Source organism: Rana temporaria, chromosome 3, assembly GCF_905171775.1.
Source record: "Rana temporaria chromosome 3, aRanTem1.1, whole genome shotgun sequence".
In the NCBI taxonomy this organism is placed as follows: domain Eukaryota; kingdom Metazoa; phylum Chordata; class Amphibia; order Anura; family Ranidae; genus Rana; species Rana temporaria.
Window position 1 is genome coordinate 345,998,392 of NC_053491.1, and position 288,358 is coordinate 346,286,749.

General features: G+C 45.4%; 2 protein-coding genes across 2 annotated transcripts in view; both read right to left on the reverse strand.

Annotated features, from left to right (window-relative positions):
- Nucleotides 1-7,263: 7,263 nt before the first annotated feature.
- LOC120932615 (proton-coupled amino acid transporter 1-like) lies at nt 7,264-124,109 on the reverse strand. Its single transcript, XM_040345129.1, has 11 exons — nt 123,818-124,109; nt 113,402-113,558; nt 108,717-108,807; nt 97,997-98,085; nt 90,412-90,507; nt 88,317-88,401; nt 77,190-77,408; nt 76,285-76,383; nt 44,370-44,536; nt 35,298-35,467; nt 7,264-7,710 (listed from the first exon to the last, which is right to left on the reverse strand). The coding sequence occupies exons 2-11, from the start codon at nt 113,551-113,553 to the stop codon at nt 7,436-7,438; spliced, it is 1,443 nt and encodes a 480-aa protein (XP_040201063.1). The 5' UTR covers nt 113,554-113,558; nt 123,818-124,109; the 3' UTR covers nt 7,264-7,435.
- A 78,537-nt stretch (nt 124,110-202,646) lies between these two features.
- Nucleotides 202,647-288,358, reverse strand: part of LOC120932616 (ganglioside GM2 activator-like) — an 86,162-nt gene continuing 450 nt past the window's right edge. The window contains exons 2-4 of the mRNA XM_040345130.1: nt 245,849-246,001; nt 236,732-236,911; nt 202,647-203,469 (exon numbers count right to left, since the gene is read on the reverse strand). Of these exons, the coding sequence (XP_040201064.1) occupies nt 203,299-203,469; nt 236,732-236,911; nt 245,849-246,001 (504 nt within the window). The 3' untranslated portion in view covers nt 202,647-203,298. The remainder of the gene's footprint in view (nt 203,470-236,731; nt 236,912-245,848; nt 246,002-288,358) is intronic.

Here is a 288,358-nt window from a genome sequence, read left to right on the forward strand (position 1 = left end):
CCCATCCATTTTTTATCTATACTATGGGGAGGCCCCCTTAACTTCTTTTATGACCGAATTTATGATCATTCCTTCGACAAGGAGTTGGAACATTGGACCTGGACTCAGGCCCAGATTTACTCCCTTTGCCGCCCCAAGGCCAGGTACTTCAATGCCGCCCCCCAAAACACACACACACCATCACATAGGGGGCTTCTGAGCCCCCATGTGATAGAATGCTCGAACAGAGCAAGGGGCGGGTGTATTACGGTTATCTCGTGCAATGGGCAGATCTGCAAGGGGCGGGTTTATTACTGTTATATGGTGTACATCCATAATACATGTTTATACATCTTCTGTAGCCATTCTGTGGTGAAGGGGTTAAGACATAAGCATAATAACAATATACTCTGACAAGTATTGAAAATGGCCATCAACATTTTTATCATCTCTGTCCCCTTGCACGATATGTCAGTAATACACCCACCCCTTGCAGAGCCATCTGCCCGTACACCATATAACAGTAATAAACCCGCCCTTTGCACAAGATAACAGTAATACACCCGCCCCTTGCTCCCGCTGTGCGAGCACCCACTGCCGCCCCAAGGCCTGGCCTCGGTGGCCTTGTCAGGAATCTGGCCCTGCTTGGAATTCCAGAGTTCCTGCCTCTATTCTTACGCTGGTTTGACTCACTGTTGCTGACATAAGAGTTCACAGTTTCCAGTAAGAGTACCCACCCTCTCCCCTGGGTGGCGGATGCAGCATCCCCGGTGATCCTGTAACAGATCACCATCCATAATTGTCTGCATTGAATAGACATTTCCCCAGAACTCCATTTCTAGATTTGTTCAGTTTTCCCTGCCAACTTTTATGTGTGGATGTTGGTGAACTTTCCATTTCTCAGCCCATTGTTTTTGTTCATCGTTCAATGCTTTGTGGCCATCAGCAATTGAGTTTGCACACAAATATGTTTTTATTAGCACTTTTCACTTTAATATTGATACAAACCTATTTAATCCATATCAGTTTATACAGGTTTATCACTCACTTAAACACTTTTGGTTTCATACATATTTATCTTCTATTTAGCACTGCATTTTTCACTTTCATCCTTTACAGAATTTTGTCACACTGTAGTGTCCGCAGCTATCCTTCCTTCATAATAGCGCAGTAATTCTCTATACATTAATGCTTTATTTATGTTGAAAGTGCCTAATATCTTCCATAGGTAGCCAAATAACATTTGAAAATGTGTTGGCATTGCTGTACTTCCTATTGTGTATGGCTGCTACACAATTAGTCAGGATGACAAAGAAAATCAGACATATTCCTGTCGAATAATAAATATGAAGTTAGCTATACCAAACAGTTTTGATAAAATGGGACTGTAAGCAAAACAATTAACCATATTTAAAATTTTGAAATAAAAAACAACTGGACATCCACTTGGTGGATTAATAGGCCGTGACCTTTTATTATTAGGTTTAAAAATCTCTTTTTGAAAGCTTAACAAATTATTTAAAATATACAATGCAAATAAATATATATAATATATATATATTTTTATTTATTTATACCAATTACTAGATTTAACTCAGCTATTGAAATCTCAAGCCAATAACAAACTTCACATATAATCCACCAGCCAGACTCATCCACAATGAGTCTGGCAACCCACCCCGGCAGTGGCCAATTCCTCACAAAACTAAGTCCAAATTGAATATATCAAGTGCGATATGAGACAAGAGAACTCTGTCAGGTCTGTACCAACCTGGCAGACCACCTTCCAAACGTTCATGCCTAAAGGATATTCCATAAATTTAGCCACAGACCTATTGACCCTAAAATCAGGGTTTAACCAGAACAAGCGAGGAACTACCACCGCAAAAACTAAAATACAATTCTGTAACACTGTATGCAGACAGAACAAATCCAATTTGATTTGCAAGATAATGTCCGATGTTCTTCTTGAACCTAAATCGTTTCCTGGCCAAGTGAAAAATAATAAATCTTCGGGGGTTGGCCAGGACTTATGCAATATAGGCAAAGTAGAAAGTAAACTACTCCATTTCATCCCTCTCCTACCATACCAGAAAACATTAAAACTTGAAAGCGGCAGTCCAAATGTAATACTATAGTTCCTGTATTCAGCTCTGTGATGAGCCCAGAATATGCATGAGTGGCCAATAATCCATACATTGATCAAGTCAGAAATTAAAAACAAGAATTAGGTCTCACATAATATTTATAAATACCCAGATTTCTACCCTCCAAAATTCATAATACCGGAAGCGGAAAAAACCTAGTTTAGTCGCTTCCGTAGCAGCCCCTATGCGAAATTAATGTGAAGAAATATTTAAGTATTTTTACTAAAACACTTTTATACAAACCAACTTATAATAAACATTTGTTCATTTAGAGAAAAATTTACTTTAAATACTAACTAAATCTGTCCCCGCCAGAGATTAGATATTCAACACAATAGCAACATGTTCTACAAGTGCACCGTTAAAGAATAAGGCAAAAAAGGAAGAACGAGGCAAACCTCAATTAAAATTTTAAACCAGTCTTGCAGTAGTGCCTACTCTGTAAACTGATGACACTTAGGTGGGAAAGTCAACTGTATATTTATATACATACCCTGGCAGAATTTATGATTTATTGGCCATTTTTTTGAGACTATGAATGATAACAAAAAAAACTTTTCTTTCACTCATGGTTAGTGTTTGGCTGAAGCCATTTATTATCAACTGTGTTTACTCTTTTTTAAAATCATGACAACAGACACTAATCAAATGACCCTGATCAAAAGTTTACATACCCTGGTGATTTTGGCCTGATAACATGCACACAAGTTGACACAAAAGGGTTTGAATTGCTATTAAGGGTAATCATCCTCACCTGTGATCTGTTTGCTTGTAATTAGTATGTGTGTATAAAAAGGTAAATTAATTTCAGGACTCCTGACAGACCCTTGCATCTTTCATCCAGTGCTGCACTGGCGTTTCTGGATTCTGAGTCATGGGGAAAGCAAAAGAATTGTCAAAAGGATCTGCGGGAAAAAGGTAGTTGAACTGTATAAAACAGAAAATGGATATAAAAAGATATTCAAGGAATTGAGAATGCCAATCTCAGCAGTGTTCAAACTCCAATAAATAAAACGGAAAATTAAGTCGACCTGTCATTGGCTACAGCAGAATAACGTGAAGGTTCTGGAGTGGCCATCTCAGTCTCCTGACCGCAATATCTCCCTTTGGGGAGATCTCAAAAACGTGCAGTTCATGCAAGACAGCCCAAGAATTGACAAGAACTGGAGGCTTTTTGCCAAGAGGAATGGGCAGCTTTACCATCTGAGAAGATAAAGAGCTTCATCCACAAATACCACAAAAGACTTCAAAGTGTCATTGATGTTAAAGGGGGCAATACACGGAATTAACCACTTGACCACCAGGCACGTAAATCCACTTAATAACCAGACCAATTTTCAGATTTCGGTGCTCTCACAATTTGAATGACAATTACTTAGTCATACAACATTGTACCCAAATTAAATTTTCGTCCTTTTTTTCACACAAATAGAGCTTTCTTTTGGTGGTATTTAATTACCGTTGGGTTTTTTATTTTTTGCGCTATAAGAGAAAAAAAAGACTAAATATTCTGGAAAAAAAAAGAATTTTTCTTTGTTTCTGTTATAGAAATTTAGAAAATTTAGTATTTTTTCTTCATTCTTTTGCATAATGTGAAAGATGAAGTTACGCCGAGTAAATAGATACCCAACATGTCACCCTTCAAAATTGCACACGGTCGTGGAATGGCGCCAAACTTCGCTACTTAAAAATCCCCATAGGCGACGTTGCAGGGTATTGTGGGGTATTGCACAGTATGGGCAGGGGATAGCTGACATGTAGGGATGGATGGATGGCTGGATCTGTGACTACATTTGTCACAGATCCAGCCTCGTGCTGCATCCGCTCTCTCCCCTCTCACACTGTACCGTTCGGTACAGAGAGGGGAGGGAGGAACCGGCGTCATCACATGACGCCGGTTTGTTTACAAGTGATCGCTCCGTCATTGGACGGAGCGATCACGTGGTAAACCGCCGTTAACAGCAGCGATTTACCGTGATGCGTGATGCGCCGGGATGGTAATCAAGCGGTTAAGAACTGGGGTATGTAAACATTTGATCAGGGTCATTTGGGTAGTTTCTGTTATCATTATGATTTAAAAAGAGTAAACAGTTGATTGATAATAGATGACTTCAACCAAACACTAACCATGAGTGAAAAAAAAAAATTGTGCGTTATCATTCATATACCCTGAAAAATGGCCAAGAAATCAAATTCTGGCAGGGTATGTTAACTTATGAGCACAACTGTACATGTCTGAATATGCCCTTAAACACAATAGAATTTTTTTTGTTTCCCTTTGTGCCCTTGCAGAGAATTTAAGTTGCAGATTCCTGCACAGAGAAACAGTAGTGTTATACTATGAACAGGGCACACAGAAAAACGTTTTATGTCCTTGCAGAGACCTTCGTAATCAATATGCGCATCTCTTCACATTGTGTGAAGACCAAAATATTCTATGCAAATCAAATTTGCTACTTATTTTTCCATCAATTTTTCTGTACGTATGGGGTGGACAAGGCCTCAATATTTTAAAGCACCATGTATATTGTCAGATGACAACACAGTTACAATCATGGGCCTATTATAGGAAGCAGCTGGCATTTGCAGTTTAGTAAGTCAGACATTCAAATAATGTAAACCCAGGGGAAAATATGGGAATTACAAATGTATAAATCTATCTGGGGACCCAATGCCACCAGGAGTCTAAAGAGAAAACAAGGTTTTTTTTTTTTTAAAGCACCCATTTCTGTGACATTCACTAGTGTATATTCCAAAATACCCCAAAAGCTTTAGAATGAACCATACCCAGTTTTTTTATTTATTTTTTAATAAGAGCCGGTTAACACAGGGGCGACCTTGTCGCAGTCTGCTCTATTCAATGGAACCGTTCTAATAGGAGCGAGGCAAGTTGCTCCGACTTAGAAAAAGGTTCCTGTATGACTTTGGGGGCTATATGCATTGACTTCAATACAGAAGTCATTTTGCAAGTTGCCTCTCAAGTCGTCTTGAGATCGCCTTGCCGAGTCGCCCCCAAACTCATGCTGTCTGTGTGTGAACCGGCTCTTAGGCTGGAGTGGGATGGCTTTTGACAAATAGGGTATTTACAACTCTCAACAACCTTAGCAGGAGATCTCCTTCTACCCAACAGACTTTTGATGTCATCAGTCCAAGTTGATTTCCTGTATATTCCTATTAAAAGTCATCATAAGAATGTAGCGAGAATCATATTTATTTGCACTGCTCCCTTTGGTATGAAGAGCTAATGCTGGCAAGTTATCTACTTCATGCAAAATAAATATATAAAAAAAAAAAATCTAACACCTACTAAGAATATTGGCACTTAACCTCCCAAAAAGATGATGTTGATAACACTAAAGTGTAACTGGATAGTGTGCATCAACTAAAAGTTTTTACAAAGGAGATTGATGAACACCGGGAAATAATTATGGGCTTGTGGAATTCCCCAATTTTAAAGGGTAACTCCACTTTCATGGGAAAAAATAAAAAATAAAGCATATACAATTGCTACACAAGTATATTATAATAATTAAAAAAAAGTACAACAGGACCTCTTAAATATAAGATCTGGGGTCAAAAAGACCTCCGATCTCATATTTACACAAAAATGCAAAGTCATTTAAAAAAAAAAAAAAAAAAAAAACGAACAATGGACGTCACTTAAAAAGCCACTCCTATTCAGATTCACTTTGCACATTGACTTAATACCATTATAAAACATTCTTGAGAGCAGAAACAGGTATAAACCTGCAACAAAGTTTGTTAAAATAAATGCAATGTACATAGACCATCCAGGGTGGCTTTTTTTTCCTCTCTCAAAAGGTGGGAGTTACTCGTTGTATATAAATATGCCAATTTAAAATAGTCAGATCAGATATGTTGGTTATAGGCAGCATGCAGTAACCAAATTATTATTATTTTTATATATATATATATATATATATATTATATATATATATATATATATATATATATATATATATATCTTGAAATCCAAGTTGTGGCATCAAGATTAACCTTCCTGGCGGTGTTCCCGAGACTGACTCGGGGTTAGATTTTCCTGCTACGATCGGTAACCCCGAGTCAGTCTCGGGCTTGCCTCGCTAGATCCACAGGCACTTTTTACTTACCTTGTCCCTGGATCCAGCGATGCCACCGCGCTGTGTGAGCGAGCGGGACCTCGCTCGATTCACATAGTGCCTCCGTGTGACGCCGATCTCCGTTCCCTGCGACGTTACGACGCACGGGGACGGAGAACGGCGCCAAATTCAAAAACGTAAACAAACACCTTACATACAGTATACTGTAATCTTATAGATTACAGTACTGTATGTAAAAAAAACACACCCCCCCTGTCCCTAGTGGTCTGTCCTGTGTCATGCATGTCATTTTATATAATAAAAACCTTTTTTTCTCCCTGCAAACTGTAGATTGTCCATAGCAACCAAAAGTGTCCCTTTATGTCAAAAATAGTTTTAGATCAGCTAAAAAACAGCGATAATAAATTATAATCACTTGCAGAATTGTGCGATAGCGATTTGTGGGGAAATTCGTCATAAAAAAAAAAAAATGACAGCAACAATTCTGCAACTGAGCAAATTTCAGTGATTTTAATTTGATTACATTATTGAATAATTTTTATTATAATTATATTATTATTTGTTATAATTATTTATTATATTATAATTTATAATTTTGTTTTTAAAAAAATGTCATACCCGGGATGCCTATTAGAATCTTGTTTGGTCAGATTTAAGTGAGTTATTTCTAAAAATTACAGACCTACAATATAAAACGCAAAATTTCCTTGCAAATAATGGTACCGCTTTCAGCATGTTTTTTCGGAAAGAATCATACCGCCAGGGAGGTTAAATAAATTTCCATTTTTTTGCACAGGGACCGTAAGTAGTATAGGTAGGTAGGCCTGGGAGCTTCACTGTAGAGCTCTCCCCATTCTAGTTCTCAAAAATTTCAGAAGTCAGTAGGTGGTTCTATTGACAAAAGTCCTGCTGAAACTGAAATATCAGGGTAGACTGCCTCTTTAAACATTATAAACATCTCAGTGAATTGGGGACAATAAAGCAAGATCATAGATTTACATTAATATGTGCAATAAAAGAAAAACTCAATTATTAAATAGTTGTAAGTACAGACATCAAAGTTTTATCAATCTTAAAGAAGCTAGAATACATACATTCATGAGACAGTGATGGTGCGAGAGTGTACATTTATAAAAGAGAACATTTTGATCTCTCAAGCTTCCACCTTTCCCCAGTACCTGCAGATATCTTGAGGGGAAACATCAGCCTTTATTGAATCACATACAGAGTGGTGTTAAGATGACCTGGATGAGATTCTGGTGCTAGCAGCTCCCATAAGGTCACGTAGGTTCCAAGCACAAATCCCAGGAAGCCCACCAGGCTGATTAAAATGTCCTTGGCTATGGCCCAGCGACTAAGACCTTCGGAGTAATATGTGACAATCTCTAGAAGAGGTGGGATTATCAGAGCCAGAGCGCTGCTACTTACAGATCCCACCAATGAGATGACAATGTCCAAGCGAGGAATGAGGATGGCCAGGACACCTGTCAAAAGAGAACATCAATTAATATCATCTGAATATACACAATCTTAATTAAAACTTGTGCACCTCATGTTTCAATGCTCCAGCATCTGCCAAAAGCTTAAAAAGTATAATGACGGAAGGGAAGACCCTCACCATACCAACATTCATATAAAATTATATTATATATATACACACATACATACACACACATACACACATATATACACACACATACATATACACACACACACACACACACACACACACACACACAGTACAGACCAAAAGTTTGGACACACCTTCTCATTCAAAGAGTTTTCTTTATTTTCAGGACTATGAAAATTGTAGATTCACACTGAAGGCATCAAAACTATGAATTAACACATGTGGAATTATACATAACAAAAAAGTGTGAAACAACTGAAAATATATTTCATATTCTTGGTTCTTCAAAGTAGCCACCTTTTTGCAGCAGACACATCTCTAGAACTATTAAGAGGAGACTGTGTGAATGAGGCCTTCATGGTGGAATATCTGCTAGGAAACCACTGCCAAAGAAAGGCAACAAGCAGAAGAGACTTGTTTGGGCAAAAGAACACAAGACATTCACACCAGTGGCCTGCTGGAGGTCATTTCCTGTTCCTCCTTGCACAAAGGAGCAGATACCGGTCCTGCTGATGGGTTAAGGACCTTCTACGGCTCTGCCCAGCTCTCCTAGAGTAACTGCCTATCTCCTGGAATCTCCTCCATGCTCTTGAGACTGTGCTGGAGACACAGCAAACCTTCTGGCAATGACACGTATTGATGTGCCATCCTGGAGAAGTTGGATTGCCTGTGCAACCTTTATAGGGTCCAAGTATCGCTACCAGTAGTGACACTGACCCTAGCTAAATGCAAAACTAGTGAAAAACAGTCAGAAATAAGCAGTAGGAAAAAAAAAAATGTCAGACATCTCCACCTGAAAAAACATTCCTGTTTTGGAGGTCGCCTCATTGTTGACCATCTAGTGCACCTGTTGTTAATTGAAATTAACAGCAAAGCAGCTGAAACTGATTAACAACCCCCTCTGTATACACCCCTCCCCCTCTGCTACCTAACGGACCAGATCAATAGCCCAGGAGTTCTGATTCAAAAGTGTTCCTTTAATTTTTTTGAGCAGTGTATATGGAGAGATTTTCTGCTTTTGTTTACAGAAGAAAAAAAATAACAGAAATAAATAAACCAGGTCTTGACATGAAATTCTCATAATCTAAAAGTCCCACAGGGAGCCACAAAGTAATCAAGTGAAGTGGGCTTAGCAGGTAATGCACATGGAAAGGAAAAATCCTGCTTCTACCTAATGGATAGTAGAGGTGGTAGTGGTCACTGCCTGGACTAGCTGGAGGACAATTCCCATGAGAATAACACTTCTGTATAATCAAGGTCTACTGCTTGCAATCAGTTAATGCAGAAATTGGCAGCTTTACAGTCGACACCTGAAAACTGTGGAGAAATTTAGGACTGATAGTAAATTACTATAATAAAGAAAATATATGAAAATACTATGTAGTTCTCCAACACAAATTTTAACAACCGTCATTTTTATGATAAATGTCAATTTGCTCACAAACATTTATGAAGGCAATGTGAGGTCCTTGGTGGGTCTAAAATAAGGTACAAAATTAAAATGGTATTTAAAAAAAATAATTAGCATGTTGGGGGGAGGAGAGAGAGGAACCAGGGATGGCAAAAACATAAGTTTAAACTTTAGCAGCAAAGATTTAAAGAAATTTGTCCTATTCGGGGGGCAGCCATCTATGTTAAATACTTACCATTGTATCCAGAAAGTATTGATGGTGCTTCACTTTTTCCACATTTTGTTATATTACAGCCTTATTGCAAAATGGATTACATTTTGTATTTTCCTCAGAATTCTACAAACAATACCCCATAATGACAACGTTAAAGAAGTTTGTTTGAAACCTTTGCAAAAATAATTATCACATGTACATGTACAAAGTATTCACAGCCTTTGCCATGGCCCTCAAAATTGAGCTCAGGTGCATCCTGTTTCCACAACTTGATTGGAGTCCACCTGTGGTAGATTCAGTTAATTGAACATGATTTGGAAAGGTACACACCTGTCTATATATGGTCCCACAGTTAACAGTGCATGTCAAAGCACAAACCAAGCCATGAAGGCCAAGGAATTCTCTGTAGGCCCCCAGAGAAGGGATTGTATCGAGGCACAGATCTGTGGAAGGGTACAGAAAAATTTCTGCAGCACTGAAGGTCCCGATGAGCACAGTGGCCAGGACTTTTCCTAGAGCTGGCTGCCTGGCAAAACTGAGCGATCAGGGCAGAAGAGCCTTAGTCAGGGAGGTGACCAAGAACCAGATGGTCACTCTGACAGAGCTCCAACATTTCTCTGTGGAGAGGGGAGAACCTTCCAGAGAAACAACTATATCTGCAGCACTCCACCAATCAAGCCGGTATGATAGAGTGGCTAGAAAAAAGGCACATGACAGCCCACATGGAGTTTGCCAAAAGGCACCTGAAGGACACTCAGACCATGAGAAACAAAAGTTCTCTGGTCTGATGAAACAAAGATTGAACTATTTGGCCTTAATGGCAAGCATCATGTCTGGAGAAAACCAGGCACTGCTTATCAGCTGGCCAATAGCATCCCAGTGAAGTATGGTGGTGGCAGCATCACGCTGTAGGGATGTTTTTTTAGAGGCAGGAACTGAGAGACTAATCAGCATTGAGGGAAAAAATGAATGCAGCAATGTACAGAGACATCCTTGATGAAAACCTGCTCCAGAGCGCTCTGGACCTCAGACTGGGGCGGGGGTTCATCTTCCAACAGGACAATTAATCTAAGCACACAGCCAAGATAACAAAAGAAGTGGCTACGGGACAACTCTGTTAATTTCCTTGAGTAGTTCAGCCAGAGCCCAGCCATGAACCCAATTGAACAGCTCTGGAGAGATCTGAAAATGGCTGTGTACCGACGCTCCCCATCCAACCTGATGGAGCTTAAGAGGTCCTGCAAAGAAAAGTGGGAGAAACTGCCCAAAATAGTTGTGCCAGGTTTGTAGCATCATTATTAAAAAATACTTGAGGCTGTAATCGGTTCCAAAGGTGCTTCAACAAAGTACTGTATTGAGCAAAGGCTGTGAATAATTATGTACATGGGATTTTTTTTTCCGTTTATCTTTAATGCATTTGCAAAGATTTCAAACAAACTTTTTTCACGTTGTCATTATGGGACATGGTTTGTAGACTTGAAGAAAATAATAAATTTAATTCATTTTGGAATAAGGCTGTAGCATGACAAAATGCAGAAAAAGTGCTGGGAACACTTTCCGGATGCACTGTACATTCGTGTCCTCTGTACACAGTTAGGGACCTAGTGAAAAGGTCCCTAACTAAGCTTCCCTTTTTCTTGCATGCACCATAGTCCCATTTATTCCTTTTGAGATATAATTCATATGTTCAGTGGACTATGACTAATCCATAGAATTTAAAAGAGCCATAGCAAGTGCGTACACTGCGAAGTGTAAATGATAATAAAGAGAAAATAATCAATTTGTAGCCCAAAGTTTTGCTTGGGCTTATGAAACATTTGCACAATTAGCTAGGGAATCTGCAGCTATCAATTCATTCGAAATTCCCAGGCAATGATCTTGTTTGCCAGTGTTGCAAGCCCCCCATAGAGTAACCATAATCCAGATAGGTACAGAATATCTGGCAGAAGATGGCAGTTAGGAAATATGAGTAGAAGGTGAATCACTTTTTTGATGCCTTTCATCCGTCATGTTACCAATACACATAGGCAATTTCAAACATGTATTTTTCATTCAGCCAAACTGAATGAAAAAAAAACAAAAAAAAACAGGATTCCTATGAATGGATGAATCCCCCCACCCCCTGGGTAAGCTGCAAATTGACCTCTGCATTCTTCAGTTACACTTAGGGCAGAACCCATCATTTTCACTTGGATTGTATTGTTCCTCAAGTAATTCTTTGGGGACTTCACTATTTTATTTAATTTTGCTGTAGGATTGATGTTATTCCTATATTGCACTATTGGAATCACTAATTTGTTTGGATACCATGTTTATGCTTGTATATTAGCATCATAGACACTTGTATTCACATTTTTATTTTGCACATATATTTCATTATTATTATTTATATTTCAAAGTGCTACACTATTTTGTATTAATAATGAAGCAGGAGGCTGTGGAGGAGTGCAGATTACACCTTGCTGGAGGGGTAGGCTATGAGAGGACATCACTTTTTTTGTAAATGGACAGCATCTCTAACTAGCAAAGCTTAGGCACAGGGGGGCAGATTCACAGAGCAAGTACGCCGGCGTATCTACTGATACGCCGGCGTACTTTCAAATTTCCCGCGTCGTATCTTTAGTTTGAATCCTCAAACCAAGATACGACGGCATTTGGGTAAGATCCGACAAGCGTACGGCTTCGGATCTTAGATGCAATACTTCGGTGCCCGCTGGGTGGAGTTTGCGTCGTTTTCAGCGTCGGGTATGCAAATTAGCTTTTTCCGGAAATCCACGAACGTACGCGCGGTCGTTGCATTCTCTTACGTCGTCTCTAGTCGGCTTTTTCCGGCGTATAATTAAAGCTGCTATTTTGCGGCGTATAGATAGACTTGCCATGTTAAAGTATGGCCGTCGTTCCCGCGTCAAAATGTAAAAAAAAATTTTTTTGCGTAAGTCGTCCGTGAATAGGGATTGACGTAAGTGATGTCGAAGTTCTAAAAATGATGTTGTTGCGACGTCATTTCCCGCAAAGCATGGCGGGAAATTTCAAAACGGAGCATGCGCAGTTCAATCGGCGCGGGGACGCGCTTCATTTAAATGAATCACGCCCCCTACCCGCCCAATTTGAAATACGCGCCAAGAGATACACTAACTTATGGCGCGAAATCTTCCTGGATTAGACTTAGAGCCAGGTAAGATACGGCGGCGTAGCGTATCTCTGATACGCTGCGCCTGGGCAATTCTATGTGAATCTGCCCCCGGATGTCTAAACATGCCCTTATGCTAGACTGCACCTTTAAGTCCATAGACCGCTTACCCCCGGAGGATTTGGCTGCTCAATGACCGGGCCATTTTTTGCTATATGGCACTGCGTCGCTTTAACTGACAATTGGGCAATCGTGCGATGTTGCACCCAAACAAAAATTGACGTCCCTTTTTCCCCCACAAATAGAGCTTTCTTTTGATGGTATTTGATGATCTCTGCATTTTGTGCTATACACACACACACAAAAAAAAAAAAGGGCCGAGAATTTTAAAAAAAAAAAAAAAAAAAAAAAAAACACATTTTTTTTTACTTTTTGCTATAATAAATATCCCCCCAAAATCTTTAAAAAAATGTTTTTGACATGATCACGGGACACCGGCGGATATAGTTGCCCACAATGTCGTGATTTAAAGGGGACGTACATGTACGCCCATTTGTGCAGCCGTGGCATTGTGCCGACGTATATCGTCATGCGCTGGATGGCAAGTGGTTAAGAGAGTGTACATCTTTTTTTTACATATTTTATTATAACTAAATAAAAACTGTAATCTATTTTAATTTTTTTACAATTAGGTACACATTTAATTACCACCCTTAGCAGTTCATTACCTTTTGATGAGTGTTTATACTAGCTGATAACCGATAAAGCGGTCACATTTTTTATGCTAAAGCGGCCACACAGACAGCGATTTGATTTAGTAAGCCAACCAACTCAAACTTGCATTGTACAACTACAATTTATCATTACAAAGAAGGAAGTAGAACTCAAAGTATGTAATGAGCAACTATGACTGCCCTTCTGTACATATACAACATTTACAAACAAACGATTTTTTTTTGTTTTTAAACATTAACACACATTATTTTCATCAAACTGATCTTACACGTATATTCAAGAAAAGCTTAAGAGAATAGGTTTCCTTTAATAACATTCATCTGGAAAAAAATGGTTATCACCATGCAGAGAAATGGAAGAAATAAACAATGAAAGGTGTTAATACAAATTGTGGAGGTTTGACCCTATGGAAAGCTACAGGGTATATGAGAAAGCAATTCCTGGAGCATGCATTTAATTCACACATCAATTCTGTCGGCTCAATTATGGGATTAAGAGAAATTCTGATTTTAGAAAGAGGTGAAGCGTGGTAGAATAGAGGGGGATCAAATTGTGTAAATGACAAGACATGAAAAGGAAATTTCTTTTACCCTGTGTCCTTCAGTGTTTTGTTTAGCAGTGCAATAACATGTCCTCTACAAAGATTATTCGTTGAATAGAGATTTGAAACCCTAAATCTAAAAACGTGTATTTTTTCATGTAAAAGAACTAAAAAAATTCCTTCATATACGGTACATGCAGATTCTCCAGAAACTTGAAAAATGTGTCCAGTTTTGCAGCTGACCGTACGCTCAATGCAGTGGTTCAAACTAATATTCTCAAGGACCCTCTTACCTGTATATTAGGGGGGTTGATCATCTTTTGTCTTAGCATCCTATATCCAATAGGAAGTTTTGCGAGCACCTTTTGGGACCTGAAAATTAACCTTTTTGCACTGGACCTCTCCAAACCCTCATACATTTGTGGACTGGAAGCAACAAATGAATAGCACCATTTGGCTGGAAAAACATATGTATGCCCATTTATCTGTGATAAAATCTATAAGATATTGGGCAAATGGCTCCACACCTCTGCCATGACTAGATTTAATAAACACCTATACAGAGTGAACATGCACTATAGCATTGATTACAAACTATTGCTGGATGGTGCTGGTGACTGGGTTGCAGGTTGTGTTGAGACGACATCATCGTTAATGTACTGTCACTGTGAACTATAGGATGTTTATGTCATATGTTAACACGGCCATTTCATGGCTGGTCTGATTTGTGCTATAGCTTTGATCATTTCAAATGTGAAATAGAGTTTTACTATATCTACCCACTGATGAGATGCAAACTAAAGATGTGGAAATTTTTTATATAAAAAAAAAAAATGTCCAATTAAATATTTACAAGTATTGTGATTTGTGTGTAATTGCAAATATAATAAGCAAATTTAATAAGAGAAATCTGGGCAATACTTTTCTTCTGGGTCACAGGAATACACTTACTTTTGTTCTCCTGTGATCAAGAATCTGCTGACAGTGGGCTAAGCCTGGTAAGTATGTGTATGTGTATTGATTTATTTATTTTAACCGTTTTTTTACTTCAGCATTCAGCATTAAACCATGAATTCTGAAATGTCACCTTAATGGGAAGAAAAACTGCAATGGCTCTTATACCTCATACACATGATCGGACTTCAAACAAACTTTTCCTTGGATTTTTGTCCGAAGGGAGTTGGCCGAGCACACCCATAGCATACACACGCTCAGACTTTTCTGCAAACTTTTTTAGATGAGGCTGCAACATTCACCTGACAGAACTTGCGAACCGAAGACAAGCCTTCCAAAACACCCAAGTCACTCACAGATCTAGCAAAATGTGCCCTGACAGGAAAGGGTAGAACCCAATCCTTGGTACTATAAGTTTGGATGATGGTCTGCTGGAGCCACATAGAACAGTAGCATGAGAAGCTGGTGCACTCTTTAGAGCAGTGGTCATCAAGCTTGTCCTCAGGGCCCACTAACAGGCCAGGTTTGCAAGATAACTAAAATACATCACAGGTGATATTATTTGCTGCTCGGTGATTGCAGTATTCTAGTCTGCATCTCCCAAAGGTAATACATAAAATCTGGCCTGGAAGTGTACCCTGAGGACAGGGTCGATGACCACTGCTTTAGAGGGTTGATCCAGTATAATAAAAAAGGGAATCAGCCATACTAAAGAAAGTGGTGGCCAAACAATAGACTCTCCAGCCTGAGCCACATCCAGGCAATAGAGGAAATTTCCTTTTGGTGAACTTAAGCCAGAGGGCTGGAAGAACAATGTCCTTGTCGAAGTGAAATACAAGAAGGATGTCCTGGACCTCAGTACCAGTTGTCCCTATGCAAAACCAGAAAGTGTTCCAAGATAAATATGCCATGTCAGATCCTGAGCTCTGAAAAGGAGTTGACAGCGGTTTTTGAAGTGCAAAGAAAAACAGATTCAGATCACATGGAGTTACAGGAGAATTAACGAGGGGTGCCTACATGGTAGATCTCCTATACAAAGGTCTTTACAAAAGAGTGAGAGGCCAAAAGGTCTCTGAAACAGAATCAAAAGGGCAGAAACTTGAGCCAATATAGTGCCAACAGCTAAACATTGGTCCAGACCCAGCTTCAGGAAGGAGAAGATTTGTCCCATGAAAAAACCAAGGTGGAAGCCCCAAGGTTTGGCAAGGTCTCAGGTATTTATGAAACTGAAACCGACAACTGGAAGAGGAGAGTCAGATAGCCACAGGTGACCACTTCAGGAAAACAGAAATGGATCAAATGTTTTTATTTTCAAGCAGGAGCAGCAGTAGGGGACGCTTCTTCGACACTGTATGCCAAGAAAGAGAGTGCATAGTACACGCGTTTCTTCACCCAGTCCTCAGTCCCACAGAATTAACCCATCCACAGTAAAAACAGGCAGGAAGTAGGGTATTTTAAAGTTGCCCAGTGATCTAAGTAAATAAAGTAGTTCCCAGTGTTCACTGACCAGTCTACTTACTGAGTCTACAGAGACAGGGCAAGCACTAAGGCAAAGCCAGCGACTCTGGATCTGGAAAGAGCTCCATGGCTAACTTACCAAAACAGATCCTGAAAAGTGCTCTAGGTGGACCCCAGTGCCCAAAGTCACTTTTAAGCTATTTCTGCTGAGGCCAGCCATGCCAGATAGCTGCAATCAAGAAGACAATGTTCAGCAGTGATGTAGAAAGGAATATTGATTGGATTAAAATATTGAAAAGGAGAAAGGATATTAGCAAAAAATGAGTGTTTAACACAGCGGGCCTGCTGAAAAGACAACCATTCACTTGGGACAAGAAAACCGAGGCATACTGCTAGTAGAAGAGGCTATACTGGGCTGGCCGTTGCCAGTGCCCATTCCTTCTGGACATGGCAGTATGACCTAGGTAAAGAAAAATCTTTAATGTAATTTTTATTTTATTTTTTAAAAACACAGCATTCATTAAAATAATACTTAGTGACCCTGCCTTGAAGTTCATTGTTCAGGCACTTCCTGTTACAGAGTGACATTTCTCTGTCCAAATTTCGCATCTATACTCCTGCATCGTCACTCTGCCACAGGCTCTCCCAGGGAAGACTAAGGGGCTGCACAGGCATAGTCCACTGTTGCCACCATTAGTAAACATACCCTGAAAAAAAACATGCAGCCATCGTTGAAGTGTCTATAGACAGGAAGTGAAGTACATAGAAAGAGAAGAAGAGGATGTTAGTATTTATAATTTTTTTTGGCAATTATTTACGATGCACTACGCTTCGGCAAACAAAATGCCATTCAGTTAGGATTTGCTTCGACTTTAAAGGGGTTGTAAAGCTTCCCGTTTTTTCACCTTAATGTATCCTTTGCATTAAGGTGAAAAAACATCCGATGCTTACAAGCCCCCCAACTTACCCGAGCCCTCAAAAGTCCTGTGTCGTGAACACGCTGGCTTCTCGGCCCGGTCTTCTCGGCTCTTCATTGGAGATCGATAGCAGCGCAGCCATTGGCCCCCGCTGCTGTCAATCAAATCAATGACACGGCGCACCGGGGGGTGGGGCAGAGTGATGCACTTGCCAGATATGGGCACCACTGTATCACACGGGAGCGCGCCTGCAAGCTAACCCCCTTGGAAGAGCGCTTCCCAGAAGGGGGTTAGCTCTTGCGGGGAGGAACCGAGACAGCCGCAGAGGGACACCAGAAGACGAGGATCATGGCTACTCTGTGCAAAACGAACTGCACAGTGGAGGATAAGTATGGTATGTTTGTTATTTAAAAAAAAAATACAACCCCTTTAAAGTGAATATGTCATCAATTTTAACCACTTAAGACCCGGACCATTATGCAGCTAAAGGACCTTTCCCCTTTTTGCGATTCAGCGCTGCGTCAATTTAACTGATGATTGCGCGGTCATGCGACGTGCCTCCCAAACAAAATTGGCATCCTTTTTTTCCCCACAAATAGAAAAGCTTTTTATATGTTTCCGACTATTATCTCAATATGGGCCTTGACACTTTATGAACATACAACATGCAAACAGCTGTACAATAAGAAACAATCCATTACAGAAGATGTATTTAGGTCAATTTAACCTGGGGTTGGTGATCTCAAAACCTTTTGCTGTCAGAAACAGTTTAAACCAGTTCTATAATTAGAGCCAAAAGGTCAGGCTAATAAAGTATGTATGCAGTTACAAAACATACATACCCAAGGAAAAAAAAACAAAAAAAACGGTCTTATACAAAGCAAAACGTGTACTTGTGTTTTTTTTACTGCATGATACAGCATGTAGTATCTGGATTGATTAAGTCAGGTTATTCCCTTTGTGAACTGACCAAATGTAATATTTCTATATAGATGAAATAATGCCTGGCAAAGCACATTTACACATCTGGTATACCTTTTGGGAGTGTAAAGGGAACCCTAGTGGCTAGAGTAACCAGCGTGTAGCAGTAACTAGTATTACAATAAACATTTACATTTCAACATACAGTGCTTAAAACAATATTATCAGGGGGAAAAGATGTCCCGTTTGTAGGTTTTCTATGGGGAACAACCGAGAAGAAGAAGAGGTGCCAGGAGCACGGTGCAGAAGACCTGAGAAGAGTAGGTTTGGGAATCCCTTGGGGTCCCCCAGGTCAGCAGAACTAGTGTCTACATTGGAAGACTTACTTTTTTTTTTTTTTTTTTTACTTTCACTTTCAATGAGAATAGTGTGAGGGGGTTAGTCCGGCAGCGGGTGTGTGTGACCCCCTGGACGGGTTCAGCACACAAAAACAATTAGGCACAACAGACGATGGTAGGAGGAAAACAAAAAGGTGCAGATTCTATTTGAACTATATACAAAACGAAAGAAACACAAAAATAAATCCTGGTCAATTGACCGCTTACTAAACACCTCGGTCTCCCTAACTAACGCCTGGGTACAGCCTAGTGCTGCCCCAGTCCCTAACTCCCTGCTGGTTAGAGTTTTGGTAATAGTAGCCACACGGGCTTTGTCTCACAGCACAAAGATCACTCCTCAGACTATTCACACAGGTCTGGTTCCAGGTTGGAGCATATCTCTTAGCATGCTGGGAGTTTTTGTAGAGAACCTAACAAGCCCATATGATACAGCTGGGCTCATCAAGTCCTCCCAGCACTCCCCCTAGGAGGTACAAACTGGCATAAAGCCTGAACCTAGGAGATGATTATATACACACACACACACACTACAGACCAAAAGTCTGGACACACCTTCTCAATCAAAGAGTTTTCTTTATTTTCATGACTATGAAAATTGTAGATTCGCACTGAAGGCATCAAAACTATGAATTAACACATGTGGAATTATACATAACAAAAAAGTGTGAAACAACTGAAAATATATTTCATATTCTAGGTTCTTCAATGTAGCCACCTTTTGCTTTGATTACTGCTTTGCACACTCTTGGCATTCTCTTGATGAGCTTCAAGAGGTAGTCACCTGGCACAGCACCCCATCACTCTCCTTCTTGTTCAAATAGCCCTTACACAGCCTGGAGGTGTGTTTGGGGTCATTGTCCTGTTAAAAAATAAATGATGGTCCAACTAAACGCAAAGCAAAGCACCCCCACACCATCACACCTCCTCCTCCATGCTTCACAGTGGGAACCAGGCATGTAGAGTCCATCCGTTCACCTTTTCTTCGTCGCACAAAGACACGGGGGTTGGAACCAAAGATCTCAAGTTTGAACTCATCAGACCAAAGCAGATTTCCACTGGTCTAATGTCTATTCCTTGTGTTCTTTAGACCAAACAAGTTTCTTCTGCTTGTTGCCTTTCTTTAGCAGTGGTTTCCTAGCAGATATTCTACCATGAAGGCCTGATTCACACAGTCTCCTCTTAACAGTTCTAGAGATGTGTCTGCTGCAAAAGGTGGCTACTTTGAAGAACCTAGAATATGAAATATATTTTCAGTTGTTTCACACTTTTTTGTTATGTATAATTCCACATGTGTTAATTCATAGTTTTGATGCCTTCAGTGTGAATCTACAATTTTCATAGTCATAAAAATAAAGAAAACTCATTGAATGAGAAGGTGTGTTCAAACTTTTGGTCTGTACTGTATATAAATATATATATAGCATCTTGGATGCAACCAGGGAATTTAACCTGCCTACTGTCACAATGGTAAAACAGGACAAATAAAGAGGGTAAACCTCCCTAATTGGGGTACAGACAGCAATAATAACCCAATAGTTGTTTAAGTCCAACTCCACTCTATCCAAAAAAAAAATGTTTTGCCTTTAGTTACACTTTAAGTTCCATGGGAATCAGTTCCTTGATCCTCCCCTACACTAATGCCGCGTACACACCATCACTTTATGTGATGAAAAAAAACGACACTTTCTGTGAAGTAAAAAATGACATTTTTGAAACTTCAATTTTCAAAGACGAAGTTGCCTACACACCATCGTTTTCTCACAATGATCTTGCAAAGTGAGGTTACGTTCCACCACGTTTTACCATTGAAGCTTGCTTCATAAGTAGCTTCTGGGCATGCGTGGATGAAAAAACGTCTTAGAAAACGACGTTTTTTGCTACACACGGTCAATTTCTGTGAAGTAAAAAGTGCACTTTTGAAAAACGACACATAAAATTAAAGCATGCTTCAATTTTTTTTGGTCGTTTTTTACAAGACATAAAACGACGTTTTCCCCCACACACAGTCAATTAAAGTGACGTTTTTAAAAACGTAATTTTTTTTCATCACATAAAGTGATGGTGTGTACGCGGCATAAGTGGTTCCTTCTACCAAACTTCATGTACAGCCGTGGTCAAAAGTTTGAGAATGACACAAATATTATTTACACAAAGTCTGCTGCTTCAGGGTTTTAGATCTGTGTCAAAGTCTTTTTATTGACAATTACATTAAGTTTATGCAAAGAGTCAATATTTGCAGTGTGGATCCTTCTTTTTCATGACCTCTGCAATTCGACCTGGCATGAACTACATCCTGACTGATGGCAACCCATTCTTGCATAATCAATGCATGGAATTTGTTAGAATATGTGGGGGGTTTTTGTTACCCATCTCAAGGATTGACCACAAGTTCTCAATGGGATTAAGATCTGGGGGGGTTTCCTGCCCATGGGCCCCAAATCTCGATGTTTTGTTCCCCAAGCCACTTGGTTATCATTTTTGCCTCATGGCAAGGTACTCCATCATGCCGAAAAAGGAATTATTGCTCATCCCCAAACTGTTCTTGGATGGGTGGGAGACACTGCACTCGGAGGATGTTTTTGTACCATTCTTTATTCATGGCTGTGTTCTTGGGCAAAATTGTGAGTGAGACCACTCCTTTGGCTGAGACGCAACCCCACACACACATGGTTTTAAGATGCCTTTGTTGTTGGCATGACAGGACTGATAATAGAACTAACATTTTCTTCTACGGACAAGGTTTTTTCCGGATTCGCCACAAACAATCGGAGAGAGGATTCATCAGAGAAAATTACTTTACCTCAGTCCTCAGCAGTCCAATCCCTGTACCTTTTGCAGAATTTCAGTCTGTCCCTGGCAGCAATGGCAGCAAAGAAGTGGCTTCTTTGCTGCCATTCTTGACACCAGGCCATCCTCCAAAACACACAAGCACTCACACCTGACTGCTGCCATTCCTGAGCAAGCTCTGCACTGGTGGTGCCCTGATTCCACAATTGAAGCACCCTGAAGCCTTCTTCACAAATGCAGTGCGAATATTTTACAGGATTAAGTTAATTTTCATGGCAAAGAGGGAATTTGCAGTTTATTGCAAATTATGTGATCATGCGCCATAACATTCTGGAGTATGCAAATTGGCATTAAAAAAAAAAAAAAAAAAGAAACTGAGGGAGCAGATTTTGTGAAAAAAAAAGAAAATGTATATTTGTGGGTTTCAAAACTTTTGGCCATGGCTATAATTACAGAACACTGGCATGGGGTTTGGCAGTAGGAGGCAATACTGAGTGGAGCAGGGGAACAGAGAGATTGATGTCCCCTGAAGGTTTCAGCTTTCCAGTGTTCTGGCATTTTGGGTGGCAGGAAAATTATAAACTCTTTTGCTGCAGGTAGTCCTTTAAGGGTAAATGCTAATGGTTTGGGGTCAATGTTGTCTATTACTTTACATTTTAAACAGTTTTACCGTTTTTTTTTTATACACTATTTATGTACAGTAATTATTTTAATATTACAAGGGGCTCCCAGAACAAAGAGACAACAGGACATAAAAAAACAGTTTGCTTTGAGTTACAGGCCTTGGTATTATGGCCCATTAAAAGGCTGCTTGATGCTAATGGCAAGGTTTCTCATTTGACCAATTTTCGTATATTTCACCTGATGCACAAAAAGTAGTAAAATATTCATAGGTTTCCCCCTCTCCATTAAATAGGGGCTTACCTGTCAAATAGTATCATATCACTTTCTGCATGGCCAACTTTAGTAGGCACTTATCCAGCCATCTAGTAGTGGCAGTAACCTTGGAAAGCAAATTAGGGCAAGCCTAGCACTCGCACGCCTGGAAGGACACTGCAAAAGTTGGGGCACAGAAGCTGAAATTGGGGCAGAGTTTGCTTTAATGGATTGAAAGACTGGAAGTGATACAATGCACATTGCCAATATATAGGTCAAAGGGCGTAGAGCTGCATATCAACCGAACTTAAATTGTACATCATACTATTTGCTCATCAATGAAATATGAGAACAGCTGAAAGGGTTGAGCAGAAATTGGCTCTGATTTACTACCATTTAGGGAGGAATAACACACACACTGAGTAATGTTTTGATATATGGATGTGTATTTGCCATGTTAGTAAAAATTGGACTTGTGGATTTAGAGATAATGCTAAAAAACATAGGCAAATCTATGTCCTTGAGCCCAGGTTCACACTGGGCTGCGGGAGTGAAGCCATGCAATTTCAGCTTAACTCACACGATTTCACTCCCCATTGACAGTCCCGATTTCGGCTGCAATTTCAGAGACATATGTGCAGGTTTCTGCACAGATGTCAATGTAAATCATGGCCAAAATCGCAAAAAGTAGTACAGAAACTACTTTTTGATGTGGCGTCGCACTGATTAGGACGGTGCCATTGCCGGCATTTTAAAAACGCACCAGTGTGAACTAGAGGTCGACCGATATATCGGTTGGCCGATATATCGGCCGATATTTGGCGTTTTTAAATTAATCGGCATCGGCCGATTTGTGCTTTAAAAATGCTGATTTAAACTTCAGCACCGCGACTTGCAAAAAGCTTCTGTAATAGAAGTCAATGCAAGTTGCCTGAAGCTTCCCGTAGACGACCTTCTCTCTCTCCTGGGCAGCCTGACAAGTTTTAGAAAAGATATACAATGTTGCTACTTATCAATTAACTGAACTCCGTGTAGGAGAATTCTCAGTTTAACCATTTAAAGGCTAAATCTTTTTTGACACTTGATGCTTACAAGTAAAAATCCTGTATTTTCTGCTAGAAAATTACTTGGAACCCCCAAACATTATGTATTTTTTTAGCAGAGACCCTAGGAAATAAAATAGCGATTGCTGCAATATTTAATGTTACACGGTATTTGCCACGGTATTTGCGCAGCGGTCTTTCAAACACATTTTTTGGGGAAAAAATATACTTTAACAAAAAAAAAAAAAAAACAGTAAAGTTAGCCCATATTTTTTTTTTCATCCAAAAGTTTCATTACCTGTTTATGTGTAAAATATAATATATATATATATAAAATGTAATACACAAAAACAGGTAATGAAAACTTTTGGACGAAAAAATAAAAATATGGGCTAACTTTACTGTTTAGCCCAAAAGCGCCTGAAAAATCGGCTTAACATATCGGTCCAAAAAAATCGGCATCATAAATCGGCTATCGGCCGCCGCGATTTCTAAATATCGGCATCAGCATCGGCCAGAGAAAAACCCATATCTGTCGACCTCTAGTGTGAACCAGGGCTGAAGAGAAGGACAGCTCTGGCAGCTGATGGTTTGTGCAAGTTGGACATAGCCCCACAAAATACAAACACCGACAGGATATTTTAGGAACAAGCCAGTAAAAAGCCCAATGTTTTTCTTTCGCTTTTGACAGTGTGGGAGAGTTGGAACCTCTGCCAAGTCTTAATTGCTGGATGTCCCCATAGGGGAGATTCCCACTTACATCCTGTTGTGCTGTGCATCAGATTGTAACAAACAGGAGCAGAGGAGAATTCTCTCTAAAGTGAGCGTGATGGGGGCTCTAAAACTTTCACTCTATATCAAACTAAAAACAAACATTTTTGGTTAAAGTTAAAAAGACCCCAATACCAATCTAAATAGCTGCTGTTGAAAGCAAAGTAAAGTACCAATATTTCAAAATCTTTACTTGCAGTGTTTTTCCTTTTATAAGTAAATTATTATTATTTGAACTTGCTAAAAAAAAAAAAAAACTAACTACCCCAACAAAGTCAACTTCCAAGCACTGTACTTTACAGGTCTCTCATTTTTGGGGATTGTCCAATTACTTTCTTGGTGACCCAGCTCCTTTGTCCTTCAGCTTCCTAACTTTTATATAGCTGCCAGAGAAGAGCGAAGGGCAATACAAATAGGACTGTCATTTGTGTGACATCTCTGAGTCTGCTGGAGCTGTTGACATTGCATGCAAGATGGTGGGGCTTTTAGATGTCTACCAAAAGGAGGATTTTACAGGTAAAATTAAATAACATACATAAATACATTAAATACACCAAACTTATGAGAAAATTTGAAAGGAGCAAACTGCAGTTCCTCTTTAAGCTTTAACCTACAATTATGATTTGTAGAGTTTTCAGAAAATTTTATATGATGCAGAGCAACAGAGCTTGCTTCCATGCCACAACAGACTACTGCATGACAATCTTGTTCTTAAATACCACACAGTCTCTAGATGCAGAAGCCTTATGCCGCGTACACACGGTCGTTTTATGTGATGAAAAAAAATGACGTTTTTAAAAACGTCACTTTAATTGACCGTGTGTGGGGGAAAACGTTGTTTTATGTCTTCTAAAAAACGACCAAAAAAAATTGAAGCATGCGTCAATTTTATGTGTCGTTTTTCAAAACGTCAACTTTTACTTCACAGAAATTGACCGTGTGTAGCAAAAACGTTTGAAACGACGTTTAAAACAACGTTTTTTCATCCGCGCATGCCCAGAAGCTACTTATGAAGCGAGTTTCAATGGAAAAACGTGGTGGAACGTAACCTCGCTTTGCTAGAACATTGTGAGAAAAACGATGGTGTGTAGGCAACTTCGTCTTTGAAAATTGAAGTTTCAAAAACGTCGTTTTTTACTTCACAGAAAATTTCGTTTTTTTTCATCACATAAAGTGATGGTGTGTATGCGGCATGAAAGGAGATCTATAGTCATAGCAGAGTGTTTCATTTTATAATATCAGCATTCGAATAGCAATACAAACTATTATTTTTGACAAAGCAATATACTATATTACTTGAAAATCTTTATGTTCCGATTGCCTCCTATCGGAGACAACTTCCTATATTCCCTGCATACTTTGCAGCTTTTCCTCTGCTCATACCTTTGGTTTACTTTGATTTCTAAGGACTATAAACCCCTGAGAGGGAGTTAGTGACCTGCGGTATGCGTACAACAAGGGTGTGGCTAAACTTCAGTGGGAAGGGCTTAAGGGGCATGGTTAAAGTGATTGTAAAGCACCCAGTGATGGGAATAGCCTTTGGTGATACACAGAGATGAAACAAATCCTCCTACATAAGTTGAAACTGCAGCCCTCTCTCCTCTACAACCAAAGTCCAGAATTTATACAGCTTGTCCAAAATGTCAAAAAGCAGGGGATGGAGAGTCGAAGTTACACTCTGCAGAGCGCATTGAAGAGAGTTGAGAGCTGATTGGAGGGTAGGGGACGGTAGAGACACACCCGTCTTTACACAGCACATAGGAACAGAGCGGAGGTGGTCAATAACAGGCTGTGTGCTGGAACTCCCCTCCCTGTCACCTTCTTACCTCTTGTTGTCAGGAAAACTTGTCAGAAGCAACTTGACACAAGTACACACTAAAAGAGGGATACGGCGTGATCATATTTAAAGTCAGAGGTTTACAATATAAAACAAAACCTTCAGAGAAACATATAAACCTCAATACAAACATTAACCAGCGGGTTGAACGAAAAAAAGCTGACAGCTCGGGTCGGAGCCGCTGTACTAACGATAGAAACGTTAATACAGCGATCTCCCATGCTGAGCTATTGTGGCCCCCCAGAACACCCCAGTGGCTGAGAGTGCTGATCAGGAGCCAGTTGGCTTGCGGTTTTCCAGCATGCTTGTCTGCTGGACGGACTGCCATGCAAACGGGCTGAATGTCAGCTGTTTTTTATTGACCTGGTCAATGTCGCCCAACATTTGGCCCATGTGTACTAGGCCTGAGGTAGGGAAAGCTTCATTAAATATAGTCAGGGACTGCTTAGCAACCAGCAACTGTTCATACAATGAACACCTTGGTATGAAGTATGCAATGTATAATATAGTGTATAAAATGAGCAGTTGTTTGAATTCACCCACTCAACACAAATCCTTGTCCTCCCATTCCCCCCCTCTCAGGATAAATACTCCCCAATCCCACAAATCTCCTGCCACCCCCCAAATAATTCCTCCCTGTACAGCCCCCCATTCCAGTTCAAATCCCCGCTTTCCCCTCTTCAAATTCCCCCCTGCACAAATCCTCTTTTCTCCCAAATTCTCTCCCACCACAAATTCCTCTTAACAGTAAAAATGTTCTACAAATATTCCCCCTCCCAACGTTAACCCTTTACCCACTTCTAGCATAAGTCCCTTCCCCCAGCACAACCTTTATCATGGCAAAAAATTCAAATCCCCCCCCGACCCTGAATCTTCCTTCCAACCCAGCACAAATCCTCCCTCTCCTGCATTCCTCAATCCCAGCACACATCCCCCTCATTCAAATTCCCCCTTCTCCAGCACAAATGCTCATCTTCCCCCCTTAGTCCTCTGCAGCACAAATCCTTCTTCCCCTAAATCCCTACCAGCTGAAATCTCCCCACTTCTGGCACAAATCCTCCCACTGAAATACCCCTCCCAGTAGAAACCCCTCCACCCATTCCTTCCGGTGAAAATCTTTGTTATCTGTATTCCCAGCCCCCTGCACCCCGAGGTCACTGTGTAGCCCTTTGCAAAACTCCAACCTAAACTATGTTGGAGCCCAGGAGGCTTTGGTTGGCTCTGCAGTAATTGCTACAAGCACCAAGCTGGAAGAGATGTTAACTGCCATAGAGGGACCGATCATGGTGGCTGGGATCCCAGGCATTTTGCAAGACATGTGGGGCATGTGTCCTGGGCACCCATACTAGCCCGTCCCAGCCAGGCAAATTATTTGAGCCAAGTACTGGAACTTGTTCTGTGATAGACGTGAAACTAAAATGAAAATTTTATGTTATGATTAGAAATATTAAAGTGTATTTCGGTTAATATTTCTTTAGTATATTGCTTATTTTCCTTGATAAGTTCTATCAGAGATTGTTTTAAAGGGATTTGATGTTTTGTGAAAAGCAGAACTGTTTTCCAAATTAAGAAGCAGAGGCTCGTGTGGACTTTTCAAAGGAAGCTAACCCATTTCCCCCCCCTTGCATTCCTGGAAACTTCACTTTGGATAAGCAATTGTGGATTCTCTATAGGAAACTGACTTTGCCCATCCCCCACATCCTGTGTTTTACAGACCCAAGAAGGAACTTGTGTGACGTTTGAAAGAAAACCATTAATTTCTGTGACTTTAAGAAGCTGCTCTGATTGGACTGTTCTAACTCTTTGATGTATTTGGATATGAACTGTCCAATGACAGCCTTACAAGGGGGCGTGTATGCATATTTGTGTGATATTCTCTGTGTTTTAAATAAAGGGCCAGCAGGGTTTGTTCTTCCTGTTGGGATCGAAGCTGAGAGGTGAGCATCATGTAGTCTGATTTTGATTGCACCCATAGCCATTTTGAAATCTTCCGGTAGTATGGATAACCCTGATTCTTCCAAATCAATTGGGCCCAACGTGCTTCTTTTGGACTTCAAGGACAGACTTTGTGGACGCACAAGAAACTGGCTGAGAATTGAGGGACCGTCTACCATTGAAAGGGGCGTCATGAACCCCTAAACACGGTAAGTGCGAGTTTTTTTTGGCTCCCTTACACCGTGTTACAGGCTGGACGGCCTCTGTTCCCATCTAGTTTGTCTACAAATTCCGAGCCTTTGAAACAGACGGAATAATTCTGGTCCAGAAGTGAACCCCGGTTTGTGTTGATTCACTGCTATTAATTTGTTTTGGTTCTTGCCTGTTTGTATGCTGCCTGTGAGTAGAAGGGTGAGCTTGTGGGTTGTTTGCTGTCTGTTTGTGGTTGTGTGTGAAATCGGCCTACTAAGTTAAGGTACTGGTCGTGCATCGTCTCGGATTAAGCCGATGTGATAAAGGGGTGTGCACGGGGAGTGCATGCTGGCTGGGTTGAGCCTGGGACAGCTCTAAGGAAGTTGGCTGCGAAGAGATTAATTGGGGAACTGGGATTCTGGGGTTTATTTGAGTATGTCTGTGGTGAGATATTGAGTCAGCTTTTCCACATTTTGTCCTTGCTTTGAATAACGCGGGGATTTTTGTTTACTCAACTTCCCTGTGCTAGGAAAGGTGGGGGCTGAGCTGGAGGAGGTCGTTTTTGTGTGGCTTCTGCTAGCTGGCTATTTGTGTACATTTGTGTGTCTTAAATTGCTTTTTCCCTTACACTTCTGCCTTTTGTTACAGCTGGCTTGCAATAGCTAGCTTACTTAACCCTTTATCTGGACAAAGGCTGCTAAATTCTGTGTCTGGCTTCTTGTTCTGCTAACTGTGCTAATTTGTGACCTGAAACCTTTTGCTTTTCATCACAGCTGGATACCAATTAAGGGTTTTCTGCCTAGCAGTCTTAACTCTTTGCAGTCTGAACAGGAAACTTTTTCATTTCTGTGCCTTTCCTAGTTAATTTTTTTTGCTGGGATGATCCTTTTGTCTTTCTCAGTATGTATGTGTTTTTATTATGCTGGATAACTGTGTTTGACTGAATAGAATACCTGGCTTTCTTGTTGTATGTATTGACTGCTGTTGGCACTGACTTTTGTTTTTCATCTACAGAAGTCTGACGTTTTTCTTTATAACTTCTGACTCCCCTTCTTCTTCGTCTTCCATTTTGCTTTTCTTTGGCTTTAGATTTTTCCCGCCTTTTCTGAAAAGCTCCTCCCCCCTCTGCCATCTTTTTCTTAGCTCCTCCCTTTCTTCTCCCTTTTTCATAACCACCCCCCCCCCTCCGCAATCTTCTTCTTAGATCCTCCCGTCTTCTCCAAATCTTTGCCGCTCTTTTTTCATAGCTCCTCCCCTCTCCACCATTTTCTTCTTAGATCCTCCCGTCCAACCCTTTCTTTGCTGCCTACTACACAGCCCCCTATCTTCCCCTCCCTCTATGTAGCATGCTGATTGTACTGACTGTGCTAGAAGTGATTTGATTGCGTCTAATGGTACATTGTGTCTGTAACATATAACTTATGGTGTCTTTCTTTGCATGCACTTTTCGTTTGGGTTCTCAACTCTGTGCTGGAATCGAACTCTTTCTTTCTTATTTCTTTCTCCTTTCTTCAACCCTTTTTTTCTTCTTCCCATTGAAATTCATTGATCCCTTTTCCCAATTCCTTGTTGGCAAGTGGTGAATGAATTCTTCTTCTTATTATTTTTGCTGTTTTTTTTATATTTCTGGGATGCCTCCCTGATATAATATATACTCCTGCCCCCTCCCTGGTGGGGGGATAGAACTGGGTGTGTGAGGAATGTGGGAGGTCCAGACCCCTGCATCCTGCCCGCCCTGAGCTCTGCCACATTTGCAAGTTGGAGGATAGCCCCCCTCTCCCCCCCCCAGGGACGACAACCTAGGAGACAGTTTTTTGTAACACAGAGTTTTTTTAACAAAAGGTTGACTTGGGATATTGCAACTGTTTCTGTACAATTAAAATTGGTCTGAATATGCCTGTTACATTGTACGCTGATTTATCAGATAATTCGATTTAACTAGAAATAATGGGATATTTCTCCTGAGGTTTAAAAAATATGGAACAGACATTTGATGCACATAATAAGCAATTGTTAAGTCTTTATTTTACAGTTAAAATCTTCTATAGAGAATTAATTTAGGTGAATTATTTCGTCCCGTTTTTTTTTTTTTTTTTATCCTTTTAATCGGATAGATTGAATGCGTGTTCTGTGGGGACCTGTCCCATCTGGGTTGCCCACTTACACTTACACTGACGATGCCATGCACTGTATTTTGACTTGATACATAGAGGGCTTTTTGCCAGTTTTGAAATTTATAATGTGATACCCAGGGCCTATTATTGTCTTTTCGTTTCCCTCATGTTCTGCCCACGATGCCTGCTGGAAGCATGGGCCCCGCCCGACTGCTTGAGGCCGTGCCCCTTCTTTCCCCTCACGTTCTGCCCAACTGTATGCCCCGCTGGAGGAAGCATGGGCCTGCCCGGATGCTCTTCCCTGCTGAAGGCTTTGCCTCGTTCTGAACGCATATGGTGTCGCCTCCTGCCCGCTGCCCGCTGCCCATACTGGATTCTGTGCCCTCCGGCCCACGGGCCTTCTTCTTCATGCCCTCCTTAGTCTGTCCAGGGGGGGGTAACTACAATGCCACTTCGCTGGACAGACACGTAAGGGAGGAGAATGATGTAGATGGGAGTGGCAGACCTACCTGAAGGTAGAATCCGCTCATATGCTGTCCTGTGTGCCCCGACCTCAATTCCTTGACCTCATGGGGTGCCCAAAAGCGGTAGAGAGAGTGTGTAAATCCTGGCGTTCATGACTACAGAAGCTGTGTTCACAAGTCACAAATGAGGGATGAGGAGATTCTGGGTATCACATTGGAACAGTAGAACATTTTACATAGTACATTTAAATGGTTTTATTCCACATGCTGTGCCATGCCATCCTCAGGGTTAAGTGGGTAAGTGGCCCCAAGGGGGGAGCATTCAATACATTATCCCTTTCTGAAATCTTGTTTGAGACAGTCTCTAGATTAGATTGTTATGAGCTATGATTATGTGACCGCTTTTGAAAATAGGTAACTAATATTCGTGTACGAGTTTTTCTCACATTTCTGATGTAGGTACCGATAATTACCAATATCCCCTAGGTGATGATTAAAAGGTTCCTTCGAAAATATTCTCTGGAAGATGAGTGATATTATGGATTGTGCCGCCCAAATCTGAATGAAATTATATATCTTTTTTCAAATACATGGGATTGTGACCACTGGGGTTTGTGGGTTGGAATATCTCAAAAGGGGGGTCCTTGTTACATGGGGTAATTAGTTAATTAATGTCAGAGTGTAAAGAAGTTCTTTAATGAGATAATTAAGTTTAATTCTGCCTGTAAATGTTTATGAATATGTTTACTCCAACAACTGAAAATGTATTATGACATGTCAAAGCATAAATATGGGATTAGAACAAAGGTTTAATGGGAAAATTGTTGATTGAGATTGTGTGAAGAATTGTATACAATTCAGTTAATGGTAAACAACATGGTATTTTATGTTTAACTGAAATCCTACAGATCTGGTTGTAAGAATTAATAAGTTGAGGTTTGAGCAATGTTTACAACAGATTCTAAACTTGGGTTTGGTTTATTATAAGGTTCCCCAGAGAAAAATATTAAAATATGAAAGTTATGTTCAATCTAAAAAACTTTATAAAAAATATTATTATAAAAATTGTAAAAATAAAATTAAAAAATAAACAAGTGTTAAAAGTTATTATAAAATGACATTTCTGATAAAATATAGATTGTGAGTAATTATGAGTGACTTTATCAGTAGAAAACAATGGTCGGTTCATGCGCAGGGACTGGTCAGTGGATTTCATGAGATTTGTCCTCTAAGCGATCTTTTGTCGCTATTGGAAGTTAAGGAATGTCATGTTATAATGTGGTGTACATGATTTTTGGCAGATGTACAAACCAAATATGTTTTAAAATTTTTGAAAAAGAGTTAAAAATGAGAAAAACGATGCAATTCGATTGGATTGTATATGGTCTAAAACTTGTACAATCTGCTCCAAGCATGGGGGGGGACAGATGTTTTCCCTTAGAGGTCATTAACAGCAGATCAGGTTACAGGCTGTGGTGGTTTACAGGAGTGAGTGCTAGCTTGAAATCCGACTCCCAGTGTAAACATCCTCAACTTTGCCTAGTTTGAAGGGAAAAATAAATAAATATCAGAGTTTATGTTAAGTAAACTATGGAAGCGTATTATGAGGGTAAATCTTTCTTTAATAATAAAAGGTAATTTGTACACAATCATTAGAAGATCTGAAAGAAAGCCCTTATTAATAAAGTATTATTTTTCTCTTTCTTTTCCTTTCTTTCTTTTTCTCTCTCTCTCTCTTTCTTTTGCTCTTTCTTTCTTTCTTTCTTTCTCTCTCATTCTTTCTTTCTCTCATATGTTACTAAACTGTGGGTTTTTGCACCATTTGGTTTGAAGGATACCTTACTTTGAGGGTGTCATTTTAAAGAGAATGATAATGGTGTTAATCTGCATAGCTTAAGAAAGTCAGTTAAAATAGTTTAAAAATAAAAATACAAATATGGATAGATGATGATGATACAGCTATATTTATGGATTAAAATGTCACTTTCTAGGCTTCAGATTGACGAATGTATTAATGGAAGAATAATTGATCTCTTATATTTGGATCCATGTAGGGGAACAATGAAACTTCTGTATGTTCGTTTATGCTGAAGGCTGCTATGTTTGTTTAAACAGACATGCGACAAGAATATTCATGCTGCATGATCAGTCCTGAAAACTAGTGTAATGTAATAAAGTTTCTTTAGGAAATAAAATATTTAGGACAGAGCCCAATATAAAATTAAAATGCTAATGAAGGGAAATATAGTAATTTGGTGGGAACGGATGCTTTTCTGAAATTTAACTTAGTAATGTAAATGTAGATTGGATAAATTATGGTTGCTATGGTCAATAGAGGTTTGTTAACTATAAACAAGAATGCATTCCAGTATATTACTGAACACCTAGAGGCCACTTCACAAATGACTTTGTATACAATTATGGCCTTATACAGGATATTAGGTGAACAAGGGGGGGCATTTAGAATGTCACCTGCGGACAATATTTTGGGTGATAACACATTTGTACTCAAATAGGTATAGCAATTTTGTTTGTATTGGTTATGATAATGTTTTGTTATATTGACCGTGTCCTCCATTACTGTACTTGTCTGTTAAGAAATAACAAAGAGAATAAACTGATAAAATATTCATTTCAAGGGGGGGCTGTGATAGACGTGAAACTAAAATGAAAATTTTATGTTATGATTAGAAATATTAAAGTGTATTTCGGTTAATATTTCTTTAGTATATTGCTTATTTTCCTTGATAAGTTCTATCAGAGATTGTTTTAAAGGGATTTGATGTTTTGTGAAAAGCAGAACTGTTTTCCAAATTAAGAAGCAGAGGCTCGTGTGGACTTTTCAAAGGAAGCTAACCCATTTCCCCCCCCTTGCATTCCTGGAAACTTCACTTTGGATAAGCAATTGTGGATTCTCTATAGGAAACTGACTTTGCCCATCCCCCACATCCTGTGTTTTACAGACCCAAGAAGGAACTTGTGTGACGTTTGAAAGAAAACCATTAATTTCTGTGACTTTAAGAAGCTGCTCTGATTGGACTGTTCTAACTCTTTGATGTATTTGGATATGAACTGTCCAATGACAGCCTTACAAGGGGGCGTGTATGCATATTTGTGTGATATTCTCTGTGTTTTAAATAAAGGGCCAGCAGGGTTTGTTCTTCCTGTTGGGATCGAAGCTGAGAGGTGAGCATCATGTAGTCTGATTTTGATTGCACCCATAGCCATTTTGAAATCTTCCGGTAGTATGGATAACCCTGATTCTTCCTCATCAGTTCCAGCACTGTACTCCGAGATTCAGCCCAGATTTGCAGGATGCAAGGATATGGTTCAAATCTCAGAATGGTTCCACCGCATTCAGGATGATTTGGAGGTATGTATATCCCACGGGGTACCTTGCTGCCTGCAAGCAGTGATTTCTGCACTGAATATGCCTCCTGAAACAGCTCCTCTGAGCACCTCTGTAGGTCAGACAGCAGGCCTAATGAAATGTGTGACAGCAGTGCATGGCCACAGTGCAGAGTGAATATGTGTCACCAGGGCTTTTTTTCTCAAACAATAGGTGCTGGAAATTAATACGCCCCACAAAACCCCTCCCCCTACACACACACCTTCCAAACCACATCAAATAGTGGGTGTATACAGTCAAATTTCACGAAAACAGTAGGAAGGTCTTTAAGGGGCATTAAATACCAGGATTGCATTACACACAGAGTGCAGAGCTGTCACTTGTAAACACAGAATCCAGGCTTCTGTGTTTACAAGTGGATGTGGTGAGCAGGCACCAAAGGGTCTGAGCCAATGGTGGTGGAACCGAGTTCCACCAAGTACCCCCTGAAAAAAAGCCATGTGTGTCACAGAATTTAAGTAGGTGAATGTGTGAGATTCTTCAATAGTAGGCTTTCAAAATGTAAGGATCATTCAGAATTATAAGAGTAGGCTAGAAATAATTGAAATACAATGTTGAAATGTATATAGGAGTTATATTTTAACCACAAATACAAATGTCTATTGCCATTTCTTTTGCTATTCTGTAACAGTATATCATGCTAGGATATAAAAGTCAACTGTAATGCCACGTACACACGATCGGATTTCCGGTGGAATTTTCCATCGGAATTCCGATGAAGTTGATTTTCATCAGTCTTGCATATACACTATCAGACTAAATTCCGACCGTCCAAAAAGGTGGCGACGTAAAACACGACAACGAGCCGAGAAAAATGAAGTTCAATGCTTCCGAGCATGCGTCGACTTGATTCTGAGCATGCATGGATTTTTCTCCGACGGAATTCCACACAGACAATTAGAATTTCCCATAGTTTTTTTTTTTCCCCATCTGAAGAATTTAAAACATGGTTTTATTTTTTTACACCGATGGAAAAAAGTCTGATGGGGCCCACACACGATCGTGTTTTCTGATGAAAAAATTCCATCTGAAAAAACGATCGTGTGTACACGGCATTAGCCAAAAGAATAAACTACCATTTCCAGTCAGTCAGATAATGGTCTAGCAATGATGTTGTATCTAAGCCACATTTCCAATAAAGGTAAAACTGTATTTTACAAAACATATTCTAGAAACTGCTAAAGTGCTGCTGTCTGGTGACATGGATAATAGTGAAAAGCATCTATTATAATTATATAAGGCTGTGTATACACACATTCATGTAAAGAAATAACCATTGAGTTAGTCTTAAAAAGATATATAAAATAAAATAAAACAATTGAAGACAAACTTACATGTTATACAAACCAGAGCTGCCCTCACACTCAGATCCACCAATAGCGTCCAGCGTTCAGACACCCTAAAGGTGGCAGTGGGGACTATGATTTCTGCAGCAACATAGAATTGTAATGCAAATGTGATAAAGATCCCAAAGCAATACAGCAGTTTCACAGATTGGTATAGCCTGTGAAAGATAGAAAAAGTGAGTGAGCCTAAAATATCAAAAAAGCGCGTTTCCTACTTATGCTTTTCAAACTTAATATTTTTTTCTTTATGGTATTCTTTATTAAAGAAGAACCAAGCTCTTCAAGTTTTATACAACAAAAAAAAGCAAAAACAAGACAAAATGTGGCATGCAGTATAGGAAGCATTATAAAACAATCCTCAATCTACATGTTAAAAATGTGGTTCGTGTAATATTCCAACATTCCACATGACGTGTTCAATACTTAAAATAACTATTAAACACGTCACCATTTTTCTAGGTAAATATATTTCTAAAGGTGCAATTGCCATGACATTTTCACCACATGTCGGTAACAACGAATACATATAAAGAAACCAAAACAAAAAAAGTTCAGAAATTAAAGCAGGGTTTCGGGCATACATTTTTTTTTTTTTTGTAATCTCAAATACTTTACTATAAATATTCATCAAACACTTACCCAGGGGCGGACTGACCATTGGGACTCTCGGGCACATGCTTTTGATGTGAAAATCCTAAATTTTAGCTGCCCTGCCTATGCAATGCCTCCTGGTGTGGTGGCCATCTGTAAGCCCGGGGGCCCCATAATCTTCTATTGCCCGGGGGCCCCATGAGTTGTCAGTCCACCCCTGCACTTGTCTGATATCTTGTCATTGATCTTGTGGCAGTTTCCATTTTTGCTGTGGGCATTATGAAGCCCAGTTCATGCGTCTTCCTGCATTTTCCGAGCGAGGTGCTTTCGCAATATAACGGCGCTCGTAGCTTGGATTGCCATGACAATGGGCGGCGAAGGAGGAACGTGCTGCCCTGTTATGACAACCTTAATCGTGTAATTTCCTGTATGGAAATAACGCGATTAACAGCAATAGACTCCTAGGAAATTAGTGTTGTGTCATCATTTCCCAGGAAGCCATGGGGGGTTAGGAATGGAAGTTCATCCACCATGGACTAGGAACTAGGCAGATTAGGAAATCTGCCTAGTAACAGCTATTTACAAGGTCAAATATATATATATATATATATATATATTTTTTTTTACAGATTATTTTTTTTATATTAAAAGGGAAGCTGTTGATGAAAAGGTTTTTTTTTTTTTTAGGGTGGAACTCCGCTTTACGTTATGTGTAATAAAAATGGAATGACAAGGGGAAAAATCATTGAACACATGAAGAAAGGGAGGTGCAAAAAGTCATGGAAAGCCAAGACACCAGCTGAAATCTATCAGTAATTAGAAAGCAATCCTGACCTTTGTCAGTGCAAATTAATATCAGCTGGTTCAGTCTCAACTGATGGTCTATAAAAAGGTGTCGAACTACCTAGGTGTCACACAAACCTCTCCTGATGGGTAAAAGGCAAAGAGCTCCATCAAGTCCTTCGCAACCTTATTGTTGCAAAACATACGTATTGGTTATAGAAGGATTTCTAAACTTCTAAATGTTTTAGCAAGCACTGTTGGGGCCAGAATCCATAAGTGGAAAGAACATAATTTCACCATAAACCCCCAGATTTCTGATAGAGGACTGAAAAGAATTATCAGAAGAGTTGTCCAATAGCCAAGGACCACTTGTGGAGAGCTTCAGAAAGACCTGGAATTAGCAGGTACAATTGTTTCAAAGAAAACAATAAGTAATGCACTCAACCGCCATGGCCTGTATGCACGCTCACCACACAAGACTCCATTGCTGAAGAAAAAGCATGTTGAAGCTTGTTTAAAGTTTGCTGCACAACATTTAGACAAGCCTGTGAAATTCTGGGAGAATATGATGTGGTCAGATGAGACCAAAATTGAACTCTTTGGATGCCATAATACACACCATGTTGGGACGTCAAATGGAACTGCACATCACCCCAAAAACACCCCCATACCAACAGTGAAATTGTGGGAACATCATGGTGTGGATCGATTTTTCAGCATATGATACTGGCAAACGTCATATCATTAAAAGGAAGGATGAATGGAAAAATGTTCCTAGACATTCTTGATAAAACTCTGCTGCCATCTACCAGATATATGAAGATGAAACAAGGGTGGACATTTCAGAAAGACAATCAATGACCCCAAACACAAAGCCAAGGAAACTGAGTTGGTTTTAAAGAAATAAAATAAAACTGCTAGAATGGCCCAGCCAATCACTTGACTTGAATCCAATAGAAAATCGATGGAAATAACTAAAGATCAGAGTTCACAGAAGAGGTCCATGGAACCTTTAAGACTGTGGCCCAGATTCTCAAAGAAGTTACGCCGGCGTATCTCGAGATGCGCTGCGTAAGTGTATATATACGCCGGTGTATCTATGCGCTGTACCCACAAAACCAGATACGCATGAAAATAGGCTTCTTCCGACCGACGTAACTTTTCTACGCCGGCGTAGCGTGGGCGCATATTTACGCTGGGCGCATCTTGCACTCCCATTGATTTCCTATTCAAATATGCAAATGAGGGAGATACGCCGATTTCCGAACGTACGTCCACCCGACGCAGGCTACGCGCGGTGCGCGTAAGCTGTACGTCCGGCCTAAAGTTACCTCTCATAAAGCAGGGGTAACTTTGCACCAGACGTGTGCAGGTCAGCTGGAGAGCAGCTTCAGCAGCACCGTTATGGACGAGCTGAGCAACCACACTTGCAGAACAACACATCTGTATGCCAACATGCCAGGGGAAGGCATGGTCATAGCACTACTAGTGTGTGCCCAGGCGCGTAGAAGGAGAAGGGCACGGGAGAGGATATACCGAACGCGCATGAACGTCTTCGGCATGGGCGATTCGGAGGTGTATCGCATCTTCAGATTCAACACTGCTGCCATCCTGGAATTAGCCACAACCCTGCAGGATGACATCACCAGCCAGACACATTGCTCACATGCAGTGCAGCCACTGGTCAAGGTACTGGCAACAATCATTTCCTCGCCAGTGGATCTTTTCAGCGTACAAGTGGAGTTGTGGATGGGATGTCACAAACCAGCATGAGCAGATGTGTGCACCAGGTTGTCCCTGCAATACTCAGACGCATGTCCCACCACATCATCAGACCCACCCAGGAGCACCTGCGGAATAAGGCGGATTTTGTCAGAATTGCAGGATTCCCACTCACCGTGGGGGCTTTTGATTGCAACACATGTAGCACTACGGCCCACCTGTGCCACAGAGCACATATACCGCAATCGTAAGCACTGGAATTCCATCAACGTACAGGTGATAGTCGATGGCCAAGGGCTCATATGGCACGTCCGTGCCAAACACCCAGGGTCCAGCCACAACAGCTACATATACCGTCAAAGCAATACCCCAACAGAATTTGAACAGAACGTGTATGGGGACAGCTGGCTGGTTGGTGAGTGACATGGGTGTCAGGCATGACTGTCCGACCCCATGATGCAGACAATACGAGGGGCACATGCACGACCAACATCCTCCTGTCTTTTCCCTTCCAGGTGACTCTGCATATGCACTTGGGCCCCATCTCATGACTCCATTCCGGGATCCCCAAACTACAGGAGAGCAAAACTATAATGCTGCACACATACGTACCCGTGCAGTGGTGGAACGCACATTTGGCATCCTGAAGTCCCGTTTCCGATGCCTGGATAAGTCTGGGGGGACCCTGTTGTATTCCCCAAACTTTGTGTGCCAGATCATCGGGGCATGTTGCATTCTGCACAACTTTGCCGAGAGAAAGGGCCTGGAAATTGACATACGTGATGACCTGACCCCCGAACCAGACATTCCCCCCCTGCCCGAGGCTACCCCGTCTGCTGAGGGAACAGCAGTCAGGAGTTGTCTCGTGGAACGTATCTTTGCACGTTAAACACACACATTCATCATGGCACAAGGACAATGCACGCATGCACACCACTGTGGTCCCTAGCTCACATACAACCACATACACATCACATTGGATTAGCCCAAGTCCAACATGCAGGACTTGGGAGCAGCAACGCCATGCATGGGCTCCAATTATTTCGCTGACCATTCATACCACATTCACACGGGTCGTGGGGATAACTTCTCCCCAACGACCGAGGGTGATACCCCTTTGTTGGCAGGAGTGTCACCCCCCCATTCACACACCAGTCACACTATAATCTGCACGCCTAACCGTGTGCAGTGATTGTAACAAAACAAAAACGCTCTTCACCAGAGCACAAAAAAAGGCAAACCCAAATAATCAGTTGCCCTGTCGTGGGCCAAGCCTGCTGCCACGGCCACGGCTCCTTAGTGCCTGGTAGAAGGCTCAGGTGGGGGCATCAGGTGGAGGAGCATCCACTGGTCTCTCCCTGGCTGGAGGCCTGCCCTCTAAAGCCACGGCAATGCAGGTGAGGATGGTGTTAGTCTCTGACTGCACCAGCCGCGACTGTCTCCCCTCCGCCTCAATGGCAGCTGTGTTGTCCTGGACGACCTCAGTCAGGGACCTCACCTCTGCCACAAGGGTAGCCATTGTGGCCAGCTCCCCCAGGCAGGTGATCACAGCTGCAGTGTTGCCAGACACATCTTGCAGGGCGTCATTGATGTGTCCCGTGGAGGCCAGGCTGTCTGCCACTCGCCTCATCTCCACGGCCATCTCACCCATATGGCGGGTCTGAGAGTCCTGGGCCATGGTTAGATTTTCAGGCAGGAAGTCAGGAACCCCCCTGGTCTTCCTGGTTGCCTTCCTGGGGCCAGGAAAGGCTTGAGCCCTGGCATACGGGGAGGCACTTGAGGGAGTGGGTGGGTTGGGGATGGATCCTGAGGGGCTGGATGAGATGAGGCTTGATGTCCGGGACGGATCAGCCGAGAGGGAGGACTCCTCCAAATAAAAGGCACACCTCCTCACCCATATGGAGCGCATCCTCCTCAATCACCTCTTCAGTGGAGGTATGGGCACCACTCCCCTCCACCAATGCCTCTTGGCTTCCCAGGGGGTCAGGGGCATGATGATCAGGGGATGAAGGTATGGGACGGGCAGAGGCACCAGACGGCCCAGCTCCCTCCTGGACATCTGCAGATGACGCAAAACATTCACATGTTGGTGGACCCACACAGTTGGCACGTGTTCCCTTCCACCCCCTCACATGCTACACACCAGATAGGAGAAAAAACACACTTACCTGTCCTCAAGGCCGGCTCAACTGAGTCATAGCCCTCAACTCCCTCTCAAGGCACCGGGGCAACCACCTGCTCCTCAGAAGTCAGCCGAATAGTAGAGGCTGGTCCACCTCCAGTACCCCTGGCATGCCTCATATTGCCCAGCTTCTCCTTGACCTTCCTGCGCAGGTCATTCATTTTCTTGGCAATGTCCTGGGGCCTCCTCACCTCATTCCCTAGGGCATTGACCTGGGTGGGTATCCGCATAAGGATCTCATCGCTCTTCCCCTTGCTGGTGTCCTTACTCTGTGCCCCATGGAGGCGAGCATCATATCTCTCCATGGCCGATATTATGATGGCCCTCTCCTCTGGGGAAACGTTTTTCTTCCTATTCCCACTACTCCGAGCAGACATGGTCAACAGGAAGAGAGCAAAAGTACTTACACCACTAACAGACAGGTATACTTTTGCACTCGACGGGCGCATGTCTGGGCGTATTTATGCCCTGGGCGTAAACGATGGGCCGGCGTAACTTAGGATTTACGCCGGGCATAGTTGTCAGCATGCGCAGAGGGGCGCGGGACATACAGTCACGGCGCATGCGCCGTTCGTTCGGCCCTTCATTTGCATGGGGTCACGCTTCATTTAAATAGATCACGCCCACTTCCTTCCTACTTTGATTTTTGCCGGCTTACGCCAACAATTTTACGTTACGCCTGCGCAAAATTGGACGCATTTGCTTTGAGAATACGGACCTTACCTCTCTAAGTTACGTCGGCGTAACGCAAATGAGATGCGCTACGCCGGCATAAAGATGCGCCGATCTACGTGAATCTGGGCCTGTGTGTGCAGAAGAATAGGTCAGAATCACATCTGAGCAATGCATGCGACTAGTTTCTCCACACAGGAGGAGTCTTGAAGCTGTCATTACCAACAAAGGATTTTGTACAAAGTATTAAATTCAATCAATAAAACAAGGATTGTACATAGAAAAATATCGGACCTCTGAAAAGTATAAGCATGCATATGTACTCAGTACTTGATTTGGGCCCCTTTTGCAGCAATACTGCCTCAATGCGGCGTGGCATGGAAGCTATCAGCCTGTGACACTGCCGAGGTGTAATGGAAGACCAGGATGCTTCAATAGCGGCCTTCAGCTCTTCCACATTGTTCGGTCTCATGTCTCTCCTCTTTCTCTTGGCAATGCCCATAGATTCTCCATAGGGTTCAGGTCAGGCGAGTTTGCTGGCCAATCAAGCACCGTAATCCCACGGTCATTGAACCAGGTTTTGGTGCTTTTGGCAGTGTGGGCAGGTGCCAAGTCCTGCTGGAAAATGAAGTCGGCATCCCCATAGAGCTTGTCTGTGGAAGGAAGTGTGAAGTGCTCCAAAATCTCCTGGTAGATGGCTGCGTTGACCCTGGACTTAATGAAGCACAGTGGACCAACACCAGCAGATGACATGGCTCCCCAAATCATCACAGACTGTGGAAACTTCACACTGGACTTCAAGCATCTTGCAGTGTGTGCCTCTCCATTCTTCCTCCACACTCTAACTCCTTGGTTTCCAAATGAGATGCAAAATATGTTTGGTTTGTTTGTCTTTAGCCCAGGTAAGACGCTTCCTGAAGTTGTTTGTTGTTCAGGAGTGGCTTGACAAGAGGAATACGACATTTTAAGCCCATGTCCAGCATTTGTGTGTGTGTGGTGGCTCTTGATGCGGACTCCAGCCTCAGTCCACTCCTTGTGAAAGTCCAACACTTTTGAATGGCCTTTTCCTGACTTTTCAGAGGTCCGATATTGCTCCATGTACAATTCTTGTTTTATTGATTGCATGCAATATTCAAATTCCTGAGATTGTGGATTTGGGGTTTTCATGAGCTGTAAGCCATGATCATCACAATTATGACAAATCATGGCTTGAACTATCTTGCTTTGCATGTAATGAGTCCATCTCATATTATTTTCACCTTTTAAGTTGCATTAGTGAAATAAATGAACTTTTGCACAATATTCAAATTTTTCGAGTTTCACCTGTATGTCATAAAATCTGCCGCTAGCATTAACAGAGCTGTCTTTGTGTTCCTAAGTCCCCCCTATAACTTTTTTTCATATTTAGTTAACAGACCAGGCTGTGCAGCAAATATGGAAGTTAATAGTGTTGAGACAAACCATTTTAATACTGACAGAAATGCTACAATGGTCAGTTTTTATTCATTTAGTTAAAACCTCTTTTAAAAAGGAAAGAAAACTTCCTGTAACTGCTTAAGAGAGTTAGCTGAAGTTATTCCGCGTACTCACGATCAGAATTTCCGACAACAAAAACGTGGCTTTTTTTCCCGAAGGAATGTTAGCTCAAACTTGTGTTGCATACACACGGTCACACAAATGTTGTCTGTAATTCCGAACATCAAGAACACGGTGACAAACAACACTACGACGAGCCGAGAAAAATGAAGTTCAATGATTCCGAGCATGTGTTGAATTGATTCCAAGAATGCGTAGGATTTTTGTTCATCGGAAATTGCATACAGACAAACTTTTGCCATCGGAAAAATAGAGAAGTAGCTCTCAAACATTTGTTGTCAGAAATTCCGACAGCAAATGTCCGATGGAGCATACACACGGTCGGAATTTCCGACCAAAAGCTCACATCGAACAATTGTTGTCGGAAATTCCGATCGTGTGTACGAGGCTTTAATTTGTTTGTCACTTATGTAAAGCCCACCTTAAGCCTGCTATAGATGGTTCGAATTTCAGTCATATCAGCCAGTACCAGCCGAGATTCAAACCATCAATGGGCAGGCTAAACGCACCCAAGTCAATCCATCGACTTACTTGGGTACAACCGCCACATCAGATTTTCGGCATGTGATTATTCCCAGTGGCTATAATCCCTGTGTTCTCCCAGCAGGGTCAGCTCCCCTCAATTCAGCACATTTGATGTGAACAAGTCAAAGTTTATAGGTCAACTTGAATTTGGGCATAAGGTTCATCTCCTTCCCCTGTCTGGGGGCTGGCCCTACATCTATGGATCACAGAGTGCAGTTCGGTCCCTCCACAGCTGGTCCATGCGCTGGATCAACCCCAAATTTACAGTCAGGATTCAAAAAGCAGCCTGGCTCAGCCTCTCACAAGCCGCTAGGAGACCAAGCCAGCCATTCTGCCCCGGGCACAGCCCAACGCTGCAGTGAGTGCTGGAAGGACAAAGCAGAGAGCCAGTGACTTAAAGTCACCGCTCTGTGCTCAGAGTGGAGGGGAAAATGAGCGATCTGAAGGAGTTTTATCGCTCAGCTCTCAGTGTAGAGGAGGTGGGGGCAGATGAAGCATCAGATCGATTTTTTTTGGGGGGGGGGGAACCATACATTTCTTGTAAACATATTCCTTCTCTTTAGTCACATGCCACAAGGTCCTTCTTTTTCCTTTTAGAAATGGACAGTCCCACCAAAAGACTAGCATCATAAGCAGCAGGGAGCAATAAGTCTTCAAGGAATAGCATAGGAGAGGATGCGAGTATTGCAGTAAAAGTAAACTTTTTTTCTGTTTTAGCACCTGCTGTAAATGTAAATTTTATTTATGTTAAACAGGGTTTCAAAAATTATTTTTTTGCATTTAACCTGTACTGAAAAATACAACATAATTAAGGCTCCTTGTGTGCAAGATCTGTAACTGCATAACCATTTAGGTTGCACTTAAAAAAAAGGAAGATTAACCTTTTATACAGAAGACCCACAAATGCATTTTTAATTTGACTACTATATTTTACAGACAGATAAAATACATAGACAGGTAGAGATGGACAAGTTGTCCCCCCAACTTACCAGCAATTTGGTAAATTCAGAGTAATGCTAGGCTGTATCATGGAGCCAAAACGCAAGTATCCAAGTGTACCCATGCTGATGTAAAGAACAGTGACGATACCCATGCCAACATACAACACAACAGGAAATTGATGGGGGATCTTCATCTTATTCTCCAAAGGTAGAATCTGGAAAGGATAAGAATGACTGTAGTATATGCCATACAGATTATAGAATGGTCTGGTTTTATTTTTTTGATTTGTAGAATTTTAACAGTTCTTCAACAGCTGATAATTTGTGACGATTCAAAATACTAACCACAACATACAAGACCATCCACAATATCACCCCCAGCTACATTACCAACCTCATCTGCAGATATTGGGCAAATAATCCTCTCCGATCCTCCCAAGACTTCCTGCTCTCTAGTTCCCTTGTTACCTCCTCCCATGCTCACCTCCAGGACTACTCCAGAGCCTCTACCATCCTCTGGAACTCCCTGCCCCAATATGTCCTGTCTGCTCCTACTCTTTCCGTCTTTGGGGAATCCTTGAAAACTCTCTAATTTAGTGAAGCCTACCCTACCTCAACCCAAGAACTGTACCAAAGTCACCTCCATCAGATCATCCAGTGCAACAATTACCTTTTGTACCACCTTCCCCTCCCTTTATATTGTAGGTTCCATGAGCAAGGCCCTCCTATTCTATCTGTATTGAACTGTATAGTAATGGTACTGTCCCAAATTAATATTGTAAAGCACTGCATAAACTGTTGGCGCTTTATAAATCCTGTATAATAATAATGCACAACCTGTTAAATGGCGACTAAACCACCAGACTAACAATAGCACAGCTACAAAACAACAAAAATAAATAAATAAGCACAATGCACATGGGACTGTGCAGAAAATCACTAACTAAAACACATATAAAAATAAATAAATAGCTATACTTAGTAGAACTTGGGCCCCAAAAAAATCTGCAATAAAAAAAAAAAAAAAAAAATTATTCATGATTCAAATCGAGTTTTTGTTTCCTGATGGACACCGCGCTGGTCCTAAGTTTTTAGACGAGGCCGAGGCAAGAATACAGTTTTTTCCGATGATTTGTGTTGGGCAAAATTTAAAGAGACAATTGTCAAGACTGAAAGGGTTTTTTTCTTTATGGCTATAGTACTTGTCTTTTTTTTTTTTACTTTGTTCATAAAAGGAGCGTGCAAAAATCTATCACATTTGCGTAATTTACAGTATATTCTTCAAATACACTAGTGTCATTCCAACCTTATCTGCATTTCTACCTGAACTAAATGAATGCAGATACTGCTGTAATATTTACTTTTCAGGAGCATTGGAGTTCCTTAAGTAGCTAGTGTTCTGAGACGTGCAGACTAAGGATGAGCACCGGCGTGTTCTCAAAGCCCACCAGGAAGTTGGCACTGCGCTGCGCTAATCACAGGCAGTCAGACATTTCCCGATCTCTGCAGCCTCGCATCGGGAAAATGTCTCACTGCCCGTTATTAGCGCAGCGCCAACTTCCTGGCGGGCTCTGCATGTGGTCTTTGCGAACACGCCGGAGCTCATCCTTCGTGCAAACAGAAGCACAGAGTTGGGTCTCACTACCTGCTCATCCAATCAGTGCCTAGCGCAGTGCGCTCTCGGCTGTGAATCCACAAGCTGTCACAGCTGGGTGCCCACACTGGTGAAGCCAACGCTGGGGAGAGAACAGAGGCTTTGGGCAGCCACATCGCTGGACCGTGGGACAGGTGAGTGTGGGTTTATTAAATGTCAGCAACTACACTTTTTTGTAGCCGACAACTTTTAATAAACAGAAAAATAGGTGGAACACCGCTTTAATTAAGCTGCATTACTTTCTAGATCAAGTCTATAGTCTATGGGGTTGATTTACTAAAGGCAAATCCACTTTGCACTGCAAGTGCACTTGAAAGTGCAGTCGCTTAAGATCGGAGGGGGGAAGATCTGAAATGAGGGGAAGCTCTCTGCTCTTTTTTATTTTCCTTGCATCACTCCCTCAGATCTACAGCGACTTCACTTCCAAGTGCACTTGTAGTGAAAAGTGGACTTGCCTTTAGTAAATAAACCCAGAGATGTCATAGCTAGCTCTGAAGAAACGCTCAGAGCTTATAGTAACATCTGCAGGCTGAACACTGTAGCACATTTTTGTCAAAAGGCTAATAACCAGGGTACTGTTGACAATAGAATTGCAAGAATCCAAGATAAATATCTCTTAAACAAAGATATTTCTACACAAAAAGCAGAAACATGCCCTTTAGGTAAATGGAAATTAACAACTGTCCTCTCAAAATACCTAAATGGATGGGAATATTATGCACAATGAATCTGTTCATTATAACTTCTTAGTACATAGCAGTGCAATGGGATTGTGTGCTCCATATATGTGCAAGGAGCAGCCAACACCTGGCCTCTCGCACACAATTCCTGCCACTCCACACCTTCTGTCTAAGATGCCAGGCTGTCGGATCCCCTGCTGCGGCCGGTGTATTAATTTCCTCCCAATGGCCGCAGACCTCCTTCCCCCAGGTGCCTGGATCTAGCGAGTACAGCACACTCTTCTTCCTGCGCTGTGCCCAGCTGGAAGACAAAGAACTCGCCCCAGGCTGCATGCCTGACATGGCTGCGCTGGGAGGGGGCAGAGCCTGTTGCCTGGGCAATCTCATGCTAAAGCGTGGGATCACGCCCCAGCTCAGGTATAGTATATCTACCTGGGGGAAACCGTGCCAGAATTCTATTGCCAGTCACCCTGGATACTACATATGCCTGTGAGGACTCCAGACTGAGGTCAGACCTCCAGAGGCTGCCTTTCATTACCCAGCTGCCTCTCTGTCTGTGTCCTCTGCCCTCCTTGGTTTCTGGTCCAAGTCCAGGGTGCTCACCGGCAACCCAGGGCCAGCAATTTGAGCTTGAGCCCCTGAACCCTCCCTGCTCTCCCCTTACTGCAACATATTAACTGAGATTCCTTTCCCCTTGCCATGCCTTATTGATGCCCTATGGATGGTTTCCTTTTTGCAGTTCCTTACTTCCTCTCTATGGACACATAACCCTTGATCCGCTATTCCATTGCCCTGAGGATCACCTCCCCCTGCTGTGCCATATTACCACTCTGAGGATCATTTTCCCTTGCCATGCCCTATTGTTGCCCTGTGTACAGTTTCCCTGTTGCTGTGCCATATTTACTTCTCCATGGACACTTAACTCATGCTGTGTCTAATACTGCCCTGAGAATAATGTCCCCTTGCTGGATGATATAGTTACTCATGAACTGTTTATCCGTGCTGTGGTCACTGCTACTCCATTAACTGTCTTTCATGCTGTGCCCATTGCCACTCCAGGAACTGTTTATCCATGATGTACCCATTGCAACTCTGTGGACTCTCTCCCAGTGCTGGCTGTGTCCTAATGCCATCCCTCCCATACCTCCCAGTTCCTCAATAACCGCCAATGCGCCAGGTTCCATGTGATTTGCCCCAGTGTGCCCTCTCTCTCTCTCTCAGCACTCCTAGTGCGTCACAGAAGGTAATATACAGTACATACAATAATAAAATTAACACCATGTGTGCATTCAATATGCAATTATACCAGAAAAATTTCAGAATGTGCAAAAAACTACACATTTATAACCTTCCCATGAAGCTACAGAGAAATGTCAAGCTCCAGTGATGTCTTAAAGAACTGTCAGCTTTATGCACTGAGGCCAACGACCTTTCAATTATAAGACTGCTGCAATTAACATACAATTAGCTGCGCAGTTACATACAGGTCATTAAACTGTATGTTTAGACATGCATTGCCCGAAACAGTGACCTCTCACAAGCCTTGGATTCTGCCACTGTACAATGTGGAGAATTTCATCCCACCATCTTGCAGGTTAACCTGCTTCACTCAGAATTCGTCGGAATAATCTGACATCAATATACTTAATGTCCAACTAAACAGACAAGAAGCAGATGCATCATTACCTTTGTAGAGATCAGATTTACAAATTGTAGATATTATCCTTTAGCAAGTCTTTATTGACAAGTGATCATCACTGAGAAGATTATGTAATCTGTCAAAGTATATACAAGAGCATAGACAGGCCACATTCCTTGCATGACATCACTCATTTTCTCTATTCATAGTAGACACTACAGTAAAACCTTGGTTTGAGAGCGTTTTGCAAGACAAGCAAAATGTTTTAAGAAATGTTGCCTTGATATACAAGCGATGTCTTGATATAAGAGTAGCGTCCTGTCACAACTGAGTATAAAAAAGAAGACGGGAGCCTCTAAGTGTAGCAATATGGTTACATTTAATGAAGGTACAACATTTAGCAACTTATTGCTACACTTAGGCCCCATTCACACCTCCGCGACAAAACGCCCGACGCCGGACGCTCGTGCCGCTGGAGGGGAGAATTCCCATTGCTGTCTATGAGATGGTTCACATCTCATAGACGCCGTACGCCTGAAAAAAAAAGTCCCGGACCCTTTTTTTCAGGCGGCATTGGCGTTCGGCCATACAAAGCAATGGGAAGACTTTGTTTTAAAAAAAAAAAGTTACACACTCGCGGCAAAATACGCCGCGTACGCGGCGTATCTTGTCGCAGAGGTGTGAATGCAGCCTTAGAGGTGCCTCTCTTCTCTTTTTATACCCTGTAAAAAAAATGCTTTGATATACAAAGTGCTTTGGATTACAAGCATGTTACTGGAACGAATTATGCTCGCAATTCAAGGTTTTACTGTATACCAAATCCAGTTAATGAAGGCAAAATCAGGATAATTGAATTATGTAATTTACATCGGAATATTAAAAGCAGAAGGCCTTATCATGAATGTAATAAAGAGCTGTTAGGCTGGGTTCACACTACGGTTTTCCCGTCCGTCAGCCGCATACGATTTATATGAAAAACCGTATGCGGCTGAAACGGACGGGAACGTATGGAACCGCACATATGTGCGTTTTCCATTGACATTAATGTTAAAGGAAAACGTATGCGTTTGCCAAACTGTTTTAAAAACGACCGCAAAACCGTGGTTGAACACGGTTTTGCGTACGTTTAAAAAACGTTTTGCCAGCAAATCGTACGCACCCGGATGCATCTGAGTGCATACGATTTGCAATGCATTGTCTATCTATACGTTTTCCCGTCCGGGCCCGTACGTTTTCAATACTGAAATCGTATGCGACTGACGGACGGGAAAACCGTAGTGTGAACCCAGCCTTACACAGGTTCTACTAATACTGATGAACCTAAAATTCCATCATGATGGCACCTTTGTGTTTATTAATAACCTGAATGTAGATGTTGTATAGAGCCATACTGTGAAGCAGCTCCAACCTCATACAAGTCTAGAAGGGCTTAGCATTTAAGGGTGTGCAGTGCTAAAGAGGATTCCTGGCAAGCTGGAATAAACACTGAAGCAGGAAGCTTTGCTACTACAGAGTTAAGTATGAAGCTAGGGTGGAGGATGTTATGGCAAGTAAGATCAGGTGGGATACGAAGAATTACAGGACTTTTTTAAAATACATTTGCCCTTTAAGGCCCCTTTCACACTTGTGCAACTTTACCGCAATTTCAGGGAATGCCTGTGTAAGTGGCATCAAAATCGGACCAAAGCAGTGCAAGGACTACTTTGAAGTCGGAAATAATTGAAGTCGTACTAATATGAATGCTTGTCATTGGAAATCATGGGAAATGACTTGTCATGCTACCTTGCCATCACAAATCGTGGGACAAGTCGTATAGGTGTAAAAGGGGCCCAAGTGTAAATTTTAGGTACCTGAATTTAACTAAATATCAACACATATGGTTACCTGGATTTATGACACTGTACCACTAAATTTATACTTGACACATGGTTAGAGTTCACTTTAATGTTTCTGATGTAAATTTTAACCCTTTCGCTGCCAGGGCCCTTTTTGCATTTTTTTGCAAAAGTAAAAAAAAAAAATTTAGGCTTGAAGATTACACAAAACCCACAAATTTTCTGAAAGCAGATAGCCTAGAGAATAAAAAAATAGCTATAGTTCCAATTTTTTATGTCACACTATACTACCGCAAAGGTCTAGAAAACGCAACATTTTTGTAAAAAACACACAAACTTGAAACTGAATAAACTAGCCAAATTTTTGGTAAAATATAAAAGACGAGGTTTGCGCCGAGTAAATGGATACCCAATACGTCAAACCTATATTTTCTATAGGCGACACTTCAAAAGCCCCCTATAGGTATCAGTTTAGTGTTATGGAGGAGATCTTGTGTTAGAATTATTGCTCTCACTTCGGCGTACATGGCAATATGTAACATGTGTATCGCAATCAACGTTTTCACGTTTAGGCGCACCAACGCATGCTTTTACGTTCGTGCTTGTGTGTATATGTGGGCTACAAAAAAAGGGAATAGAGGATTTTATGTGCTTGTGTGTAACCAATTTTGTTTTTGCAAAAAAAAAAAGAAGGAAAAATTATATTTTATTTTCATCACGTAGGGGGACAAAAAATCCTCTATGTGCCGTTTTTGACATGGTAACAGGTGCTTTTTATTGAGATATGCAAGGTCGATTTTTCGGGTCGCGAGGAGGAGAGCGGACGTGTGTCCGCTCTTCTCCTTCCCTTCCAGCCGCCGGCACCCACCACAGAGCTCCCAGGCCCGACCAATAGGCAAGCGGAGCACGGTAAGGTGGCTGCAGCCACCAGATTTTGTGCAATACCCCCCCCCCGGCTGTCAGGTCAATACGACGTACGGACCTGGCAAAGAAAGCAGAGTTTCCAGTCTTTTTTTACACTCTCAATGTTTCCAAGGCACCCCGGTGTTCAGTGCTAAATAGTTTTGGGAAGCCTAAAAATCATGGGGTATTTGAATACATGCCTGCAATCAACTGTCATGAACAGGCAAGGGATCGGGAGGTGCATGCTGAGTAGCCAGCTGCACGAATCCCAGAAAAAGACATGAGCGGGCTTCAGACACACACACACACACACACACATCATAGATGGCGACCTGCCTGCTTCCGAGATCAGGAACATTTTGAAAGACTTAAAATTGATTGTAAAAGGTTTGTTTTTATAAAAAAAAAAAAAAATTAAAATAACAAACATGTTATACTTACCTGCTCTGTGCAAGGGTTTTGCATAGAGCGGCCCGACTCTTAATCGAGTGCCCCCACGGAGAGCTGCTTTTCTTTAGGGCTCTCGTGCGGGCGTGCTCCCGAGTCTTGCTGCTGCATCCATTGACACAGACAGCGGGTCTGTGCCGCCCCTCGGGTCACTGGATTTGATTGACAGCGGCGGGAGCCAGTGTCTCCTGCTGCGAGGGAGAGAGGGAGGGAGGGAGGGAGGGAGGGGGAGAGAGAGAGAGAGAGGGAGGGGGAGAGAGAGAGAGAGAGAGAGAGGGAGGGGGAGAGAGAGAGAGAGAGAGAGAGGGAGGGGGAGAGAGAGAGAGAGAGAGAGAGAGAGAGAGAGAGAGAGAGAGAGAGAGAGAGAGAGAGAGAGAGAGAGAGAGAGAGAGAGAGAGAGAGAGAGAGAGAGAGAGAGAGAGAGAGAGAGAGAGACTAAACTAAAAGCCAGTGAGGTAAGCTGCAGTGTTCCTGTGCAAAAAAAGGAGCACTGTTGACAAGAGGTCAGAGTAGATTGACAGACAGATGAGCTTATTAGTCTGTCACTGTCTAATTACAGGTTGGGTTAAAAGAAAAGACCCAGTTGTATCACTTAAAGTGGTTCTAAAGCAGGGATATGCAATTAGCGGACCTCCAGCTGTTGCAAAACTACAAGTTCCATTATGCCTCTACCTCTGGGTGTCATGCTTGTGGCTGTCAGTCTTGCTATGCCTCATGGAACTTGTAGTTCTGCAACAGCTGGAGGTCCGCCAATTGCATATACCTGTTCTAAAGCCTTGGTGTTTTTTTACCGTAATGCATTCCCTGCATTAATATATAAAAAACACCCCACTATTTCCCTCCCCCCTTCTCTAAACACGTACCTGAGCCTGTCAATCTTCCAATGTAGCAATGTACCCAGCTGCATTCTTCTCTCCCCTCTCTTCCTCTTCTCACAGGGACTCAGGCAGCAGCAGGAGCCATTGGCTCTTTGTGCTGTCAGTCAAATCCTGTGAACATAGAGAGGGAGGGGGGCCGAGTCGCACTGTGTGTCTATATACACACAAAGAGCAGCTCGGGTTCCAGTCTACAAGTGTGCCACCATAGGAAGCAGCTTCCTATGGTGGCTCACCGAGAAGAGAAGGAGCCGGGAGTGCCGGCGGAGGACCCCAGAAGAGGAGAATCGGGTCTGCTCTTTGCAAAACCATTACACAGAGTTGGTACATATATCACTGAAAATAAAATAAAAAAGTGTATGAGAGTATTTACAATCACTAGAGAAAAGTCAGCTCTTCAGACACAGTTTGCCAAGAAATCTCAGAAATACAAATCCTTTGGTAGCTAAAAACAATTCCCTTACATTTATTTCATCTGTGTATTTAGCAGTTGGCCTAGAGTTCAGCTTTAACATCCATCTGTATAATTCAGTTGACATGCCCATTTCCTTCCCCATTATACAACCATATGTGAATTTGAGAAGTGGACACAATGTTTTACATACAATTTCGCTGTAATACAACCAATATTGCACACACAGGCTGATAGATCACAATCCTATTAACCTGAATGGATGGCAAATTTGGAAGGCTGCAATTCAAATTCTGATGCCTGCCCTGTAATTTAGAATTGAATTAGATTTCAAAGGAAAGAATCCCCCCCCCACCCCCAGAGAAAATAAATGAAACTGGCAGGATCGTGGTGCACATCTTAAATAAATGAAAGGAATTTTTCTGCAATTAGTAGAAAACCAAGATTTACAATAGAATGTGTTGCTGGTCAACCATTTTGGAGAAAAAATATACTCTCCATCAAATACCATGTATTAAAATCAAGAAGGAACAATTTTCTACTGCAATAAAATGTTAAGTTATGCTTGCCCGGATTTCATTTCAAGGGCTTGTAGCTAAAGAATGCATTTAAATAACAATTTTCTTTTTTCGTTGAGAAAGAATGCTATCTTTTTAACTGGTTTTCTTTGAACTAGGGAGCGCTCATCGTTAATATTGCTTTGAGTACTGCGTCGGTGAAAAGAGGAATAATGGAATTCTTGAAGGGTTTTTAAAGTGACCCTGTGCATCGTTTTTTTCTGTGTAACAGTAATATAACAGCAAAATGTATAATACATTTGCACAAATTATCTTTGCATATGCAGAATAGAGCAATGTAAAAGTGACCATTATCTTACTGTAGCATTGTAAACATAAAAATATGGACATGGTCAGCAACATGCTCAGTTGGTATTAAGGGGCCCAAAGTGTTCCAAGAAAATGTCCCCCACACCATTACACCACCACCAGCCTGAACCGTTGATACAGGCAGGATGGATCCATGCTTTTGTGTTGTTTACGCCAAATTCTGACCCTACCAACTGAATGTCGCAGCTGAAATCAAGACATCAGATCAGGCAACGTTTTCCCAAACTTCTATTGTCCAATTTTGGTGTGCGAATTGTAGCCTCAGTTTCTTATTCTTGGCTGACAGGAGTGTGACCCGGTGTGGTCTGCTGCTGCTGTAGCCATCTGTTATAAAGCGGGGGTTCACCCAAAAAAAAAATTTTTAACATTACATTCAGCCGAGTTGTCACAATGACAATCGGCTGTTTTTTTTTTTTTTATCCCCGTACATACCGTATTTTCACCGCCGCTTCCGGGTATGTCTTCTGCGGGACTGGGCGTTCCTAATTGATTGACAGGCTTCCGACCCTCGCATACTGCGCGTCACGAGTTGCCGAAGGAAGCCGAACGTCGGTGCGCAGGCGCCGTATAGAGCAGACTCGCAGTCCGGCTTCTTTCGGCAACTCGTGAGGCGCTGTATGCGACGGTTGGAAGCCTGTCAATCAATTAGGAACGCCCAGTCCCACAGAAGACATACCCGGAAGCGGCGGTGAAAATACGGTATGTACGGGGATAAAATGAAAAAAAAACAGCCGATTGTCATTGTGACAACTCGGCTGAATGTAATGTTAAAAAGATTTTTTTGGGTGAACCCCTGCTTTAAGGCTCAATGTGTTGTGCGCTCAGAGATGGTATTCTGCATACCTTGGTTGTAACAAGTGTTTTTTTTGCATTTGTGTTGTATTTCTATAATCTCAAACCAGTCTGCCTATTCAAGTACTAGTCATCAAGTCAAGAAAGGGGACGGTAAATTACACCGTTACTAAAATCCTGACAGATCCCCGGGAAGGGGGGGCTAGGGAAGCACACAGGAAACCAGGGCAGTAGGAGAGCGATAGGGAGGCGGCGGGAGCAGCGTGTGGAGGAACCGATGCCCTCCATTTCCCCCCTGCAGCCGCTAAAAGTCTGTGGAAAGTAGAGGTGGGGAAGCAGGCATCCAGCAGTTGCATGGAGGGATCGGTTCCTCTATAGGCCACTGTCCCACCGCCCTTCTATACAGGCATAAAAGGGGGGCCCAGTTTGCAATGTACACTCCTGTTCAGATCTTGATTTCCCCACTATAAGAAGCGGAGCACTACACTTTTTTAGTATATAATTTAGTCTTGAGGTACAGTGGGTATAGAAAATAATCACATTTTATTGGTTTGCAGCCTGAAATTAAGACAGTATTTGTTTTATCCAGTAATATTCACTCAGTGCAACTTAACATCCAAGTGAACTACAGTATCTCACAAAAGTGAGTACACCCCTCACATTTTTGTAAATATTTTATTATATCTTTTCATGTGACAACACTGAAGAAATAACACTTTGCTAGTAGTGAGTGTACAGCTTGTACAACAGTGTAAATTTGCTGTCCCTCAAAATAACTCAACACACAGCCATTAATGTCTAAACCACTGGCAATAAAAGTGAGCACACCCCTAGGTGAAAATGCCCAAATTGAGGCCTGCATTCCTCTCCATTGGAAGGCCGCTGACGATCCCCCAGTGGATCGCGAAGGTGGAAGAGATAAAACTCATGGAGGATCTTATCCTCACAGCGCAAAACAGACAGGAAAAATTCACTGATACCTGGCAACTGTGGAATATCTTCATATACTCAGCTGAGGGCCAAGCACTGAGGGAGCCCGCAGCCGACGTGTGAACGTATACTTCCCAGCATCTATCTGCACGCCTCAGACCGTTGCTACAACAGTAAGGGAGACCACAAAGTAAGGGAACCCTCCCCCCCCTCGGGAGCCTGTGCTCGGGGAGTTTAACCCCCGGAGCCCCCCCATTTCCCCTCTGCTACCCTTGACCGCTCCTTCTTTCCTTCTCTTTCTCTCTGTCCTTAGTTCTGACTTTCTACCCTATGGAATAGTACACATCCCTTTTAGGGGGTCTTTCTTGAAATAAAGTGAAAATGTGGGGACCGGTCGCGTGATCCGGATACTTTGCTATAAATTGGCACAGTTGTTACTTTTCGTTGTTGTATACCTAATCTATTACGTGTGCTGTGTGTATGGTTGTACCATGTCGGCCTGCGCGGCCTTGTCCCTGTTTACAAATAAACAATTTTGAAAAAAAAAAAAAAAAAAGAAAATGCCCAAATTGGGCCCAAAGTGTCAATATTTAGGTGTGGCCACCATTATTTTCCAGCACTTCCTTAACCCTCTTTGGGCATGGAGTTCACCGGAGCTTCACAGGTTGCCACTGGAGTCCTCTTCCACTCCTCCATGAAGATATCATGGAGCTGGTGGATGTTAGAGACCTTGCGCTCCTCCACCTTCCGTTTGAGGATGCCCCACAGATGATCAATAGTGTTTAGCTCTAGAGACATGCTTGGCCAGTCCAGCACCTTGAGGCTTGATTCACACTAAATGTGTTTTTTTATGCATTTTGCAGAAATGCAGGGAATTTTTTTTAACATGAGTTCCTATGGAACACGTGCATTTTTATGCCTCTGCGTTGTTGGAAAGGGTGGGGGATTTTTTTCCCCCCACAAAATGCAGCATTTTGCATGCAATAGCCTTCAAGGACCCGTATCCAAAACGCAAGTACCGCATTTTTTACGCCGGTGGTAAGCAATTTTTCACAGGCAATGGCTGGTGTTGGCGCTTCAATCATCATGGCACCATGGATGATATGATGTCAGGGTGATTGAAGCACATTGTTTCTATTGTTTGTTACAGTCCAATATATAATGAAGTGGTTCAACTCACCATAATGCAGAATCAATGGAAGCCCTGGGCGTGTCACTTGCCACAGTCGCCTGTCACCAGATACAGCATGTCACTTGCCACTTTTTGCAGATTGTCACTTGCCACGTCTCTTGCCACCATTTGCAGATTGTCACTTGCCATGCCACTGGTTGCCAGATGTGGGTTGTCACTCGTCATGCCAGCCAGTGCTACCAAATGTGCATTGATGCTGCATTGGTGGCAGGCTGGCAGCACTGGTACATTTAGTGAGGGCAGTCATCTCTCTGCTCCCCACCGCACCTGGAGCAGGCGGAGAGAGATGTCATCTCTGCTTGTCTGCCCACTCACCTCTCTCCTCTCCTCAACCTCTCTCATGCAGCCAGCTTGCCCACTGCAGCAGCCACGGCCCATTGGTTAGGCAGGGACCCCGCGGCAAGAGACTCTGGGCTATGTACCCCAGATTAGGGGCTATAGCCCTAATAGTCACCCCCTAGCGACACCCCTGGTACCAGCACATTATACAACCCTATAGTGTGTCTTTGCAAATAGGTCCCCCAGACCCACTGATACTAACCTCGCAGTCACTTATTTTCCTGTCACAGTGGGCGCTATAATAAAATATCAAGTGAGTCCTGCGAGTGCTCACGACTAGCAACTGGTTACTAGACCTGAGCACATCCAAGGAGGTCACATGCCCCCTAACATGCAATGGAGGTAGGTATATCAGGGAAGCAATGGCAAGAGAAGCTTCAGTGGGTTGGGTATTTGCAAAGACACTGTCACTTTTCTCTGAATGACATCTATTTACTGTAAAAAAGTCATTGTACAGCACATTGATGTACAAGATGGTGAAACTGCCATATAGAATTCTCTACCTTTATGGTTCAACCTTTCCCATAACCTCAGGGAGACGATCCAAAGCTTTACAGAAGAGACTATTGCCTCCTATACAGAATAGGAGTACACTTTAGCTATCACTTTCCTTTTAGATCTCCGTTTGTTCTTCAGCCAAATCGGAGAGGCCCATTTTGTAAATAATACTGTTAGAATAAAAGAATCAGATTATTTTACATGTAATATGGGGTTCACATGACAAGGATCGGAAAATTAAAGGTTTAACTGTAAATTACGGTAATATGTTGTATACAATCATAATTGCTTGTTCTGCATTTTCCTGTACATGGGAGAGGGCAGTCTGTTAGGTTTACTAATTGTATGGGAAACTTTATGAGAGCCATTGTTGCTGTCTGAGTAAGTAGTAATAACTTTCCTCTCAATTTAACTACAAACTGGGAAAAGAACAGTTAATCTTTCTAAAGATGGGCATTTCACATTTTGTACTAATACGATTCTATCTAGATAGACCTTGAGTTGTTTGGCAATCTTAAAATAGTTGCAAACCTAACCATAAAGAAACAAATCTGCAGCTTTCTTTAACCACTTCCCGACCTCCTCATGTACATTTACGTCGGCAGAATGGCACGGACAGGCACATCAACGTACCTGTACGTGCCTGCCTAGACGTGGGTGGGGGGTCCGATCGGGACCCCCCTGGTACATGCGGAGGTCGGGTCCGCTCGGGGAGCGATCCGGGACGACGGCGCGGCTATTTGTTTATAGCCGCTCCGTCGCGATCGCTCCCCGGAGCTGAAGAACGGGGAGAGCCTTGTGTAAACACGGCTTCCCCGTGTTTCACTGTGTCGGCGCATCGATCGGGTGATTCCCTTTTATAGGGAAGACTCGATCGATGGTGTCAGTCCTACAGCCACACCCCCTAGACTAGAAAAACACATACACAGTGATCCCTAAATGTTACAGCGCCCCCTGTGTTTAACTCCCAAACTGCAACTGTCATTTTCACAATAAAGAATGCAATTTAAATGCATTTTTTGCTGTGAAAATGACAATGGTCCCAAAAATGTGTCAAAATTGTCCGAAGTGTCCGCCATAATGTCGCAGTCACGAAAAAAATCGCTGATCGCCGCCATTACTAGTAAAAAAAATAAATAAAATAAAAATGCAAAAAAACTATCCCCTATTTTGTAAACGCTATAAATTTTGCGCAAACCAACCGATAAACGATTATTGCGATTTTTTTTTTCCAAAAATAGGTAGAAGAATACGTATCGGCCTAAACTGAGGGAAAAAAAAAATTTATATATGTTTTTGGGGGATATTTATTACAGCAAAAAGTAAAAAATATTGAATTTTTTTTAAAATTGTCGCTCTATTTTTGTTTATAGCGCAAAAAATAAAAACCGCAGAGGTGATCAAATACCACCAAAAGAAAGCTCTATTTGTGGGGAAAAAAGGACGCCAATTTTGTTTGGGAGCCACGTCGCACGACCGCGCAATTGTCTGTTAAAGCGACGCAGTCCCGAACTGTAAAAACCCCTTGGGTCTTTAGCCAGCATATTGGTCCGGGGCTAAAGTGGTTAACTACTTCAATACCAGGCACTTATACCCCCTTCCTGCCCAAGCCAATTTTCAGCGCTGTCGCAATTTGAATGACAATTGCGTGGTCATGCTATACTTTACCAACAGATTTTTTATCATTTTGTACCCACAAATAGAGCTTTCTTTTGGTGGCATTTGATCACTGCTGGGGTTTTTATTAAAAAAAAAAAAAAAAAAAGTAGAAAAAAAATAGTTTTTTTTGTTTCTGTTCATTTTTTTTTTTTTAACCACTTGAGGATCGCCGCACGACTATTTACGTCGGCAGAACGGCACAGCTGGGCACATGGACGTACATGTACGTCCCCTTTAGGATGCCCAGCCATGGGTCCTGGACCTGTCCTCCGTGACCCGATCGCCGCCGGTGTCCCGCGATCGGGTCACAGAGAGGAAGAATGGGGAGAGGTGAGTGTAAACAAACCTTCCCCACTCTTCCTAGTGTGGCCGTTAGTGATCGTCTGTTCCCTGTGTTAGGCAACAACGATCAGTGACGTCACACGCACAGCCACGCCCCCCCAGAGTAAGAACACTCCCTTAGATCACACTTAACCCCTACAGCGCCCTCTTCTGGTTAACCCCTCCACTGCCATTTTCACAGTAATCGGTGCATTTTTATAGCACTTTTCGCTGTGAAAATGACAATGGTCCCAAAAATGTGTAAAAAAAAAAAAAAACGCTGATCGCCACCATTAGTAGTAAAAAAAATATATATTAATAAAAATGCCATAAGACTATCCCCAATTTTGAAAACGCTAAAAAAAAAATTTAAGCAAACCAATTTTACCAAAAATATGTAGAAGAATACGTATCTGCCTAAAATGAGGGAAAAAAACGTTTTTTTTATATATTTTTGGGGGAAATTTATTATAGTAAAAAATATTGCATTTTTTTTTTAAATTGTCGCTCTATTTTTGTTTATAGTGCAAAAATAAAAACCGCAGAGGTGATCAAATACCACCAAAAGAAAGCCCTATTTGTAGGAAAAAAAAGGGACGCCAATTTTGTTTGGAAGACACGAAGCACGACCGCGCAATTGTCAGTTAAAGCGACGCAGTGCCAAATCGCAAAAAGGGGCCAGGTCCTTTACCTGCATATTGGTCCTGGTCTTAAGTGGTTAAATAATTTTTCTTCTTCAATGATGGGCACAGATATGGGTGCACTGACGGGCACTGATGAGATGGCACCAATGAGGTGGCACTGATGGGCATTCATAGGTGGCACGGATGGGCATCACTTGTCTGGTCTGATCCATAATGTTGTTTTGTTTGTGATTACGGTTGCCCTAGGGTGGAAATCAAACACCCACTGGTAAGTATGTGCCACATCCTTGAATATATAGATTTATAGAAAAAGACATAGTGTCTTGAACTAGGAGAAATTGGACTTTATAGGCACAACTCGATAAAATTATTAATATTTTTAATCAGAAAAATACAAAACTACAAAATACATAGCAATTGCACTTGATACAAAAAAAGTGAAAAAACTAAACAAATAATGATAGCAATAGAACCCAAATCCTATCACTCTCTGAAAGAACCGCTTGATAGCCACAGGGCTGGATGTAATTGATACACTGAAAGCGCTGGGTGGCGTAGTTTCAAAGGATGATATTGGGTGAGTTCTTGAGTATTAAAAAGATTCAGCTCGACATGTTTCGCGACGTCGTCGCTTCTTCGGGAGCTTCAATAGGGGGTGCTCAATAAATTTGCAGAGGGGAAAAAAATACCAAAATGCGTCCAAATGCACACGTGGTCAGACAGCCCACCAATTGGATGGGGTCTGATACTAATGGCCTCAAACACAATCACCATCGAGCAATATGTAACTAGTTGGGGTATTTTGATAATCTTGTAAGGAATGTATCACAGCCTAGACGGACAAAACGCAGCTCAAAAGCAAGAGCGTACGCATGGAAAACAAAAGAAAAGGAGCGTCCAACACATAATCCCCCCTTGTGTAAGAAGGCGAGGGCTGCCACAATCTTAGTTGTTTTCTATCAGTTAGAAGCTGGGATTATTGGATATTGTCTCTGTTGGATGCTGCGAGGACGGACTTCCAGCGTGGCCGCATGCCGTTTGGCCATCTCGTTTTTTTCTATATAGGACTTATCCAGTGCAATCTGAATGCTCCTATAGCACCATCTAGTGGCTTTTTTTGAGTTGAATGGTACATCAATAATCCCAGCTTCTAACTGATAGAAAACAACTAAGATTGTGGCAGTCCTCGCCTTCTTACACAAGGGGGGATTATGTGTTGGACGCTCCTTTTCTTTTGTTTTCCATGCGTACGCTCTTGCTTTTGAGCTGCGTTTTGTCCGTCTAGGCTGTGATACATTCCTTACAAGATTATCAAAATACTCCAACTAGTTACATATTGCTCGATGGTGTATGGTGATTGTGTTTGAGGCCATTAGTATCAGACCCCACCCAATTGGTGGGCTGTCTGACCACGTGTGCATTTGGACGCATTTTGGTATTTTTTCCCCCTCTGCAAATTTATTGAGCACCCCCTATCGAAGCTCCCGAAGAAGCGACGATGTCGCGAAACATGTCGAGCTGAATCTTTTTAATACTCAAGAACTCACCCAATATCATCCTTTGAAACTACAACGCCACCCAGCGCTTTCAGTGTATCAATTACATCCAGCCCTGTGGCTATCAAGCTGTTCTTTCAGAGAGTGATAGGATTTGGGTTCTATTGCTATCATTATTTGTTTAGTTTTTTCCCTTTTTTTGTATCAAGTGCAATTGCTATGTATTTTGTCGTTTTGTATTTTTCTGATTAAAAATATTAATAATTTTATCGAGTTGTGCCTATAAAGTCCAATTTCTCCTAGTTCAAGACACTATGTCTTTTTCTATAAATCTACTGATCCATAATGTTGCCAGTCAGTGCCCATTTGTAGGCACTGATTGGCATATATTGGGCATATTTTTGCTTATGTGGATGGCCATGGGGTACGTACCTGGCCATCCACATGTTGGGGGCTTCCCTGGTGGTCCCCCGTCAAGAGAGCTGCCGATCGGCTCTCCTCTACTCGCGTCTGTCAGACGTGAGTAAGGAAAAGCCGATCAACGGCTCTTCCTGTTTACATCGTGATCAGCTGTGATTGGACATGGCTGATCATGTGGTAAAGAGCCTCCGTTGGACTGACACACCGCACCACTGATCGCCTCGATGCACGCCCCCACGGGTGCGCGGCGGCTGTTATCCTGCTGGACGTCATATGATGTCCAGTCAGAATAACTGAATAACCACCCGGCTGTCATTTTGCTATAGGCCAGGTGTGAAGTGGTTAAAACACAGGCACGGTTTGTCATAGAAGTACATGCATGTAAAGAGGCTGTAGGCGATCGGCAACACACTGATCATCTGCAAGCAAGGATAAAAAAAAAACTCACGCTAGTTGTATAATCTAATAATAAATCATATCCCAGAGTAATAATAAATACTAATAATAATACTACCGTATTTATCGGCGTATAACGCGCACCCTAATTTTAGGAGGGAAGTGTTAGGAAAAAAACTTTCAACAGCCCCTTTTATATTCCAAAGCCCCCTGCACATTACATACAGATCCCAGCACATTACACATAGATCACATGACAGCACATTACACATAGATCACATGACAGCACATTACACATAGATCACATGACAGCACATTACACATAGATCACATCCCAGCACATTACACATAGATTACATCCCAGCACATTACACATAGATCACATCCCAGCACATTACACATAGATCACATCCCAGCACATTACATATAGATCACATCCCAGCACTTAGATCACATCCCAGCACATTACATATAGATCACATCCCAGCACTTAGATCACATCCCAGCACATTACATATAGATCACATCCCAGCACTTAGATCACATCCCAGCACATTACACATTTTCAAACTGCCTGTGAGTGCTGTATGGGTGGGGGGGGGGGGGATACTCTGCCCTCCTACCTGCTTCTCCTGTCACAGCATGAGCCGCTCCACTCACCCAGCTTCAGCTTCGGCGTCAGCGTCTGTAGTCCCGACGGATCAGGTCTCCGGGTGTTGATACCCGTTCCGTGTTGATCTCCGGGTGTTGGTACAGCACCGCATTGGGTCCCCACGGATGCCCGCAAAGCCGATCAAGTCGGCATCTAAAAACCACAGTCTCCCGCTCAAACCGCACAGTCTCCTCCTCCTCCTCCAATCTGAAGCTATACTCGGAGGGGGAGGAGGAGCAAGAAGAGGAGAGAAGAGACTTTTTTTAATCTTCTTAGTACGCCGTCGGCTGTCCCATGCGAGGTGGGACGGCCGGCACGACACTCCCGCCCAATCCCCGCCCCCCCCCCCCCCATTGTAAACGATAATGACATCAGCGTATAACGCGCACCCACGATTTCCCCCTGATTTTAAGGGGGAAAAAGTGCGCGTTATACGCCGATAAATAATAAATCATATACTGCCCTTGTCTCAGCGCACACACACTCAGACACAAACACACGTGTTTCACGTTAAGGGCCTTATTTAAATGATGTCTAGTATTAACATACAAACACATTGTGTCACCAAAACACAGCAAATGCATTTTCTTTTTTTCCCCCCCATTTTTTATTTATCTCCTTTTTTACAAAGCATACTACAACACATGGCATGTGATGCAGTGTTTGCACGTCGTCCACTTGTGTAGTAGTGTATTGGGGATTTCAGATTGCATACAGTATACAGTGGATATAAAAGGTCTACTCACCCCCGTTAGAATGTCAGGTTTCTGTGATGTCAAATTTTTTTATAAATATTTAATTTCAGAACTTTTCCACCTTTAATGTGACCTATAAACTGTAAAACTCAGTTGAACAACAAACTGAAATCTTTTAGGTGAAAGGAAAAAAAATAATAAAAAAATATGGTTAAATATGGTTAAAAACGTTAAATACTTTGTTGAAGCACCTTTTGATTTTATTACAGCACTCAGTCTTTTGGGGTATGAGTCCATCAGCATTGTACATCTTGACTTGGCATTATTTGCCCACTCTTCTTTGCAAAAACGTGACCAAATCTGTCAGATTGCGAGGGAATCTCCTGTGCACAGCCCTCTTCAGATCACCGCCACTGATTTTCAGTCAGCTTCAGGTCTGGGCTCTTACTGGGCCATTCCAAAACTTTAATCTTCTTCTGGTGAATCCATTCCTTTGTTGATTTGGATGTATGCTTTGGGTCGTTGTCATGCTGAAAGATGAAGTTCCTCTTCATGTTCAGCTTTGAAGCAGAAGCCTGAAGGTTTTGTGCCAATATTGACTGGTATTTGGAACCGTTTTTAACTCCCTCCACCTTAAATAAGGCCCCTGTTCCAGCTAAAGAAAAACAGCCTCAAAGCATGATGCTGCCACCACAATGCTTCACTGTGGGTATGGTGTTCTTTTGGTGATGTGCAGTGTTTTTGCGCCAAACATATCTTTTGGAATTTTGGCCAAAAAGTTAAACCTTGGTTTCATCAGACCATTTTTCCCACATGCTTTTGAGATGTCAGAAGTGTTTTTGGAAATGTAACCAGGCTTGGATGTTTCTCTTTGTAAGAAAAGGCTTCTGTCTTGTCACTCTACCCCTTAGCCCAGACATATGAAGAATACGGGAGATAGTTGTCACATGTGCCACACAGCCAGTACTTGACAAATATTCCTGCAGCTCCTTTAATGTTGCTTCAGGCATTTTAGCAACCTCCCTCCTCCTCCTCTTTTCATCAATTTTGGAGGGACATTCAGTTCTTGGTACTGTCATTGTTGTGCTTTATTTTTTCCACTTGATGATGACGACTGTCTTGACTGTGTTCCTTTTAACAAGGAGGTCCCTCTGATGCTTTGGACGCTCTCTGCGAACCATGGCTTTTTCTGAAGGATGCAACTAAGAAAATGTCAGGAAAGACCTACTAGAACAGCTGAACTTTCGAGTTAATCAGAGGCACTTTAAAGGATGGCAGGTATGTACTGACTCCTATTTAACATGAGTTTGAAAGTGATTGCTTAATTCTGAACACAGCTACACCCCCCAGTCATAAGAGAGTGTGTGCACACTTATGAAAACACATTATTTTAGTTTTTTAGTTTTACTTCCCCCCTAAAAGATTTCAGTTTGTTTTGTTTTCAGTTGTACAGTTTATAGGTGGACAAGGTCTGAAATGATTTATCTTTGTCCAATTTTTTTTTACAGAACAGGAACCTGACATTTTTATGTTTCAACCTTTTTATTGAATCTTAACAATGCACAAATAACACAAATTAGTAGCATCAACTGTCCATCTGTGACATTGTAGGATAAGTAATATATGCACACAAAGGTAATAGCTCAGCCATGAAGTGAGTATTGCGTGATAAGACCAGGAGAAATAATTAGAAAAACAAGAAAGAAACCTGATATTTTAAACTAAAAATTTCAGTTCCTGGTAGTGTGGCTGAAGCAATCAATCAGCTATAGGTGGCAAGGCACTGTCAAAATATCTCTGGGAAAGACTAGTGGACAGGCACAAGTCAGGAACTGGATACAAACAAATGTCAAAGGCTTTATCAATGCCTTGAAGCACAGTGAAGTATATTATTAAGAAGTGGAAGGTATTGGGTACAACACAGACCCTCCCTGGTTCAGGACATCACTCCAAACTGGATGAAAGAGCCAGGAGGAAATTAGTCAGGTAGGCTACCAAAAGGCCTACAGCAAGCAGCTGCAGGAATTTATGACAAAAGAGTGGTCCATTGTGTGCATGTGACAACAATATATAAAAAAAATTCCACAAATATGGTTTATATGGGAGGGTTGCAAGAAAAAAGCCACCCTTCAAGAAAGGCCACATGGAGTCATGATGGAGCTTTGCCAAAAATGCACCTTGAAGATTCTGAGGCCACATAGATGTTATGGTCAGAAGAGACTAAAATTGAATTATTTGGCCTCAACACCAAACTATGTGTTTGGCAGAAATTCCAATACAGCTCACCATCCAAATAACACTATTCCTACAGTAAAGCATGGAGATGGTAATATTCTGTTGTGGGGCATTTCTCTGAAGCAGGGATCCGAGCAATTGCTAGGATAGAAGGAAAAATACTGTCAAATTCTTGAGGAAAATCTGCTGCCCTCTGCCAGAAAGTTGTCAATGGGTAGATGATTTACCTTCCAACATGACAATTACCCAAAGCACACAGTGGTTAAAAGAGAATGTTCATACATGGCCTAATCAGAGCCCAGACATAAACCCCATTGAAAATCTGTGGAATGAGTTGAAGACTGCAGTCCACAAACGGTCGCCATTAAATTTAACTGAACTTGAGCAGTTCTGCAAAGAAGAGTGGGCAAATATTCCAAAGTCTAGCTGTACAAAGGCTGTAATTAAAAGGTGAAGTACAGCCAAAGCTTGTTTGGCTGTACTTCTGTGGATCACAGCACTCCTGTGACCCATTTTCAGCAGAGAGCTCTCTGCTCGGGGAGCTGTGAGAACCGAGCGATCGTCCATGTTCGATCGCACAGTTCTCAGTGTAGAGAGGCAGATGCAGCATCGGACCGATTCTGCATCCACCCAAGTATGAAAAAAAAAACAAAAAAAAAACTAAAACCCATACCTCTTTTTTTTTTTTTTTATTACTTTGGTTTTGCATCATTTGTGGTTTTCCGAATATTATTTTATGTATTTCCCCTTTACTTCATTATATTAATTATTTTACATATTCTTGTTTCATTTAATTGAAAAAATAAACCATACCCACCCCCTTCCACCCCCCTCCCCTAATGGTGTGTCCCTTACTTTCCTTTTAGTCTTCTTTAGTTACCAACTGTCTACTATAATTTTCTCCAGATATTGCTCAGTTAATTTAAAATCTTTCCACTGCCTCCATCTCGTATTGTGTATACTTCTCTTTTAAAGCAAAAAGTTGGCTCAACAAAATACTGACACAAGAGGGTTATACTTTTTCCAAATCCGTGATTCTTTTTTTTCCCCCTGACATCTTGACGTTATATATTTCCCTTGGCTATTATTATATTATAAAAGTTGCACTAAGAAAATACAGCTGGATAAAACAAAAACTTTGCCTGCCTTCATTTTAGGTTGCAAAGCAATAAAATGCGATTTAAAAAAGGGGGGCGATTATTTTCTATACCCACTGTAGATCCACTTATTATCTGATTCTGTAAAGAACCATTCAATCAGATTGGTATGTGTATGGTCACCATAAGGCTGGGAGCACATGGGCGATGGTTAGTTACACAATCATGCATGTGTGGTTATGCGTTATTTTTAATCAGTTTTAACAAAGAGAATTTTTTCCCCAAAAAATACAAGACAGGTTATTTGAATTGCTGTAGGTAATAATGTTCAGCTTACAGTGCAGCGATGTTATTGTCATCTTGCTGTTATTTATGGTTTCATGATCTACTAATGAATAATGTTTTCATTCAATTAATTTGTGGCCTTAAAATGTATTTAAAGACAAACCTTTTACATTAGCTTTGAAAAAATTGACAAGTGTTTAGTACCCCCCTAAGGGTTTTTTTTTTTTGCCATTTATATCCTCACTGGGTAGATGCACTTTTTATTTGTTCTGATGATTGCCATTACCAGGACTGAATATGATGGAGAAAAATTTGATTTTTTTACTTAAAATCCTTTAATTTGGAGTATATTACAAGGAACAGTGTCTAATGCCCCGTACACACCATAACTTTATGTGATGAAAAAAATGACGTTTTTAAAAACGTCACTTTGACCGTGTGTGGGGGAAAACGTCGTTTTATGTCTTCTAAAAAATGACCAAAAAAAATTGAAGCATGCTTCAATTTTATGTGTCGTTTTTCAAAACGTCAACTTTTACTTCACAGAAATTGACCGTGTGTAGCAAAAAACGTAGTTTAAAACTACGTTTTTTCACCCGCGCATGCCCAGAAGCTACTTATGAAGCAAGCTTCAATGGAAAAAGTGGTGAGAATGTAACCTCGCTTTGCTAGAACATTGTGAGAAAAACGATGGTGTGTAGGCAACTTCGTCTTTGAAAATTGAAGTTTCAAAAACGTCATTTTTTACTTCACAGAAAATGTCTTTTTTTTTCATCACATAAAGTGATGGTGTGTACGGGGCATTAGACCAGTGGTTCTCAACCATGTCCTCATGTATCCCCAACAGGCCATGTTTTGTGAATTTCTCTTAGATAAAATAGCTGTCCAAAATACCAAGCCATTGACTCCAATTTAAAGCACCTGTGCAAGATAAAAGGAAAACATGGCCTCGTACCTGAGGACAAGATTGAGAACTACTGTCTTAGACTATTCGTGATGCTGCCATCTTCAGGTGATTGGACACTGACAAATCAAGCTGCAAGGACAATCCTAGCCATTCACAGCAAGCCTTAGTTTAGTAACAAACAAAAAGAAAAGGTGGGCAACACAGCAAAGAAACACTAACAGGCCCATATTGATTGATTGATTGATTTTTGAGCTTAATTAGGCGCCAAATGCCCACTGTGAAGTGAGCGTCTAAGCGCCGCTGGTGAGATGTAACTTTGAATCAATCTGTGGTGAAGAAGAGAGAGAAAAGAGAAAAGAGGGCGGTGAAAGGAAAGGGTATCCAGCCCTTAGGGGAGCAAGAGGAAAGAGCCATGAAGTGTATGAGAAAAAATATAAAAGAAAAAAGGAACAGTGGGGATACTAGAGGAGGGGTAGAAGACATCATAGTTATTAGAGAGGCAAGTGGCCCCTTCAATGAGGGGGCGGACTGTGAGAGGGAAAATAATATAAATTTATCCATAGGCCTGGATGAACAGCTCCGTCTTTAGTTTTTTTCTGAAGAGGAGCAGGTTAGGTGTCATCTTAAGTTCCAAGGAGAGGGCATTCCACAGCATGGCGCCCCTACTCTGGAGTCGTTTGCCTCCCATGGAAGAAAGTTTAGATGGAATGACTGTGGCTAAATGTTGGGTCTTGGATCTTAATGGGCGCGAGGGTTCATAGTGCACCGCCAAGCTGTGTAAGTACTTGGGACCCTGTCCCCAGTATGCACGAAAGAAGATACAGAGCGTTTTAAAGATCACTCTCTGCTCGATAGGGAGCCAATGAAGTGATCTCCTGGCCAGGCTAATATGGTCTCTTCTCGCTAGACTGAGTACAAAGCGAGCAGTGTGGTTCTGAACCACCTGAAGCTTATGGGCCCATTTCTGCGGGGCACCCAATAGGAATACGTTTGCCCCGTCTAACCGGGAATGGATAAAAGCCTGGGCAAGTAGTGATCTGTTATTTTGCGTGAATAGATGTTTTACTTTTGCAAATAGGCAAACAAAGGGCTTGAAAACTTAGAGAACAACCTGATGCAACTTACTTCTGAAACTAGAATCAGAAGAGGCCTAAACATTCACCTAGTAAAACCTACTAAACGCGTAAACAGAAAACCAGTTGGCAGCCTTAAAAATCTGAGAAACAGATGACCGATGCAGAAAATCATATGAAGCACTGGCAGATTTGGTAGAGCGTGCTTTAACAGACATGGGAGGAATCTTATCCTTGAAATATTGGCAGGTCTATTAGAAAAACGATCATTGGCGCCTACGGTTCAAACACGAGACAGGACATCTCCCTACAGGGACCCACAGGAATAACCTAGACAGAATCCAACTGTTTAAAAGAACCAACGCTAAGAGGTAGGTTTTACACAGTGCAGACTACATCCAGACAGTGGAGACAAATTGCCCTGGAATACTTTGGAATAGGGAATACTGTGGGAAGCAGAATGACTTAGTTAAGCTAAAATGAGTGAACCCTATTGGGAAGAAACACCATAGGCCAGGAGAAAACCTTATTCCTGTGTAACACTAGGAAAGGTTCTCTACAGCAGTGGTCATCAACCCTGCCCTACAGGGCCCACTAACAGACCAGGTTTTATGTATTACCATGGGGAGATGCAGTCTAGAATACTGCAATCACTGAGCAGCAAATGATATCACCTGTGATGTATTTCAGTTATCTTGCAAACCTGGCCTGTTAGTGGGCCCTGTAGGACAGGGTTGATGACCACTGCTCTACAGGATAAGATCGTCAATTCTGAGACAGGTCTACCAGAGGTGATTGCAACAAGGAATGCAAAGGGTGACCGAATCGGACAAGCCCCTGTCCCTCAGGGCGTGGGCTTCAACAGCCATGCATTAAAGCCAATGACGGAGAAGCAAAATGGGGGTCTGCCCCTGGGACAGAGGATCAAGATGATCCCAGAGAGCCCACAGAAAGTCTGCTAAGATTCTAAAGCTGACCATTCGCAATTATTATTTTATTTTTTCAGCCAAGATAAAAATACTGCTAAAATACCAGACAGAAGCAGTGGCTCTGATGCACCTGTCACCCTGGGAGATGCAAACACAGTGGGACTGCGGCTAGTGTCCTTAGGACCGGACAGCAGCACACCCTTCCCAGCTGTGCCCCCCTTGCTGTCTGGAGGGCATTCCCAAATGAGCTAGACAATAATAGGGCTGTGCCTAGCTGGCTACCCTCCCAGCTAAGGGCTAGCTTAACACACACAGTGGACTATGGGATTAATCTCTGCTACCAGCAGCCTTCCATCTCAGAGGCAGGACTCATGTGTCAAAGAAACCAGCACCTGCTCGGCTTCCCTTGCAGCCCAGCCTTCTGCCCTGAACCTGTTCAGCAACCTACTAGAACACCTTGGTCAGTGCCAAAATGCGCAGCGTTCCATATACACAGGGCCTAGTGCCAAATGGCAAACCCAAGTTTATCATAGTCCATCCATCTAAGTATCCTAGCCATAAGAATGGATTCGGCCAACAGAACTCCTGGTCCCTGCTGGAATCACTTGAGAATATGGACATAGCGCACAAAAAGTTGTACTTCAGTGACCATCACCTTAAACACACTGGCAAAAATAAAAAAATAGGGGAGTGGGGGGGGTTATTTAGGGGAGCAATTTCTGTCTGTTCAATCTGCCAGTGTCCACTCACCTATAGGTGGCACATCACCCAAATGGTCATGATTACGACCTGTTCTGTGTCCCGTGATGAACAAAAAAGAAAAGCAGAATTTTTATGACAGGATCTCCATCTGAAAAAGTATTTTAAAAATAAGTTTCCTCAGAGAATTGTCAAGGAGGTTACTAAATAATGTCTCTGTGTTCAAGGTCTGAGATTAGTAAAAAAAAGTAAAAAAAAAAAAAAAAGAAGTATAAAATATAGCTTGAGTTTACTACAACTTGAAATTAATCACTTCCTCCCACTAAGATCAAGGAGTTAAAAAAATAAAAATAAATAAAATAGCCAGTTTGGAATACTGTGCTGATCACTTAAAGCGGAGCTCCACCTTAAAGTGGAACTCCCGCTGATCGGAACCCTCCCCCCCCTCCGGTGTCACATTTGACACCTTTCAGGGGGAGGGGGTGCAGATACCTGTATAAAGACAGGTATTTGCACCAACTTCCGGCCACACAGTCTCGGGCAGACTGCGGGAATGACGTCACCTCCCCCCCCCCCTATCCCCCGTTGTGTTCTGGGAACACTCGGCTCCCAGTACACAGCGGGAGCCAATCGGCAGGCGTAGCGCGACTCGCGCATGCCCTGTAGGGAACCGGGCAGTGAAGCCGGAGCGCTTCACTTCCTGGTTCCCTCACCGAGGATGGCGGGGGGGGGGGTTTTGGCAGCAGAGTGAAATTTTTCGCACAACTTAAAATACAGATGACCTTGCTTGTACTGCCTGATCACGCAACTAAACATACTGTCTGAGTATCCAGTCTAAAAGGAAAAAACACCACAACACAAACACACACAAAAAACAATGCAACAATTAATCAAGCGCACACACACACACACACACACACAATGCAACAATTAATCAAGCACACATACACACAAATACTTTTTTTTTTTAGGAGAATCTGTAATTATAAGCTTAAAAAGAACACAGCTTTGATGTAGTGAGTAACCCCTCACTTAAGCCAACAGCAGTAATTTAATACTGCAAACTGTACAAGCAAACCCACAGGCCTAAAACTCAACAGGCTCTTTAACAAGAACGGGCATAGGAAAGGAAGATCTTAGTGATTAGATGTTCAGACAAAAAAATTCATGAATTCCTTTCCATGCAAGACACATAACTTCATATATATGAAGAAATTAGGTAAAGTAAAGATGCTTTCAAAACATATATAATTGTTTACTTTTAGCAATTTACAAAATGCAAAGTGAGCGAACATAAGAAAAATAAAATCAATATGTTGGTGTGTCTACCCTTTGGCTACAAACCAGCATCAATTCTTCTAGGTACACTTGCATATACTTATCCATAATGCCATACCATCAGGGAGGTGTGCAATTGGCCCCAAATGTATTCTGAACAAGAAGTCCTGGAAATCTGAATGCCGCAGCTGAAATTGAGACTCATCAGATCCTGCAACATTTTTTTCAATCTTCAATTGTCCAATTTTGGTGAGCCTGTGCGATATATAAGTTGTCTTCACCATGTCTAGATGCCTAAATACATTGAGTTGCTGCCATGCGATTGGCTTATTCGCGATTTGTGTTGCCAAGCAATTGAAAAGTTGTACCTAATAAAGTGGCCATTGAGTGTGTGTGTGTATATATATATATATATATATATATATATACATACACACACATATACACACATATATATACACACACACACACACACACACACACACACACACTGGCCTTTATGGCTCAGCAGCAGGGCCCCGTGGCACATATGCACTTGCAGAGAGGTTTCTACGCATGCTGATTGTTGGTGCTTTCATATTAGCTTGGTCTTCACACACACACACAAACTGGGAAAGCCACACAAGGGCTAATGTGCTACAGGACTCTTCCGGGCCCTCTGACATCTGCACCACACATGCAGAATCTGGGGGACTAGAAAGATGGAAGTGCTACGCTACAGCACAAAAATGCTATAAAAAAAAAGGGAAAAAATCAAGGAACATCCACATTTGGGAGAGGAAGGGGAGAGAAGTTGGAGAAAGGAAGTTTGAATTTAGGGTGAAATGTGCTTAACCACTTGCCGACCATTCCTATTAAAAACTGACTGTGTTCTGGCTGTGCCGCCAGCCTGTTCTCCTCCAATGATCAGAATAGAGACCCGCATAGCCACTCACTGGGAAGACCCACGTGCTGTCGAGTCTCCTTCTCCAGCTCTCTAAACTCCTTATACAGCGGGGGGGAAAAGGGAGGGGGGGAGGGGGTAAGGAGGTACACATACAGTATCTCACAAAAGTGAGTACACCCCTCACATTTTTGTAAATGTATATCTTCATGTGACAACACTGAAGAAATGACACTTTGCTACAATGTAAAGTAGTGAGTGTACAGCATTGTATAACTATAACATTTTCTGTCCCCTCAAAATAACACAACCATTAATGTCTAAACCGCTGGCAACAAAAGTGAGTACACCCCTAAGTGAAAATGTCCAAATTGGAACCCAAATGTCACTATTTTGTGGTTCCAGTAATCCATGTCCTTAGTCTGCTTGCCTTCATCAAACTGTTTGCAGGATTTCTTGTGCATCATCTTTAGAAGAGGCCTCCTTCAGGGAGGACAACCATGCAGACCAATTTAATGCAGTATGCAGCGTATGGTCTGAGCACAGACAGGCTGACCCATACAGGCTGACCCAGCACTCATATGTCCATTTCCAAAAGTCAACCTCAGGATATGATGCTGAGCATTGTGCACTCAACTTCTTTGGCGAAACCTGTTCTGAGTGGAACCTGTCCTGTTAAACCGCTGTATAGTCTTGGCCACTGCGCTGCAGCTCAGTTTCAGGGTCTTGGCAATCTTCTTATAGCCTAGGCCATCTTTATGTAGAGCAACAATTCTTTTTTTTTCAGGTCCTCAGAGAGAGTTCTTTGCCATGAGGTGCCATGTTGGGGAGGGAGGGAGAGAACCAAATTTAACACACCTGCTCCCCATTCACACCTGAGACCTTGTAACACTAACGAGTCACATGACACCGGGTAGGGAAAATTACTAATTGGGCCCAATTTTCACTTAGGGGTGTACTCACTTTTGTTGCCAGCGGTTTAGACATTAATGGCTCTGTGTTGCGTTATTTTGGGGAGACAGCAAATTTACACTGTTATACAAGCGGTACACTCGCTACTTTACATTGTAGCAAAGTTTCATTTCTTCAGTGTTCTCACATGAAAAGATATAATAAAATATTTACAAAAATGTGAGGGGTGTACTCACTTTTGTGAGATAGTGTGTGTGAGTGAGAGTATATACAATATATACACACACACACATATATTAGATTTAAAAAAAAATTACACACACACACACACACACACAGTTCGGTCCATATATATTTGGAAACAGGCACAATTTTAGTTTTTTTCAGGTAATTACCAAAACATACTCAAAAGCTATAGTTCTAGAATGAATATGGGCTGAAATTGCACACTCAAGTTTAATTTGAGGGTATGAACATTCAAATTGAAGGAAGGGTTTAGGAATTACAGCTCTTAAAGAGGTTGTAAACCTTGGGGGAAAAAACAAAATACAGTGAAACCTCGGATTAAGAGCATAAGCCGTTCCAGAAGAATGCCCGTAATCCAAAGTAATCCAACATATCAGAGCAAGTTTCCCCATAGAAGTCAATGGAACCGAAAATTTGTTCCACATTGACTTCAATGGCATGCAATTCTGCATGTGGCCAGAGGTGGGGGGGGGGGGTCACCGGAAAGCCTCAATAACACTTAGAAAGGCCCAAGGACAGCTCGGCTGAACTCGGAAACCCTAGGAAAGGCTCGGAAACACCTGGGTACAGAGTATTTTCAAATGACTCTGGTGCCCCCCCTCAGGCCAAATGCGGTACTGTAGGCCCCGTTAGCTTGAATTCTGCTTGTCTTGCGGGACAACACTCGCAAACTGAGTCAGATTTTTTATCTATTTTTTAAAGTTGCTCGTCTTTCAAAATGCTTGTTAACAGTGTTACTTGTAAACTGAGGTTCCACTGTAAACCCTGCAAGACAAGGGCATAATGAGCTAGTATGCATCACATAGTAGCTCATTATGAAATACTTACCTCAGAACAATGCCCTGAATCGGCACTCGCTCTCCGCTTCCACAGCCGACATCTTCCACCGAAGATACTTCCGGTCACAACACAGCTCCTGAAGAAACGGCACGAGCGGGGTGTTTTTTTAGTGCGCATGTGCCGATGACTTCGGCACATGCGGATACAGTGAATATCTCCTAAATTGTTCAAGTTTAGGAGATATTCTCGGTACCTACAGGTAAGCCTAGATTCAGCCAAATACAGCAAAGTTAATTGATTGGACAGCGCTTCAAAGTACAGATGGACAATGATCCAAAACACACTGCAAAAGGAGCATTTGAAGGAAAACAAGTGGAATATTCTGCAATGGCTGAGTCAAGCACCTGACCTCAACCCAATTGAACATGCATTTCACTTGCTGAAGGCAAAACTAAAAAAGGCAGAAAGACCCACAAACAAAGAACTGAAGACAGCTGCAGTTAGAGTCTGGCAAAGCATCAGAAAAGAGGAAACCCAGTCTTTGGTAATGTCCATGGGTTCCAGACTTCAGGCAGTCATTGCCAAGTAAAGGATTCTCAACAAAATATTAAAAATTAACATTTTATTTATGATTAAATTCATTTGTCCAATTACATTTGGGCCCCTGAAAATGTGTTGACTGTAAGGGCCCTTTCACACGGGGTGGATCAGTAATGATCCGCACCGTGAGCCTCCGCTTGCTCAGCAGGGATCACTCTGTTGATCCGCGCTGAGCCGGCGGATGACAGGACGGTCTCCGCACACTGTGCAGGGACCGCCCTGTCTTTCCTCCGTTCTCCTCTATGGGGGGATCGGATGAACACGGACTGTCTGTCCGTGTTCACCTGATCTGATGACGGATAGAAAAATAGGGTTTTCCTCCGTCTGCAGAATCGGAGTAATGCGTAAGGCGGGCGAGATCAGGTGTCAGCGGATGTTCATCCGCTGACACCCGCAATCTCATAGGGACCCTTTTTCATCTGTACACGGATGGATGAAAAAGCGGAACAATGCCAACAGCATTTGTGCACATGTGCAAATCCGCCGCAGATGCCGTTGTGGTCTCTTCCAGCTCCCCAAAGCCTGCACTGGCTTTTTAAACATGGTGGCGTGAAGCGTGCTGGGGGGACGCAATTGAGGAGCAGTTTAGTTCTGCTTTATTGTTTCAATACCAAAATCATTACATTTAACACAGCAGCTATTTCAAAATAATAATAGAATAACAGCCACTTACCACTCCAATGCCCTCAAAGGCAAAGATAGCAGTTCCAAAGAAGAGCGGGTAGGTTTTCCAGCTGGCCGCATAGGAAAGATGAGTGGGGTCTGGAATATCCTAAAATCAAGGAAGACCGAGCTAAATATTGTTCATTATGGACCCATAAAAAAAAGGAAATTCTTAATTTGGGGCTAAATGTTTAAAAAAAAAAAAAAAGGAGAGGGGGGGCCTAGGGCCCCTTTCACACTGATGTGCTTTTGATGCATTCTCATTGACCCACAATTAAAGATGCCTTTTTGGTGTGCTTTTAAAAAAACTGCACCAAAGATGGGGCATGGACTTTTCAAAGCGTAGTGCACTTGCAGAATGAAGCATTATATCGGATTTAATGGAGGAGAACAGTTTTAATGCACTATTCTTGCACTGGAAAAGCGCACCGATGTAAAAAAAGAGGCCTAAAGATTATTATTTTTTTCCTGTCTTACTTTCAGTGCCTTGGAACAAAAACAAAATTAAATGGCTTTAAACCAATACAGCACAAATACATAATTTTTTTTTCTTTCAGGGTTTTGGTTTTAGCAGTGAGGGATACCGATCTTGAGGATTAAATGGCTAGCAAGTTTTCACATTCATGGAGGTGGCAAGTATGACCTCATTGCAAATTAGGTTCATTAAAATATGTCCAATTAAAACATCTGAAAGTGCCTTAATTGAAGCATGAAAAAGGTTGCCGAAACATAAAAATAAGACTGTACTCAGTAGTGTAGTGGCCAAATCAATAAAAGCAGGAAGGAAAAAAATCAGAGGTGCTGCGAGACAATCTGATAATGAGGTTACAACAAAGTAGGAATCCGATTGGACACAACCCATTTCCCCCCATTATTTTATTTGTGTTTTTAGATTTGTTTCCAATAGCCACTCACCCTTCCAATATATTGGTAGATCATGACGACACTCCCCAACATGGCCACGTTTGCAAGCAGCGAGAAGACAGACAAATAGCGCAGGTTCCTCATGAAGACTAAAAGTATGAGGAATGGCAGAAAGGACAAGATGTAAAGTCTGGAGTCCATACTCTCCTTCAATACCACTGTCACATTTGAACTGCAGTCATTTGAAGTGGCATTAGCAGCTTCTACCACCTAAAAGAGAAAGATGACGACTATAAAAAAAAAGGCACAATTCACAAAGCTTTTTTTTTTTTTTTTAAGTTTTTTTTTTTGTTATTAAAGAAAGAAATCAGAGTACAGAATATTGCCAGGGTACCTAAGTACCGCACAATAGCACATAATCAAAACATGTCGATGCATACTCTGAAAGTAAGCAACTTTTATCAAAAGAAAGCAAAGGGAAACATCACCATCTAGGATATAACCCTCTACTACTAAAAAGAAAAAAAAAAAAAGGGAGAGAGGGAAAGAAGAGAAAAAAAAAAAAAAGAAGAGGGAAGGGGGGCAAAAAAAAGGAAGAGAGGAAAAAATAAAAATACACTGTAGCGAACGGACCATCTAAGGTCTCTACGTACCACAGAGTGAAAAGGAAATGGTCAAAGCCAAAAACAGCAATCTCATCCCGAATCAACTCGACGATTCCCTGGCAATTGCTACAGTTTCCTCTATTTGATAAATATTCTCTATGGAGCTGAACCATTCAGGGATAGAAGGAATATCCTTCGATTTCCAGTGTCTGGGAATCAAAACTTTTACTGCGTTCAGCAGGTGTCTAATCAGTGATTTTTTGTAATACTGCATGGAGCAGTCCGCGATGTGGAGTAAACAACATGCAGGCGTAAGAGAGATTGTGGTATCCGTAATGGCTTTGATCAGTTCGCGCACCTTGTCCCAGAAGGGTCTCAGATGAGGACACTCCCACCAAATGTGAACAATGGTGCCCTGGTCTTGCCCACATCTCCAGCAGGAACCAGATGTCAGCGGGTACCATTTTTTTATTTTATCCGGAGTGGCATACCATTGTGTTAAAAGCTTATACGACATCTAATGCAATCTTGTGCCAATCGCACACTTATGGGCAAAAATGCAGGCACGTTTCCAATGCTTTTCAGTAAAGCTTGTTTTGAGAGCCTTTTCCCATTGCACTCGTATTCCAGAAGCTATCCCCCCCCCCCCTGTCAAGTTGGAGCCAGGAGTACGTAAGAGAAGTAGATCTCGAAACCGGAGCTCCAGCCAGGCAAGTTTGTTCAAAAGGAGTTATTGGTCTAAAGAACTGTTTTTTAAGCTGGGAAACCTGTGTGTAGTTATGCAGCTGGCGGTAGGTCCAAAATGAAAGTGAACTCTGAGGGTTTACATCTCTTCTTAAGGAATCAAAGGGTTTTAAGGTGTCAGCCTCTACACAATGTGTCATTAAGAGGGGCATCGATTGGTCAGTGGGTGCAGAAAGGTGCAAGTCCATCCCGGGCAGGAAATCCAGATTTCGAGTAATAGGGGTAAGCGGACCGGGACATGAGGACAATTTATGACGTTTAATCATCGTATGAAACGCTCTAAGCGTAGACCCCACCAGGGGATGCTGCTGCAGATTCTGCGGAAGTTTCCCCCAGGGAATCCAAGGTAGGAATCCAAGGTGTAATGTGGACGATGCTTCCTCCAGTGTAACCCAATCCTTCTGCCCCCTGTGACAGTTCCAGTCCACAATTCTGGCAAAGTGTATCCCGGAGTGGTATAGTTTAAAGTCAGGCAGGCCTATACCCCCCTCTTCTTTAAGTTTTGAAAGCGTGTCCAGCTTTATCCAAGGTTTTTGCCCCTTCCAAATAAAAGTGCGTACAATAGCCTGAAGTCGGTTAAAAAAAGAGACCTGGGAGTGGGATAGGTAAAGTGTGAAAATTATATAGGTTTCTGGGTAAAATTACCATCTTTAGTATGGCAGCTCTGCCAAACCAAGAAAAGGGTCTAGAAGTCCAACCTTTAAGATCTACTTGAATTTTTTTTAGCAAAGGGATGAAATTAATGTTGTAAATATCCCCAAAGTTAGCCGCCAATTTGATTCCTAAATAGGTAATAGATGAAGTTACCCACTTAAACGAGCAGGAGGAGCGTGCACTCTCTAGGGACTCAGATGACAGTGTAAGATTAAGGGCTTCCGATTTAGAGTAATTAATTTTCATATTTGAGAGATAGCTGAAAATTTTAAAGGCTTTAGAAAGATTCAGAATTGAATCATGAGGCCGTGTCAAAAAAAAATAAAAGATCGTCAGCGTATGCTGCCATTTTAAAGTCACGCTGACCTATCTGGAAGCCTTGTACTTCCGAATTTGCATTGACTGTGCGAATAAAAGGTTCTAAAGATAGAATAAATAAAAGAGGGGAAAGGGGACATCCCTGCCTTGTGCCATTATTTATATCCACTGCTTCTGAAAGAGTGCCGTTGATTTTAAGCTGTGCCCGAGGTTTATGGTATAGGGCCGATATCCACGCCATCATGTGTGACCCCAACCCAATATGTCTGCAAGTAGCAAACATATAGTCCCAGGCAACACGGTCAAAGGCCTTCTCCGCATCGGTTGAGAGGAGAAGGCCCTCAATTCCCCGAGTATGTGCGTAATGAACCAAATTAAGGGCTTTTAAGACATTATCCCGTGCTTCCCTTCCTGGCATGAATCCCACCTGTTCTGGGTTTTGAAAGGAAAGGTGTCAGTCTGGAAGCTATTAATTTCGCCAGTATTTTTAGGTCCAAGTTCAACAATGAAATCGGCCTGTAACTTGTACAATCAGTAGGGTCCTTCGCTGGTTTAGGGATCAATGTTACATATGGCGTCGTAAAAGAGCTCGAGGTTGATGAAGAAATTCGGATATGTTCCAGGGCACGAAGTAGGTGAGCTTTCAGGGCCCAAGACACTATTTTTAGGCATGTTTTTTTAATAAAGGATTTTTTATTATTGGGTGTAAATTTTGTGAATTGGACCCATTACATATTAACACAGCTTTCAGTAACTTTAAAAGTATGTGCGTATAAATTCCTGAAATGCTACAATATAGTTTATTTAAAAATGATCTTATTAAAAAGCAGTCCTTGATTTCAGGCCCATTGGGCTCTGAGGGAATTTTCGATCCTCTACTTGGTCCACTTAAGCAGCCTTCTTTGGACTGCCAAGTTGAACTCTTCTCCAGTGTCTCATCTTACAAAAAAAAAAAAATTCCCATAGTTTGTCATGTTACAACCAAAAATGTAAATGTATTTAACCACTTAAGGACCCCTTCACGCCGATATACGTCGGCAGAATGGCACGGCTGGGCACATCAACGTACCTGTACGTTGCCCTTTAAGCCCAGCCGTGGGGTCACGCGTGCACGCGACCCGGTCCGAAGCTCCGCGGCCGCGGGACTCACGGACCCGATCGCCGCTGGAGTCCCGCGTCCCCGGAGCTGAAGAACGGGGAATCACAATCGATGACGTCACACCTTCAGCCACACCTCCCTACAGTTAGAAACACAGATGAGGTCAAACATAACCCCATCAGCACCCCCTTGTGGTTAACTCCCAAACTGCAATCGTCATTTTCACAGTAAACAATGCATTTTAAATGCATTTTTTGCTGTGAAAATGACAATGGTCCCAAAAATGTGTCAAAATTGTCCGAAGTGTCTGCCATAATGTCGCAGTCACGAAAAAAATCGCTGATCGCTGCCATTAGTAGTAAAATAAAAAAAAATAATAAAAATGTAAATATATTTTTGGGGGATATTTATTATAGCAAAAAGTTAAAAATATTGAATTTCTTTCAAAATTTTCGCTCTATTTTTGTTTATAGCGCAAAAAATAAAAACCTCAGAGGTGATCAAATACCACCAAAAGAAAGCTCTATTTGTGAAAAAAAAAAGGACGCCAATTTTGTTTGGGAGCCACGTCGCACGACCGCGCAATTGTCAGTTAAAGCGACGCAGTGCCGAATCGCAAAAACTGGCCAGGTCCTTTAGCTGCCTAAAGGTCCGGGACTTAAGTGGTTAATTGAGATTTTATGTGATAAACCAACACAAAGTGGCACCTAATTGTAAAGTGGAAGGAAAAAAAATTGTTTTATTTTTTTTACAAATAGCTATCTTGTAGAACTACTTTTAGCTGCAATTACAGCTGCAAGTCTTTTTGGGGATGTCTCTGCCAGCTTTGCACATCTAGAGAGTGACATTTTCGCCCATTCTTCCTTGCAAAATAGCCCAAGCTCTGTCAGATTGGATGAAGAGCGTCTGAACAGCAATTTGCAAGTCATGTCACAGATTCTCAATTGGATTTAGGTCTGGACTTTGACTGGGCCATTCTAACACATGAACATGCTTTGACCTAAACCATTCCAGCTGTACCATTGTAGCTCTGGCTGTATGTTTAGGGTCGTTGCCCTGCTGGAAGGTGAACCTCTACCCCAGTCTCAAGTCTTTTGCAGATTCAAACAGGTTTTCTTCCAAGATTGCCCTGTATTTGGTTCCATCCATCTTCCGATCAACTCTGACCAGCTTCCCTGTCCCTACTGAAGAAAAGCTTCCCCACAACATGATGCTGCCACCACCATGTTTCACGGTGGGGATGGTGTGTTCAGGATGATGTGCAGTGTTAGTTTTCCACCACACACAGCGTTTTGCTTTTAGGCCAAAAAGTTCAATTTTGGTCTAATCTGACGATAGCACCTTCTTCCACATGTTTTCTGTGTCCCCCACATGGCTTCTCGCAAACTGCAAACAGGACTTCTTATGGCTTTCTTTCAACAGTGGCCTTCTTGCCACTCTTCCATAAAAGCCAGATTTGTGGAGTGCATGACCGTTTTTCATGACGAGAAAAATGCAATGTAGGCTCCAGAGCATTTTTCTCAAAGTGAAAAATGGGCATTCAAAATTTAGAACATGCTCTATTTTTTCTTGACGTTTTTCACATCGTTGTTTTTCATGTCGTGAAAAATGGTCGTGTGTAGGCTTTAACGACGGGGAAAAAAAACGTGCATGCTCAAAAGCAAGTTATGAGAAGAGAAATTTGCATAATCAAGCCCAAAGGGTGGCGCCATTTGAATGTAACTTCCCCTTTATAGTGCCATCGTACGTCACTGAGCTTTGCTCAAGCATTTGTTTTCACAATCGTGTTCATGCAAGGCAGGCTTAACAAGAATCACAACAATGGCCCAGATTCAAGAAGCACTTGCGCCCGCGCAACCATAGTTGCGCGGCGCAAGTGCTTACTTGCTCCGGTGTAACGAGTGCTCCTGATTCAGGAACCTCGTTACACCGAATGCAGCCTAGGATGTGACAAACATAAGCCTCCTTATGCCTTCACATCCCAGGCTGCATTCTTGCGTTGGCCGCTAGGGGGCGCGGCCTTTGTGATCGGCGTGTAGTATGCAAATTGCATACTACCACCGATTCACAAAAGTTGCGCGGGCCCTGCGTACGCAAGGTACGGAGTTTCCGTACGGCGCCTTTAGCATAAGGCTGCTCCTGCTAATAGCAGGCGCAGCCAATGCTAAAGTATAGCTGCGCCTCCCGCCCGTGAAATTTAAATTTCACGTCGTTTACGTAAGAGAACCGTGAATGGCGCTGGACGCCATTCACGTTCACTTAGAAGCAAATGACGTCCTTGCGACGCCATTTGCCGCAATGCGCGTCGGGAAAGTTTCCCGACGGAGCATGCGCTGTTAGCTCGGCGTGGGAGCGCGCCTAATTTAAATGATTCCCGCCCCCGGCGGGATCATTTACATTAGGCGCCCTTACGCAGGGCTAATTAGCATAGCGCCCGCGCAATTTACGGAGCTACTGCTCCGTGAATCACTGGGCAAATGGAAATATTTGCGTGGGCGCAGAGAAAAATCTTTGCTCTTTGCCCACGCAAATATTGCTCCATTCTACCTGAATCTGGGCCAATAAATATGGGGGTAGTGGCGCTGTCTGTGCACTTCCTGTGTTGAGCAGGAAAAGGCTTAACTAATAATAGCAGCCAGGAGATAATCCTAACCGCTAGTAGCGAAGGTTTAAGATAAAAAATATATAAATAAATGTGTTAAACTCAAAAAAGAAATATATGAAATAGTGTCCACTGGGTGGCAGTGTGTACCGTTCCCGTGGAGTGCAAATGGTGAACAATATGTGTGAATCCTATACACACACCGTGTGGGAGTATATGACAACTCTCCAACGGCAGTAAGTGAAATATATAAAATGCAAAAATCAAATGTAAATAATAAACATCAAAAGTGGTGCCCTATCTTTTGGGCAGTTAGATCCACATAATACAAGGGTACCACTATATGCCGTGGTTGATTGGTGAAGGTGGGCAATATATGTTGGTATAATGAATAATAAATCTAAAACAAAATGTATATAAGTGCGAAAAAAGTCCTTCCAGCCTGTTGCAAAAAGCAAATAACAGCAGTAAATCAGTTCATTCAGTAAGTGGCATCTTAGTGACTTGATTGGTGAACAAACATGCTACGCCAGGTGGGATCGCTGTGATTCCGGTGCTCCCCCTTATGTATCCCCACTCACCAGAGTTATGTACCCCTGCAGGGGTAGAAGGCATATAAGGGGTCTCGACCAGATGTTCCACGATTCGGCTTCCCGACAGTAGGTTTTCCGGACGGTCCCTTTAAATTTCCGAGTGGGGCGGGATATTTGGATATCCTTATTTATCTCCAAGGTACAGGAAAAACAAAGACAAAAGCTCCCATAGCGTAGTTCGTTTTTGTAAAAAGCAGGCTAGCTTTATTTGGCAATGCCAGCAGATGCGTACAGCAATGTTTAAAAATACAGGGGTAAGTATAAAAAGCAGGAACTTGAACAAAAAATGTAAAGAAATAAAAATAAAAATGATAATAAAAGTAAAAAGTCCAAGCTGGGTAGCTATTGAAGCCGTCCAGTTGTAAGAGCAATGGCTGCTGGAAGCAGCAGTGTTCCCACTCAGCACTTGCCGTCCGGTGTGAGTGACAGAGCTGTGGAGCGGCGTGCGCTGCAGATGCGTTCCAGCTAGTCTCCCGGAAGTGCGTGGGGGTGTGCGTGTATCCGCTTTACGCACGTTTCGTCAAGTTACGTCTTCTGAAGCGGACGTAACTTGACGAAACGTGCGTAAAGCGGATACACGCGCACCCCCACGCACTTCCGGGAGACGAGCTGGAACGCATCTGCAGCGCACGCCGCTCCACAGCTCTGTCACTGACACCGGACGGCAAGTGCTGAGTGGGAACACTGCTGCTTCCAGCAGCCATTGCTCTTACAACTGGACGGCTTCAATAGCTACCCAGCTTGGACTTTTTACTTTTATTATCATTTTTTTTTTATTTCTTTACATTTTTTGTTCAAGTTCCTGCTTTTTATACTTACCCCCTGTATTTTTAAACATTGCTGTACGCATCTGCTGGCATTGCCAAATAAAGCTAGCCTGCTTTTTACAAAAACGAACTACGCTATGGGAGCTTTTGTCTTTGTTTTTCCTGTACCTTGGAGATAAATAAGGATATCCAAATATCCCGCCCCACTCGGAAATTTAAAGGGACCGTCTGGAAAACCTACTGTCGGGAAGCCGAATCGTGGAACATCTGGTCGAGACCCCTTATATGCCTTCTACCCCTGCAGGGGTACATAACTCTGGTGAGTGGGGATACATAAGGGGGAGCACCGGAATCACAGCGATCCCACCTGGCGTAGCATGTTTGTTCACCAATCAAGTCACTAAGATGCCACTTACTGAATGAACTGATTTACTGCTGTTATTTGCTTTTTGCAACAGGCTGGAAGGACTTTTTTCGCACTTATATAAATTTTGTTTTAGATTTATTATTCATTATACCCACATATATTGCCCACCTTCACCAATCAACCACGGCATATAGTGGTACCCTTGTATTATGTGGATCTAACTGCCCAAAAGATAGGGCACCACTTTTGATGTTTATTATTTACATTTGATTTTTGCATTTTATATATTTCACTTACTGCCGTTGGAGAATTGTCATATACTCCCACACGGTGTGTGTATAGGATTCACACATATTGTTCACCATTTGCACTCCACGGGAACGGTACACACTGCCACCCAGTGGACACTATTTCATATATTTCTTTTTTGAGTTTAACACATTTATTTATATATTTTTTATCTTAAACCTCCGCTACTAGCGGTTAGGATTATCTCCTGGCTGCTATTATTAGTTAAGCCTTTTCCTGCTCAACACAGGAAGTGCACAGACAGCGCCACTACCCCCATATTTATTGTTGTTTTTTGTTTATATTTTCTCTGGAGAATATTCTTTAGGGGGGGCAGCAGTCTGGCTATCATACTATACCTTCCACTTACCAACTTATCCTAAGCGCAGGTTTCACCTTCTCTTAACAAGAATCACGTCAAGAAAAACTTAGTTTTTTTCCATGACATTAAAAACGGTCATGTGTACGCGCCATTATAGTTGTCCTGTGGACAGATTCTCCCACCTGAGCTGTGGTTCTCTGCATCTCTTCCAGAATTACCATGGGTTTTTCTGTAATGTCCTTTGCAAGCAACCAGACCTCTCCTTTTTCATTTGTTTAGAATGAGTAGTGTACGTTAGTTGCGGCATGATCTTACACTCCATTGCGGAAGTGAGCAAGAGTGGGCGGCTATGCTCCTACATACAGATGGACCATGGAGAATGCATGTAGGCCTCTAATAGAAAGTCAGTTCACAGCAGTAAAAAAAAAAAAAAAAAGAATTTGGAGACCTGGGGAGTAGGCTGAGAGCTATAGAAGGGGAGTTAAAGCAGGAATAAAGTCTCCATACTTACCTCAGATCAGAGTCAGATCAGATACACTAAAATAAACAGAAGGGGACTCCGTCCTCTTCTGGTTAGAGGTAGTCGGGTGTAAACAGACAGCGGAGTCCATTTATTCCCGGCCGCCCATAAAGCAGAGGGAGCTCAGTCCGTGTCTACTCTGCAGAAACTGAGTCGTGCGTCATCCGTCCACTCTGCCCCAATCAGCAGGGAAATGGGAGAGGATTCCTTGCTGATCAGAAGGAAATACACCCAATGTGAAGGGGGCCTTAGAATGTTTTATTTATTTATTTTACTTTCAAAGAAATGAAGAAGCACAATCTTAGCCAATGTTGGATTCAGTAACTGCTAAAATCTAACTTCTCCACCTTTATTCCTGAATGTTCTGTCTCTGGTTTCTAATAAAGAAGACTACTAAAAGTTTTTATTTTTAAAGATTAGATGGAAGGTTGGCCTACATATGTTGGAAACCACACATTTTTTTATTTTTTATAAAAATTTAAAAAAAACAGACCAGCAGGTGGCACTATGAACATGCCTTACGGAAGCGAAGGCAGTTCCAATTTTTTTTTTTTTTCTGACTTCAGAATTGCACATACAGTGGAAAAAAGAACATTACTACAGTTCTAGTTAACTAACTTTCAATAACAGTAAATCAATTGGGCTGAATGAAAAACAAAAAAAAAAAAAATACAAACAAACCACTGGCATTAAAATTTCACTTTTTAAATGCATCATTAAAACTAGGGTTGTCCCGATACCACTATTTTAGGACCGAGTACAAGTACCGATACTTTGTATCAAGAACTCGCCGATATCGATTACCGATACTTTTTTAAATCTCATGTGACAGTGGCACATGTGTCAGTAGTTTTTTTTTTTTTTACATTTCTTTTATTATTTATTTTTACAATTTTTTTTTTTTTTTTTTACAATTTGTTTATTTTTTATTTATTTTTACAATGCTTTCTTTTTTTAAGGGGGGGTGGAGGGAAATGTACAATGTCAGTGTGTTTTTTATTAAAATCTTTATTTTTTACAATTCATTTTTTTATTGCAATTCCTTTTTTTATTTTTATTATCAGCCCTGTTTGGTGAGATATCAGGGGTCTTAACAGACCTCTGACATCTCCCCTCTGAGACAGGGAAAGGGACTAGGGACACAACTTCCCCAGTCCCTTGCTCTACAGCCTCAGCTGCGCTGAAAATGAAAGGAGAGAAGCCAGCGGCTTCTCTTCATTCATAAACTGAAACATCGTAATCACAGGAGGTTACAATGTTTCAGTTATGTGAATGTACAGAGTCAGTGATCACCGACTCTGTACATTCGGAAAAGGTAGGAGCCGGGTTTACCGGCTCCTACCGCCACTCTCCATCCTGACAGATCGAGGGGGACATGGCGGCGGCAGCAAGGAGGGGGGACATGGCGGCGGCAGCAAGGAGGGGGGACACGGCTGCGGCATGGAAAAAGTTGGCAGCACGGAGGGGGAATGGAGGAGGATACAAGGACAGTCAGCGGTGATCTGTGCTTGTAAATTCCCCCACCGCACTGATCATCCTGACTGTCCAGGTATCGGGTGAATCATCAGAGCATTTGCGCGAGTACAAGTACTCGGGCAAATGCTCGGTATCGGTACCGATACTGGTATCGGTATCGGGACAACCCTAATTAAAACTATTAAGACAAAGCACTAAGACACACAGTTGAATTAAATATATGGGAGCGGTTTTACATGAAAAAAACGTTTGTATTTCTGTCCATGCCCTGTCAGACAGCACAGCCAGGACATTTCTCTACTGAAGTTAAAAACATAGTTCACCATTACCGAAAAACTACCTATGGATATAAGGAACATCTGTATATGAACACAAGCTGTGCGGCTTTGACTAAAATTGAATACTGCCCTTGCTATAGGTGCAGGTTATATATATATATATATATATATATATATATATATATATATATATATATATATATATATATATATATATAAATATATATATATATATATATATATAAATATATATAAATATATAAATATATATATATATAAATATATAAATATATATAAATATATATATATATATAAATATATAAATATATATAAATATATAAATATATATATATATATATATATATATATATATATATATATATATATATATATATACACACGATTATGATATCATAAGCCTAAGCCTATGATAGTGGGCTGTATAAGGTATTTATTGGCCAAAAAAATGTTTTACTATCCAAAAAGGTAAAACAAGGGCAGAAGATTTAATAGATGGAATGATGAAAAAGGACCGCTTTAAATACCTGTTTAATGTTGTCAGCCAGGAACACAAAGTAAACACAGCAGAATCCCAACTGTGTCAGAATAAGGAAGAAGCCAACCAATCTCCTAGGGAAAAAAATCATAACTTGTAATTCAGCCAATCAGAATCAGGCAGTGTATAAATTCAATTATTTTGTTTAGAAACATTAATTTATGTATCTTTTTAGCAACAGCATTATCTACACACCAAAATAAAACCAATAATGGATGAGTACTATGTACTTATGGTGACCAGGATACTGCAAACAATAATAAAAAGAGTGAACAAACTCCGTTGCAGATTACAGTCATCTGAAAATGCTCAGCAATTTTACTTAAAGTGGTTGTAAACCCTTACACACCCAGTAAAGTGAGTAAAGTGACTGCTCTTAGGTGGCACACAGGGATAAAATAAGTCCTCTTACATAAGTTGTGCTTGTTTATCTGCAAGATTCTCTTCTCTTTATCTGTTTAAAGTCCAGAAATTATACAGCTTGTCTGAGCTATCAGAAAAAATAAGACAAAGCAGAAGTTACACACATTAAAAGATTAGTAAAGCCTCGTACACACGCACAGTTTTCTTGGCCAGAAAAATCAAGAAAACTGCTGGCAGAGCTTTCTTGCCGAGTAAACCGTGCGTGTGTACGAGGCTTTGAGGTTTCTCGTAGAGGAAACTGACCAGCATCTAGACGAGAAAAATAGAGAACCTGCTCTCTATTTTCTTGTCGGGATTCTCGGCAGTGTTTTCCTGCCAAAGAAACCCGAGCGTGTGTATACTTACCTGCCTTCATGGAAACCCACGCATGCTTGAAATGAATTTGACGCATGCGCGGTAGCTTCCAAAACATAGGTAGAGTGAAGCAAGATGGCGGCGATGGCATTGTAGTCGAAGTCACCGCATTCGTACCATTCAAAAGAATGGAGGTTCTTTCAAATTGTACGTGTGTACACTCGACCGGCAAGAAAATCTTGCGAGGAATCTTGTCGGGAAAGACGTTTTCTTTTTCCCCCGACAAGAATCCCGGTCGTGTGTACAGGGCTTAAAAAGAAAAAAAGTTGACAGCCGATTGGAGGGAAGAGACACACCGCCCTCCACACAGCACACAGAAACAAAGCTGAGGCTGTCAATCACCTAGAGCTCCCTTACACCACCATTTTTCTTTTGGGGGTCAGAAAAATTTAAAAAAAAGTGAGATGAATGAAGCAGACAGAAATTACATTTGGCCCAATTTACACAGGGAGGGTTTTTGATCTAGCGCTACTTCAGAAATCTGTTTATTTTCAGGACAATACAATTTCCAGATCAGAATTATTGTAATATTTAGTTGTAAATTGCAGGAAAGAAATTCACACGATTTCCCCAACACAGACAGTGTTGATAGGCGAATCCGTCCTGTCGAGCCATTGTACTCTTCATTGTAGAGAAGACCGTGAATATTGCCAGCGGCTATACCAGCTAGCGATAATCACATGTAAAATCCAACAGGCTGGTTGTACCAAAGTTGATAGATCATGCCCATACATGGTTCGAATCTTGGCCGGTTACTGCTGAACCAGCAGAGATCCGAAACCATCTATGGCCATCTAATAAACCAGTGTGTACGAGGAGGCCTGATGGTCACCACACAATGGTAGATATTCATAAGTGAAACCAGCAATTACATTATTCCCCTAGGAAAACAACTGAGCCACAGAAGTGTGAAACCTCATCATGGTATTGCCGGGATGGCTTACGAATAAACAGACACCAGGTTTCCAAGAAATACTTTTACAAGCTTGATGCCATCTATACAATGTGATGGCAACTTTCGATAAATCAATCACCTCTCAGCCACAGTATTCTGCCACCCAGGTATACAGTCACCACCTAAATCCCAGTTCCCAGATGATCAGAAGTGAAAAAATGATGAAATCCACTGCAAGGCTAGTCAAAATACAGATCGGTTTTCAATCCATTTTTAAGCCAGTTTCGTATAATGTGGCCACTTACAGGGAATTGCTTAACAGTGAGTGGAAGATTGCAGTGGCTGAAAACTGATGACAAATAAATGGAAAGTCCATTTCAAAACCCAATATTGTTCTTATGATGAAGTGTACCTTCCCCAAACGGCTTTTGTTCTTAACCAATGGCTGGGGGCGTTCTCCATCCCACACATCACAGCATCTCCATAATCCACAAACGGACGCTGATTCCTTGAGGACAAAAAAAAGAAAATCAAATGTTGGTGCAGATAAAGGTAAGAAAAAATAAAATAAAACAGCAACAGTTAGGCAGGCTATAGATGGCGCAATTTTCTTTCATGCAAATATGGGTTACCGGAAAGAAAATTGCTGGATTCCCCCATTGACACAGTCGGTGTTGATGGGGGAATCCCTCCCGCAAATCTATTGTGTTGCCCCTGGCGGGGAGGTGGTGCGCGGGAGCCGTCCCTACCAGGAGAACACAATGATTGGTACTAGCGGCTATAGCTGCTGGCAATAATTGCATGCCAAAACTCTGACATGCTGGTTGTACCCCAGTTGATCGATGGATCAACTGGGGTACATCCAGCGAGAAAAAAAAGTTTAGTCCCCTGCTGATTTTGTATGTTTGTCCACTGAAAAAAAAAAAAAGAAAAAAAGATCAGTCTATAATTTTATTGGTAGGTTTATTTGAAGAGTGAGAGACAGAGTGACAAAGTGAGAGACAGAACATAAAATATCCAAAATAAAAAAGTTATAAATTGATTTTCATTTTAATGAGTGAAAAACGTATTTGATCGCCTACCAATTAGCAAGATTTCTGGCTCTCAGGTGTCTTCTATACAGGTAACAAGCTGAGATTAGGAGCACTCTCTTTAAGGGTGGTGCGATTATTCCCAAAAGGAAGAAACACAAAATAACTGTCACTCTCCCTCGGTCTGGGGCGCCAGGAAAGATCTCACCTAGTGGAGTTTCAATTATAATGAGAACAGTGAGGAATTAGCCCAGAACTACAGGGGAGAATCTTTGTCAATGATTTCAAGACAGCTGGGACCATAGTCACCAATTAGTAACACTACGCAGTGAGGCTGGGTTCACACTACTACACTACTTTCATCCTACTTTGCTCTGCTACATTGGTCCTACATTTATCCTACATTGGTCCTACATCCATCCTACTTTCATGAACAGGCTCCTACTTTGGTCCGACTTCAATGATATTCAATGGGCCTGAAGTAGGATCAATGTAGGACCAAAAGTAGTACAGGGAGCATTTTCAAAGTCGGACCGACTTGTGTAGGACGCTACAAGACGCTCTCATAGGGAAACATTGAACACAGAGCAAAGTAGGATGAAAGTAGTGTAGTAGTGTGAACCCAGCCTTAAGGACTGAAATCCTGCAGCGCTCGCAAGGTCCCCCTGCTCAAGAAAGCACAGGCCCGTCTAAAGTTTTCTAATGAACATCTGAATGATTCAGAGGAGAACTGGGTGAAAGTGTTGAGACCAAAATCAAGATCTTTGACATCAACTCAACTTGACATGTTTGGAGGAGGAATGCTGCCTATGACCCCAAGAAGACCATCCCCACCATCAAATATTATGCTTTGGGGGTCTTTTTCTGCTAAGGGGACAGGACAACTTCACTACATCAAAAGGGATGATGGACGGGGCCAGGTACTGTCAAATCTTGGAAGAGAACCTCCTTCCCCCTCAGCCAGGACATTGAAAATGGGTAGTGGATGGGTATTCTAGCATGACAAAGACCCAAAACATACGACCAAAGCAATAAAAGGAGTGGCTCAATAAGAAGCACATTAAGGTCCTAGAGTGGCCTAGTCAGTCTCCAGACCTTAATCCCATAGAAAAAAAAATATGTGCAGGGAGCTGAATGTTCGAGTTACCAAACGTAAGCCTCAAAACTCTAATGACTTGGAGAGGATCTGCAAAGAGGAGTGGGACAAAATACCTCCCGAGGTGTGTGCAAACCTAGTGGCCAAATACAAGAAATGTCTGACCTCTGATTGCCAACAAGGGTTTTGCCACCAAGTACCAAGTCATGTTTTGCAAAGGGGTCAAATACCTATTTCAATCATTAAAAAACGTAACTTTTTTGAAATGCGTTTTTTTTCCAGGATTTTTTTGTTGTTATTCTGCCTATAACTGTTAAAATAATCCTACCAGTGGTGGCCTGTGCATTGTGGGTGCACAGGTGCCGCCCCCCCCCCCCCCCCCAAACACAGGTGCCGCCCCCCCCAAACACCTCCCAGCCCCTTTCAGGACGCCGCCACATGGATTCCTATGGCGGGGATAGTGTTTTTTGAAGCACCGATTAGAGCCGGAGGCTCTGATAGGCTTCAAAATAGGGTGGAAAGGAGACAAGGTGCGCCAGACTAAGTGTAGTGTATGTTTAACCATTTATTTAAAAAAAAAAAAAATAAGCCAAATGGCTACTCACAGGATGGAAGTGATAATTGGGCAAGTAGGTAATGTAGGATCCAAAGTCACTGTGCGGTCCAAGGTCACATGAGGAGCGACATCCCAGCAATGTAATGACAGGCTGTAGGAGGATGGAGCTGCAGAGCGGTCTCTGCAAGCAGCCTGATGGCTTGGCTAGACCCATCAAAATAGGGTGGGTTTGGGGCGCAGAGTGTGTGCCCCGATCCCACCCAATTGTTTAACCATAGCGAATGAATTTTCGCTGTTTTCACACTACAGTGCCTCCCCACCAATCAGAAGGCAGGTCAGCGAGACCCATTTCTCGATTGGCCAAAGAGCCAGGAGATCCTATTGGATGCCTAGCATTGTGGAAGAGGAGACACTGAAGCCAGGCCCTCTGCTCCCTGGAGGACACAGCCAGTGAGGAGAAGAGGACACAGCCAGCCCGCCTGTCGCATAGTAAGTGACAAATCTGGGGGGGGGGGGTAGCTGGTCGACAGTGCTGCTAGTCCTGAGAGAGTGGGTAACCGCTCAAAGAGAACCAGGTAATCTGATTCCTGTTGTCCGAGCCAAGGGTGCAGGCAGTGCAATCAAAATGCAGGTTAGGATGAAGGAAAAAAGCTGGGACAGCCGCACTCCAAAAAAACTCCTCCTTTAATTAAAAATCACAAAATACATGCCACAGCAAAAAACAGCACAACAAAAGAAAAGCTGACGTTTCGCACTATGCCTTAGTGCTTCTTCATAGCTATGGCATAGTGCGAAACGTCAGCTTTTCTTTTGTTGTGCTGTTTTTTGCTGTGGCATGTATTTTGTGATTTTTAATTAAAGGAGGAGTTTTTTTGGAGTGCGGCTGTCCCAGCTTTTTTCCTTCATCCTAACCTGCAGTGCTGCTAGTCCTGTGTTTGCCACTGGTGTGGGGAGGTGCATCAGTGTAGCGCCGTCCGAAAAGGGGGGGGGGCATTTCTGGTTGTTTGACGCCCACCAGAAAAAAAGCCCAACAGCCGCCACTGAATCCTACCATTAAAATAATTATAGACTGATCATTTTTTTGTCAGTGGGCAAACGTACAAAATCAGCAGGGGATCAAAAACATTTCCCCCCATCACTGTACATAGTTTGAATTTCAGCCGATTAAGCAGGGACCATCTATGGCCGACTTTACTTTCACTGGGCCACTAAACGACATATCAATAAAATAGTGTATGGCATCCAAAAGCTTTAGGTACAGATAGTAAAATGAACCCACCTACATGACTGCAGGCCTGATAAGCAGGTATCCTGTAGGGCCTTACCATACTTTCCCAGACCCGGCAGAGCATTCCCAAAATAATAACCTAAAAATACGGGATGCTCTTTTTTTGCAAACTTTGACTTCAGCCTTAGATGTAGGAGATTGGGCCTGAGCTCAACCTGATGAGCTGGTCATATACCATACACATCTGATATTACAAACTCTGAACAATCTTGACTTCAGAAACTATATTTGAAAAATTTGTAAAACTATGTATATGTAAAGGACATGCTGGCGTCTTTGTGTTCACAACCGCTTTCTGCCTTTCAAGCACATACACGTCACAACCTGACAGAACAATTTCCTTTAGGATTGCCTGATTGGATAATTTTGGTAGCTCCTCATATTAAATGGTTTTGGTAAATCGAAAGTTTTGTGACATAGTCAGATTGTGACATATAGTGAGACCTTAGAATGGTTGTAAAAAAAACAAAAAACACACACGCTCCTGTCCCTTTAAGGCAAACTGACCACGTTCATCATGGCTGCTAATCTCTGAGAGCATGGTCAGTTTACAGTGCCCTCATCATCCTCAGGGTCTCTGCATCTCCTTCTACCTCTCCTTCTGTCTCTTCCACAGTCTGTGTGAGGGATTCCCTCTCCTCTCCTCTTCCAGAGCTAGAACAATGCTATTGCCCGGTAGCTACTCCTCTTTGTTAACCAGTTCTCACCCAGGCCAATTCTGACATTTCTCTTCTACATGTAAAAGATCTGTATTGTTTTGCTAGTTACCTAAATATCTCTATTGGTGACACTTTAAAAGCTTTTACAAGTTACCAGTTTAGAGTTACACAGGAAATCTGGTGCTAAAATTATTACTTTTACTCTCATGTTTGCATCAATACCTCACATTTGGCATGATCACCGTTTGCTTATGTGTAAATGCCATAAGCAAAATCTAAAGGGGGCACTTTAGATTTTTTTAAATAATTGTTTTATTATTTTTTTACTTTAAGTCTTACTTTTTTTTTTTTATTATTGACTTTGTTTTTACAAAAGGATTAGCAATCGATTGACCGCAGGAAGGATCGACTTAACCATCCATCCTGTGATCGATGAGCTGATCCTTCCTAACTTTGAGCCCTCCTGCGATCGACTAATCCTTCCTGCGATCGACCAACCGGTCCTTACTTTAAGCATTCCTGCGATAGACAGACCAGTCCTTCCTTTGAGAAATTCTTCCTTGGATCAATTGATCCTTCCTTCCCATCTTTGATTCTTCCTTCATTATTTTTGTGCTAATAATTGTTTGCAATGTTATTTATGCTTTACCCATAGCTTTAAAACGGTCCCCAATTTTGAGGTAATGTCCCCGATTTGGAACAAAGTCCCTCTGTCCCCCTTTTCCTCCTCATTTGTCCCTTAGTTTGATCTGATCTATATAGTTGTATATAAAATTGCACTTTTTATCTTTCAAAAACGTGTTTCTCAGAGCGTTACTTTATTTGACAATTGTGTGGTCGTGCGACACTGTAACCAAATACATTTGATGTCTTTTACTCCACAAACAGAGCTTTCTTTTGGTGGCATTTGATCAACTCTTATAGTGTCTACAAACTACAGGATAGATTTATGGTCTTTAACATTTTTTTTATTGTTTTTAGTGGTAATGGCGGCGATCAGCGTTTTTTAGCGGTGTTGATTGGAAGCCGTTCTCCATGCGATCGCCGATAGCAAGAGAGGAGGAAGAGCCAAGCCGGCCGGATCATTGGAGAGCAGGGATTGCCCTCTGTAATAGCTTTTATTTGAATTGCTGGTTGTTTCCAGAGCTCACCATCACCTAGACCCGCATCCTGGCCCGGCGTCTTTGATAGACAGAACACTGGTCCAATGCGGGACATGTGACGTCATCAAAAGCGCTGGGCCAGGAGGTGGGACTATGTGACGTGAGCTCTGAGAACACCGGGCAATTCAAATGAAAGCTATTACAGTGGGCAATCCCCGTTCTCTGATAATCTGGCTGGCTCGCCTCTTCCTCCGCACAGGCGAGGCTGTATTAATGGGCACAGGTCAGGCTGCATTGATGGGCACAGGTCAGGCTGCACTGATGGGCACAGGTGAAGTTGTTGATATTATTGTAACTTAATTCTGCATAAAAAAATGTAAGTGTCATTTCATGAGATGATTTATGAGGGCGTGTTTAGGGACAGTATTAGGGGCGGGGCATGGTAGGGGTTGAGTGGGGTAACTGGTGTTAAGTAACCCTTAAGGCCTGGCAGGACTTGAAATTCTGAGCCCTGCTTTTTTGGTAAATGAGTTAGGAGGTACAATCTACCCCATACTCATTCATATAGAGGGGGTCAGGATCACGGGGCTACCTTGTTAAAGAGGGCTTCCAGATTCCAATGAGCCCCCATGTTGAGGCCATGTGCCCTGTAATGGTTGGGGGGGGGGGGCGCTGCCCCTAACAGTTGATGAATCATCAGTTGTTAAGGACGCAGCGGCCAGCTTCCACAGGTTGGTATTCAGGGGTAGTTGTCTGCCCTTCTCACATCTATAAAGGTGATTAATTTTACTGAATGTGCTCGCGTTAACTACTTGAAGTCAAGGATGATCATAAACAGCCCAGGTACGGCAAGTGGGTAAAAATAAAATGAAATGCCAGTAAAAACGGTACCTAACCAGCCTGAATTATTGCGGCAAGTGTGTTACTAGTTTTTAAAGGACTTCAAAATTACATCTTCCTAAACACTGACTTATCCTACAAAGTTGCTGCCTCTGCTTTAAACAGGCGATACTTCATTGACAGAAGTGACGGATATCCTGGTATACAAATAAAATCATTAAGCGCGTGAATGAAAACATGATTTCAGACAGGTTGAAACAAAACTCAAATGTTTGCACAGAAGTGTCATGAGGGCCATACAGCTTAAAGGGGTTGTAAAGGTAAAACATTTTTTTCCTAAATAGCTTCCTTTACCTTAGTACAGTCCTCCTTCCCTTACCTCATCCTTCCATTTTGCTTTTAAATGTCCTTATTTCTTCTGAGAAATCCTCACTTCCTGTTCTTCTGTCTGTAACTCCACACAGTAATGCGAGGCTTTCTCCCTGGTGTGGAGTGTCGTGCTCGCCTCCTCCATTGGACTAGAGGAGAGTTAGGACGCCCACTAACACACATTCCTTTCTCTATCTGCAACGTAGAGAGCGTCCCGACTCTCCTGTAGTCCAAGGGAGGGGGCGCGCACGACACTCCACACCAGGGAGAAAGCCTCGCATTACTGTGTGGAGTTACAGACAGAAGAACAGGAAGTGAGGATTTCTCAGAAGAAATAAGGACATTTAAAAGCAAAATCTAAGGATGAGGTTAGTGAAGGAGGACTGCACTAAGGTAAAGGAAGCCATTTAGGAAAAAAAATGTACCTTTACAACCCCTTTAAGCACCACCTTTAGTAATTTCTATGTTACGGACCTGGAAGAAGTATACAGGTCAGTAAAGTCCGAAATCCTTATATGGATGTCTGTTCCGGCTCACAGTACTGAAGCCACTCAGCAATGGCAACCTCCATGTTTTGCTCATAAGGTTTCATGACGGCCATGCCGAGATAGAGGAGTTAAATTCCAATTTGGGATCTCTAGCATGGCCAACATATTCCAAACCCCTGGCATTTGTGTTATCTATGCATTAAGGAGATAAGGCTCACAAGGATTTTACTAAACATAGGTTTAGGTAGCTTCATACTAAAAAGGAATGGTCTACAAGAGTCATCCACATTGACACCGCTGATGTGCGCTGGAAACACGTAGGTCTAGGAAAGGACATGTGGGCCTACTCACACATTCTGCCTTTCTACTGTATAGCCATGGATAAGAAAAACAAATTTACAAAGATTCGCCATATAGGTTTTTTCTTTAAAAAAAATAAAAATAATAATCATTCCCTTCTACACAACTAGGACAAGGAAGAAGCAAACCAAGTCAAGTCTATGATGAGCTAATGTAATTCAGCAGGGTGATATCTACAAGAATAAAGTGCAAACAGCAATGCTTTACCTTTGACAGATGTGATTTGCACACTTTACCAGAATATCCATGCAGTGGACAGCAATTATTCCCATTACCACCAGACTCAGAGGACCCAGCTAGGAGAAAGGAAAAACATTATGCCATGAACCAGTAAAAACAAGGGAGGCGAGACATTACAGAGACAGTAATAAAGTAGCAGATAAAATGCACAAGAATAGAATGGACTAAGTCGGCCAAGAACCATCTCTGTGAGCATGCAGCAGACCGTATGCGACGTCACACCAGGAGATATCACGGGGGTGTGGCAATGTGTTTCAAGGCTGCCCAGCCTCTTTGTCAAGCCAAAAGAGGCTAGGCAGCCTCAAAATGTGTTTCCATGCCCCTAGTGACATTTCCAGAAACTACATCACATCCGGCCCACCAAGTGCTCCCCAGAGCTACCTCCTGCTTCCCGATTCTTGGTCCGCTCTTGAATTTCACCCAAACCTCTACAATCTGAGAATTCTGTGATGGGACAGCATCCTCCACAGATATCATGAAGCTGCAGACCCAGACTGTTTGAAATGCACTGATTCTTCCATCAATTGGCGAGTTGTCTACAGTGTGTGTGTGTGTGTACCATGCTTTTATATGTTACACTTAGCCTGGCACACTCTGGTATCCTCTTGGCCTGTATATCCAGCTGACAGAGAAAAAAAAAGAATGCAAAAAAACTGTGCTAATTCAATATCTTAAACTCTATAAGCAGCAACTTTTTGCAAGACATAAGTACAGCTCAAAAAATTGGTAAATGTATAGAGTTGCGCTAAATTACAGATTTAGACAAGCTACCCAAAAAGAGAGTCCATCAAGATCCTAATATACAAGCGGGTCTACAGACCCTCTGTGCCAAGAAAAATATCATCATTCGCCCAGCCGACAAAGGCGGGGGAATGGTGATATTGGACAAAGAAGCGTACCTCCAGGAGATGAATAGATTGCTGAGTGACAATACCACATATATCATCCTTCCTGGAGACCCCACCTCCAAATACAAAGAGGCCTTAACAGCCTTAATTAAAGAAGGTTCAGCCCTTAACATCCTAAACAAAAAGCAAGCAGAATACCTAGTCCCTTTGGCACCGCGTATTCCGGTCATCTATTACCTGCCGAAGGTCCATAAGGACGTTGTCAATCCCCCTGGGCGACCCAATCGTCAGCGGGATTGACTCCGTGACATCGCGTATCGGCAGGTATATAGATTTCTATCTCCAGCCTCTTGTGAAATCGGTTCCCTCATATCTGAGGGATACTAAGGACACTATTAAACTACTTGAGTCTGTCCATTATGAGGGTGAAATTCTGTTGGTGACGGCTGACGTTTCCGCCTTATATACATGTATTTCCCATCAATTGGGCCTAGCCGCGGTGGAACTGTTCCTTACACGTAACTCTTCACTTTCTGTGATCCAGAGGAACTTTGTTATGGAGTTACTGAACTTCGCCACAAAGCACAACTACTTCTGGTTTCAGGGCCAATTTTTTTCCCATCAACTGTTTCATCAACCGTGCGTGAGCTCCTAAGGACATGCATTTTCCTCCGTTTCTCCTTTTTTGTTAATTTTTTTAAAAGTTATCTCAATAGCCACAGATTTCAGCGCCCCCTGGTTTTGACATGCGTCCCTCTATTGGGCCTTTGTGACGTCTATGTCTAATTCTGGTGTGCACTGAATATCTAATATTAAGTTTCACCATCAAAATGTATTCCATCCAGGCACTCTCATTGTTTCCATTTGGATGCCCACTGACACAAATTATTATTGGGCTGTTGTGACATCTATGTCCTATTCTGATGTGCACTGAATATCCAATATAAAGTTTCACCATCAAATATGTATTCCATCAAGGCACTCTCACTGTGTTTATTTGGATGCCCACTGACACAAATTATTTTCAAATTATTTTTTGTTTTTACACCAATTTTGCCATCCTACCCCTTTGAGTGTCCCCTAGGGCTGAATTGTCTCTATTAGCCCTCGGCCGTTGATACACTCATTCATTTGGCCCTCCGGTTATAAAGTCACCGCATAATTCGCCGTACGTCCGGATCCTTTGTTTACTTCCCGAGACTGATGGCGTTTATGTCACATGGCGGGCGCACGTGGTGTCGACGGTTGTTCGTCACTACGCCCACCCATTTTGTTCAGTGGGCGGCCGTGCTGACGGTTCCTCGTCACTGCGCCCGCTCTCTGCACCTCACGTCGGATCGTCGATGCTTGTCAGTCATCGACGATCCTCTCCGTTGATAGGTCGTGATTTGGGGCCCTCCCCCTCCATTAGCCTTCAGTGTACGGACCTGTCTTGGGGGCGCGGCTGTGGCTGATGACAGCGATTGGATGTTTATCCGTTCACGTCAGCGGCCACGCCCCACAGCCCTCCCCGTTGTCCTTCAATCACGTGTCCCCTGTATACCGATACATGCTCCGGATTGATTTCCTGGAGCTGTGTATTGTGTTAGCTCAAGTTCCCGGCTTCTGTTTGTGTTTTTTTCACACATGTTGGTGCTGGAGAGTGTGTGCTTCTTCCAGTGAGGGTGATGTGTTATGGCTGGCGGCGGATTGCAGCTTTCAGTTGGACACTCAGCACTGACATGTTTTAACATATACTGTGATAAACGGTTTGCTACACATATAGTTGGTATAAGTCAAATTTTACCCTCTGCAAGTCATTACTTATATTTTTGTGCTACATATGTGCATTTTTATTTAATGGTTTTATGATGTATACTTGTATGACATGTTCTGCATATGTAAAATACGCATCAGCTTATGCTATGCATTACCATGATTGTTTAACTTCCTGTCTCCTCCCTTCCTGGGGAGGAGCTTTGGATTGTTTGGTATATATAAATTTAGCAGTGTGGGGGTACAGATACATGCCCCTGTTGATGGCTTTGAGCCGAAACACGTCGGGTAACATGCCTAGTACCCCATACTGCCTTTTATAACTATTCACGTGATTTTATTGTTATATTTTTTTACAAATAAAGCCTTCACGTTTTTTTTGACCTGCACCATTGGAGCTTTTTTTCTTTTCCACACATGCTGCATTGATCCATGAGTGTGGCCTTTTTTATCATCGGCCCTGTCCATTTGGGTTCCTGTTCCTGAGAGAGGTATCTGAAAAGATCTGTTCCATCATTCAAGTTGGCGAGACCATCCCACAAATCCATCCGCACAGAGCCCAGGGTCCGCTGTGTTCATTGAACTTTTCACTGTTCATTGAACTTGTCACTGTTCACTATTCACCTGTTACACACACATGGACTCATTACAAGCATTGCCCCCATGCTGAGTGAATTCCCATTCCTCACAGTCCTCTGTTGTTCCCACTTCCAATGATATGTGATTTTGGCAACATTTATTTCACTCAATACTAATTCTAGCGCTGCACTTATTGTTTTCTGTTTATAAAAATCAAACCAAAAAAAGAATAAAACATGAATAAAAAAAGTGTCAACAAGTGATGTAGTATTAAATCCTATGTCCAAGTGTTGGTATTCTTGATGTGCGTCTCCGCCAGCCATCATCATAGAAAGTGAACCGTGCACCAATGCCACCACCAAGGGCAGAAATGACTGCTTACCAGCTCAAAAGGACTGAATGATTTATTTATTTTTTTCTAATATACACACACAAAGACCAAGTGATAATACATAGAGTGATCCTAACGCCCAGGAGTCAATCTTGATAGACCCAAAAACGTTATATAATCCAAAGTGCGTCTCAACCAGTACCACCACCAAAAATTAGCACGAAATTTTACCATAAATTCAGACCGTCACACTATAAGAGATCCGACAGCGCTTCTAAAGGGACAAACATTCGCCAGCTGTCCATCCACTAGAAAACCTCTATAACCCCTTTGTGCCAACCGTACGCATATGTGCAACCTCAGCTTTAGGGGGTTATACCGGCATAATGCCTGCATCATCCCGGTACCATTATTTAGAGCGGGCGGTCGGCTTTCCAGGGATAACAACCAATGTGGCTAAAAGCCATTTAGTTGATATCCCGGAGGAGCGGGAGGGGACATCCCCCCCCCCCCCTCCTGCTGCTCTTACTGGGACTCCCGTCCCACCAGGAGACCAGCTTCTCAATCCACCACTTCCGGCGGCTAGGGACAAACTGGCAGAGAGCCGAAAACGGCTTTGTTCCAGTCTTCTCTCTGTAGACACAAAAGCAACGTCACAACGTCAGATCCGGTTCACTCGGCTGCCAATGGCGTCGGTTTAAAAAAAAAAAAAAATACAGTATTCAGAATCGCCTTTTTTGGCGATCTGAATACTTTGAACTGCAAACAATGGATGTGGGGTCATCACCTATTACTGTCACAAGGGATGTTTACAAAAAAAAAAAAAAAGTGATCACATAATGTAAAGAAGAAAAAAAAATGTATTTATTTTTTTAAAGTGCCCCTGTCCCCGCGAGCTCGCACAGCAAACAAAACACATACGCAAGTCGCGCCCGCATATGTAAACGGTGTTCAAATCACACATGTGAGGTATCGCCGCAATCGTCAGTGCGAGAGCAATAATTCTAGCACTAGACTTCCTCTGTAACTCTAACCTGGTAACCATAATTTTTTTTTAAAGCGTCTAAGAGATTTTTATGTACCATAATTTGTCGCCATTCCACGAGTGTGCGCAATTTTAAAGCGTGACATGTTTGGTATCCGTTTACTCTGCGGAACACCATCTTTCACATTATACAAACAAATTGGGCTAATTTACTGTTTATTTATTTATTTTTTTATTCATAAAAGTGTATTTTTCCCCCAAAAAGTTGCATTTGAAAGGCCTGCTGCATAAATACTGTGTGACATAAAATATTGCAACAATCGCCATTTTATTTTCTAAATTCTCTGCTAAAAAAAAATATATATAAAATGTTCGGGGGTTCCAAGTAATTTTCTAGCAAAAAAATACAGATTTTAACTTGCAAGAGACAAATGTCAAAAATAGGCTTAGTCACGAAAGGGATAATATAGCATGTAGAAAAGAAGAAGGTGTTCCACATAGTGCAGTTAAAACCTTTCCGATTATAAAGTAAAAATTAAAACTTCTGCGGTGGTCAGTAAGCAGCAGGCAAGCCATTTGTCACAGGCCCTTAAAGACTGCCATCATTGTAGTAGTGCCTAACTACTACAGCAATTGTTGCTTCCACACCAGACCCTCAGGTATCAGAAATGCATACTTACATTGGTCTGAGCTGAATGTAAATATGCAATAAAGATCATACCTGGAGCTCAGCTTAAGGGCTCTTTCACACGGGCGGACCGCTTTTTCATCCATCCGTGTACGAATGAAAAAGGGACATACATTGATCCCAATGAGATTGCGGATGTCAGCGGATGAACATCCCCTGACACCCGATCTCATCCGGGTCCACAATCCTCCAATTCTGCAGACGGAGGAAACACCTATTTTTCCATCTGTCTGAGGATCGGTTGAACATGGGCAGACGGTCCATGTTCATCTGATCCCCCATAGGGGAGAATGGAGATCTGACAGGGCGGTCCCTGCACAGTGTGCGGGGACCGCCCTGTCATACTTACCAACTATCCCAGTTTAAATTCCCTTGAAGTTTTAGTCCTTTGCGGTGTCCTGATATCTCAGTGTGAAGTGCTGATACTAATGCTACTCAGCTGTGCCCTATTGTTGTGTACAGATGACTCACCTGCAGACCCTGTGTTTACATGTAAATAACCGTCAATATGTAAATAATGTGAGCATTCATATAGCGGCCGGCGGTATTCTTATGTAAATAAAGGTGGCATTCATATGCATATCATGCCCCTCTGCAGTGAAGAGATGATGTGCTGTAACCTCTAGCAACCAGTGAGCAATATTACTGTACAGTAATCTCTAGCAACCAATCAACAAGAAGAAAATCATGTGCTGTAACTTGTTGCGACTTAATCAGTGAGCCATAATGTGTGCTGTAACATCTAGCAACTAGTCCGTAAGTGCTATTGAAATGCTGTAACCTATGGCAACCAATAGCATTCACTGCCTGATCTGATACAGTAAACTGATATTTATGGTCTCAGAGCAGGTGGAGAGCGAAATTGCATGGGGGGGGGGGGGGGGGGGGGGGGGAGCACCAAGAATTTTTTTGCCCAGGGTCTAATCAACATTAAAGACGGCCCTGAGCAGCATTGTCAGTCTGGTGGGAGGTGAGTGTAATGCCGCGTACACATGATCATTTTTCGTCATGAAAAAAATGTCGTTTTTGAAAAACGTAATTTAAAACAATCGTGTGTGGGCTACACATCATTTTTCGGCTTCTGAAAAACGACAAAAAAAAATTCGAACATGCTGCATTTTTTAATGTCGTTTTAAATAATGTTGTTTTTTGGGTTGTAAAAAATGATCGTGTGTGGGCTAAAACTACGTTTTAACCACTTAAGACCTGGACCAAAATGCAGCTAAAAGGACCCGGCCAGGTTTTGCGATTCGGCACTGCGTCGCTTTAACAGACAATTGCGCGGTCGTGCCCATGGCTGGGTACTAGCACAGGACGTACCTGTACGTGCATGTGCCCAGCCGTGACATTCTGCCGTCGTAAATGTGCAGGAGGCGATCCTTAAGTGGTTAAACCCGCGCATGCTCAGAAGCAAGTTATGAGACGGGAGCGTCGTGCTGGTAAAACTACCGTTCATAATGGAGTAAGCACATTCATCACGCTGTAACAGACAGAAAAGCGTGAATCATCTTTTACTAACACGGAATCAGCTAAAGCAGCCCAAAGGCGAATAGAACTTCCCCTTTAGAGGGCCGTCGTACGTGTTGTACGTCACCGCGCTTTGCTAGATCATTATTTAAAAACGATGGTGTGTGGGCAATGTCGTTTTTAATGATGAAGTTGGGAAAACATCGTTTTTTGGACATGCTGAAAACAAAGTTTTTTTTCATGATGAAAAATGATCGTGTGGACGCGGCATTAGATTTACTAGCAGATGTAAAACACACTAGTAAATTTAAGCCAAACGCTCTATAATACTTAATAGGCAGTTACAGCAAACAGTTTTTTTTTTTCCCTTTTTGGATAAAGGTTTTAAATAAAACTGATCATTGTCAGCACCCCTGTCAATGGTAAATGGTTTTACTCATCCATGTAACCGATTCATCTGCAAGAGAGTTTGTTCTTTTGAAGAACAGACTTACTAGCCACATCGCCCAGATGAAAATAGAAGAAAGAAAGCCTAAAAAAGAAAACAAATGCAGCTGCCACATCCAATTGTCAATCTGCAACATAATAAAGGTTTGCTTTTGGGTTTAATACTGCCTTAAGTAAACTTCAGACCTAAATGTGCAATTTAACGTGTGCAAAAAAAAAGAAGTTCTCATATTTCCACTTTTTAGAAGCTGAAAATGCAATGCGCCATCTAATTACCAGCTGACTAGGTGTTAGTGCTGAGAATCTTTTTTTAGAAGAGAACCCAGCAGCATGGGTGCAGATCTGGCATCTCGTTTTGGCCCAGAACATAATAATTAGCCGGGTTCTTCTGGAGTCTTGTTGCTTAGCTACATATGGACGCATGAAAAGAACTTTTTGATGTTGGAGCATAAACAGAAGATCGTATCATCTGTCATCAAAGCAGAGCAAGGTACAAAAAGCTTTCTGCCTTTCCAGACAACACATCAAGAAGCCGCTCAATAAATAAATAGGGGTATTGTACACAATGGATCCTGTAATAACAGCAATAGTAATACATGAACACAAAGAAAGTGTATCATGAATGTATAAACAAAACCAAAATTGATATGAAGAGGCAGGGACAGGATGGAGGCAAATGTCTCAAGGTTTTCTGTGTCTTCTGTTGATAATTTCCCTCACTTCTTGTCTGATGGATTCTGTTATCTCAGCAACAACAATAAATATCAAACAGGGGTTTAATTAAAAAATAAGACAACAGTAAAGTTAGCCCAATTTTTTTTTATATTGTGAAAGATAATGTTACGCCAAGTAAAATTATACCCAACATGTCACGCTTCAAAATTGCACCCGCTCGTGGAATGGCGTCAAACTTTTACCCTTAAAAATCTCCATAGGCGACGTTTAAAAAATTCTATAGGTTGCATCTTTTGAGTTACAGAGGAGGTCTAGGCCTAGAATTATTGCTCTCGCTCTAACGATTGTGGCGATACCTCACTTGTGCGGTTTGAATACCGTTATCATATGCGGGCGCTACTCACGTATGCGTTCGCTTCTGCACGCAAGCTCATTGGGACAGGGCGCTTTAAAAAATAATTTTATTTATTTTATAAAATTTTATAAAATGTTTACACCGTTAGGAATAAAAGTGTTTTTTTTTTTTGTTTGTTTTTTTATTAGAAGGAATGTAAACATCCCTTGTAATAGAAAAAAAGCATGACAGGTCCTCTTAAATATGAGATCTGGGGTAAAAAAGACTTTAGATCTTATATTTAGACTAAAATGCAAAAAAAAATAAAAAATGTCGTCATTTTAAATAAATGACAACAGGAAAATATGCCTTTAAAGTGGATGTAAACCAAAACATTTTTTTATCATAATATGAGGTGATCCACAGTTCATTGTATATTACCAGGATGTGTTATGTGGGGGGAGGGGGGTGGATTTCTCACTATATACTGTGGATCACTTCATATTATGATAAACATAACATATGATAAACATGTCCAAGCTAGATATGTAAATAACCTGTCACTCAAAGCAAGGAGAGAGGAAAGGACTTTTTATTTAGACAGGTTTTTATCTGGAAGTCTGTTAATTTTCACTGAACAATAAAAGAGGATTGCTCAGAGCTGGATTAACTCTGTGTGGCAAGACAGGACACAGATGATAGGAAATCGTATACTCTACATTGTGACATAAAAAAAAAAAAATTGGGTTTACATCCAATTTAAGAAGCATGGGCGGAAGTGACGTTTTGACACCACTTCCGCCCTGCTATGCTATGGAGACGGTTGGGGGCCATCTTGACCTCACTCGTATCCCAGCCATGTAGGATGAAGGACCCGATCGCCTCCGCCGCTGCCGATGGCTCCGGTAAGTGGCGGGGGGCGCGGGCGCCCCTGCAGCGTACCAATTATTAGATGTGATGACTGCATTCATTTTCTTTGGCTTTCTGCCCCTCTGTTTCCATTTGGCGATCTGGCCAGCAACACTTCCTGTATTAGACTGCATCCACTCTGGATTAAGGAGCACAGGGGGCATCATCGCACAGCAGGGAGGAGAGTTAGATGTAGTAGCAGATGATTTAAATACACACACAAACTGAAGAAAAACTCCAGCTAATACTTTATAAGCAGTTACAGGTAACAGTTTGTTTCCTTTTGGGATAAAGATTTTTCATGACTAAATAAAAGCTGGTCATTGTCAGCACCCCTGTAAGTGGTATATGATTTGTCTCAGGTTTGTTACTGATACATTCGCTGGAGAGCTTGTTCTTTTGAAAAACAACAGACTTACTGGCCAGGTCACCAGATGAAAATAGAGGAAAGCAAGCTGCAATATAAAAAAAAAATTCTTTATGATTTAATACCACTATAAGAATTCATGATTAGAGAATTATGCAACATACAAAAAAAAAAAAAAATCTAAACAAAACAGGTGAGTGACGTCTAAGTTCCAAAGTTTCAATCTAAAGTGGAGTTCCAGACATTTGTTAATTAAAAGTCAGCAGCTACAAAAAAAAAAAAAAAAAAAAAAAAAAGTTTAGCTGCTGACTTAAAAGGCACTCACCTGTCATATGATCCAGCGGCGCACTCACCCCTGCCATTTTGACCCCATGTCCTCCCTCAGCTTGCAGCTTCACAGCCATGTGCCCACTGCGCATTCACGAGCGGTGCTGCGCTCTGTGACTGGTTCCAAAGTATTCTGGGACTAGTCAAGTTTCCCAGAAGACTTTGGGAAGGCAACCGGATCGGAAGTGGGAGCGGGTACCTGTGAAAATCAGGTACCCGCTGCCCCTCCTGGCCAAAAGCTCAGTTTCAAAAACAGGAGCAGGAGATGATGCCTTAAAAGCGGAACTTCCCCTTTTGAGTGGAGCTCAGCTTTAAAGGAATTGTAAAGACAGAAGTTTTTTTTTATCTTAATGCATTAAGATAAAAAGCCTTCTGTGTGCAGCAGCCCCCCCACCTACATGAAGTCCCTCTTAGTCCAGCGATGAGAGAGAGAGAGAGAGAGAGAGAGAGAGAGAGAGAGAGAGACCGGGGCTCCATGTCTGAATGGACACAGAGAGCTGTGACTCATCTTCAGGTGCCCCATAGCAAGCTTGGTGTGGGGGCACTGAACAGGAGGGAGGGGCCAGGAGAACAAAAGAGGGACCCGAGAAGAGGAGGATCCAGGCTGCTCTGTGCAAATCCACTGCTACTGAGCAGGGAATTATAACATGTTTGTTATTTTTAAAGGAAAAATAAATAAAAATAAATCTTTACCATCACTTTAAGGAAGCGAGAACAGGAGGTGGTTCAACAAACCATACAAAATATGAAGCCCAGCAATAAAATAATAAATACACAGAAAATATATTGAACTTTCCCTGTACCTTTCTTCCCTCAAGAAAAGAGAACATTATTATTTCTTCCAAATCTGATAATCTAAAATGCAGTATGGATTTTCTTAAAACAAAGACATTGCTTTGAAAACAGTATGAAATGGTTTAAATTGATATTGTTTCAAATAATACTGAGGTACGCATGTTTAGTTATATCTCATACCACAATTCCAGCGTTCTTCACAGCCAGCGGCAGCCCCAACAATCCTGTGCCAATATTCCCTTTTAGCAAATGTATTAATGTCTGGAACCATCTGTCAAAGCAAAAATATATAGAACATATGAATTTTCCATGTGTACATACCTGCAAAAAGTACGCATTTAGGAAATATCAATTTACAGAAGACAGCAAAAGGGACATAACATGGTTTGTAACTTCAGTTCACATGCCAGGAAGCAGCAAGTACATTGCACATCTGGCAAGATCAACAAGTATTTTCCGTTATTGCTTAAAGTGGAACTTTATCCATAACAACTTGATAAAAAATAATGTTCCACATTGATAATTATGCTACCAAAATGAGTGTGTGCCCATTGCTGCCTCACTGTGGCCGAGTCAGTGTACCTGACATTTTTACAGGCTCCGGGCGTCTATTTATTATTTAAAAGTCGCGGTCTCCTCCTGGTCTCGTTCTGTGATAGGTGGTTCCCAGCAGCCTATCACGAACGTCTTCTCATCCTCGGACTCGGTTTCCCAGCAGACACTGTGTTGCGCCCATCACGGATGTTCTCTTGTCCGTGGATGAGAGGATATCCGTGATAGGCGGAACACTGAACACAGTGTCTACTGGGAAACGCCCATCACGGAAGGGACAAGGGGGAAGCCGCGACTTTTAAACAATGGACGCTCGCAGCCCTTCGGGTACACGGACTCGAGTATAAGCCGAGGGGGCTATTTTCAGCCCTAAAAAAAGGGCAGAAAAACTTGGCTTATACTCGAGTATATACGGTATATTTAGTTACAAAAGCAAAAATTCAATATTTCTTGTCCATATGAAAATTTCAGGAATCCCCAAAAACAGGAGTTTCATACAACAAGCATCAAGTTGTTCAATACAACAAAAAAAAAAAAAAGTTTGCCCTTGCATTTTATACAATATAGCTCACTTAGGCCCCTTTCACACAGGGCAGTGGAGGTGCGGTGGCGGTATAGCGCCGCTAAAAATAGCGGCGCTATACCATCAGATTTGCCGCAGGATTTGGCCGCTAGCGGTGCGGTATTAACCTCCGCTAGCGGCCGAAAAAGGGTTAATACCGCCCGCAATGCGCCTCTGCAGAGGCGCATTGCGGGCGGTATTACCACGGTTTCCTATTGTTTTAACTGGGAAGGAGCGGTGAAGGAGTGGTATAGACACCGCTCCTCTCACCGCTCCAAAGATGCTGCTTGCAGGAGATTTTTTTCTCTCCTGCCAGTGCATTGCCTCAGTGTGAAAGCCCTCCGGCTTTCATATTGAGAATGCTGGGGCAGGAATTTTTCAGGCGGTATTAAGGCCCTATTTTTAGCGCTATACCACCCAAAAAACTCCTCATTGTGAAAGGGGCCTTACGGTAGGAGTATTTGAATTTTTCTCTATCAATACACTGCGATAGCAAAACGATCAACATTTTTCCCATTTTTCTCCTTATGCTGTCATTGTGAGGAGAAAAAAGAAATGATTACCGATCCTTTGTTTACATCAAGTGATCAGCTGTCATTGGCCGACAGCTGATCACATGGTAAGGGCCCAGGACCGGCCCCTTACACGGATCTGTGATCACCCGAGTCTCAGTGACTCGTGATCACAGCGCATGCCGCGAGCTCCCTGCAGGGGGCGCACGTTGCAAAGGCGAAGACGTCTATTGACGTCCTCCCGGAATTTCAGGTCCGCGCTGTAGCTATAGAGCGGGCCTCTAGTGGTTAACCAACATGAATAACGGTTTGGCCCCACCCCCACCTCATTGGCTCACTGGCTGTAATAGTCAGTAGCGGGAGCCACTGGCTTATGCTGCTGTCTCAGCCAGTGAGCAGAAAGACCAGAGAGCTGCTGCTTTTGTGCACATCGCTGGATCGAGATGGGGCTCAGGTAAGTATTGGGAGGACTGCTGGGGGAGCTGCACGCAGAAGGTTTTTTACCTTCATGCATTGTAAAAAAAAAAAATTGGAGCTTTTGAAACCACTTTAAAATTTAGTTAGAGTGTCAGAAAAACTTAAATTGTAGATTTTTAGCAAGTGTTCAAAATAAATATATGTCAATTTGGCAAGATAGTTTCCCATAATCCCCTAAAAAGTCAGGCTGAAAGAGTAGGAGAGTACTCCATTTAAAAGGATAAGTTATATTTTTGCATAAAAGAAATGCATTTATTATTTTTTCCTGCTGAATCCCGGAAAGCATTGCACCTATAATCTGTGGATTAGGAGTGCAATGTTAGGCTTCTGCAGACAAGCCCTGCAGCTATCAGCCTGTACCTCCATACGCACACGCAATTTGAAAGCCGTCGGGTTTGTGAATAAACTATGAGCGCGCTCATCAGCGTCCTCGCAGTTCATTCAGAACTACAAGCCATCTGCTGCGTTGGTCAACAGTACTTGTAGTTCATTCATTCACCGGAAACTGAATGAAGATGCGTCTGTATGAGCAGAGCCCCACCACACTTATTGAATTGTGAAAGTGGGTGCTGGGAGAAGATCTACTGCCCACTGTGGGGGGAGATAGGGGAGAGAGGCAGTAGAAGCTGGAACATGTTCCACCCTAAATAAAGCAGGAATGTGTAACATGTACCAAATGTGAATTACGGTAATCCTTTAAGTTTTATTGCACTGGACAATTTTGTTAGCTTGCCAACCACCACTTCCGATAAATTTCATCCACAAAACTGGTCTTAATAGCAGAGGTATAATGGTGAAACATGTCAAAAGAGGTCCCAGGCAGAAATTCTATGTCTGTGTTGTCCTGTCCTGATGAAAAAAAAAGTTACCAGCTTTCGAATTTTCCTTGTATTTGTGCAGTCTGTGGGGCATAGGATTAGCTTCTGCTGCCGTACTGCACCCGATCTTCCACGATGGTGACCCGATTCAGTGCTTGGGAGCAGTGTACCCTATACCAATGGTTCTCAACCTCAGTGCTCAAGTACCCCCAACAGGCCATGCTTTGGGAATTTCTCATTGATAAAATAGCTGTCCAAAATACCAAGCTACTGAGTGCAACATAAAGGAAAACCTGAAAACATGGCCTGTTGGGGGTACTTGAGGAATGAGGTTGAGAACCACTGCCCTATACTATAGAACAAAGACCTGCATAAAGCTCAGTTTTAATAATGCATCACAATAAGAGCAAAGATGCTGTCCAAAGTAACACACATTAGCCAATCAGAAAACCAACCTGCTGAAGTCAGCACAGTAAAAATTGTATTTAATTGGCCAACATGGGTACATGCACACTGCATACTGTTCTTTGTCCTAGAGATAAAGAGGTTGATTTACTAAAGGAAAATCCACTCTGCACTACAAGTGAACTGGTAAGTGCAGTCACTGTAGATTGCTAGAGATCGGAGGGGAAGCTCTGAAATTAGGGGGAAGCTCTGCTGATTTTATCATCCAACCATGTGCAAGCAAAAATGCTGTTTTTTCTTTTCCTTGCATGTCCCCCTTGGATCTACAGTGACTGCACTTGAAAGTGCATTTGTAGTGCAAAGTGGATTTGCCTTTTGTGAATAACCCCAAAAGTATTCCGATAGGGAGACTAGTTCTGTTGACACCCCAGGATTCCCTCACTTTGGAGGTATTGCTTCTCACTTCCTGTTTTGGCTATGGGACAGGAAATTAAGGGAAATCTCCCCCATAGAATACAAATGGCAAAAAATAAATATATGTCAGGGGTTATAACCCTTCCTTAGTCCATCCAAAACGCCAAAATGAATAAAAATGTAATATTCTTACATTGAATTGACGTGTGTGTGTGTAATAATTTATATATATATATATATATATATATATATATATATATATATATATATATATATATATATATATATATATATACACACACACACACACACACATACATACACACACACATATACATACACACATATACATATACATATACACAAACACACACAGTGGTAGCTGGTGGTATACTTTTTTGCAGGGGGGCAGCAAACAATCACAGGCAGCCCCATGTGCCCCTGCCCCTCCCCCAGTCGGTTGGTCGGTCACCAGCAGCGCTTCCACCGGGTGGAGTCTCCACCTCCTGGTGCTTCACGGCAGCATCCCCTGTGTCTCCTTCCTCCTTGGCGGCCAATAGGATTGCTTCTCCTCTCAGGTGACAGGTCTCAGGACCTGCTTCCCGATTAGCCAGGAGGAGAATCAGGAAGACAATGGCGAATATGAGTGGAGCACTGTGTCCCGAGCCCACCCTTTTTTTAAGCTTATTAGAGCCTCTGGCTGTAATCGCGTGCTTCCATGAAAAAAAAAATGTTACAAAATATGAATTAGAACCATACAGTATATTGTTGCTTTATCTTTAATCAACTCTATCAAGAGATAAATTGAAAATCATCTAAAAGATATTCCTATCTTATCATATACAATATGAACAGCTTGATATTTGTTCAGCTGCATCTTGTAACAACATCAGTCTAAAGCAGACTATAGATGGAGAGATTTACCATCCCCGCTGGGAGACCACAGTGATTACTGATAGAGGCTATAATAGCCACTGGCAATAATCAATGTAAAGTCTGACAGCCTGCTCATACATGGTTCGAATCTCAGCTGGTCCTTGTTGAACTGGCAGATTTAAACCTATTACCGGCTTAATTATGGCCACTAAAATGTTATGTTACCCCTCAAGTGTAGCGTATACTTACGTTGTGCTGCTGCTACTGTGCTCTCCAATGCGCTCATACTGTCCAGACCTAGAGGGAACGTTGTTGATGGCTGGTGAATGCTCCTCGGTGGGGCTAGATTCCGTGGAGCTGTAGTCATTGTACGTGTCATTCCTCAGCCTGGTGGTAGCCATGGTTCCTAAAATTGTAAGAACATTATTAAAAATAATCTACAAAGGGTTTGTGGACAATATTTCATCTTTTTAAAGTGGATGTAATCCCCAATAAAGAACTTCTCTTATTTACTACCTTTTAAAAGGCTCCTGCAGGAGAACATAGTAAATGTACATTGTTTTCCCTGCAAAAATATGTTTATTTATTATTTTTTTCTATAAAAAAAAAGGTAAACTTATCCTTGAACCATTTTTAATCCTTATATTACTAAATAGATAGTGGTACATTATATATTTTTGTTGTTTTCTGGTATAGGCCAAAAATTACATACATCCAATGAGTCTTCATTGGCCATTTTTCTTCCTTCGTCTGGAGAAGGAGCTTTCTCAGTTAAGCCCACCCTCGTGCCTGAGCTAAGGGCAGAAGAATTCCAGGAAGTAAATGTTACATGAATCATCTGTCCTTACTCAAGATGGTCGTGGCTAGAAATTCTAGGGCATGTTTTTAGAGTGATTTTCCAAATTATGCATGAAGATATGAATTGGTGGAGGAGTGTGCTGGGAATGTTACAAATGAACTAAACAGCATTTTCAGTTTGTGGTGCTCAGATACAGTTAAGGTTGCTGTAAACCCTCACATATACCCAGTAAACAGATAAACAAGTAAAACCTATGTAGGAGGATTTTTTTATTTTTTTTTTATCTGCAGTCATCTCGTCTACACCCCTTCAAAAAGGCAAATTGTGTTAAAAATCTTTTTTCATATGTAAGGAACACAGAGGAGTGGGTGGAGAGAATGCAGTACCAGTCTGTGAGAGCTGATTGGAGAAAAGGAACACACTCCTCTCCACACAGCAGAGCAGTGTCCTGAATAGACAAGCTGTCTGCCGAGCTCTCCTCTCCCTCCCTCTCGACACAAATGTATTTCATGTGTCGGAAAACTTCTCAGAAGTAACTCATGCTGATAACAGAGGAACGACACTTAGACCCCTTTCACACCGAGCTGTGGCCGTGTTCCCAGTAAAATGTTGCTCGTTTTAGTGGCACTTTAGCGCTGTTTAAGCGGCGCTTTTAGGCAGCTGCCGGGGCTCTATTAACTTTTGGCTCTTCCGAAGTGCTGCCCATTCATTCCAATGGGCAGGGCGTTTTGGGAGTGCTATATACAGCACTCCAAACGCACCTTAAAGCGGGGGTTCACCCTAAAAAAAGCCGACCTATGAGACCGACAGTATGCTGTTTTGTTTGTTTTTGGCGTACATACCATTTTAGGGCTATTTTCACCCCCGGCTTTCCCGCAGGAGTGGGCGTTCCTAATCACAGGCTGTGACTGACGTGCTTCCGACCGGCGCACACTGCGCGTAACGAGTTGCTCTATACGGCGCCTGCGCACCGATGTTCGGCTTCTTTCGGCAACTCGCGACGCGCAGTATGCGCCGGTTGGAAGCACGTCAATCACAGCCTGTGATTAGGAACGCCCACTCCCGCGGGTGAAAATAGCCCTAAAATGGTATGTACGCAAAAAAACAAACAAAACAACAGCATACTGTCGGTCTCATAGGTCGGCTCCATGCAATGTTAGACATTTTTTTAGGGTGAACCCCCGCTTTAAAGATGCCGCTTGCAGGTCTTTTCGGAACGTCCCCCAAGAGAACCACCCGGGTGTGAAAAGTCACACTTAAATAAATGGGAGGCGGTTTTCAGACACTTATCAAAGCCTATTTCCAACACTAAAGCCCCTGAAAACCGCCCCAGTATGAAAAGGGGTCTTAGAGATTTGGAGAGAGATAAGTAAACACTACTAGGGATGCACCGAAATTTCGGTTGCCGAAAGAGAAATCATGCCGATAACGATGCCGAAAATGGGGTGGAGCCTGGGCAGGGGGCCCCACCCCTGGTGCCTCCCATTATGGACGTGTTGTCAGGGCCGATCCTAGGCGGGTGCAGTTTACCCGGGCGCCACAGAGGTGGGGGGGCTGAAGCGCCATCCTCCTCCCTCTCCTTGTCCATGTTGAGAGGCGGCTCTCCCCGCCGCCGCTGTGTTTCCTGAGCCCTCCCACCCCCCCTCCCTCCTCTTGTCAGAGGAGGAGACCGAAGCAGCCAGAGATCGGCTGTCTCTGTGTGGAGAGAGACCATCTGCACAGTGATGTCGCTGAAGGGGCAGTCCGTGCCTGCAGTGACATGTGTTCTCCTCCTCCTCCTCTCTGTCTTAACTCCTGCCTGCTGCGATCTGTTCTCCACCTGTTCCCTGATCTTTTACGTAATGGAGGGGGGGGGTTGTCCTGGGGGGGGGGTATCGCTGGGTCAGGTGAGAGGGCTGATCGGCCATTGTCCACTAACGTCCATAGGAACTGCAGTCTCTGACCATCTCCTGTACCCTGTCCCCAGTCTCTAACCATCTCCTGTATAAAAATATTTTTTCGGTATCGTTGCTGTTTCGGTATCGGTTTCAGTTTTCGGCCTAGTGCGTTTTTCATTTTCGGTAACCGTTTCGGCACCAAAAAACCCATTCGGTGCATCCCTAAACACTACAGAGGTTTACAACCACTTTAAACATTTATTTTCCCAATACCACAGTCACCATGGATAAATCTGTACATTTCATAATTTTCCAGGGAAAATAAAAGTTTAATTTTTGTAGTAGTTCCTTGTAACAAAATGTTGTTGTCCTTCTCTGAACACTCTCCAACTCAAGGACGTTCTTCTAAAAGTGATTGTAAAGTTGTTTCTTTTTTTCTATAAAAAAAAATAATAAAACAACATGTTATACTTACCTGCTCTGTTACAGTGGATTTGCACAGAGCAGACCAGATCCTCCTCTTCTTGTGTCCCTCTTCTGTGCTCCTGGGCCCTCCCTCCTGTTGTCGAGTACCCCCACAGCAAGCAACTTGATATGGGGGCACCCAAGCCGAGCTGCAGTTCTGCCCCACCAAGTTCTGTGTGTCCATTCAGACACTGAGCAGTGGTTCTGCCCCACCCCTTCTCTCTTCTGATTGGCTAAATTACTTTAATTGAGAGGAGCGGGAGCCAATCGAGCCACTTCTGTGTTTCAGAAAATCAGGAGGGAGAGACCTGGAAGGCCGAGACACTAGTGGACATTGCTGGACAGAGATGGAGCTCTGGTAAGTATTAGGAGGCCCAGGGGGGCCTTCTGCACACAGAAGGCTTTTTATCTTAATGTATAGAATATATTAAGATAAAAAAAAACAACTTCTGACTTTACAACCCCCTTAGGCTGGATTCACACCTATGCAGTTTTAGTGCCTTTTGCATATTGCAGATTTGCACTACAGTCCATTTAACATGGTTTCCTATGGAACACAATCTGTAGTGCAAATCTACAAAATGCACGAAAACTAGGGATGCACCGATATATCGGTGGCCGATACATATCGGCCGAAAACCGCATTTTTGGGTCCCTGCCGAAACACATTAAAATTGTCGATAATGAACTTCGTGGGCGGGACCATTTCGTTTACAAGGGGGCACAGTTCTAATACATACATAGCCTGACAGACACACAAGCTGGCCGCCAGACATGTACAGCGCGGGCAGCGGCAGCCGCACTGTACAAATTGCGTGCCGACTGCCGATCGCGCTCCACCGGATTCCTCCTAGCTCCATTTCCTGTTTTTTGGACTCCCCCCTATGGGGGAGTCTTTTGGTCGAGTCCAGCGGCGTGAGCGGCGTGACGTCACGGCCGGAGGTGAGGGAGGACTCGGAGCGCTGGGCAGGCCAGGAGCTGTGTCGGAGCCTGTGACACAGAGTCAGACTAATCACACTGCCTGCCTAGGAGGAACCTAGTAGCAGCGTAACCTGATAAAATAGTAAGCACTAGCAGCACAGAACTTGTATGAAATGAAGATTTAACTTTGTTTGTGTTAAATGGCTGGATTCGGGGGGGGGGGGGGGGGAGTGGTAAACTAACTGAGACTGACCAGCACTTTCCTAATGAAAAAATGGCAGATAAAAAAAATAATTATCTGCTATTTTTTCACAGTGGCACAGTGAGGCTGCAATTAATGTTTTTTTTTTGGTAGTCAGAGAAGGCAAGCATGGCTCAATAACACACAAACGTTTTTTTTAAAAAACGTTTGTGTGTTATTGAGCCATGCTTGCCTTCTCTGACTACCAAAAAAAAAAACATTAATTGCAGCCTCACTGTGCCATCATACGTCGCCACTGTGCCATCATACGTCGCCACTGTGCCATCATACGTCGCCACTGTGCCATCATACGTCGCCACTGTGCCCATCAAACGCAGCCACTGTGCCCATCAAACGCAGCCATTGTGCCCATCACACGTCGCCACTGTGCCATCATACGTCGCCACTGTGCCCATCAAACGCAGCCACTGTGCCTATCAAACACAGCCACTGTGCCAACACACGTCGCCACTGTGCCCATCAAACGCAGCCACTGTAACCAATTATATACTATTTGTGTCTAATTTTTTAATAAAAGTTTGGATTTTATTATATTGAATTGGAGCTTTTCAATTCTGGTTATTTTAAATCAATGAAGCTAATTAAAATGTCTCATGTAATGCATACAATTATTGGAAAAAAATTTTAAATAGGGGGAAAAAAGAAAAGTAATTTTCGGTTTCGGTTTCGGACTGAATTTTTTTTTCATTTCGGTTTCGTTTCGGTTCTGAAATTTCCATTTCGGTGCATCCCTAACGAAAACCCCTTTCACACTGGGGCGTTTTTCAGGCGCTTTAGCGTTAAAAAAAAAGTGCATGTAAAGCGCCTGAAAGAAGCTGCATCTGCAATTCCAATGTGAATACCTGAGTGCTTTCACACTAAAGCACCTGGAAAACACCCCAGTGTGAAAGGGGTCTTAGCGTTAAAAAAAAAAAAAAAAGCGCCTGCAAGAAGCCTCAACTGCAATCCCAATGTGAAAGCCCGAGTGCTTTCACACTGAGGCGCTGCACTGGTAGGGTGTTCAAAAAAGTTCTGCAAGCAGCTTCTTTGCAGCTCTTTAGGAGCTTTTTTTTTTAACACCAAAGCGCCTGAAAAAACGCCCCAGTGTGAAAGGGGTCTAAAATGCATATGTGTCGTTGGACTAGTTGAGAATGAGGATTGGGATAAAATTTTGGAGGACGTGAAAAAAGTCTCCCCCAAACTGTCAGACCGTCTCACACAGTTGTACATTATACACAAGACATACCTGACCCCTCAGAGGATAGCGCGTTTCAAACCCATGTACAATCCAGGGTGCCGCCTCTGCGACCACACCCCAGCCTCCTACCATCTTATATGGTCCTGCCCAGTTATCCAAGCATACTGGATGCAAGTAATACGGTTCCTACATGACGAGATGGGCTCTCCTGCCACTCTAGACCCAAAGATGTGCCTGCTCGGTCTGCTGCCGGAACTTAATAAAATCGGTTTTTCCAAGTAAAAAAAAAAAAAAAATGCATAGGTGTGAATCCAGCCTTAAGTATTGGTGACCAAAACTGAACAGCATACTCAAGAAGAGATCAGTGTTTTGTGAAGTGGTAGAATTTTTATCTTTTGAGTAAATACACTTTCAAATGCATGCCAAGAGTCTACTAGCCTACCCGGATACAGCAAGGTATTGCATAGTCCACACTTCATATACACTTCTATTATTTACTGGTTATGTATTTTCTCAATAATAGAGTGTACTTGCATTATTATATTGGAAGTGTTATTGTAGTACTTGTTGGGCCCATACGTTGATGGATATTGTATTATGAATCTTTTATTAAAATTTCTACAATAAATATCTATAGATTTTTACAATTTATTACCCGTGTGCCACCTAAAGTCCATCTTTCTAGTCTAAATTTCCATTTCCCATAGTCCACAAAGACCCACGATCTTGTTCCATCCTCAAGAGCTTCTTCCCCTAGTCCAGTGGTCTCCAAACTGCGGCCTGGGGGCCAGATGCGGCCCTTTGCTTGCCTGAACCCGGGCCCTTGGAGCACTATTCCTCCCACTATTCTTCCAATTGATATCAACAATGGGGCACCATTTCTCCCACTGACAATAACAATGAGTCACTTTTCCTCCCAATGATACCAACCATAGGGCACTATTCCTCCTTCCGATACCAAATGGTCCCACTGATACCAGAAAAATTTCCTCTCCTGCTGGCCCCCGATCCCGTCCCCCTAAAGTCTGAAGGACAATAAACTGGCCCTTTGCTTAGAAAGTTTGGAGACCCCCGCCCTAGTCAGTAACTTGCATGGTTTTATTTATTTTTTTATTAAACTCCCAGGTGCATTACTTTATTATTCAATATCAAAAGAGAAATATGGAAATATAAGCTTTTTTGGTCATACTTCACTTCTGAGTGCACTTAATGCCGTACAGCCATTCAAAGCTCTGAAAGGATCCCAACCATATTGTCGGAATCCACCAGATGCCCGATCAGCAGTAGGCTCAGCTCCTCAGCCCGATGCTGAGAGCTGGAGCCAGCAGATTTCTCCCCAGCCCAGTGCTCCAGTGAGCACTGGAGGGGCAGAGCAGAGAGCGGTAACAAAGTCACCACTCTCTGCTCTGGGAAGACTGAGAACTGAGCAATCATGTGATCACCCAGTTCTCCCCTGCGGGAGAGAGCTGCAGCAAATGAAGTATAAAATGTTAGTGTTTTTTTTTCTCCTTTAAACCTCATTTGCCAAATAATTGCCCACCCCTCTATTTTATTGAGGTCCTAATGCAAAGTTGCTAAATCCTGCAGTGAAGCTATTGACCTGTTTAGCTTTGTATAATCAGCAAACACAGAGGTTGAGCCATTTATTCCAAACTCTATATAATAGGGCTTACCACTCACTCACTCACAACCCTACACCATTAAAGACATGAGCCATTTCTCTTTACTCTCTGAACGTATCCCTGTAGCCAGCTTTATATCCATGTACATATAATTTTTTCAATGCCATACATTCAATGCCTATACTATACACAAATGTGGATCCACATACCGGTAGTTTAATTTAAAGGAGTACTGTAATCTGTTTTCATAAAAAAAAAATTATATATATATATATATATATATATATATATATATATATATATATATATATATATATATATATATATATTATTAATAATAATAATAATAATATTAAACTGTTTTCTAATAATGGGAGCAGTGCTTTGAAGTAGGGTTGTCCTGATACCACTTTTTTAGGACCGAGTACAAGTACCGATACTTATTTTTAAATGTGTCCCCAAATGCAGCCATGTCCCCCCCCACAGATGCAGCCATGTCCCCCCACAGATGCAGCCATGTCCCCCCCACACAGAAGCAGCCATGTCCCCCCCACACAGAAGCAGCCATGTCCCCACACAGAAGCAGCCATGTCCCCCCCTTAGAAGCAGCCAAGTCACCCCCTTAGAAGCAGCCAAGTCCCCCCCTTAGAAGCAGCCATGTCCCGCCCTTAGAAGCAGCCATGTCCCGCCCTTAGAAGCAGCCATGCCCCGCCCTTAGAAGCAGCCATGCCCCGCCCTTAGAAGCAGCCATGTCCCCCCCTTAGAAGCAGCCATGTCCCCCCCTTAGAAGCAGCCATGTCCCCCCCTTAGAAGCAGCCATGTCCCCCCCTTAGAAGCAGCCATGTCCCCCCCTTAGAAGCAGCCATGTCCCACCCCCCTTACCTGCATGCTGCCGCGCCGCATGGTTAAACAGCGTGCGGGGAACATCACAGCTTTCATTTGAATAGCTGTAATGATTCGCGCCGCACTGCGTATAGACACTCCCCCTTGCTCGGGATTGGACTCTTCACCCGAGCAAGGGGGAGTGTCTATATGCGGCGCGGCGGGAAACACTACAGCTATTCAAAGGAAAGCTGTAATGTTCCCCGCTCGTATTAACCAAGCGGCGGGATGCGGTGTAGCGGCGGCGGGGGTGGGGGGGTTGCTGAGTATTCTATTTAGGCATTGGTGGTATTTGCGGGAGTACAAGTACTCCCGCAAATACTCTGTATCGGTCCCGATACCGATACTAGTATCGGGACAACCCTACTTTGAAGGATGACAACTATTTAGCACTAACAAGTTAAATGTGAATATTGGATGCAGCCGACATTGGGCCTCTGAATATCAGTCATGGGGGGAGGTTTACTCCTTGTTGCTTTGAGCAGTTAACAGCAGTAAATCTGGTTGTACTTGTTCATTTCTGGAAATTGCCCAGCTTAATATAGTTTAAGGTCAGCACTGACCTATTGACCTTTTAATGAATCAGGTTACCTTTCCTACGGACATCTCAGATCAAGCAACTGTTCAATTCCCCTGACTGTAATGCACTCTGCATATCTGTGTAAGTGATTGCACAATGTGGAAAATAAAGGGAACTAAAGACCGGCATGCATACTGTATACCAATGCAGAATAGTTTTCTGACCAACAAAAAAAAGAAGAAGATGCTTCAGGAGTTAAAGCCAATTTAAACCATCACCCAGATTATTCTTGCACAAACAAAAGACCACATAGGCAGATTCTACATGTTGTAGGAGGAATTCAATTGTAGCCGACTGCACACTTCCTGGTCAGCTTGGTAGGTTAAGGTTTTTAGAAGTACGATATTGGAAAAAAAATCTTTTACAAATTGATTGTGAAAATTAAGCAATAAATTCACATTTACTAAGCTGTCTGAGATATTCACACCACTACCCCATAGTCGCCTCTGCTCATCCCGACATCCCACTAATCGGCTTCCTCGCCGATATCTGTATTCATCCCTCTTCTTCTGTACATACTCCATTCTGTCACGTATCACCTCGCCCCTCCTATACCAAGGCTGTCACCCCACTAATCACCCCCCCTTCCCTGTACTCATGCCATCACCCCACTAATCACCCCCTCCTCCCCTGTACTCATGCCGTCACCCCACTAATCACCCCCTCCTCCCCTGTACCCATGCCGTCACCCCACCAATCACCCCCTCCTCCCCTGTACTCATGCCGTCACCCCACTAATCACCCCCTCCTCCACTGTACTCATGCCGTCACCCCACCAATCACCCCCTCCTCCACTGTACTCATGCCGTCACCCCACCAATCACCCCCTCCTCCACTGTACTCATGCCGTCACCCCACCAATCACCCCCTCCTCCCCTGTACTCATGCCGTCACCCCACTAATCACCCCCTCCTCCCCTGTACCCATGCCGTCACCCCACTAATCACCCCTCCTCCCATGTACTCATGCCGTCACCCCACTAATCACCCCCTCCTCCCCTGTACTCATGCCGTCACCCCACTAATCACCCCCTCCTCCCCTGTACTCATGCCGTCACCCCACTAATCACCCCCTCCTCCCCTGTACCCATGCCGTCACCCCACTGATCAGGTTTTCACTTCTGTACACACATCATCATGATCCCAGTAAATACTCTACTATTCCTGTATGCAAAATTGTTACCCCACTAATTCCCCCTCTCCTCCTATACTCACACTGTCCCCCCCACTAATCACCCCTCTCCTGCCCTACTTATATTATTACCGCCCTATCACCACTCATCTGGACTCACTTTGTTACCCCACTAATTACTCCTTTCTGCACACTGCCACCCCACCAATCAACCCCTATAATCCTGTACCAAGTCCATCGTCACCCCACTAATCAACCCCTATAATCCTGTACCAAGTCCATAGTCACCCCACTAATCAACCCCTATAATCCTGTACTCAGTCCATCGCCACTCCACTAACCAACCCTTATAATCCTGTACTAAGTCCATCATCACCCCACTAATCAACCCCTATAATCCTGTACTCAGTCCATCATCACCCACTAGTCAACTCCTATAATCCTGTACTCAGTCCATCGTCACCCCACTAATCAACCACTATAATCCAGTACTACACTCTCGCCACCTCACTAATCACTTTTCCTGTTCTCACACTGCCACCCATCTCATCCTGTTCTCATACTGTCACCCTGCTAATCACCCCTCCTGTTCTCACAATGACACCCCAAGAATCACCCCTCCTGAAGCTATCTCCACAAACTTACCTCTCATCCTGAGCTCACACCTCTCATCATACTCTTCCTCCTGTGTGTATGTATACCCCACCCTTCCTTTCATACTTGCCCCTCTCCTTCTGATCTCACCCCATCACACTCTGCCTCCTGTATGCATATTCTCCCTCCCAGCATACATCAACTCCTCTGATCCGATCTAGCTGATGCCACCTACGAAACTTGAATAAACACTGACCCCAAGATATTCCTGATTCTATTCATTAATAAATCTCATCGAATATAAATACATTTAAAAAAAACAAAAAAAAAAAAAACATTAAAATCAGTGACTTACTGTGCAGCTGTTCACCATTCAAACCCCCAGTAACATCACCATGGTGACACAAGCCGGGTCTGTTCCTGCAAATCGGCTAGGTGAGTCAGATGCCAACTCGTGCCCTGTGCACAGGGAACATCCAGCTGTCAGCTCCTCCTCTACTGACGGCACTCCACTGTCCCCTCCTTCCTGTCCCCAAGGTGTCCGGGCCACACCAACGATGATCCCCCCTGATCTTCTCTTCTCTTCCTCCTCACTCCATCCCAGTCACGTGATTCCCGATCAGCTGACCATCTCACCACAACACAAGGGAGGATTTATTTTTTTGTCCGGTTTCCTTACTACTTGAATAAAACTTTATTGTTCCAGGAACATTATTGATAAGAACAACCATGTCTTCCTGTGCTAGTCTGCTCACTGAGGATGTGTGATAAATGATAATCCTGTGGTGTGGCTGTACTGAGCCTTCTCTAGTCACTGTGGACAGAAAGAGTTGAGAAATTGTCTGAGAAGGTTCTCATATATCCAACAGTGTCTGGTTTACATTACACTGAAATAGTTTCTTCAGAAAACAGTTCATTACCTTCCATTGGTGAGCATTTTTATGTGAGTTATCATGCATTTTAAAGTGGAAGTAAACCCTTTTTTGACATGTAGCACTACCCCCGGAGGTAGGGTTGCCACCCTTTCTTCAAGCCAAACCCGAACACTTTAGTGGCACAGGGCACATTTTTTTCCGTAGTATAAACAATCTGATAATAAAAGACCTGGGGCACCTTTGGGTGCCTCAAGGACAGTGGTATTGCAGCGCGCTGCGGCAAACAGTGGGTGTGGCCAAACTGCTCTTGCTGAAATCGTGGCTCCCCCTCAGTGATGCCAAACCTGCCCCCAGACAGCGGCCCGCATCTCCCGAATGGCAACAGATTTTTGTGTGACTACCTCAGTTACTTGGGGAGCCACAGCCCAGTCTAAATAATGTGTCCGGGTTTCAGGCAGACTGAAACCCGGACACAAGATCCCAAACCCAAACTGTCCGGGTGAATCCTGGAGAGTTGGCAACCCTACCCGGAGGAGCTGCTGGTTTGTTCTGGGTGGCACATTTACCTTGTGGCTTCTCCGAATTCCTAGGGGTGTATGGTGCATATAGCAATAGTAAAAGAGTGTCCGCAACAAGTGTCTTTGCTGTGCTCTTTATTACCCAGCTGGGTAAAAACAATGGGCTAGATTCAGGTAGCTTCACGCATTGTTACGGCGGTGCAGCGTATCGTATTTACGCTACGCCGCCGTAAGTCAGAGAGGCAAGTGCTGTATTCACAAAGCACTTGCCTCCTAAGTTACGACGGCGTAGCGTAAATGGGGCCGGCGTAAGCGCGCCTAATTCAAATGAGGATGAGGGGGCGTGTTTTAAGTTAATTATTGGTGACCCGACGTGATCTAAGTTTTTCCCGAACGGCGAATGCGCCGTCCGTGTAATTTCCCAGTGTGCATTGCTCCAAAGTACGCCCGCAAGGACGTCATTGGTTTCGTCGTGAACGGAAATTACATCCAGCCCCATTCATGGACGAGTTACGCAAACGGCGTAAAATCTTCGAATTTCGACGCGGGAACGACGGCCATACTTAACATTGCGTACGCCTCCTAATAGCAGGAGTAACCTTACGCCGAAAAAGCCTAACGTAAACGACGTAAAAAAATAGCGCCGGGCGTACGTACATTTGTGAATCGGCGTATCTAGGTCATTTGCATATTCTACGCCGAAAACGACGAAAGTGCCACCTAGCGGCCAGCGTAAATATGCAACTAAGATACGACGGCGTAAGAGACTTACGCCGATCGTATCTTAGCCTAATTTAAGCGTATCTGGTTTCCAGAATACGCTTAAATTTACGACGGCGTAGATTCAGAGTTACAACGGCGTATCTACTGATATGCCGGCGTAACTCTGAATCTAGCCCAATGAGCTGGTGATGAAAGGGATAGGCCCCGTACACACGATAGAATCTATCCGCAGATAAATCCCAGCAAATGGGTTTCTGCGGATAGATCCTATGGTGTGTACACGCCAGCGGATCTGTTTCCGCGGAGAAATCTCCTCTGGGATGGATTTCAGCAGATCGGATATTTGCTGTGCTGCACAACAAATCCATCTGCTGGAATCCATTCCAACGGATGGATCCGCTCGTCTGTACAGACTTACCGGATCCATTCGTCCAAAGGGATTCCCCGCACGCGTCGTAATGATTTGACGCATGCGTGGAATTCCTTATATGACAGCGTCGCGCCCGTCGCCGCGTCATAATCGCGGCGACGGCGCGACACGTCATCGGCAGAGGATTTCCGCGCGGATTTCAATGCGATGGTGTGTACACTCCATCCCATCGAAATCAGCGGAAATCTTTGAGAGGATTTATCCGTGGAAACGGTCCGCTGGACCGTATCTGCGGATAAATCCTCTCGTGTGTACGGGGCCATAGAGTTTGCAAGAACAGCAGATTCAGGCCTGTTCCCATATGTAACACTTTTCTGCACCACTCCTGTCTGAGTGGGTTTAGTGTACCCGGACAGGCCTCTCTCACTGACCTGGCAGCCGGAGTATCACTCGAACACTTGTAGGATAAAGTCCCTGCCACAGACCCTCCTTGGTGAACTTGAGGAAAAGTCTCTGCCACATACCCTCCTTGGTGAACGTCAGGTAGTTACGGAGACAATCCTCCTTAGGTGAATTACGCCTGGGTCTCCTTCTTAAAGGGGTGGTTCACCCTAAAAACTACTTTTTCTTATTCCACTGCCCCCCCACATTACAATACGATTAAGGCTCTTATTATTTTTTTCATGCTGTACATACCTTAGTACAGCATATTCACCCGTGCATCCGGGTTGCGAGTCCCGCGGGAGTGGGCGTTCCTCACATCCTGGTGATTGACGTTTTGCCCAAAAACGAGCTCCCCCCCGTCGCGTAAGCCGCGTCACGATTGGCGAAAGGAGCCGAACGGCGATGCGCATGCGCAGTATAGCGCCGACTCGCCGTTCGGCTCCTTTCGCCAACCGTGACGCGGCTTACGCGACGGGGGGAGCTCGTTTTTGGGCAAAACGTCAATCACCAGCATGTGAGGAACGCCCACTCCCGCGGGACTCGCAACCCGGATGCACGGGTGAATATGCTGTACTAAGGTATGTAAAGCATGAAAAAAATAATAAGAGCCTTAATCGTATTGTAATGTGGGGGGGCAGTGGAATATAAAAAGTAGTTTTTAGGGTGAACCACCCCTTTAATGTCACCCAGGTACCAACTGACAGGTGATCAATCCTTCAGTGTCCGGCTACCTTGATCCCCGATGGTTTGTCCTGTCCTGTTTGCCAGTCTTAAGGCCCATACACACGGTCAGACTTTTTGCCAACAAACTTCAAAATGTTTTCAAGTTTTCAAAATAGTTCGACCGTGTGTACGCTCCATCGGACAAACTTTTTCGGGTTTCATCGGACAAAAAGTTTGGTCTGCAAACGGACAAACTTTACATCAACAAGAGTCCGATGGTGCCTAGTCCGACCGTGTGTACAGCAAGCAATCAGACTTTTGGACAAAGTACAAACACGCATGCTCAGAAGCAAAGACTAGCGTTCGTATTTGAAAGAGGACATTCGTGACGCGGCAAGTTCTGAAATCAAGTGTAGCGCCTGTGTACTTTTCGTACAGGTGCTATATCTAAATTTAGTGGGGGAATGAGAGAGTTATGTTGCTCTCATTCCTTGATTTGTTCAATTTGGCTGTCGCCAAATCTGGATTGTTCTCTGGGTCAGTCTGTGCCCCAGAGATGCAGCTTCATCTCTGGGCGGTAGATGGCGCCAGAGGGGGTCCGGGCAGAGCCGCTTCTTCTCAGCAGCCAATTAGAGGAGTTTTCCCTCGCGGGGCATGCTGGGAAGGGTATTTCTGTGGCAGGGGCCGTTCGGGGTTCTTCTTCGCTGGTTCCAGGTGCGGCACCCACCTTTAGGGTGTCTGCACATCACGGGCCCCACCACTATGGCCTACCAGGCCGGGGTCGCGTGCTACGCGGAGTTCCCGACTCTGGGCTCTCATAGCCCAGAGCAACTGATGTTGCCAGGGGACCCCAGTGACTTACTGGGTTCCCATACCTATTGAGAAGATCCCAAGCTGGGTGCTGTTTGGTGGGGGATCGGCTTGAGGAGAACCCGGAGGCAGGTGATCCAACAGGGCTTGAACGAACCACCGGGGATCTGGGTGACCGGACACTGACAAACTTTCAAGCACTAGGCCTGTGGCAGAGGTCTCACTTTAACATCCCAATTTAATTAGAGCCAAGTCGGTGGCAGAGACTTGTTCCTCCCAGAAGTTCTAAGTGGCGCTCTGGCTGCCAGGCCTGTGAGAGTGGTCTGTCCAGGGGCACTTCACCCACTCCGGCTGGCGTGACGACGAGACAAACACAATTACAGAAGGCAGGACTGCCTTTACTATCCATAGCCTGATTCTGCAAAGTTGCTCTTCCTTCATCAACCTGTCCTGTCTACCTCAAGTTGACATGTTGGTCGTGTTTGACCAGAGAATAAAGCATTGAAAACGTCAACCAACGGTCCTGGACATTCTATTATTGCTCTCAGCACTACCATCACCCCTAGACACAGTATAGAGGTAACTTAAATACGCCGATCCCAAATCTAACCAGCGGCTCCTCCGGGGGTAGCGCTACACAAGAAAAGTAGCACACATTCTCTTCTTCTTTATAATGTGATAATACTAAAAGCTGCTTTGCTGGTGATACTGACGGAGTAAAAACAAATGTCTTTACTTTGGATTAGTATATTTTGGCAGTGGCGGAGTTATAGGGGTCGCTGAGATCGCCATGGTGACGGGCCCCTTGCTGCAGGGGGCCCTTGAGGGCCCCCTGTACTCTTCGATAGAAGGGGCGGCTGAGATGAGCTCCCCGATCGTCAGCCGAACTGTGACATGAAAGTAGCTTGTCACATGAAAGTAGTGTGTGCTCTTTGTCTCCCCCTAGATTCCCGATCCCAGGCAGGAAGAGCCAAGGTAAATGTCTGCCGTTTTTTTATGACTATCTATCTACTGTATGTGTGTTTGTGTGTGTGTGTGTATATGTATGTACTGTATGTGTGTGTATATGTATGTACTGTATGTGTGTGTATATGTATGTACTGTATGTGTGTGTGTGTGTGTGTGTGTGTGTGCAGGTATGCATGTGTGTGTGTGTGTATGTATGCATGTGTGTGTGCATGTATGTGTGCATATGTATGTATGTTAAAGCGGTTGTATACCCACTGTCATTTTTTTTTTCTTTTTAAACCTGAAAAGCAAAAGCCATAATCAGCTAGTATGCACCGCATACTAGCTGATTATGAAATACTTACCTTGGAACGAGGCGAGAGGAACTTACCTGGTCCACGCCGAGGGAGATGTCATCTTTCCTCGGTGTGTCTTCCGGGTATCGCCGCTCCAGCGCTGTGATTGGCTGGAGTGGCGATGTCGTCACTCCCGCGCATGGAAATCGGTGCATGGAAATCAGCGACTCTCTGCCCGTTGCCGCCTCACAGCCTGTCAAGTCTCACTCTCTGGGCCCCAGTTACTACTGGGTGGGGAGCGGAGGAAGATCACTCGACCAGGGGAAGGCAAGGAGATAAGCAGGCAGGCAGCAGGTCGGGGCTTGAGCCAAGGCAGAAGAGGCATAAACATCAGAAAGGAGCACAGATAATGGAAAAAAAATACACCCCCCTAAGCTAGTAGGAGCGGCGGGTGTGTAATTTAGATTTTTTTTTTCTATTCTGCACTGACTGTCTTTGAAATTGCCCAAGCCCCTGTTTAAATCCATTCCGGGGACAAAACCGGGGACAGACTTGGTCAGGGGAAAGTGTTCTCAATACGGGGGCTGTCCCCAGAAACCGGGGATGTCTGGTCACCCTAATGTATGTGTGTGTGTGTGCATGTATGTATGCATGTGTGTGTGTGCATATGTATGTATGTGAGTGTGCATGTGTTTATCAGTGGCGGTGCGTTCATAAGGGTGCATGGGTGCCGCCCCCTCTCTCCAGCCACCCCCTCTATGACTAATAGATAGATTCATGCATAGCATGAATCTATCCATGGTCACCGCTGCCACCCCCATATTTAGATATTTAGGGGGGGTTTGAAGCACCTGATTAGAGCCATAGGCTCTAATAGGCTTCACAATAGGTGAACTGCGAGCGCCATGCTGGGAGCTCACAGTCCACCCAGGTGTGTTAGAAGGGCAAATTAATATTCACTTTCCTAACACTGAACTACCTCTCCACCAATCAGGTGTGCGGGTTTATTACCAGTCACCTGATTGGCTGAAACGATAGGAGCGGCTATTGGACGATTATCAGGAGGAGAGGAAGGGAGATGAGGACGGCAGGAGACGCATGGAGGACCCCGCTCGTGGCGGTCACCTGCTGCCCCACGAGACAGGGTAAGTGCCGGCCGAGCGGGCAGGGGGATTCACAGTGATGACATTCGATAGCACAGTTGCAGCATGGCAGCATTTAATGGGCACACCGGCATTTGATGGGCACACTGGCGGCATTTGATGGGCACACTGGCGGAATTTAATGGACACAGTGGCAGCATTTGATGAGCACAGTGGCAGCATTTGATGGCACAGTGGCAGCATTTAAATGGGCACAGTGACAGCATTTGGGCACAGTGGCAGTGTTTGGCACAGTGGCAGCGTTTGATGGGCACAGTGGCAGCATTTGATGGGAACAGTGGCGGCTTTTAATGGACACAGTGGCAGCTTTTGATGGACACAGTGGCAGCATTTGATGGGCACAGTGGCAGCTTTTGATGGGCAGGGTGGCTGTAAATTAAGGGCACAGTGGCTGCAAATGATGTTTTTTTTAAGAATTTTTCAGTTTGCTTATGCCCCCCTAAAAACTTTGAGCACCAGCCGCCACTAGTTTATATGTGCATGCATATGTGCATTTATATATATATATATATATATATATATATATATATATATATATGTATGTATATGTGTGTGTTTTTATATGTGTTTGTGTTTACATGTATGTATGCACATTTTATGTATGACCATTTTATGTAATCCTGACCCCCCTATATGTGTACAATCAAAAACTATTTGTTTATTTGTAATCAGAGTCTTCGAGTCTTCGAGTAAGGGATGCGATAACCCCAATAACCAATGGCCTGAGTGTGTGCCTTTGGCCCGCCGGTAGGTACACCTGAAAGAGGGCATACCCTGAATAAGAAAAGTACAATGAGAATGTATGAAAGCTGAAGGAATGGGTGGGTGGGACCAAGAAACCGACGGCGACCCAGCCCTGACAGGGAGGGAGTCTTAAATACCCTCAGACTCCTCCCACAAATACAGGCTGGCCTGCAGCCAGCCTTCTTACTTGTAATCAGAGATTTCGAGTAAGGGATGCGATAACCCCAATAACCAATGGCTTGAGTGTGTGCCTTTGGCCCGCCGGTAGGTACGCCTGAAAGAGGGCAAAAAGATCCATATTTAGGTGGAGAGGGGTAGATGAGCTACCATGAAGTAAAGCAGCAACCGTATGCATACCCGATAAGTAGCCGTTATGCCCGGAGAAGCTACCGACTCATGACCTGTGAAAGAAGGAAGCCCCTGCCGAACGCGTGAAGCAGCCCCTGAACTCGACCAATGCCCCGAGAAAGATTGGCTCGAGCCTGCGACAACACAGCCGAGAGCCTGAAGTGTTAATGATACGAGGATACTTGGGGGCAACTGAACCAGAACTGACCCGAGAAGCCCTTGCAACCATGCCTAACAACGAAAACTACAACCGGACGCCAGACTTAGCTCCGTGAGGTAACCCCCCAACCCCTGGCCTACCCATACTTGATATGGAAAGTGAGCGGGTGAGTTGCAAAAATTGACAATTGACAGGAGCCTGAAGTGCTGGATACCTAATGGATAAGTTGACGGAGCAGAAGGACGAGGCCCATGCGCTACGGCAGCAACAACCTAACATGGAACCATGTCAAGCCACGAAACCCGTTCCTACCTGATAGACCTGGCTGAAAGTACCCATAGAAGGGACGTCAGAGAATCGGGGATGGGAGATTCCACCACCACCTCCGACAAGGAACACCCATGACACAGTCATACACCAGCAGGTCTGCTAGACCGGACCCAAAGGGATGATGACATGGCCGGCAGAAATGGAAGAAGAGCAGGAACTGGGGGTGCGCAGACACAACCTAGACAAGACAGAAAACAGACATGCAACAACACCACCCTATGAGCCTACCTATATATATGAACAGAACATCAAGACCGCTGCGCATGAATGACCCCGATGACACACCCACCCAGTGTGACTGGCACGCAAGCCTGAGTAACCTGCCGCGCAGAGACAGGCAATTTAACTGAACACTCAAGGCTAGTGTACCCACGGACGGTGGTGGGTAATCGTATAGGTGTAATAAAATGAACGTGCAACGTATGACGTATGTAAACAGGCGAGAAGATTGTGGTCAACAATCAATTAAAAACGAAAACCTCAGCCCGTAAGAATCTGAAGACGTGACAGATCCTGAGATGTGAGCACTAGCTAATCAATCCAGATGCAACGTGGACAAAGTACAATGAGACATGGTCACCACGAAGACGACAACGCCAAGACAAACACACACAGACAGGAATCGTGGGGCAGCAACGCTAAAACAGAAATCGTGGGGGCAGAAATGCTATGACAGAAATTAAGGGGGACAGAAATCGTGGGCCGCAACAGTAATGCTGAGACTTATGGCAAAACCTGGGGCAGAATGGTATGGGAGACCCGCTGAACCTGAATGCTGAGGCAAAAAATATATAGGACAAAAATAAAGACAAAAACCTGGGGCATAAATGGTATGAGAGCGACACTGAGCCTGAAATGCTGAGACAGAAACGCAATGACAGACGCTTTCTGTCGGGGCACGGCGGCCCCCCGCGCTGTCTGGGCACGGCGGCCCCCACGTTTTCTGTCTGGGCACTACGACCCCCACGTTTTGTCTTATTTCTATAAGACAAAACGTGGGGGTCGTAGTGCCCAGACAGAAAACGTGGGGGCCGCCGTGCCCAGACAGCGCGGGGGGCCGCCGTGCACGTGGGGGTCGTAGTGCCCAGACAGAAAACGTGGGGGCCGCCGTGCCCAGACAGCGCGGGGGGCCGCCGTGCCCCGACAGAAAGCGTGGGGGCCGTAGTGCCAAGACAGAAATGTGGGCAGAAAGCTACGGCAGAAACGCTAAAACAGAAAACCAGGGGCAGAAACCCTATGACCGAAACCCTGGGGCAGAAACCCTATGACCGAAACCCTGGGGCAGAAACCCTATGACTGAAACCCTGGGGCACAAACCCTATGACCGAAACCCTGGGGCAGAAACCCTAAGACCGGAACCCTGGGGTATATGTAATGCCAAATGTTGAAACAGAAATCGTGCAGCCCGAACACTATGACAGCAAACCTGGGGGCAGAAACGCATGATACTAGCTATGTAACTGCATGAGCGACTACCATGAGAAACGCATTAGCGACTACCATGAGAAACGTCACCGAATGACCGACTACCATGCGAACCGTAACGTATGCGAAAAAGCCATGCGCCACGTGAATGCATGAGAAACGTCATCGCATGAGCAACCACCATGAGAAACGTGATCGTATGTGAAACGTGATCGCATGAGAAACACCATGAGAAACGTCATCGTATGTGAAACGTGATCGCATGAGAAACGTCATCGCATGAGAAACATCATCGCATGAGAAACGTCATCGCATGAGAAACACCATGAGAAACGTCCTCATGCGATGACATCATGAAAACCAGGGACAGCAACTTAATGACAAAACAACACCAGGGACAGCAATGCAAAAAGAGAGAACCGTGATCGCATGGGAAACTACCATGAAACGTAATCGCATGAGAACCGTAATCGCATGAGAAACTACCATGAGAAACCTGATCGCATGATCGCGAGAAACCGTAATCGCATGAGAAACTACCATGAGAAACGTGATCGCATGAGACACAAAAACGCATGAGACACAAAATCGCATGAGACACAAGACGCATGAGACACAAGACGCATGAGACACAAAATCGCATGAGAAATACCATGTGAAACGTGATCGCATTAGAACCGTAACCGCATGACAAAATCGCATGAGACACAAAATCGCATGAGACACAAATCGCATGAGAAAATACCATGTAAAACGTGATCGTATGAGAAACGTAACCGCATGAGAAAATACAATGAGACACAAAATCGGATGAGAAACGTAGTCGCATGAGAAACGTAGTCGCATGAGAAAATACCATGAGAAACGTAGTCGCATGAGAAAATACCATGAGACACAAAATCGCATGAGAAACGTGGTCGCATGAGAAACATAGTCGCATGAGAAAATACCATGAGACACAAAATCGCTTGAGAAACGTAGTCGCTTGAGAAACGTAGTCGCTTGAGAAACGTAGTCGCATGAGAAACATAGTCGCATGAGAAACATAGTCGCATGAGAAAATACCATGAGAAACATAGTCGCATGAGAAACTACCATGAGAAACGTAGTCGCATGAGAAACGTAGTCGCATTAGAAACGTAGTTGCATGAGAAACGTAGTCGCATGAGAAACAATGACGCATGAGAAACAATGTCGCATGAAAAACATGAAGCAACCAGAAACCAGGGGGAGAAGCATGACACATATAACAGTAGTGAATACAGAGCTGGATGTGAAGTATGGAGTCAATATACACATGCATGGAGCTTAATGTGTAACGCAAGGAATATACATAAAGATAGAATGCTGTATGGCCAGAGCTGGCAGCCACAGATCCTAACCCTCCCCTAAGAACAAGCGGACCTCATACTACCCACCCCCCCCCTCGACTGGGGGACCCCCACGACCACTGGGCCAATCCCCCCCCCCCCAGTTGCCAAGAGCAAGGCACATGCACCCCCTGCAAGCCCCACCGCAAAGCGAGGAGCGAACCCCCGAGCCGTGAGGAGGGAGGAAACAACTCCCGCTCTGCTGCAGCCATCAGCCGCCGGAGCGTGCGACTCTTGCAGCACCTGTCGGCACTGACGTCACACGCGGAAGTCCCCCCCCCCCATGCTACTCGGGGAGCGTGTGGACAAACAATCGGGCGGGCGGTGCGAGAGGAGGACCCGGACGAGCACCGGAGAACACACGTGACCGCCGGTGGCGGAAGAAGGGTGGCTGACCGGCCAAAGAAGCACGCAGGTAGGGTAAAAAGATGAGGGGAAGGAAGAATGTGTGCCCGGAGCATTGCAGTGCTCCCCTATGTGAGCCCGCAGATAGCCCAGTGTAGAAGGCGGCTCCCGCTCCCCCCATACCGCCTGCTACTCGCCCAGGGAGAAGCTGGTGAGTCCGAACAAAACGTGGAGCCACCATGAGGGGGCGGACGACCCCTCCCTCCTCCAAAGCCGACAGCTGAAAGGCGTCTGCTGCTGCTGACATGACACGCCCCCCTCCTACCAAGAAACCGACGGCGACCCAGCACTGACGGGGAGGGAGTCTTAAATACCCTCAGACTCCTCCCACAAATACAGGCTGGCCTGCAGCCAGCCTTCTTACTTATTTTTTGATTGTTCATAGTACCAGAAAAAAAAGGCTGTTCCTCCAAAAAGCAATCCATGCTCAGATCGCTTTTCAGAGGCATTTGACAGCCGCTAAAGAGGCAATATCTTGCCTACTGACCGACTGTTTTAACCCCTTAAATGCATCATCGCTATGCTGCAACTGCATGCAATGCACACAGTTGCAGAGGGATTTGCAGTGTAGCCCCATTCACCTAGGGGTATACTTCAAGGGTGCCCTGACTGGAAAAAGATTGAGAAACATCGACATAGAGCAGACCTGGGCAAACTACGGCCCGCGGGCCGTATACGGCCCGGCGGACCTTTTAATCCGGCCCCCGGGCAGTGTTGCCATTGCCAACCGTCCGTAGAATTACGGACAGTACGTAAATAAAAGGCACTTTTTCCCTGTTCGTAAAAGTCCGTAATAAGGGAAATGTGCCCGTAAAAAGATCCGAATGTGAACCGCAGCGCAGGCAGCGTCTAGTCCTCCTACATTATGCATAGCCTCGCCCTCTCTGACCGCCCAGCCCACCACCACCCGCCGCGCAGCCAATTATCAAAGCGCATTTTCGCGCTAACAACACTGCTGCCAGCCTATTCAAAAGAGCAGCGCGGGGAAACTGAGGAACATCGTAGAATGTGTGGACTCTGTGGAGAGCGGCACCGGCGGGATAGCACACAGCAGCAGATGTAGTGGACACACTACAGACGCACCCCCACTGTGACGGAGTGGACTGAGTGAAGGCAGACGGAGACCGACCAGTGTGCCTGCCTGCCTGCTCTGCCCGCCCAACTGACTGACTGTAGCAGTCGGCCAGCCGCCATGCTGGTGCCCGGACCTGGAGTGGACCCTGGTCTCCACTCTCTTCGTTGGAGTAGGACTCCACGCGACGCCTGCTGCCTGCCCTCAGTGCCACTGCCCTGGCCTTGTCTGGTGAGTCCTCCTCAGTCCAGCAGCAGAGTGTGAAGTGCTATCCTACCTAGACATCATCAGTATGCTGTGTCCTCCTCCTATGCCCCTTTAACCTCTCCACAGGTCAGATCTGTGGAGAGGTGAAAGGGGCACAGGAGGAAGACACAGCATACTGATGATGTGAAGAAGTGATATGATAATTTATTTGCAGCCTCTGTGTCATGTCCCCAGCGTCTGTCCCCCTCCTGTGTCATGTCCCCAGCGTCTGTCCCCCTCCTGTGCCATGTCCCCAGCGTCTGTCCCCCTCCTGTGCCATGTCCCCAGCGTCTGTCCCCCTCCTGTGTCATGTCCCCAGCGTCTGTCCCCCTCCTGTGTCATGTCCCCAGCCTCTGTCCCCCTCCTGTGTCATGTCCCCAGCCTCTGTCCCCCTCCTGTGTCATGTCCCCAGCCTCTGTCCCCCTCCTGTGTCATGTACCCAGCCTCTGTCCCCCTCCTGTGTCATGTCCCCAGCCTCTGTCCCCCTCCTGTGTCATGTCCCCAGCCTCTGTCCCCCTCCTGTGCCATGTCCCCAGCCTCTGTCCCCCTCCTGTGCCATGTCCCCAGCCTCTGTCCCCCTCCTGTGCCATGTCTATAACAAGTACTCGTACCAGTTGTCCAACGATATTTACTGCTTTTTATAAAGAAATACAATTGATTTTATGCAGTATTGAGTTTAGCCTTTTGGCCCGGCCCTCCAAAATATTTTTAGTTTCTCATGTGGCCCCATCGAAAAAATAATTGCCCACCCCTGACATAGAGGAACCGTTGCCTCCATTTTCCTCCTGCAGCCGCTGAATGCCTGCAGGAGGGAGAGGAGGAGAAGCAGGGGGAACTGGAGAAATCGGTTCCTTTATATGCAGCCACCCACCTGCACCTGGGTCCTGTTCCGCCACCGAGCTCGGAGAAAAGAGCCCTGTCCAGGGTTCAGGGGGGCCCTTCATGGTTTCTTGCTTCGGGGCCCTGAAGGTTCTAGTTACGCCACTGTATTTTGGTTATATGAATCAAACATATTTCTATATTTTTTTGTGGGTCAAGTTAGCACAACCTCATTGTGCAACATGTCAGAAACAAACAAAATTGCACGAAACTGAAAATCGCGAATGCACACAGACGAAACCTCTACTAACTCTCAATTAGCAGAAGGAGCCCAAAGGGTGACACCGGAGAATTGACCGGAGAATCGATCTGTCATTTCTCCTAGTCAGTCCCACCCTGCCTTCAGTTAGAACATAATGAGGGAACATGATTAATCCCTTGATCGCCCCTAGTGTTAACCCCTTCCCTGCCAGTGACATTTTTACAGTAATCAATGCATTTTTATAGCACTGATCGCTATAAAAATGCCAATGGTCCCAAAAATGTGTCAAAAGTGTCCGCCATAAGGTCGCAACAAAAATCGCAGATCGCCGACATTACTAGTAAAAAAAAAATATTAATAAAAATGCCATAAAACTATCCCTCATTTTGTAGACACCATAACTTTTGCGCAAACCAATTATTAAACGCTTATTGCGTTTTTTTTTTTTTTTTACGAAAAATATGTAGAAGAATACGTATCGGCCTAAACTGAGGAAATTTTTTTTATATATAAGAAGGCCAGTATGGTGGCCTGAGTTTATGGGAGGAGCCCGGAGGATATTTAAGCAGCCCACTCACACATGCTCTTTGTCGGTTCAGTGTGCGGTACTGCACGTCACTGGGCCGACTCTTCCCAGCTCACCTCATGTCCGTGAGTCTGCGCATTCAATTGCATTCGACATCGCAAGCGCTTTGCGGCTTCTCCCTTCATGGTCTTCGCCGGGTGGTTCCCGCTTACTGTCGCAGGTAGGATTCAAACCTTTTCGTATCTTGTGCAATCTTGCAATTCGTTATGCTTCCTATCCTGCATCCCTTTTGGAAAAAAATCTGCCTCTGAGTTACTGTTGCTCATGTTCCAACATCATTCGGCTCAGGCGTAGTACATTTGTAACTTCCTTCTGCCAAACATATGATTCATTTGTAAATCCATTTGGAGATTAGCATGTGTTTGTATGGGTTCTTTGGCAGATTGAGGTGGTAATTGGACTCACATGGTGCCTTGTCTGCACTTCATTAGCCTGGGGTGATGGGTGGTTGGTAGGTGTTCGGTTTCAAAGCAAGGGGTAGCATACACTCTACTACCAATTCGTATCAGATTCGTTCAATACTCCTTACTATCAATTCGTATCGGATTCATTTCATGCATTTTACAACCGTTTCGTATCAGATACATTGCATACTTTCTACCGTTGTCATTCATTGTTTCCCCCATGCCGTGTGTTTTAGTTCCCGCTGCGGAACTTACGAATTGTTTGTTCACGGTTTTTCTCTCTCATTTATTTACCAAAGTTATTGCCTGTGCGTCATGCATGGCGCCACACCACACTCTTTGGATGTTTTGCACTTCCATTCCAGTCCAAAGCAAACCCAGTCGCACGTTCACTGTCCCAGGTAGGATTCGTTAGCTTATTTGTCATGTCAAATTCGTGGCCACTCATGGTGTCACCTGTACCATATGTTTGGTTCCCGCAGTGGAGCTTACAAAGCTTTGATACGCACTTCTCGTGTTCTATTTTCTACACCAAACCTCGTTGTTTTGCCCCATGCACGGCATCACGCTACACATTCCCGACATGTTTCACTCCAGCCACAGTCCACCGCAAACTCACTCGCATGGCCCACTGTCGCAAGTAGGATTTGTTATTACATTCTTTATGTTCTATCAATTTGCTACCATTCGTTGTCTCCCATATCGTTCATTAGTGGCCCCTACGGAACCTACGATTCAAACAGGAGTTGCCCTTCTACCTTATACTGCTTGCTTAAGGTACAAACAAACCAGGTGTTTCTATCCTTTCTCAGTAACCCAATTCTTATTGATTGAGACCTTGCAACCATGCAAATCATCTCAGCAGTCTGATACCCTTGTTGAGACCCTTGCAACACATGACCCTTACAAAATGCAAAAAAAAAAACGCAAAAAGAAAAAATATATATAAAAACGCCAACAAAAAAAAATTGCCACCTCACAATCTCGGCCCAGCAACCTGACACCTGTTGAGACCATTGCAACCATGCAAAATTGTCTCAGCAGCCTGACACCCTTGTTGAGACCCTTGCAAACGCAATACCGTCTCAGCAGCCCCACACTCATCGAGACTCCTGCAAGCACACAAAATCGTCTCAGCAGCCTGACACCCTTGTTAAGACCCTTCCAACACATGACTCTTACAAAACGCAAAAAAAAGATATATTAAAAAAACTCAAAAAATAAATATAAAAAGTGCAGAAAAAAAAAATTGCCACCACACAATCTCGGCCCAGCAACCTGACACCTGTTGAGACCATTGCAACCATGCAAAATCGTCTCAGCAGCCTGACACCCTTGTTGAGACCCTTGCAGCCCCACACTCATCAAGACCCTTGTAACCACACAATACCGTCTGAGCAGCCTCACACCATTGTTGAGACCCATACAAACGCAATACCGTCTCAGCAGCCCTACACTCATCAAGACCCTTGCAACCACACAATACCGTCTGAGCAGCCTCACACCATTGTTGAGACCCATACAAACGCAATACCGTCTCAGCAGCCCTACACTCATCAAGACCCTTGCAACCACGCAATACCGTCTCAGCAGCCTCACACCATTGTTGAGACCCTCACAAACGCAATACCGTCTCAGCAGCCCCACACTCATCAAGACTCTTGCAACCACGCAATACCGTCTCAGCAGCCTCACACCATTGTTGAGTCCCTTGCAAACACAATACCGTCTCAGCAGCTCCACACTCATCGAGACCCTTGCAACCACGCAATACCGTCTTGAGCAACCTCCCACTCGTCAAAGACCTTTGTGACCATGCAGTCTCGCCCCAGCAACCTGGCATTCATTGAGACCCTTGCAGCCAGACAAATAATCATCTTTGGCCCCATGTACACTGCTGTTGGTAAACAGACGTTTAGGAACAGTTGGGTGTTTTTCAGACGCCCCTGATTTCTCCTCTATGTTATCTTATCAGTACATGTACACAGGATCATTTATAGTCGTTTCTAGGCAGTTGAGTTTAGAAACCTTCCCGAAAAAAAAAGAAAAAGAAAATGGATCCAGACGGATGTTCAGAGGCATTCGAAAACGCCAATGCCTGTAACAGCTTGTAAACACTGCCAGATGCGGTAACTCATGTTTACCAGCGTTTCATTCACAGTCGTTTTCATAAAAAAATAAAAATAAAGGGGAATATTGTCTCAGCAACTTGACACTCATTTGAGACCCTTGCTAAATGTAATATCATATCATCTCAGCTACCTCACACCCGTTCAGACCTTTGCAGCCATACAAAGTCGTCTTAGCAACCTGACACTCATTTGAGACCATTGCAAATGCAATATCAACTCAGCAACCTGACACCCATTCAGACCCTTGCAGCCATACAAAGTTGTCTCAGCGGCCGACACTCATTTGAGACCATTGCAAAACGCAACATCGTCTCAGCAACCCCTCACTTGTTGAGACCCGTGCAACCACACAATGCCATCTCAAAACAAACCTCATAATCATCGAGACCTTTGCAACCACGCAATATCGTCTCAGCAAACCAGACTGAGACCCTTGCAACCACGCAATACCATCTCGGCAAACCAGACTGAGACCCTTGCAACCATGCAATGCCGTCTCAAAACAAACCTTCATACTCAAGGTCCCTGCAACCACACAATATCGTCCCAGCAACCTGACACTCACTGACACCCTTGCAACCGCACAATATTGTCTGCAGTAGTATAAAAAACTTTGCGGCATGCACCTACGTGCAAACCCGAATACAAACTAAACTTGCAAACACACCTCAGTGACAAACAATCAGCCACACAAACAAACAGTGGCACCCAGTTGGCCATTCATCTTCAGTGGCACACGGGCCACTCATCTTTTCTCTGTGTTTTTTCCCTGCGGTTAGTTCAGGTTTTCATCCAGCACCAGCGAGTGCACATTGGCCTGCGAGTGCACGTTGGCCTGCGAGTGCATGTATATCGTCTTGTTGAGCACCTGTGTATTGTCTTGATTTTCTCACACCAATGCAAGATCCAGTCCAAGTTCTCAAACTAGACCAAGCATCAGTAGCAGACTTAGCTATGTGGGACAACTTCCCCACCTGATAGAACAGCATTTCAATCTTCATCTCGGCAGTGTCAGCCGAGCCACCAAAGGCTTTTGCAGCCATTTTTAGGCCGCCACTGGTTCTCCAAACCTTGGCCCCCAGAAATTCTCTTAAATTTTTGCTTCACCCAGTCTTCATCACGCCTCGTGCTGCACCCCATCGTGGCAGCTGCCCAGGTCTGGGACCACACTTGAACAGGACAGACACTGTTCTTCACCACAGAAAATCAGGCCACAGCCGACATCATCAATTAAGGTAGATCTAAGTCACTCCCCATCACTTCCTGCGCAGGCTCGCACAGCTGTCACTCTGTCACCAGTTAATATCTTATGTAGAATATGTAGAAAAATAGTGCAGCGCAAATAATACAATAAATACAATAATAAATCAATAAATAAATTTGGTAAAGTCCATAAAGTGCAAAGTGATAGAAGTGCTCCAAAAAATCAATAGTGATCAAAAGTGCAAAAAATCTTCAACGGATCCGTGACCCACAGGAAAGGGTTAACCTCCACCAAGAGAAAAGGGTGGCCTCTCACCTCAATAATTCGACCTGTGGCTAGGTCAAAAGGCAAGAAGCAAAATCTCCAAAGATTGGTAATCAGCTTTGCATAGGTTCAATTTCCAAAGAATCCACCAGATGGCACCAGCGGGCAATAAGCAAGGCAACACTCTCCCATACAGCAATAACATGGACCGAAAAGGAGTAAGAAGGACAATTCTAAGTGCTAACTGCTTAAAACGTTTAATGAAATATAAAAGCATAAGGTAAAACACTCACATGGTCCTGCACTCATAGACCGAGTGCAGGTATAACAGCAGTTACCGGAACGAACGTCCGGATCAGTGTAAACAGCTTGTTGGGTCTCTGTGAGGCAAACGCGGATGACGTCAACGTAGCTCCTCCCCCTCGTACGCGTTACGTCCCAAAGTGGGCGGGACTTCATCAGCGTGGGGCGGGGATCTCCGTGAACGTCCCGCAGCGCAATAAATACCATGTGGTTGCCATAGCAACATTCACAGGAACTAGTTAACCAGCGCCATCTTGTGTCCACACAGCAGACTACAAGATAGATAAAATAATTTATTTAAAGGCCAAAAAGTTATAATACAATTAGCCAAAGGCTGGCGCCATCTAGTGTTTAAAAATTATAAACACACCAGACCAAGGATAAATCCTATTGTACATCAGCCAGGCAGTATAAAATTAGAAAACAAACAAATAGGTAATATAAATTAGACGTCAGCCGCCTTTACCTCCTCCAGACCTCAATTATCACATGATCATCATCATAAGAACCAAGCAGTGATTACATAATTCAGTAAAAACAGATATATTAATTTTAAAATTTATATATAAAAATACAAATAAAATTCATATATAAAAATCATATATAAAAAAAAAAAAAAAAATCAAATATAAAAAATCATACATAAAAAATCATATATAAAAAATCATATATGAAAAATCACATATAAAAAATCACATATAAAAAATCCCCAATAGATTTCTCAACGATTAGATATAAAACAGTTGAGATCAAACTCAACGTTTAATCCCAACGGCACTGAAACCTTCATCTCATAGATCCAATAGGATTCACGACGACTTAATTGTCTAATGTAGTGACCCCCTCTCCAGTGTCTAGAGACCTTCTCTATACCCCAGAATTTGAGGCATTTGGGGTCTCTTTGATGATGGTCTCTGAAGTGTTTAGATACACTATGGGTCTTGATGCCACGTTTTATGTTGCTCACATGCTCGCCCACTCTCACGTGCAGCTCACGTGAGGTGCGCCCTATATATTGTAACCCACAGTCACACTCGAGCATATACACTACACCCTCTGTGGCACAGGTGATTAGCTGCTTTATCGGATATTCTACGTGGGTTACATTAGAAGTAAAAGTTTTACGTTTTTTAATGTTCAGTTTAGCATGTTTGCATGTGGCACATCTGCCACAGGCATAGAACCCTGACAAAAAGTTAAAGAGCCTGGGACGAGGAATAACAGGAGGGTCAGTGACTCCAGGGGCCAATCTATCTCTCAAAGACGGTGCTTTTTTGTAGATAAACTGAGGCCTCTCAGGAAGCGCAGGACCAAGGATTGAATCTCCCCTTAGTATCGGCCAGTATTTGGCAACAATTTTTTCAAATGCTTTGTGTTGGACATTAAAATCCAATAGCATCTTGAAATTATTGTTCACTGGATCATCTTTGGGAGAATTGTCTTGTATCATCAGATTTCTATCTGCAATCCTGATTCTCTCTATTTCTTGCTCTATCAAAGGTTTGGAATAACCCTTAGCAACAAACCTAGTGGCCAGCTCGCGAGACTGAACCAGGAAATCCGATTCCCTAGTGCAGTTTCTTCGCAATCTTACAAATTGGCCACGAGGTATGTTACACAGCCACAACCTATGGTGGCAGCTATTTAATGGGATGTATCCATTCCTATCCACCATCTTGAAATGGTTTTTTGTCACCAACCTAGACTCAGATTTGGATATCTCCAAGTCTAGAAAGGTCACTTGTTCCGTAGAGACGAACAACCACACAATACCGTCTGAGCAGCCTCACACCATTGTTGAGACCCATACAAACGCAATACCGTCTCAGCAGCCCTACACTCATCAAGACCCTTGCAACCACGCAATACCGTCTCAGCAGCCTCACACCATTGTTGAGACCCTCACAAACGCAATACCGTCTCAGCAGCCCTACACTCATCAAGACCCTTGCAACCACGCAATACCGTCTCAGCAGCCTCACACCATTGTTGAGACCCTCACAAACGCAATACCGTCTCAGCAGCCCCACACTCATCAAGACTCTTGCAACCACGCAATACCGTCTCAGCAGCCTCACACCATTGTTGAGTCCCTTGCAAACACAATACCGTCTCAGCAGCTCCACACTCATCGAGACCCTTGCAACCACGCAATACCGTCTTGAGCAACCTCCCACTCGTCAAAGACCTTTGTGACCATGCAGTCTCGCCCCAGCAACCTGGCATTCATTGAGACCCTTGCAGCCAGACAAATAATCATCTTTGGCCCCATGTACACTGCTGTTGGTAAACAGACGTTTAGGAACAGTTGGGTGTTTTTCAGACGCCCCTGATTTCTCCTCTATGTTATCTTATCAGTACATGTACACAGGATCATTTATAGTCGTTTCTAGGCAGTTGAGTTTAGAAACCTTCCCGAAAAAAAAAGAAAAAGAAAATGGATCCAGACGGATGTTCAGAGGCATTCGAAAACGCCAATGCCTGTAACAGCTTGTAAACACTGCCAGATGCGGTAACTCATGTTTACCAGCGTTTCATTCACAGTCGTTTTCATAAAAAAATAAAAATAAAGGGGAATATTGTCTCAGCAACTTGACACTCATTTGAGACCCTTGCTAAATGTAATATCATATCATCTCAGCTACCTCACACCCGTTCAGACCTTTGCAGCCATACAAAGTCGTCTTAGCAACCTGACACTCATTTGAGACCATTGCAAATGCAATATCAACTCAGCAACCTGACACCCATTCAGACCCTTGCAGCCATACAAAGTTGTCTCAGCGGCCGACACTCATTTGAGACCATTGCAAAACGCAACATCGTCTCAGCAACCCCTCACTTGTTGAGACCCGTGCAACCACACAATGCCATCTCAAAACAAACCTCATAATCATCGAGACCTTTGCAACCACGCAATATCGTCTCAGCAAACCAGACTGAGACCCTTGCAACCACGCAATACCATCTCGGCAAACCAGACTGAGACCCTTGCAACCATGCAATGCCGTCTCAAAACAAACCTTCATACTCAAGGTCCCTGCAACCACACAATATCGTCCCAGCAACCTGACACTCACTGACACCCTTGCAACCGCACAATATTGTCTGCAGTAGTATAAAAAACTTTGCGGCATGCACCTACGTGCAAACCCGAATACAAACTAAACTTGCAAACACACCTCAGTGACAAACAATCAGCCACACAAACAAACAGTGGCACCCAGTTGGCCATTCATCTTCAGTGGCACACGGGCCACTCATCTTTTCTCTGTGTTTTTTCCCTGCGGTTAGTTCAGGTTTTCATCCAGCACCAGCGAGTGCACATTGGCCTGCGAGTGCACGTTGGCCTGCGAGTGCATGTATATCGTCTTGTTGAGCACCTGTGTATTGTCTTGATTTTCTCACACCAATGCAAGATCCAGTCCAAGTTCTCAAACTAGACCAAGCATCAGTAGCAGACTTAGCTATGTGGGACAACTTCCCCACCTGATAGAACAGCATTTCAATCTTCATCTCGGCAGTGTCAGCCGAGCCACCAAAGGCTTTTGCAGCCATTTTTAGGCCGCCACTGGTTCTCCAAACCTTGGCCCCCAGAAATTCTCTTAAATTTTTGCTTCACCCAGTCTTCATCACGCCTCGTGCTGCACCCCATCGTGGCAGCTGCCCAGGTCTGGGACCACACTTGAACAGGACAGACACTGTTCTTCACCACAGAAAATCAGGCCACAGCCGACATCATCAATTAAGGTAGATCTAAGTCACTCCCCATCACTTCCTGCGCAGGCTCGCACAGCTGTCACTCTGTCACCAGTTAATATCTTATGTAGAATATGTAGAAAAATAGTGCAGCGCAAATAATACAATAAATACAATAATAAATCAATAAATAAATTTGGTAAAGTCCATAAAGTGCAAAGTGATAGAAGTGCTCCAAAAAATCAATAGTGATCAAAAGTGCAAAAAATCTTCAACGGATCCGTGACCCACAGGAAAGGGTTAACCTCCACCAAGAGAAAAGGGTGGCCTCTCACCTCAATAATTCGACCTGTGGCTAGGTCAAAAGGCAAGAAGCAAAATCTCCAAAGATTGGTAATCAGCTTTGCATAGGTTCAATTTCCAAAGAATCCACCAGATGGCACCAGCGGGCAATAAGCAAGGCAACACTCTCCCATACAGCAATAACATGGACCGAAAAGGAGTAAGAAGGACAATTCTAAGTGCTAACTGCTTAAAACGTTTAATGAAATATAAAAGCATAAGGTAAATGGATGTATTTTCTTACTTGGAGGATAGGGAGATTACTCTCACCGAAGTATTTTCTAAAAATATTGCTGATTCCGATCCAGGTGATTTGATTGTTTCTTTCAAAAAATTAGGACATCTATTTGAAAAGAAAATCAAAGCCTGGTGGGATATTGCCACCTTTGAGCAATACATGACAGCAAAAATCATCCCCAGACGTCTAAGGTGGGATCTACCTCCGAATGACGGGCTGGTTGATGATGAATCTAACAAAGAATGGTTTAACTTCTTTAACAATAAGGGTTTTGAATTAATAAAATTTTTATTGGCCCGCAAACAGCGCAAAAAGCTCTGGTTAGAGGGCCAGATTCAAACTATTTCTGATCATATCGAAGTACATAAGGATACTCCTGAGTTTGTGCGTCTCTCCGGGGAGCTAAAAATCAAACTTATTAAGTGGGATAAAGACTCCCAGGAGAAAAAACGCAAAAAATTCCTGCGTGATGTAGGAGACTTTGATATATCTAATGTATACAAGTGGCAATCCTTAAGTTCAATTAATGGAGTAGCTTCTTTGCCATCCTCTATGGATACGGCAGAGCCATTACCCACCCCTGTGGTACAAGAGGCCGCAGCCTTCTGGAGTGTTAATCCCAGACGGGATAAGACCCCTACGGCATCTGGCACTCCGATAGGTAAAGGCCTTGGCCCACATAAGGGAAGAGGAAAAAATAAAAATACTAGGGGCAAAGCAAGCTTATCAGGAGGGAGATCATCCCATACTCCTGTTATACAGGAAACTCCACCTTGGAAAAATGTGCATGGTAGAGGGAGGGGTCAAAATAGAGGTGGAGGAGGTGCTCCTTCTGGAGGTTTCCCCCCCCCCTCTGTCCACTTACAATTACTATGCACCATTGCAAAATTATTGGGATGGACCCCCACCCACTAATCAACAGCATTTTTTAGGGCAGGGGAGGACCCCATGGAGGGGCCCTCCACCCTTCCCACCGACTTGGACCGGAGATTGGAGGGAGCCCCCTCCGTTCCCATACCCTCCTCCACCGATTCAGCCTCCTCCAGGCCCATCCAGGCCCAAAAGAAAAAATCAAGAGGAGTCAGGGGGGGGAGAAGAGTCCAAAAGAGCAAGGCCGTGATCGGCACTGGAATCTTTAACCTTAGTGGAGTTGATCTTACTGAGGATGAGATTAGAGTGTTAGACAAAGGTTTAAAATTTGCTCCTGTGCGTAATCTTAATAAGTTTGAAACGTATGTAAGTGTACAGAAGTATATAAGAAACTTAAACTTAAAGAAGTATTTCTTGTCAAATCCAGTTATAAAGAACAATATAGCTGTAACTTCTCATCACTCTACATTGAGAAACAAATCTGTTTTCAATCCCCAATACACTGATACCAAACACTTGGATGTGTTTCGGAATCTTGTTTGTAAAGATCTTGATAGCTTGAGAATAAAGAAAGTGAAAGATTCACAATGTATACAGAGGGGTATTGCCTCTCTGGAAAAACGTAACGAGATTGTTATACGCCCCGCAGATAAGGGGGGGGGTTAGTGGTCCTTAGTAAAACCTATTATTTTGAGGAAATGGGTAGGTTACTTGGTGACCAGGATACCTACCTCTTACTGCGAGGTGATCCAATGGTGAATTTTAAAAATGACCTCCATACTCTGATTGAGAGAGGCAAGGGATCTGGGATCCTCAATAAGAAGGAAGCTGCATATTTAGACCCTTATTATTGTCGGACACCGATCATATATTTCTTGCCTAAAATGCATAAAAATGCAGAACGGCCTCCAGGCCGCCCGATCGTGAATGGGATCGATTCAGTCAGTTCACGGTTGGGGCAGTATTTGGACATATTTTTACAGCCGTTAGTCTGCAAATTGCCTGCGTATCTACGAGATACCAAGCAAATTATCCAAATTCTGAATTCAATCGAGTGTACATCTGAAACGATATTGGTGACAGCTGATGTGGGGTCTTTGTATACCATCATAGGGCACGATGCAGCCCTCACATCGGTTGCATGGGCTCTGGATTCTACTGATCTAGATCCCGAGCATGTTCGTTTTCTTTTGGATAGCTTGGAATTCTGTTTACTTAAAAACTATTTTTGGTTTGATAAGCAGTTTTTTCTTCAGCGTTGCGGAGTTGCAATGGGGGCTCGTTTCGCTCCCAGTGTGGCCAATCTTTTTATGGCCCGCTGGGAGCGAGATGCGATCTTCCATAATATGCCACCTCAGCTCCGCTGCTATCGTAGATACATAGACGATATAGTACTCATTTGGGAAGGTGACATGTCATCTTTGAATGCCTTTATGCTTAGGCTGAATTCCAACCAGTTGGGTATAGTCTTGACTTGGACCGTCTCTACGGAACAAGTGACCTTTCTAGACTTGGAGATATCCAAATCTGAGTCTAGGTTGGTGACAAAAAACCATTTCAAGATGGTGGATAGGAATGGATACATCCCATTAAATAGCTGCCACCATAGGTTGTGGCTGTGTAACATACCTCGTGGCCAATTTGTAAGATTGCGAAGAAACTGCACTAGGGAATCGGATTTCCTGGTTCAGTCTCGCGAGCTGGCCACTAGGTTTGTTGCTAAGGGTTATTCCAAACCTTTGATAGAGCAAGAAATAGAGAGAATCAGGATTGCAGATAGAAATCTGATGATACAAGATAATTCTCCCAAAGATGATCCAGTGAACAATAATTTCAAGATGCTATTGGATTTTAATGTCCAACACAAAGCATTTGAAAAAATTGTTGCCAAATACTGGCCGATACTAAGGGGAGATTCAATCCTTGGTCCTGCGCTTCCTGAGAGGCCTCAGTTTATCTACAAAAAAGCACCGTCTTTGAGAGATAGATTGGCCCCTGGAGTCACTGACCCTCCTGTTATTCCTCGTCCCAGGCTCTTTAACTTTTTGTCAGGGTTCTATGCCTGTGGCAGATGTGCCACATGCAAACATGCTAAACTGAACATTAAAAAACGTAAAACTTTTACTTCTAATGTAACCCACGTAGAATATCCGATAAAGCAGCTAATCACCTGTGCCACAGAGGGTGTAGTGTATATGCTCGAGTGTGACTGTGGGTTACAATATATAGGGCGCACCTCACGTGAGCTGCACGTGAGAGTGGGCGAGCATGTGAGCAACATAAAACGTGGCATCAAGACCCATAGTGTATCTAAACACTTCAGAGACCATCATCAAAGAGACCCCAAATGCCTCAAATTCTGGGGTATAGAGAAGGTCTCTAGACACTGGAGAGGGGGTCACTACATTAGACAATTAAGTCGTCGTGAATCCTATTGGATCTATGAGATGAAGGTTTCAGTGCCGTTGGGATTAAACGTTGAGTTTGATCCCAACTGTTTTATATCTAATCGTTGAGAAATCTATTGGGGATTTTTTATATGTGATTTTTTATATGTGATTTTTCATATATGATTTTTTATATATGATTTTTTATGTATGATTTTTTATATTTGATTATTTTTTTTTTTTTATATATGATTTTTATATATGAATTTTATTTGTATTTTTATATATAAATTTTAAAATTAATATATCTGTTTTTACTGAATTATGTAATCACTGCTTGGTTCTTATGATGATGATCATGTGATAATTGAGGTCTGGAGGAGGTAAAGGCGGCTGACGTCTAATTTATATTACCTATTTGTTTGTTTTCTAATTTTATACTGCCTGGCTGATGTACAATAGGATTTATCCTTGGTCTGGTGTGTTTATAATTTTTAAACACTAGATGGCGCCAGCCTTTGGCTAATTGTATTATAACTTTTTGGCCTTTAAATAAATTATTTTATCTATCTTGTAGTCTGCTGTGTGGACACAAGATGGCGCTGGTTAACTAGTTCCTGTGAATGTTGCTATGGCAACCACATGGTATTTATTGCGCTGCGGGACGTTCACGGAGATCCCCGCCCCACGCTGATGAAGTCCCGCCCACTTTGGGACGTAACGCGTACGAGGGGGAGGAGCTACGTTGACGTCATCCGCGTTTGCCTCACAGAGACCCAACAAGCTGTTTACACTGATCCGGACGTTCGTTCCGGTAACTGCTGTTATACCTGCACTCGGTCTATGAGTGCAGGACCATGTGAGTGTTTTACCTTATGCTTTTATATTTCATTAAACGTTTTAAGCAGTTAGCACTTAGAATTGTCCTTCTTACTCCTTTTCGGTCCATGTTATTGCTGTATGGGAGAGTGTTGCCTTGCTTATTGCCCGCTGGTGCCATCTGGTGGATTCTTTGGAAATTGAACCTATGCAAAGCTGATTACCAATCTTTGGAGATTTTGCTTCTTGCCTTTTGACCTAGCCACAGGTCGAATTATTGAGGTGAGAGGCCACCCTTTTCTCTTGGTGGAGGTTAACCCTTTCCTGTGGGTCACGGATCCGTTGAAGATTTTTTGCACTTTTGATCACTATTGATTTTTTGGAGCACTTCTATCACTTTGCACTTTATGGACTTTACCAAATTTATTTATTGATTTATTATTGTATTTATTGTATTATTTGCGCTGCACTATTTTTCTACATATTCACTTTGAGATATTTTTGAGTTATATCTACAGTGCTGGCTTGCAATTTAGTTTAATTTTATTGATTTTCCAGCGCTGAATCACTTTTACTTAATATCTTATGTAGACCTTTTCCAGGCAAATGCAAAAAGCAGCTGTTGCGCTTTCCTATTCCAACCTTGGAATGGATGTTTTTTCCAGCAAGAGCCTGGAGCCGACCCAACAACTATCCCTGTCCCACCATGGACATTGCTGACGATGGACTGACGTCGCATCTCACCAACGCAATCCAACTTATTAACCACTCCTTGGCACGCAACACACTGAAGGCCTATCGCACTGCTTGGAACACTAATCGCAAATTTTTGGCCCCTTGCCCCGGAGCAGCAATAGGCAACGTTGGACACATCCTAGCCTTCATATCGTATTGCCACATGCAGCTGACCATTTCTCACAATACTATCACTCCATATCTAGATGGCATCCAGCATTTCCTGTCCCTGCAGGACCCCAGTAAACCGTCAGTATTCTCGAGCCCATGCAGTCAAGTCCCTCCTACAGGGCATACAGAAGCACCAACCTGTAGTCGGTGGCAAGCGCCTACCTTTCAAGAGTCCCCTCTTTAGGGACATGTCTGAAATCCTTACTCGTTCCCTGTTTGGGTGACTAGTCTGGGCAAAGCCCTAAACAGCCATCTACCAGGCCTTCTACGGTTCCCTACAACCTAGTGAATTTAGTCAGCGGCTCCGGCAGTCAGACACTGCTCCGACGCCACCCGACTCGCTTTTGAACCACTACACTCTGTCTGCAAACGCAACAAACCAGCCCCTGGGGTTGACATCAACCTGTTTCAGACTAACAATGCCTGACGCCCAGTGACGGTGCTCGACCCACTACTGCTCCATCTACCCAGCCAATCTGATGGTAGCTCGTTGCTACCCTTTCTAAACCAGCTCCCTGAGTGTCAGCCAGTGTGTCAAGCATGTCAGAATCCTCCTAAGTAACTTGGGCTTCAAACCCCAGTCAGTTCTCTGGACATTCTTTCCGAATTAGAGCAGCCTCAGTTGCCTCCCAACAGGGAGTACCAGAACACGTAATCAAGATACCAGGCTGATGGAAGTCTCCTTGTTTTGCCACATACATCCCAAATCCTCATGAAGGAATGGCACAAGCCTTTACCAAGCTGGCTCAATAATTACAAGAAATCAATATTAACTATATCCCTATCTGAGTCTTTTGCCCCCTTTTCTTGGCATACTGACCAGACCACAAGGGCACACTTCAGGTCTATTTATGTTGTAAGTCTTGTCGCGTGTTTATGTGATCCACATCTCTCTCGGTCAGAGGGTAATGACCATAAATAAGAAGGCCAGTATGGTGGCCTGAGTTTATGGGAGGAGCCCGGAGGGTATTTAAGCAGCCCACTCACACATGCTCTTTGTCGGTTCAGTGTGCGGTACTACATGTCACTGGGCCGACTCTTCCCAGCTCACCTCATGTCCGTGAGTCTGCGCATTCAATTGCATTCGACACCCTCCCGCCCTTCCCTTTTTCAGGGCACTTCTCAGCATATCCTTCTTCAATTAACTACCCATTACTTATCTTGGGTATGCCCCCTTTTCTTGGCATACCAAGGCACACTTCAGGTCTATTTATGTTGTAAGTCTTGTTGCGTGTTTCTCTCTCTGTCAGAGGGTAACGACCATAAATATATATATATATATATATATATATATATATATATATATATATATATATAATTTATTTATTTTTTGGGGGGGGATATTTATTATAGTAAAAAATATATTTTTTTTTCAAAATTGTCGCTCTATTTTTGTTTATAGCGCAAAAAATAAAAACCGCAGAGGTGATCAAATACCACCAAAAGAAAGCTCTATTTGTGGGGAAAAAAAGGACGCCAATTTTGTTTGGGTGCCACATCGCGCGACCGCGCAATTGTCAGTTAAAACGATGCAGTGCCGAATCGAAAAAAGTGGCCTGGTCATTGACCAGCAAAATGGTCCAGCGCTGAAGTGGTTAATATATACCAGTTTGTTACTGCAGTTATTACTCTTGCTGGCAGACTTTCCAATCACAATTGGCTGTCAGTGGTCACATACCTGGGAGCTGTCCCACTGGCTCCTGATTGTAAACAGTGGCTCGGACCCGATTGTGAAAACGTAAGCCTTGTACATACGACCGGTTTTCCCATCTGGAAAACTGCTTTTGGCCAGCCGTGAGAGCTTTTGGCCGCCCGTGTGTATGCTCCATCGCAGTTTTCCTGACAGGAAAACTGCCAAAAAATAAATAAAAGAAGAACCAGCTTTTTTCCCACCGCAGAACAGCGGAGTCAGCTGAACGCATATGTAAGGCATTAAAGCCCACCCACTTTGCTGGGGAATATATGCGTTATGCTGCCGGGAAGGTATAATGCCACTATGTTGCACCAATGCACGTTGCCATTCGTTGCACCCAAACAGTGTGAATATGACAATATTTCAGTCTATTAATTCTGTAAACCTTAAAGCCGGCCATACATGGATCAAAATTCAGCCGCTTCAGCAGATACCAGACTAAATATGATCCATGTATGAGCTAGCTGGTTGTACACCAATCAATCTACCAATTAACTTGTGTACAATCAGCCTGTTTTTTTTTTTTTCTGAACAATCGGTGCCGCCGGCTGTATCCGGCATCACTGATCATTGTATTCTGCACAATACTATAGCTAAGCAGGAGTGATTCCCCCATCCCCATCAAATGTGTGGATGGGGGGGGGGGGACAGATTCAATGTTTTTGTTCAACCAGCAGCAATCAGCCTTAGGCCCCTTTCACATGTCCGTTCCGCCTGTACGTTCATTACAAGTCCGTTAACGGACTTGTAATGAATCCCTATGGGAACGCGTCCGTTAGCGGATGGAGCATCCGCTAGCGTCCGCGTCCATCGGGATCCGGTTTTCGGACGGAAGAAAACCCTATTTTTCTTCCATCCGGCGGAACAGAACTGATGCAGACGGACAGACGGTCCGTCTGCATCCGGTTACCCATAGGGGACAGCGGAACAGAGACAGGGCGGTCCCTGCACAGTGTGCGGGGACTAGTGTTGCTCACGAATATTCGCATTGCGAATATTCGACTCGAATATAGCATATTCGAGAAATCGCGCTATATTTCGAAATTCGCGGTGAATATTCGCAATTCCGAATATTCGATTTTTTACAATTTTTTTTTTGAACCAGATCACATCCTAGATATCTCCATCGACGTCTAAAAGCATTGCTGGTATCATTAGAGACCCTGGGCCGAGTAGCTGAAGCGTTCATTGAATTTTCCAGAAAGATCGCAATGCGATTATTCGGCAAACGCAATATCGCGCGATTACTTTCCTCGCCCCGATCTTCCGCATCAGAGCGATTTTTACAGTTTCATTTTTAAAACAGATCACATCCTAGTGATCTCCATAGACGTCTGAAAGCATTGCTGGTATGATTAGAGCCATTGGGCCGAGTAGCTGAAGCGATCATTTTATATTGCCGAATATTCGCAATGCGAATATTCGGCAATAGGAATATTGCGCGATTATTTGCTCCGCCCTTTTGCATCAGAGCCAATCAGAGTTCTCCTTCCACACTCGTCACAGGTTAGCAACCAATAGGAACCTGCCTGCATGGACATTATAAAAGCTCACTCCCAGCACCATTTCATTGCAGATTAAGAAGCTGGCTACAGAGTGTGGAGGCTGTTTCTGTGTTCCTGGTTTCCTGTGTCTTTGTTCTTGATTGATTTAGATCATCACCAGCATTGCTATTTAGTGATTCCAGTGGATCTTTTCCAGTATATCAACTGCTTTTTTCAAAGCAATAGACCCAAGAGCTTTTTTCAAAGCTACGTTTTGTGCTGTTTTGTGCTGTTTTTTTCATTTGTGTTACTGATCCTGCAATCCTCGCTGTTCAGTGATATTTGCTAGAGATTTCAGAACACATTTTGCTGAGCTTTATAAAAGAGCTTTTCTAAAAGCTAAGTTTTGTTCATCTTGTGTTACTGTTAGATCTTGCAGGTTCGCTGTTCAGTGATATTTGATAGGCATCTCAGTTCACATTTTGTTTAGTTTTTCCTAAAGAGCTTTTATAAAAGCTAAGTTTTGTGTTCAGTTTAGTTAAATTTTGTGTAGTAAGTGTACACACTGTTAGTGTACATTTATTTCATCTAGCTTAGCTTAGTGTGTGTTTAGTGTCTGTGTTTTGTGTTTAAAAAAAAAAAAAAAAAAAAGTTAGTGTTTGTTTAGTGCTTTTTTTTTTTTCTTTAATTTTGTAGTCCTTGTCTGGTGTACTACTTTTCTTATAGTTTAGTAGCTGTCTGTGTACGTCTTTGTCTGCGTGCCTGTCTTGTAAAAAATACACAAAAACACATTTTGTTCACATTTTCCCCCCCCAATAAAGTTTACCCCCCCCACACACATATCAGCAATAATGAGCGGCATCCGTGGCCGTGGCAGCAGGGGTAGGGGAGTTACTCCCAGTGCTGGATCGCTGCCAGCACGGGGTACCTCTCGTGCCCCTACTAGTGGTAGAGGATCGGGTGCAAGGGGAGTACGCCTGATCCGGGAGTTCTTCCCATCGGGCAGCCGCCCGATATTGCCATCTCAGGCTCAAGTAGTGGTGGACTACATGGGGCACAGCAGTGCCACTGAGTCGTCGGTCCCGACTCACAGTAGTACCACCATTACACCGGTGCCTGTACTACCCCCCCCCCCAGCCCCCAAGAGTCCAGCATCTTACTGTTCGACAGCGACAGTGAGAGGGATCTCTTGGGGGAGGCCATGCATCAGGCAGACCTCCAGCTCTGTCCTGATGGTCAGGACCTTTTTGAAGGGATGGATGAGGAGGATGGGAGACCTGCTGGCAGTATCCCAGAGACATCCCTTCAAACTGGTGCTGCTGTTTTGGTGCAGGAAACAGCAGCACCTAGTCAGACCCAGGCGTGGGTGAGGGGACAGCGGAGCCAGGCTAGAGGCTCCATGTCAGGTGGTTCCCTCAGACCAACACATTTCAGCCCTTGGTCTGACATCTCTGGGGGCGAAGAGGGTGACCCATCATGGTTGCCATCTGACGCGTCGGCTCACTACGTCAGTGACGACGGGGAAGGTAGGCACCCTGGTGAAACGGTGCGCCAGGTCACCACCAGGGAGACCATCGTCAGGGTCTCCACTGGTGATGGCAGCAGGAGGTGTCAGGAGGAGGAGCAGCAGCAGCAGCAGCAGCAGCAGCAGCAGGCAGCTCCACCTGTGCGCACCGAGTCCCAGCAGGTGCAAGTAAGCGTCACCCCATCTGACAGGAGGGCGGTGCTGAAGTCACCTGTCTGGAATTACTTTACCCTGGTGGCAGACAACCCTACCGTGGCCATCTGCCGGATTTGTAAAGTGAGGGTGAAGAGAGGGAAGTGTTTGGCTCGGGTGGGTACCACAGCCCTGAACCAGCACCTGAGGATAAACCACTGGGCGTTGTATGACGAGATGAAGCGTGGTGGTGGTAGCAGCGCCACCACCACAAGTGAGCAGGGTACAGCAGCCCCTGCCACATCTTCATCTCTTTCCAGCAGGGCATGCCCCCCCGCTCCCTCTAGTAGAGGTACTGGTACCGGCAGCCAGACCTCTACTTCCACAGCACCCTCCACGTCTGTGTCCCGCACTGCCGTCCGGCGCCAGGCGTCGATTTCAGACGCCTTTGACCGCACCACTCCCTTCCCCCCTGGAGACCGACGTGTGCGTTCCCTCAATGGGCTCCTGGCAAGGGTTATTGCCCAACATCTGCTGCCCTTCAACATAGTTGACAGCAACCCCTTCAGGCAGATGTTGGAGCAGGCCCAACCCCAATGGCGTGTCCCCAGCCGCCATTTCTTTGCCAGGACTGGTGTCCCTGCCCTACACCAGCACATTGTGCAGAATGTAACCCTGTCGCTGGATCACGCTGTCAGCGACAGGGTTCATCTGACAATGGATGGCTGGACCAGCAGGCATGGGCAGGGACGCTACATCAGCTTCACGGCCCATTGGGTTTCCCTCCGAGGCGTCGGTGAGGGATCGGCGGCAACCGATCTTGTGGTGCCGCCCCGGGGTGTCCAGGGGAGAACTGCTGGTCTCCCTCAAGCCACTGTCTCCGCAGCTGCTGAGCCTCCCAGCAAGCGCCCCCGTAGCTACTCAAGTGTGGGGCACGTGCGCTGTCAGGCCGTGCTCCAGCTTGTTAGTTTAGGGGACCGGAGACACACTGGAGAAGAAGTGCTGAAAGCACTTCAGGCTCAGGTCCAGAAGTGGCTGACACCCCGAAGGCTCCAGGCAGGTATGGTTGTCTGCGATAACGGCAGCAACCTACTCGCCGCCCTTAGTGCTGGCAGTCTGACCCACGTGCCCTGTCTGGCACATGTCCTCAACCTGGTGGTGCAGAAGTTCCTGCGCACTTATCCAGGGTTGAGTGACATTGTGGCAAAGGCGCGTAGGATTGCCAGCCACTTCAGGCGCTCCCCAACCGCTACCGCGTCCCTGTCCAAATTGCAGCGGAAGTACAATCTGCCCCTTCACAGGCTGATTGTGGACAGTGTGACGCGGTGGAACTCCACCCTCCACATGCTGAAGAGGTTGTGGGAGCAGCAAAGGGCGGTGAGGGAGTACCTGATGGAACTAGGCACTGAGAGGGCTTCACCACAACTCCCTTTCATCGCCTGTGCGCAGTGGGGGCAGATAAACCAGGTCTGCCAAGTGTTGTCCTCCTTCGAGCAGGCGACCAAGATGGTCAGCAGTGAGCAAATTGGCCTCAATAGCGTGCTGCCAATACTGTTCATGCTGGAGAGGACACTAGATCGCCTGCTCGAGGCTGGGGAGAGTGCCTTGGTGGAGCAGGAGGAGTCAGCAATGCTCCACCGAGACCAGGGCCAGGACGAGGAGGAGGAGGAGGAGGATGATGATGAAGAGGAGGAGGAGGTGGTTGCTGGTGTCGTCCCGGAGTCAGGGCCTGGTCAGGAGGGAGAGCCGGTGTTGGGGGCACCGATAGTCCGGGGGTTGGGCATGTCTGAGTTTGACCAGCAGCGCCTCAGGGATGAAGAGTCGCACCTCATTCACCTGGCCAGCATTGAGGAGTCACAGCGGGCTGTGCTCTTCCCCATGGCTGCCCACATGCTGAGATGCCTCAGGAGGGACCCCCGGGTTAAGACCATCAAGACGAGGGATGATTTCTGGATGGCCACCCTTTTGGATCCCAGGTGCAAGGGGAAACTGGAGCAGTTCATCCCAGCCAGCCGGAGGCAGCACCGGATGGAGGAACTGCAGGCAGCCATTGTCAGACGGTTGGAGCAGGCAACTCCCCGGCCTCCAGTTGTCCCCCCTCATCTCACCCAGCAGGTGGCTGCACCCAGCTGCAGCCGAGCAGGGGACCTAATGGAAGAGATGAGGATGTTCTTCCAAACCGAGCGACCCAGTACCACCAGCAGCAGCAGCAGCAGCAGTCACCACCAGCGGCTGGCCCACATGGTGGCAGACTACATGGCGTCCGTCGGTGCTTCTGACAGTATGAGCACCGACGACCCCATGGAGTACTGGGTTGCCAGATTGGACACCTGCCGCGAGCTCGCTCAGTATGCGCTGGAGTTATTGTCTTGCCCCCCCTCCAGCGTACTATCTGAGCGGACATTCAGCGCGGCAGGTGGGGTGGTCACGGACAAGAGGACCCGTCTGTCCACAGACTCCGTGGACAGACTCACATTCATAAAGATGAATGAGTCCTGGATCGGCGGTGACTTTCTGGCACCCGTCGTCGGTTCAGGGCGCTGAAGGGTCCCTTGCCATGCATTCCCTGATGAAGCCCCGGACCTGATGTATTTACAGTGCTGAATATAACTATTTTAACATCAGAGAAAATCAATGTTAATATTTGGTACAGTAGGCTTTCTTTGCAATTACAGCGGTCAAACATTTCTTGTAGTTTTACACCAGCTTTGCACACACTGGAGGAGGGATTTTGGCCCACTCCTCCACACAGATCTTCTCTACATCAGTCATGTTTCTGGGCTATCGCTGAGAAACACGGAGTTTGAGCTCCCTCCAAAGATTCTCTATTGGGTTTAGGTCTGGAGACTGGCTAGGCCACGCCAGAACCTTGATATGCTCCTTACAGAGCCAATCCTTGGTTATCCTGGCTGTGTGCTTTGGGTCATTCTCATGTTGGAAGACCCAGCCTCGACCCATCTTCAAAGCTCTAACTCAGGGAAGGAGGTTGTTGCCCAAAATCTTGCAATACATGGCCCCGGTCATCCTCTCCTTAATACAGTGCAGTCACCCTGTCCCATGTGCAGAAAAACACCACCAAAGCATGATGCTACCACCCCCATGCTTCACATTAGGGATGGCGTTCTTGGCATGGTACTCATCATTATTCTTCCTCCGAACACGGTTAGTGAAATTATGATCAAAAAATTATATTATAGTCTCATCTGACCACATGATTTTCTCCCATGACTCCTCTGGATCAGTCAAGACAATTATGTCAGCAGTTATTTCACACCCTATATACTCTTATTAATAATGCTGTTCATCATGGCACCTCCTGCCCATGTGATATGACTCTGTATCAACCACTACTGTTAATACTACTACTGCTGCTTCTGCTGCTGCTGCTGCCGCCCAGTCAATACACCTATGTCAGCAGTTATTTGACACTCTATATACTCCTATTCCTACTGCTGTTCATCATGGCACCTCCTGCCCATGTGATATGACTCTGTATCAACTACTACTGTTAATACTACTACTGCTGCTTCTGCTGCTGCTGCCGCCCAGTCAATACACCTATGTCAGCAGTTGTTTAACACTCTATATACTCTTATTCCTACTGCTGTTCATCATGGCACCTCCTGCCCATGTGATATGACTCTGTATCAACTACTACTGTTAATACTACTACTGCTGCTTCTGCTGCTGCTGCCGCCCAGTCAATACACCTATGTCAGCAGTTATTTCACACTCTATATACTCTTATTAAGACTGCTGTACATCATGGCAACTCCTGCCCATGTGATATGACTCTGTATCAACTACTACTGTTAATACTACTACTGCTGCTTCAGCTGCTGCTGCCGCCCAGTAAATACACCTATGTCAGCAGTTATTTCACACTCTATATACTCTTATTAAGACTGCTGTACATCATGGCAACTCCTGCCCATGTGATATGACTCTGTATCAAGTACTACTGTTAATACTACTACTGCTGCTTCAGCTGCTGCTGCCGCCCAGTCAATACACCTATGTCAGCAGTTATTTCACACTCTATATACTCTTATTAAGACTGCTGTACATCATGGCAACTCCTGCCCATGTGATATGACTCTGTATCAAGTACTACTGTTAATACTACTACTGCTGCTTCAGCTGCTGCTGCCGCCCAGTCAATACACCTATGTCAGCAGTTGTTTAACACTCTATATACTCTTATTCCTACTGCTGTTCATCATGGCACCTCCTGCCCATGTGATATGACTCTGTATCAACTACTACTGTTAATACTACTACTACTGCTTCTGCTGCTGCTGCCGCCCAGTCAATACACCTATGTCAGCAGTTATTTCACACTCTATATACTCTTATTAAGACTGCTGTACATCATGGCAACTCCTGCCCATGTGATATGACTCTGTATCAACTACTACTGTTAATACTACTACTGCTGCTTCTGCTGCTGCTGCCGCCCAGTCAATACACCTATGTCAGCAGTTATTTCACACTCTATATACTCTTATTAAGACTGCTGTACATCATGGCAACTCCTGCCCATGTGATATGACTCTGTATCAACTACTACTGTTAATACTACTACTGCTGCTTCTGCTGCTGCTGCCGCCCAGTCAATACACCTATGTCAGCAGTTATTTCACACTCTATATACTCTTATTAAGACTGCTGTACATCATGGCAACTCCTGCCCATGTGATATGACTCTGTATCAACTACTACTGTTAATACTACTACTGCTGCTTCTGCTGCTGCTGCCGCCCAGTCAATACACCTATGTCAGCAGTTATTTCACACTCTATATACTCTTATTAAGACTGCTGTACATCATGGCAACTCCTGCCCATGTGATATGACTCTGTATCAACTACTACTGTTAATACTACTACTGCTGCTTCTGCTGCTGCTGCCGCCCAGTCAATACACCTATGTCAGCAGTTATTTCACACTCTATATACTCTTATTAAGACTGCTGTACATCATGGCAACTCCTGCCCATGTGATATGACTCTGTATCAACTACTACTGTTAATACTACTACTGCTGCTTCTGCTGTTGCTGCTGCCGCCCAGTCAATACACCTATGTCAGCAGTTGTTTCACACTCTATATACTCTTATTCCTACTGCTGTTCATCATGGCAACTCCTGCCCAAGTGATATGACTCTGTATCAACTACTACTGCTAATACTACTACTGCTGCTGCTGCTGCTGCTGCTGCTCAGTCAAGACAACTATGTCAAAAGTAATTTCCCACTCTATATACTCCTATTACCACTGCTGTTCATCATGGCACCTCCTGCCCAAGTGATATGACTCTGTATCTACTACTACTACTACTACTGCTGCTGCTGCTCAGTCAAGACACCTATGTAAAAAGTTAATTCCCACTCTATATATACTCCTATTACCACTGCTGTTCACTGATACCACTGATAGTTAATTTATCCCTTAACTACCCCCATTTGTGAGGGTCGGGGTTTTCCTTTAAAGTCCCATGCAAATCAATGGAAAATGTATGTTCCCACATAACTTCTGTACGCCTGGAGATATTTCAATAATACCCGCTATACATATTACTTATATGCCAAATAAAAATATATAACAGTTAAATTAACCCTTACCAACACCCTTATATAAAAGATGGGTATATTTATATTACTATGATTTTCCTCCCCAAAAGGTTAAGATAGGAAGACCGGGCAACGCCGGGTATTCAGCTAGTAATAGTATAAAATGTTTTCGGTTATTATTAAGCTAGATGTGTTGATGTTGATGTTGATGTTGATGTTGATGTGTTAGATGTGAAGTTAGATGTGTTTAAAAAACTAACAATTTCAATAAGAAATGAAACCTTTGCAAAATATAACATTTTTTATTAAAAAAAAAAAAAAAATTAGGACATTAACTTCTGAAGCTCTGTCACCTCATCCATGTTTTTCGCCAGTTGTTGCACCAGTTGTTGATTTTGGCGCATCAAAAACAGTATCTGCTGCTCATTTGCCATTACTCTCTTCCTCAGGTTTTTCATGGCAGCTTGTTTCACCTCTAGCTTTTTTAGAACTGTTAGGATATAAGAAAAAAACATTTGGATTTCAAAGACCGTTACGAAAGATTATTTTCAGCCATAAAAATAATAAAGTCTGACTTAAGAGACTCTATGAAAGAGGATCTGGCAGAGGCAATTCTCTTCCTTAGAACTCTACATTGCATTTATTTGCATTTGCTAAGCCTAGAACTACATTTCAAGATTAATATAAACCATTTCTAGGTTTTTCATATTTTTTTTTTGGTTCATTATAGATAAGCTTTGTTTTGGTTCTAAAACAGCCAAATAATGTGGTCTGTATTTTTGAACTGTTAAAGATCATGTTCCTGATGTTTAAGCCTGCTGCTACTATCCAGTCACTTGATTGTTTTCATTGTGTTTGTCTTTTGCTTAAACTGTGCAATACAGTAGACTGTTGGCTTCCCAGCCAGTAGTCCTGTGGTAGTTTGTGTTTCTTTCCCTCAAGGAATCTATAAAATACATTCGCATATTAATACAGAGGAGTCGGAGTCGGGGAGTCGGGGAGTCGGAGTCTGAAGTACATAAAACTGAGGAGTCGGAGTCGAAAAATTTATCTACCGACTCCACAGCCCTGCTTTAAATGCTGTCCATTTTTAGAGCTACATTTTATTGTTGAAATTTTATTAATATATGTGCACATATTTACCTTCCTGATTGACGGTATAATTAACCGTCTCATCCTGCTCCTCTTCCTCGTCACCCACTACTCCACCAGAAGTTTCGGGGGGGGGGTGCAGCTCCTCCTCTTGCTCCTCCACAGGAACTGGGGGTGGTGATGTGGATGGCCCTGGCTTCTCCTCCTCATCCCTCTCCTCCTCTTCCACATCCTCCTCCTGCTCCTCCTCTGCGGCCTGTCGCCTTGTGCGCTTGGGGCGCACAGTTGGTAGCGGAGCTCCTATAATAACACAATGTTCATATATTATAAAAATGTTTTCTAATGACGTATGCAAATTCTGTGTACTCTACTGTATTGTATATGAATACAAATTAATTTATATAGACAGTTAACCAATGGGACAATGTTATATTAAAGGGTCTTGTGGGCACTACAGGGGACTGAGCGTGAGCTGGGCTGCCACCATGGTAAAATGAGCTGTTTTTGTCTCCTTTGTTTTGTTCAGACGATCTCATGTTAAAAAAAAGTACTTGATGGAGTACACAGGATTACTATAACAACCCCACGCCTAACACAGGAATTTAGTGGGAATCTATATATATAAAACTCAACGTGTGTGTGCATGTATGTATGTATGTTCCACCATCACGTCCAAACGGCTAAAGATATTTACATGAAACTTGGCACACAGGTTACTTATATGTCAGCCACAAATATAGGATTGGTGGTTTAACCCATACCCACCCCCATTTGCCTTGGTCAGGGTTTTTCTTTAAAGTCCCATTCAACTCTATGGGAAATACATGTTATTTCATAACAGCTGTAGATATTTCGATAACACTTGGTCACATGTTATCTATACGTCCACTTAAAGTATAGGATCGTTAATTTATCCCTTAACTAACCCCATTGGTGAGGGTCGGGCTTTTTGTTTAAAGTCCCATGCAAAGCAATGGGAAAAGTATGTTCCCACATAACTTCTGTGTTCCTGTCTGCTGTCCCATGTTTTTTTCCAACAGTACTATGAATACCTTGGCTGGTGGTGATATATGTTACAACAACATGGCGTCTTGGTTAACAACATCTGACCTTACATTAATTACATATGACCTTACATAACTGTCCCCAAGGGACCCGGGCTGGCTCAACGCGATTGCCACTGCGCTGACAAGCCATTCACCTCTGCAGCTAGGGGTTCGGATCCCGCTCTCGGCTACATGTGAATTGAGTTTGGTGGTCTCAGCTCGGCCCCCGGTGGGTGTGCTATGCGAGGTAAGCCTGCGCTTAGTATGCCCACCTCCCTCCCACAAAAACCACCACACTTACACACGCACTCGCAATTGGGTTAACATGCACGCACTCTGACCATGCGGTCTCTAAAAAGAGAGGCGAAGGACTAACGGGGCTGGTTGAGCGGGCAAATCCTCTCACTCCCTTATAGGGAGTCCCTCTGCCCCGTTGGGCTTCGAAGCGGAGCAGGTAGGACGGTCTGTGTGGGAGGACCCCCTCACACCCGCCATTGCCACCCGGGGCATGGAGAAAGGTGGCAGATTACCTCTGGGGGAGGCCTGCCTACTCCCAACTCCTGCAGTCCGGCTCCTCTCTCGAGTACACGCACAAAATACACTTTAGGGAAAAAAAAACATAACTGTGACCAATAACTTACCAGGATGATATTTATTCCGGATACGCCTGACCCGGTTCATCTGGCGCCTCTTCAGGTCGGACCACTTTTTGAGGATCGCCATGCGAGTGTGTTCTTCGCCTAGTTCCTCAATCAGGGAGCTTATAACTCCCTGTTTTTCTTGCTGCCTCCGCAGCTCATCGTATCCTGTTTCCAGGAACTTCTGCAAGATGAAGAACAAAGTATATTGTAATACTTTTGTTGACAGCCTTATGGATATATGACATAAATGTATGCTATTCAACAATTGGAAGCATTCTCGCCTTATTAATCAATGACAGGGGTAACATGACAGATTTTATATACTGCCATTTCGGTCGCCACCTTTTTTACATAAATATAGCAGCCATTATCATTTGCATAATTATGAATATATACTAACTTTTAAACTAGACTAAAATGCAGTTGAAGATAATGAAATAACAGTGGTCAAAATACTTACACAAATCAGCAACTTTTCCTCAGATACAGTGAAATTACTTCCAACCATCTTGCTCTGCGATTGCGTTGCGATCATAAAGTTGGAAACTGGCAAGGGTCCAGGAAATGGTCGCGTGTTGTTCGCGTGTTGATTGCGCTGCTTGGACCGAGATGGGTCCATATGGCTTCGGCTGTATGGACCACAGTAACTCTTTTCCCTATCAGGAGCCTAACGCCCCGGGGGGTCAGAGACGGGACCTTTTCGGAGGACCACTGACGTATGCAACCGTCGCAGTTTTTTGTGATGTCACTCTTTAGGTGTGTGCAAATTTTTCCTTGCACCGGGTGGAGTTTTTGGGTTGTGTTTTGCACGCCACAGGCTTTTCAACAGAAAATAACCAGCTGGAGGCAGAATGGTTGCAAAACACTACGGGTTTGTTACCTAACTCTGGGTTTCAAGACCAGTCCACCTCCAGCTGTTGCAAAACTACTACTCCCATCAGCCACGGTCTGTCAGTGCATGCTAAGAATTTTACTTTTGCTGCATCTAGGGTGCCACAGTTTAGAGACCCGTGCATAAAGGCTTGAAAAATGTGGGCCTGCAGAACTTACAATACTAGAAGTGCCAGCATTCCCAGGCATGCTGGAAGTTGTAGTTCTGCAACATCTAAAGGGCAATATGTATTCGAACGTCCTTGGGCCTTGAGGACACTGAAGTCAGGACGTTCGCATACGTCCTATGTCCAAAAAAATGTTAAATTCATTATGCTAAATAACAAGGAAAAGTGCCTAAATACACATTTGCCAACCAGGGTGTCTGCAGCTGTCCAGGCATGCTGGGACTTGTAGTTTTGTAAAAGCAGGAGACACATTTTTTGTGAAATACTAATATCTGAACATATATACTAACTTTTAAACTAGAATAAAATGCAGTTGAAGATGATGAAATAACAGTGGTCAAAATACTTACACAAATCAGCAACTTTTCCTCAGACTTAGTGAAATTGCTTCCAACCATGTTGCTGTAATATTGCGCTGCGAACATAAGTTGGAAACTGGCAAGGCTCCAGGAAATGGTCGCGTGTTGTTCGCGCTATTGCGCATGCGCGATCGAAAAATCGCAATCGCAATATGTTTTTGGGTTAAAATATCATACATATTCGATTTCAGAGTGCTGCTACAGCAGTTTTCGAAATATCTGCAATCAATTTCGCATTCGCATTTTGTGAAATTGCGTTAAAATATCTCGAATATTCGATTTCAGAGTGAGCCAATCAGAGCGCTCCTCCAGCATATCTCGAAATTGCGCAATAAATATCGCATTCGCATGTTGCGATATTTCGATAAAATATCACAAATTTTCTGAGCCAATCAGAGCGCTCCTCCAGCATATCTCGAAATTGCGCAATAAATATCGCATTCGCATGTTGCGATATTTCGATAAAATATCACGAATATTCTGAGCCAATCAGAGCGCTCCTCCAGCATATCTCGAAATTGCGCAATAAATATCGCATTCGCATGTTGCGATATTTCGATAAAATATCACGAATATTCTGAGCCAATCAGAGCGCTCCTCCAGCATATCTCGAAATTGCGCAATAAATATCGCATTCGCATGTTGCGATATTTCGATAAAATATCACGAATATTCTAAGCCAATCAGAGCGCTCATACCGCAGTTATTAAAAAATCGCAATTATTTTCGCATTCGCAATAGCGAAAAATCGCAATCAATTAATTTCGATAAAATATCACGAATATTCGAATTTAGCGAATATATCTCGAATATTCGAATATATATTCGAGATATATCGCGAAATCGAATATGGCATATTCTGCTCAACACTAGCGGGGACCGCCCTATCCACCGAGAGCTCAGCGGGGATCCCCGCTGAGCCGACGGAGCGGACAAAAGAAACTGAGCTGACGTGTGAAATAGCCCTTACTGATATGGGAGTCACTAAATGTGTGTGCCAGGGGGGGGGGGGGACACCTCTTTCTCAACACAGGGGTTCCTAATCAGTTTGGATATCCTTTGTTCTGGAAATCCCCTTTTAAGACATTTAAATATTAAGTAAACATGTACAAGAATGGCATCAATTACAAGTGTTGCAATATGTAAAATAATTTATTTAACAATTCAATAAATACCAATGAACAAAAGATGAAAAAAAAATATTCTCAAATGAAATTACAATTACAGGAACATATTGGATCATTTTATAACTATCTTTTATAAAAATCCTAAGACTTGAACCTGTCAAATTCAGAGTTTTCTAAACTACAGGTAGAGCATTAAAGGGTCAGTCCACTCAAGAAGAGAAATGTTACTCATAGGTGCAGTCTAGTGGGCGGAGTCACTCATTGGTTTGATTTCTTGAATGTTCTGTAGAGTTTCAGTAAAGCAATTTCTCAATGTATTTTTCCTATCTCTGTTCCTTCACCTTGAGGTCTTAACCACTTCAGACCCGCGCTATAGCCGAATGACGGCTACAGCGCGGACCTGAAAATCCAACTGGACGTCAATCGACGTCCGCCCCTTTGCGCGTTCCCAGCGCGCTCCAGAGCGTGCAGCGGGGAAACTCTGTGTTGGACACAGCCAATTACAGATCGCCACGAACGGACAATCAGAGTGGCCGTTTGCGATGCGATCTGTGCGGCCAATGAGAGATGATCTCATATGTAAACATATGAGATCATCTCTCATTGCCGGCTCACACAGAGACAGCGTCCTGAGAGGAGACCGATCTGTGTCTCTTGTACATAGGGACATAGATCGGTCACCCCCCCTCCACCTACAGTTAGAACACTATGCAGGGAACAAATTTAACCCCTTCCTTCCCCCCTAGTGTTAACCCCTTCAATGCCAGTCACATTTATACAGTAATTAGTGCATATTTATAGCACTGATCGCAGTATAAATGTAAATGGCGCCAAAAATGTGTCAAAAGTGTCCGATGTGTCCGCCATAAAGTCGCAGTCCCAATAAAAATCGCAGATCGCCGCCATTTCTAGTAAAAATAAAAAATAATAATTCTGTCCCCTATTTTGTTGGCGCTATAACTTTTGCGCAAACCAGTCGCTTATTGCGATTTTTTTTTTTTTTTTTTTTTACCAAAAATATGTAGAAGAATACGTATCGGCCTAAACTGAGAAACATTTTTTTTTTTTTTTTAATTGGGATATTTATTATAGCAACAAGTAAAAAATATTGTATTTTTTTCAAAATTTTCGCTCTTTTTTGTTTATAGCGCAAAAAATAAAAACCGCACAGGTGATCAAATACCACCAAAAGAAAGCTCTATTTGTGGGGAAAAAAGGACGTCAATTTTGTTTGGGAGCCACGTCGCCCGACCGCGCAATTGTTAGTTAAAGCGACGCAGTGCCGAAAGCTGAAATTTCACCTAGGCAGGAGGGGGGTATATGTGCCCAGTAAGCAAGTGGTTAAAGTGGTTGTTATGTCACCTATGAAAAATCATGCAATTCCCTTCCTTACATGCAGATCTAATGTTTTTTACAAATGACCCTTTGAAATACCTTATTCACATGACCTGCTGGCTCTCCCCCTCCTTGATCCGAGCACTACAGTGGGAGGGTCCGCGTTTCCCTACTGACGTCAGTCGGGAGACAGGGCGAGAGATCATGTGAGCGCCCCGTGGTGCTTTAAATAAGGTATTTAGTTAAGTGATTTTTTAAAAACACAGCTACTGCACATTAGAGAGGCCCGGAGCAAAACAACAGGACATCAGCGCAGGGCCGGCCATGACGGGGTTAAAGAAAAAGCCCTGCCATGGTCGGAGGGAGGGGTCAGTGAGGAAGGAGAGTGGAGGGAGGGAGGTTATATATTTCCCCTCCCACGCTTCCCGGGTAACACGTGGGGAGAAGTTTCTTTGCCTGCTGGGGACTTGCTGCTCTGCCAGAAACGGAAAGGGGTGAGGTAGGCCGCGATCGGGGACATTTTTTACCGTTTTTTCGGCGTTTTAGGCCAGCGCTGCTGGGGGAAGCTAGGCTCTGCCAAAAAAAAAAAAAAAAAAAAAACGAGCGCCGCTAGGCCGCAGCCGGGGACTCAATTTTAAGCTCACCCAGCGGCCTGTACCATGGCTGGGGTCGAGGCTATGCTCGCCCAGCTCAGGCAGGAGGCGGATCGCCGCGGTGAGGGGTGGCTGCAGTCTATGCTGGGGCCGCTCCTCCCGCACGGGGACACGGGGAACGATTCACCCGGGGGGGCGGGGGGGCACCCCGCGAGCGGGGGGGGCTCATACTGCCACCCAGGATATAGCCAGCAATCCACCCGTCCGGGGGGGGGAGGAGTACACCCCGCGATCCAGGGTGTCCCGGCCTCTGGCACGCTATTGCCCGGGACCGTCCACCCGGTCCCACAGGAGAGGGGGCAGCCCCATCCGGGCCGCCAAGGGGCCAACCGCAAAACGGACAGCGTCGGCGGCGGGGGGGCGCAAGGAGGACACCGATCGGCAGCGGGGAACGGGGAGGGGGCGGCCAGGGGGCTCTAATGCGGCGGCCAGGTCCGCTCGGCGAGAAGATCGGAGGGATGCGGGCTCCAACCCCGGTTGTGCACCGGTGGGCCGAGAGCCTCGGCGAAGCACATCTGTCCCTGCGGTGGCTAGCTCTTCAGCATCCGCGGCTAGCCACCTCCAATCCAGCCCCGTGGTGAGGGAGCGAGGGGGAGGGGAAGACGGCAGAGTGTCCGAGGCGCCGTGAAAAGGTATGCGGAAGTCGGTGCACGGGTCCAGGGCGCGCAGCGAGAGTGAGTCCAGCTCTGGGCCCGCGGCTCCCAGGCCCGAGTCGCCTGGAGGGCTTTCATCTGGTGAGGAGGGTCGGCATGGAGATCGATCGGAAGGGGAGCTGTCGGAGGAGGAAGTGGTGCCCAGGACGGTGGTCGCAGCGCGGGAGCCAAGCCGGACGGCTGGTGGGATTGCTTCCAGACAGCCCGGTGAGTCGCTTTTGGCTTTGCCTTCTATTTTACAAAATGTGGGGGTGTTAGCGGGGGGACGGGGGGGGGGGTCCCCGTAGTCGTGGGGGGGTGCCCGCAGGGGTGAGTAGTGGTGATTCTGGTACACTGGGGGAACAGTCGAGAGAGGATGCGGGTTTGCACCGGTTCCTGGCGGGTTTGGAGACGTTGGTTAGCCAGCTGAAGGGTGGGGTCAGCCCCGCCGTTAGCCCGGCGGCAGCATGGGGAACGGCGGGGGGATCCGGGGTTACGGCACCTACAGTAGCGGTCGCCGTGCCGGGGGCTGTGGTGCCTGTGGACAAGGGACAAGAGGTAGGGGCTGTGGCGGCAGGTGCCGTGGTGCCGCCTACGGAAAAGGGGGATGCGGGGGTCGATTCCGCGAAGAAGAGAGAGTTGGTCCGGTTGGCGGACGCGGCTAAAGGGGAGGTTTACACGTGTTGGGAGGCACCGCTGGGTTCGCATTTGAAGCCGGAGGTGCGGGAAAAGATTTGGAAGAGTGAATATGTAGAGATATTCGCGTTGTTACCGCTGGAAAAGTTTAACCTTGATAGGGTTAAGCCGGAAGAGTCCAAGAAAGAGGACGAGGAGAAGAGGAGGTATAGGCTTATACCTAGGACTTTTGCGAATTGGTCGCAGGCCTATTCGATCATGGCGAGCGTGATCGGTGAGAAAAACCCCGAACATTGTTCGGCGCTTTTCAGTTACCAGGAGGCGATTAGCGAGGCCTACCGGTGTTACGGGGGCACGGGGTGGCTCCGGTATGATGAGCAGTTCCGGCAACGCCAGGCTATCAGGCCGGATATTAGGTGGGACACTAAGGACATTGGCCTTTGGATGCGGCTTATGTCGGCCCCATGGACGTCCACGCCGTTTTTTCAGGGGGGGGGCGGTGGAACCTCTTCCCCAGGACAGTCGGCCGGAAAGAAGAAGGGGGTCTGCTGGCAGTTTAACGAAGGAAACTGCAGGTTTGGAGGGTCCTGCCGGTTCAAGCACGAGTGCTCCGGCTGTGGTGGCAATCACCCCTCTTCCCGGTGTTTTAAGCAAGGCAAGGGACGTCCCGGAGATTCTTCAAGTAAGAGGGAGGACTCCGGTGATGGTGGAAAGGATGCGACCGTTTCTCGGTAGATATCCTGATAGGGCGGCCGCCCTGTCGTTGGAAAGGGGATTCTCGGTGGGTTTTAACATTCCGTGCTCTTTGGCCGTGGTCCCCCCGGTGGCTAAGAATTTACGTTCAGCGTTACAACACCCGGATGTGGTTTCGGAGAAACTGCAGAAGGAAGTGGCATTGGGCCGTATGGGGGGCCCATTTGTCTCGCCTCCCTTGGACGACTTGGTGGTTTTCCCGTTAGGGGTGGTGCCTAAGAAGGAGCCGAACAAATTTCGGCTTATTCATCATTTGTCGTTTCCGAAGGGGGGGTCGTGAATGACGCCATCAGCATGGAGGAGTGTACGGTGAGTTACACCTCTTTTGATGCTGCGGTGGGCTGGGTCAGGCGGTATGGCCGGGGGGCCTTGATGGCCAAGTCGGACATTGAGGCTGCGTTTCGGCTCCTGCCGGTCCACCCAGATAGTTTCAGGCTCTTGGGCTGCCAGTGGGGTGGGGAGTTCTACGTAGACAAGTGTCTGCCGATGGGCTGTTCCATTTCCTGCGCGCTCGGGATGTGTCCGGCGTAAGCTCCGTGATCCACTATCTGGACGACTTTCTCTGTGTTGGGCCGGCGGGGTCGCAGATTTGCGCAGTGCTGTTGGCCACTTTGGAGCACATTGCGGAGCGATTTGGTGTGCCGCTGGCGCCCGAGAAAACGGAAGGACCGAGATTGGTCATCCAATTCTTGGGCATCGTGATCGACTCGGAGAGGATGGAATGTAGGTTACCGCTGGACAAGTTGGTGGGCCTCAAGGCCGAGATTCAGGAGATGGTGGGCTTGCGGAAGGTGCAACTCCGAGCGCTTCAGTCGCTCCTGGGGAAGCTAAATTTTGTTTGCCGCATTCTCCCCATGGGGAGGGTCTTTTGCAGGCGCCTTTCGGCGGCCACAGCGGGTGTCAGGTCGCCCAGGCACTATGTGCGCCTGGGGAAGGAACATAGGGAGGATTTGTTGGTATGGCACTCCTTTTTGGACTCCTTCAACGGCAGGGCCTTGTGGATGTCCGGTCCGGTTAGCAACTTTGACATGGAGTTGTTCACAGATGCGGCTGGAGGCGCAGGTTTTGGGGCATATTTTCAAGGGCAATGGAGTGCGGGCTCCTGGCCTCAGGCCTGGTTGGAGGCGGTTCACAAAGAACTTGGTGCTGTTGGAATTGTTTCCGGTGGTGCTGGCAGTAGAATTGTGGGGTGCGGCCTTCCGGGATCGGAAGGTGCGGTTCCATGGTGACAATATGGGGGTGGTCCAGGTGATCAACAGAGTTACGGCGTCTTCTCCTCCAGTTATTCGGCTGTTACGGCACCTGGTGCTGCGCTGTTTGCAGTTGAACATATTTGTATATGCGGTGCATCTACCGGGGGTGGAGAATGTAGTAGCTGACGCTCTGTCTCGCTTTCAGTGGGACAGGTTCCGGGAGCTGGTGCCGGAGGCAGAGGAGCAAGGTGTCCCCTGTCCGGAGTGGCTTTGGAGGATTCCGTTGGAATCGTCTCCGATTGGATCAGAAGGTCGGTAAGTGTGAACACCTGGAGGGCGTATGAGAAGGTGTGGGCGGAATGGCAGGCTCTGGTTAGGGAGGCCGAGGTGGACCCGGCCGGTCCCGAGGTCAGGGGTTTGGTGCTGTATTTCTTGGTCAGGAACATGGAGGCCGGGGTTTCTCCGTCCATGGTGGACAAAAAGTTGGCTGGATTGGCTTTCCTGTTTAAGTGGCAAGGGCGCCCGGACTTTACTAAGGATTTTTGTGTCCAGCAGGCTCTAAAGGGTTACAGGAAGCAGGGGCGTCAGGCGGATTCCCGTCGCCCTGTGTCGTTTGCAATATTGAGGGGTATTATGGAAAAGTTGGGGACATTGTGTTCATCCCGGTTTGAAGTGTTATTGTTTCGCGCGGCGTTCGCTTTGGCGTTCTTTGGAGCTTTTAGGGTGGGGGAGTTGGTTAGCCCCTCGAAGACGGTGCAGGGTGGCATGTTGGCTGATGATGTGGTGTGGAATCAAGACGGGGTCGCTTTGTTGCTACGCCGGTCCAAGACGGACCAGAAAGGGAGGGGTAAAGTGGTGCGAGTCTTCCCTATTGAAGGGTCGGAATTATGCCCGGTTAGGGTGGTGCGGGAATTTTTGGATGTACGGCCAGAGTTAAGTGGCTCATTCTTGCTGCACGAGGATGGGACGGCGTTGTCGCGGTATCAGTTCGTGACAGTGTTCAGACGGTGTTTGGGGGCATTGGGCCTGGTGGCTCAGGAGTTCTCGGCGCATTCCTTTCGGATTGGTGCCGCGACAGAAGCAGTACGTTGTGGCTTGGACGATGAATTGGTGAAAAGGATTGGTAGATGGGAGTTGAGGAGATTTCGATTATATGTCAGACCTCAGCTCATGGTAGAACTAGGGGGGAGCGGGGGTGCAAAACAATAGATGTCCAGGGAAAGTTCATGTCAGGCCACCTCCAAGGGGGATGGGGAGTGGATCGGGGTTTTTTTTTGGTTAAGGGAACATGTTGGGAGTCGGGATGGGAGCGTCTCCCGATGGGCTTGTGGTGATGGATTTCTTACTTGCTGTCTTTCAGGTGCGGGACAGGGACTGGTATGGATAATAGGCCACTCCTTCGTTCGTAGGGGGGGCTGCGAGAGCGGATATGCGGCCGAACGGTCGCCAGCTGGGGGTCCCCAGACAGGAAGCGATGGTGCGGTGGTTGGGGTTCCCGGGGATGTTGTGGAGCAGGGTGGTGCCGGAAGTGCACAAGTTTGCACGCTTGGACCGACCGCCGGACGTTTTGTTGATCCATGCGGGGGGAAACGACTTGGGGGTGCGTTCTATGTTGGATGTCGCACGAGACATCAAGTTTGATTTCTTGAGGATTCGCATGTCCTACCCGGAAACGGTAGTGATATGGTCTGACATTGTGGGCAGGTCTTCATGGCGGATGGCTAGATCGTGGGAAGGTGTGAACAGGGCCAGGAGAAAAATTAATCGGGACGTTGCTAAATTTGTGATCCGGAACGGCGGGTTGGTGGTTAAACACCCTGAGTTGGAGGTGGATACGTGGAGGTATCAGCTGAGAGATGGAGTTCATTTGACCGACGTGGGGATTGACATGTGGGTGTTGGGCCTACAGGACGGGATACAGCGAGCATTGAGGGTGTGGAGGTGCGCCCAAAGGTAAGGAGTTACCTTTGGGTGCTGGTGGCAGGTGTTTTGGACTTTGCAGGAGAAGAAATAACCCTGAAGTGGATGCCATTACCCAGAGGTGGTATGGGTTCTGAAGGGGCTGTTAGTCCAGTCTACCAAGGTGTAGCTGGCAAGTGGTTAATGGGGGTACTGCGGTCAGTTGGTCGTCTTTGAGTCAGTTTCGGCTTGAGGCCTAAGACCAGAGTTAGGTACTGCAGTGCTCATACAACGTTTTAGAATGGTTACAAGTGTGTTAATGTGCCTGCAAAGTCCAGCACCAGCAGGGTTAAAATGTTGTATCTCAGGTCTAATAAAGGTTTATGTGTGAAAATGTTATTTAATGTTATTTAATATTTAAAAGGTTATTTAAAAATAAATGGAGGCTGCTACGGCCAGTTTTTACTCCAAAGATTACAGTAGTGGTGTCAGTTATTTATTAAGGTAAAGGTTGAGTAAAAATGTGGGGGGCTTAGCAGATAAGGGGTTAATGTATTTATACCATAGTCAAGATGTACATCCAGAGGCGCCCAGAGGCGATTCAGTTCGCATGTGCCGCGCTATATAAGTTTTTCATTCATTCATTCATGTAAGGAAGGGAATTTCATGATTTTTCACCTAGTAATTTTAAACAGCTAGCGTCTGAAGGGGTGGGGAGGAGATGGCCAACACAGACACATGGTGCTGACAGGCAGAGAGGAAGGAGGTGAGAGGGAGAGACGAGAGCAGCAGATGACGGAGGCACGGAAACTGACCACAGTAATCAGGGCTTAACTGCCATGATTATCGTTGTCAGTACACAGGAACTGGCAGCATCAGGCAGGTTTTTTACAGCTTAGAGAGGGACTTCTTAGGGGTTACAACCACTTTAATCTTCTTCTTACTACAACAGAGGTCTTCTCTGTGTACCTCAGCTGATATGTGCCCAGTCCCTCTATTGCCTTTTCCATAATATAAATAAAAAGATTGAGCAGGGAAAGTGAAACTCCCTCCCAGTGGATGTGGTAGGTGTACGGTTGGAAACTCTTAGACCCCTTTCACACTGGGGTGGTTTGCAGGCGATATTGCGCTAAAAATAGCGCCTGCAAACCGACCTGAAATAACAGCTGCTGTTTCTCCAGTGTGAAAGCCCAGAGGGCTCTGCAGAAGCGAATTGCCGGCGGTATTAGCCCTTTTTTGGCCTTTAGCGGGGGGTAAAACTGCACCTCTAGCGGCCGAATACCGCCGCTAAAAAAAGCGGCGCTTTAAGGCTACCGCACCTCCTGCCCCAGTGGGAAAGGGGCCTTTAAGCTGTTAACTGCTCTAATTTCCTCCCATGGGAAAAAAGGACTGCCGATAACCGGCAAGTCTGTTTACATGTGATTGGACACAGCTGATCACATTGCAAATGGCTGCTGGGATTGACCCTTTACCCTGATCGGTGTCTGAAGGACACATCGGTCACAGAGCGTGCCCAATCTGCACCGCAGGAGGCGGGGTTCTAGGAGAACGTCTGTCTCCCCAGTCATCCAATCAGGTCAGGCTGTCCCTCGGGCCCTCCATCACCATAGACCCCCCCCCCCTCTCCACCTGTCATTATAATCCCCTATACTACCCCCACCTGTCATTATAATCCCCTATACTACCCAAGCCTGTCATTATAATACCCTATACTACCCCAACCCATCATTATAATACCCTATACTACCCCGACCCGTCTTTATACTACCCCAACCCGTCATTATCATACCCTATACTACCCCAACCTGTCATTATAATACCCTAAACTACCCCAACCCATCATTATAATACCCTATACCACCCCCACCCATCATTATAATACCCTAAACTACCCCAACCCATCATTATAATACCCTATACTACCCCCACCCGTCATTATAATACCCTATACTACCCCAACCCGTCATTATAATACCCTATACTACCCCCCACCTGTCATTATAATACCCTATACTACCCCCCACCTGTCATTATAATAACCTATACTACCCCAACCCATCATTATAATACCCTATACTACCCCCCACCCGTCATTATAATACCCTATACTACCCCAACCCATCATAATACCCTATACTACCCCAACCCGTCATTATAATACCCTATACTACACCGACCCCTCATTATAATACCCTATACTACCCCGACCCGTCCTTATAATATCCTATACTACCCCAACTGTCATCATAATACCCTATACTACCCCAACCCATCATTATAATACCCTATACTACCCCAACCCGTCATTATAATACCCTATACTACCCCCACCCATCATTATAATACCCTAAACTACCCCAACCCGTCATTATAATTCAACCACTTTAATCTTCTTACTACAACAGAGGTCTTCTCTGTGTACCTCAGCTGATATGTGCCCAGTCCCTCTATTGCCTTTTCCATAATATAAATAAAAAGATTGAGCAGGGAAAGTGAAACTCCCTCCCAGTGGATGTGGTAGGTGTACGGTTGGAAACTCTTAGACCCCTTTCACACTGGGGTGGTTTGCAGGCGCTATTGCGCTAAAAATAGCGCCTGCAAACCGACCTGAAATAACAGCTGCTGTTTCTCCTGCAGAAGCGAATTGCCGGCGGTATTAGCCCTTTTTTGGCCTTTAGCGGGGGGTAAAACTGCACCTCTAGCGGCCGAATACCGCCGCTAAAAATAGCGGTGCTTTAAGGCTACCGCACCTCCTGCCCCAGTGTGAAAGGGGCATCATTATAATACCCTATACTACCCCAACCCGTCATTATAATACCCTATACTACCCCCACCCATCATTATAATACCCTAAACTACCCCAAACCGTCATTATAATACCCTATACTACCCCAACCCATCATTATAATACCCTATAGCTACCCCAACCCGTCATTATAATACCCTATACTACCCCCACCTGTCATTATAATACCCTATACTACCCCCACCTGTCATAATAACCTATACTACCCCAACCCATCATTATAATACCCTATACTACCCCCCACCCATCATTATAATACCCTATACTACCCCAACCCATCATTATAATACCCTATACTACACCGATCCCTCATTATAATACCCTATACTACCCCGACCCGTCCTTATAATATCCTATACTACCCCAACTGTCATCATAATACCCTATACTACCCCAACTTATCATTATAATACCCTATACTACCCCAACCCGTCATTATAATACCCTATACTACCCCCACCTGTCATTATAATACCTTATAATACCCTATACTACCCCAACCCGTCATAATACCCTATACTACCCCAACACGTCATAATACCCTATACTACCCCAACCCGTCATTATAATGCCCTATACTACCCCAACCCATCATTATAATACCCTATACTACCCCAACCCGTCATAATACCCTATACTACCCCAACTCGTCATAATAATACCCTATACTACCCCGACCCCTCATTATAATACCCTATACTACCCCGACCCGTCATTATAATACCCTATACTACCCTGACCCGTCATAATACCCTATACAACCCTGACCTGTCATTATTATACCCTATACTACCCCAACCTGTCATTATAATACCCTATACTACCCCAGCCTGTCATTATAATACCCTATACCAGGCATGTCCAAAGTCCAGCCTGCGGGCCGCGATGTCCAGTTTTGAGCGGCCTGCCTGGTTATCTACACATATATATCTTGTGGCCTCCTATGATATCCCAGCAGCGGGGTCACAAAAGATTTACCGTATTTATCGGCGTATAACACTTTCCCCTTAAAATCAGGGGTGCGGATTATACGCCGATCCCTGCTGCCTGTGAGGGGAAGAGGAGCGAGCGCCGCCCAAATAGCCCTAGCTGAGTGTACTGTGTACTCGGCTAGGCTCGGCTCCGCTCGAAGTCACGCTAAGTCGCGCCATTGAACGTGTGTTATGTCCATCATAGAAGCCAGGCCAAGGGACGGGACTGTGAGGCCCCGTACACACGACCGCGTTTCTCGGCAGAATTCAGCCAGAAACTCCATCGGAGCTGAATTCTGCCGAGAAACTCGCTTGTGTGTACACTTTTCAGCGAGGAAGCCGACGAGGAACTCGTTGGGCCGAATAGTTCTCTACCCCAACCCATCATTATAATACCCTATACTACCCCAACCCGTCATTATAATACCCTATACTACCCCCACCCATCATTATAATACCCTAAACTACCCCAACCCATCATTATAATACCCTATACTACCCCCACCCATCATTATAATACCCTATAGCTACCCCAACCCGTCATTATAATACCCTATACTACCCCCACCTGTCATTATAATACCCTATACTACCCCCACCTGTCATAATAACCTATACTACCCCAACTCATCATTATAATACCCTATACTACCCCCCACCCATCATTATAATACCCTATACTACCCCAACCCATCATTATAATACCCTATACTACACTGACCCTTCATTATAATACCCTATTCTACCCCGACCCGTCCTTATAATATCCTATACTACCCCAACTGTCATCATAATACCCTATACTACCCCAACCCATCATTATAATACCCTATACTACCCCAACCCGTCTTTTTAATACCCTATACTACCCCCACCTGTCATTATAATACCTTATAATACCCTATACTACCCCAACCTGTCATAATACCCTATACTACCCCAACCCGTCATAATACCCTATACTACCCCAACCCGTCATAATACCCTATACTACCCCAACCCGTCATAATACCCTATACTACCCCAACCTGTCATAATACCCTATACTACCCCAACCCGTCATTATAATGTCCTATACTACCCCAACCCGTCATAATACCCTATACTACCCCAACTCGTCATAATAATACCCTATACTACCCCGACCCCTCATTATAATACCCTATACTACCCCGAACACTCATTATAATACCCTATACTACCCCGACCACTCATTATAATACCCTATACTACCCCGACCCGTCATTATAATACCCTATACTACCCTGACCCGTCATAATACCCTATACAACCCTGACCTGTCATTATTATACCCTATACTACCCCAACCTGTCATTATAATACCCTATACTACCCCAGCCTGTCATTATAATACCCTATACCAGGCATGTCCAAAGTCCGGCCTGCGGGCCGCGATGTCCAGTTTTGAGCGGCCCGCCTGGTTATCTACACATATATATCTTGTGGCCTCCTATGATATCCCAGCAGCGGGGTCACAAAAGATTTACCGTATTAATCGGCGTATAACACTTTCCCCTTAAAATCAGGGGTGCGTATTATACGCCAATCCCTGCTGCCTGTGAGGGGAAGAGGAGCGAGCGCCGCCCAAATAGCCCTAGCCGAGTGTACTGTGTACTCGGCTAGGCTCGGCTCCGCTCGCAGTCACGTTCAGTCGCGCCATTGAACGTGTGTTATGTCCATCATAGAAGCCAGGCCAAGGGGCGGGACTGTGAGGCCCCGTACACACGACCGAGTTTCTCGTCAGAATTCAGCCAGAAACTCGATCGGAGGTGGATTCTGCCGAGAAACTCGGTCGTGTGTACACTTTTCAGAGAGGAAGCCGACGAGGAACTCGTTGGGCCGAATAGAGAACATGTTCTCTATTTCCTCGTTATTCAATGAGGAAAGTCGGCCCGCCGAGATCCTCGGCGGCTTCAGCACTGAACTCGACGAGGAACTCGATGTGTTTGGCACGTCGAGTTCCTCGGACGTGTGTACGGGGTCTGAGAGGAGCCAAGTACAGCCGATTACACAAGACATCCGGCTCTATCTCGGCAGCATAATTTAAAACTAAGAAAGCTTAATTTTTGGGCACGGCTGACTGCAGATGGACACTTGGGCTTTGCTGCAGATGGACACTGAGCATTCATGGCAATGGTAAGTGCATTCCAGGCAATGATAGGTGCTGCATTCCAGGCAATGGTGAGTGCATTCCCGGCAATGATAGGGGCTGCATTCCTGCCAATGGTGAGGGCATTCCCGGCAATGATAGGTGCTGCATTCCTGCCAATGGTGAGTGCATTCCCGGCAATGATTAGTACTGCATTCCTGGCAATAGTGAGTGCATTCCCGGCAAAGATAGGTGCTACATTCCCGGCAATTATGGGTGCTGCATTCCTGGCAATGGTGAGTACATTCCCAGCAATGATGGGTGCTGCATTCCTGGCAATGGTGAATACCTGATGTAAGGGGGGACTCCGCTGGAAATGCCTGATGTTAGGGGGGACTCCGCTGGAAATGCCTGATGTAAGGAGGGACTCCGCTGGTCATGCCTGGTGTAAGGGGGGACTCAGAGCTTCCACTGATTCTGCATTATGGTGAGTTGAATAATTTCATTCTATATTACAAAGTAATAATAGAAATAATGCACTTCAATCATCCTGACACCATAACAACCTTGGTGCCGGGATGATTGAAGCGCCAACACCAGATGTTTGGAGTATCTTTATCTACTGATTTGTTAAACTTTCTGGAATACACATATTCTATTGTGGTGTAGGATCTGGGCCTGCTGTCCCTCTATCCCTATTTCTTTCTTTCTTTCTTTCTTTCTTTCTTTCTTTCTTTCTTTCTTTCTTTCTTTCTTTCTTTCTTTCTTTCTTTCTTTCTTTCTCTCTTTCTCTCTTTCTTTCTCTCTTTCTTTCTCTCTTTCTCTCTTTTTCTCTTTCTTTCTTTCTTTCTTTCTTTCTTTCTTTCTTTCTTTCTTTCTTTCTTTCTTTCTTTCTTTCTTTCTTTCTTTCTTTCTTTCTCTCTTTCTTTCTTTCTCTCTTTCTTTCTTTCTCCCTCCATCCCTCATTCATCTCAGACTCTAACCACACCCCCTCCAAGCCATGCCCACTGTTCCACGTAAACCACGCCCATTTTTTGCCGCCGTAGAAGGCCCCTTTATTTATTTTTATATATTAAGAAAGGACTCGTAGTCCTTCACTAGTTGGGGGGGGGTCACATTCTTAGATATCAGGGGTTCATGCTGGGACTTGTAGTCCTTCACTAGTTTGGGGGGGCACATCCTAATGCCGCGTACACACAACCGTTTTTCATGATGTGAAAAATAAAAAAAATTTGTGTGAAAAAAACGCGCATGCTCAGAAGCAAGTTATGAGATGGGAGCGCTCACTCTGGTAAAACTAGCGTTTGTAATGGAGATACCACATTCGTCACGCTGTAACAGACTGGAAAGCGCAAATCGTCTCTCACCAAACTTTTACTAACACAAAATCAGCAAAAGCAGCCCAAAGGGTGGCGCCATCCGAATGGAACTTCCCCTTTATAGTGGCGTTGTACGTGTTGTACGTCACCGCGCTTTGCTAGAGGATTTTTTTTTTCACGATCGTGTGTAGGCAAGGCCGGCTTATCAAGAACCGGTTCGAAAACAACGTCGCTTTTTCTAGACCATTAAAAATAGTCGTTAGAGCTCAGGCATTAATGCTTGGACTTGTAGTCCCTCACTAGTTGGGGGGGTCAGGTCCTCAGCTGTGAGGGATTCTTACAGGGACTTGTTTGCACTTTAGTTCCTGGAGGCCATGGTGGTCCGAGTCCCCCACGGGCTCTGGAGGGCCACATTGTCCTCCCTGCCCCTCTCCCCACCTTTGTGATCATGGAAAAGCTTAGACTGTTTTCCTGGTTCATCACTTTGCCACTGCCAGCCCTCCCCTGGTCATTACTTTCTATGTAATCTTAACAGTGAGGCCGCCATCAGGCAGGACAGCCTGTACAGATGTAGGGGGCCCAAGAGTCTCTAGGGGCCCCATTAGACTCTCCTGGCACCTCCGTCCTGATGTGTGCTGAACAAAGTCCAGAGCCCAGTGCAAGTTTCCGACACTGAGCTCCGGTAACTGACTGGCCTGAAGGGGGCGCCCCAGACACCTTCCCCGTTCCTCCATCTCTTGCAGGATGACTGTGTACCGAAACACAGCGATCACCCCTTTATGGAATCTTCCTCCCAGCACAACCCTCCCTTAATCCTTCCTCCCAGCACACCCCCCCTTAATCCCTCCTCCCAGCACAACCCCCCCTTAATCCTTCCACCCAGCACAACCCCCCTTAATCCCTCCTCCCAGCACAACACCCCTTAATCCCACCTCCCAGCACAGATCTCCCCAATTACTTTTTCCAGCAAAGATCCCACAAATCCTATCCAATCCCTCCCCCCAGCACAAATCATTTCCACTCCCTCATTCCAACACAACCCCTCAATCTTTGAGGCACAAATCCCCCCCCCAAATAAATAAAATCTCTTTGCAGCATAAATCCCCAACATAATTCAGCACAACCCCCCCAGCACAACCCCCCCACCCCCAATCTTTCCTCCAAGCACAAATCCCACCAATTTCTTCTTCTAGGACCGATTCCACCAATTCTTCCTCCCAGCACAGATCCCCCCAATCCTTTCTAGCACAAACCCCCCCCCAAAAAAAACGTCCTTGCAGCATGAACCCCCCTCCAATCCCTCCTTCGAGCACAAATCCCCCCAGTCCTTTCTAGCACAACCCCCCCCCCAAAAATATAACCTCCTCGCAGCACAAATCCCCCCACCCCTCCTTCCAGCACAAACCCCCCCCCCCCCCAAATAAAAATAAAACCTCCTCGCAGCACAATAACTCCCCCCCCCAATCCCTCCCTCCAGCACAAATCCTTTCCAATCCCTAATCCCAGCACACCCTCCAATCCTTCCTCCCAGCACAAGTCCCCCAATTACTTCTTCTAGGACCAACACCACCAATTCTTCCTCCCAGCACAAATCCCCCCATTACTTTCTAGCACAAATTCTCCCCCATCCCTCCTTTTAGCACAATTTCCCAACGTCCCTCCCTTTAGCACAAATGCCCCCCCCCGTCCCTCCTCTTATCACAACCCCCCCCCCCCCCCCAGTGGAATTCCACTGTACTGAGAATTATACCCAGCATACAGGACAAGAGAAGTGGTACTGTGCAGGGTCCATACATACAGAATAAGAACAGATACTGAGAATTATACCCAGCACACCCAGCCATTTAAATTACCATATTACAGTTTAATTATATGTAAAATCTATAAAATGATATAACATTTTTTTGGCTACAGTGTTACATGACCAAGGTATTCCCAGTCAGTTTCCAGGCCTGAAAAGTGCCAGTTGGTATGAGGTGTGTGATGTCACAGTGGGCTGAAGTTGTTTCAAATCATTCCTGCTCTGGGAGCTGAGCGAGTCACATTGTCAGATTGTGTTTCCTGCGATTATTAGCATTTTTTTTTCAAATATATTTCCATTATTATTGTATATATCACTATTAATATTAAACATTTTTATTTTTATTTTATTTTTTTCCAGGTACACCGGCATAAAGATGGCCCGACCTTCTCAACGCCGGTCAGGTGGAAGGCGACGCCAGGAGGGAGGAGCGGAGCCGATCGCCCACCGGACAAGAGGACGGCTTCGGAGGAGACGAGAGGACGCCGCCAGGGATCAGCACCCAGCGCCTCCGAGACCACCGGCAATGGAGTAGCCTACCTGTTCCATTTGCCTGTGTGAGTATAGTGAGGAGGACTCTTTGCAATTAAGCTGTACTCACAGATATCATTTTTCTTGTATTTACAGTTGGCTTCAAGAGTCCCCGGGTCTGACGTGTCCCTTGTGCCGGGCGTTTGTTCCAGTTTGGTATATATGTCAACGTGAAGGTGGTGTGTATATTATTTAACGTGCAGACGGTGTGCACATTGATGGTCTCCTGGTGATTGATGCAAATGGATCCCCCATCCCGCTTTCCCAGGTTGTACAATATTCTCTTTCAGATCCTCTGAAAACATCATGGGGTACAGGGGGTCCCCGACTTACGAATGCCCGACTTACGAACAATTCCTACTTACGAATGGGACGCTGCGGAGACTATCTGCCGTTCTGCGCATGCGCGGCTAGACGGAACCTCGGAAAACATCGGAGAATGTAAGAAATGTTCGAAATTGCCATTCTGCGCATGCACAGCCTTTCAAAGGAACTTTGGAAAATGTCGGACATGTTCGTAATTGCCTTTCTGCGCATGCACGGCCTGACTTATGAACATTTCCAACTGAAGAACAAAGCGAAAGTCCCTAACGCGTTCGTAAGTCGGGCACCCCCTGTAATGTATTATACCAGTGATGGCGAACCTTGGCACCCCAGATGTTTCGGAACTACATTTGCCATGATGCTCAATTACACTGCAGAGTGCATGAGCATCATGGGAAATGTAGTTCCAAAACATCTGGGGTGCCAAGGTTCTCCATCACTGTATTATACCAATGTGTATATTTATACGTCAGACCATTACTACGCTTCACCTTGATTGAGCTACTACCTCTCAGGTGAATACTACAAACAAGTAGTCCCTTCACCTTGATTAAGCTAATACCTCTCAGGTGATCACTCCAGGCAACTAATACAGAAAAGGAGTCACTTCACCTTGATTGAGCTAATACCTCTCAGGTGAAAACTCCAGGCAACTAATACTGAAAAGGAGTCGCTTTACCTTGATTGAGCTAATACCTCTTAGGTGATCGCTCCAGACTATTATTACATTAACATCTTACAAAAAAGGAGAGGTATTGCCCGGATATATGGGGAATGGAGGAGGCTGGATTTATTTTTACAGAAATGGATCCACCCGGATGTCTCCAGGCAAACTAGGGCCCTGCGAGGGCTTGTGCGACCTCTCCTCAAAGTAATTTGTAAAGCTGAAGCTATTTATCGCTGGGGTCACCCTTTTCATTTAAGTGTGCGGAAGCAGGGCTCTGACTTCTGTCTTCGCTCCCCAGACCAATTACCGGAGCTGTTCAACTTCCTAGACAAGCCTGCTATCAGCATCCCCAATTAACATGACTATCTGCTCACCCATGAGGCACTCAGCCCTCCCATACCCAGACCACAGCAGATCAGGCGACACTGACACACACTGGTCAACATACAATGACTGGCATACACTGACCTAAACTAACAGAGGACGTCCAGATGTACATAAACTGACCGCTCCATGCTTTAGAGAGATGCACACAGACAGACAACCAAATTAGGAGAGAGTAGATTGCACACACAGATTATAGGATGAGGCCTACTACAAACATACATCCAACATTAGAAAAAGGCTGACTAGCATCCAGTAGGGTAGCTTAGTGTAGTTAGTGTAGGTCCTGCCCTAGAAGAGTCTACCTTGTCGTGGTGGGCAGGCTTGGAATCTCTTGGTCAAAAGTGTGACAGCTAATGGGCGAGAGGATCACTAGATCTTCACTTCTGGCCAATTGATTTTACCAAAGGACTCTTGGTTTAATCAGAGTATATATAATTGGAAAAGAAAAACATTTGTATAGGTCCATAATTATACTTTCATAAACACACAATAACAATGTGGTATATTTACAATTGAATTGCTTCCTCTTTTATTTAATCTTTTCATGACCGGGGGGGTCATTACCTCTTGGATGCACAGGCCACATTTGCAAGGCTGGAAGGGGCTCTATGGCTACTCCTTCCACTTCTGCTGTGTGTAGGGATGTGTAATAGGTGTTTATGCATTAACGTGTGTCCTAACCATGTATGTACTGACAAGCCCCTTATGTGACAGTAGTGACAACAATGTCCTCTCAATGGAGACATCAAGGATCTTCTAGCTTCACCCCAAGAACAGGTGGGCACCCAATCAGGATTGGCGAATTCTGCAGGAAGGACACTATGGGCACGACAGGCCTGTCTTTGTCTTTTTCTTGGTGGCAGCGGGACACTACTTGTGCTTGCCACCTCACCAGCTTGAAGTGCACTTATGGGACTCGCCACGTCACCAAGTGTTACTGCAGTGCTGGATGTACGACCAGGATGTACTAGGCCGCTGGTGCTTGCCAGTTTACCAAAAGGATGAGGGCACTAGTACTTCTCTGCTCCATACGAGAGCCCTGCGGTTTTTTGCACCTCAACAACAGCAGAAGAATGGGGTCGGGTACGCCTGACCTTGGCAGGGACCTCAACTTCATCGTCAGAGCTATCTGTCATGGAGCCGCTGTCATCTACAGGATCGTATTCTGAGCCTGAATCTGACAGATGAGTTACCTCCTCTTCACTATCTGTCATGCTAAGAAACGTGTAGGCCTCTTCACTAGTGTACCTTTGATTTGCCATTTTGGGCTCTAAATTTACTGGTACAACTAGTGAGCTTCACAGGTAAAAAAGCACCTGACTGTCAGCGACTGAGTCAAACGCTACCAAAAAAACTGTTAGCGATCGCAGGGATCAGGCCTGACTGCGAACGCTGCAGTTATGTGTTTAGTGTTTTGTAAGTGACAGTGGTCGATTGATACTGCACTTGGGTGGGCTGGGCGGAGGGGCAAAATGCAGGTGCTAGCAGGTATCTGGGCTGATCCCGCTAACACTGCGTTTTCAAGAACCCTAAACTGCTGGGGACGCTAGATTAGATCTGATCAGATCAGATATTGATCTGTTCAGATACTATACCACTAAAGGAGGTGTGTGGTGCGTGAGTGGGTGTTAGCACTACTGGCACTAATCTGATGCTGCCTGGGGCAACGCAGACCCTATCTGACACTAAACCTAACTGATTTCAGGCGATCAGGGGATTAAACCTTTATTCGGTAATAATAGACGATGCCCTGACGCTATAAGAAGCAAACTAACTAACCAGCGTCACCCATAACACTTTTACAGTGATCACTGGTGAAAGGGTTAACTAGGGGGCAATCAGGGGGTTAAAACCTTTATTAGGTAATATATGGGGGTACCTGACACTATATAAAAACCTGGTGGTGAACCTAAATACGGCGGTCAGACACTGGCAACAGGGGGTGAAAGGGTTACCTGGGGGCGATCAATGGGTTAAAACTTTATTAGGTGGGTACCCTGGAACTAAAGGGCCCTGACATTTTTTACAGTCACAAATGACACTGCATGCAGTGATCAGTAAAGAAATGACCACTGCAATCAGTGACACTGTGTCTGGGGGTGACCGGGGGGTGATTTGTGTGCCTATGTGTCCTGGTGTCAGTGTAGTGTTAGCGCACTTACTTGATGTCTTCTCTACTCGGTGCTCCAGACAAAAAGACCGCCGCAAGGAGAGATGACATCACTTCCTCTGCTTCTGTTTACATTTACAGAAGCAGAGGAAGCTTCTCATTCGCCTGGGGCGATCGTGAGGGGGTGACCACAAATCGATGGCCGCCCCCTCATCACGGATCGCTCCTGGAGGGATTCCGACTGCCGCGGGCACTGGGGGGGGCTCGATCGAGCTCCCCTCCTGCTGGGAGGCAGGGACGTACAGGTACGCCTATCTGCCTGCCTGTGCCATTCTGATGACGTATATCGTCGTGAGGCAGTCGGCAACTGGTTAAAGTGGTTCTAAAGTCTTAAAGTAATTGTGAAGGTTTTTTTTTTATTTAATAACAAACGTCTCTATACTTACCTGCTCTGTGCAACAGAATTGCACAAAGCGCTGGTGAACCTCCTCTTTTTGGGTCCCTGTCAGCGTTCCTGGTCCCTCCTCTCTGTCCAGTGCCCCCATAGGAAGCCGCTTCCCATGGGGGCACTCGTGCGTGCTCGCACCCGAGCCCCGCTGCTCCGTCCACTAACACTGTTGGTCCTTTTCTGACTACATCCAAACAATGGATGGAAATCTCCCTAAGATATACAGGAGTCAGACAGAGGGATAGAGGCAACGCTGTATCTTGGCCTAGGCCAACAAGCCCCAGGCCTAGGGCAGCACTTTGCAGGGGGCAGCATGAAAAGAGTCCCTGACGGCTTGTGCTACACTTTTAGTGTAGCACCACTCTTATGAGGTGGACTGGGCCGCAAGACAAATCAGTCTGGTGCCCCCATAAGGTGGCCGCACTGCTGCCGGTATGATAGGGATGGTGCAGACACAAGGGACACTGACATGGTCACCTATACCTGGCAGGTAGGTAGTAGGACACTCCTGCTTGTGTCAGTTGTACATATTATGGAATCTTAATTTTATTTCTGTTGATTGCTGATGAGAAAAATAAACCGATGAATTTATTTGTTCCTACCCCCAATCCTTCCTTTGCTCACTGCCTGGACCACATACCTCCATCACTGTGCCAAATGTTTTCTGCTGCACCCCTGGCATGGTTATATCCTCTTAGTCCTCCATTACATTTAGCAGAAATTTGTGCTTAAAGTAGAACTATAGGCAACACTTTTTTTTTTGCATTTTGAGTAGGGGATGGTTATAGCCCTTTTTTTTGTTTTTTCCTGCCCCATAGCCAAACAGGAAGTGAGAGGAAATCTCTGCAGAATAAGGGAATCCCCCCCCCCCCAAGGCCATCAGATCTAGTGTCCCCACTGGAAAATTGCAGGGCAGGTCTTAAACAGGAAGGGGTGTGACCTTGACAGGAAGGGGTGAATCCTATTTAAATTAGGGGTTGCACGAGTTTAGTCAGGCCCAGGACAGCACAAAACCTAAATACACCACTGTACTTACCTGCTCTGTGCAATGATATTGCACAGAGTGACCTTGATCTACGTCTTCTGCTCCCCTTTTGCTCTGTATGCCACTATAGGAAGCTGCCTGATATGGTTGCACACCTGTGGGCTTACTCCGAGGCTGGGTTGTGTGTGCCCATAGACACACACAGTGCAGTTTGACCCTGCCTCTTGCACCCCCTCACAGGATTTGATTGACAGCAGCAGAGGATGCAGCTACTGAGACATTTTTTACCTCAATGCAGGGAATGCATTAAGGTAAAACATGTCTTGCCTTTGCAACCACTCTCAGTTGTTCTTTTAGAGGATTTTTAATGCAGTGCAATAATCACTTTATATTGCAAGTTACATCATTTTAGTTGTATTGCTTTACATGCATAAAGAAACAGGCAGAGGAATTCATCAATGAACCTAGAGGAAAGCTTGCTTGACTCCTGAAGAAGGTTGATGTTTTTTCTTCTTTTCATTTGGCAGATAATCAAGTGAATACTCCATTCACAGTGTTTTTTAAAGTACCATAAGACATTTATCTATGCGGAACACTAAAGCCCTGTACACACGGGCCAGAATCTCATCAGGAAAAAAACATTGTTTTTCCCCGACGAGATTCTTAGCATGAATCTCTTGCCGCCCGAGAATACAGACACTCCTTTCAAAAGAACCAAGGATCTCTTGAAAGACAAGAACGCGGTGACGTCATCGCGTACGATGAGCATGCGCTCGTCACATTCGATGCCATCGCCGCCATCTTGCTGCACCCCACTTATACCTAGGAAGCTACCGCGCATGCGTCAAAGTCATTTCGAGCATGCACGGGTTTCCACGGCGACAGGTAAGTATACACACTCTCGGGTTTCTCGGCAGGAAAACACTGCCAAGAATCACGGCGAGAAAATAGAGAGCAGGTCCTGTATTTTTCTAGTTGAGATTTTAGGCAGTTTTCTTGACGAGAAACCAGAAAGCCTCGTACACACGCTCGGTATACTCGGCATGAAAGCTCTGCCAGCAGTTTTCTTGCTGGTTCTTGCCGGGAAAACCGAGCATGAACTCAATACAGAGTTGGGATTTCTGATCAGGAATTTATTGGAATTCAAGGTACAGGCAGTTGGCATTACTTCAAGGATCATAACCTGAATCTGTCGTTATAGCTAAAACAATATTTCTTCCCTGCAATTATTTTTTTTAAAGGTACCATTTTTGTATCTATTAAAATGTAGTGTAATATCTCAGCTGAAACATTTGTTTTTAACCACATTGTCTGTGATGAAAAATACAAATAACTAAAACAGAATTTGTTAACAAGAACTGACACTTGGATATGCAACGGTTTACTAATTCTGTAAAATGACATGATTTTACAGAGTCTGTTAGTATCTTGTTTAATATAAGCATGTCAGTCTTAATTCAGTCTGTGGCCTAGGCCAACCAGTTTAGGCAAACATGGGGTCAATTCGTCGTAGTCGATGACATCACCGCGTTCGTGCCATTCAAAAGATTTGTTTTCCCGATCACAGGGGAACAGCCATCAGTGACATGTCACTAGGCAGAATAGGGGAATGCCTTGTTTACAAAGGCATCCCCCTGTTCTGCCTTTGCCGACCACAATCGTGGGCCGCTCGGGAATATCAAGTTCCCGGGACCCGTGAGCTCAGTCACGAGGCACTCGCTCGTGCCAGCTGGGCAGCAAATTAAAAGGGACGTACAGGTACAGCCATTTGCCTACCCGTGCCATGTTGTCGACCTACATCTGCGTGCGGCGGTCGGCAAGTGGTTAACAACTAACAGAGGAGTTTTCCTCACTTTGGACACATTTCCTTTTGCTTCCTGTTGTCTCCATGAGACAGGAAGTGAAGGGAAAAATCTCCCTAATGACACAAAAAGAAAAAAAATGGTTTGGCTTTAAATATACTGTAATACTAACCTGTCAAATGCTGTGACTTGTTAGTAAAAAGGGTAGCATTGAGGGGAGAGGTGAATAGTATAGTGTTATTAGTACCAGTGTGTTAACTGCTTGCCGACTGCCCACCGTAGTTTTACGGCGGCAGGTCGGCTGCGCAAAATCACGTAATATTCCGTGATTTCGCATTGCAGCCACTAGGGGTGCGCGCGCCCCCTGCTCACCCCCTGGTGCCGATGCGAGTGCCCGGCGGGCGCGATCACCGACGCGCACCCGCGATTGCTCGTTACAGAGCGAGAACCGGGAGCTGTGTGTATAAACACACAGGCCCTGGTTCATTCAGGGGGAGAAATGACTGATCGTATGTTCATACAATGTATGAACAGCGATCTGTCATTTCCCCTAGTCAGTCCTACCCCCCCTTCAGTTATAACATAATGAGGGAACAAGATTAATCCCTTGATCGCCCCCTAGTGTTAACCCCTTCCCTGCCAGTGACATTTTTACAGTAATCAATGCATTTTATAGCACCGATCGCTATAAAAATGCCAATGGTCCCAAAAATGTGTCCGAAGTGTCTGCCATAAGATCCCCGACATTACTAGTAAAAAAAAATATTAATAAAAATGCCATAAAACTATCCCCCATTTTTTTTTATATTTTTTTTGGGGGATATTTATTATAGTAAAAAATATAATTTTTTTTCAAAATTGTCGCTCTATTTTTGTTTATAGCGCAAAAAATAAAAACCGCAGAGGTGATCAAATACCACCAAAAGAAAGCTCTATTTGTGGGAAAAAAAGGACGCCAATTTTGTTTGGGTGCCACATCGCACGACCGCGCAATTGTCAGTTAAAGCGATGTAGTGCCGAATCGCAAAAAGTAGCCCGGTCATTGACCAGCAAAATGGTCCGGGGCTGAAGTGGTTAAAATATACCAGTTTGTTACTGCAGTTATTACTCTTGCTGGCAGACTTCCCAATCACAATTGGCTGTCAGTGGTCACATACCTGGGAGCTGTCCCACTGGCTCCTGATTGTAAACAGTGGCTCGGAACCCAGTGTGAAAACGTAAGCCTCGTACATACGGCCGGTTTTCCCATCTGAAAAACTGCTTTTGGCCAGCCGTGAGAGCTTTTGGCCGGCCGTGTGTATGCTCCAAGAACCACTTCTAAGGAAAAAGAAAAGAGATCTCCTTATGAAATACTCTTTGGATCAGTTGCAATGAAAATCCTATGGCACACTCACTGAGTGTGTGATAGGATTACAAAGACACCTCAATTGCATATGAAAATCTATGCTTCACTTCCAGATCCAGATGATCTTGAAGGGACACATAAGTTGCAACCAGGTGACTGGGTGATGCTTAGAAAGCACCAAAGAGAAGGACTTGAGCCTAGGTGGACAGGACCCCATCATAAGGTGACCAGATTTTTAAAATGAAATCTGGGGATTTTTTTTTTTACTAGTTTTACTGGCGGCAATCAGTGACTCTCTGCCCGTCGCCGCCCGCCTCACAGCCTGTCAAGTCTTACCTGGCTACTACTGGGTGGGGAGCAGAGGAAGATCAGTCTTCCAGGGAAGGAGATAAGCAGGCAGGCGGCTGGCTGGGACTTGAGCAAAGGCAAAAGAACATGCGAGCGGAGCTGAAGAAATATTCCCTCTGCTCCGACCAGCACATGATCATCAGAAAGGGGCACAGATAATGGAAAAAAAATACACCCCCCTAAGCTAGTAGGAGTGGCGGAGCGGGGTGTGTAATTCAGAATTTTCTTTTTTTTTTTAATCTGCACTGACTGTCTTTGAAATTGTCCCAGCCCAAATCCAATCCGGGGACAAAAGGGGGACAGACTTGGTCCGGTGTCCTCAATCCAGGGAAGCTTTTAAGGCTTGGATGACTTATGCTCCATCCTTTCCTGGATAGGGACATGAGATGATGAACAGGATAAACAGCTATGCAAATGTGACTAATATAATGTTAGGTCCTAGCAGCATTAAAAAGTGAGGTAGAAGAGTTAATAGAAATAAGAATACAGGTGATTGCTAACCATATGGGTCTAGACATTCAGCTTAAGGAGGATTGTGTACCTATATAGTTGACAATAGCTATGGCATACATGCCCACTTGATAGCTATAGAAGAATTACAAAGTGATGTACACGATATCCTCGACCATAACTTAGATTCATCTGAGTGGGGTGGAGGTGTGCTGTCATAAACGTCTTGGTGAAACCCATTTAATTGGTTTAAGGGAATTTGTCAGGTTTTCAGAATTTTTTTTTAAAGGATTATTAATAATAGTAGGAATTGTGTTAGGAGTAATGAAATGATTGCTCCTGTGCTATAACCTAAAATTATGCTTGTAGAAAATCTTTAAAATGTTAAATCTAAGAAAAACTCAGATGTGTTTGTCACTTCATTCCAAGGAACAATGGAAAGCAAGTGAGAAGAAAATGAGATGCCTAATCTGTTGTCACCAATCCATGAGGTGTCTTTGAAACAGACATTGATACATCCCATGATCACCTGTATCATTCACAACTCTTGATGAAAAAGTAGGCCTGACCAGGGGTGGTCTGACAACTCATGGGGCCCCCGGGCAATAGAAGATTATGGGGCCCCCGGGCTTACAGATGGCCACCATGCCAGGAGGCATTGCATAGGCAGGGCAGCTAAAATCTCAGGATTTTCACATCAAAAGCATGTCGGTTTTGGACATATCAGGGACAGATGTAAAAAAAACACAGATTTTTACATACTGTTCCTGGTTTTACTGAGCCTGGCAACCCTGATAGTGGCATGGGGCCCTCGGGCAGTGCTGGGCCCGACCATGATGACACTGTGGAAGATGTAACATCTCTGTTTGATGTCACTGAAGACTCTCTAATTATAAGTTCTCTTCCGCTGCTTCCTGAAGTAAAATTAACTGTGCATGCTGACGCAACAGCACTTGGTCTACCCCAATTGTGCTGAAGAAGCTCCAGGACTGGCTCAAAGTCCACAGAAAGTTAAAAAGAAAGTTATAATGTTGGACATTTATATATGCTAGAGTGAGAAATTAGCACATTAGCTAGAGTGAGAAAGCATTGTGATTGCGAAAGTGTGAAAATGCAATAATAAAGATGAATGCTTGCTGGTGTGACTGTATAGGCCCAATGTCCCTTTGTTATGTACCTTCCCCGGTTGGAGGCATTCCTCCTACATATATGTGGGGTTAGCTCACCTATATAAATCAAAAAATATGTCAAAGCAAAAATTACTAAAACATTAGCAGCTCACTTCATACTTTCCATCTAAATGTTGCTTATCACAAGCAATGGATAAAAGATGCAGATGCATGTAACAACAATCTTTAAAAGTCGCGCACTCCTGTCTACCTCTCACCGCTCCAGCGGTGTTCACGGGTAAGGTAAGCAAGGAAAAGCCGGCGAACGTGGGTTTCTGACGCGTTTCTTCATTGCTTTCATCAGAGGGCGTGACCACACAGCGCAGTTCCCAACTTAATATACACAAGCAGACACTGGATAATCACTCCCCCGGTGCCTGCGTGTACCAGACTCATTGACGGCGCATACCGTCTATCAATCTTGGTTTACAATGGACTAATATATATGCACTAGTATTTGCTTACTGTATAACAACATTAACCCAGCTTTTAATTTTACATTTTAAAAGGTAGGCGCATCTATTGCTTAGAGTAAAAAAAAAAATCCCAAGATCATGCTGTCACTATGAGCAGTCCTATCGGATAGGTGTAAACACATCACAATCCAATTTTTATCACCCAATGTATGGTGCCCACAAATACGTTACCAAAAAAAAAATGGCAAATCATGGCTTGGGCATTGATGGTGTTATACAGCGTATTACACTGAATCACCTTGTGGTTCCAAATATGGAGGATGTTTGTTAGTTTACTTATACCCAATTGAATAATGTTGTAGATCGAATAAGTACTATGCTCATCTTATACCATGTTAATCATGCGTAAAATAGTTGCTATCGGTGTATTTGACATTAACGCGGGATTCCACCCAGTGACATCTTAAGAGCATTATAGGCCCCCGGGCAATACAGTGCACTGGGGCCCTGTCTACACAATCGTGCATGAAAATTTACTGACAAAAATCATGAAATTTACTGGCAGAACCACTTTTTTTTACTGGCACTGCAAAAAAAGTACCGTACCTAAAATGACAGTTTTAGAAATTTCTTCATTGACATGAAGGTTAGGTTACTATAACCCAGCCTGCTCAGAGTTTCCTCTTACATCAGAGTCTGCAGGATTCCCCCTTACAGTGAAAGGGAACTCTTGTGCAAAGGGGAACGCTGCAGATCATGATGTAAGGGGGGATTCTGGTGACCAGAGACCACCTTTATATCAGAGTTCACTGCTTTCTCTTTACATCAGAGTTCCCACTTACATCAGGGTCCTTGCACTGTAAGGGGGAATCCTGCAGACTCTGATGTAAAGGGGAACACCAGGAACTCTGATGTGTGGGGCACTCTGGTGACCAGAGACCACCTTCCTTAGTAAAATACACTAAGGTAAGGGGGGGGGTCACTAATATTTTTGTATTCACTCCCCCCTTACATCAGCAACCACCCGCCCCTTAGACTGGCCTGGCGGCGCTATCACTGACCTCCTCTCAGGTGAAACATGCACGGCTCAGTCAGATGGGTCCAGCATGGCTGCTCTGGTTTTATCCTACTGTCTCCTCATGTCTGACTTCTCCCGTGACCCCCATCCCGGCGGCGCTCCCACTCTTGACTCCTCTTCAGACTCTTCCTTAGAGACTGTAGACACGATACAGTTCTACAGTTCTGACCTGATGCTCTCCACCATTTTTTACTGGGGTCGCTGGGCTGCCGATGGGGGCCCCCCAGGCAAGTGGGGCCCCCGGGCAACTGCCCAGCGTGCCCAATGGAAAAGACAGCCCTGATTCCACCCGCAATTTTTTTTTTTTTATAAAGTCAGCAGCTACTAACACTGTAGCTGCTGACTTTTAATAAGGACACTTACCTGTCCTACTCACTCGCGCTGATGGGCCCCCCTGACCCCTCTCGATCGGTGCAGGTCCCGCGCCGCCATCCACACTAAGGGAAACAGGCAGAGAAGCCTTACGGTTTCACTGCCCATTTCCTACTGCGCATGCCCGAGTCTCGCGCCGACTTGTGAATGGGCGGCTGCTCTCTGGGATTACACACAGTTCCCAGAAAGCAGCGTGCCCCATTCACTAGAAGAGGATGCAGAAGAAGACAGACCGCGGTTACGGAAGAGGCAGATTACGGACTTCCACATAGCAACAGGTATTTCAGGTGAGTATACATTTTTTTTTCTACTTTTTTTAGGATTTTTTGTGAATTTTTTTTTCTGGGTGGAACTCCACTTTAATTCAAACATTGGGTACATAAACCGCATCTGAAACATATCATCCGACATATAATGTCCGATGGAGCCTGCACAAGTTCGGAATTTCCGACAACAAGCTACCATCGAACATTTGTTGTCGGAAATGTATGCGGCATAAGAGAATTTTGTTTGAAATTTGTTCGATTTACGAATTGTTAGTGGGGTCAAATTCCCATTCATTTTTTACCCTAGTGATGAGGAAATTCTAAGGACCAGGATAGAAAATGTTTCTTGAACAAACACTGTGAATGTTGTTATCATTTGGGAAATGACAGGAAATAGCGGTGGAGTACAGCGCTCAGGGTGTTTTGCACAAAACAATCAATTGGGGGGGCTGAAAGTTATAAAAGGATATATAAAATAAAAAGTAAATTAAAATAACAGACAACAGCAGAGGTATATGGTCTAAATGCCCAGCAGCGGTGCAACAACACGGACATAGCCGCTTCTCCCCGGCTCCCTCCGGCCGCCGAGCCATCACGCTTCACTGACTGTCAGCAACAGACGCACACCAGCTCCCATGACTGCAGCATAATATTATGATGTAAGTACTGGATAATTTTACTCTTTATAATAAAACACAGTATACTCAGAGGCGCTCTTCTCTTTTACATTTTTTTTTTTATTTGGGAAATGACATTCATTCCAAAACCAACAGCAAACAAAATTTTGAAGTAATTTCGAATGTCATTCGTCAAGTTCTAGTAAGTGCTTAGAATTTTTATGAGACTGTTTATACAAATATTCTGTAATTGTCGCTTCTCGTCGCCGTATTGCATTCCACGCTGGAGCGCATACGGCGACTGCGCAATGACGTCATCGCCCGGCGCCGCGTGCGTTCCAGCGTGGAACGCGCAAGTGCCGAGCGTAATTAACGCTCTATTCGGCACACATGCCTCTCTGCTATAAACAGAACAGCGTGCAGAGTACACACTGTTCTATTATAGTCAGCTGTAGCCGGACCACGCTACAAAACTACTGGTACTATGTATCCCTGAGCTGGAAACCATCCCACGCTGGATCCATGCCACAATTAAGCTAATCGCCTACCTGGATCCTCGCTGCCATGCATACTGCCATTGCTGGGGACACCCTAAGATATTAAGCATAAGGAACCCATGCACTACAGAATCCTATTACTGCCACACTACTCTGCTATTACAGAAGAGCACTCATCCTCTGCAACGGATAAGTACCATTACTACGTTACATTTACTACTCTAGAATTACCCGGATCACATATAGCCTTTACTTAGTACTGTATTTGAATCTGCCTTTAATTTATACTACCGTGCAGCTTGGGATTACTTAATGTGCCTTCTTGTAACAGTTGTGGAATATCTTAAAGGGACATACACTCTTAAGCCATTTAAACTTCAATTGCCTCTCTCAAGGTAATGCTATCTGCATACAGTATTCTCATATGCTACGTGCTTGACATTTGTTGTTAAAATGATATGGCCTGCCGGCCTAATATACTGAACATGTTCGCCATACCTTTTCTAGGCTATGGGTTGAAGGTATGCTATACCTCCTCCCTTAGTAGCTTAATGCATTGCTATATGTGAGTGATATGATGTAGTGAACCCCCAAACTCTTATTCTCTGAATAGAGTGACGCCTGGGGTCCCGTACTGATAATCACTTACGCATAGAGTAGTGCATTGAGATCTTTTCCTTAATGTAGTTGTGCTTCACTCACGTTCATCGTAACCTTTTAAGGCTAGGGGTTGATGGTATGTTGAAATACCTCCACCCTTAGTAGCTCAACGCATTCCTATATGTGAGAGACATGAATTAGTGAACCCCAAACTCTTTCTCTGATTAGAGTGATGCCTGGGGCCCATTACTGAAAAATCACATTACATAGAATAGTGCATTGATATCTTTCCTTAACCGCAGTTGTGGTTCACTCTCGTTCACCGTAGTTTGTGACATATTCGTACGAATGTTCATCTGAAATTCTACCAGTGCATGGCCACCTTAAGAGACAGCAAGTAGCCTGCGGTAGGAGTTTTGGGGAATTTTTCTCTTGCATTACAAAAAGGTGTTCTCAGATCATCAAATTACTAACAAAAAGTACTGAGTTGGATTTGTGCACATCAGTAATGGCACCAAAATATATATACACACACACACCGGTATAAAGACTTTGTACTAACAGCGACTATGTTTCTAGCCTTATTTCTATAACAGTTGTGTAGGGTGCCTAAACATAAATGTGCAGTCCAGTATGCACCAGATTTAAGCCTGGTACACACCCAACGGGCTGAACGAAAAAAAATCTGAGGAGCTCGAGATGACCCGCTGTACAAATTATGCAACTTTTTTTTTTTTTAACCATAGATTTTTTATTGAGTTTTGCATTATACATTACAGTATACCTTACATTACATTACATTATACATTACAGGTTGCAGTTTGTACAAACATTAAGTACACAAAGTGTTAACACAAGACAGGTTTCTAAGGTAAAAACAAGGCGAATCATATGCAGGCTCCTCATAATGCAATATATAATGGTGTCGCAATGAGCTAAAACCTGTCACCCCCTTTGGGTTCATACTGTGAGCAGGCTTTAAAATGTACATTAGAAAGAGGTCGCCCCCTGACGTAGGGTTTTGGAGAACATTCACATCAATGCTACTTGTGTTTAGTGGTACTAGTTGATAAACACTCATAAACTCATGCATAAGGGGTAGATCTATGCACATTTTCTATTGGTTCTCGGCATATATATTTCTGCAGTCACCTCTTTTAAAGGGGTTGTAAAGGTACATTTTTTTTCCCTAAATAGCTTCCTTTACCTTAGTGCAGTCCTCCTTCACTTACCTCATCCTTCCATTTTGCTTTTAAATGTCCTTATTTCTTCTGAGAAATCCTCACTTCACTACACTTGTCTGTAACTCCACACAGTAATGCAAGGCTTTCTCCCTGGTGTGGAGTGTTGTGCTCGCCCCCTCCCTTGGACTACAGGAGAGTCAGGATGCCCACTAACACACAGCTCCTTTCTCTATCTGCAACGTAGAGAGCATTGCCAAAGCATGGAAGTCCTCATCATTAAAACTTTTTGGATCCTTCCCCCTCCGGTGTCATATTTGGCACCTTTCAGGGGGGAGGGGGTGCAGATACCTGTCTGAGACAGGTATTTGCACCACTTCCGGGTTCTGACTCCCGCGGGGGAATCGAGCCTTGTTACGTCACCCCCCGCTGTCTTCTGGGAAACACTGTTCCCAGAAGCAGGAACCAGTGACGGCGCGCCGCGATCCTCGCACATGCGCAGTAGGGAATCGGGCAGTGGCTTCACTTTCTGATTCCCTCACCAAGGATGGCGGCGGAAGCAGCCGAGGACCGAGCGATTGCTTAGCCTCGGCTGCTGACATCGTGGGTGCGCTGGACAGGTAAGTGTCCATTTTTTAAAAGTCAGCAGCTGCCGTATTTGTAGCTGCTGGCTTTAAAAAAAATCTGCGGAACCTCCGCTTTAATGTTTTCTGAAACTACGAATAGAATAAATCAAGCCATGATCCTCTCGAAAACAGATGTCATATCCAACAATAATATACCTACATAAATTTGAGAAAATATGGAATCCTTGGGTGACCCATTTTTTTCTCCTAATTTTGACACCTTGGTAACTATGTAACTTTGCTTTGAAAAACTGCCAAATAGATACTATATATATCCTGCTTATTGGGCAATCGCGCATCGGGTTCCCAGTAACGCGGGACACTCTCTACGTTGCAGATAGAGAAAAGACCTGTGTGTTAGGCCCTGTACACACGAGCAGACATGTCCGATGAAAACGGTCCGCGGACCGTTTTCATCGGACATGTCTGCTGGGAGCTTTTGGTCTGATGTGTGTACACACCATCAGACCAAAATCCCCACGGACAGAGAATGCGGTGACGTATAAGACACCGACGTTCTCTAACACGGGAGTTCAATGCTTCCACGCATGCGTCGAATCAATTCGACGCATTCGCGGGATTTCGGTCCGCTGGTTAGACGTACTAACCAGCGGACATGTCCGACGGACAGGTTTCCAGCGGACAAGTTTCTTAGCATGCTAAGAAACTTTTGTCCGCCGGAAACCTGTCCGCTAGGCCGGAAAACTGTCCGCTAGGCCCTACACACGGTCGGACATGTCAGCGGAAACTGGTCCGCGGACCAGTTTCAGCGGACATGTTCGGTCGTGTGTACAAGGCCTAAGTGGGCTTCCTGACTCTCCTGTTGTCCAAGGGAGGGGGCAAGCACGACACTCCACACCAGGGAGAAAAGCCTCACATTACTGTGTGGAGTTACAGACAGAAGAACAGGAAGTGAGCATTTCTCAGAAGAAATAAGGACATTTAAAAGCAAAATGGAAGGATGAGGTAAGTGAAGGAGGACTGCACTAGGGTAAAGGAAGCTATTTAGGAAAAACATTTTTTACCTTTACAATCCCTTTAAGTCTTCAATTGCTTGTTAAATACAAGTAATACTAAGATTTGATATGTAAATTCAACTAATGCTATCATCTAATGTAATCAATATTTTGTTAATTGTACCAATGTTTATATTTACAAAATCAATAAACAAATTTGACAGTAATGTATGACCAGCTTTACTCATGCACAGAGCACTGAATTGTGAAGGAGGAAGAACTAAGTGACATGCTATTTTAATGGCAAATCCTTAAAAAAAAAAAGAAAAAACAATCAGTTACAAATAACCTTCTGGGAAACCGGATTATGAAGCGATAACAAGGGTGTGAGACTTCAATTGGGCTTTTAGTTGGTTGCCTCAAATTTGACTGGAGATTATCTGCAAAGGGCAGCTCCGTCCAACACAAATATTTCTACAATGGGCAAACTGAATCATAAGCTGGCTTAATGTATCAATTGTGCCCTTTGTCAGAGTTCAGATATGTTTGAGATGAACTCTTGTCATCAATGATCGAACTGGGCTCATGATCATCACACTAATCAAACAGTAAAAAGTAATCCAACACGTTCATGTTATTGCTTTCTTAACTGAATGGAAAGATAAAACTGTAACAGATATAAAAATTGGCATGGAAATAATTTTCCAGTCTTCTGGCACAGGGGGTCCCCGGGTTACGAACAAGATAGGGACTGTAGGTTTGTTCTTAAGTCAAATTTGTTTGTAAGTCGGGACAGTACCTTTTTTAAGTGCTCCACATAGGCAGATGACATGAGCTCATGCTGGGACACAGGGATAGAATGTACTGTACATTCTATCCCTGTGTTCGCCTATGTGGAGCTCTCATTCAATCGTGTGTGGTACGAGTACAGTACTGTACAGGTAACAACAAAACCTGGGGAATGCCCAGGGAAAAACCAAGCCTACTTACCGACCATCTCGCAAAACAGTACTGTACAGGGTATATACTGTAGTAGCGGCGGGCACAGAACAGTACAGTATGTAATCTCACCAGGGGGTGGTTGTGTTGAATGTCGTTTCGGCGGGGTTGACAGGATTTTGGCGGCGAGTGATTTGTCGGGTGAATGGCTGGTTTTAGCACTTACATCATCCCAATACCATGCTTGGAATGCATTTCTATTATTACATTGTAATAATAGCCCCCCTTCCCTTAGTACAGCCCCCCTTCCCTCAGTATAGACCCCCCTCTACTAACTATAGACCCCCTCCCTCAGTACAGACCCCTCTCCACTAAATATAGACCCCCTCCCTCAGTACGGACCCCCCTCTCCACTAAGTATAGGCCCCCCTCCACTAACTATAGACCCCCTCCCTCAGTACGGACCCCCCTCTCCACTAAGTATAGGCCCCCTCCCTCAGTACGGACCCCCTCCACTAATTATAGACCCCCTCCCTCACTACGGACTCCCCTCTCCACTAACTATAGACCCCTTCCCTCAGTACGGACCCCCTCACCACTACCTATAGACCCTCTCCCTCAGTACACACTTCCCCCCCTCAGTATAGACCCCCCCACTAAATACAGACCCCTTCTCCATCAGTATAGACCCCCCTGGCTAAGTATAGACCCCCTCCCTCAGTAGAGCCCCTTCAGTACTGACTCCCCTCCCTCATTATAGACCCCCCACTAAGTACAGACCCCACCAGAGTACTGACCCCCCCCCCAGTATAGACCCCCCAATGTCCCCCTCCTCTGTCCATCTACATACATATATTATAAACTGAACAGACCTCAGATCAGCACCAGGAATGCACAGCGGTGTCCCTATGATTCTGCCGCCCATCTCCTTTGTACAAGTAAATAGCCGAGGAGGGGGAGGCGGCTTCAGTCTGCTCTGCGGTATGAGGCTGAGGCAGGGAGACGAGACATCCAGGAGCAGACCCGGTGGAGTTGTGTCTTTGGGGCTTCCCCTGCTGACAGCCTCGTCCGGCATGGTGGTGAGCAGCGCTGAGGAGAAAAGTTAACAAACTCCTCCTCCGCTTTGCATGCTGGTCAGAGTCGTGGCTGTGAGGTCACTGGTTGATAGACACCAGGCGGCTCTAGCAACCAGTGGCCAGTCTCAGGTGAAGCTGGAGGCAGAACGAGCACCAGCGCTATGGCGGGATTTGCTCGCTCTATCAATTCCATTCTGGGACACTGTATTGTCCCGGAATGAAGGTGCCCGGGACCTGGGACAGACCTGCTAATTACGGGAATGTCCCGAGCAATCCGGAACATGTGGGCACCCTAATGTTCATAACTCGGGGACCCCCTGTAGTCATGTGAGGGGTTAGCTTAAACAGAGAAAGGCTGAGTATGTGAACAAATTTAGTCACGTTATATAAAAGTCACACTTTGTTCTTTTGACTTCTACATGTCATCTACAGAAAAACTGGGCTTGTAAGGCAAAGCAAAGTGTCGCTAAGTGCAATAACTGATTAAAATAATCTCAAAGCTAAATGTAAAACCAATAAAAATCATTGATGTGATGGCTACAATCAACCAAATTCAGGCTGATAGTTGATAATTTCTACACTCTCCACATGGTCCTTGTCCTCTGCATTGCTTTATTAAATAAGCAGGAAAATGCCATCTGTGTTCATGGTTGTGACTTTCTATTTATGGCAAATGAGAAAAAGAGCGAGCTAAAGAAAAATTGATTTTGACACATCCAATTTCTTGGTCTCCTTGGTTTAAGACAACACTGATACGATAATTGCCGCTAGTAAACGTAGCTGGCAGATGTAAATCTGGGACGTGGAAGCTGGTTACAGGGAGATAATAGGAACCCTGGAAAAAAAAGCACACAAACACAACATTGGGTTAGTCAATCAAAATTGGGCACAGTTATATACCATTAAATTGGGTCCTATTTTCCATGGGACACATCACGGTGTGGCTGCAGAATTTTGGGACCTGTTTATACTTTTCTGTCCATTTTGCCTGCCTTCTTTTTTAAAGTGACCCTGGTGACTTTTAACGAATAGCATAAGTAACAAAAGAAGCATGAAAATTACTTTCATTACTGTACCTTTAGCCCTGGTTCATGTTGCAGCGATTTGTAATACGATTTGATATGCCAAATCGGCGGCTATTGCCGGCAATGACAAAAAGTCATTTTTGTACTACTTTTAGCGACTTCGGGGTGCGATCTCAATAGATATCTGTGCAGAAACCCGCACAGATGTCTCTGAAATCACCCCTGAAGTCGGACTGACATGCGGGTATGAAATTGTACAAGTTCAGCTGAACTCGCACAATTTCATTCTCGCTGTCGGTGTGAAACTAGGCTTAGGCACAGTTCACACTTTGCCAGGCAACTTTCTGCCAATTTGCTAGCAACTTGATGCAACTTTGAAGCAACTTTCAGAGAATGTCTTGGTAATATTATTGTAATGTCAGATCCAAATCACATCAATATAGATGTGGATCTGACTTGAAGGCATTATAGTCTTTGGGCACAAGTCGCACAAGAAGCTTTTCTAAAGTTGGAGTGCTAACAAAGACAGCTCTTATTAACTGACGTTAGATTTCACATGTCACACGACTTGGGGTCTCAAAAATCGGATTCCGGCAGCAGTGTGAACTGAGCCTTATGGCAGCCCATGCACTGAACCAGAGTTGGATGAGTCAGATGGGGAAGCAAGTATCTGACTCATCCAACTATTGGAATGCTTGTAGTTACTGGGATGCAGAGATGTGACAGTTATTATTATTATTTAGGTACTTACATAGCGCTGTCAATTTACGCAGCACTTTACATATACATTGTACATTCACATCGGTCCCTACCCTCAAGGAACTTACAATCAAAGGTCCCCAACTCACATTCATATACTAGGGCCAATTTTAGACACAAGCCAATTAACCTATCAGCATGTCTTTGGAATGTGCGAGGAAACCAGAGGAAACCCACGCAGGCACAAGCAGAACATGCAAACTCCAGGCAGGTAGTGTCGTGGTTGGGATTCGAACCAGCGACACTTTTTACTGCTAGGCGAGTGCGCTACCCACTACACCACAGTGCTGAGCTCTAGCTTCCGAATGGAGAATAAAACAACAATCAGACATGTAAATTTTTCTGCTTATCTTTGGAATGCAGAAAAAAACAACAAACAATCAGACATCATGTCCATTTCTCTCCTCATCTTCCAAACGGAGAAAAAAACAATATTCAGATCTCATGTCCATTTCTCTCCTCATCCTCTGAATGGAGAAAATATAACAAATCAGACATCATGTCCATTACCTGACAGACTCCATGGCAGCCTACGTTTGGGTTAACCCCGTCTTCTCGCTAATGCTATAGGACTCTATACCCATAAAAGTCAGCTCACCTCTGAGTACTGTGTTCCTTTTTTGGTCTGAATATTGATCTGAATATTGGTTTTTTTTCTCCGTTTGGAAGATGAGGAGAGAAATGGACATGATGTCTGATTGTTGTTTGTTGTTTTTTCTCCATTCGAAAGATGAGGAGAGAAATGGAACTACAATGTTCACGTCCGTTCAGATATTCCAGGATGGATGGCACACTTCTTATGCGATGCAGCTTGGAGCCCAGCCACGGGTGGGTGTGGAGCTTGTAGCAACCATGTACCCTTGGATGGGTAGTTGCTGCAGTGTGCCCAAAGATCAGGAAGCATCCTCGGCTGGCAAAGTCTCCGACCATCTTCGTCTTTTCCATTGCAGTCGCCTCTGTTTTTATGTGTATATTTGCTTTTGTTTCCCCTGTTTCTCCCCTTGTGCCCCTTGCTGCTCCCTAATGGCGGCTGGAATGCTTCTGTGTCCCAGCTCGCTGCGGTGTTCCAGGTCGCAGGTGCCGCTGCCGTTTGCGCATGCACTAGAACCTCTCCCAGATGGAGGCTTGGTTCACGTGTGCTTGATAAGGCGGGTCCCTCGGCGGCCTCCCCACCGCGCAGGTGCAACGTGTGGGAAGGTGGTGACATCACAGGTGGGGGATTTAAAAGCTGCTGCTTGCCTGTGTCATTTGGGCAGAGGCAACTTCTGGCAAAGGGATTCACCAGTCTGCATGTCAGTGCTCTTTGGGTTTCTAGGCTCTCTGACATATTAAAAAAAAATAGTTGTAAGGTGTATTGGTTAAGGACGAAATGTCTCCCAACGCCATGACAGCTGCTCTGATCGCAGAGCCTCCTGGGATGTGGCACACGAGTCTCAGAGGGCAAGTCATTGTGTGACGTGACCGTTGTTATGCCCGTGCGATTGGGGAAAAAGAGACAGAGGATCAATGCACCGAGTCTCTAGTGAAACGGGCGGTGCAACATTCTTTGAAGGATACTTCCCACGCACGAAGCCAGTCCAATACCACTCTGTCTGGCTCTCCGGCTGATGAGCCCCCGTGAGATTCCAGGCCCTTCCCAGCCCTGCGCTATCCTCACCCATTTCCTCGTAGGGAGAGTTGGGAAGTGATGAGGAGAGCAAGGAATTCAACTTCTCCCTAGTGACTCCGCTTATTAAAGCAGTCAAGGTGGCCCTTATGTGGGAAGATCCATCTACTCCCCCAGCTAAGCAGAAAAAGTTTTTCAAACACCTGGGGAAAGAGCGCCCAAGCTTTCCACTCTTGGCTGAACTAAAGGGCATCTTTGTTGAGGAATGGAGTAAAGTGGACAGGAAGACCTCCATGCCAAATAAAACTTCCATGTTGTATCCCTTCAAAGCGGATGAAGTAAAGTACCTGGAGAACATTCCTCTGGTAGACACGGCTGTAATGCGTCTGGCCAAACACATTACACTCCCTTTGGATGATGCAGTTTCCTTCAAGGACGGCCTCAATAGAAGGATAGATCAGGACCTCAAGAGGATATACGGCTTGCTGGTACGGCTTGTAAACCCGCCCTGGCAGCCATGTCTAAGGCTATGGAAGCATGGACGGAGAATGTAGATTTCTTCCTTAAGGGTGTTTCGGAAGAGCTGGCCAGGAATTCGGCAGCAGCAAAGCTAAAACTAGCGGTGGCCTTCCTGGGGAGGCATCTGTCGATTTCATCCACCTGCTGGCTTGAATTATGCTGTCCTCAGTTATGGCTAAGCGGGCCCTACGGCTGTGCCCTTGGCTCGCCGACCCGTCATCTAAACAAACCTGGTGCAAGATTCCTTTCGAGGGGTAGTCACTGTTTGGCAACAAATTGGATGACGAACATAGCTAAGGCCACGGGTGGAAAATCAAGCTTCCTTCCCCAGGACAGGCGTCTGCTTGGACGGAAGAAGCCCCTGTACAGAAGACGCAGCCCAGAGCGTTCAAGAGAAGCATGCTCCTATAAACCTGGCCGGGGTGTCCTTTCACAAGCCAGTGAAGAGCCAGGCGTCCAGTGGCCGTAAACCGGCTAAATCTTTTTGAGATCACGCCCCCCAGGCGGGTCAGGTGGGAGCCCGTTTGCTCCTCTTCCAGCACGTCTGGGTGGCCTCGATCTCGGACTTCTGGGTCGTCAGGACGGGGGGGGGTTCCGTTAGGTCATGCATGGTCCTTCTCCAGCGTGCCTCCCCCCAGATTTGTCTCCACTCTACTCCCGCATGCGGAAGAACAAAGGCAGGCTCTATTGTCCTACGTGGACTTGTTGAAATCCCAGGAAGCAGTGGCTTGTGTCCCAAAGGATGAACAGTTCCAAGTGTAGCGCTACCCCCGAAGGAGCCGCTGATTGATTTGGGACTGGCCTACCAAATTAACCTGGCAGTGTCTAGGGGTGTAACTGTGAGAATAGCTGCAGTAAGTGGAGAACCAGACATCCAATAAAGAGTTTTCAATGCTTTATTGTCCAGGCCAAACACGGCCAACATCAACACAAATTAGGAAGGTCAAGGTTGATGAAGGAGGAAAGAGAACCATGCGGTATCAGGCCTGGATATAGGACGGAGCAAGCAACACTGCTCTGTATAGAACCAAATTTGCTGCGCATCGCCACTCTGCTTGGAGTGGGTAAAGTGCCCCCGGACAGACTCCTATGATAGGCCTGGCAGCCGGAGCGTCACTTTGGATAATACTGGGAGGAACAGGCCTCTCTCTCAGACCTGACTCTAGGGCCCCAATTTCAATAGAGGACTTGGGTGAATAAGGAAAAGAGAATCCTCCCAGTAGACTTTTCTATAAAGGGTCCCCGGATGATAGCAAGCATACCTGTCAGTGGTCCGGACTCCCGATCCCAGACTGGGATTCTGTCAACAGGCCTTGGAACCCAGTGAAACGCTGGGTTCCCTTCTCTCATCAGGACGAGGTTCGATGCAGAGTTCAGGTTTGGCCAGGTGGGCCGCGCCGGCGGGGTCCATGGATGCGCGTACCCTAAAGGTGGGTACCGCACCTGGAACGGGGACCCCGCAAAGACTTTCTAACACATGACCCCTGTCCCAGATATACCCTCCCCCAGCATGCCTCGCGAGGGAAAACTCCTCCAATTGGCTGCTGGGGAAGAATCGCTCCGCCAGAACCCCTCTGGCGCCAACTGCCAGCCAGAGGTGGCATTGCACCTCCTGACCACAGACTGACCCAGTGGACTTTCTGGAACGACAGAAGTCCCAAATTTAAGCAAACACTGAATGAGAGCAAGGTAACTCTCTCATTCCCCACTAACTTTAGGCGTAGTGCCCATGCTGAAAGCAAGGGGGCGCTACACAAGGGGTATATTCCCCCCTTTTCTTAGTTCAAAAGAAAAGCGGCACCTGGCGCCCAGTAATAGACTTGACTTATCTGAACAAATTTATAAGGCACGCATAGTTCAAAATGGAGACTCTATCAACCATTCAACAAGCCATACAACCAGGCGCCTGGATGATTTCGATAGACTTAAAGGACGCATATTTCCACGTGCTAGTGGCAAAGGAGTTTCTCAAATACCTCCAGTTCCACGTCAGGCAGGAGCATCTGCAATTCATCTGCTTGCCCTTCGGGTCCACGACTTCTCAATTTTTTTTCAAAAGTCCTCTTGGCTGTAGTGCCCCTCATTAGGCTGAACGGGGTATGTCTTTATCATTATTTAGATAATCTCCTAGTTCTGTCTCAGGACAGGGAACAACTGCTGATGCACAGAGAACAGGTAATCTCGACCCTATCCAGTTTCGGATGGCTCTTAAACTTAGAAAAGATTAAAGTTAGTGCAAATGAATCTCATATTAATAATAATGATAACGTGCATCACAACAGTGTATGGTTAATAATATAAAGTCCATTCAGGTAAAATATATACTAACCTAAAACCAAGTCCATGTGAGAAAGTGCTATAATTGGTGCATCCACAGAAAAAATTTCTGATCATCCAGGGAGCAACTCTCATGGATGAGCAAAATACACAAAATAACAACAACATCAATGCAGTGTGAGGGGAGGGGGGGTAGCCTTTCACTTTCCTGTGCGTCCAATAAGGGCACACAGGCACCACCTCCCCCCCCCCATCCATTTGTCCGATCCCTCTCAGGACAGCAGTGCATGGATTCCATTGCGGGGGGGGGGGAGTGTTTTTTTGAAGCACAATTAGAGCCAGAGGCTCTAATAGGCTGAGCTTGGGTCAGGTCACAGAGAGTGCGCTCCGATCCCACCCAGGTGTGTTACAACAGCGAATTAATTCGCTGTTGTAAAACTGATCCGCCTCCCGGTCAATCAGGAAGCTGGTTTTGACACCGGTCACCCGATTGGCTGAAAGGACAGGCAATCCTATTGGACGCCTAGAAGGAGAGGAGGGGAGGAGCTGGAAGCCACCATGCGAACAGACTGACCGGCAAACAGCGGGGAGAGGGTGGGGGGTTGTTTGCCCTCCCCCCCCCAAAAAAACACCAGCTGCCATTGTTGGGCTGTATTAAAAAAAAAAAAAACATTACTTGCGGTTCATGCTAAAAAAAATTGATAGGTTAGGAATTATTGGGACTTCTGGAGGCGCTACATAGAGACTAGATTCACGTAGGACTTACGCCGACATATCTCGAGATGCGCCGCGTAAGTCAAAATGTGCGCCGTCGTATCTGTGCGCCATACCCACAGAACTAGATACGCCTAAAAATAGGCTTCTTCCGACCGACGTAACTTTCCAAAGCCGCCGCATGTGGGCGCATATTTACGCTGGACGCATCTGGCGCTCCCATTGATTTCCTATTCAAATATGCAAATGAGGGAGATACGGCGATTCACGAACGTACATGCACCCGACGCTGGCTACGCGCGGTGCGCGTAAGTTGTACGTCCGGCCTAAAGTTATCCCTCATAAAGCAGGTGTAACTCAGCAAAATACATGCACACGTCAGCTGTAGAGCAGCTGCAGCAGCACCGTTACGGATGAGCTGAACAACCCCAGTTGCAGGACAACACATCCGTATGCCAACATGCCAGGGGCAGCCATGGTCATAGCACTACTACTGTGTCCACCGGCACGTAGGAGGGCACGGGAGAGGATATACCGAACACGCATTAACGTCTTTGTCATGGGGGATTCAGAGGTGTTTCGCATCTTCAGATTCAGCCCTGCTGCCATCCTGGAATTAGCCACAGCCCTGCATGATGACATTACCAGCAAGACACAATGCTCACATGCAGTGCAGCCACTGGTCAAGGTACTGGCAACACTCCATCTCCTTGCCAGTGGATCTTTTCAGCGTACAAGTGGAGTAGTGGCTGGGATGTCACAATCCACCATGAGCAGATGCGTGCACCAGGTTGTCCCCGCAATCCTCAGACGCATGTCCCACCACATCATCAAACCCACCCAGGAGCATCTGCGGCAGAAGGCAATGCGTGATTTCTACAGAATTGCCGGATTCCCACGCACAGTGGTGGCCATTGATTGCACACATGTGGCACTACGGCCCCCCCATGCCACAGAGCACATATACCGCAATCGGAAGCAGTGGCATTCCATCAACGTACAAGTGATAGCTGATGCCCAATGCCTCATATGGCATGTCCGTGTCAAACACCCAGGGGCCAGCCACGACAGCTACATATACCGTCTGTTGCGGTACCTCTCTTCCCGAGCTCCAAAGTACACGAACCGCCGCTAACCGCCGAAGTGCAATAGGTTCCAACCGGCAACTCTCTCCATACACCGTCCTTAGTGGCCAGTAACCCAATCCCCTCCAATAACGAGACCAAGCTCCATCATGGGGGTAAAACACGAACTCATTTACTGTGGGCTACCCGCCCGTATTTATGCAGGTCTCCCACCTGGTGGACACTCCCCTAGGGGACCAGATGGGAGACTGAAATAACAGACATTTAAAATCTATAACTTTATAACTGCCGAACATTTTATATTCATATAACGTATCCCCAGATAGCCTGGAACTGAGGGCATATTATTGGGGAATAACGCCCAGATCCCATCCGCATAGTCCGATCGCCTCGTGGTCGACATACGAATGGGCGACTTCATGTAAAACGGCAAAGCAGACGAACACAATATGTTCAGTATACGGATGGGTCCGTCACATGGCTCCCTCCTTGTGGAACACTCCGGCAGACCCGGCTTGACCCTTTGGCGGGTCAACTTGGGGACGACCGGACGGCAAACGTCTGTTTGCCGAGATAATCCATCCGCATTCCCATTCTGCTTACCGGGTCGGTAGCTGATGGTGAAATTGTAAGGCTGTAGTGCCAGACTCCACCTCAGCAGTCTGCCATTGTCTCCTGAGACCCGGTTAAGCCAAACTAGGGGGTTGTGGTCCGTAATGAGGGAAAATTCTTGTCCGTATAAATAAGGACTCAATTTCTTTAGTGCCCAGACCAGGGCTAAACACTCCTTCTCCACTGCCGCATAACTCACTTCCCTGGGTAGAAGTTTTCTGCTGAGATACGCGACAGGGTGCTCCCCTCCATCTTCCCCGACCTGGCTTAGCACAGCCCCCAGTCCATACATGGAAGCATCTGTATGGACGAGAAAACGTTTGTTAGGCACTGGGGCAGCCAGGACAGGGGCATTCACTAGAGCTTGCTTCAGGGCCCGAAACGCGGCTTCACAAGCTGGCGACCACAGGACCTGCTTAGGTAAGTTTTTCTTAGTCAGGTCCATCAAGGGCTTGGCCACCGTACTGTAGTCGGGGACAAAACGTCGGTAATACCCTGCCGTCCCCAGGAAGGCTAGCACTTGGGTCTTGGTGATAGGTGTGGGCCAGTTAGCTACCGCCTCGACCTTAGCTGGCTCTGGTCGCTGGGTCCCACATCCTACCCTGTGACCCAAGTACTGCACTTCTGCCATGCCTAAATGGCACTTATCTGGCTTCAAGGTCAGGCCGGCGGCCCGAATCTTGTCCAGCACCACCCCCACGTGGACTAAATGGTCTTCCCAAGTCTCGCTGTAGACCGCAATGTCATCCAGGTACGCACACGCGAAGTCCTGGAAGCCATCGAGGAGTCTATCCACCATACGCTGAAAGGTAGCCGGAGCATTCTTCATTCCAAATGGCATAACCTTAAACTGGTATAGGCCAAATGGGGTGACGAAGGCCGACTTAGGGATAGCATCCTCGGCCAGGGGGATCTGCCAATAACCCTTGCACAGGTCAATGGTGGTCAGGTAGCGCCCCCTGGCAATGCGGTCTAATAATTCGTCTACCCGGGGCATCGGGTACGCGTCAGTGGTGGTCCGTTCGTTGAGCCGCCTGTAATCTACGCAGAACCGGGTGGTCCCATCTTTCTTAGGCACCAGGACTACAGGCGAGGCCCAAGGGCTGTCTGACGGCTCGATAACCCCCAGCCGAGTCATCTCCTGTATCTCCGTCCGCATTTCCTCTCGGACTGCTTCAGGGATACGGTATGGGGGTTGTCGTAGGGGGTTCTGTCCGGGCGTCTCGACTTTGTGCATAGCTAGTGTGGTGTACCCGGGTTCTTGGGAGAACGTCGCCTGCTTCTCCCACAGAAGCTGTCTTGCCTGTACCTTCTTTGCTGGGTTTAACCGGTCTCCTAGCTGCACAAGGCTCGTAAGGTCCGTCTGGGGATTCCTCTCTAACAAGTCAGGTAAAGGTAAGTTCTCGCGGTCATCCGTAGCTGGGGCACAGACTGCCGCAACATCTTCTGGTCGCTCCTGATACTCCTTTAACATGTTCACATGAAAGGATCGCTGGATCCCTTCATCTGAACAGCTGGCTATAAGGTAGGTAGTATCACATATCTGCGCTAATACTTTATACGGGCCCTGCCAAGATGCTTGCATCTTGTTTGCCTTCACAGGTTTGAGCACTAGAACCTTCTGCCCAACCTGGAAGACCCGCTGTCGGGCGCCCCGATCGTACCACCGCTTCTGTCTCCCCTGGGCCGCCTGGAGATTTTCCCTTACCATCAGGGATAGTTTCTCCATGCGGTCCCAGAGTTCCAGGACATATGGTACTATGGGGGTCCCTTCTTGCTCTGTCTCCCCCTCCCAGTGTCCTCTAATGAGATCTAGGGGTCCTCGGACCCTTCTCCCATAGAGTAACTCAAAGGGGGAGAACCCAGTAGATTCCTGGGGCACCTCTCTGTATGCAAATAGCAGATGAGGCAGGAATCGCTCCCAGGCTCTGCAAGTGTCAGTAAAGGTCCTCAGCATCTGTTTGAGGGTACCATTAAATCGCTCGCAGAGGCCGTTGGTCTGTGGGTGATACGGTGAGCTAAGCAGCGGTTTAATGCCGCACACCTTCCACAGTTGCTGGGTGAGCACAGCGGTAAACTGAGTTCCCTGATCAGAGAGAATCTCCTGAGGGAACCCGACCCTAGTGAATTTCTTAACCAGGGCATCAGCTACTGTCTCTGCCTCGATATTAGACAGCGCTACTGCCTCTGGGTAACGTGTGGCATAGTCCACCACGGTAAGAATGTACTTCTTACCGGAGGGGCTAGCCCTGGCCAGTGGACCTACAAGGTCAACGGCTATGCGGGAAAAGGGCTCCCCAATGATAGGCATCGACTGAAGCCTAGCTTTTGGGTGATCTCCCCGCTTTCCTACTCGTTGACAGGTGTCGCACGTGCTACAATACATCCGCACGTCTCGGTTCAAATTGGGCCAGAAAAAGTTTTGTGTGATCCTATGAGCTGTGCGGTGGGAGCCTAGATGGCCCGCTAACGGCACATCGTGCCCAATCCGTAAAATCTCCTGCCGGTACTTGGCAGGTACCACTAGCTGTCGCTTGTGCGGAGGGGTGCTCGGTTTTTGGGACGGTCTCGGGATCCTGTACAGCCTATCCCCCACCCACTCGTAGTGCTCCCCATCTACTCCTTCCTCCCCTGAGTCGGCCCTGGCCCTGTACTTCGCTAACGTCGGGTCTTCCCTAGTCTCCCTTCCGTACATCTCTGGGGTATCCCAGCCTAAAGGGGCCGGATCTAACATACTCGTCGGGGTAGAGGGTCTTACCTGGGTCGCAGCAGCAGGTGGGCCGGCTTCGGTGGCACGGGTCTGGGCCCGGGTCGTGACAGTGTCTACTGCAGCGGGGCCCATGGGAGTATAGGCTGAAAGGAGGGGGGCCGAGTCATTGCCAAGGAGGACATCGGCGGGTAAGTCTTTCATAACCCCCACGTTCACTTGTCTAGCGCCCACTCCCCAATCCAAATGTACCCGGGCAACGGGTAGTCGGAACACGGCACCTCCGGCTACTCGTACTGCGACCGTGTCCCCGGTATGTTGGTTCTCGGATACTAGGTGCTTCTGGAGTAAAGTCATGGTCACACCGGTATCCCGTAGGCCACTGACCTCCTTCCCGTTGACCTTGACACACTGTCTGTGGTGCTGCCTGTTATCTCGGTGGGCCGCCTGAACGGGGTCGGCCTCATGCAGAATACCCCAGCATTCCTCTTCCTCCACACAGTGAGTTGCGGGGAGAGGTGGTCGTGGATTGGCCCCTGGGTGTCTCTTCCAGGACTGACTTTGGTTGGCATTGTTCATCGGGCACTCCGGTCGCTTGTGTCCCAGCTGATTGCATAGGTAGCACCGACTGGGTTGGGAGTATTCCTGAGAGTTAAACCGGGGTGAGCGGGGATACTGGGTCGACGGAGGGGGTGCTGAGGGCCGATTCATAGGGGGTTGGTAAATAGTAGCTGCTGGCTTGTATTCCACCCTGGCGGGAGCCTTGGTGGCTGAATTGTCCAATTTTCGGGCATCCATATACTCATCCGCCAGGCGAGCTGCTTCATGGAGAGTGGAGGGTTTACGGTCCCTTACCCACTCTCTGACCCCTGTTGGTAAGATCATCAGTGCATGTTGCGTGCTGCACAACTACGCCATGAGGAAGGGCCTGGAGATTGACATATGTGATGACCTGACCCCCCAACCACACAGTCTCCCCCTGTTCGAGCCTCACCCGTCTGCTGAGGGAACAGCAGTCAGGAGTTGCCTCGTGGAACGCATCTTTGCACGTTAAACACACACATTCAGCATGGCACACGGACAATGCACACATGCACACCACTGTGGTCCCTAGCTCACACACACCACATCCACCACTGTGGTCCCCACATTCACACACCAGTCACACTGTAGCCTGCACTCCTCACCGTGTGCAGTAACTAAAAAAAAAATGGGTTCATGCCATTGGCCGACATGGCATGCCCTTATAGGAGGACGGCACATCCTTCTGTGCACGTCACCAAAAAAAAAAAAAAACAACTCAGATTCTGAGCAAATAAAAAAAAAAAGCTCTTACTCTGAGCATAAACAAACAAAGAGCACTCATCTGCTCTGTCGTGGGCCAAGGCTGGTGCCACGGGTGCCACGGCTCCGGTCCCTTAGTTGTCTGGAGGGAGCCTGGGGTGGGGGGGGAGGAGCATCATCCCCTGCTCTGTCACTCCTGGCAGGTGGTGGCTGCCTGCCCTCCATTGCAACGGCGAGGCAGGTGAGCACCGCGTTGGTTTGAGCCTGCATCCTCAGCTGGCAGGTGATGTTGTGGTGCTGGTGGCGCCTGGTCTGCCTCCCCTCTGCCGCGATGGCAGCAGTGTTGGCATTTACCGCCACTGACAACCTTCTCACCTCCGCCGTGAGGACTGCTGTTGTGGCCTGCTGCTCCCCCATGCAGGTCACCATCGCAACACTCACATCCTGCAGGCTGTCAGAGATGGAGCTGCTCTAATCAGCCTGCTGGGTGAGGGACTGCTGCACAGCCGCTGTGCATGCAACCTGGGACTGGGCCGAGGAGGCCAGGCTGTTGGCGACACGGTGCAGGTCACCCACTATAGCACCGATATGGCGGGTCTGCCGGGCCTGCTCCCTCTGCAGCCCTTCTTGGAGGGCTCTGGGTACACCCCTGGTCTTCCTTAAAGCCTTCCTGGGGGGTGGAGGGGCTGGTGCCCGTCCAGACGGGGAAGACCGGGAGGGGGTTCCTCTAGATGGGGTTCCCCTGGAGGGGGTAGCTCTGATGGGCAGGGAGGTGTCTGAGGATCCAGGGATGGTGGAAGCCTCCTCATAATACACACAGTCCTCCTGGTGGAGATCCACTGGCTCCTCCACAACAACCTCTAGCGGAGAGGTGTGGGCACTCCCCTCCACCAATATGACTGGTCTTTCCAGGGGGTCAGACTGAGCCACAGGATGTTCCGGGGATGGCATGGGTCGAACACCGGCCGACGACGGCCCAGCTCCCTCCAGCACATCTGTGGATGACACAAAACATTCACATGTTGGTGGACCCACACACTTGTCACATATTCCCTTTCACCCCCTCACATGCTACACACTGGATGGAGGATAAAATACACTTAACTGTCCTCAAGTCCAGATCAGTGGAGTCATACCCCTCAACGCCCTTCACCTGCTTCTGCGAAAGACACCTGGCGATGACCTCCTCCTCATCGGTCAACCGCAAAGATGAGGCTGGTCCTCCTCCCGTGCCCCTGGTGTGCTTCTTCATAAGGGCCAACTTGTCCCGGATCCGACGTCTCATGTCATTGATCTTCTTCTGTATGTCATCAGATGTCCGGGTCTCATTGCCAATGGCATTCACATCGAGGGTGATCTTCGCCAGGATCTCCTTCGTCTGTACCTTGCTGGTCTTGGCACTGTGGGCACCATGCAGGTATGTATCATATTTGCTTATTGCCAACAACAAGATACCCCTCTCCTCACTATTGAAGTTTCTCTTCCTCTTATCCTTGCCCACTTTAACAGCTGCCATCTCTCTACAAAAGTACCTTGCTTCATGGGGGGGGGGGGGACAAGAAAACGGATGTACTTTTGCGCCGGACGGGAGTATGGCTGGGCGTATTTATGCACTCGGCGTAAGCCAGGAAGTTGCGCCGGTGTAGTTGTGAGCATGCGCACAGGGGAGCGGTCATACGTCCGCGTCATTGCGCATGCTCCGTTCATGATACGCCGGAAGTACATCACTGCTCCACGTTCGGACCATCATTTGCATGGGGACACACCCACTTCCTCCTACGACGGCTTACGCCATCGAAATCTAAGCCACGCAGACGCAGCGTGGGGAGCACTGGTTTCCTGAATTCCATGCTTGCCTCTCTGTGCAACGTCGGAGTAGTGTATATTCGATAGGCTACACCCGCCTAACAATGCGCCGAGGTACGTGAATCTAGCTCTATATCTTATTAAAAAAAAAAAAGATTTTAATAAGATATAATGTATATGTTGAATACATCTATGTGACAGAAGTCCTGGTAATTCTTATCCTATTCAAGAAAGTTACTTTCTCTTTCAGTACATCGTCCCTGCAAGGTGCAGAGCAGGTGCATAGCACAGCATTGTATAGAAGGCAGTGAAGGTTGGGACTCACATGTGGAGAATATGCAGGCTGCCATCCATCCTCTGAAATTTTCACTCTGCCCCAGAAAGCAGTGGACGGAGCTGCACTGTGATGATCTCTTCCTGTCACCTGTAATGGAGCTGTGAAAGCCCCAACTCTGACAGAGAAAGGAGGACTCGAGGAGGGAGACAGTCTTCCATTTTCAAGCTTTTTGTAGCAACACAAATCGTAGGTTGGTGGGTTCTATTAACCTCAAGCTCTTGTAAAGACTACAGCCACCAGCTGTGTAGTAAGCAGGCAGGAGTTATCCGATGCTGCCTCTGTATGTCCTGGCTACTGCTTCTCTGATAGCAGGCTTCGGAGTGATATTCAGCTGTCAGGGAGGCTGTAACTAGAACTACAGAGACAGTATCGGAAATACGGCTGCCTGACTGCTTACTCCACAGCCAGTGTCTGCAGTTCCCCAGGAATTTGGCATCCAACTGAAAAGTAGTCCCGCTGGCACCACTATAAGTAACAGGGGTGCGGAAATGGAGTTATCACAAACACATTCTGACACTGGGGTGTGGCTGTGCATTAGGGTGTGCCCAGGCACACCCTGCACACCCCACGTGCACGCCTATGCTTCTGGTAGAGAAAATTCTAGTGATTCGGGAGAGGATTTCTCGGGCTCTGGATGCCCCACGTCTCAAAGCATCACAATGCCTAAGGATTATTGGCACGATGGTCTCCACGACCCCCCATGGTCAAGTGGGCTCTGTGGAGGTTACGCCCTTTTCAGTCAGGATTCCTCCGGCAGTGGAAGTCAGGGGACAAGGGTCAACTTATCCACATATCGACAACGATGAGGAACAGCCTTTTCTGATGGCTCCAGCACAAGAACCTGCAAAACTGCCGCTCCATTGCCCCCATCTCTTGGGTCACAGTCACGACCGACACCAGTGGTTCCAGCTGGGGGGCCCTCTGCAGTCTGAACCTGGCCCAGGGCAAGTGGGACGCTCGCCTCCGCAAACCCAGGCTCGAATGTCCTGGAGCTTTGGGCGGCTTGGTGTGCCCTCCAATCCTTCTCTCGGCTTCTGAAAGGGGAATACAGTAGGTGAACCCGATTTTGTGTCAATCTCGCTCTCTTTCTCAGCGAGATTGAGCACCTACGAGCCCCATCGCGGGAGCCAGCGCCGAGCTGGCTTGCCGCGATGGAGACAGAGCCGTCATAGAAGCGACGGGAGATCCGACTTGGATTCCCGCCAATTCTACACGTGTGCGGCGTTTGTTATGAATCCTGAAGGGGAAGTCCCCGCCGGATTTTAAATAAAAATCCGGCATGGGTCCCCCCTCAGGAGCATACCGGGCCCTTAGGTCTGTTATGGGTTGTAAGGAGAGCCCCCCTACGCCGGAAAAAACGGCGTAGGGGGTCCCCCTACAATCCATACCAGACCCGTATCCAAAGCACGCTACCCGGCCAGCCAGGAAGGGAGTGGGGACGAGCGAGCGCCCCCCCCCCCCTCCTGAGCCGTACCAGGCTGTATGCCCTCAACATGGGGGGGTTGGGTGCTCTGGGGCAGGGGGGCGCACTGCGGCCCCCCCCACCTCAGAGCACCCTGTCCCCATGTTGATGAGGACAGGGCCCCTTCCCGACAACCCTGGCCGTTGGTTGTCGGGGTATGCGGGCGGGAGGCTTATCGGAATCTGGGAGCCCCCTTTAATAAGGGGGCCCCCAGATACCGGCCCCCCACCCTAAGTGAATGAGTATGGGGTACATCGTACCCCTACCCATTCACCTGCAAGAAAAGTGGTAAAAACACAAATAAACCACACAGTGTATTAAAATATTTTATTTTTCTGCTCCGGAGGCCGCCCCCTGTCTTCTTTATTAGCTCTTTTACCAGGGGGGGCTTCTTCTTTGACGTCTTCGGGTGGGTGGGGGCCGCCGTCTGGTTCTCTTCCACCGCCGGGGGGGGGGGTGGCTTTTAAAAAAGCCCCCACCCCCCCGGCGGGTTTCCTCCGGCGTCTTCGGCGGGGCTCTTCTTCTTCCGCTATCCCGACGGGTCTTCTCCGCTATCCGGGGGGTCTCGCCGCTCTCCGCTGTTGACTCGTCGCACCCCGGTCCCTTCTTCCGTGCTGTACGTCTTCTCCTTCCGTGCTGTGATGAGTTCTTCTTCCGTGCTGTGACGTCATGTTCTTCACTTCTCTCCTTCTCCCGATGTTGACTCGCCGGTCCTCCTCGCTGAAATGACGGATGCGCGCCTTGCATCGGACCTATATAGGCCTCACAGTCCCATCATGCTCTGTACCTACCCATGTGATACCTACCACGTGGTAGGTATCACATGGGTAGGTACAGAGCATGATGGGACTGTGAGGCCTATATAGGTCCGATGCAAGGCGCGCATCCGTCATTTCAGCGAGGAGGACCGGCGTGTCAACATCGGGAGAAGGAGAGAAGTGAAGAACATGACGTCACAGCACGGAAGAAGAACTCATCACAGCACGGAAGGAGAAGACGTACAGCACGGAAGAAGACACCGGACAGCGAGACGAAGAACCGGGGTGCGCCGAGTCAACAACGGAGAGCGGCGAAGACAGAAGGAGAACCCCGGAGAGTTGAGAAGACCCGTCGGGATAGCGGAAGAAGAAGAGCCCCGCCGAAGACGCCGGAGGAAACCCGCCGGGGGGGTGGAAGAGAACCAGACGGCGGCCCCCACCCACCCGAAGACGTCAAAGAAGAAGCCCCCCCTGGTAAAAGAGCTAATAAAGAAGACAGGGGGCGGCCTCCGGAGCAGAAAAATAAAATATTTTAATACACTGTGTGGTTTATTTGTGTTTTTACCACTTTTCTTGCAGGTGAATGGGTAGGGGTACGATGTACCCCATACTCATTCACTTAGGGTGGGGGGGCCGGTATCTGGGGGCCCCCTTATTAAAGGGGGCTCCCAGATTCCGATAAGCCTCCCGCCCGCATACCCCGACAACCAACGGCCAGGGTTGTCGGGAAGGGGCCCTGTCCTCATCAACATGGGGACAGGGTGCTCTGAGGTGGGGGGGGCCGCAGTGCGCCCCCCTGCCCCAGAGCACCCAACCCCCCCATGTTGAGGGCATGCAGCCTGGTACGGCTCAGGAGGGGGGGGCGCTCGCTCGTCCCCACTCCCTTCCTGGCTGGCCGGGTAGCGTGCTTTGGATACGGGTCTGGTATGGATTGTAGGGGGACCCCCTACGCCGTTTTTTTCGGCGTAGGGGGGCTCTCCTTACAACCCATAACAGACCTAAGGGCCCGGTATGCTCCTGAGGGGGGGACCCATGCCAGATTTTTATTTAAAATCCGGCGGGGACTTCCCCCTCAGGATTCATAACAAACGCCGCACACGTGTAGAATTGGCGGGAATCCAAGTCGGATCTCCCGTCGCTTCTATGACGCGCTTGCTGGGATGTGCTGTCACTATTCCAGTGAGTGTGAGATGTCGGCGAGATCTCGGCACCCTGTCGCCGAGTATCAGCGCGACGCTGTCGTGCTAAAAGCACAATATCACAAACACCTACTGTAAGTGTTGTTAAGGATGGACAACACTACAGCAGTCTCCTACGTGAGGAGTCAAGGGGGAACACAGAGTTCCACACTTCTTCAAGAAGTCAAACCTATCATGACGTGAGCCCAGAAAAACCTGGCCAGTATATAGTCAGTTTTCATTTCCGGAGTCCAGAACTCCCAAGCAGATTTCCTCTCACACACTCAATTAGACAACAACGAGTGGTCCCTCCACGTGCAGTCATTCAAATGGATTCTGTCCCTGGGAGTCAATCCCGAAGTGGATCTATTTGCTTTCCCCTGCAATTTCAAAGTAGAGAAGTTCTACACTCGGGGGCCGGTGCAGCCAGGCATTCTGGACGGATGCCCTGACGGATCGATGGAGGTTCAAGAGGGCGTATGCCTTTCCCCCGATCCCGATTATCCTCAAGTTCCTGCGGAGACTCCAAGTGGAAACAGTCGAAGTAGCGGTGATGGCACCCTACTGGCCGAACAGGCCTTGGTTTTCCCTCTTGATCCAGCTGAGCTAACGGGATCCAGTACCTCTTACCCTCAGACCAGACCTTCTCTCTCAAGGTTCCACCCTGATGAGCTCAAGAAGGTCAAGTACAAATAAGGTTTATGGGAGAATTTGGGCCAAATTCGTCGAGTTCTCTTTTGCTTCGGGCAGGTCCTTCAGAAATCCAAGAGTTCGAGATGTTCTCAGTTTCCTTCAAACTGGACTAGACCTACCCTAATGCCGCGTACACACGGTCGTTTTTCAGCATGAAAAAAAACGACATTTTTCAGCATGTCCAAAAAATGAAGTTTTTCCAACTTCATCATTAAAAACGATGTTGCCCACACACCATCGTTTTAAAAAAAAATTATGAACAAAGCACGGTGACGTACAACACGTACAACGCCACTCTGAAGGGTAAGTTCTATTCGCCTTTGGGCTGCTTTTAGCCGATTCCTTGTTAGTAAAAGACGAATCAGGCTTTTTTGTCTGTTACAGCGTGATGAATGTGCTTACTCCATTATGAATGGTGGTTTTACCTGAACGAGCGCTCCCGTCTCATAGCTCGCTTCTGGGCATGCGTGGGTTTAAAACATCGTTTTAGCCCACACACGATAATTTTTTACAACCCGAAAAACAACATTTTAAAAAACTACATTAAAAAATGCAGCATGTTCGAATTTTTTTTTGGTCGTTTTTCAGAAGCCGGAAAATTATGTGAAGTCCACACACAATGATTTTAAATGACGTTTTTAAAAACGTCGTTTTTTTTCATGCCGAAAAACGACCGTGTGTACACGGCATTATCTTTCAGCTCTTTTAAGCCGCGTACACACGATCAGTCCATCCTATGAGAGCGGTCTGATGGACCGTTGTCATCGGTTAACCGATGAAGCTGACTGATGGTCTGTCGCACCCTCACACCATCGGTTAAAAAACCGATCGTGTCAGAATGTGGTGACATAAAAATGAAGTTCAATGCTTCCAAGCATGCGTCGACTTGATTCTGAGCGTGCGTGGATTTTTAACCGATGGTTCGTGCCTACTAACGATCTGTTTTGACCTATCGGTTAGGAATCCATCGGTTAAATTTAAAGCAAGTTGGCTTTTTTTAACCGATGGCGCCCACAAACGATCGGTTTTGACTGATGAAAACGGTCCATCAGACCATTTTCATCGGTTTAACCGATCGTGTGTACGAGGCCTTAGAGTTCAAGTTTCCGCCTTGTCAGCTATTTCCGAGATCATATGGGCAGTCCATCCCTTAGTTCGGCAATTTTTCCGGGGGGGTAAAAAGAATTAAGCCCCAACGGAAACCAAGATTTACCAAGTGGGATCTTCCCCTCGTTCTTGACTCGCTGACTGGACTCTGTACCACGGGGCCCTCCCCATCTTCCATTAAAGACTTTTCAGCAAAAGTAACCTTCTTAGTTGCCATCACCTCGGCTAAGAGGGTTTGCGAGATTGGGTCACTGGGTCATGAAGAACCTTTTCTGATTTTTTTCCTGGATCAGGTAGTCCTTATACATATGCTGGGTTCAAACCCGAAAGTGACTTCAGTATTCCACTAGAATCAGGAAATCGTTCTACCTACCTTCAGGACTCCGGAGTCCAATGAAACTCATCCCTTGGATATGGGCAAAATTATGAAAGAATATCTACAGATTACTTCTCCCTTCAGACGTTCTGACCATCTGTTCATACTGCATTCAGACAGCAATAAAGGGAAAAAGGCTTCAACCAGGACAATTGCATCCTCGATTGTGCAAAACATCCAACAAGCATATAGGGCTAAGGGCTTGGCTCCTCTACAGGTGGTGGCGGCACACTCCACCAGAGGAATGGCAGCGTCCTGGACAGTGGCCCGCATGTGGCTCCAGACATCATTTGTAAAATGGCCCCTGGGCCTCTATCAATACATTTATGTCCCATTAATGCATAGAGCCTGCATCACTGTCTTCTGTACATTTTGATTTGAGAATCCTGTCGGTTGACGGGACAAAGTAAAACTATTTTCTGTTCAGCATACCCTCCTGTGTGGTCTGGCTAGTTATTTCCCACATGTAGGCTGCCATGGAGTCTGTCAGGAAAATGGAAAATGTATTATCAAATACTTAAAGTAATTTTCCTTTCCTGATGGACTCCATGGCAGACTGAGTTCCCACCCTAAAAGAAAATAAAGTGTCCAAGAGTCGGCTAGTTACGGAACACAGTACTGAGAGGTGAGCTGACTTTTATGGGAAAGGGGTCCTATAGCATTGGAGAGGAGGCGGGGTTAACCCACACGTAGGCTGCCATGGAGTCCATCAGGAAAGGAAAATTACGGTAAGTATAACCAAGGATAATAAATTTTCTGTTTTCTCTCCTCATCTTCCAAATGGAGAAAAAAACAATAAAGAATCAGACATGTCCATTTCTCTCCTCGTCTTCCAAACGGAGAAAAAACAATAATCAGACCTCATGTCCATTTCTCTCCTCATCCTCTGAATGGAGAAAATATAACAATCAGACATCATGTCCATTTCTCTCCTCAACAAGCATGAGCATGAGGGGTAAATGCGCCTTTGGTATATGAGTGACCTCTACATACATGCAACAAGCTGGGGAGACTTTTACTGCAATCAATACACGATCATTCATATGCTTCTGCACCTTACCCTGGAAGTACATTCACCTACTAGAGCTCCTCAGCCATTTAGACAGTGGTCACGTTACACCATGATGTTTCCATACATACTCCAACATACTTTATCAAGCTTGATAAAGTCATCAGGTAAAACACATCTGTCAATTTCTATTCCTTTGGTGCTTTGAAATCAATTTTATTTTATTTTTTAAATTTTTTTTAAGTCTGTGGAATTTTAATAAAATATATGTCAGAACTCCTGCACTCTCTTCTCACTCATATTTTATGCATTAGGATTATATATATGAGGTTTACAAACACCTGGGATTAAAGGGGTTGTAAAGGATTTATTTTTTTCATAATAAGCATCCTTTACCTGGAGACATTCCTCTTCCTGGGCGTCCTAAGGCGGCACACCATGGGGTAAGCTTTCCTTCTAACCCTGAGCCTAGGTTCACACTGCTGCGAATTCAAAATCGCGGTAAAATGCGCGATTTTACGGCTGCGATTTTGCCGCGATTTTGCCGTGATTTCGGCCGCAATTTAATGTAAATCGCGACCCGAAATCGCAAAAAGTAGTACAGGAACTACTTTTTTAAATCGCAGATGCGGCGTCGCACTGATTAGGACAGTGCCATTGCCGACAATTGCCGCCGATTTGAGATGCGATTTGACATGTCAAATCGCATCTCAAATCGTTCCAAATCGTACCCAGTGTGAACCAGGGCTAAAAGGAAGAAAACTAAAACTAGCAGTGAGACAAGTTAATTAATCAATTTAGACATAATGAGTTCACCTGTCCGGAACCCATAAACCTCCCCCAAGAACACAGACACATGTATTTATTTTTTTCTTTCTTCTTACCAGTGAAGAAGACGTGAGGCAAGTTGCTCACACCCGGTGCTTCTGGGTCACTGAGCTTAGGGGCGGCCGTATGCCGGGTGCTATCCTTGGTCTCTCAGCCTGCACCCCGACATTCCCTGGTCCGGCAGGATAGGAGGCCGCCATGTATTTCCCGTTCAGTGATCGGTTAGATGGACCCCAGGGATGTCTGCGCGCCGCAGTACCGGAAGTCGCCGGAGAGGACCGCGCATACGTGTGACGCACTTCTGGAAGTTACGGAGTTCGCGTCGGGGCCGGATGGAGAGGGTAAGCGGTGAGCGCCGGTGATCGGCTTGAAGGCATAAGGTAACGCTTCCTCTCGCAGCATTAACGTGGGGCTCCAGTTTGGGCGGCGGGGTCTGGCGTCTGGGATTTCAAAGTACTCACTGCCCACTCCCGCCGCGTCATTTCCGGCCCAGCCCTCCAAGCTATTTCTGACCGTCTGGATCTGCAAATGGCTGCACTCAGCCTAGGCAGCAGATCCTTTGGCCAGTCAGAGGTAGGAGTTTTTGTCTTGTTTGCACGTTCCTTTTCTTATGTTATCAGCAGAAGCACATTTTACTTAGGTGGGGGCCTTTTGTTTTCTCTGTTTCCCCCAGATGGCTCCCTCTGGGAAAGCTACCAGAAAGTCTAAACACAACTTGTGCAGGAGATGTGAACAACCCCTACCAGAATCTTGTACAAGGGACACTTGTGAATCTTGTCTGAATCAATCTGATAACGCCAGTTCTTTCCTATCATGGTTTAAAGGCGAAATGTGTAAGGCCTTGTACTCACGGCAGGACATGTCCGATGAAAACGGTCTGCAGACCGTTTCCATCGGACATATCTGGCCGGGGACTGCCCGGGGACTTCTGTTCGATGGCTATACACACCATCGAACAGAAGTCCGCGCGTAAACAATACGCGGGGCGTGTCCGCGGTGTCGCCGCGTCAATGACGCGGCGACGTGGGCGGCCCGCCTTTAAAATGCTTCCACGCATGCGTCGAAGTCATTCGACGCATGCGAGGGATGGCGGGCGGCAGGACATGTACGGTAGGTCTGTACAGACGACCGTACATGTCCGGGCGGACAGGTTTCCAGCGGACTGTTTTAAAGCAAGTCCAGGAAACAGTTGTCCGCTGGAAACCTGTCCGATCCGCCCGAAAATGGTCCGCTCGGGCCAACACACGGCCAAACATGTCTGCTGAAACTGGTCTGCGGACCAGTTTCAGCAGACATGTTTGGTCGTGAGTACGGGGCCTAACATGTTCAAAGAGCTTAAAGACTCCCTGGTCCTCAAGAAAAGAAAGAGAGTTATCAGAGATGTGTCCCCTGCTGCATCCGACTCCTTATCTGGGGACTGTAGTGCCTCCTCATCCAGTCCGGAGCTAGTATTTGATGATCTGGATGACGACTTGTACTTGTTGCCCAAGGATAAATTTCCCAAATTACTGTCTGCAGTGAAGGACACTATAGAGTCTTCCAAAGACGTGTCGGCCAGACCAAAAAAGGATCAGTTGTACTATTTTCCACAGATCCCAGATATGAGACTTCCTTCTCACCCCATTCTGAGTGACTGGTTCAAGAAGGACTGGGCCAACCCTGATAAAAAATCTGATGCGGGGGCCCGCTTTAAAACTACTTATAGGTTGGACACCAAAAATTCATCTGAGTGGGAGAATCCACCCAAGCTTGATCTGGCAGCTGCCCGGTTGGTCAAAAAGTCTCTATTCCCCTCAGACGAATCCTCCAGATTGTCAGACCCATTAGAGCGCAAGGCAGATAGCTTGACTAAAAAGAATTACCTAGCTGCAGCTTCCGCCTCCAAGGTCGCGGCATCCTCAGTTCCTGTAGCTAGAGCTCTAAGGATTTGGCTGAGTCAATTATCTTTGGATATAGAAGAGGGGGTGTCCAGAGACTCTTTATTGAAAGGAATTGACATAATGAAGTCTGCCGCAGAATTTTTATGTGATGCTCCTGTGGATATTCTGAAGTTTTCATCCAGATCCCTCGCTTTATCCAATGCAACCAGGAGGGCGCTTTGGATAATGCAATGGACGGGTGACATGTCATCAAAATTCAGTTTTGTTAACATGCCTTTCCACCCTTCATCTATGTTTGGCCCTCATCTGAAAGATATACTCAAATCTTACAATGAGGAAAAAGACGCTGCCTTTCCCTTAAAGAAGAAAAAGTCTAGTAAGCCATTTTATGGGAGATCCAGATACTCCCCAAAGAGGAACTATTCTTTTCGGGGCAGAAGGCCCTACTATAAGAAAAGGCAAGATTCAGCGGCAGCCAAGAAGCAGCCCTTCAACAAGCCCAAAGAATCCTGACGCCATCAGCGCCTCTCCTCCAGTGGGTGGCAGGCTGAGGTTTTTTTCTCAGGTCTAGCAAAAGACGTCGCCGGACTCCTGGGTGACAGACATCGTCACAAGAGGGTACTCTCTAGAGCTGAGTTCTTTCCCACCACAGAAGTTCATGCTCAACAAGCCCTCCAACCCAGTAGTTCTAGAGTTGGTAGAAGATTTCATAAGAAAGCACACTCTAGAAAAAGTTCCAGATCAAGAGAAAGTCTCTACTCCCCGATATTTCCAGTACCCAAAGCCTCAGGAGGATGGAGGCTAGTAATAGACCTGTCTTATTTAAATCAGTTTTTTGTCAAACGCAAATTCAGGATGGAGTCAATCCGGTCTGCCATAGCGAACGTAGAAGAAGGAGACTTCCTAGCGTCAGTCGACCTTCAGGACGCATACCTGCACGTCCCTATTCTCAGAGCACAAAGGAAATATCTACGGATCGCTCTCCTCTTTAATCACCAGATTCTCCATCTTCAGTTCACATGCCTACCATTTGGCATTACCTCGGCACCTCGAGTTTTTACAAAAGTGGTGGTGGTCCTGACTGCAGCTCTGCGGCTACAGGGGATATGTGTGACACCCTATCTAGATGACTGGCTAGTCAGAGCCCCCTCAGAAGTCATGTTGAAGCAACATCTTCACAAGACTCTTCAAATGCTGGACACCCACGGGTTCATAGTGAATCCTGAAAAAGTCTTCTCTGAACCCTACTCCAGTCATTCCCTACCTCGGGTTCACAATAGACACCCTTCAAATGAAGTTGTTCCTTTCAGATCAGAGGGCCACCAATCTTCAACAGGCGGTGCAAGATCTCCTGCAGACCGATCACTGCTCAGCGAGGAAGGCGATGAGGGTACTAGGAATGATGACATCATCTCTGTTCCATGGGCCAGGGCTCATTTCAGGATGCTACAGAACTGCATTTTGACCCAGTGGGACAAGAGCCGAGACTCTTTGGAGAGGACTATCAACATTTCTCTCGCGGTAAAGAAAGATCTCCTTTGGTGGATGCACCCACAACGCTTCCTGCAGGGCAGATCTCTCAAGACTCGGATTCAGACGGTCCTTACCTCGGATGCCTCAGGCTTAGCCTGGGGTGCCCATGTAGAGGATTGTTGGGTACAAGAAGCCTGGTCGCAGAAGGAGCTTCATATGTCATCGAACTTGAAAGAGCTCACGGCGATCAGGAAAGCACTCATCCATTTCAAGCCCAAGGTTCTCCACAAGCTGTTCAGGTACAATCAGACAACTTGCTGTCCATGCAGAAGGAGTGTGCCCGCATCATGCTCTGGGCAGAAGAGAACCTCCTTTCCCTAACGGCCATCCACATCAGAGGAGTGGACAATGTGAGAGCGGATTGGCTCAGCAGAAATTCGATCGGCCCGGGGGAATGGGAGCTGAACCCTCTGGTCTTCAGAAAGATCACGTCCATGTGGGGTCTGCCAGAATTGGATGCTATGGCCAACTCTCAGAACAAGAAGCTTCCCCAGTTCTGCTCCCTATCCAGAGTGGGGAATCCGCTAGCAATAGACGCTCTGTCAATAAGCTGGAAGAAGTTTTTCATCTATATCTTTCCCCCGATTCCATTGATCCCGAAAGTGCTGCAGAAAATTCGGGACGAGAAGGTGAGAGCAGTAGCAATCCTGCCATTTTGGCCCAGGAGGGCATGGTTCCCGCTAGCCTTGAATATGGCAAAGAATCAGGTCTGGAAGTTACCCTTCCAGAAGGACCTTCTTCTTCAATCGGGGATGCTCCACCCAGATCTCGAGAAACTCCAGCTTGCGGCATGGAATTTGAACTCAGAGCCTTGACGGCTCAAGGCCTATCTCAGGAGGTTATTGCTACCCTTCTAGCCTCTAGGAAACCTGCTACCCTGAAGGTTTACAATAGAGTGTGGTCTCTTTACTCGGCCTGGTGTGCCAGAAATTCATCTTCTCCAGAGCAAGTGGCATCTCTGTTGCAGTTCTTACAAGAGGGCTTCCAAAAGGGTCTGAAGCCGAACACGCTCAAAGTGCAGTTGACTGCCATTAACTCCTGCCTGAATGGAATTTTTGCAAGAACACCTCTCATCAGCAGGTTTTTCAGAGCGATTAACAAGTTGCGACCATCCTTCCATAAGCCGTTACCAGCTTGGAGCTTACCCTTAGTACTGAAGAGGCTAACATCACCTCCTTTCGAGCCTCTGGAAAATTCATCCTTGAAGTTCCTGACTTTCAAGTGTATCTTCCTAGTGGCAATTACATCCGCCAGAAGAATCAGTGAGCTTCAAGCCCTGTCATTCAAAAAACCCTATCTCAGGTTGCTACCGGACTATGCTGGGTTTCCTTCCCAAAGTTTCCACGTCCACGAATATCAATCAGGAAATCGTATTGCCTGTGTTTGAAGATGAGTCTGAGGACGACCTACACCTCTTGGATGTAAAAAGAACCATCTCCACTTATTTACAAAGAACCTCAGAGTTTAGACAGTCCGAGGCCCTGTTCCTACAGTTCCAAGGGACAAACAAGGGAAAAAGAGCGAGTAAGTCATCGCTAGCAAGATGGATAAGGGACACCATCAAGCACTGTTATTTTTTAGAAGACAAAGAATCCCCTCTTCTCTTAAGAGCTCGCTCCACAAGGTCTACAGCTGCATCCTGGGCTGAGAGGTATCATGTTCCAATGGACCAGATCTGTAAGGCGGCTACGTGGGCTTCACCAAACACGTTCATAAGACACTACAGAATCGATGTAGTATCGTTCGAGGGATCAGCCTTTGGCTCAAGAGTGCTTCAAGGTGCCATAAACCATTGATGTCCCTCCCTTTCTTTTCTTGCACTGCTTTGCAAATCCCATGGTGTGCCGCCTTAGGACACCCAGGAAGTAGAAAATGTATTCTTACCTGAAATTTTAATTTCCTGTAGGCGGCACAGGTTTACCCTCCCATTAAATAAACTTTATTGCTGCATAAGATACATGTGTCTGTGTTCTTGGGGGAGGTTTATGGGTTCCGGACAGGTGAACTCATTATGTCTAAATTGATTAATTAACTTGTCTCACTGCTAGTTTTAGTTTTCTTCCTTTTAGGGTTAGAAGGAAAGCTTAACCCATGGTGTGCCGCCTACGGACTACAGGAAATGAAAATTTCAGGTAAGAATACATTTTCTACTTTTCACTTCCTCATTGTTCATTTTTGCTCAGAAGTTTCTCTTTTTTTTCCTCTGTTCTGTTCACTTCCTGCTTGTCTGATTTTACTGACCACCGTGACAGGAGGCTTTACTGCGGTGGTCTGTCACGTGCTCACCCCCTCCTGGAAACTACATCTGTGTGGCAGGATGCTCTCTACGCGTTAGAGACTTCAAGGAGGTGTGAATTACTGGGCGTGCCGCAATTCATACTGGGAAATGTAGTTCTTGCATGAACGAGCGCCGCAAACCAGGAAGTGAATGAGAGAACAGAAACTAGAACGCTGGAGGTGATATAGATGAAGGAATTTAATAGGTATTTACTCGTTTTTTAACAGAATCATTACACTATTCTGTCTGTCTACCTTGCAGACATTAATTTTAGGCAACATTTTTTTTCCCTTTACAACTCCTTTAAGTTATCAGGAGAGGATGAGACTGTGAGCAACTCATGTGAACCAGAGTGTGCGAGGCATTATTGGTGGAACCGCCCCAACACAATATGACCATCATCCGCATTGAGTGGAGAATGCTTGTGGAGACTGACAAAGGAGCGTTAGTGAGCAGGAACCCACACAAATAGCACCCCCAGCGCACCTTGACTTTTGGTACTCTGCCAAACAAAAATTTTTTTTTTGATTATGTTAGTTTGCTAATTTTATTTTATTTTATTTTATTTATTTTCAGGTTTTGCGTCTGGTCTCTCTGCTCCTTTTCCTAATTTTTCTTTTTCTCTTCTGACTCGATCAGTATCTAGATGGTGGTATATTCTCAGTGCTTAGATTGTCATTTAAATTCAGTGTAACCATTGTTTAATATGTTATGCAATACTGAGCATTCTTGCCACAGATCTGGGCCAAGTTCATCCATTTGTATATCACAACTTTTGTTCTACATATACTATAGTCAAATGTATTTATTCTCATTCTCTATAGTTAGCGGGGTTTCAACCCTTTTTGCTTTACCATGCAATGTTATTGACTATTTATCATCAATCTTCATCCTCAACTTTTTATATTTTTTATGTTGCCACTTCCCCTGCATTATCCTCTAGCTCCACTGCTTCTGAGGTCCATCCCTCTTGGTTAGGATCATATGCTATTTGGGCACTAGTGGCGCACCTACGTTGATCGGACCATTGGTCAGTTTGGCCCGTTTTGGTGATCCCTAATTGAGGTTTTTCCGTTGCTGTGGTTGTTAGCGTTGGAGATGGCCTTTATTTTATTTTTTGGGCCATCCCCTTCGTTTGTTCTCTGGGCAGTTTTCCAGCCTCACTGATGGATTCAACCAGTGTGGAGAAGTCCACGTTGATTGCTTGGCCTCTAATCACATGCGCTGTCAGTCGCCGCCCTTTGTGGGCGGGCGGCTAGGTTGGTGTTTATTCACCATTGGCTGGCGCCTCCTGTCTCCATCACGGTTGGTTGCCAATTTCCAACATGGCACCGACGATCGGCGCCCTTCCTCTGACGCTCCTCATGCGTCACAACGCATGCGCAGTGGCCCGTTTTCCGCTGTAGTGTAGGCTGGATCGTTTGGGCTGTCATCCCTGTGTCATCTCCCATTGATACAGTCCAGCTAATGACCACCTCTGTTTTTAGCCCACCCCCGGCGGTGATGTCACACGCCGTCCAGGGGGGTATTTAAAAGCACAGCTTGCGCTGTTTAGTTGATGGCCCTGCGTTGACAGGGTCCTTGGTATAACTGCTTTTTATCTTGTGTCATCAGATCCAGCCTCTGTTTGCAGGTATGTCTCCCATGTTTCTATGGTATATTAAATGCCGGTTCACCCCTGTTCTGAGGGTGTTTTAGGCACACTTTTTTGATAGGTGTTTGATTCAACACCCGTATTGATGGTTTCCTATATTTTTCTATTGTGTTTTGTTTCTCAATAGTACTTTTCATCTTTGGAGGTTTTCTCTTGCTAAGCTTAGACCAGTGATTTGGTTAACCCCTTCTAGGCTGGAATATATACTTTTCCAGCTAATTCGGAACTGACTACCTCTATGCGATCAGGTATTTATTTATTTGTTTATACTCTATGGCTTGATTGCTATCCTCTGGCCCTTTTGTCTGAATCTACTGGGGCCAATATTTTCCTGCATTCACTATTGTCACTTTTATTTACTGTAGCATTCTTGATCATCCTGTGTGGATGGACTCGGTCCAGTGGGGCTTTCTGGCTGTGCGGGCTTAAGTTGGCAACAACTATGGAAGTTTCTTCATAGTCATGTATAGATTTTTATGGTTACACAACGGTGTTATTTAAAGTCGATTGGATTACCTTTGGCCCAGTCAGGTAAGAGTGCTCATGGTCATTTCACTGGATGATTGAAAACCAGTTTTTATGATCTGTGTATTTGCATTAACTATCGTTATTACAAATCTATGTATTCTCAATATTTGATTGTTTTCAGTCATAAATTACATTGTACATTTGTTTTGACAATTATGGTATTGTCCAATGATGTTCTACTATGAATGAATGAATGAATGAATGAATGAAAAACTTATAAAGCGCGGCGCATGCGAACTGAATCGCTTCTGGGCGCTAGTTGTTCGTGTCTCATGACATCAGAAGAGCAGAGTTTTGATCTGTCTTCTGAAAGTCAGGTGGTTTTCCTCCAACCGAATGCTGGTTGGCAAAGCGTTCCATAGTCTCGGACCCTGAAAAGCAAACCTTCTTTCTCCTTTGGACTTGTATTTGGTTTTTGGTACCCTGACCAGATTTTGGTCGGTGGATCGCAGAACGCGATTCGAATTGTGAGGTTCTATCTTGTCGCAAAGATATTGCGGAGCCTTCCCATGGATGCACTTATGTGTCAGGCAGAGTGCTTTGAATGCAATTCTGTCTTTTACTGGCAACCAGTGAAGGGTTCTCAGCGAAGGTGAGATTGATTCCCATTTTTTTTTCCCAGTCACCAGTCTGGCGGCCGTATTCTGAACGACTTGCAGACGGGAGATTTGGTACTTTGGGAGTCCGAGGTACAGGGCGTTAGCATAGTCCAGTCTGGAATTCACGATTGTTCCCACCACGACTGCTATGTCTTCTTTGGGAATAAATGGAATAGGTCTGCGTAGTAGGCGCAACAGATGGTGCGCTCCGCTGACTACTGACCCTATTTGTGCGTCCATTGTCATGAAGGTGTCGAAGATGACCCCGAGACTTTTGACTTTGGAGCTAGGGGTGATGATTTGGCCCAGAATGGGCGGGGGTGTCCAGGTTGTTGCCAGTTGACTCTTTCGGCTGGCGTGAAACATAAGGAGTTCTGTTTTTGAACTGTTGAGTTTAAGATAACTCTTTGTCATCCAGTTTTCTATCAAAGAGAGACATTTCTCTAAACTGAGATGATGATCCTTTTTGTTGCAGATGCGAAAATACAGTTGCGTATCGTCTGCATAAGAGTGATAGAGTAGTTCTTGGCTACTGATAATATCAAAGAGAGGGCGAAGATAGATGTTGAAAAGCACCGGTGACAGGGGGGATCCTTGGGGGACTCCACATGACACCGTGCGCTTTTCCGACGTGAAAGAACCCAGTTTAACTGTTTGTGATCGGTTTTCAAGAAAGGAAGAAAACCATGGTAAATCACCTTCTGCGACTCCTGCTACCTTGGCTAGTCGCATCAGTAACAGTTTGTGGTCTACCGTGTCAAAGGCTACGCTTAGGTCCAGCAGAACCAGGAGACAAGATTCTCCTTCGTCTGCGGCCTCGAGGGCATCGTCCCATATTTTGAGTAAGGCCGTTTCTGTCCCGTCCCCGGGACGGAAGCCTGATTGTAATGGATCCAGTAGATTGTGGGTATCTAGATGCTGTTGCAGCTGTTGTACCACTACTTTCTCCATTATCTTGGAGAGAACATTTAGGCCTGTTATGGGACGGCGGTGAGTTGGGTCCTTGGGATCCAGGTTAGGTTTTTTCAAGATGGGCTGGATTGTGCCCTCTTTCAACAGGGATGGCACTGTGCCTTCCTTAAATGACTGGTTTATAAGCTGTGTGATGGGTGGTGCCAGGATGTCGGCACATTCCTTCAGCAGTTTGGTGGGGATGATATCATTGGGCGATGTGCTGTTCCGCAAAGCACCAATGATATTTTTTGTGGTATCGATGGAGATCGGTTCCAGAGTGAACTTAGTTGATTGTAGAGCGTTTCTGTGGGTGTTTTGTGGTTGATTGACGGTGGGGTTGAGGGGGGTATTGTTTTGCAAGATGCTTTCCCGGATTCTTTCAATTTTGTTGATGAAGAAATCCGATAGTTCATTACAGAACTCTTGGGTGTCTGAGTTGGGGACTTCAAGACATCCTGGATTCATGGTCTGGGTGACCATCTTGAAGAGTTCGCGGGGGCGGTTTAGGGCGCTGTTAATCGCCATAGAAAAATGATGTTTCTTGGCTTTGAAGATTTCTTTATGATATTGTGTTGTTATTGCCTTGTAGATGATGAGGTTATCCTCTGCAGGGCTTCTTTTCCAGGCGGCTTCCGCCCTTCTGCGCTCTTGCTTCAGAAGCGACAGCTGGTTGTTGAACCAGCCGGACTTTCTTTTTCGGATGCAGGCTTTGCGTTTCGGTGCTACTAAATCGGCTGACTGTAGCAGGGCTGTGTTTATGGCCTCCAGTGCGGCTGTTTGATGTGGATGGATTGTTTTGATTCTGTTTCCCAAGGTAGATTTGAAGAGTTCCGAATGGAGCTTCTTCTGAGATCTAGCCCAGTGTATTGTCACCGGCTTGGGTGCTTTTATCACTGGGGGAATTTTGGAGATTATGAAATTAATTGCATGGTGGTCTGTCCATGGCAATGGTTCATTTTCTAAAATGCTTATTTTCAGATTTTGTCTGAAAATTAGGTCGAGTGTGTGACCTGAAGCATGTGTTGGCCCGCATATAAGTTGCTGTAGCCCTAATCCCTCCAGGTGATCGATGCAGGCGTCCGCAATGGGATCCTGTGCGGAGTTGGCCCACAGATTAAAGTCCCCGAGCAGCAAAAGGTGTTTGCTGTTAAGGGTATAAGTGGATATAAACTCCGTTAAAGATGGCAAAAACTGCGATTTTGGCCCAGGTGGCCTATAGCAGAGGAGAATGTGAACAGTCTCCTGGGGGGAAGTTTGAAGTTGAAGAGTAAGGGTTTCCATGAATGGAAGAGGATTTTGAAGGACCGGCTTAGTGATTGCAAGGTGAAACTTATGGATCACCGCCAGGCCTCCTCCTCTTTGCCCTATTCTGTTTTCCGTTATAATGCGATAGTTTTCTGGCACCAATTCTCCGAGAATGGTGTTGCAGTCGTCTGAGAGCCAGCTTTCTGTAATAAAGAGGCAGTCTAGATCGTTTTGTAGTAAGAAATCGTGGATTTCTAATCGGTTTTTTACTGCCGATCTTGTGTTGATCAAAGCACATGATATGTGCTTGAGCTGGGTTAAATAGTTAACATTTTTGATGGTCGATCGTCGATCGAATCTCAAAAGTTGCTCTATTTTTAAGGCCTTTTTGGTGACGGCTGGTAATGCTGTTGCGAATTGTCTCAGACCTCGAATAGAGTCCGCAGAGTATCGCAGATTAGCCATTGTCGCCAGTCACATTGTCGTCAGTCTTTCCTAATTGCGGCGGCCGCGAATGAGGCCTGGTCTGGCGCGGATGCGGGAAGAGCCGCGAGACGCCGGACGTGATGGGTGGAAGACTGTCCAAGTGAGCCGTCACTCGTTGAGTCTTCTCTCCCCGATATGGCATTATTTACAATGCTCAATGCTTATGGATTATTATTTCTTTGTATTTTTAGTTTACCCTGTTACACTGCTCCTGATGAAGCTCTTCTCCTGAGCGAAACATGTCGAGCTCCTTCCTAACAGGCTCTGCTGCGGTTTTTCCTTGAAGCCGTTAATAATCCCAGGGATCATAAATGTTTTGTGTATCTCTCTCTTTTTTATACTATGTTATACATTTTCTAATAAATTATTGCTTGTCTATTATATCTGTTTGATCTACTATTTATCATGACACCTTAAAAATCCCAGGGTTTGTTACCCTTCCACACCTTTTTTTATTGTTCATTTACCGGGATGTGGTGTCTTTGATCTCCTATGCCTCACTTACTTACTCTGCCAAACAAGTTACATACAACTTTTTTAAATGCATTAGCAGACCATTCAAATTGATGCCCTGACACAACTCAAGTGTGTTAATTCACTGCAATAGTGTAAATGTGTCCTTTAGACTCCCATCCTCCCCATTTAATGTAAGGCAAGTATTTTTTTGCTTTTTCTCCTAATGGCTGATTTTTTTATTACACAGAATACAGCTTTTTCACAAAGAGTGGGGTTAAAGGTAGGCAGACCTTGTTTTGTTGCGTGGTGTTATTATTTGAGTTTCAAGCTGATGACACTTACTGATTGGAAGGGGCAGCGGCAGGGTAATCCATGGGTATGAAGAGGCCCTGGACAGGGCTTCCCTGGTTTAATTAGCCGATTCAAAATATCACAAAAATCATCGTAAGTGCAGCTGCCAACCTCATTCAAGCAGGGAATCATTATCCACTCCTGCATAAACTTCTCTGCAGTGACTTTCATCTGAAAAAAAATAAAACCATGTCATAAATAAAAGGTATAATCAAAGTAAGAGAATGGTCCTTTGTGTTGTAATGCTGGATATGCACAAACATACAATCTTGGCTGGAAACTAGACATATGCATGTTGTTTTGTTTCATTTTAATTTGTTATTCTAGTTATTTCGTTTAGATTAATTAGGTTGATTCGTTCAATTCCTATTCGGAATTTGTATTTGGGAATTTTCAAATTTACCGATTTTTTTTCGACTCGAAACGTTCAATTTAATAAATTTTCGAATCGGTCAAAATGAAAATTTTATATTGTTTTCTATTTGAATGCAGCAAAGTAAACAAAAGAAAAATCTTCATCAAATGATTACAATGACTCCTTAACCACTTAAGCCTCAGACGATTTGGCAACCTAAAGACCAGATGACTTTTTACAATTTGGCACTGCGCTGCTTTAACTGGTAATTGCGTGGTCATGCAATGGTGTACCCAAACAAAAATTGCGGGAAGTTGAGGGAAAATTACAAACTTTATTATTTTTTTTTGCACAAAGTTGTCACTAAATGATATATTGCTCACACATGCCATGGGCATATGTGAAATTACACCCCAAAATACATTCTGCTGCTTCTCCCGAGTATGGGGATACCACATGTGTGGGACTTTTTGGGAGCCTAGCCGCGTACGGGACCAAAGCACTGCTTTCAAGATTTCTAAGGGCGTACATTTTTGATTTCACTCCTCACTACCTATCACAGTTTTGAAGACCATAAAATGCCAAGATGGCACAAAACCCCCACCAAATGATTTTATATTTTACCAGAAGTTGGGGGAATATGACAAAAAAAATTTTTTGTACAAAGTTTTCACTAAATGATATATTAATCAAACATGCCAAAATACATTTTGCTGCTTCTCCTGAGTACGGGGATACCACATGCGTGGGACTTTTTGGGAGCCTAGCCACGTACAGGCCCCCAGAAAACCAAGCACCAGCACCATTTCTAAGGGCGTAAATTTTTGATTTCACTCCTCACTACCTATCACAACCTTTCACAGTTTTGAAGGCCATAAAATGCCAAGATGGCACAAACCCCCCCAAATGACCCCATTTTGGAAAGTAGACACCCCAAGCTATTTGCTGAGAGGCATGTTGAGTCCATGGAATATTTTATATTTTGCCACAAGTTGCGGAAAATTGACAAACTTTTTTTTTCTTAACAAGGTTGTCACTAAATGATATATTGCTCACACATGCCATGGGCATATGTGAAATTACACCCCAAAATACATTCTGCTGCTTCTCCTGAGTACGGGGATACCAAATATGTTTTTTTTTTGGGAGCCTAGCTGCATACGGAACCCCCGAAAATCAAGCACCGCCCTCAAGATTTCTAAGGGCGTAAATTTTTGATTTCACTCCTCACTACCAATCACAACCTTTCACAGTTTTGAAGGCCATAACATTCCAAGATGGCACAACTCCCCCAAATGACCCCATTTTGGAAAGTAGACACCCCAAGCTATTTGCTGAGAGGCATGTTGAGTCCATGGAATATTTTATATTTTGCCACAAGTTGCGGGAAAATACATTCTGCTGCTTCTCCTGAGTACGGGGATACCACATGTGTGGTACTTTTTGGAAGCCTAGTCACGTACGGGCCCCCAGAAAACCAAGCACCAGCACCATTTCTAAGGGCGTAAATTTTTGATTTCACTCCTCACTACCAATCACAACCTTTCACAGTTTTGAAGGCCATAACATTCCAAGATGGCACAACCCCCCCAAATGACCCCATTTTGGAAAGTAGACACCCCAAGCTATTTGCTCAGAGGCATGTTGAGTCCATGGAATATTTTATATTTTGCCAAAAGTTGCGGGAAAATACATTCTGCTGCTTCTCCTGAGTACGGGGATACCACATGTGTGGTACTTTTTGGAAGCCTAGTCACGTACGGGGCCCCAAAAACCAAGCACCGCCTTCAGGATTTCTAAGGGCGCAAATTTTTGATTTCACTCCTCACTACTTGGCATGAGCATCGAGTTTGAGTCGAACTTAAGTTTGACTCGAACATCGGCGGTTCACTTGATCGAACATTATGGGCCGTTCGCGCCAAATTCAAGTTGCGCGTCATGGCCCATAATGCACTGCGCATCGCAGTGCATTGCTGGCTGATGATTGGCCAAGCATGCACTATGACTCGCATGTTTTGGCCAATCACAGCGCTGTCAGCACAGAGAGCCATAATTGGCCAAAGTCAGGGTGCCTTTGGCCAATCATGGCTCAGGGGATTGGGTACACGCCCCACACTATATAAGGCCGCCTGCGCGTCGGCCTTGTGTAGTGTGTTCTGGCATTCAGAGAGAGAGAGAGAGAGCAAGAGAGAGAGAGAGAGAGAGAGAGATTGTGGCTTTATTTCAGTTAGCAATAGCTAGATTGAGCAGGCAGTTGATTGAGCTAGTTAGATCCAGTATTACAGTATATTTAGTATATATATGCATTGCACGCTTTGTATATATATTGTATACAGTTTAGCTAGATCTCATTGCAGAGCGTTCCTGTTATTCTTTTCCTACTAATAATACAGGCAGGCAGTTGATTGTGCTAACCTGCAGTATATTAAGTCAGTGTACTGTATACTGGGCACAGTGTGCACGTAAAGCTGAATGCAGCCAATTCCTGTTGTCTTCCTAATAATACAGGCAGTCGATTGAGCTAACCTGCAGTATATTAAGTCAGTGTACTGTATACTGGGCACAGTGTGCATGTAATGCTGACTGCAGCCAATTCCTGTTGTCTTCCTAATAATACAGGCAGTTGATTGAGCTAACCTGCAGTATATTAAGTAAGTGTACTGTATACTGGGCACAGTGTGCAGCTAAAGCTGACTGCAGACTATTCCAGTTCTATTCCTAATAATACAGGCAGTTGATTGAGCTAACCTGCAGTTTATTAGGTCAGTGTACTGTATACTGGGCACAGTGTGCAGCTAAAGCTGACTGCAGACAATTCCTTGTGTACCTATTCCAATACATCAAATACAGTATGTCTGGAAGGCGAACAAGGAGAGGCAGACACACACAGGCTAATAAAAGAGGGCAAGCAGGCTCTGTGTCTAGAGGCAACAGTTCTGGTCGTGGACACGGTGCATCCTCATCAGCATGTGGCCGGGGGGCACGCTTGTCCTTTTTTTTCGGCAGCTGGCCGTGTGGAGCCGCAACATGCAGAAGAGTTGGTAGAAAGAGATTTCCTTGTAACAGGAAGAATTCAGGGACTATAATTTAAGCATGGTGGACAAGAATGCGATATATAGATATGCAGGCCTGGTCAAACCTCAATCATTAGAGCCACAACGACAATATAGGTTTATATATCAAAAATTTATTTTTACAAAAAATATATATAGAAAAAAGAGGAATATAAAAATATACAATAAATACTTTAGGATGCATGTTTAAAAATATTCAGACTAGCGTATAGAGATGATACTACATATGCATATAGATGCAGGTAATCTTCATCTCAACCCACGTGTTGAGGTTCTACTAGTTTCGCCCTGAAGGGCTTCGTCAGGAGGGAATTCGAATTTGCAGTGTGGTAACCAAAGCATAAATGAAAACATAAGTTTTAAGCCCTTTCTCTGATCTGTTGACATCTAGTAGGATATGCTTTGGTTACCACACTGCCAATTCGAATTCCCTTAATACTGTGTCTCTTCTCCCCTGCCTTGGTCCCAGTGAGTGGCCGCCAGCCATATTCCATCATGGCATATCAAGTTTACATACCTCAGCTCCTAGAACACTATCATTCCTTGTTGCGTGAGCGAAGTGGTGCAGAGGGTGCCGTGAGTTGTGTCCAAATACACTTTCACGTGCCCCATACCTGCAAGATCCCACTACCCGGCAATTATGAGTGTTGAACTATAATATACAGCACATATGACTATGGCCATGCATTAGTACTATATCTATAATTGTTAATTAATTTTTTGGATTTTCTGTATAAATAAATCCATTTGTAATACTGTAATAGTTCTATGCAATTTATGTGTATTTTCAGTGGACCGGTGTTGCGACCTGTGGACTCTGCTTCACTACACCCGTTTGCATACCTGCAATACGGGCTTTCTACTCATCATTTTGTGTTTTGTGTGGTTTGTGTTCCCTTTTTCTCTTTCGTTTCCTTTTTCTTTCTTCCCCCCCCCCCCCCCCTTTCTCTTCTTTTTCTCTTTTTCGTTCTCTTTTTCCCTATGCCTGATATGGATGAATCATTGTATGCCTTTTAACCATGCATGATGATCCAATGCTTTTCCACTCCACTGTCTTGTGCCTCTCAGGCACACATTAGCCTCTTTCCATCTGCTAAGCCACTTTGGGCGGTTGGGGGCCTGCACCAGCGTAGCATCTGTTATGCTGAACCCGAGCTGAGGCCCGAGTGTTAGTGCAGATCCGCCCACCGACGGCACTCATTGGTCAGGTATTGAGACGTCACACCTGACGCCAGTGCATGTCCCCGTGGCGTTCCGCTCTTCTGCGCAGGCGCGGGAGTTGCGGCATCCCCATGAGAGCTGTCGCCCTCCTGCGCGGTCCATGCGGTTCACATGGGGAATCCCCATGACGGCCGTCAGGTAATCCACGCCCATCGTTGAGTGCTATGCCGCCTCCCACCCAGATGATTTTCATCTTGGTCTGATTGGGAGCGGTATATTATGGAGCCGCACAGCTGATCCATCAGCGTGAGCTCCGGCAGAGGATTCACTCCACCGCACACTGAGGTAGAAGCAGGTCATAGGTATGTTTCTTCCCAAATCTTTCCTTTCTAACTTATTGTTGATAAACAGCCTGCCTGTGGGATTCAGTTACCACAGACAGACTTTTAGTCATTCTCATTTTTTGCACATTAAGGAAATCCTTTTCCCTCTGACTGGTACTTATTTCCAATTTTGTTATTTAGTATTTGGACATATCTGGCTTATTAGCGACTCTGTCCGCCACACCATTGGCAGACATTGCTGCAGTCCAAACCAGGTAATGCCATCAGTAATATCATTTATACATTTTTACTATCTCTTATTTATTTTGCCCCCATATTTACTTTATATGTATAGTAACCACATGGCTTCAATATTTAAAAAAAATATTTTTTGTCCACTAATACCTTTAATTTAATTTATGTGTTCATCTGAACACTATATAATATATACCACCGTTAAATGCGGCTATGGTTTCATCAATATATGGATGTATTAAGAACATTAGGCAGAAGCCTTATATGTATGCTACTCACACATATTTCTAAATGTAACACTGTTCTGTTTTGTGCTACACAGTACTGACAGAGCTTTCTTGGGTTGGCCCTTAATTTTTCCTGAGACAATTTCATCATAGAACCTTTCATTACTATGAACACAACCTCTATCAGGTAACAGCAGTGAGAGCGTTCCTCTTTATGTGATTACTTATTATACTTTCCCTTTCTTCTATGCTTACACTATCTCTATCTTGTACTTGCAGTATCTGCCTACCTCCGGCTCCTCTTTCTCTATAGGCTTGCACCCTTAGGCTTTGTGTGCTGTACAGCGGCCCTGTCACGGATGTGCAGAGGTCCCTCCTCCCTCTTCCAATCTGGGACTCCCTATATAGGACCCTGAGTCAGCCACGGTCAATCATCCATTTTCACAGGTAAATGATCTTTTTATAGTCCACAGTTATCGCAGACACCATGTTCACTTTACTTTTGCCTTCTTTAAGACATGTATTATTGCACTATAATGAACAATTACTGTTGATACTTATGGTCAAGAATTTTCTATTACTCTTTTTGGATTTATTGATATATTGTATTCATTTTACTCTTTGTATTCTGTTATCTTACTGATATAATCTTTGTTTGCATAGACTATTGCCCCCTACGGGTTCCTGACGAAGCCCTTCAGGGCGAAACTAGTAGAACCTCAACACGTGGGTTGAGATGAAGATTACCTGCATCTATATCCCTTTCATGCCTAAGCCTATGTATGACATGTGGTGTTTACAAGTTAAAATCCATATTTTTGGCTAGAAAATTACTTAGAACTCCAAATATTATATATATCTTTTTAGCAGAGAATCTAGAAAATAAAATGACGATTTTTGCAATATTTTATGTCATACGGTATTTGTGCAGCGGTGTTTTAAACACAACTTTTTGGGAAAAATTAACTTTCATGAATTTTAAAAAAATGAAAAAGTAAAATTAGCCCATTTTTTTTGCATAATGTGAAAGATGATGTTACGCCGAGTAAATAGATACCAAGCATGTCACGCTTTATAATTGCACGCGTTGTGGAATTGCGACAAACTACGGTACCTAAAAATCTCCATAGGCGACACTTTAAACTTTTTTTACGGTTAACAGGTTAGAGTTACAGAGTAGGTCTAGTGCTAGAATTATTGCTCTCGCTCTGACGATCGCGGCGATACCTCACATGTGTGATTTGAACACCGTTTTCATATGCGGGCGCGACTTCCATATGCGTTTTCTTTGCTTCGCAAGCTCGCGGGGAGGGGGGCGCTTTAAAAAAAAATTTTTTTGTTTTATTTTTTTGTTTTTTTTTATAATATTAAATTGTGTTTTTTCTTTTTTTTTTTATTTTGATCACTTTTATTGCTGTCACAAGGAATGTAAACATCCCTTGTGACAGTAATAGGTGGTGACAGGTACTCTTTATGGAGGGATCGGGGGTCTAAAAGACCCCCGAGCCCTCCTTAGCACTTCAAAGTATTCAGATCGCCGAAAACGGCGATTCTGAATACTGTGTACTTTTTTAAATCCGGCGCCATTGACAGCCGAGAACCCCGGAAGTGACGTCATGACGCCGCTTCCGTGGTTTCAATTTGGAGACTGAATCAAAGCCGTTTACGGCTTAGTGTCAGTCTCCGTCTGGACACAGAACGCGGCGGATGGAGGATCGGGTCAGAGCGGCGAGAGGCGGCGGGAGAGGGCATAACAACCGGCTCCTCCGGCATAACAACCGAGCGGCTTTTAGCCACATCGGTTGTTATGTTTGGATAGCCGATCGCCGGCTCTAAACAACAGTACCGGGATGATGCCTCCCGGTATAACCCCCGAAAGCCGAGGACGCATATATGCGATGCGTCGGCGTGAAAGGGATATGCATATGTAGTATCATCTCTATACGATAGTCTTAATATTTTTAAACATGCATCCTATAGTATTTATTGTATATTTTTATATTCCTCTTTTTTCTATATATTTTTTGTAAAAATAAATTTTTGATATATAAACCTATATTGTCGTTGTGGCTCTAATGATTGAGGTTTGACGAGGCCTGCATATCTATATATTGCATTCTTGTCCACCATGCTTAAATTATAGTCCCTGAATTCTTCCTGTTACAAGGAAATCTCTTTAAACCTTTTCTTTAGAGGGACTCGTTAGCTGATGGTCATATTTATGTAATCAGTGTTTTGCTCTGTCAACTTATTTATGAAGAGTTGGTAGAGTGGATGACCAAGCCGCCCTCATCCTCCTAATCCTCTGTCACCCAGGCTCAGGGTACTTTGTCTTCCAAAGCAGCTGTCAAAGCGACCTCTTCCATTGGCTCAATGACATCAGTCACTCCTTCCCTAGCCCCACCATGTCCTGAGGAGTCCCCCGACTCCGATAATGGTACCCAGCTTGATGAAGGTAGTAAGGTGAGCCCAGAGAGTGGGAGTGCCCAAGAAGGACAGCAAACTGTCAGTCATGTTCCCCCAGCTGCAGCATACTGCCAGGTTTGCTCCAGTGACGAGGAGGGGGGGATGATGAGGTCACTGACTCTACGTGGGTGCCTGATAGGAGAGAGGAGGCACATCTCCAATGAGACAGGATGCCCTCCAGGGGCAAGCCTAAGGGCAGCCAACTGACTGCATCACACCGCAGAGCTCTGCATGTGCAGGGCGCTGCTGTCTCTGCGCGTTATTCCAAAAGTTCTTTGGTGTGGCCCTTTTTTGAGATGTGTGCAGCAGATCGCACCGTTGCTATTTGCAACATATGTCTGAAGCGTATCTTGCGTGGCCAAAACATCAGCCACTTGGGCACCACATGCTTGACCAGACATATGACGACCTGCCATGCAATCCGTTGGCAAGCGTACCTAAAATCCCCTTTCTTCCCTATTCTGATGCTCAGTTTGAACTTCAGCAAGTCATCTTCACCACTTCTAGATGCCTAAATGCATTGTGGCCATGTGATTGGCTGATTAGCAATTTGCATTACCAAGCAATTGAACAGGTGTACCTAATAAAATGACTGGTGAGTGTATATTGTACAAGCAATGCAGCAAACTATGTTGTGGAGCGGCAAGCAAACTTACATGTGTAAATAAGTGAGACCTCCGAAATCATTTATGATAAAAGGTAAATTTCACGCCTGGCCTAAATACAATCAGAAAAAGCCAGAAGAAGAGGGGGGGGGGGGGGTTGCCGTGCCATTGTCCTAGCACTGATTACACAGGTTTGTTGCTCGAGACTACTTCAAGAGACCTCTGAATCCTGGCTCTAAATCTAAAGTTTGTTATACATGGATCAGAATTCAACTGGTTCAGCAGGGACTGACTGAGACATGGTCCATTTATGGGCAGGCTGATTGAATCAACTTGGGTACAACCAGCTTGTCAATTTTTTTTTAAACGACTAGCCGCCAGCAGTAACCATTGTGTTCTGCCAGTTAGGAAGGTTTCCTGTGCCCCCCCGCCTACTGGAAGAATACAACGGCACCGTGGGAGGTATTCCCCCATCAACACTGTTTTGATGGGAGAAATCGAGCGCTTTTCTTTCCTTCTACCTGTGGTACCCATTCTTTTTTTGCGGTTTTCCGCTAATAAAGCTTTAAGAACATAGTGAAGCCCCCCATAATAAAGTATTTTTTTTAAATCTTTCATGCTAACGGTGTACAGAGTATATACCTTGATGGGGGAGGTCAGTGCTACTGTAGTATTCAGGATAGTAGACATCGTCATCTCTCCAGGGAACCGCAGCCCGTCTGGTAAAATGGTGAGCGTCTGTATTGTCACAGGCAGACTTTTGCCATCACAATTAGCCCAGGAGAAGTCATTCACCTATACACAAGAGGAACAAGAAGAAGATGAAATGAGGAGAAAAATTGAAGAAAAATAACATGCATCTGAATGACACCTAGAAATAAATGAAATGTGATATAGCCATACATGATAAGGACCCGATCATACCAGGCTGCGCCTTAAAGTGTCTATTGTGCAGGGGCACTGCCTTGCATCATTAAAAATGTGAGGCACTGTTTACCTTTTTTTTTTACTTTATTTAATGTCCAAATGAAATGTCCAAATAACAATTAAGTCTATGCAAGTTGCAATGTGCAGTAGTGCGGTGAGTAGGGATGAGCTTCAAGTTCGAGTCGAACACTCGCTCGCTCGTTCGACAAAAACCAAACTTTATGGGCAGTTCGCGCCAAATTCGAGTTGCGCATCAAGGCCCATAATTAGGGTGACCACATTTCCAAACTGCCATTCGGGGACACCCCCCCCCCAAAAAAAAATATGATTTTTTACATATTATTTTGCCGATTTTTGGGGCAGGGGGTATATGAAATCAGCGGGCCCGTGTGCAAGATCAAAAGTGGGCCCTAGGCATCAAGAAGAACAACAATATGGAGAGCAAAGCGCGTTGTGGTGAACAGTGGACTTAAATGTCTTCAATTGCGCTAAATATTGCCTTAAAGGGGGTGTTGTTAAAGAGATTCTGAGATTACCTATATAGTGCAGAATGTGGTAATGTTAAATAGGGAATGCAGAGTGTATGGTGGTGAGTAATATGTACTGGAGAGGAGTGCGGAGTGTATGGCGGTGGGTAATATGTACAAGAGAGGAGTGCGGAGTGTATGTCAGTGGGTAATAATATGTACAGGAGAGGAGTGTGGAGTGTATGGCGGGGGGTAATATGTACAGGAGAGGAGTGCGGAGTGTATGGCGGTGGGTAATATGTACAAGAGAGGAGTGCGGAGTGTATGGCGGTGAGTAATATGTACAGGAGAGGAGTGAGGAGTGTATGGCGGGGGGGGGGCTAATATGTACAGGAGAGGAGTGCGGAGTGTATGGCGGGGGGTAATATGTACAGGAGAGGAGTGCGGAGTGTATGGCAGGGGGTAATATGTACAGGAGAGGAGTGCAGAGTGTATGACGGGGGGTATATGTACAGGATAGGAGTGCGGAGTGTATGGCGGTGGGTAATATGTACTGGAGAGGAGTGCGGAGAGTATGGCGGTGGGTAATATGTACTGGAGAGGAGTGCGGAGTGTATGGCGGTGGATAATATGTACTCGAGAGGAGTGCGGAGTGTATGGTAGGGAGTAGTTTGTGGAGAGAGGAGGAAAAGGAGGAGTGCAATACCATCCCTTGATAGTCTGTCATCCACTGCTATACCACCTTGGTGGTGGGGCACTTCGAAGGATGTAAGGACCCCACACCAGCTGGATGCACAGGAGGAGGCAGTGGGGTGGACGGGGGGCTGCATAGTGGTCAGAGGGGACCGTGGGATGGACAGGGGGACCATGGGATGGATAGAGGGACCGTGGGGTGGGCAGGGGGATCGTGGGGTGGACAGGGGGACCGTGGGATGGGCAGGGGGACCGTGGGATGGGCAGGGGGACCGTGGGATGGACAGGGGGACCGTGGGATGGACAGGGGGACCGTGGGGTGGACAGGGGGACCGTGGGGTGGACAGGGGGACCGTGGGGTGGACAGGGGAACCGTGGAATGGACAGGGGGACCGTGGGGTGGACAGGGGGACCGTGGGGTGGACAGGGGGACCGTGAAATGGACAGGGGGACCGTGGGGTGGACAAGGGGATCATGGGATGGAAAGGGGGACCGTGGGGTGGACAGGGGGGCAGTGGGGTGGACAGGGGGGCAGTGGGATGGTCAGGGGGACAGTGGGATGGACAGAGGGACCGTGGAATGGACAGAGGGACCGTGGAATAGACAAAGGGACCGTGGAATGGACAGGGGGACCGTAGGATAGACAGGGGACAGTGGGATGGACAGGGGACAGTGGGATGGACAGAGGGACAGTTTGTCAGCCTCATTACTGTACTGTCCCCAGCCTCAGTGCCCCGACTTGTCACCTGACCTGGCTGCTCCAAATTTATTTGCTCACCTTCTAGCTGGCTGCCAGAGTCTTGTCCTGTGTGTGTGGCTGTGCTGGGGGTGAGCGGCTGATTGAGCGCCGGTCTATAATGTTTTTTTTTTTTCAAATATAAATTTTATTGTTTTCACAAATGGAAATGAAACAGAGAAAGTACAGTACAAAATACAGTAATAGACATACACAGGTACATGGGTGGCACAATATTAACCTTGATATTGGTGCGGTAGGCAGCTACCGGGCAAGCCGTGATTATTTAACGTGGCTATTCACTGGAGTCACGAATGGCGGACTTAAATCATTCTACATCAAAGCTGCTCCTGACCTGGGCACAATACCCAGACCTAAACCACCTATACATCAAATAGTATCATTTGATGCCCTATACCTGGCACTTGTGTGCACGTAAGATGAACAAAGAAGAGTATAGTAAGACCGAAAGAGAAAGAGGGAGAGAATTAGGCAAGGGGAAAGGAGGAGGGGGGGGGGGGAATCTGAGGGGCTCAGTCCACGCAGGAAAGGTGTGGCACCTACTCTAATTATCCTATGTGTCGTATGCTGTCGCTCAAGTGGCCAACAAAGCCACTCCTTCATCGGAGTAAATGAACATGGTCCAAAGCAACCATGCCCGGGAGTGCTGCTCCTGTTTGTTTTGAGCTGTACGGACTAGGTCCTCCAGTCTCCTGATCTCCTCCACCCTACGCAGCCACATCGCCACAGTCGGAGGACAAGTGTTCTTCCATAAAAGTGGAATGCAGGCCTTGGCCGCATTCAAGAGGTGTCTCACAATCAACTTTTTGTAGCTCCGTGCCGGAAGTGTAGTAGCATGAAGCAAGATAACGGCTGGGTCATCTTTAATTTGATGGTCTGTGAATTTTTGAGTGACCGTGCGGACTGTCGTCTAATATTGCTGCAGTAGAGGGCAAGACCAGAAGAGGTGGGGGAGCGTCCCCTCCCCTATCTGACATCTCCAGCATCTGTCTGTGGTGGCCAGAAAGAACCTATGAAGACGGCTGGCAGTGTAGTACCATCGGGTCAGAATCTTAGGGGTAGATTCACGTACGGGCGCCTAAAATTAGGACGGCCTAGCCTACTATTTTTAGGCTACACCGCCTTAAATTATTTAGGTTAAAAGTGATTCTCAAACCACTTACCTTCAAATTTTAGGCGGCGTAGCCTAAAACGAGCGGGCGTAAGCGCGCCTAATTCAAATGACTGGGAGGGGGGCGTGTATTATTGAAATGAGGCTTGACCTCACGTTTTTTGACGTTTGTTTTTTACACTGCGCATGCATTTCCCAGTGCGCATTGCGGCTAAGTAGGCCGTACGGGCCTATTGATTTTGACGCGTACGTAAACTACGTAAATCCCGATTCGCGGACGACTTGCGCAAACAACGTAAAAAATTCGAACCTCGCTGCGGGAACGGCGGCCATACTTAACATTGTTATTCCACCTCATAGGTGGAATAACTTTAGGCGGCCTATCGCGTACAGAAACGACGTAACTTGACGGTGTAGGCTCGGCGTACGCTCGTAAATCGTCGGGAATCGGCGTAGACCCTCATTTACATAATCTAGGCCGGCCGCAATGGCAGCGCCATCTAACGGCCAAAAGAAACATTGCAGCCTAAGATAGAATGGCGCAAGCCAGCCTATCTTAGGTATGTTTAAGTGTATCTCTGATAGAGAATACACTTATGCCCCGTACACACCATCACTTTATGTGATGAAAAAAAACGACATTTTCTGTGAAGTAAAAAATGACGTTTTTGAAACTTCAATTTTCAAAGACCAAGTTGCCTACACACCATCGTTTTTCTCACAATGTTCTAGCAAAGCGAGGTTACGTTCTCACCACTTTTTCCATTGAAGCTCGCTTCACAAGTAGCTTCTGGGCATGCGCGGGTGAAAAAACGTCGTTTTAAACGACGTTTTTTGCTACACACGGTCAATTTCTGTGAAGTAAAAAATGACGTTTTGAAAAACGACACATAAAATTGAAGCATGCTTCAATTTTTTTTGGTCGTTTTTTAGAAGACATAAAACGACGTTTTCCCCCACACACGGTCAATTAAAGTGACGTTTTTAAAAACGTCATTTTTTTTCATCACATAAAGTGATGGTGTGTACGGGGCATTAAACATAGGCCGGCTTAGATTCAGAGTTAGGTCGGCTTATCTGTAGATAAGCCGGCCTAACTCTTTGTGAATCTACCCCTTATAGTTTAGTTTCTGAATCTTTGTGCAGATAGAGGTTTTTAGAGAGAATCCGATAATTGATTGCTTCTGGGCGTCGGTGAACAAGCATTGCAGATCTGTTTCCCATTTTTGTAGAAAGTGCTACTCGGGTTGTTCCGCCGGGGAGTTAAGCATGTCATACGTTTTTGACAGGACATGGCAGCCTATCGTAACACCAGACAGCCTTTCCCACCTTTTCCCATTGTGTTCACAATTTATTTTTGCCATGTCGGTTCTAATCTATTATCCGTCCTAAATGGACTGCCGAGTAGTAGTGCCGTACATCTGGGAGAGCCAGCCCTCCGTAACGTTAAGGCAAAGTAAGATAGCGCCTCTTCAGTCTAGGCCTAGACTTCGCCCAGACAAACCTGGTAAAGAGGGAGTTCACTTGTTTAAAATAATGGGACAAGATCATAATTGGTAGGGTCTGAAGCAAATAGAGGAACTTCAGGAGGATGGACATTTTCAAAAGATTACACCTGCCAAACCAGGAGTGTAGGCCCCAGGCCCATTCCTCCAAAAGCAATCTGGTTCTGGTCAGGAGAGGTGGGAAATTGAACTCAAATGTGCGTTTCAAATCTTTAGGGATCAGGGTACCCAGGTAAGAGATCATTTAAATCCGAAATGCGCTTGTAACGAGTGCAGTCTACCGGCGGGTATATTGAGCCCCATAGCAGCTGACTTATCAAAATTGATTTTCAGGTTAGAGAGCTTCCCATACCTGTCAAATTCCTTAAGTAAGTTCGGGGGAGACACTATCGGGTTAGTTAGTGAAAACAAAAGGTCATCCACGTAGGCAGAGATTTTGTATTGGCCCCCTCCCACCGTCACCCCCGATATGTCTGAATTGGACCTTACCGTGCACAAAAAGGGCTCCAAGGCCAATGCAAAGAGAAGGGGCGAGAGCGGGCAGCCCTGCCTTGTACCATTTGTTATCTGGAATGGTTCAGAGAGGATTCCGTTTGCCTTGACTTGGGCCGAGGGAGTGGAATAAATGCTGAGAATCCACTGTAGCATTTTGCGCCCTATGCCAATCCTCTCGAGGATAGAGGACAGGAAAACCCAGTTCACTCGGTCAAATGCCTTCTCTGCGTCAGTGCTAAGGAATACACAGGGGGTCTTCATCGTGGTGACTACATGAATGAGGTTAAGCACTTTGGTGGTGTTGTCCCTCGCCTAGCGGCCCTGAACAAATCCCACCTGATCCAAATGAATCAGGCTTGGCATAAACTGAGACATTCTGTTGGCTAGAATCTTAGTGAAAAGCTTAAGGTCAATATTAAGGAGGGAAATAGGCCTGTAACTGCCACAAGCTGCCGGGTCTTTGCCTTCCTTCAGTATAAGGGATATATGCGCCCTGAGAGTATCTCTAGGAAGCCGCCCACCATCTCCCAAACCGTTGAACATGTTCACCATGTATGGGCCTAAAAGTGTCAAAAGCGTCCGATAGTACTGGAGTGTGAACCCGTCCGGGCCAGTTGCCTTGCCCGGTTTCATCCCGTCTACCGCTCGCTGTAATTCCTCCACTGTAATGGGGTCTTCCAGTCCCGCCCTCGCCTCCGCCGACAGTTGGGGGATCTGGGAAGCTGAAATATAGTCTTGTACTGTTGATTCGGTTGGGGAGGTCACCGGAAGGTTGTAAAGGGAGGAGTAAAAGTCTCTGAATTCTGTCACTATTTGGGACGGTGTGGACTTCCGTTGACCCGAGGGGGCTATGATCTGGGGGATATATGCGTTGAGCCACTTCTTCCTGACTGTCCTAGTTAACAGCTTCCCGCATTTGTTTCCCGACTCATAGGAAAGCTTTTGACAGACGTGCAATGCTGCCTTGGCTCTGTAGTGCAACAGATCTACTATCTGTTGCCTGAGGGACATCAGTTCTACTTCAAGGGAGGCTTCCGGCGTGCGTTTATGTTTTGCTTCTACATCCTGAATCTTGCGCAGCAGCCCGAGTAGTGTTTGTTCCCTTTCCTTTTTAATTCTCGCGCCGTGTTTAATTAGTATTCCCCTTATGGGCTTCCCACAGGATTCTGGGGTCACACTCCGCAGTGTCATTTGTTTGGAAGTAATGCTTCATTTCGTTCGTGACATCCGACAGCACTGTCGGATCTTGCAGGAGACTCTCTTTCAGCCTCCAAAATCTAGATCTCAGGAACACAGAAGGTGACAGGCAGTAGCCAGTCTATAATGTTTGTTTCCTGGTCCAGCAGGCTGCAGGCAGTTGGGTGGCTCGGCCCGGGCTGCGGAAGTGAGGAGGAGAAGTTGGGCAAAGAATGGGCTGTGCAGCTGGACTCGGGACACTGAGCAGTGAGCACTGGATCTGGAGGACACTGTGTCACTACACAGACGCTGCTGCTCTCTCTGCTGCCCGCGCAGATGGAGAAGGAAAGGAGGTCCTGATCTAGGAGGCTAGCGCAGGGCAGCACTGGGTATAGGCGCTCTTTCTGACAGAGACTCTGCGTCCTGACAAGTGTCGTCCCACTTTGCTAGACGCGAGTCAGGGGGGGGGCTGCGGCTCTAGCAACCAGTCATTATGGTTGCTGAATCTGTCCTCATTATATTCCAGGAACCTATATTGTCCCGCAATGACGTTGCCCGGGACAAGGGACACAGAAATTAATTGTGGGATAGTCCTAGGCTGTCCGGGACACGTGGCCACCCTACCCATAATGCACTGCGTCATCGCAGTGCATTGCTGGCTGATGGTTGGCCAAGCATGCACTATGACCCACATGCTTTGGCCAATCACAGCGCCGTCAGCACGGAGAGCCATAATTGGCCAAAGTCAGGGTGCCTTTGGCCAATCATGGCTCAGGGGATTAGGTACACGCCCCACACTATATAAGGCCGCCTGCGCGTCGGCCTTGTGTAGTGTGTGCCGGCGGCGTATTTAGAGACAGAGAGAGAGAGAGAGATTGTTGTTTTATTTCAGTTAGCAATAGCTAGATTGAGCAGGCAGTTGATTAAGCTAGTTAGATCCAGTATTACAGTATATTTAGTAGGGTTGTCCCGATACCGATACTAGTATCGGTATCGGGACCGATTCCGAGTATTTGCGGGAGTACTTGTACTCCCACAAATACCCCCGATACCGAAATAGAATACTTGCACCCCCACACCCCCCCCGCCGCCGCCATTACGCCGCATCCTGCCGCATCCCCGCTGCCACCGACTGGGTAATACGGGCAGGGAACATTACAGCTTTCATTTGAATAGCTGTAATGATTCGCGCTGCGTATAGACACTCCCCCTTGCTCGGGTGAACTGTCCAATGCCGAGCGAGGGGGAGTGTCTATACGCAGCGCGGCGCGAATCATTACAGCTATTCAAATGAAAGCTGTAATGTTCCCCGCGCGTATTAACCAGTCGGCGGCAGCGGGGATGCGGCGGGATGCAGGTAAGGGGGACATGACTGGATATGGGGGGAGACATGGCTGCATAGGGGGAGACATGGCTGCATATGGGGGACATGGCTGGATATGGGGGGGGACATGGCTGAATATGGGGGGGAGACATGGCTGGATATGGGGGGGAGACATGGCTGGATATGGGGGGACATGGCTGGATATGGGGGGGGGACATGGCTGAATATGGGGGGGAGACATGGCTGGATATGGGGGGGAGACATGGCTGGATATGGGGGGACATGGCTGGATATGGGGGGACATGGCTGGATATGGGGGGACATGGCTGCATGGGGGGCATGGCTGGATATGGGGGGAGACATGGCTGCATATGGGGGGACATGGCTGCATATGGGGGGACATGGCTGCATATGGGGGGACATGGCTGGATATGGGGGGCGACATGGCTGGATATGGGGGGAGACATGGCTGCATATGGAGGGATACATGGCTGCATATGGGGGGACATGGCTGCATATGGGGGGGGGACATGGCTGCATATGGGGGGGGACATGGCTGCATATGGGGGGGGGGACATGGCTGCATATGGGGGGGGGACATGGCTGCATATGGGGGGGGGACATGGCTGCATATGGGGGGGACATAGCTGGATATGGGGGAGACATGGCTGCATATGGGGGGGACATGGCTGGATATGGGGAGGACATGGCTGGATATGGGGGAGACATGGCTGCATATGGGGGGGACATGACTGGGTATGGGGGGGACATGGCTGCATATGGGGGGGGGGACATGGCTGCATCTGTGGGGGGACATGGCTGCATTTGTGGGGGGACATGGCTGCATTTGGGGACACATTTAAAAAAAAGTATCGGTATTCGGTAGCGGCGAGTACTTGAAAAAAAAGTATCGGTACTTGTACTCAGTCCTAAAAAAGTGGTATCGGGACAACCCTAATATTTAGTATATATATATATATATATATATATATGCATTGCACGCTTTGTAAATATATATATATATATATATATATATATATATATATATATATATATATAGTGAGGGGTTCGCTCGGTAGCGGGGTGGGTGACCCCTAGGATGGGTTCACCACACACTGAACTTATACAGACTGGCAATCAAAACGGTTGAAAACAAAGTTTCTGGTTTATTTTTCCATCTTGCTGGAAATCAATTGCAAGTATCCAAACAACATAAACAAAATCAAAACATAAAATAAATCCTAGCCACGCTGGGCGTCTACCTTCCACACAGGAACCTATCTATGAAGTCTAACACAGCCTAGCGCTGGATAGACAGTGCTGCTCATGCAGCAAACAATAGTCTTTTGGTTTTGTTATCACACAGCAAAAAAACAATGGTCTCCTCACCTCATCAGGCACTGCTCTCCTACTCCCACAGCCTTAGGAGTGATGCAGCAATTGAGTGGTAACCTTCTGGCTACTTATAAAGGCCTTGATTGCTTTATTATGAACAGCTGAAGTTATCCAAAGGCCTCTAGCCTTCCTCTGTCTATGTTTGTAGCCGACGCCCGATAATAATCTGTGTATCGTCTAAACAAGGCAGAAATGTATGTCCCGGCAGTGACAACACCCATAGATTTACCTGACTTCCTGTCACATACCCCCCCCTCTTGTTTCAACCCTAGGGTTGGGACACAGGCTGCTAGGCAGGCATGCACTCGGGACAACCCATCTGCATTCCCCATTTCAGCACCAGGACGATGCGTCACCACAAAACTAAATTCTTGGAGGGCCAGGAACCACCTATTTATCCTCCTATTGGTCTCTTTGTTCTGTGCCATCCACTTCAACGGGGCATGATCCGTCACCAGCTCAAACTGTCTACCCACAAGGTAGTACCGGAGAGAATCCAAAGCCCATTTCACCGCCAAACATTCTTTCTCAATGGTGGCATAATTCTCTTCATGGGCCTTCAACTTTCGGCTGAGGTACATAACAGGGTGTTCCTCCCCCTTGATAACCTGAGACAGTACAGCGCCTAAACCCACATCTGACGCATCTGTCTGAACCACAAAGTTCCGTGAGAAATCGGGCGAATTTAAAACTGGCTGACTACATAAGGCCTGTTTTAAAGCTTGAAAAGCCGTTTCTGCTTCGGGAGTCCATTTGGTCATTACAGACTCCTTCCCCTTTGTCAAATTGGTCAGGGGAACAGCCTGTGAGGCAAAATGGGGGATAAAGCGGCGATAGTAGCCCGCGATCCCCAAAAATGCATGAACCTGTTTCTTGTTGGTGGGACGTGGCCAATCCTGAATAGCCTCAACTTTGTTTATTTGGGGCCTAATTAGACCTCTTCCAATAGTATACCCCAGATACTTCGCCTCTTCCAGCCCAAGGGTACATTTTTTTGGATTAGCTGTAAATCCGGCTTTCCAGATGGAATCCAACACAGCCTGAACTTTTGGCAAGTGTGATTCCCAATCCTCACTGTGAATGACAACGTCATCGAGGTATGCAGCAGCATAGGCTCGATGAGGCCGAAGGGTCTTATCCATGACGCGTTGGAATGTGGCGGGAGCATTTTGTAACCCAAAAGGCATTCTCCGATATTGGAAAGATCCGTCTGGAGTTACAAATGCTGTTTTTTCCCTGGCCGACTTCGAGAGAGGAATTTGCCAATAACCCTTGGTAAGGTCTAACGTTGTCATGTACCGAGCAGTGCCTAGGCGATCAATCAGTTCATCTATGCGGGGCATGGGATAGGTGTCAAACTTAGTGATTTGATTAAGGCGGCGAAAGTCATTACAAAACCGCCAATTTCCATCGGGTTTGGGCACTAAGACAATGGGACTTGACCAATCACTATTTGACTCTTCTATCACCCCCAGCTCAAGCATTTGTTTTACTTCCTGGCGAATTGCCTCTCGCCGGGCTTCTGGAATTCTATAGGGCTTCAACTTGACCTTATCCCCTGGGGTGGTGATAATGTCATGTTCAACTCCAGAGACCCAACCTGGCAGGTCTGAAAACTTCTCCTTATTACGGAGCACAAATTCTTTAACCTCCTGTTTCTGCGTTTTGGATAGAGTCTCCGCTATCCCAACTTCAGGGACAGTCCGGTCAAACGGAGCATAAACTCGGGCAGTCTCAGCGACCAAGGACTCTCTATCCTTCCATGGTTTCAGCAAGTTCACGTGATAGAGCTGCTCAGGTTTTCGTCTTCCTGGTTGGCTAATTTTATAATTCACCACTCCCACTTTTTCCAACACTTCATATGGACCCTGCCATTTGGCTAGGAATTTACTCTCGACCGTGGGGACCAACACCAACACCCTATCACCAGGTGCAAAGGAACGGACCTGGGCCCCACGATTGTAAACCCTTTGTTGAGCCAATTGGGCTTGGGCTATATGTTCCTTCACAATCGGCATCACTTGGGCAATTCTGTCCTGCATTTGGGCCACATGTTCAATCACACTTCGATGGGGTGAACTCACTCTCCCATGTTTCCCTGGCAATGTCCAGTAGGCCCCGAGGGTGCCTCCCATACAGTAGCTCAAACGGAGAGAACCCTGTGGACGATTGGGGAACCTCTCTTATTGCAAACATTAAATAAGGGAGCAGATAATCCCAATTCTTTCCGTCTTTATCCACCACCCTCCTCAACATTTGTTTTAAGGTTTTATTAAACCTCTCCACTAACCCGTCTGTCTGAGGGTGATATACGGATGTACGTAGTTGGGTCACTTTCAGGAGTTTACAAAGTTCTTTGGTCACCCTAGACATAAACGGGGTGCCCTGGTCAGTTAGGACTTCCTTAGGGAGACCCACACGGCTGAAAACCTGAAATAATTCTTTGGCAATTGTTTTAGCAGAGGTGTTTCGGAGAGGAATCGCTTCTGGGTACCGGGTGGCATAGTCCATTATTACCAAGATGTGCTGGTGCCCTCTAGTGGACTTCAACAAGGGGCCAACCAGGTCCATGGCGATCCTCTCAAAAGGGACCTCTATAATGGGCAGGGGTACCAACGGACTGCGGAAATGTGGCATTGGAGCAGTAATCTGACACACTGGACAGGAAGAGCAGTACAATTCCACTTCTTTAGTGATCCCAGGCCAATAAAACCTCTGGGTGATCCTCTCCCGGGTTTTTTCCGCTCCCAAATGTCCCCCAAGAATATGCCCATGGGCCAGTTCCAAAACCACCTTGCGGTACGGTTTAGGCACTACCAGTTGCTCAATGGTGTCATCTATCCTCTGTGACACTCTATATAACAGGTCCCTTTCAATAATAAAGTAAGGGAGGGCAACCCTCTCGCCAGGATTAACTAACTCCCCATCTACCTTCACTGCATTCTCTCGGGCTCTTAGCAATGTGGGGTCCCTTAATTGCTCAGTGACAAAGTTTTCTCTGTGCACCTCGAGGTCATCAAACCCTATTGGCCGCTGTTCCTCTTCTGAGGTAGCAGGCTCCTCCCTAGGGACTGGTGTTTCCCCTGCTAATACTGAGAATGGAAACTCAGGAGAATCCTCACAGTTAGAGGTTTCTGGAATAGATGGTTCAGACTCAGAAGAACCACCTACTGAGGAATCTGGGCAGTCCCAGAGTTCCCAGAATTTTGGGAAATCCCTTCCCACAATAGCGTCATGTGGCAGTTTGGGAACTAAACCTACCTGGTGACACAAGTTACCGAGAGAGGTTTCAAAGGAAACGGTAGTCACCGGATATTCTCGAGTGTCCCCATGTACACAAACTACCGCCATTTTCCTCGGATGTAAGGTTTTTCCTACCACTAGGTCACTTTTCACTAAGGTGACCAGGCTACCTGAATCCAACAATACCACAACATTTTTACCATCTAAGCACATTCTATATAACGGTTTCTTATTTCCCTTTACTGCAGTGCATGTGGTTGCAAAAAGGGACTGTCGTCTCTCGGTAAGAAAGTCACATTGCATGGGTTCATCACCCGCTGGGCAAACGGCTGCTACATGTCCCTCTTCATGGCAACGGTAACAGATCAACCTTCTGGTCCTCTCCTGTGGGATGGGTCTTCCAGGCCGCTCTCGCCAAACATTAGCAGTAGTCCCGATAGTTCCTCTAGTTGCTCCTTGGTACCTCTCTCCACCCCTGTCCCTTAATGCAGTCTTACCTATAGGTGGGGACGGTCTGGTCTTGGGGTGAAAAGTCTGTGTGTCTCGGGTGGAAGAGGACAAACTCTCCGTTGTTAGGTACCTTTCGACCAGGTCTACCAGTTTGTCTGCAGTATCCGGACCACCATGGTTCACCCATTTCTGCAGGGTGTTAGGAAGAGACCTAAGAAATTTGTCCATGACTACTCGCTCCAAAATCTTTGGTCCGGACAGAGTTTCTGGCTGCAGCTACTTCTTAGCCAAATGGATAAGATCATACATCTGTGACCGAGGTGGCTTCCTCTGCTGGTAGCTCCAATTGTGGACCCGCTGGGCACGGACATCCAGGGTTACACCAAAACGTGCCAATATTTCCTCTTTTAATCGATCATAGTTCTTTGCGTCTGCAAGTTCCAAATCAAAATATGCCTTTTGGGCTTCTCCAGATAATAGGGGAGCCACTAGTCCAGCCCACCGGTCTTTAGGCCAATTCTCTCTTTCCGCTGCTCTCTCAAACGTGGTCAAAAACATCTCAGGGTCCTCATCTGCAGTCATCTTTGGCAATAAGTGTCGCACCTGAAAAGTCGGTACGTTACTGGCCTGACTCCCAGCCTCGGTCTGCTGTCTCTGAAGTTGTTTCACGATGGCCTCCATTTGCTGCTGGTGTCTCTGTTCCAAGCCTGCAATGCTTTCTTGGTGAGCTTGTTGTTGAGCTGCAATGCTCTCTTGGTGAGCCTGTTGTTGCTCTGCAATGCTCCGCTGCAAAGCTGCATTCGTCTGTTGTTGACTTGCATTTGCTAAAGCCAGCTGTTTCAGTATCTCCTCCATTTTTCACTTTAGTTACCCGCGGCACTCCACCATATGTGAGGGGTTCGCTCGGTAGCGGGGTGGGTGACCCCTAGGATGGGTTCACCACACACTGAACTTATACAGACTGGCAATCAAAACGGTTGAAAACAAAGTTTCTGGTTTATTTTTCCATCTTGCTGGAAATCAATTGCAAGTATCCAAACAACATAAACAAAATCAAAACATAAAATAAATCCTAGCCACGCTGGGCGTCTACCTTCCACACAGGAACCTATCTATGAAGTCTAACACAGCCTAGCGCTGGATATACAGTGCTGCTCATGCAGCAAACAATAGTCTTTTGGTTTTGTTATCACACAGCAAAAAAACAATGGTCTCCTCACCTCATCAGGCACTGCTCTCCTACTCCCACAGCCTTAGGAGTGATGCAGCAATTGAGTGGTAACCTTCTGGCTACTTATAAAGGCCTTGATTGCTTTATTATGAACAGCTGAAGTTATCCAAAGGCCTCTAGCCTTCCTCTGTCTATGTTTGTAGCCGACGCCCGATAATAATCTGTGTATCGTCTAAACAAGGCAGAAATGTATGTCCCGGCAGTGACAACACCCATAGATTTACCTGACTTCCTGTCACAATATATATATATATATATATATATATATATATTTATATCTATATATATAAAACTCAACGTGTGTGTGTGTGTATGTATGTTCCAGCATCACGTCCAAACGGCTAAAGATATTAACATGAAACTTGGCACACATGTTACTTATATGTCAGCAACAAACATAGGATAGGTGGTTTAACCCTTACCCACCCACATTTGCCATGGTCGGGGTTTTCCTTTAAAGTCCCATTCAACTCTATGGGAAATACATGTTACTTCATGTTCCAGCATCACGTCCAAACGGCTAAAGATATTAACATGAAACTTGGCACACATGTTACTTATATGTCAGCAACAAACATAGGATAGGTGGTTTAACCCTTACCCACCCACATTTGCCATGGTTGGTGTTTTCCTTTAAAGTCCCATTCAACTCTATGGGAAATTACATGTTACTTCATAACTTCCAAACGGCTGTAGATATTTCGATAACACTTGGTCACATGTTACTTATATGTCCACTTAAACTATAGGATAGTTAATTTATCCCTTAACTACCCCCATTTGTGAGGGTCGGGGTTTTTGTTTAAAGTCCCATGCAAATCAATGGGAAATGTATGTTCCCACATAACTTCTGTACGCCTGGAGATATTTCAATAATACCTGGTACACATATTACTTATATGCCAAATAAAAATATATGACAGTTAAATTAACCCTTACCTACACCCTTATATAAAAGATGGGTATATTTATATTACTATGATTTTCCTCCCCAAAAGGTTAAGATAGGAAGACCGGGCAACGCCGGGTATTCAGCTAGTCTATATATATAAAACTCAACGTGTGTGTGTGTATGTATGTTCCAGCATCACGTCCAAACGGCTAAAGATATTAACATGAAACTTGGCACACATGTTACTTATATGTCAGCAACAAACATAGGATAGGTGATTTAACCCTTACCCACCCCCATTTGCCATGGTCTGTGTTTTTCTTTAACCACTTTAGCCCCGGGCCTGTTTTTCAGATTCGGTGTTTACGAGACTAAAACATTTTTTTTTGCTAGAAAATTACTTCAAACCCCCAAACATCATATATATATTTTTCCTAACACCCTAGGGAATAAAATGGCAGTCATTGCAATACTTTTTGTCACACCGTATTTGCGCAACGGTCTTACAAGCGCACTTTTTTTGGAAGAAAATCACTTTTTTAAATTAAAAAATAAGACAACAATAAATTTGGCCCAATTTTTTTATATATTGTGAAAGATAATGTTACGCCGAGTAAAATGATACCCAACATGTCGCGCTTAAAAATTGTGCCCGCTCGTGGCATGGCGTCAAACTTTTACCCATAAAAATCTCGATAGGCGACATTTAAAAAATTCTACAGGTTGCATTTTTTGAGTTATAGATTAGGCCTAAGGCTAAAATTATTGCTCTCGCTCTAACGATCGTGGCGATACCTCACTTGTGTGGTTTGAACACCGTTTTCATATGCGGGCGCTACTCGCGTATACGTTCGCTTCTACGCGCGAGCTCGTCGGGACGGGGCGCTTTAAAAAACTTTTTTTGGGGGTTTTCGCATTTATTTTTACTTATTTTACAATTTTTAACACTGAAATAAAAAAAAATTAAAAAATTATCACTTTTATTCCTATTACAAGGAATGTAAACATCCCTTGTAATAGAAAAAAGCATGACAGGTCCTCTTAAATATGAGATCTGGGGTCAAAAAGACCTCAGATCTCATATTTAGGCTTAAATGCAAAAAAAAATAAAACATTTGGAAATGTCATTTTTTCAAATGACAAAAAAAAAAAATGTTGCTTTAAGACGCTGGGCGGGACTGACGTTTTGACGTCACTTCCGCACAGCAGAGCTATGGGGACGGGTGAAGGAGATTTTTCCTTCAGTCTCGTCCCCAGTCACCAGCCGAACGGTCCCGATCGCCTCCGCCGCTACCGACGGCTACGGTAAGCGCCGGAGGGCGCGGGAGAGCGGCGGGAGGGGGGGGCCCCTCTCCCGCCACCGATAACGGCGATCTCGCGGCGAATCCGCCGCGGAGACCGCCGTTATCGTGTACCGGACCGCCCACTGAAGAGATGAATATCTCGATTGTGGCAGCAGCTGCTGCCGTTACCGAGATATTCATCTTTAAAGTGAGGACGTATAACGACGGTGGGCGGTCGGCAAGTAGTTTTTAAAGTCCCATTCAACTCTATGGGAAATAGATGTTACTTCATGTTCCAGCATCACGTCCAAACGGCTAAAGATATTAACATGAAACTTGGCACACATGTTACTTATATGTCAGCAACAAACATAGGATAGGTGGTTGAACCCTTACCCACCCCCATTTGCCATGGTCGGGGTTTTCCTTTAAAGTCCCATTCAACTCTATGGGAAATACATGTTACTTCATAACTTCCAAACGGCTGTAGATATTTCGATAACACTTGGTCACATGTTACTTATATGTCCACTTAAACTATAGGAGAGTTAATTTATCCCTTAACTACCCCCATTTGTGAGGGTCAGGGTTTTTGTTTAAAGTCCCATGCAAATCAATGGGAAATGTATGTTCCCACATAACTTCTGTACGCCTGGAGATATTTCAATAATACCTGGTACACATATTACTTATATGCCAAATAAAAATATATGACAGTTAGGGGGTGGTTTAACCCTTACCCACCCCCTTACCTACACCCTTATATAAAAGATGGGTATATTTATATTACTATGATTTTCCTCCCCAAAAGGTTAAGATAGGAAGACCGGGCAACGGCGGGTATTCAGCTAGTCTATATATATAAAACTCAACGTGTGTGTGTGTGTGTATGTATGTATGTTCCAGCATCCAGCATCCAGCATCATGTCCAAACGGCTAAAGATATTAACATGAAACTTGGCACACATGTTACTGATATGTCAGCAACAAACATAGGATAGGTGGTTTAACCCTTACCCACCCCCATTTGCCATGGTCGGGGTTTTACTTTAAAGTCCCATTCAACTCTATGGGAAATACATGTTACTTCATGTTCCAGCATCACGTCCAAACGGCTAAAGATATTAACATGAAACTTGGCACACATGTTACTTATATGTCAGCAACAAACATAGGATAGGTGGTTTAACCCTTACCCACCCCCATTTGCCATGGTCGGGGTTTTCCTTTAAAGTCCCATTCAACTCTATGGGAAATACATGTTACTTCATAACTTCCAAACGGCTGTAGATATTTCGATAACACTTGGTCACATGTTACTTATATGTCCACTTAAACTATAGGATAGTTCATTTATCCCTTAACTACCCCCATTTGTGAGGGTCAGGGTTTTTGTTTAAAGTCCCATGCAAATCAATGGGAAATGTATGTTCCCACATAACTTCTGTACGCCTGGAGATATTTCAATAATACCTGGTACACATATTACTTATATGCCAAATAAAAATATATGACAGTTAAATTAACCCTTACCTACACCCTTATATAAAAGATGGGTATATTTATATTACTGTATACAGTTTAGCTAGATCTAACTGTAGACAATTCCTATTCTAATGATACAGGCAGGCAGTTGATTGAACTAAGCTGCAGTATATTAAGTCAGTGTACTGTATACTGGGCACAGTGTGCAGGTAAAGCTGACTGCAGACAATTCCTGTTCTCTTCCTAATAATACAGGCAGGCAGTTGATTGAGCTAAGCTGCAGTATATTAAGTCAGTATACTGTATTCTGGGCACAGTGTGCAGGTAAAGCTGACTACAGACACTTCTATAATATAGGCAGGCAGTTGATTGAGCTAAGCTGCAGTATATTAAAGGGTTTGTAAAGGATTTTTTTTATGTTAATAGCTTCCGTTACCTTAATGCAGTGCTGTTTTCATATCCTCATTGTTAGTTTTTGCTCTCAAGTTGCTGTAATTCTTCTCTGATCTCCACACTTCCTGGTTGTCTGTTTCCTGATGACCACAGTACTGGGAGCTTTCTCTCTGTGGTCACTAATCAAGGAGGTGTGATTACTGTGTGTCTAAAACTCCACAGCACCAATCAGTTTCGTTTTCCAAACCATCACTGCCCTGTATTGGCTCTGTGACTCTGTACATCACAGAAGCAGGAAACAACATGCAAAAACAAAACTAGAAACTGCAGGTACATTATATGATTTTTATCTATTTTTAATAATGTTTAAAAGGAATCAGTTAACTATTATGTCTCTATACCCTGTAAACAGTAATTTCAGCAAAAAAAAATATTTTCCTTTACAACTCCTTTAAGTCAGTGTACTGTATACTGGGCACAGTACTGCAGACACTTCCTGTTCTCTTCCTAATGTAGTGCCTGGTTACTTTTCAGAACCAGTGCTAGTGTAAATTTAGAGGGGGTCAGAGAGTTAAGTGACTCTGACCAGGTTAATATGTTTAAATTTGGAGCCTTTGTCTCAGCTTTGGCTGTGCTGTGGGTTCATGCTGTCATTTCTGGGGTGCTGCTCACACTAGGGTGACCAGACATCCCCGGTTTCTCGGACAGTCCCGGATTGAGGACACTGTCCCCGATTTTGTCCCCGGATTGGACAGGTGCTGGAGCAATTTCAAAGACAGTCAGTGCAGAATTAAAAAAATAAAATTCTGATATACACACCCCTGCTCCGTCGCTCCTACTTTGCTTGGTGGGGTGTATTTTTTCTATTATCTGTGCCCCTTTCTGTTGATCCTGTGCTGGTCGGAGAGGAGGGAATATTTCTTTAGCGCCGTTCGCATGTTCTTCTGCCTTGGCTCAAGTCCCGGCCAGCTGCCTGCCTGCTTATCTCCTTGCCTTCCCTGGTGGAGTGATCTTCCTCCGCTCCCCACCCAGTAGTAGCTGTGGCCCGGAGAGAAATGCCGCGTACACACGATCAGATTCCATCCAAGGTTTTTCCAACGGAATTCCGCTCAAGCTTGGCTTGCATACACACTGTCACACAAAAGTTCTCTGAACTTTCAACCGTCAAAAAAGCGGTGACATACAACACTACGACGAGCCGAGAAAATTAAGTTCAATGTTTCCGAGCATGCGTCGGAATTTTGCATGTTGGAATTTCTACAGACGATCAAAATTTACGATTAGATTTTTTTGTGTCGGAAAATTTGAGAACCAGCTCTCAAATTTTTGTTGTTTTTTTTTTGCCACGCCAGTGGGTTATGATCAGGGATGCATGCACTGTCCTGTCACCATTTGAGGAGGCCACGAGGATGGTGAGCAGTGACAGTGCATGCATCAGTGGTACTGTTCCTCTTGTCCACCTGTTGGAGCACACGCTGCATGGAATAATGGACAGGGCCCTTGAGGCAGAACAGAGGGAGGAAGAGGAGGACTTGTTTACCTCTCAAGGCCCCCTTTATCCAGACAGTGTTCCTGCGGGCCCGCCGATCACACAGAAAGAGAATGAGGAGGAGGATTGTGTCAGCATGGAGGTGGAGCCTAGCACTCAGCACCAGCAGCAGTCTTCAAGGGATCATTTACAATCCCAGAAACCCATGGACTTGTACGTGGCTGGGAGGAGGTGGCTGCGGATCATGTCGTCCTTAGTGACCCAGAGGACTTCGGACCGAATGCCTCAGCAAACCTATGCTGCATGACCTCCCTGATCCTGCAAAGCCTGTGAAAGGATCCTCCTATTCGTGGCATCAAGGAGAGGGGTCATTATTGGCGGGCAACCCTCCTTGATTCACGTTACAAGATTAAGGTTGCGGACCTTATCCAGCTGTCAAAGAGGGAGCAGAGGATGAAACATATTAGGGAGGCCTTGCAGAAAGGTTTGTGCAATGCGTTTCCAGACCCTGGAGGTTACAAATTCCTGGTCCTGGACAACGTGTTGCTGAGGCTTCGGTCAGTCACAGTAGGAGCAGTGGAGAAGGTGGCCGTCTGACCGATGCGTTCAGACAATTTTTTAGTCTGCAGCCCCAATGTATGATTGGTTCCAGCAACCATCGCCAACGTCTTATTTACATGGTGCAGAAATACCTAGGGGCAAGATCAGACTTGGACACCTTTCCCACCGAAAATCCTCTGGGTAACTGGGTCTTGAGGATGGATCACTGGCCAGAGCTTGCACAGTATACAATTGAGCTACTGGCCTGTCCTGCATCCAGCGTTCTTTCGGAATGCACATAAGTGCTGCTGGAGGCTTTGTAACCGATCACAGGGTGCACCTGTCCACTGGCTCAGTCGATCGGCTGACCTTCATTAAATAAGGGTCATTCAGAGCTGCAGAGCTGGATGTGTGCCTCTGTGTAAATCCAGAAAGTGAACAGGCAGCAGCTTTAGCTGGCCACAGTTAAAATGGATGCAGCCAAACTCAGTGGAGGGAGATTTCTGCAGCATATTTGGCAAGTACAGAATAACAGTATATATAAAATAATACGCAAAGTGCTTGGAGGGAAGCTTCAAAATGGCAAAGATGTTCCTCTTTAACTGACATGTATGGATGAACCCTTACTGCTGGGCACTACAGACTAGAGCTGCACAATTAATCATTAAAAAATCATGATCTCGATTCAACCCCCCTGATGATCTCCAATGCAGAGTTTGCAGATTCTTTCATACAGGGCCGGCGCTAGCGCAAGGCAACATGGGCACTTGTCTTACGGCGCCAGCGCTGGCCCTGGGGGGGGAGCTCCCAAAAAAAAGCTCCCTGCTCGGGGAAAAATTAAAACCCGTCCTACGGCTGCCTCCCGCACTATAGCCCCGGTGGCGCGGCGGCAGCGGCACGGCACTTCACTAGGGCTCCTGTGCCATTCTGTTTTTTTCCGCCTGGTGGTCTATCTCCCGGCCTCTCTACCGCCGTGCTGTAAACACAGCATCATTTCCCATACGGCCAATCACCACAGAGGCACAGCGCCTCCCACCAATGGCGCAAACGAGCCTAGAAAAATAAAAAAAGATTCCCCGCCCACCCGGCTCATTTGTGTTCAATTGGCCGGCGGCGGAGTGGGAGGCGCTGTGCCTCTGTGGTGATTGGCCGTATGGGAAATGATGTTGTGTTTACAGCATGGTGGTGCCAAGTAGAGAGGCCGGGAGACAGCACAGGGCCGTGAAGATCAACTGCCTTGCATAGAAATCTGCACTGCAATTTAGTGAGTCAAGAAAACACAACTCACAAGATGTTTTCCTGCGTGTTGCTGTGCCCTTTGAGAGGGGGGGGGGGGTTGGAGGTCAATGGAAATGGCTCATTCAAATGTGCGGCCAGGGGGGCGGTAAGAGTAGGTAATTGAGTTGTAGTTTTACCGCCCTCTCCCCAACATGCAGTTGCTCAGGGCTGTACAGATGCCATGCTTACTTCAAGAAATTAAACCCCTATCGCATGTGGTGGGCAGTACTGAACGCGACCCTTTACAATTAATGGGGCCACCTTGCAACTGCATGCAAGGCACACGATTGTGGTGCAGCAGTTCATTTTTTTTTTTTTTTTCAGGCTGGGTATACACTGATGTGTTGCACACAGGAATCGCACCACCGCATTCCTGTGCAAATCACATGTTGTTCTGAATGGTGTGATTTGAACCTATCATTTTGCATGGCTCAGATCGCACTGCATCTACTTGAAAAGGGAACAGGCACTTTTTAGTTTTCTACATCTGAAGCATCCAGCAGGGTAAGCAGGGGAGAGAGAGACAGTATCGCAGGGGAGAGAGAGACAGTATCGCAGGGGAGAGAGACAGTATCACAGGGGAGAGAGAGACAGTATCGCAGGGGAGAGAGAGACAATGAGAGACAGTGAGCAGTGCTGAGTAGAGAGCTGCTGAAGCCAACATAAGGCAACCAGTAGGTGATTGCCCTCTGTTCAGCGCTGCTCACTGTGGGCCAGATTCATGAAGCACTTACACCGTTTTTTTGGTAGATGCACGGCGTAAGTGCAGATTTGCGCCGGCAGATCGCTGCGCCTTACCCAGAGAACCAGATTACGCCTCCAAATAGACTTCATCGCCTCGGTGTAACCTTTCCACGCCGGCGCGGCGTTGGCGCAGATTTACGCTGGTCGGATCTGGCGCGGCCATGGTTTTTGTGTTTTAAATATGCAAATGAGGTTTTTGGGCTGATTCATCAACTTAAGCTTGACCGGCGCAGGCTACTCCCGGTGAGCGGAGCTGAAATTTCCGGTGCAAAGTTACACCTCATAAAAGCAGGGGTAACTTTGCACCAAACTTGCAGAGGTCAGCTGGAGAGCAGCTAAAGCAGCAGCGTTACAAACGAACTGAGCAACAACACTTGCTGGACAACACATAGAGGCGGTCCCCATGTTGGGAGAGGCCCTCAATAATTACAGCCCTCTCCTCTGGGCTGAAATTGGTCATCCGCCCACCTGAGGATTCCTCATCAGCCATAACTGCCCCACCACAATGCAAACGACCTAGCTTAGAAAAAAAAAAGCTTCAGTACATTTGCACCTGCAGGGCGGAAGTCTGGGCTGATTCATGGACTGGGCTTTGGTAGTGGGTCGGCGTAGCTCAGGGATCATGCCGGGGCGCAGTTCTGAGCATGTGCAGATTGGGGCATTTACCCCTGGATGTCACTGAGCATGTGCGGTCTAAGATGCGCCCCGGCGTGACCCCTGCGCCACGGTCGGCACTTCATTAGCATAGGGTGACTCCCAGTTGGCCTTACCCCGCCTTACGCCGTCTAAAATCCGCCCCGCTGGGGCATCGTAGACAAAAAAAGTTTCTTGAATCACCTAACTGCCTCTCCGCGCTGGACCGGTGTAGTCTAAAAATGATGCGCCACGCCGGTGCAAATCTGCACCATTGTTCATGAATCTGGCCCTGTCTCTCCATCTGCATGATTAATGTAGGAAGGGACAGAGCTGGGGGGGGGTGTCTGTGTAAATATAAAGGGGTCTAGGGGTGCAAAGTGTTGCTGTGTAATGTAAAAGTGGTCCAGAGGTGCTGTGTAATGTAAAGGGGCCCAGAGGTGCAGGGGGCTGTGTAATGTAAAGGGGTCCAGAGGTGCAGGGTGCTGTGTAATGTAAAGAGGTCCAGAGGTGCAGGGTGCTGTGTAATGTATAGGGGTCCAGAGGTCAGGGCTCAAGTCCTGCGGGAACGCGTGGGAACGGTGGGCCATATTCTTAGATATCTCCGGCGGCGTAACATATGTCCTTTACGTTACTCCGCCGCAAGTTTAACTGGCAAGTGCCTGATTCCCAAACCACTTACCTGTAAACTTGCGGCGGCGTAGCGTAAAGTCCACCCGCGCAAGCACTCCTAATTCAAATGATCCTGGTAGGGGGCGTGGATCATTTAAATTAGGCACGCTCCCGCGCCGATCGTAATGCGCATGCTCCGTCGGGTAAATTACCCGACGTGCATTGCGCTAAATGACGTCTCACGGATTCATTGTGTAGTGTGCAGGTATTCCGTCACTTCCTCGATGCCGCAATGTCTCCTGGGAGTTTTTGTCATTGTTCCCAGGAGACATTGCGGAGGTCTGCCGCGAGTTATCGTGGGATTTAGAAAGAACTTGCTTAAAAAAACATGCTGTTTAGTAATTATGCATATGAGCGTATCATTTTTTTTTTTTGGTGGGGGAGTGGATCTTGGGTGGGAGTTCCCACAATTTTTTACCCAGGACTTGACCCCTGCCAGAGGTGCAGGGTGCTGTGTAATGTAAAAGGGGTCCAGAGGTGCAGGGTGCTGTATAATGCAAAAGGGGTCCAGAGGTGCGGTGCTGTGTAATGTAAAATGAGGTGAGGTTTCTGTGGAGGACAAGACAGAGAATAGACTTGCAATTAGGGGAACCCCAAAGCCAGGCAGCGCAGCAGCACACTGTGGCATTGCGCCGTCGGCAGTAAAGCACCGCTATTTTAGTCTTTGCCTGAGTTGCACCGGCCCTGCTTTCATAACAAGTGGAGAGACTTTATCTGCTTTCTCAGCTGTCAAAAGAAAATATCCGGGGCAGTCTGCCAGGTTTTTAACAGGAAACATTGTAACATATGCCGTACACATTTCGCTCTTGCATACACACAGTCACACAATTTTGTGCATTTTTGGAAAGTGTCAAGGACTTTAATGGAGAAGCTGCAGAAAAGCATGTAGTGCATTTTTGCCTTAATATTGCCGTGATTTGCGTTTTGTAATCTGACCAACAATGAATTGGCCAAAAAAAAGGAGTAAAGATGCAAAAAGCACTGCAGAAACGAATCAAAAGCAAACTGCATAGGTGTGAACCAGGCCAAAGAGAGGATTTAGCAAGGAGACTCCATGTGAAATGAATAGGTGCCTTAAAGATTGAGCAAGCAAAGCGCTGGGATGGCAATTATCAATATTTATCATATGACTAGCCGTCATTAGGTATTATATATGTACATTGCACTTTTGCTTTAATTTTTGTTGAAAAATAAATTAAAAAAGTCCCTCTGGGTTATCAATGTACACTGCATGGGGTCCTCCGGTCCCCAAATTGCTCTCATAAAGGCTCGGTTCACACTGGTACGATGTGGAAACCCTGTGAATCCACTGCGCGTTCCCACATTGCACCGATTTGCATGGCAGTTCACACTGCCATATGCGAACCCCTGGGGAGTGTCATATGATGTTAACGACACCCCCATTTCAACTCGCATATCGCACTGTGAACTGACAGTTTGGACATGAATGGGGTTGCATAGGTGTGAACACCCATACGATCCGATTCTGATGCGGCCCAACAAAAAGGGTCCTGTGCGTGTTTGGTCCGAATGTGATCCGATTTCAGTCATACAGTTTGTATGGCTGAAATCGCATCGCACAGACATCACATGTGATCTGAACAGCAATGCGGCGCGAATCACTGGAATGCAGAGTGTACAGTGGTGGGTAGTACGTGCAGGTTGGTGTCAGGACAGTGTCAGTAGAGTATTTTTTTATTTTACAATTTAATTATTTTTTCAAAAGTTTTTTGGGGATCAGTGGATTTTTTTTATTATTTTTTACAATTTAATTGTTTTATTATATTTTTTACAATTAATTTTTGTACTATTTAACAATGATGTGAGGATGGGATTTTATTTTTTAAATATATTTTTTCACAGTGCTTTTGGGAAAGGGGCAGTGGACGGTGTCAGTGGGGCAGTGGACGGTGTCAGTGGGGCAGTGGACGGTGTCAGTGGGGCAGTGGACTGTGTCAGTGGTCGGGGCAGTGGGGTAGTGGTCGGTGTCAGTGGGGCAGTGGACTGTGTCAGTGGTCGGGGCATTGGGGTAGTGGTCGGTGTCAGTGGGGCAGTGGACAGTGTCAGTGGTCGTGTCAGTGGTCAGTGTCAGTAGGGCAGTGGTCGGTGTCAGTGGTCAGTGTCAGCGGTCTTGGGGCTCTGGACCATGTCGGTATTGGGGGGGGCGGTTGTGGTGTCAGTCGTTTCTTTATCTTACAATTTATCAGCCTTGTTGGGGGCTTTGGTGAGATGTTAGGGGTCTAAACTGAGACCTCTGACATCTCCCCTTTGAGACAGAGAAAGGGACAGAGGACACTGATTCCCCAGTCCTTTTCTCTGCATTGAAGATGAATGGAGAGAAGACAGCGGCTCTTTTCCATTCATAAACTAAGCATAGTAACACACAGGTTGCTCTGCTCAGTTAACACAGGACACAGAGCGATCGGTAACAAACGAAATGAAAGGGGCGGGTAATTGACATACTGACCCCTTTCTCCGCTCTCCATCCTGACAGATCCCCCCCCCCGCAGCCCGCTGGAGAGGAGAGGAAAGCCAGCGGCGGACGAGGGGGGGGGCTGAGGGGGAAGACAACACAGCGGGCAGATGAGGAGGATACAGAGGGGACCAGAGAAGAAGAAGGAGTGTGGTGGAAGAGAACAGGGCGCTGGAGAAGGCAGACACAGACAGTTGGGGATGATCAGTGCGACGGGACAGCTGTGAACACCTGTTATGGATTGTTTAATACTCAAATCAAATGGCTATTTCTATTATGTACCATATACATGTTAAAATCCCCTTTGCTCAAAATGCTGAGTAGACACTCAGAGAAAATTGTAGATAAAAGATCACCAATCCATGAATGACAACACAAGCTACAACTGTTATGCTTATGCAAACAATGACTCATGTTTTACTATAAGCAGTGGTGTCTCCAGCTTTCATATTTAGGGGGGGGCACATGGGGGGACAGGGACAAAAGTAGGGGGGCCAACTATAAAATGCAATTATATATATATATATATATATATATATCCTGGGGCCCTTTACTACGATCCCACTATGGGCCCTTTCACATGTTCTGCAGTGAGCTCCCTTCCTACTATACTGGGGCCCCCCAGGGTGGCAGAAAACAAGAGATATATGTCACCAGCACACCAAGAAAATATAAGGGTCCAAAGCAGTGGGAGAACTATCAGGGTTGCAAAGGTTGTCTTGCCACCGGGCCCTGTTCTGCCACAGTGGGGATCCCCAGCTGTCCTGTCCCTGCGATTTACAGCGCTGGTCTGGCGTCTGTCTCCTTCAGCGGCGGCAGTCTGTTAGGACCTAGTGCTGGTGACATTATGGGTGCATGCAGGGGAAGGCTGGCACTATTGGTTATAGAGAGCCAAGCCCCCAGCTGGTCACCTAGCAGCAGTAATGCTGTATAACCTTCTCTGTTGACATGCTGATCGGCATGTGATCCAGGTGATGCTCCCAGTCAGATCTAATAAACACAGTATTTATTAGCATCAGGAGTACAACAACATAAATATAATCAACCGTATGATCAGCAGCCATGTGGGCTCTATGCCTGTAAAGTGTGGGCTTTGATCAATAAAATCACTGATATTTATGACTAGGATTTGACTAAGAGCATCACCTGGATTGCATCCCGATCAGCATGTCAGAGAAGGGTCCACTGCTGCTAAGCAACCTGCAGGGAGCTCAGCTGTCTACAACCAATAGAGATGGGCTTGGGTGTGTTTGAAATCCCACATGCCCAATCCCGCCAGGAAGCCGACACTCCACAGTGCTAATCAATGTATGGGCTGCCTAAGAGCTAAGACCAGCCATAGACAGTTTAAATCTCAGCTGGTTCAGCAGAAACTGGATGAGATTTGAACCATTAATGAGCAGATTCTCTTATAATTATCACTAGTGGTTGCTGTATAGCCACTGGTGATAATCACTGCTTGTCGGGAGAATATAATTGCTGGGCATGAGGAATATTCCCGTCACCACTGTCTGTTGATGGGGGAATCATGCAAGTTTCTTTCCTGCAATCTGTGGATGCAGGAAAGAAATTTGCACCTTATATTATCTGCCTAACTGAAAGTGAAAGTAAATTGTGAATGTTTTGAAAGAACAGGAGAGGGGGAGGGAGACAGATGGGGGGGAGAGAAGGGATGGAGATAATGTAGTTCAGTGATTACAGTGTACTGCAGTCTGCAGTGCACACACTTAAACACGGCCCAGGCTAGAATATCTGGTTGTGTGAGCGCTCGCATTATGCAGTGTCGGCGAGCACAGGGAGGGGGAGGAATCCCCCGCAGAGCTGACTGGGGACGCTCTCCCTCTCGGGGAGCAAAATACAAAAATTGCAAAAAAAATAAAATATATTTTTTTTGGGGGGGGGGCACATGGTGGGGCACAGCATAATGTTGGGGGGGGGGGGTCAGGGCCCCCTCTTCCCCCCCCCCTCTAGGGACGCCTCTGACTATAAGAAGGGCTATATGTCCAAGCAATAAACAAGAAGATTAATTTAGCTGAACAAAGCGTCACTGTGTTTTCTTCTTCTATGTGTACATATATTCACACTTCCAAAAAGGGCAGGTGCAGATTCTCATGACCCATGTAGTCTGGATAACCCCTCCTATTCCATTATACTAATACCCCATACTCAAAAGCCCCTTCCCCTTAAAACCCCCCAGTAAAGAGATGACACTGGATTTTGGAGTAAAACTTGGCCATAGCAGCCTTTTTATTAAATAAAATAATTAACCAATTAATTATTAAAAATAATTTCCAATAAATTAAAATAATTTCAAACAACAATTTTAACGGCAAACATAACCCAGCCTGTTGGTCTTTGACGGTACCCCCAACATTTTACCTTACCACCACTACACTGCGGGATCTTTACCATACCAAGGCCTCCAGACGTAAAAGCTCGGAGACACCCCCTTTCCCACAGTGCAACCAATACCCGTATTCCAGCAGACACCGTTCCACTGGAATACCCCAGAGGGGCCCATATAACTGCTGGACCCCCCCCACCACTTCCATCATATCTGTTCACTTCACCATCAAAGACCAAAGGACACCGCCGCTGCCACTGCTATAAGGACCCGAATCCATGACCTGAAAGAAAGAAAACAAACGGACAACACAAACACAAGGGAGGGTGGGTGGTAAAACTGCCTTGTTCCTCTAGTCTTCCTTCTTACTGTGCCCCCTGCAGCTCCGCCTCTCCCTTATATACCGCCCCGCCCCTTAAAGCACAAGCTTCCTGAAAGACACCACCCTTCTCTAACTCAGCCCTTAACCCCTTCAGGTCTCCCATCCATCCTGGTCATACCAGCCCTGCGTTATTTTTCCCTTTCTGTCCTTTCACTTCGGGCTTTTCTTGACCCATGTAGTCTAGATAACCCCTCCTATTCCATTAAACTAATACCCCATACTCAAAAGCCCCTTCCCCTTAAAACCCCCCAGTAAAGAGACGACACCTGATTTTGGAGTAAAACTTGGCCATAGCAGCCTTTTTTTTAAATAAAATAATTAACCAATAAATTATTCAAAATAATTTCCAATAAATTAAAATAATTTCAAACAACAATTTTAACGGCAAACATAACCCTGCCTGTTGGTCTTTGACGGTACCCCCAACATTTTACCTTACCACCACTACACCGCGGGACCTTTACCATACCAAGGCCTCCAGCCGTAAAAGCTCAGAGACACCCCCTTTCCCACAGTGCAACCAATACCTGTATTCCAGCAGACACCGTTCCACTGGAATACCCCAGAGGGGCCCATATCACCGCTGGCCCCCCTACCACTTCCGTCATATCTGTTCACTTCACCATCAAAGACCAAAGGACACCGCCACAGCCCGCAAGGATAACCCCTTAACCTTAAGGCCACCCCACACCCGCAGGGCCCTCCGAATCCATTCCTGTAGACCCAACGCCCACAAATCTATCCCCACATCCGACAGGTGTAACCCGTCCCTCCTGTGGTACAAACCCACATCCACCTCCAAATCAGCATGTCTGATAACCAGGCCCCTGTTACGAGCCACAAACCTCCCCACCACCTTGTTTACCTTAATTCTGGCCTTATTCACCCTCTCCACCGACCTCGCCGTAAGCCAAGCTGTCCTGACCACTATGTATGACCATACCACCAGCATCCCGGGATAAGCCAAACGGAGAGACATGAAATCCGCTTTAATGACTAGCATCAATTCCCCTATTGGCCTGACTCCCAGATCATTTCCCCCAACATGAAGGACCAAAACATCTGGCGCCGATCAAGGCGAGCCTAGTGCCTGACCTCCGGCACCACCCTGCTCCACACCATTCCTGGAAAACCCAACCACCTGACACACGCCTCCCTCCTGGAAATGCCTAACTGCCTGCCTTCCGGACGTACGTCTGTTCTCTTGGCACACCAGAAGACATAGGAATGCCCTAAAATCCAGACGAGGCGTATAAGACCTCCATCTGAAACAGAAAATATGCAATCATGTAACAATTATAACAAACACAATTAAATCACAGCGCAAAGAAAAACTTCATGGACACACAACAACCCAAATGACCCCCGTTGCATTACCTAACCCTCACGTCACCCGAGCAACAAATGTGGGCGCACATAGGAACGGAATCGTCTAGATTCCGATCGACCTATCTTCCGCATGGCCGCTTCATCCAACCCGCAACGGGCAGCCTCCGTGGCCGTCCCAATGCAGAAGTGCGAAGCAAAGAGCTTACCATCAAACCCCGCTGCGCCCAGACACCTCCTGAAACTGACAAGAACTGAAATCTGGATAAGCAAGTCTCATCCCTGTGTACCAAAAACGCCCCCGCCCAAAAATTCCGTCACAGCTCCCACCGGGCACACGTCCGACCCAGGCAATGCATAGAGCACTACCCGGACCCCCTTTCCCACTTGATCCATTTTGGACCGGCGCAACCTCAACACCACGCTGTCACCATCCACCCCCACATCCTGAGCCCCCAAACCCCCCGCCACCGTCTTAGAAGGGCTCACCAACTCCCCCACCCTGAAAGCACCAAAAAATGCCATGGAAAAAGCAGCTTTAAACAAACGAACCTCATAGACAGAAGAGCACACCGCCCCCAGCTTCCCACAGATATCCTGAAGGATGGAAAACGATACCGACCTCCGCGAATCCTAATGCGAATGACCTCTCCGATACCCTTTCACCGTCTGTTTTACCCAAAAACTTTTTGTGTAATCCTGCAAACCTTGCAGCTTAAACAAAAAGGCCAAACCCGCAAGCTTCCGATTAATGGAAGAAACTGACCCCCCGTCCTCCATGTGCCTAGAAACGAAATACAGCACCAACCACCCGGCCTCAGCCCCCCCCCAGCTCGGCATCCGCCAGCCGTAAAAAGTCAAACCAGTCCATCCACACTCTCGAGTACGCCGCCCATGTTGCCCCACTCACCGACCGCTGGATCCATCGCGCGGCGAGTCCAATGCAATCTCCCACAGCCACCCCGGGCAAGGAACCCCGGTCTGCGCCGCCGAAGGAGCCAACTCCCTGAACCTGCCCCACTGAAAATGAGACAGGGAATCAGCAAGCGTGTTCTCTACCCCCGGTATGTGCACAGCATACAGAAAAATGTTACACTGCAAACACCTCAGCACCAGCCGGCGCAACAACCGAACCACCGGCAAAGATGAAGCGGATATCCGGTTGATGACCTGCACCACCCCCATGTAATCACAATTGAGTCTGATCTTCAAGTTACAACACGCCTCACCCCACAATTCCATCGCCAGGACCACTGGAAAAAGTTCCAGCAGCACCAAGTTCCGGAGAAAACCCGCCTCCCTCCAAGAGTCCAGCCAGAATTCCGCGCTCCACTGCCCCTGAAAGAAATCCCTGTATCCTGTTGACCTGGCCGCGTCCGTAACCAGGTCCAGATCAAAATTACTGACAGGCCCTTCCATCCACAAAAATCGCCCGTTGAATGTTTCCAAAAACGTGTGCCACATACGCAGATCCTCCTTCAGTTGCCTAGTCAGTCTGAAATGATTCAGGGATTTCAGTCCCGTGGTGGCTGCAGACAGCTGCCGGCAGAACACCCACCCCACCCCATGGGGATGATCCGACAAGCAAAGTTGAGCTTCCCTAGTACAGATTGTAGCTCTCTCAAAGTCACCGTGCTGCGCCCCATGAAACCCCTTATCTCAAGCCTGAGGTTTTCCACTTTTTCCATTGGCAACCGGCACTCCATCGCCCGGGAATCGATCGCGATACCCAGAAAACTGAGCTCCGTAGTAGGGCCTTCCGTTTTGTCCGCCGCCAACGGCACCCCGATGTGCTGCAACGTTGCAAGGAGAATCGCACACACATTGGAAGACGGGGGGCCTACGCACAGAAAATCATCCAAGTAGTGGATGACGGAGTCCACCCTCGCCATGTCCCGGACCACCCATTCCAAAAACGAGCTGAACGTCTCGAACAAGGCGCAGGAAATGGAGCAACCCATGGGTAGACACCGGTCCACATAAAATTCCTCCTGCCAACAGCATCCCAACAGGCGAAAACTGTCTGGGTGTACCGGCAGCAATCGGAAAGCAGCTGCAATGTCTGATTTTGCCATCAGTGCCCCCTGTCCATAACGCCGCACCCAGCTCACAGCTGCCTTGAACGACGTGTACGACACCGTACATGAGTCAGGGTCAATAGCATCGTTCACCGACCCCCTTTGGAAAAGAGAGGTGGTGAATGAGGCGAAATTTGTTTGGCTCTTTTTTAGGCACCACCCCCAGCGGAGACACCACCAAATCCCGCAGCGGTCACTTCCGGAACGGATGGGGGATCCGCCCCAGCGCAACTTCCTTGGCCAATTTTTTCATTACCACCCCCGGGTGTTCCAAAGCGGAATGCAAATTCCGCGCCAAAAGAGGAACCTCCTGCAATGAGAATGGTATCCGAAACCCCTCCGTAAACCCAGAAGCCAACAAACGCGCGGCCGCAATGTCCGGATACCTATTTAGAAAAGCTTGCATCCTTTCCACTCTCACCGGCGTCTCCCCCCTTGTTTGCAAAATCGCCTCTCCGCTTGCCCTTTTTAAAGCACCGGGACAGGGGGTGATTGCCCCCACAACCAGAGCATTTGTGCTTAAAACGACAGGACCCCCCAAACTTGCAGGATCCCTCGTTAAACTGCCAACACCCCCCCATTTTTTTCCCACCGGCTGATGCTCCACTGCTCCCCCATCGGGCCTCTCCCCTGGGACCCACACTGTTGCTGGGTGTCACTGGCCTCTTCTCAGCTCCCCGCCTCGTGGGTGAAGTGCTGGCGCCATCACGGCCGTTGGCTCTGTCCTCCAAATTCCTCCGTCCACGAGGCTGCCGTCCGGCCTCCCCCCCCAGCTGAAGCCTGCGACCACTTAGCCGGTGGGGGTGACGGGTCCGCCATCGGGCTCCGTGGCTGCCGCTGAATCCACCCGGAAGGTCCTGGCGAGTAACGCACCGGTGACCGCCGAGCGCGTGGAGTGGCTTCCTCCCGCGACCCCCCTGCCTGGTCTTCAATAAGGCCCCCCACATTAGCCTCCAGCCAGTCAGTCCCCCGTTCTGCTGCCGCCGCCCTGAGCCTAGCCAGTAGCCTGTCTACCTGCTCCATGCTGACTGTGTGAAGGAGCAGCGACAAAAACTGCCTCCTTCCTCTAGTCTTTCTTTCTTACTGTGCCCCTGCAGCTCCGCCTCTCCCTTATATACTGCCCTGCTCCCTTAAAGCACAAGCTTCCTGAAAGACACCACCCTTCTCTAACTCAGCCCTTAACCCCTTCAGGTCTCCCATCCATCCTGGTCATGCCAGCTCTGCATTATTTTTTCCTTTCTGTCCTTTCACTCCGGGCTTTTCTGCACAGACATTTGTCTGAATCCAAAACACACCGATCCCCCATGCATGGCTTTTCAGGTAAAAGCCGCGTGAGGGAGAGAAGGAGAAGTGGCTGATGAAAAGCCATGCATGGGGAACCGGTGTTCACAGCTGTCCCATCGCACTGATCATCCCCAACTGTCCATGTCTGCCTTCTCCAGTGCCCTGTTCTCTTCCACCACCCCCTTCTTTATATATTGGCTTGCCCCCATGCATGGCTTTTCAGGTGAAAGCTGCGTGAGGGGAAGAAGGAGAAGCGGCTGATGAAAAGCCATGCAGGGGGGATCTGTGCTCACAGCTGTCCCGTTGTACCGATCATCCCCGACTGTCACTGGACATTCACAGGACAATTCGGCTGTGCTCAGAAGTGACAGGGGGCTGTGAGCGCGCTCTGCTTTTACCCAGAACGCGCTCTGCCTCTCTTGTGCACGCTCTGGCCAAGGGGAGTGTAGAGGTGGGCGGGGGTCTGCTGGCGTCAAGACTCTGCCCACCGAGCGCCGAATAACAGACCCGCCCACAGAATCCGGAGTTTTTGGGGGCTCAAAACAGAGAAGGGGGAGACATTTGAAAGGTAAGGATACATGCAGGAGGCATGTATATCCTCATAGTTCATCACTATGGCAGTAGTTTAGAATTGATGAGAGTGGGTTTACATCCACTTCAAGAGTTTCAATTTGTACGCAATCAGGCAGGCCTTTGCACTACATGGTTTTGGTAAATCTGAAGACAAAAATCTGCAGAAAATCTAATAGTGTGTGTAACGGGAGTTACTTTTGGGCACAGATTGAGCCAGAAAATAATGGACATGCAGAATATGTCTTGGACTGCAGCCCACCTGTCTGTCTGTTGGGATGTAAATGAATCCAGACTAACTTCTAAGGATCTTTCATTGTGGCTTGTGCTAATTGACCCTGTATTGTGTGAAGGAGTACTGTGATAAATGTGTATTGAATCCAGACTAACTTCTAAGGATCTTTCATTGTGGCTTGTGCTAATTGACCCTGTATTGTGTGAAGGTCTATTGATGGTAATGTGTATTGTAAGATAGCATACAGCCTTAAGGTCAGGTGTATGAGTCATCAGTTGTAGTTAATTAGCTCATGTAAATTATGTCAGGAGCCGGCGTCAGGATGTCTACTAAAGGATGTGTATTGGGGCTCGTTAGGAACCATTGTGTGATGTTGTGGGTGGAGTTGGGTCATTGTTCACTGCAGTATTCTTTTTGTGTATATAAGAGCCTGCTTTCTCAATAAAGATGGTCTATTCCTGTTGAACCTCAAACAGAGCTGTGTGTCTCGTTATTGGGGTTCCTGTGCCTGACTGTGGAGTGTCGATAGCTGCCTTGTGTGCGGGAATGGAATATCCTAAACGGCTTTAACCCCTGTCCCATTTGGGGTGCCGTTACAATTGTTGGCAAGCAGTGGTATGATTCCCACCGCCAGAAGAACAGCTACAAGAGGACACGGGACAATGGAGACACAGTAGGAACGGCTAAAGCTCTTTACCCTCAAGGATTTACTGGAGAACCGGGGCAGACTGGCCAACACCCGTAAGAATAGGGACATGATTGCAGAATGATTTGAAATGGATGGAGCTGAAAGTCCCCAACATAACGGAAAGGCCCAGTGTAACAGACAGGACACCCGAGGAGGCAAGTTTTGGCTACAGCAAAGAGGTTCTGTAGCAGCAGAAGTCACAGCAGCACCAACTGAAAGGAGAAAGATACATTTTGCTGCTTTTAAAAATTTCATTGAAACTGAAGGGGAGATTGATGGGTACCTTGCCGAATTTGAACAGCAATGTGCCCTACACCGGGTGCCCACAGAGGAATGGGTTACCATTTTGTCTGGGAAATTGTCCTGTCGGGCCAGTGAAGCGTTCAGGGCCATCCCAGACAAGGATATTATGAACTATGGACTGAAAAAATAAGCACTTTTGGCCAGGTATGCCGTCACACCAGAGGCATACCGGAGGCGGTTCCGAGAGACGAGCAAGCAGGCTTGAGACTCATATACCGAGTGGGCATGCCGCCTACACTGCATGGCATCCCACTGGGTTGATGGATGCCAAGCAGAATCCGGGGAAGAGGTGCTGTAGGTGTTCCTGCTAGAGCACTTCTTTGACAAACTGTCCCTGGAAGTCAGAGAGTGGGTCCGGGACCGAAAACCTTTCTCCTTGCCTGAAGCAGCTCGCCTGGCGGACGAATACACAGATGCCCGCAAACTGGATAACTCTGTGGTCAAGACAACAGCTTGGGTGGATTATCGATCAGCGGCACCCCTTCCGGCTATCGCCTACAAACCCCAGTCGTACCATCCTACAGCACCACCTCCAGCAGCCACTTATTCTCAGCAGCCCAGGTTCAACTCCCAGCACTACTCACAACCCATCAAATGTTTCAGGTGTAAACAACTAGGGCACAAAAAGCTAGACTGTCCGTTGAATCCAGCCAGGCAATCACAGTCATGGAGACAGCCAGCAAGGGGGAACCCCCCGCACATCCATGCCTGCGGCCCACTGCGTTGAAGAGGAAGAACATTGGGGCGTCCTGCACCAGGCAGATCCAATACAAGCAGCTAACCAGGACAACAGGCAGCAACACAGGCAGACTGTCTGGGTCAATGGAAAGGTAGCCAATGTGCTACGTGATACTGGCGCCACCATGACCCTACTACAGAAGGACCTCATCCCAGAGAGCCAACACACAGGAGACACTGTAGCCGTAACAGTAGCAGGAGGCACCATCTTCCAGCTACCCATTGCCCGTGTTCACCTGGATTGGGGGGTTGGTTCGGGACACGTGAATGTGGGCGTGATGAGGGATTTGCCAGCGGATGTACTACTGGGGAATGATTTGGCCCCCCTTGTTTCTACTTACACCCCGATGTGCCCCGCTGAAGCCAACCCAGTGACTACCTGTGCCCAGACCCGTGCTGCTGGAACCAACCCGCTTGCTGCTGAGACCCGGGTAAGACTATCTTCCCCGACATGTACCTTAGATCAGGCACAATATCACAGACTAAAATTGGAATGTGACAAGTTGGCCAGTGAGAAATCGGAGATGCAACTTCACTACGTCATGTATTATGAGATGTCCCGTGGCTTGAACATTGAAACGCACAAACAGGCTGAAATTGTCAAAAGGTTAAATGGGATTTGCATCCAGGTTGTGCCTTATCTCTCCCAAGAGCATTAGCAACAAGTTTTGGGAGGCATTGAGAGAGCAAAGCAAGTGAGTGTTCCAGAACTGAATTCCATTATTCACCCTGCAACCTTACAACTTCACCATCAGCTACCGACCCTTTAAGCAAAATGGCAATGCTGATGGGTTGTCCAGGCATTAGAGGAATGGAACTATGGACTGACTTCGGAGTCAACCCGTCTGGGGTCTCCTCCTGTGTTAGTCTTCTGCCAAAAGGGAAACATGTAACGGAGTCACTTTTGGGCACAGATTGAGCCAGAAAATAATGGACATGTAGAATATGTCTTGGACTGCAGCCCTGTCTGTCTGTTGGGATGTAAATGAATCCAGACTAACTTCTAAGGATCTTTCATTGTGGCTTGTGCTAATTGTGTATTGTAAGATAGCAGACAGCCTAAAGGTCAGGTGTATGAGTCATCAGCTGTAGTTAATTAGCTCATGTAAATTATGTCAGGAGCCGGAGTCAGGATGTCTACTAAAGGATGTGTATTGGGGCTCGTTAGGAACCATTGTGTGATGTTGTGGGTGGAGTTGGGTCATTGTTCATTTGGTTACTGCAGTATTCTTTTTGTGTATATAAGAGCATGCTTTCTCAATAAAGATGGTCTATTCCTGTTGAACCTCAAACATAGCTGTGTGTCTCGTTATTGGGTTTCGTGTGCCTGACTGTGGCGTGTCGATAGCTGCCTTGTGTGCGGGAATGGAATATGCTAAACGGCTTAACCCCTGTCCCATTTGGGGTGCCGTTACAGTGTGTATGGGGCTTAATTCTGTAAGGCAGTGACTTTTTCATTGTTGATCAGCTGATGTATACTTGTGGGACTCTAATAAGGAGAGTGACTTCCTTTAGAAGTGATTAACCCTTTAGCATTTCATGAAAACAGAATTTTTTGTTGCAGGGGTTCCCCAAAATCCAACTTGTATCCTAGTGCAGACTCAGCGAGCCAATCCAGGAGGAAATTACATTTTCAGGGGGCGTTCTGTACACAGTCTTAGCTGGATTCACGTAGATGAGCCTAACGTTAGGCAGGCGTATCGTATCTCATATACGCTACGCCGCCGTAAGTTAGAGAGGCAAGTGCTGTATTCACAAAGCACTTGCGTCCGGTAGCGTAAATGTGCCGGCCTAAGCGCGCCTAATTCAAATTGTGAATAGGTGGGCGTGTTTTATGCTAATGAATCGTGACCCGACGTGATTGACATTTTGAACGAACGGCGCATGCGCCGTCCGTGGACATATCTTAGTGCGCATGCTCCAAATTACGCCGCAAAGACTTATTGGTTTCGACGTGAACGTAAATTACGCCCAGCCCCATTCACGGATGACTTACGCAAACGACTTAAAAATGTCAAAATTCGACGCGGTTCCGACGTTCATACTTAACATTGGCTGCGCCATCTTTTTGGTAGAATAACTTTAGGCCTGAAAACGCCTTACGTAAGCGGCGTATCTTTACTGCAAAGGGCAAGCGTACATTCGTGAATAGGCGTATCTCGCTGATTTACGCATTCTAGGCGTAAATCAGAGTATACGCCCCTAGCGGCCGGCCTAAATAGACAGCTAAGATACGACGGCGCCCGCGCTCGTATCCTAGCTAGATTTAAGTGTATCTCAATTTAAGAATACACTTAAATTTACGACGGCGCAGATTCAGAGTTACGACGGCGTATCTACTGATACGCTGGCGTAACTCTCTCTGAATCTGGCTATCTGTGTACAGAACACCTCCAGGTAGACACATAGGCCCGGATTCACAAAGCACTTGCGCCGACGTATCTCGAGATACGTAGCGTAAGTGCAAATATGCGCCGTCGTATCTGTGCGCCGTGCCCACAAAACTAAGATACGCCAGAAAATAGGCTTCATCTGACAGACCTAACTTGCCTACGCCGGCGTAGAGTGGGCGCATTGATTTTCTATTCACATATGCAAATGAGGGAGATACGCCGATCCACGAACGTACGTCCGTCCGACGCAGTGCATGTAAAGTCATACGTCCGGCGTAAAGTTATGCCCCATAAAGGAGGTGTAACTCAGCAGCATCCATGCAAAGGGCTGCACAAGGTAACTCAAGCCGACGTATATTACGTAGTTTACGTAGGACGTGAATATGACTAGGCGTAGGTTACGTTCACGCCGTAGGCAGTGATCCGACGTATCTTATGCAGTTGTTCCGACGTGATTGTGAGCATGCGCACTGAGATGCGCCCACGGGACGGTGCATGCGCAGTTGGCGAAACGTATCTGTCTGGCGCTCGGCCCATTATTTGCATGGGGTCACGCCTCATTAGCATGGCTCACGCCCACTTCCACTTACGCCGACTTACGCCTTGGAAACCCAGCGCAGATTTGGAAGCACTGGCTTTGTGAATTCAGTGCTTACCTCTCTGCGCTGCGTCGGTGTAGCGTAAAGGAGATACGCTACCAGGGCCGTCTTTACCGCAGGGCAAATGGGGAAGCTGCCCAGGGCCCTGTCACTGTTGGGGGTCCAAAGCAATCCCCTTTGAAAAAAAAAAACTTTTTTTTTTTAGGGGTCCGGAAGGCCCCCAGGGCCTCAGATGGCAACTCCCCTTTTTTTATTTATTTTTAAATAGAATTTTTTTTTTTTTTTTAATATATTTTTATTTTTTATTAAAGGTCCCCAGGTCCCCAGGCCCCCGGATGGCAACCCCCCCTTTTTTTTATATAATTTTTTTTTTTCATATTATTTTATTTCTTTTTATTTCTTTTTATATATATATATATATATATATATATATATATATATATATATATATATATATATATATATATATATATATATTTTTTTTTATTAAAGGGCTCAGAGGTCCCCAGGGCCCCATGTGGCAAACACCCTTTTTTATTTAATTTATAAATGTTTATTTTTTTATTTTTGTTTACATATTTTTTTTATTTTTATTTTTATTAAAGGGCCCAGAGGTCCCCAGGGTCCTGGATGGCAACCCCCCCCCTTTTTTTATAAATGTTTCTTTTTTATATATATTTTTTTTATTTTTTATTAAAGGGCCCAGAGGTCCCGGATGGCAACCCCCTTTTTTTGTAATTTATTTTTATAAAAAAAAAAATTATTAAAGGGCCCAGAGGTCCCCAGGGCCCCAGATGGCAACCCCCTTTTTAAAAAAAAAAAATATTTTTTATTTCTTTTTTTCTTTTTATTAAAGGACCCAGAGGTCCCCAGGGCCCCGGATGGCTACACCCCTTTTTTTATATATATTTTTCTTTATTACTTTCTTTATTTCTTTTTTGTAAAGGGCCCCCCGCTTCTAAATTCGCGGCAGCCCCCCCCCCTGCTTCTCAATTTCAGGCGGCAGCACCCCCCCCCAGTTCTCTGCTCCAGGGGGCCCATGCCTGAAGCTGTGTAAGTGGCCCCATAATTCCTGATGGCGGTCCTGCCGCCCATTAAGCCCCTGTGCTGCCCACAAATCAGGCTAAAAATCATCAGCGGCACGCAGCCAGTGACAGTACTGCTTCCCTTCCCAGTGTTTTAAAATGTACAGCACCCCTGGCTTCCCTTTAGACGTGCACTTCTCCCTTCCTGCCACTGGGTGCTGCTTGTATATAAAAGTGAATTAGAATGTGATTTTATAACATCCCCAGTTTGCTCTTCCCGAGGCTGACTTCTTCATGTCCTGCTCCTCAAGGTATGTCACTGTTTGCTAATCTATATTGTAAATAGAAGTTTTCTGTACAGTGTGCCCAAAGTCTTTATAATATTTGATGATTCACTGCAGGTCTGGTCAGTGTTTTAAAAAGTTCCTCTATTTTACACATGGCACCGTCTGTCCATTCTGCTTTAGCACCATGGGACCCCATGCCATGTGTAAAATAGAGGAACTCTTTAAATAATAGACCAGACCTGCAGTCCAGGCTGAGTAAGGCCTCAGAGCACATGGCATTACTGTCTGTATTTAACTGCTTGATGGGCTTATTTTGGGCCTGGCTGGTTCACATGTATGTGTTTTGGCGGCCCACATTTGCACAGGCACAGCAGCCCATTCATTTGAATGGCCCGCCATGCCTGCGTTTCCTGCAAAGAAAATCGCATGCCTCATGTAATAGGCTGCGCACACGGCACACCTATGCCCATCAAGCACTGAAATACAGCACTGTCTGTGCATTCTGCTGTCTGCTGTGACTTATCTGCAGTTCCCGCACTTTCAAACTTGCTGCATTTTAAGACGTTTAGGTCACGCTTTTAAAAACACAGTGCGTTTGTGTGTGGAAGAACTGCAGGTAAGTAGCATGGTGCAAAAGCAGAATGGATTTCAAGGCAACTGTATTTTTAAAATGCTGAATGCACCTTTTTTCTGCAGGAAACGAAGGCATGGCAGCCCATTCAAATCAATGGCTGCTGTACCTGCACAAATGAGGACCGCCAAAACATACATGTGAACCAGCCATGTCCAAAATAAGCTGGAGGGGGGCCCAAAAAAAATGTTTGCCCAGGGCCCAAACCATATTAAAGACGGCCCTGTACGCTACGGCGGCATAAATATGCGCCAGTGTCAGTGAATCCGGGCCATTGCATTTTACGGAAAATGACAGCGCTGCAGATTGAAAAGGAAAGATGATTTTTACTAATACTACAATATGGCTTGTGTCACAATTGTATATAATATATTATATATATTTTTTTGCAATATATTTTTTTCTCCCTACAATAGTGGAGTTACCCTTTTACAGTAATAATGAAGCCATAGCTGTTCCCAACCAAGAAGGAAGCAACTGCTGGAATTGCAAAGGGTAAAGTAAGGTCTACCAGGAGTAACAATATTACAGCCTCCACCAAGCTTAGAAAAAATAGACAAGAGAAAAAATACTTTAACCCTTTCGTGACCTGTATTTTTTTTTATTTTTTTTTACGTCCAGGCCAAGTTTTGTTGTGCCGATATGTGTTAACGTGACAATAACAGTATGACTAATTTTCTGATTGACAACAAGTCTTAGCACTAAAAACACACAACGCTGCACATTCCTAGTTCTGTGCTGCAAGGTTAAGTGTTGTCACCGCAAGGGGCATTTTACATTTGGATATATAGGCCCAGATTCTCGTAGAATTGCGCAAAACTCGGCGGGCGTAACGTATCTCATTTACGTTACGCCGCCGCAAGTTTTACAGGCAAGTGCTTTATTCACAAAGAACTTGCCTGTAAGCGGCGTAGCGTAAATCACCCGGCGCAAGCCCGCCTAATTCAAATTAGCCGGGTAGGGGGCGTGGAGCATTTAAATTAAGCGCGTTCCCACGCCGAACGTACTGCACATACGCAAAGACGTCATTGGTTTCTACGTAAATGGCTTCCAGCCCCATTCACGGACGACTTACGCAAACAACGTACATTTTTAAATTTCGACGCAGGAACTACGGCCATACTTAACATTGGTTGCCCCTCATATAGCAGGGGCAACTTTACGCCGCGCAAACCTAACGTCGTAACTTCACTGCGTCGACCGCGCGTACGTTCAGGAATTTGCATATCTAGCTAATTTGCATACTTGACGGGGGAAAACGACGGAGGCGATACCTAGCGGCAAAAAAAAAAAAATGCATTTACAGTAATATCCGACAGCGTAAGAGCCTTACGCCTCTCGGATCTAATGGATATCTATGCGTAACTGATCCTAAGAATCAGTCACATAGATACGACGGCCCAGATTAGGACTTACGACGGCATACATGGCGTTGCGCCGTCGTAAGGCCTTTGAGAATCTGGGCCATAAAGTATTGCAGTCACAAATTAATGATCAACCTTTAAAGTGTGTGTGTGTATATATATATATATATATATATATATATATATATAAATAAAATAGCACTGTATAACATGAGGTATACAAAAGTATAAAAGAAACAAAGCAGTAAA

Bases quoted from the DNA above. Each gene is read 5' to 3' on its own strand.
- LOC120932615 (XM_040345129.1), bottom strand. From the start codon at position 113,553: ATGGCTACCACCAGGCTGAGGAATGACACGTACAATGACTACAGCTCC. The intron at 108,808-113,401 runs GTAAGTATACGC...TTGCTTTGACAG, and splicing joins CACAGTAGCAGCAGCACAAC to ATGGTTCCAGACATTAATAC. The intron at 44,537-76,284 runs GTAAGTGGCTGT...TATCCTTTCCAG, and splicing joins CCTTTGAGGGCATTGGAGTG to ATTCTACCTTTGGAGAATAA.